We start from the raw sequence: 283,609 nt of genomic DNA on the forward strand, positions 1-283,609 counted from the left end.
GAAAGAAAAAACATTGTAACAGAAAAAATGTGCCTGGTGAACTCATCTTATGTTTATATGTATAAGTGCTTTATCTACTTATATGCCTGTGTACCACATGCATGCCCGGTGCCTGGGAAGCCAGAAGAGGACATCAGAGTCCATGGGACTGGAGTCACAGACAGTTGTGATCCACCACGTGAACTCTGGGAAGCAAACCAGCTAAGAAAATGAGACGCTGCAGAGGAAACGTCATCTGTGCGCTTCAAGACTGACCCACAGGCCAGGATAAAAGGAAGACACAAACAAGCAGGCAGACAGCTAAGGACGTCTCAAGAACTCTCACTCAAGGGAAATTGGGGGCCAGAAAAAGAAAAAGAAGGACAAGGAATATTCGAGGTCAAAAATGTCTAGCAGATACCAGACGACAGATGCAGGCATGGAGTGAGTGTACAATCTTGCGACTAACAGAGGATCTACAAAATCATAGCACATTCAAACGGCAGAAAACCTGGAACAAAGAGAACTCTTGAAGGAAACCAAGGTGGTGAGGGGAGGGCAGGGCGGGCTAGGGTTGGGGGCGGAAGTGTAGAGCAACTGGAAGAAGCCTACTTAGCATCTCCTTAGACTCCTGGAAAGCAGAGAGAGGGAGACACAGAGATCAAAGAGAGAGACACACTGCCTGGAAGCCTCTAGTCGGCAACTACCTTTTAAGGGTAGGAGAAGCTGTAACCCCAGGCAGGACCTTGGCTAGGGCGAGATGGCTCAGTGGGTAAAGGCACACACTGTTCAATCCCTGAGACCCACTTGTTCGAAGACTAGAACCGACTCCTGAGAAAGCTGCCCTCTGACCCTCATGTATGTACCATAGCACCCTGCCCACCAGTAATTAAATAAATGCCTAAAAAAAAAAAAACTTTTAATTTTTTAAAAAAGGTTCTTTAACTGATGGTGGGTCAGAAACCTCCGTATGACTGCCCCTGACTGAAACAATTTTATTTAGAAACATTAAAAATGCCTGACAGCAGGAGCAAGGAGTGGGCCGAGGGGCTGAGAGTGGGATTGTTGGCGGCTGACCCACGACCGCAGCTTCCACCCCGGCCCAGATCCAGGGCTCTGAGTTGACCTACCGGGACATCTCTCCATCTACGAACTGTTGGAGCTGTGAAAGGGCTGGTCCTGCAGGTCCAAAGCTGCGGGAGCCCGGTGTGGATCCGGTATTGGTAGTGTCACAGAGGCAGACCCTGAACCAGACCAATGACTCGTGGCAATGAACACTTGCAAGTTAAGCTGTTTGGGCAAACTTGTGCACTGTGTGACACGCGTGACACACTGCAGAGTCCACGGAAAGACTTCTTGTTCGTTTTCTTTGGAGGGGAGGTTAGCAGGGTGTAAGCAGATATGGAGGGCCGGGGAGACTTGTGAGATTGGATTGCATGGCCTGAATTCAGAATCGAGAAAAGGTTTTTTATTTTTTTATTTTTTTTTTTGGTTTTTTGGATTTGGTTTTTTTCGAGACAGGGTTTCTCTGTATAGCCCTGGCTGTCCTGGAACTCAATCTGTAGACCAGGCTGGCCTGGAACTCAGAAATCTGCCTGCCTCTGCCTCCCAGAGTGCTGGGATTACAGGTGTGCGCCACCACCGCCCGGCTGAGAAAAGGTTTTTTAAAATGTTAAGAATGTTTGTGTGAACCGGGCAGTGGTGGCACACACCTTTAGTCCCAGCACTTGGGAGGCAGAGGCAGGCAGATTTCTGAGTTCGAGGACAGCCTGGTCTAGGGAAACTCTGTCTCGAAAAAAACAACAACAACAAAAAAAAAAAAACCAAAACAATAAAAGGGTATAACATTTGAAATGTAAATAAAGAAAATATCTAATAAAAAAAAAAGAATGTTTGTGTGACAACCTTAGAGCACAGAAGAGGGAATCAAATCTACTGGAGTTGGAGCCACAGGAGTTCTGTGCCACCTAAGAATGAGCTCCAGCCCTCCCTCCTGCCCTCCCGCCCCTGCAGCAAGCACTCTTAACCACCAAGCCCTCTCCCCAGCCAACTTATTTGAGCAGGGGATTGGGTAGAGGTGAGGTCAAGGGCGCTGTCCCAGCGGAGCCCCATGGCTTTGAGGGCCTCGTGAGGTCATGAGGACTCAGGAGCTTTGTTGGCATCTCCAGGGGCCCAGTAGGCACTGCCAGCTTCCAGATCCAGAGCAGGAGGGCCAGCAAAACTGCACCCAGCACTTCTCCGGCTTGAGTTCTACAAAGCAGCCACTAACCACAGGCTGGGGAGAGCCTTCTCTGGAATGGGAGATTCCACCTGCTGCCTGACCTAGGGGGAGAAGACAGTGGTCCATTCACTGTTAATCCTCCCCAACCCCCACCCCATCCCCCGTCAGGCCTCCTCTGCCCCCTTTAAGCCTGGGCTGACAGGGGGGGGTTGTCAAGCAATGAGCTGGCACTGGGACTTGGGGGTGGGGGTGGGGGTGAGCTGGCAGTTACTTCACTAAGCCAGCCCTGTGGGATGTGGATCAAGGCAGGCAAGGAGCCAGACAGGAGCCCGAGGCTTCTTTATAAACACCGTGCATGTATGGAAAATTACCAAGAATAGAGGAAGGAACTCCCAATAACACGCTCCAGACTTTGCCAATGGCAATAGTCAACCACATTCCCTTCAGATGCCTGAGTTTAAAAAGATAAAATAAGATGAACAAACACCATGAGGATCCATGCGCCACACTGTGAAACGTGATGTGTTTTAGTATTTAAGACACCACGGAGGTGGAGAGACCACTCAGCAGTCAGGAGGACCTCTACTCGGCTCCTGGCATCTCACAACTGCCTATAACTCCGGTTCCTGGAGATCCGATACCTGATCTGACCTCCTTGGTCACCGGGTACACATATGGTACACAGACATACATGCAATCATATACTTAGAAGAATAAGTATGTAAAAAGAAGCTGCACGTTGTGGCACATGCCTTTAACTTCACCACTCAGAAGGCTGAGGCTGGTGAATTTCTGTGATTTCAAGGCCAGCCTGATCGGCACAGTAAGACTGTCAGAAAACAACAAGCCAGGCAGTGGTGGCGCACGCCTGTAATCCCAGCACTTGGGAGGCAGAGGCAGGTGGATTTCTGAGTTCAAGGCCAGCCTGGTCTACAGAGCAAGTTCCAGGACAGCCAGGGCTACACAGAGAAACCCTGTCTCGAAAAACAAAAAACAAACAAAAAAAGATTTCTAGAAGACAACCTGGCACAGAGAACATGCTCAAATAACAGAATCTGTCAACAGTTCGCTGGCAGTCCCACGCCCACCCATTAGGGTCATGTCCACGAGCTCTACTCCTGAGAGGATCCTCCAGGGTGCGGCCATGGGAACACAGACATCACCTGGCATCTTCTTACACTTCTCATGGTGTACCCCAGTGGGGGCCCCATTATGCAGCAGTGTTCGGATCCTCTGCACCCTTGAGGACAACACACTGGCTCTCCCTCTGTTGGGTTACAGGGTCAGTGCTGTAGGAAACCAGCCCCCATGCCCCACACCTGCCCCTCCTGCAGCCCTGCCTGCTGCCCTCTTGTCAAAGCATGACACTTTAAGCCGGGTAGTGGCAAAGAGCCTCTTCAACCCCAGCACTCGGGAGGCAGAGGCGGATGGATCTGAGTCTAAGGCCAGCCTGGTCTACATAGCTAGTTGTAGGACAGCCAGGGATATGCAGAGAAGCATCCTAGCACTCCCAGGTGGAGGCAGGAGGGTGAGGAACTTAATGTTATCCTCATTTGCACAGCAAGTTTGAGGCCAGCCCAGGCTGTATATGACCTTGTTTGTTTTGTTTCGAGCTGGATTTCTCTGGGTGGTCCTGGCTGAGTGTGGTCTCAGAGTCAAAAATCGGCCTGCCTCTGCCTCTGCCTCTGCCTCTGCCTCTGCCTCCCGAGTGCTGGGATTAAAGGAGCACACTGCCACTGAGCCAGGCTCCTGTGGGGTTTTTGTAGAAGAGAAAATTAATGAACTTGGGGGAGGTAGATTAGGGAAGACGGAGGAGGAGGGAGAGTCCCGCTCTTTTATTTTTTTCATGTATCTGTGTGTGCAATGCCCACTGAAGCCACAAGGAGGCATCAGATTCCCCGGGGGCTGGAGAACTCTCCTTTTTTTTTTTAAGGTAAGTGAAATTTCTTTTTTTTTTCTATATTTTCTTTGTTTATTTTTTTAAAGATTTACTTATTTTATTACATTTAAGTACATTGTAGCTATCTTTAGACAGTCAGAAGAGGGCATCAGATCTCATTACAGATGGTTGTGAGCCACCATGTAGTTGCTGGGATTTGAACTCAGGACCTTCGGAAGAGCAGTCAGTGCTCTTCTCTTCAGCTGAGTTGGACTCCTCCGCCAGTCACCACAAAGCCTATCAGATGCTCTCAGAGCCTAAGTCCATCCTTTGTGGCTTGGGTAGGGAAATTGAGGCCCAGAGGAAGAGATGCTCAACCGCCTGGGAACATAACAGCCCCACCGGCTCCTTTACCTTTGAGTTGCCCTGCTGGAGTCTGTGGGTTGCCTTCTCTTAGGTCCCTTCCTCTCCTGTCAGATCTCATTATGGGTGGTTGTGAGCCGGTGGTTGTGAGCCACCACCTGGGTGCTAGGATTTGAACTCAGGACCTTCGGAAGAGCAGTCAGTGCTCTTAACCGCTGAGCCATCCCTCCAGCCCAGCAGAGCAACTTTTAGTAAGGAAAATGTTTAATCGGGGCTGGGTTAGAGTTTCAGAAGTTTAGTCTATTATCATGCTTCCAGTGGGAAGCATGGTAGCATGCGGGCAGACTTGGTGCTGGAGAGGGAGCCTAGAGTTCTCCATCTGGATCCACAGGCCACAGGAAGAGAGAGACCCTGGGCCTGGCTTGAGCTTTGGAAACCCCAAAGCCCACCCCCAGTAACGCACTTCCTCCAGCAAGGGCCACACTTCCAATAATGCTACTTCCTATGAGTCTAAAGGGACCATTTTCATTCAAACCACCACCAGAAGGTGATGTCTTAGGGCTTCTGTTGTTGTGAAGAGACAATATGACCAAGGCAACTCTTATAAAGGACATTTAATTGGGGCTGACTTACAAGTTTAGAGGTTCAGTCCATTATCATCAAGGTGGAAAGCATGGCAGTGTCCAGACAGACACTGGAGAAGGAGCTGAGAGTTCTACATCTTGTTCTGAAGGCAAACAGAGGAAGACTGCTGTCTTCCAGGCAGCTAGGGTGAGGGTCTCAAAGCCCACCCCCACTATGACACACTTCCTCCAACAAGGCCACACCTCTTCATAGTGCCACACCCTGGGCCAAGAATATTCAAACCACCAGAGGTAGTATAGGAAACATCCCATACCAAGCCCTCCTAGGCATTTAAGACATGGCGTGGTCCGCTAAAGGCTCCGATGTCGCGTCCACCCTCGCCGGCAAGGAATGACGCAACACAGGAAGATCTTCTTTAAGCAGTTTACTCAGGACCCTTGTACTTCTTCTTCTCCCCTGTACTACTTCTTCTCCCTCCTGTACTTTCTTCTTCTCCCTCTTCTGACCCCGAGAGAATCAGCCCAGCCCTTAAATACTAATAGCCAGCCAATCAGGCTTAGCCATGTGGGCATTGCTGATAGGTTGTATCCACGTGGAAGGCGCAAAACTCAACAGGCTCCACCCAAATAAGGACTTGTTAACAGTTAACGACAGTTAATGACAGTTAATGGGCAAGCAGCTCCCTACACTCCGAGAAGTCTTGAAACCATTCCTTTATGTATTTGCTGAGGTGAGACTTGTTTTTCCTTGTGTAGGTAGTAACAGTCCTCTGGCTTCAGTCTAAATCAGAGCCTCTGCAAGGAGGGGCAGCAGCATCTCCCTGGGAGGAGTGGAGAGTACTTTCTGTTCCCTGCTGGCACCTCCATGCCCAGCTCTGCAGAGGCTTGTGCACACGGGTACTCACAAGAGCTCTGGCTGCTGACAAGTCCTGGAGGACTTACTCTGGCACCTCACACTGGCACACTCAGATCCCCCGGGGCCTCTGCCTGGAGCTTTGCCACGCATGCCTGTGGGGAAGGCCAGCCACACCTCCTCTGCTCACCCCACAGCCCTGGGAAGGGAGTGCCAGCTTCCCTTGCTTTCTGCCAGGCTCTCTGGCATCCCCCCTTCCTGAGGCCCTGCTTTGACCCCAAAGCCTGTGTTCCTGTCATATGCCAGGGCTGCCTAAGCCTGCTCTGAATGGTGAGTGGGCAGGAAATGCCAGCCAGGATATCAGAGTGCTAGATTCAAAACTCTGAGGAACTCACACACCTGGGAGTCAGAGCTGTACTCTGGCTACCATTCTGCTGATAAGAACACTGAGGTGGCTTTTCTGTTCCTCAGAGAAGGTGGCCTTGTATAGAGAAAAGGCTCACGGGAACAGCTCCCTTCCTGACCACCCAGGTGTGGTAAATGCCTCGTCTCAGCTGTCTGTAATACTTGGTATAACCTTTACAACACCCCAAATGCCACCTGTACCTTTTTGTGGGTTTGGGGGGGGGGAGCGACTGAGCTTAGCAGGTTCCGACTGCAAAGGCCCACACTCCCACTGGCTGTGGTCTGTGGCTCTGAGCTCCCCAGGGCAAGGTAAGCACCATTTCTCAGGTATCACAGATCCCCATGGTGTCCCCCACAGGATCCCCTCGGGGTCTTCCTACAACTGCCTTGTGTGGGCTGGTGCACCTGTCCCTGGCCTATGTTTAAGTCACAGAATGTCACAAGACTCCCCTGGAAGAGCCTAGTCTGGATGTAGCCATGTTCCAGCAGAGGTTTCTAGAGAAGTGATCTTTCCTCTGTAGTCCCTGGTCTGTGTGTCCCTGTCACTCTGGGAGGCAAGGAGTCGGTCCCTCATGTACATACAGCAGACATGCCTACCAACTGCTTGGCCAGACTTGCCCAGGCAGGTCCACATCCCAGTTCAGAGTGGAGCCGAGGTCCCTGGTGAGGGGTGAGGCTTCTCCCTGCCTCCTCCCCGGGCTCATACATAAAGGGAAAGGTATGTGTATGTGTATATGGTGTGTATGTATATGATGTGTATGATGTGTATGATGTATATGTATATGGTCACACTGTGGGTTTGGAATCCCCACATTAAGGCTGAAGAAATATGAATCAGAACACCAACTCAGGGTCTATCATGAAGGTTTGCGGTAGATTGTGGCAATGGACCAGAGCTCTACAATACCAGTGTGAAGAGAAATGTCCAAGTTCAGCGGGGTAGTGGTGGTGCACGCCTTTAATCTCAGCACTTAGGAGGCAAGGGCAGGTGGATTTCTTAGTTCGAGGCAGCCTTGTCGAAAGAAAGAAAGAAAGAAAGAAAGAAAGAAAGAAAGAAAGAAAGAAAGAAAGAAAGAAAGAAAGAAAGAAAGAAAGAAAGAAAGAAAGAAAGAAAAAGAAAGAAAGGCTCCTCCTCAAGTTCAAATCCTGGAGTAAGGCAGGTGTAGTGGTGGCACATGCCTTTAATCCCAGCACGTGGGAGGCAGGGCCAGGCAGATGTCTGTGAGATCTAGGCTAGCCTGGTCTACAGAGAGAGTTCCAGGACAGCCAGGGTTGTGTAGACTCTGTCTCAATGCCTCCCTTCAATCACACCTATGTGATTTATATGATTTATATGATTTACTGTGTTCTGGCGTCTGCTCATCACAGAATAAATGCTAAGTGGCCTGACAGTGTGGAATAGAAAGGTCCTCTGCAGTGGATGCCGGGAAGGGATGCCGGGAAGGGAACCAGCCTGGACAGCTCGCTGCAGCAGCTCCTCAGACCACGAGGGGGCTCCTTAGTGTCACCTGGGCTTTCTTGTAGCCAAACTACAGTCCAGAGGTGACTGGGACGAACAGAAAGGAGAAAGAGAATGCACCCCAACACACACACACACACACACACACACACACACACATGCACGCACGCACCACGCATGCACGGCTGCACTTAGAAGCACCTGTCTTCTCCCGCCACCCTCCACAGTAGTCGAGCTGGTATCTGAGCATGGCAGGGAGACTAAGGCTCAGAGGGGAGGGAGGTTAAAGGGGACCAACCCTGCAGCTTCAGAGATGGCAGTCAGGACGCAGAGGGGAGGCCAGAAATTTGGAGCCTAGAAGTCAGGGCCAGCTGCTCTCCCAGTCAGCTCTCCTGGAGAGAGAAACTGTTGCTCTTCATAGTTTTTGTGGTTGTTCTCATTTGATAGAGAAGGCTGTCCCCATACATATCCACAGACCACCTCCCTGTCACATCCCATCCCATGTCCTCAATACCTGGGGACTGTACAGCTTTGCCAGGAGACCTAGGCTCTGCCTGCCTAGCAACTCGGCCTGAGAGACTGCAGGCCTGGCATCTCCTAAACCTTGGTTCACCCACTTGTCATCCGGCCAATCACAGCTGCCCCTCTGTCAACCGGCCAATCACTGCTACCTCTTGTGTCATCCGACCTGCCCATCCATCTTCCTCTGGGACTTCTTCATCTCCAGAGCCTTTGGACTCTGCCTATAGAATTAGGGGCAGCAAGCCGGGCAGTGGTGGCGCAGCATGCCTGTAATCCCAGCACTCTGGGAGACAGAGGCAGGTGGATCTTTGAGTTTGAGGCCAGCCAGGGCTATACAGAGAAACCTCTCTGGAAAAAAACCAAAAAAAAAAAAAAAAAGGGCAGCCTGTGTCCCTGAGGGTCCCCATTTCCATTTCCTCCCCAAAGCCCAGCTTGACTCTGCCATGCCCATTTCCTGTCATCATGTGAGCCCTACCTGCACCTTGCACTTACCCAGCCGCTGCCTCTGCCCAGGTGCTCTTGGAGGACCCTGCTTGTCCTGTGGAGAAGGCTCTAGAAAACAGGCCTGAGTCAAGCATTGTACCTGTGACCAAAGGAGGGACCAAGGATAGGTATTTCTGAATGGGAAACTCAGGTGTTGGTCACCCAGGCATGGGGATCCTGCAGGGAAGGGTCAGGAAACAGACAGAGAATGTGTGGCCACTGATGAGTGACCAGGACCCAGAATTGTGACAGTAACAGGAAGATGACCTTGGCCCCCATCTGTCCCACAGTTTCACAGCTACCCCAGGCTCCTGTCCTGTTGGGAGCTCAAGTGACCAGCCCTTGGCTGTTGCACCACTACATTCCCTGATTTAGAGGTTGGGGCTTTGACTGTCCCCCCCCCTCCCCGCCCCAGGCCCAGAGAAAAGACAGGGGTCAGGATAGTGTCGGTCCCAGAAGCCTGGGGTGAGTCTTGGGAGGTCTCCATCTCTTTCCTGTTGTGGGAGCTGGGAGGAGAGACCGGAAGATGAAGTGTGAGAACTCCTGCAGGAAGAGAAGAGGGAGCTGCTTGGCAGGCTCTGCTGGGACCTGGGAACCCGGAAACCTGCACCCTCACAGCCTCGCTGACTTGATCAGCCCACAGCGAATGCATGTGGGGCCTCAGGGCTGTGTAGTGGAACAGCTACACATTTAACACCCTGAGGCCGGCCATCCCTATGGGCCATATAATCTGTTTTCCCTCCAGCATCAGGAAGGACAGACAGGATCCCTGATTGTGCTCACAGGAATAACAGACAGTACCAAGCCCAGACTTGGGTCAGGCAGGGGCACAACTTGTGAGTTTTATAGTATGAAGTGAAGTAACAGAAGTCACTGGCCCAGAGGCACAGGAAGAGTAAGCAGTAGGCTAGGCTTTGAGCACAATCTCTGTCTCTCTCTCTCTCTCTCTCTCTCTCTCTCTCTATATATATATATATATATATATATATATATATATATATACACATACATACATACATACATACATACATACATACACACACATAGATAATCACACCAACAGGAAACAAAGATAATGCCGCAGCCACCCATGAGCTACATACTTTAAGCCAGTGTCTTCACCTCGCTGTCCCTCAGTTTTCCCATCTACAAAGTGAATGGAGGTAGCAGGGAGACTGCAGGCCACGAGCCAGACAGCCTAGCCTTGATGGGCAGAGCCTAGAACAGTGTCCAGGAAGGGTCCCAGCTGTTGCCCAGGAAGGCGGCTTCACAGGATGGCATGTTTTTCCAGCGATCCTACCTGGCAGCCCCAGGGAACTTGCAATGACAGGTTCCTGAGACCACACACCTCGCTTGCTCATCCCAGGCCAACAAGTGTTGTGCATTCCCCTGACTTAGTGACGGCCAGTGGCTGACCCAGCCCCTCCTTCGGCACTCTGCCATTAGAGCAGGTCAGATGCTAATTACTTCCTAGAGACGTCTCCCCTTCAAGATGGAATCCAAGAGACACCCACTTCAGAGCTGGGTGACTGAACAGATATAAGCTTTAGGTTTTGTTTTTGTCTGTTTGCTCTTTTGAGACAGGGTTTCTCTGTGTCGCTCTGGCTATCCTGGGACTTGCTCTGTAGACCAGGCTGGCCTCAGACTCACAGAAACCCTCTTGCCTCTGCTTCCTGAGCGCTGGGATTAAAGGTGTGCGCCATCATGCCTGGCCCGGGTATAGGCTTTTGGCTGGAGAGAGGGGCACAGGTCGAAAGTTCGTGTAGAAAATGTGGATTTGGCCTCTGAGTGAGCGAGCTGAGGGCTGGGGTGGAGAAGGATGAGAAGGGCCCAGGCTTGCAACAGACACCTCCCAGTGCCTGACTTCTCCATTCAGATCTCAAGACTGGGGGCACTGGGAGACAGGGAGCTGGCTCTACTGCTGCTAACGGGCAGGGGCACAACTCAAGGGGGACAGAGGCTGTAAAGGCCTGGGCATGGTTAAGGAAAAGACACTATTCCTGAGTCGGGTTGGCCTAGGTACTGGCTCTCGGCTGTCACACATTTGTATCTTTCTCCATTCCAACCTAGGGATACCTGTCACTGGCTAGAGACCAGAAAGAAGCAGCTTGGAGCGGTCGCTCAAACAGCACAGGGATTGTCAAGCTGAGTCCCAGTGTCCCAAGGCCCTTGCATTCTGTCAGGTCGGATTCCAGGGAGACACAGCCATAGAGGAAAGGCTGGGTGCTGGGGCTAAGAGAGGGTCAAGAGGCAGCTTTGGTTCAAGGCTTGGCTCTGCCTGGCACTTGGCGACCTCTGCCCTTTGCACTCTTACCTGGAGGGCTGGGTGGCTCCCGCCCGCCCCAGCCAGGCTGTCTGGCAGACAGAAGCCTGGGAGAGGCTGGGCTCCGTTACACTCCCCTCAATGAGAAAGCAAAAGGCTTCTTTCCCCAGACAAAACATTTACATTTTAGTTTTTCAAAATATTTACAGCTTTGGACCAGGCATGGCGGTGACCACGTGCTTGTAGTCCTAGTGTCTGGGAAACGGAGGCCGGAGCAAGGCGATTAGAGGTATTATAGAGCTGGAGGCCAGCCCGGGCTACAGGAGACCCTGATGTTTTGATAGGGTTAGGGCTGTAGCTCAGTGGTAATACACACCGATGGGGCCCTAGGTTCAGGCTGCAGTACTTGTTATAAAATATATTTTTACATCTTACATAGAGACCTTTGGGTCTAGTAGGGCCACGGCTTTTAGAATTCTGGGGAGCAGACGGGTGTGGTGGCTTGCACCTTTAATCCCAGCACTCAGGAGGCAGAGACAGGAGGATGTCTTTGAGTCCTAGGCCAGCCTGGTCTACATAGTGAGGTCGCGACTTAAAGAATTCTGGGGAGCAGTTTAGGCCAAGCTGAGAAAAACCTCTGTAGGCGGGCCTTAGGGACCGAAGCCCAAGGGACGGGCATCCACCGTGGCCTGGTGGCCCGTGTCCCCATCCTTCCTCCCCATCCCGGTGCGGCTCAGCTTGGCTCATTTGTGTTCCCAAAACTCACCCAAATTCTCCTGGGCTGAGCTCACTGCAGAATCGCAAGTCGAAGAGCAATGCTTCCCTTGGCCTCGGCCCACGAGGACCGGCGGCTCTCTCTGAGCCTGCCTTAAAGGGTAATGGAAATCCAAAGCAGTGCAGAACGGGGAGGCCGCCCGTGGCGCCGGCTCACATGCCCATTAAATGACGCCATCATTAAAATGACAAAGGCCAGGCTGGCAAGGGATCTGTGCTTGGCTGCCTTGCCTCCCTGCCACCCCTAGCTGCCCCTTCAGGCAGGCGCTGCATCCCGCACCTCTCCGCGAAGTCCTCCTGGCTCCTCGATTTGAACCACGCCCCCTCCAATGCCCTGTTCCCGCAGCTGCAGCACGTGGCTGGCAATCATTTCAAGGCTTCTCCTTAGCTCCCGGCTAGATGGCGAACTTGAGGGCAACTTCATGGACAATCAAATTCTTTACTGGGATTTTTTTTTTTTTTTGCGGGGGTGGGGTGGGTGGGCTAAGTTCATTCGGGCACTGCTCGTGAAACCAAGTATTTAGCTAAGACTCTGTAGTCAGTTCAGTGGAGCACCCCTCCCCCCACCCCACTCCGACCTCTACTTCGAATCACCACCCAACTCCCAGCGGGGTGTCTTCGGCAACAACCCCCTTAAGTTGGTTTACCCAGAGTCTGTTTGGACCCCAGCAAGTCCTTCCTGGTGATTTCCCACCACTTCTACCTCCCTACAGTCTTATTGGCTGTCTCCCCGCCTTCCTGCATTGTCAGGTCCCATTGCAGTAGTCCCTGTGCCCCATTGTGATAGCCCTGAATTAAAATACTTCCTCCCAACACTCTAACGAGTGCCATTAAATCATTTTTCTCATTTGTTTTGTGAATTATTTTTAAATTATCTATTTATTTTATGTATATGAGTACACTGTGGGTCTCTTCAGACACACCAGAAGAGGGCATCAGTTCCCATTACAGATGGCTGTGAAGACACCATGTGGTTGCTGGGATTTGAACTCGGGACCTTCGGAAAAGCAGTCGGTGCTCTTAACCCAATGATTTTTTTTTTTCTAAATCATTGTTCGCTCATCGCGTGGAGCAACTCACAGGGCCAGCATGATCGGTGCCACCACCATGGCGGCCACAGTCTTCATTTTATAAAAAAGGAAACAGGTTTAGAGGTGGCGACTCTTGCTGGAGTCTGGCTGATCTGAACCTGGGGCTCTTTAAACAGTACAGTGATGTCCCCGACTGATGTAGAGGGATGACTGAGCTCTGGGGGCGGGGCCCGGGACTCTGGAATAGAAAGTCGACCCACCTGGCAGGTGGGCAAGCAAACAGAGCCAGTACAGTAGTACACTGCTGACCACAGTTCTTGAGCCTGACAAGTTAGGGCACCAGGAAGAACTTTGTGACCCAGGCGAGGCCGTAGGGCAGTGTGCGCACTGCAAGCGGGAGGAGAGAGGAAGGCAGCCTCCCTGAGGCAGGCTTTCCATGCTGCCCCTCAGGTGAGGTCGCGACCCCTGCACAGAGTGACCCAGAGGCCACATTTTGCAGGGCAACCTGGAACAGGAGGAGCTCCAAGGCTAGGCCTGGGATCTCTGCCTCCAGCCCCGCCCATTTCAGTCAGGCAGCCTGAGGCCGGTGGCAGAAGGCTCGCTTATAATATGGCTGTGCCTAGAGCTAGGCCCCGAGGCTGCATCCCATTTCTGTAGAATAGGAGGAAGACTTGGACCCCGATACCAAGGCTCTCCCGCCTTTCCAATTTATCTTTAAAAGGTGAATCTCTTGAGACCGCGGTTAGGCATGTGTTCTGGGCCACACACAGTCCCCCAGCAATGGGGCCAGGGAGATGGGTGAGTGAGTACAGGCAGTTGCTCCTAAGCCTGAGCATCTGAGCTCTACCTGCTCACTCACATGGTAGGAGAGATCCGATTCATTCGGCAAGTTGTTCTCTGATGAACATTGCCTCCCTCCGCACCGCATTTTAAAACCCTTAAAGAGATACTTCTCTGCGAATGCCTGGATGGGTGCCCCACTCCTGGAATTGTGGCTGAGACTCCAGCAGGTCTCCAGCGTCTCTGGACTGGGCTTGATGGCTGGCTGGCGTTGGCTGGGAGCTCACAACTGCAGGCATCGGCCCTGCCACACCCCCTCCCACCCACCCCAGAATGACTACTCCAGCTGTCCCCAGACCAAAGAGTCCGAGCTGTCCTCAATCCAGGTGAGGAGCAGCTTTGGTTGGATCCTAGACAGATCCCTTCTGTGAAAGAGAAGGGAGGACAGCTGTCTGGGCTGGGGGGAGGTGCAGAGGGGTCGGGAGGCGGCCATCTTCAGTTCTCTGAGCAAAATTCTGAAAGCCCGTGCCCCATTTTCCTTAACTATGAAAGGGCCACTAATCCACAGAGGGGAGACTGAGTGAGGCCGGGAGGTGGTGGCACACAGCTTTGGCTCCAGTTCTTGGGAGGCAGAGGCAGGAGGATCTCTGAGCTTGAGGCCAGCCTGGTCTCCAGAGTGAGTTCCAGGACAGCCAGGGCTACACAGAGAAACCCTGTCTTGAAAGGAAAAAAAAAACCAAAAAACAAAAAACAAAACAAAAAAGGAAAAATCCCAGACAGCGTGAACAGCCCCTCAGAGCCAGCCCTTCCGGCCTTGGCCCTTCATCTCCGGGAGCAGGAAACTCCCTATCTGGAAAGGCAGACAGACAATGGCTTCACCTTTAAGAGGATTCAAGTCTCACGTGGGGATCATGCTAGGCCTGGCTCAGTGGGACCTATTGAACCCCCAAACGCTAACCTTTCAGGGTTCACCTGTGCCTGCTTTCAGGGGACACATTCATGTCTGTAGATGGCCTTGGAGGGGTGACACACACACACACACACACACACACACACACACGTGCATACATGCACGTGCTCAGGCCCTGCCCTAGTCTCTTCGGTGGTTGAAGGGAGACAAGCAGGCTCACTCCAGGGACCAGGAATAATGAGCACCCCCTTTCTTTAGGGGAACTGGGGTCCAGAGCCTCCTCTGCCTTGACTTCCCTCAGAGTTCCCTTTGTGGAGAACCCTTCCCAAGTAGTGATCACCCAAAATTGGTTTCAGTGACTGAAAAGAAGAGCGCCTAGAGGAGAAGCTAGAGTACTCTACCCACCATGCTTCTCAGCCCTTGGATCCTGACTCGGGTGAGGAGTCGGGTGGGAAGGACTCCCAGTTCCAGGCCTGGCCCTTCCAAACCCTCTGCCTGCCATTCTGGTCCAGCCGGTCAGAGGGGTGGGGGTGGGGAGGCAGCAGCCCTTTGTTGTCTAAGAGGACAGAGGGATTAACTGCCTTCAGCCTCCTTGTGGCCCTCCCTGGAGCTGCTGACAGCCCTGCCTCCCTGGGGAGCTGCGGGGCAGCCTTCCTGCGTTCTGTGACCTCCACGGAGAGAAATTCATCACTGGATGGCTGAGCAATCCAGGCGGGCCCTGCAAAGATGACATTGAGTCACCTGGGCCCTCATCGCTCTGACAGCCCTGGAAGAATTGGGCAGCTAATTAGCTCTTACAGGAAAGGGCCAGATCTGTCATCCTCCTCCGGAAGTGCCAGGCGGGATTAGCCGCTTCTCCCGGAGGCTGGAGCCTCATCCTGGACGGGAGGGGAGGGGGGGAAGACGGACTGTGAGGGGTGTGGGCAACTGGCGAGAAGACAGCCGTCCTTCCAGTGGGGACTCTCACTTCTGGGAATTTGTCCCAGCGGAACAATCCAACAGGAAGAAAGGCTGCAGATGAGCCGGTCCCTTCAGGGGTTATTTATATAGCCCCGCCTTGGAATGCCCCTGCTGCCCCGCAGCCGGGGGAGAGGGAAGCAGTCAAGGCCTTGACTGGCTTACCCATCATGGAGTTTCGACCTGTGAGGAGGAATGGGGGACATGGCCACGGTGTGGGGGGAGTCACGGCTTTGTCACCCCAATATCCCAACTTGCACATCTCAGCCAAGCTGGCTTGACCCTAAATGTGCCCATTTCTGACCCAGTGACCCACATAAGAGACCTGCCTGGTCACTCAGCTCGGCGCTTAAACATCCCCCGCACCTGACAACTCTGTTTAAGTCACAACTTCTAGAATCCATTTAGCCCTTGAATCTTAGCGGCATTTGTCAAACGGAGCTAGCATCAAGAGTCTACTGCCTGGCAGGGAGAGGATCTATCACCACCAACAAAGTCCTTATCTCCTTCTTCCCCATCCCCAGGCTGATCGGGGAACATCCCGACCCCTGGGATCTGGCCAAGGTGTGGGCAATGCTTTAGTACCTAATACTGTCTTCTCTGCCAGAGTCAGGCGTTCCTGGGCCAGGGCTGGGTCTATGAGTTGTTTCCAAAGCTGGTCCAGGGGTTGGTAGGGCTCTGTGACCAGGGTCCACCTAAAAGCAACGGGTGGCCTAAGTCCCTGTCAGAGCCACAGGCTCTTGGTCGAGTGGCTGAGCGCAAGGGGGCACTGAGTGGGCGGCTGTAAGCAGCCAGGTGAAGGTTCAGTGTGTGTGTGTGTGTGTGTGTGTGTGTGTGTAGGGACCTCAGAGCCTCAGAGTTTGCACTTCTCTGCGCACCCTGGTAGAGTAAGAGGAAACACAGCCGCACCATCCCTCCTGTGATAGCTACTCAGTGCGGCTCAACATCCCTGTGCCCACGGCAGGGGCTGCTCCAGGGTGGTGCTTCCCAGATATGGCGGCCTTTCTCCCTGTCCACCACCTCTGCCAGTTCTTCCTCAGGCTCCTGGGATGGACTTGTGGGGTTTGCCAGCACACTGTGTCTTCTCAAGGCCCCAGCAGATGCCGGCCCTTCTTCTGGGCAGGAGAGGGAGCCTCCAGTTCTCAAGGTCCAGTTGTGGCTTGTTCTGAGTTGCATTCCGGCCCCCCCCACTCCCAGCCCCCACCCCCATGCCAGCTCTGACAAATGAGCAAAGCTGTGGTGGGAGAAACTGATCACACAGGTCCCCAGACACCCACCTGAGACCCACTTTCCGTTCTTCCGGCTGCTGGGCACGAGGAACATTTCCAAGGCCAGACTAAAACAATTCCCGTGGGGACAAGCTTGAGTTTAGTTTCCTTTACCTAGGTCTTTTGTTACAATGGTGGGAAGGCGTCATTAGACACAAACAGCTGTGCAGGTGGACACACCCTCCAGCAGGGTGGCTTGAGGGTCCTCCCTGAGCGTCAGACTCAGAGCCTACCCTTCAATAAAGTCCCTGGTTCTCATTTGATGCACATCTCAGCCCAGAGCACGACTTTGCTATGTTATGTTTTATAACACACAGGATTTATAATATATACATTATAAATCATGTACACATAAGGCTATAAAGGCACAGCTCAGCAGTAGCACTGCCCTGCCTTGCCCAAAGCCATAGGTTCAAGTCCCAGCGGCTCAAAAAGCAAACACCCAATCTGTTATTTAGCTGGGCATATTGGGGCAAGATCGTGACCTAATCTTCAGCAGGCAGAGGCAGGGGGATCACAAGTTCGAAATATGACTGGCCCACAGTGCAAGACTGTCTGAAGATAGCACTTTAAAAGATGGCAGTGGGTGCAGCCCAGGGGTTGACTACTTCCTTACGATTTTGTTTTGTTGTTTTTTCGAGACAGGGTTTCTCTGTATAGTTCTGGCTGTCCTGGAACTCACTCTGTAGCCCAGGCTGGCCTCAGACTCAGAAATTCGCCTGCCTCTGCCTCCCAAGTGATGGGATTAAAGGCGTGTGCCACCACTGCCGGGCTATGATTAATATTTTTATGTATGAGAACATTCTCTCTTCAGACATGCCAGAAGAGGAAGGCATCAGATCCCATTACAGATGGTTGTGAGCCACCATGTGGTTGCTGGGAATTGAACTCAGGACCTCTGGGAAAGCAGTCAGTGCTCTTAACCGCTGAGCCATCTCTACAGCTGGTAGACTACTTCCTAGCATGGGATCAAAGTCCTGGGATCACAAGTTCATGCGTGTAAAATGCAGGACTCTCTGTACACACCAGAGCCCGTCGAGTAACCATCCCATGAGGACAGCAGGAAATGCAGTTCATCACAACCGAGTAGCTGGTGTTGGCCCGAACTGCAAAGTCTTGAAACCGGGCAGATTATTTTCGGCATATTTCAGTACAGCGCAATTTGGGGGGAAAGTTGCCTGCTGTAACACAGTCCTGTGTGCCAGTGAGGCACGATCACACCAGAGCTCTTAAAGTACACTTCACTTCTTCCATAAAGGCCTTGGAGAGGAGCATCTATCTGGTGTGGTCGCACAGACAGTACAGAGGTCACCTAGACTATTAGACACGGCCGGCCTTGCTCATGGGAGCTTTGGGATGCTATGGCTAAAGAAGTGCTGTCTTATGCTAGCCAAGCGTCTCGGTGCCCACCAGCCATTTGTCTATGACTCCAGTCCCTGGAAGAAAAGTTCTCAGTAACCCGCAGTGACCCTCATTGACCCCCACCCAAAAATATATAGCCTTGAGTATCTACTTGTTATTACCACTGTATTTTGTTTTTGTTTTGTGCTTCTGTGTAACTTTAATTTTTTTCAAACCTTATTTTTTTTAATTAGCCAATCAGATTTATGTATCAATATCACAATTTACAAGATGTCGATACAATAGTTTTAGAGCCAACTGATGATAAAAGCTTTATCCCAGTATTTCTAATCTTGTGAAAACGTAGCTGCTTGTGGCTGGCATTTGCCACACGAGTTTGGGTCTACAGCTGTGATTCCTCTCTCTCTCTCCCTCTCTCTCCTCACCTTATTTTTAATGATCATTCTTAAATGCTTTAGCCTCCCTTGTAGCCCACCACCCACCAGAGGTAGTGGAAAAGAAAGGATACCGTAAAGTGGATCTGTTTAGAAAGGTTCTTTGGAGCAACTCCCATTTGTGTTATTTGGAAATCAGCAGTTCAGTCCACAGGTCAGCAGCTGTTGCAAGACATTTCCTATCCAATGACATTGAGGAAATGAGAGGCCTGTGATTGGAGAGGAAAGGGGAGGCAGAGCTAGAATTGGGAGGTGAGACACACAGACACAGACACACACAGACACACACAGACACACACAGACACACACTAGGTTACCTAAAGGTTAGAAATTGGGATAAGACTTTTATCATCGCAAATTGGCATCATGTAACTGTGAGTTTAATATACATAAATACAATTAGTTAACTAAGATTAAGAGTCATGCTTTACCGGGTAAAGGGTGGGAGCATGGGACACTGATGGAGATATGGTCAGGCCAGCAGGACTACTGTGGGAACTAGCTGGGAGAGATTAGCTTAGCAGCAGGAGCGAGAACCCTGCTAAGTAGGACCCTTCAGGGACTTGGTGCAGAGGCCTGGTGGGGCAGGAGAGTTGGTGGGGTGGGCCTTTTTTTAAAAAAAAAATGTATTATATGTAAGTATACTGTAGCTATCTTCAGACACTCCAGAAAAGGGCATCAGATCTCTTTACTGATGGTTGTGAGCCACCATGTGGTTGCTGGGATTTGAACTCAGGACCTTCGGAAGATCAGTCAGTGCTCTTAACCGCTGAGCCATCTCTCCAGACCCTGGGGCAGGCCTTTTTAAAATAATTCCTGGTACAAGCAGCGACAGCTCAGTTCACTCAAACACTTCACAGACACACCAGCAGTCCAGTTCAGCAGAGCTGGGATAGCACACACGAATCAGCAGCAGCAGCACTGGCCAGCAGAGACAGCCAGGCCTCAGCCTCAGCACGAGGGACCAGGAGGAACGCCAGGAGAGGTTCTCAGCTATGCCTCTTTCCGGGAAGCGAAGATCAGCAAAGAAAGACTCACAAGCCTTGCACAGCCAGCTCTCTACGCAAGCCTAGCTCAGCCTCCTCCATCACTGTCCACCGGGTCCTTTTTATACGTTCTCTAAACATCGAGCGTCTCCACAGGTCTGGCCTCAGCTGATATCACTCTTGCCAATCAGCCCTAGTTCAAGGAAGCGGCCAGAAACTGCAGCACACCACCAGAAGTTTTTTGGTGTGTTTCTCTCAATGGAGTCCTGACAAATGCAGCTCAACTACACAACTTAAGGAGGATGGAAACATGAGTGTCATTGGCAAAGAGTCCTTCATCACGTGGCCTTTCACGTGCTTGCTCTAGCAGAACATCCTTTCACCTGTTTCCACTTTAACAAAAAACGTTCCTTCATGTTTTTCTCCAGCAAAACACCATCCAACCGGGGCTGGAGAGATGGCTCAGTGGTTAAGAGCACTGACTGCTCTTCCAGAGGTCCTGAGTTCAAGTCCCAGCAACCACACGGTAGATTACAACCATCTGTAATGTGATCTGATGCCCTCTTCTGGTGTGTCTTAAGAGCACACAACAAGCCGGGCGGTGGTGGCGCACGCCTGTAATCCCAGCACTGTGGGAGGCAGAAGCAGGCGGATTTCTGAATTCAAGGCTAGCCTGGTCTATAGAGTGAGTTCGAGGACAGCTGGAGCTACACAGAGAAACCCAGTCTCGAAAAAAACCAAATCCAAAAAACAACAACAACAAAAAAATTTAACTGGGTGGTGGTGGTGGTGGTGGTGATGCACACCTTTAATCCCAGAATTTGGGAGGCAGAGGCAGGTGGATTTCTGAGTTCGAGGCCAGCCTGGCCTATAGTGTGAGTTCTAGGACAGCCAGGGCTACACAGAAAAACCCTGTCTCAAAAAAAAAAAAAAAAAAAAAAAAAAAGAACAAAAACCAAAACCCAAAAAAACCCACTATCCAACTGAACTTGCAAAGAACTCCTAAGTTCCCACTTTGCTTCTGTAACCTGCTTTTGTCCCTTGGCAGATCGATTTTCACTTAATTGCACAGATACTGAAGGCCTCTGTGTTCCTTTCCCTTTAAAAGTTTTTTCCCCACACCTCCCTTTCAGGGCAATCTCAAATTTGGCTCAGAAATTGTTGGGCCTGCTAGCAGCTAATCAATGCATATTTTTAATGTGAATGAGTCTCTGGCCTCTTCCCAGGGGTCACAACCTTCAGGAGCCAGTGTGTCCTGGCCCTACAGAGAGCTCAAGGGTCACCTGGGCTTTTAGCTTCCTCTACTCCCAGCCTTCTGGGCAGACGAGAAATTGTATGTCTTCCTTTGAAGAGGCAACCCAGCGTGTCTGTCAGTCCTGCTTTCCCTAGCGGTTACTCACAAGCGCACGGCCTTGGTATATATGTGGTATGATTTTTACCCCTGCCTTATATTTTGTGCATTCCCATGGTCTTCCCATCCTTGTCCCCTCTCACGTCTCCTCCCACCCCAGAAGGCTTTCTGTCTTCAGGTGTCAGTCAGCAGCTGGCCACAGGGGTTATGATTAGAACAAGTTATTTATGGCAGCCAAGCAATGGCTGGGGACAGTTTCTTACACAGTTCAGCTTGTTTTTGCTCTGAGGTTAATGAATTTGCCAACTCCTGAATGGTACTTAGGTTTTCCTTCCTCCTCTCCTCTTCCTCCTTCTCTCACCCCCCTCTTCTTCCTCCTCCCTCCCTCCCTCCCTCCCTCCCTCCCTCCCTCCCTCCCTCTCCTCAACTCTAAAGGCCAGGAAGGTACTGCCAAATGGCTCCTTGCACTCTAAGGGGTTCCTTTGCTGCCTGTGACATTGCACTCCAAATGCTTCCTGGAGAAGGGAGGTACTTTATACTTTTCGGGGACCTTACATCACTGGAAATGTTTATGTTCTGTCTTCTACTAGGGCTGGCTCTCTCCAATGAGCCAAATTCAGGCAGGAAATCTTTTTCTCCCATTTCAAGGAAACTGGCTGATCTGTGGTCACCTAGCTTCCAGTGTCCGTGAGACAGCCAACGTCAGCTTTATACATTTGATTTTAAATCATTTGCGCAGTGGTTTTTCCAAGACAGGGTTTCTCTGTGTAGCCCTGGCTGTCTGGGAATTTGCTCTGTAGACCAGGCTGGCTCAAACTCAGAGATCTGGTTACCTCTAGCTCCTAAGCATTGGGATTAAATGTGTGTGCCAGCACCACCCAGCTCAGTGTTTCAAGAATGTAATTACAGGCACAGGTGGGCATTGTGGTGGATGACTTTAGTCCCAGCACTTGGGAGGGAGAGGCAAGGGGACCTCTGAGTTTGAAGATAGCCTGGCCTACAGATCTGGTTCCTAACACAACCCTCTTCTCCCTTCAGCCTGGCGGCCTACTTATGGACCAGAGGTGCTTTTCTGATGCTTAGGTGTTCACCTCACGACTATTTGCAAATTAACAGTGCATTCTTGACCCTGCCCCTCCCCCACTCTACACTCAGCCCCTAGCCAGTTTGTTTTTTGTGTTTTTTTTTTTTTTCCTGTATAGCCCTGGCTATCCTGGAACTGCTCTGTAGACCAGGCTGGCCTTGAACTCAAGAGATCTGCCTGCCTCTGCTTTCCAGGTGATGGGATCAAAGGCGTGCGCCACTGTGCCTGGCCTGACTGGTCCTTTTCTGCCTCTCCAGCATCATCCATCTGCCGCCTTTCTCTTGTAGGGGTTTTGTAGGGGTGGGTTCTGTGCCCCCTCCCACTCCACGCTCGCTCTTCAGCTACTTCACAATCATTGGTGTGTGTGTATGTGTGTATGAGTGTGTGTGTGTGTATGCGTGTATATGTGTATGTGTATGTGTGTATATGCGTGTGTATGTGTATATGTGTGTATGTGTATGTATGTGTATGTGTGTATATGTATGTATGCGTGTGTATGTGTATATGTGTGTATGTATGCGTGTGTATGTGTATGTGTGTGTATGTGTATATGTGTGTATGTATGCGTGTGTATGTGTATGTATGTGTATGTGTATATGTGTGTGTGTATATGTGTGTATGTGTATATGCGTGTGTATGTATATGTGTGTATGTGTATGTGTGTGTGTATATGTGTGTGTATGTGTGTATATGTGTGTGTGTATGTATATGCGTGTGTGTGTGTGTGTGTGTGTGTGTGTGTGTCTGGCAGAACCATGAGCTGAGCTGCCCTTTGAGGGGGTCGTCATTCCTCCGCCACTGTCTGGGTTTAACCTGGGGGTTAATCAGTTGGTTTGTTTTCTTTGAAGTCATCTCTGCACTCATCTGTGTGTCCCTGCCCTGACACCTGACTGGAGGAGTCTCAGTCATCCAGTTCCTTCATCTGCCCTGGTTCCTTCTGGGTGTAGAACCCTCACCGTGGAAACCATCTCCTGAGTCACATCCTCCTGTTTCTGGGATTAATCCTCCCACACTCCTGTGCGCATTCCGGCTGATCCTGAAACCCAGGATCCCAGGGCCTTGTAAAGGCCAGGTAAGCGCTCGCTACTGAGTCACACTCCGGCCAAATGTCTTCCCCTGTGCCCTAGAACCTGCACTGGTGACCTCCTGAGGGTTGGGAACATACCAGTTTGAAACACAGCATCTGGCTCCAAATTCCTCCTGCTAAAGGAAGGGTGCCTGGGAGATGATGTCTCTTGTTCTGAGACGGCGGCATCTCAGGTACCCCAGGCTGGCCTCGCATTCCCGAGGAGAGCTGGATTATAAATGGGCTATCCCAGGACCCTTTTAGTGGTGCTGGGGACTGAGGTCAGGGGCCTTGTGTGTGCCAGGCAAGGGCTCCACTTTAACTGAGCCTCACCTCCAGCCTGACTTAGTTTTTGAGAGTGAAAAGGAGGCTTAGAGGGATGGCTCAGTGGGTGGAGTTACTGGTCACCCAGCCTAACCACCGAAATTTGAACCCCTGGACCCACCCCCGGGGGGAATGGGCTCCTGCAAGGACCTTTGACCTCCACGCAGGTGTGCTCACTCGAGATATAGGTAACTTTAAAGGCATTTAAATAAAGGCGTGAAAGTCTTACTCTCCCTTGTACCTTTGATCACATGAGTCCAAAAATAGGAAAATAGGCTCCTTCAGCCAAGGATCCTACAGCCTGGCGTCTTGTAGCTTGTGGGGCTGGCTGCAGGATCCTGTCATTCCTGTGAGGGTCAGGCCTCCTGACCCTGTGTTTCCCCCCAATTTCCCATCTCCTCCCTATTTCCAGGATCTTCTTGCCCCTGATACTCTGAAATTCTGCAACATGTACAAGAAGCTTACTCTTGTCTGTGCTGGCCTTTCCTGGCCTTTCCTATGTCCATGAGATCAGGTAATTTTTTTATCATCATCATCGATTACTTTCTTCCATGGCCTGGTGACACTGGCTATGGAGCAATAAACAAGGGAATCTGATGAAGACGGCAGAGCCAACACCGCCAACCCTAGGTCCTGCTGTCCCCTACATACTTGCATCCTAGGCAACACATTTGGGGGCCACTTGAGGGAGTCTGAGTATCTTTAGGGGGTTCTCAACCTTCCTAATGCTGGGATCCTTTAATATAGCCTATCATGCTGTAGGTACCCTCAACCATAAAATTATTTTTATCCCTACTTCACAACTCTAGTTTTGTTACTGCTATGAATCATAATATAAATGCCTATATTTTCTACACTTGATCTTAGCCGAAAGGCTGAGTAGCGATTATGCCTATATTTTCTGATGGCCTTAAGTGACTCCTGTGAAGAAGCCATTAGACACTCCACCCCCAAAAGTGGTTCAGGCCCACAGGTTGAGAACCAGCACCCTAAAGCCAAGCCTGTTTATCCCACATAAATGAGTGTGCCCCCTTCCAGCCTGGCTAGGGAACATGGCCATCTAGGGTATCCAGTCCTCTACACTGGGTCACTCCCAGATATTCAGGTGGCTTTGCTCTGGGGCATGGGTTGGGGACTGCATTTCATGAACTTTTTGGGGCTGAGATCTTTGGGGTTCATCTGTCACGTTGCTGCCTGGGGACCCTGGTTTGCCGATGCAGGTTCTGGGCACCTGAGATGCCAAGATGGATGATGCCTCCCGGGTGTTGGGGAGACCCTGCTTCTGAGTGAGGACCCAGCTCCCTGCGTAGGTTTTCAGGGTTTCATGGACGGGCCTCTGGGCCACTCACCAGCTCTCCTCCTTCCAACCCAACCCCTTCCCTAGGCAAGCAACACCCACCTGCATCGCTGAGGGGCCTAGGACTGGAGCCTGGTGTGCTGGAGACTCTCCCATCCCACAGGAGGACGAAATGACCCCACGTTTAGCTACAGATCTAGAAGATGAGGGGACAAGGTGTGTCTGTGACTGCCTAGGGACACTCTTTGGTGTGAGACCAGAGATAGAAAAGCCACTGTTCTTTCCTTTGGTATTTGTTCACCTGGTCCCCCGTTCCTAGGCTGAGTGGGAGCTGGGCAATGTGGAGAGCAAGCAAGTCACGGGCATTAGGGACTTCTCTGTGCGGCAGCCTCACACAGGGCAGCCCGGAAAGACCTGAGGGGCCGCTATGAACACAGTGCAGCATGTGTCCTTACTGCAAGCCGGGGAATCCTCTGGGTATATGCCCAGGAGTGTAAAATATCATCCTGAGTGAGGTAGCCCACTCACAAAAGAACACACATGGAATGCAGTCCCTGTACGTGGATATAAGCCCAGAAGCTCTGAATACCCAAGACACAATTCGCATATCAAATGACTCCTAAGAAGAAAGAAGAAGAGGCCCCTGGTCCTGGAAAGGCTTGATCCAGCATTGTAGGGGAGCACCAGGACAGAGAAATAGGAGGGGGTTGACTGGAGAATGGGCGGAGGGAAGGGGGCTAATGCGACTTTTGGGAAGGGGGGACGGGGAAAGGGAAAATCATTTGGAATGTAAACAAAGAATATAGAAAATAAAAAATTAAAAAACAGAACAAACAAACAAACAAACAAACAAAATGACCTGAGGGGCTTGAGGCATTCTCACGATCCATTGTCGTCATTTCAGTCAGGAGGGGCTGGGAGCGCTGGGCCCGGAGCCAGCAGAAGCCACAGTAACAATTAAGGTCTTTGCCACGTTCAATCCCCCCTCCCGCCCGCCCCCCACTGCATGAAATATTCAGACACCAGGGGAGCTGGAGCTGGGTCTCAGAGCGCTGCAGTGCCTCTCTCTGTGTGTGTGTGTGTGTGTGTGTGTGTGCATGTGTGTAAATCACGTGTGTGCTGGACTGCTACTTGTAGATTTGGGGCCTGAGGTAGCACCTGAGGCCTGGCATGCAGTGTGTCTGGAAGCTGCAGGCTGGGTGGCAGGAGCAGCTGTCACAGGGATACCCATAGCTAGACTCAAAGGCTGCATTGGGAGCTTGGAACTTAGCACCTGAGTAAACCCTGTGTTGTGGGACTGCCCTCTGAGCCCGACAGCCACTGCTACCTGCTTCGCAGCAGCTGTGACCCCCCAACACTGGTCCAGTTGATATTCCCTCACAGGAGGAGGGTTGGGGAGGACATTTAGGTTCCCCTCCCCCTGGCACTCCAGCCACTTCCTCCTACACCTCCTTCCCATTGGTAACTAGCCAACTTACTCCTGGTTAGCTAGACCAGCACTAAGGCCCTCCAGCAGAACCTAGACAGGGCAGGTTAACAGAAGGGGAGGGTACTCAATCGGTGTAGCTATTATTACTGCTGATGGTATTGTTGGCTCTCAGAGTTCCGGGAAAGGGTGGAAAGAGTCTCCCCCACTCCGCTCTACTCCACTGCCCGGGCCTCCTCCCACTCCTACACCTCCACTGAGCCCTCCCAAGAGGCTCCCCGGCCGGCCCATAGCGCGTAGGTGACTTGAACCACTGCTTGGATGGAGGCTTCATTTTTCTCCACTGAAGCTGTCGCCCTGGAGGACCCCACGACAGAGACTGCAGGCCACAGGAACATCACGAGGAGACGAGTGGCTGCCACAGAGCTCAGTACAAATTGAATTGTCTTAGCAATTTCCCCGGTGAGCAGAAGTGTTCCCTTGGTGTGTGCTTTGCTCAAGCCGGCCGCCCTGCCCCGCCCCTCTGCCCCGCCCCCGCCCCCTTCCGCAGTCTCAGCGTCTCAGTGGAGTAACTTCCTAACAGTCTTCGCTTTGCGAGGATCCTCCAGAGAGCTTGCTGCTGCGACTTGGGGGGGTGAAAACAGATCTGCAGCTTCCCCAGGCCGGGACTCCTTTTGAAAGTGGGCTGTGCTGGGCCCGCCTGCAGGAACACTAGGACCCCCCTCTGCTCAGCTGACTCCCTGGTGCTGAGTGCGAGCGGCTGCCTCAGCATCCCCGGGGCGCGTCTTCCAGCCCCTTTCTCCCACTCATCTACCAGCAGGGAGGGGAAGGACTGAATTAGCTCAACCTGTGTTGTGGCTCCCAGCCCTTGACCAACGTGAACCTAGACAGCCGAGACGAATCTCCAGCTTCGGGGCACACCTGGGCCTGCCTTTTAGCTGAGACCTCATATTTCATCCTTCTTTCCTTCCTTCCTTCCTTCCTTCCTTCCTTCCTTCCTTCCTTCCTTCCTTCCTTCCTTCCTTCCTTCCTTCCTTTGCTCTTTTCTTTCTTTTTCTTTCTCTCTCTCTCTTTCCTTCTTTCTTTCTTTCCTTTCTTCCTTTTTTTTTCTTTTTTTTCCTTTTTTTTTTTGCAATCTCTGTAACTCAGACTGACCTGGAATTCAGATATTACCCCTGCCTCTGTCTTCGAGTTCCACGATTAATGACCCGCACCCCACGACACCCTTTCTTTCTTTTCTTTTTAAATATTATTATATTTCTTTCTTTCTGTGTGAGGGTTTACGTATGCTACAGCCCACTATGGAGGTCAGAGGACAACATGCGGGAGCACGGTCTCTCCTTCCATCACTGCATCCTGGGAATTAATTTAGGTTGTCAGATTGGGCTCCGTGCTCCTTTATCTGCAGAGCCAGCTCGCCGGCCCCTCCTCCCCTTCGAGCCAGCCACTAACAGGCCAACCCTACGGCCATTCTCTGGTTTTTCCTTTCACCTGCTCTGCCTCCCCGCTTACCTTTGTCCTTGTCGCTCGGGCTTAGATCCTAGCTCCTAGGTCCTAGTCCCTCCCAGAACACAGATTTAAGGCAATTGAATTCCCCGCATAGCACTGCAGACAGCCTCACCGATTCTTCTCACGTTGTACTCTCTCCTTCCTCCCAAGAATGCCAAGTACCCTCAGAGGGCAGTGGCCTCTTGTCCGGATAGAATTCCCCCGGGCCGGGGAAGGTGTGAGAGGGCACACGCGGTGGTTCAGTAAACGGCTGAGTAACTGTAAAGGGGACGTCAGCTGCTGCGCGGGCACGCGCTCCGGGCCCTGGGTAGCTTACCCCGGTGTGTGCGCGCGCGGGGTGGGTTATCTCCTTGTAGGTCCTGGGGAAACGCATCTTTCCCTCGGACCTCTGGCTGCAGAAGCGCCGTTAAATGCGCTTTGGGGACCGGACTTATAGATGTAGGAAGATCCGTGTGCTCCGCAGCGATGCGGGGCGAGGGAAGGTGCGACCCCAGCTATGCGGCCAGGGTGGGAGACCTTCCCTCGCTTTTCTCAGGGGTTTCCACCTAGCGAACTGCATAAGTTCCTCCAATCCCAGGGATTTAGAGGGGTGGTGCGCGGAGAGGAAGGGCTCGGAGAACTGCTCTGGGAAATGGGCAGGTCCTCGGCCCCCACAACGTCAGGGGTGGAAGGGAGAGAGATCTGACCCCAAGATAAGGCTGGCAAGGCTTCACAGTCTTGGGCTAGGGATGGGAAGACAGCCCCGCTACAATATTAGGCAGGGACCCAGGTGGAGAGGGTCGGTGGCCCGGAAAGGGACAAAGAGCAGCCCTGCCCGACCCCCCACGTCAGGGTCCTATTGTTCCTCCTCTCTCGGACTGTACCGAACTCTGGTGCCCCCGGAAAGGAGGGAGGGAGGGAGGGAGCTGCGCCCGCCCGGTGAGCATTTGTTTATTAAGGGTGAGAACGGGAGAGTCAGGGACGCTGGCCGGATAAGGGACGCGCATTTTTTGCGCGTCTCCTTTAAGGGAGGCCCTGCCCTACCTTTCCCACCGGTCCCCGCCACCCCCCAGCCCTACCTGCATTTTAAAACCCCTTGTAGTCTTGGGATTGGCCCAGGCCGCGTCCTCCGGGCGAAGAAACTTGAACCGGGGATTGGGGGGGGAGGAGGGTGCACGGCCCCGCGGTTGGAAGATACCATCTTTGCAGCCTCCCCGCGCGCGCCCCGCCCCTCCCGCACACCCCCGAAGCTGCCCAATCAGACAGGTGGGAAGGCGGGACCGTGGCTCGAACGCGCCTCTGGCAGGGCGCCCGGCGGGCTGGCGCACGGCGTAGGGGGACCTCGGGGGCCTGCCGCGCCTCTGATCGCCTCCCTTTTGGAGGCGTGGCCCAACTGCGTCGCCCCGCCCCCTCTCCGCCCGAGGTGGGCGGGGCGGCTGGGGCTCCGGGAGCGGGGCCGGGGGCGGGCCTCCGCCTGCTGCGCCCGAGCCCGGAGAGCCCGGGCACCGCGGCCGCCGACGCAGCCACGGTCCCGGTTCCTTATCCCTGAGGCGCGCGCGGGGTCTCGGGTGACCCCAGAGGGGACCGCGGGAGGGAGCGCGAGGCGGCGCAGGGCGGGCCGCACGCGTCCCCGGCCGCCCCCCGCGCGCGCGTGGCCGGGCCCAGAGAAGCCCCGGCGCGGGGAGCGCCGGCCCGGCGCGGGCGAGGGCGATGCCGCGGTGACGGCCCCGCCATGGCGAAGCCCCCGGCGGTGGCGGCGGCGGCTGCAGCGGCGGCGTCGGAGGAGCTGAGCCAGGTGCCGGACGAGGAACTGCTGCGCTGGAGCAAGGAGGAGCTGGCGCGGCGGCTGCGGCGCGCGGAGGGCGAGAAGGTGGGCCTCATGCTGGAGCACGGCGGCCTGATGCGCGACGTGAACCGGCGGCTGCAGCAGCACCTGCTGGAGATCCGCGGCCTCAAGGACGTGAACCAGCGGCTGCAGGACGACAATCAGGAGCTGCGTGAGCTCTGCTGTTTCCTGGACGACGACCGGCAGAAAGGGCGCAAGCTGGCGCGCGAGTGGCAGCGCTTCGGACGCCACGCGGCCGGAGCCGTGTGGCACGAGGTGGCCCGCTCGCAGCAGAAGCTGCGGGAGCTCGAGGCGCGCCAGGAGGCCCTGCTGCGCGAGAACCTGGAGCTGAAAGAGCTGGTGCTGTTGCTGGACGAGGAGCGCGCGGCGCTGGCGGCGGCGGGGGGCGCTGGCGGCAGCGGCGGCGGCGCGGGCTCCCGCAGCTCCATCGACAGCCAGGCCAGTCTGAGCGGGCCCCTGGCGGGCAGCGCAGCGGGCTCCGGGGCCCGCGATGTTGGCGACGGCAGCAGCACGTCTAGTGCGGGCAGCGGCGGCAGCCCGGACCACCACCACCACGTCCCAGCGGCTCTGCTGCCCCCGGGGCCGCACAAGGGTTCCGACGGCAAGGCCGGAGCCACGCGCCGGTCCCTGGATGACCTGTCAGCGCCGCCGCACCACCGAAGCATCCCTAACGGCCTGCACGGTAAGCATCTCCCCCCGGATCCGAAGCCCAAGGGTGTCTGTCGTGAAGCGGTAGTTCCTGGAGACCTCACAGGTGCGGGGCAGGGTGGGGTGGGGCGTGGGGGTGGGGGTCGTACCTTCAGACCCTTCCGCAAGCTGGCATAGCAAATGGAGCATCCGGCGGCGTGGTGGTGTCTGCAGATGCCGCAGAAAAGTTTCTCCTCCGCAGTTTTTTGTGTTAGCAGCTGGCACTGAGGGGCTGTCGAGGGGTGTCTCTCATCCCACCCTGAAAACACTTGAGGGCAGAGGGGAGCGTTTCTTGGAAGACTATGAAAGGCCCCTGAGCTAAAGCAAGTGAATTTCCCCTTCTGGTGGAGCCTCAGATAGTCCTTCAAACTCACTCAGCACCCACGACTGCACTGTGCTTGCGCCTGGTTTCCTCCCCTGCTTCCTTCCCAGCCGTATCTCCTCCTGGGCTGGGCTGGCACGCAAGCACTCCATGCTGAGACCTTGACAAAGCTGAGCCAGAGCAGACTGGGCTAAGATAAGAGTCTTCCTGGCTTCCCATAAAAACCACAATCCTGGCTGGGAGACCTTTCTCAACTTGGTCTCTACAATTTTCCCCCCCGAGGATATATTTGGAATCAATTCCAACTTTCCCGTGTGCCTCAGTTTCCTTTCTTTCTTGCTTTTAAGTTGGAGAGGCTGATGCCCGCCTCACTGGGGTGTGAGGTGGAGATAAATGATGTCCCTGAAGAGATTTGTGAGCTTGATCGCCTTACAGGAAGTGCTGGGGTCATCTGCGGCTACAGTGTGGGTTGGAGGTCGGCTCTGGCTTCCTTAACCTGTTGCTGTTGACCCTTTGGGAGGGGTGTCCCCACCTAGGGTACTGTGGCTGTTCCTTCAGTGGCGATCTGGGCCCTGCAGCTTCCCTCCTGTCCTGACTGCAGATACTGCACTTCCCTGTTTGCCCACAGTTTTGGGGAGCCTGGTTCTCCGTGTTGATGGTCCCTGCCTCTGCCTGAGTTGTTTGCCTGGTAGTGAGGAATAACCCGCCCTTTCCGTTCTCCTTAAAGCCTTTCTCCGTCCATATACTATCAAGGCTTAGAAGAACTTCTCTTCCCCAAACTGACTGCTGGAGCTGAGGACCCCACTTTTTCTTGACTTTCCTGGCCAAGCCCCCTGCAGGCATTTTGGAGGCAGGAGCTATAGTCCCCATGCAGGTCAGATAGAGGTTTCCCCTTTATTTACTATCCAGAGCTTGTGAGTTCAGGGAAGGACTGGGGCTAGAGGGATATTTTGTTACTGATTAGCAATCTAACACAGCAACTCAGGTTTCTTTTTGTAACACTGCATCCCCAGGACCGCCCCCCCCCCCCCCCCAGCTAGTCACTCAAGCTCTAGATGCCAAGTTCCAGCTTAATTTGGGGACCCACACCCGTCTACAGAGCTGCCATGCATCTCTTTGGCTTCCCCTTCCCCGGGGAGACCGAGGGAGGGCCAGTGTTCTGGGTCTTGATTTCCCCAAGTGCATCATGAAGGAGGAGAATGTTTGCGCGCAGGGAAACACAGGGTTGCTGTTTTCAGCCATGTCATCCGTGAGAGTGACCAGGGTGAGTCTCCGCAGGACACTGCCAAGCTTGAGTGCCACCTCTTTGCAGACAGCCTTTTTTTTTTTTTTTTTTTTTGCTAGGAGGTGTGGGTCTGGCCCAGAGTTGCAGTTGCAGTAGTGAATAATGCAGTAGAGAAGGACCTGGCCAGACTGGAGGTTTTCCACCCCGCTGGGGGTGGGTAGGGGCAGAAGTGTCCTGTTTCCCACAGACCCCACCCCTTCCGAGTGTCCTTGCAACAAAACCGCGGCAGATTTTGTGGTAGCTAAGCTTTGCTTTGGACGGACTGAAAACTCAGCACTGTCACTACTACAAATGCCAGCTACAACACTGGATTGTTCTTTTTAGTTTTGTCTCATAAAGTCAGTGTGGGTGGCGGCAGGGTATCCTCTCTTGATGGTGCACAGAATTCCAGGAAACAAGGAAAACTGGGTTTCACTCTTCTGGGATCTAAAGCTTTCCTTGGCTTTGCCGAGCAGAGGGCTGCGCTGACAGAGAGAAACAGAGTCTCGGTGGTGGCAGAGTGGAGTCGGACACTGGGCTTGCGCCTCAGCACCTGGTCCTCGTGCGTGTATCGGCCCTGCTTTACCTACATGCAAGGGGAGGTGCAGAGAGGACCCCAGCTTTGTCACGTTGGGGGTCTCCGCCAGGGTCATAGGTGTTTGTGCCAAGAATGGCTTGATGTTGCCGCACAGGGGTGGTGCACGCCTTTAATCCCAGCACTTAGGAGGCAGAGGCAGGTGGGTTTCTGAGTTCAAGGCCAGCCTGGTCTACAAGAGTGAGTTCCAGGACAGCCAGGGCTACACAGAGAAACCCTGTCTGGAAAAACCAGGAAAAAAAGGAATGGCTTGAGGTCCTTGCAGTTGCCATTTTTTTTTCTTTCTGGTTCAGAAAGCATGGATTCCTCCCAGTTCTTGATTTCTCCCGCCTTGCCTTTTCCCCCCCGCCCATGCTGGAAGTGTTACTTCCTTATCAGTGAGCACTGAGTGGCTGGTTGAGTGGGGGTCTGGACATCTTGACTCCCTCATGTATCTCGGGCAACATGGTTGATTTAGCCTCCCCATCCTTCTTCTGGAAGGTCGAGGGGAGCCCACAGAGCCCTTTGCTCCAGGAAGGCCAGTGGGATTGGCACCTGCCCACAGTGGTCCCCGCATTTGTTGGAGGAGTCGCCGTGGGACGCTTGCCAGCACTTTCTGCCTTCTCTTCCCAACTCTCTGCTTGCCTTTGAAACTGCTTGCGGGTCTGAGCTCCCTCTGTGTGTCGTGTGTGTGTGTGTGTGTGTGTGTGTGTGTGTGTGTGTGTGTGTGTGGCTTGCACCTGCTGCTGAGCCAGGGAACCAAGGTCCCACAGTCCTCTCTGGGAGAGCCATGCTGCTGTGCCCACAGCCCTGTAAGGTGTCCTAGAAGGCCTCAAGTGGCGGTGTGGAGGTGTCCATCAAGCAGTCCTGGCCGAAGTGGTCTTTGCCGGCCTGGAAATGCATATACAAATAGGCGTTGGGCAGGCACTGGATGGGCACGGGGCCCTTTTGAGAGTCTGGGTTCTGGCTGACTGACGTCCTACCTAGGGTATCCTTGCAGTATCTCTAATCTAGCTTTGCAGGAGGAGCCGATTTAAAGTCAGAAATTCAGCCTCCTTTTCTTTCCACAAATGAGGTGATTTTTTTTTCAGACCAAAAAAAAAAAATTCCCCCCCCCCCCCCACCAGGCAGTGGTGGCACACACCTTTAGTCCAAGCACTTGGGAGGCAGAGGCAGGCGGATTTCTGAGTTGGAGGCCAGCCTGGTCTACAGAGTGAGTTCTAGGACAGCCAGAGCTACACAGAGAAACCCTGTCTCGAAAAAACCAAATCCAAAAAACAAAACAAAATCTCTCTGGGGGTGTAGCTTAGGGGTAGAACTTTTGTTCAGCACAGTATGGGACTCTCTTGAAAGTAACACACACACACACACACACACACACACACACACACACACACACACGACAGCCATATTCTTATAGCCCACCCCTCATCCCCTGTCCTTGGGTATGTGTCCTTCTCTCCCTAACCCCTACACCCTGTGACCCCTGTGGCTAACTGAAGTTCCAGCAAGCCTGTGAGTGAATGTCAGCTGTCTTTTCCACATTTGGGTTACAATTTCGAGCCACTCAATGCGAGCAGGGTTGGATCTTCCATCAGTGTTTTTGTTGATTTTGCAATGGTGAAGTAGAGGATGGTCTGAGCTTTTTGTGGAAAAAAAAAAAAAAAGGACGGAGCAAGCTGGCAGTGAAAAGATCTTTTCCAGGAGGCCTCGGGGTTCCACTAATGAGACCGCCTTTCCTCAGGCGGCCGGCCGGGGCGAAGGTCAGAGGAGATAATGGGCGGGTTACGCAAGCTTCCCCTTTCCTCCCAGCCTGACCTGGTGGAGGGGTTCTGTGGCGTTGTCCGTGGACTTGGGCGCGAGGTCCTCAGGGCCCTGGAGGTCCACAGGCAGGTGATCCACTCAGCATATCATCACATTTACCACAAAGAGCTTGCTAGCCGTCGAGGGCTGCCATGCTCTTCCCGGAGGCTTCTTGGGAACTGAGGCTGAATAGTGCCTTGACACCCACAGGGCCTGCTGGGGTCCGGAGTGAGTCCCAGGCCTGAGCTTCATGGGGAGGGGTGCTTGAGTAGAGGAGTCAGTTCTTCCCAGGGGCTTCAGCTCTCCTCTTTGGAGTGTGTGTGTGTGTATGTGTGTGTGTGTCCCTCCACTACCTTCCTTCCTCTCCTTCTCACTTTTGTACTGACTTCCTTCCCATCACAGTGGTCATCCCACTGTCCCATGCCAGCCAGACCTCTGAGCTCCTGGGACATGATCTTCGTGGCATATTAGTCCATGACCAGCATATTTCATGGGGAAACCCAGCTCCTCCTCACACCCGTTTTCTGGGTATACCCTGCCCGTGTGTCAGTCATTCACGACAGTTCCTTGAGAGTCTTAGGCAAGTCACTGAATCTGTAAAATGGGAAACATGACAGAACTCTGGGAGGAGGGAAGGTGTCTTTGAATGACAGCCTATGAACGCACGCACCTTCTCTGTTGATGGAGCACCCAGTGCTGAACCGGAAGGCAGAGGAGCCTGCTGCTGGCTCCAGCTCCGGCTCCGGTCCGGGGTCAAGAGAGCCTGAGTGAGCTCTGTCTTCCCTGACCTGATCTGTGACTTTGCTGACCCTCCAGGCCTGCTTCCTCATTTGTAATATCCTGCTTCTACAACTGGGTCTTTAAAGAAGGGGTCTGTGACTTCTCTTTTCATCCGGATACCGTTTTTTTCATGCTGGGAAGTGCCACTTGGGAAATGTCACCTTGGGATGTCACCTTGGGATGTCACCTTGGGATGTCACCTTGGGTCATGGGTAGGGAACCCCGTAGCCCATGCTTGTGAGTGGAGCTTTTGTGCCCGCCCTGTCGTCTTGTCCAGTTGAACGGAAGAAAAATGGCTTTGTAGTCAAGAGCGAGCAGCATGGCTAAGCTCTGGAGGCGGACGTGGAGCTCAGTGTAGAGAGGCCAGGGTTTGGTCAGTGCGCTCTGGACGCACATGGGACAGTAACCGCAGGGGGAGCTGCGGTTGGTGCCACGTGCAGGTGAAGCCCCAAAGTCCCAGTGGCTCAGAGTTCAGTGCCTGCAGAGGAAAATGGTCCAGATAAATTCTGTGGCCTCTGGAGCCAGGAGCCCTCCATGAGGGGAGGTATGAGATCCCCTGCCTGGACACTGGTGAAGGGCTTTGCTGGTGGGTAGGACTTAGATGTCCGAGTCTTGGGTTCTGCTAGGGAAGAGCTGTCAGGAGTGGGCGGGTGGCTGGGAGTCGGGGCTGACCTCATAGTTGTTTCTTAAAGCAGGAAAGGAAACATTAGCTCAGGTTTAATGAGCATCTATACTCGGAAGCTCCCTGTGCCCTGGCCGTGACTCATGCCATCTGGCCGGGGAGTGACAGTTAAGGAGCGTCTATCTGGTGAGTGTCCTGTAGGCTGGGCTGAGGTTAGGGACAAGAAGCTCGGGGCCTCCAGGGTGGCCTCGACTCCAGCACCAGCCATAGGAAAGAACCTTTGCTGTAGGCTCAGTCTTCTCCCAGCCCTGGCTGCCCCCTCGGACCTCTGATTTATATGTTAGGTGGGCCCAGGCTACAGGAGGATCAGGTCAGACACTTGTGGGAGATGTTTTGTCTAGACCCCAGCCTGGGCTCTTGCCCCCAGTACAGAGTAGTTAGGAAGTGGGATCGAGGTCTGCTGATCAACAAACATCTCCCACAAGTGTGGGATCCTCTGGAACTGAAGTTACCTGTGGTTCTGGGCCACCTCGCGGGTGCTGGGAACTGAACCAGAGTCTTCCTCAGGAGCAGCCAGTGTTCTTAACACAGAACCTCCAGCCACTGCCCTTGTGATCTTAAAGTCAGGGATAGCCCCCACCACTTCCTCCAAGCCCTCCTCCAACCTGGTCTGTCACATCCTTTCTTTCCCTGTAGGCATATGGTTCTGGGCAGACAGGGAACTGGGTCGCCTAAGGGTAGGTGCCTGCTCTGACTGAATCTTCCCTCATCTCCAGCTCTCTGTGGAACAGGTCAGGAAGACCTGAATTCCTGTCCATCCACCAGTAGATTTCCTAGAAGTGCTGTGTAGACTATTTCACTAAGGCACAGGCCCCGCCCTGGAGGCCTGCAACCCTACTTCCTGGTCTTAGTCCTGGGTCCCAGATGGCCGGTCATGCTGGCTTTACTGTCTTCTGGGCCCATTTGCTTCTCCCTTCTGGTGTGGGGGCGGGTCTGGGAGTCCCTCTGTACCTTGCAGGGTCCTCTCTCTCCCCTCGTCCCTCCCTCTGTCAATCAGAGCTGTCCTAGAGTAGATGGCACTCAGAGTGCTGGCCTCTTGGAGCAGAGGAAATGCCTGGCCAGGAAGAGCCGGAAACCCTGAGCAAGCCCTGTGGAATCCTCTGGCACTTAAGGGGGAAGCTGGGAGGGAAGGGGACCCACCCTTGGGTCTGTCACTCTTGTCTGTCCGTTTGGGACCTGGGATCTTGGTCCTCTTGATTCCTAGCCTTGGCACCGGGGTGGGGCTGGGGTGTGGGCTCCTAAAGGAGTGGTGCATAGTCCTCGCCCCTTATAACAGCTGGGCCCTAGGTCCTCAGTTTGAGACAGGAGTCAGGCTGCCTGTGACTGCACACACCGGCGCCTTGAGATCGTGATCTGACTAGTGCTGTGGTGGCCAGGCCTCCGTCTAGGCCACCACTCCTCCTGAGAGCCTGACGGAATTACTGGCCTCAGCTATCTGATGGTGCCCCAGTTTAGGGCAAGACTGAACTTCCATGATAGCGCACCCGTGTGTGCTGGGGCTGAAGATGTCAGCTCCTATTCTTGAGGCCCCTCCCCACAGCACACAGCTCCCAGTCACCGGACACAGCCTCGTCTTCTGGACTACACAGTAGATGGGCTCCCAGAGCCAGGGGAGAGGGGCTGGGTGGAAAGGTTGGGGAGCAGCCTCCCTCTCGTAGTTTAAACTGGATAGAGCCAGGCCCCTTTGGCCTCCTCCCTCTCTGTTCTTCATTTCCTATTCTAGGCAGCAAATGGTCTTTACCTACTTCCAAAATAATGAAACCTTCCATGGTGGTGTGTGTGTACAGTTTACCTTCTCCTAGGTCAGAGCTAGTGCTGTACTTTTCGTCTTTGTGGTTCCTCACCTGCCTGATTGATTGATTGGTTGGTTGGTTGAGACATGGTCTCATAGCTGGGTGGTGGTAGCACATGCCTGTAATCCCAGCACTTGGGAGGCAGAGGCAGGCGGATTTCTGAGTTCGAGGCCAGCCTGGTCTACAGAGTGAGTTCCAGGACAGCCAGGGCTACACAGAGAAACCCTATCTCGAAAAAACCAAAAACCAAAAAAAACCCCCCCAAAAAAAAGAGAGAGAAAGAGAGAGAGAGAGAGAGAGAGAGAGAGAGAGACAGACAGACAGACAGACAGACAGACAGACAGACATAGACATGGTCTCACAATGTAACTCTGGCTGGCCTGGAACTCACTATGTAGACCAGGTTACTTTGATACTTTGATACTCTGCGAGGATTAAAGGCGTTTGCCAGCACACCCGGATGAATACTAAGCAAGCAAGCAAGCAAACAAAACAAACACCTTTGTCTGGGTCCAGACTCAGCTTCTAGCAGTTGCTCCGGCCTTGGCGTCCCATGGGCAGTGAGAGAGTCAAGAGTCTTTATGGAGAAACCTGTGGGTCCCATAGGGGCCACTGAGCTGGGCTTTGTCCATTGGTCAGCCAGGGGTGGGGATGGCCGGTCCTCCTCGGTTGGGGCATGAGGTTGTTGTGGGCAGAGGAGGCAGAGGGCAGTTTAAGGTGGAGGCAAGTTGGTTTGTGTTGGCCTCCCGCTGACCTGTGCATTGTGGGTACTCAAGGGCACAGCTCTAGTTGCGGGCTTGCAAGCAGCTGCAGAAAGCGAGGCCCTTTTCTCACACCGTGCACAGGCCAGCTCGGCCGTCCCCCCTCCCCAGCATCTCTACGTCACAGCTGGGCACAGATGCGTCCATGCCCCGGATGCTCGGGACAAGCCTGCCCCGGAGGGAGTGGTAATGGCTGTGAGGCTGTATTCAAGGGGACAGATGCAGGCAGGGCCGGTGGCACTGCACGGGGAGAGCAGCTATTGAGTAGAGTCGACCCATTTCCAGAAATAGAACATCCACTGTCAGGGGATGCATCTCTTTGTCTCCCCAAATCTGTCTTCCCGTCAGCTTCCACGTTGTAAGGCAAGAAGGAGACTTGCTCTTGTGTAGGAATCAGAGGCTCCAGCGAGCACCCCGCTCCCTGGCCCGTCACAAGGGCTCGATTGTGTGCGGGGCCCTGAATGCACCCGCCTGTCACCATGTGCAGCACCGGCTGGCCTCCCTAATGAGCCCGCTCTGGGAGTGGCCCTTTGTGGCAGGTTCCGGCCACACTGCCCGGGCCAAGGCTCCATTTCCCAGCCTCTCCGTCGCTGCTGGGACAATGGGAAGTTCCCCTTGTGCCTTCCCTTTCTGTTGCCATATTTTCAGCAATGAGCACACCCCACCTTTCTGCACATTCCAAGATGAGGAGGGTCTTTTCGGCTCCTGTCCTAGCTGGCACTGGCAAGCCTCCCTTTCTCTGCCCTTAGGTCAGCTCCTCCTGTGGGGACACCCCCCTCCCCTCCCCCGCTTGTCTCCTTTCTTTTGTTCCTCTTGGGTCTCTCCCCAGATCCTTCCTTGCAAACAGGCTAGTGTTTCCTTGTCCGGAGCAATAAAACAAAACCAGCCCTTCTGCTATCCTGCCCTCCTCTATGGGGGGTGGAGCGGTGAGGGGGGGGGGAGCTCTCCTCGCTATGGACTGGAGCACAGACCCAGGGGAGCGTAGCCCCAGTTAGTAGTCTTCATGCAATTGCTATGCCCCCTGACAGTTGTCCTCTGGAACCCGGAGTGTTCCAGCACCCCTCCCCCACCTCCTGATAGTAATGCCAGTGTGCTCCCCCACGCCCCCTTTCCAGCCTGAATTTCTTCTGCTTTGCTTGTCCATCCTGGGATTTCTGGCCACCTGTATTCCTGTGGATTCAGACCCCTGCCTCTGACCTGTGTCCCCATGCCCTCTGTCTGAACCTTGGCCAGCTCCTCTTCAAGGTCTCTCTCTCTCTCTCTCTCTCTCTCTCTCTCTCAGTTGTGGCCCTGAGCTGTCCATTGCCCCAGCTGCTCCAGCCTAGTGTGATTGCACTGAGGGCGTGTGTGTGTGTGTGTGTGTGTGTGTGGGGGGTCTGCTGAGGCACTGGTGTTTGGAGCCTTGCTTACCTGGAGATAAGGGACAGTCTGTGGACAGCTCTGCAGGACGGTGTGGTGTGGGCAGTTCCTCCTGGGTCCTGCGACTCCAACTTGCTCACACAAGATGGGACATCTAAGCCTGGACCTGAGGACTTCATCTGTCCCCACTGAGCTCACTGACTTGTTACCTGGGTCCCGGAGTTTTGCCCTAGAGCCTACTCACTCTTCAGGTGCACCCCAGGCCCTTCCATCGGGCCCCTTCCCTGCGCCTGCACCCTTTTCCCAGAGGCAGACAGGCTCAGGATGTGTGACGCGTGGCCCTCATTTGTTCTGTGTCTGTGGGAGGCCTTTGCCTACTGAGCCAGGGTCATGGTGGGTCCCAGGCTTGCTCGTGCATGGACATGGCTGGGGGCCATGTGTCCTCAGGGAACTAAAGCACAGAGAGGGTCCCCTGGCTCCCAGGGTCCTATCCAGACCTCGGTTGCTTGGTTCTCAGCTGGCAGCTCTGATTTTTCAAAGGAGGCCAGAAAGGGCGAGGAATCAGAAAAGAAAGAAAACGGTTTGCAAACTGAAGGGGTAGCAGGGTAGGGACACGGGCCAGTGGCACGCTTCTTGCCCCATGTTCTCTCTTGGAGGAGAGGAGGAAGACCTGCCCTGGACACTGGAAGCCATTGTTTCCTGACTCTCACTGCTATTGATTACTTGTGGTGCCCAAGGCTGTGACTGGCAAGTGGGCATACCCTCTCTGGGGCCTGAGTTGCCAGGGTCCAGCTGTAGGCCATTTCGCTGGCTGTCTCTGGTGATAGAGTCCATTAGACACCACACCTGAGGCTCTTCCCAAACCCCTCCTCCCCCATGCACAGGATCACTGGAGCCGCATTGTGCTGAGCATGCCCTGTGTGTGTGTGTGTGTGTGTGTGTGTGTGTATTTCAGGGTGACATTGAACTGATCTCAGTGACGTAGCCTAGATAGAGACTGGACATAGCGTTCTACAGACTGTAGGGTTGACGGGGACCCTGGTGCTTCCCTGTCCTCATGGGAGGTCCCTGGGAGCCTCCATCTTACTTTGTGTCGACCAACAGCACGGTTGAAGTGTGTGTGTGTGTGTGTGATCTGCTGGGAACAGGGGCATGGATTGTTGGTGTCAGTGGCCCTGGAGGCCTCACTGTTGCCCCCTGGACTCTTTAGCTTCTTGGTTCTCCTTGTCTTCTCAAGGGCATGACCTGCTCAGATAGCCCTCTGCAGAGTTTCTTGAGAACGGCCAGCCCAGTCCTGCAGGCTCTGAAGTGTGGGGGATTTCTCCCAACACTGTCTTTGGGAGCCCCTCCAGGAGTGTGGTCACGAGTTCCCGATCCATTTACTGGTTCCCCTGCTGTGGGAGGTGGTCTCCAAAACTGGCACCTCTGTGATCTGCAGACCCCCGATCCCTTCTCATAAGATAGGAGCGTGTCCCATGGGTGCTAGCCTGGTGTGGGCCCTGTGGCCAGCTGCAGGGTGAGGGAAGCTACGTGTGGTCGGACTCTGTATGAAGTTCGTTCTCCCGAGGAAGAGGCCGGCGGGAGCACCGGAGGCCGGCGGGAGCACTGGGCAGCTGGTCTCCTGCTGCTGCCCACCAGGCTCCTTGAACTCAGGCATTCCTGGTAGTCAGGGATTCTGGAAGCATTCCTAACGTTTGGGGTTATCCCGGTTATCCTGCCACTGCTTGTCATCCTTGTCTGGATCTGCTGGGTAACCTCAGGGACGCTCTGTTGGGGAAATGACTTCGGGGACCCCCCTGCCCCCGTCTCCCCTGTACACCGCCTCCAGCTCCTGAAAAGTCCCTGACCTGTTCCTTGTCCCAGAGACACAACCACCAGCTCAGAACTGAGGGAGGACACCAGTTGTTGGGCTAGTGAGGCGCTTTAAAATGCAGAAATCAACAAAATCAGGAAGCCTTCCAGAAGGTAGGACGCAGAGGGGCGGAGGGGCGTGGTGAGTGAGGCATCCAGGTATCCTGAGCCAGCAGGACATCCTGGGTGTCCCAGCAGCCTGGTGTGGATGCCTGCTGGCTGGCAAGCTCTGTGTGCCCCTCACCACCTCTCCCTGGGGGACACGGTGTGCCTCTTGAGGGGTGGTGGCAGTGTATGTGTGTGTATGTGTGTGTGTAAGTATGTAAGTGTGTGCATGTATATGTTGTGTTCAAGTATGTGTGTGCATGTATATAAGTGTATGTGTGTATTTATGTGTATATTATGTGTGTGTGTTGTGTATGCATGTATGTATGTCTGTGTATGTGTGTGTGCATGTATGTGTGTGTGTGTAGGTGGCTGTTTTCATGTGCACCCCAGCTTTCCCCCAGACTTCTTTCTCCTGATGGGTAAATTGTCGCTTAGTCTTTCCCAGTTTCTCCAGCCTCAGTTACTTATCTGTGGGTTGGGATGGTCACATAGGTCTCTTGGCAGATCCAGAAGTCCAGACCTGACCTGGTTTTCAGCGTCGCGTAGGTGGCTGCCCCCGGATTAGCCATTTTCCCTGTCTAGACAAACCAGTAGTATCTTATTTTCCTTCATTCTTGCTTTGGGCCTTAAGGACTTACAGTAGCTGTGGCTGAGTCTCTGGTTCCCAGCTGTCACTTTCCAAGTGCTTAGCCAGTTGGGGGCCTGGTCTGACCCAGAAGCAGTAGTAGTAGTCGTCTCCCCCTCCCGCTCCCCCCCCCCTGGGGAATTGTTGTCGGTGACTAACCGCACCCACACCCCATGGAGGAGTTGATTTCCTCTGCCCTCCCCTCCCTACCGGCATCACCTGTCGACTCCCCATTGCTGCCCCAGTCAGCCATGAAAAGAAAAAGGAGACTTAGAGACAGGAGAGATTCACTCGCTTCTTTTAAAGAAAACTTTATTTTTGTGCACACCATTGTGCGTGCAGGGGTGGGGAGGCAGGGAAGAGTGTGTTTGTGTGTGTGTGTGTGTGTGTGTGTGCGTGCGCGTGCGCGCGCAAGGGGGAGCATGCCTGTGGATGGAAGGGAAGGGCAGCACAGGACACGACAGCCTGCCTCCTGCATGCGGGGACAACTTTGAGGAGTTCTTTTTCTCCTGCCACCGTGGGGTTTGAGGATTGAGCTCAGGTGGTCGGGTTCCAGGGCCAGCTCCTTTGCCTGCGGAGCCATTTCATTGGCCCTCCCTCGGAATGCAGACCTTGCTCTCTGACCCGGCCTCTGGTGGCTTTCTAAGGAGTTAACGGGCTCCTCCTCGTGTTGTTTGAAGCTGCCCGGCACTTGTTGGAAAGGACAAGCTGGAGTGGCAGGGCTAGCCTGAGGGGCAAAGAGAAAGTCAATCGAGTCCCATAGGCACCTTCACCTTTGACCCCAGGTGCTGGGAACTATTACCTCAGCTCCCTCAGGGGCATACAGGACCCTGAGCGATTGAGCAAGCGGGTGGTTGCCTACAGCTCCTACTGAACTGTGTTTTCCCCATGGTGTCCTCGGGCTCTGGCCAACTGTGGACGACCAAAATCAGGGAAAGTAAAGCCACAGATGAGTGAGGTGCCGATACCCAGGGCCACGTGCATTTTATGCAGGAGGCAGGCTGTCATGTCCTGTGCTGCCCCCCCCCCCCCCCCCCCGTGTTCATCACAGACACCCATTTGCCCTTCAGGGGCTGCAGATTGGCATCCAGCAGAGGTCTTGCTTTGGGGAGGTGGCGGGGTGTGTGGCCTTGCAGAGGCAGCTGCGAGGCTAGCAGGGACTGGGGTGGGCTCTCTCTCTCTCTCTCTCTCTCTCTCTCTCTCTCTCTCTCTCTCTCTCTCTCTCTCTCTCGACGCTATTCAAGCAGCCCTCTCTGATACTGCCGCACATGAGGGAGGGGCTGTAGGCTAGAGTGGTTGTCTGCCTGCCTGCCTGCCTGCTACACTGTCCTACTTTTGCGGGTTTGGGTGAGCCTGTGGGAGAGCTGGAAGCAGACCCTCTGACATTCTGGGGAAAATGGAACAGACTCTGTGGGCTTCTGTTTGCCTCTGACCTTGTTCTGAGTGGTGCGGCTGCCCGGAGGTGTCCATCCAGGCCTCCACTTGGAGCCTTTTCCTGGGGGACCTCAAAGGCAACAGGGGGTGTTGGGCGTGAGGTAGTGTGGCCCCGTTGAGTGGAGAGGGAGCTCTTCCTGTCCCTGACTCAGCTTTGTTGCCGCAGAGTGGACTCTTTTATATACATGTGTGTATTGGTGTGAATGAATACCAAGTGCGAGCGTGCGTGCAGGAGCCTGTGGCGGTCAGAAGAGGTGGTAGGATCCCTGGAAGCTGGATCCAGGGAGCTGTGAGCCTCCTGACAGCTCCACGTGGGTACTGGGAGCTTACTGCAGGTCTTTTGGGAAAGCCGGTCTTCATCTTAACTGCTGGGCAGGCAGTCTCTCTCTCTTCTCTGAAGTGGACTCTTGGTTTATTTCTTCCTTTTCCAGGCAGGGTCTCACTATGTAGTGTTGGCTGTCCTTGAACTTACTGTCTAGACCAGGCTGGCCTCAAACTCACAGAGATCCACTGCCGCCCCAGTGGTGGGATTAAAGGCGTGCACGGCCACTGCTGGCTGAAGTGGACTCTTGACTTAGGTGGGACCTGAGAATCTGGGCTGTGGAGTTCATGTATGCAGTTTCTTGATTTTCTTTTCTTTTCCTTTCTTTTCTTTTAAAAACTGATAAGGGAATTTACAAAAGCTTTGTCCTGTCAGCCAGTCAGCCTTGGGTGTGGAGCAGGCTCTGTGGGCTGTAGATGGTGTCTCCTGACTTGCACAGGATGAGGGGCTTGGGCTTTCAAGGAAGAGGCCAATGGGACCTGGGAAAGTAGGGTGTCACCCAGGGGGTCCCCCTTGGTACCCTGGGCTGTCCTGAGGCAGGGCTGTGGGAGGTGAACCATCCCAGCACCCACTGCTTCTCCCTGTCCGCGTTACCTGTTTAGAGAGCCTTGGGAGTTACACTGCCCGTAGCAGGTCTGGCGGAGGATTTGTGTGGGGTGGGCTTGTGGATGTCGGCCTTTGCCCCGCCCCATTCTCTCCAGTTGGCACTACCCCACCTTACCCTGTACATAGGAACAGGCGGCACTGCTGGTTTGACTTGGGGCCTTGTATAGGTACAGCTTCCCTTGGTCACAGGGTCTTGATGGCAGCAGCACAGGTGGCTGGAGGAGCAGCTAGTGGCCTTGCCAGCCCACCCTCCTCAGCTCTGGTGGCTGCTCTCAGGGTGGCCTCCCTGGCACAGGCTGCATGCGTGCGAGAGGGCCTTCCTTCCAAACCTGCGGCGCGCAGCTGTCAGCTAAGGGCTCTGGGAATGTTCGTGCGAGGGGCCTTGGGTTTCACCTCACACCCGCGCTCTTCCCGTATGCCGTGGTGAGTTCCCAGGTGTGGTTATTCATCACGAGTCCCCATACTCTGTGCCTCAGTGTCCCCACTGTGAGAGCGGACTTCAGTGGTTTAGTACCCTGACCTTCAAAATTCTGGGTCAAGTCAGGTGGCGGTGGCTCACACCTTTAATCCCAGCAGTTGGGAGGCAGAGGCAGGCGGATTTCTGAGTTTGAGGCCAGCCTGGTCTACAGAGTGAGTTCCAGGACAGCCAGGGCTACACAGAGAAACCCTGTCTCGGAAAAAAAGAAAAAAAAAAAAGAAAAAAAAAAAGAAATTCCCAGTCAAGCCTGCTCCAGTGGCCATGCCACCTGCTGTGGAGGCCATTGGTGGCAGATGGGACCCATGTGCCTCCGGCACTTGCTGTGTTCTGGTTCTCTGGTCCCCGAGCTGCATCCCACTTGGCTGTGCGCGGGAGACAGATGGAGGGCTGTCTCCAGTGTGGGACGAGCAGGGCACAGTTCTCTGTTGGAACCCTGGAGTAGTTAGGGACCCGGTCTATTCAAGTAGGCTGCACCTACTCACCACAAAGTGTCGCAAAGCACCCCCTTCTTGAGGATCATTTGTAAGGGGCTCCCTGAAGTTACCTGCTGACCGGTCTGTCACTCACCTGGGCCACATGGTGTGGGTATCACTCAAGGTAGGGGAGAGCGAGCTGGAGATAGTGTTCTGTCCAAATGTTGCTCCCTATCCCCAAACCCTGCATTCCGAGAGTCTCCTCAGGCAGTGGCCCCCGGAAGAAGTGGCCCAGGCCTGTGACTCAGCTGCCTTCCTGCTGTGCTTGGTAGAGTACTAGCTTGGTTTTGTCACACTGACTTGCTGGGCAGGTCCCAGGTGAGGGGTGACTCAGCTGACACTCTGTTTGTCACCTAAGTTTGGGAGGGAGGGTCCTTGCATCTGAGCTCTGGTCATGGGTTCAACCGTGTGGCCCAGGACAAGCCACACAGAGCCAAGTGCCTCAGTTTCCACCTCTGTACCTTGTTCTGTCATTGGGCTGATGAGGACTGTGAACAAGATATGGGCAGAGTGACATCAGCCCTTTCAAAGCTGAGAGACGTCGTGATTCCTCTTTACCCAAAGGGGACCACGAGACAAAGAGCAGCTATGTCGTCTGACAGCAGCAGTGCTGGGGTCTGACCTTGAGCATCTGGGTCTCCACTTAACCCCACCCACCCGGCTTCCATATACACCAGTAAGCACCCTTCCCACAGCCGACTCAGCTTCTTCCTAAACGGTAGCTCTCTGTGGCAGAATGCTAGAGCCATTTCTGTTTTCTGCACCAGCACCCAGATGTCCCCTGCCCCTGGGCTGTGGCTGTGTTGACCCTGTGATGCCCAGTTAGCCTGGATCTCCACTTACCCAGGAGGACCTGCTGTTGAGTTGGTTGCCTAAGGTGGTCATTGGTTTTGGGAGGGCGGACCTCATCTTCCTGGTGGGCAGTGGGCACTCGTGTGGACTTGGCAGGCCAGACACTAGGAGAAAACTCAGTTTCTTGACTCCAGAACCCATGTGGTCGATGCCTCCTAGTACGTCATCATTTTGTTTGCGCCCGTGCAGGGCAACCCCGCACCCTCCGCAAGGCAGAGCACGTGCCTTGCTTCTCCAGTACGTGCTACTGGGTTATGGGGACCGCCGCTGGCGTGCTAGGGACCACAGTCCGGATTGTGGAGGGGCACGTCCTGCCTCCACGTTTGTCTGGGCTCCGTATGAAGTGGTGCACTCGGGTTGGTGTGGTGTGATGGTCAGGTGCTCAGGCACTGTGCTGGACAAACCTCCCAGGTGGGGCGGATCTGCCCGCTGCCATCTCACTTGGTCCTGTCAGGCCTCAGGCCTGTCCCTCACACCTGTAATTTATCACCCTCGAGGTCACCCGCCACCTGCCCCTCCCTATCCTGTGGCTCAGGGTAGAAAACCCTGGAAGATGCGAAAATGTTCATAAAGGTAAGTTAGAAATTGTTGCTAAGGTGGTGGTGCATGCCTTTAATCACAGCACTCTGGGAGGCAGAGGCAGGCAGATTTCTGAGTTTGAGGCTAGCCTGGTCTACAGAGTGAGTTCCAGGACAGCGAGGGCTATATAGAAAAACCCGTCTCGAAAAAAACCAAAAAATCCAACCCCCCCCAAAAAAGAAATTGTTGCTAACCCTTCCCGTCCTTGGAGGTGCCTCCATGTGACCCCCCTCCCTGCGTCCCCCATCTAACCGACAGCAACATCTGGTGTAAGCGTTGGGTCTTACCAAGGCCAGCATTAGGGACCCTAGCACAGTGCAGAGAACCTGACCTCCACGTTGTATGAGATTTTTATCACACGTAATAGATTCATTATGCATATTTTATTTAAATTAATTTAAATTTTGGATATGTGTGCGCATGCTGTATATTTGTGGGTGTGTGAGAGAGAGAGAGAGAGAGAGAGAGAGAGTGAGCATGCTCAGAGGCAGGGGAGGACGCTGGGTGTCCTGATCTATCGTTTTTCCACCTTATTCCCTTGAAACAGGGTTTCCCAGAGCCTGGAGCAAGGCAGGAGGTCTGCAAGCCCCAGCCATCCTCCCACCCTCTCCTGGCGCTAGGGGTTACAGGTGGGCTCGTGCACGCCCAGGTTCTCATGCGACTAGGGGAGATTTGAACTCATGTCCTCAGGCATGTACTGCAAACACTCTTAGCCACTGAGCTGTCCCTCCAGCCCCCAGTATAGGTATGCCTTTAAAATGAGCTTTATCCCCCAACGGTGGCTTTCAGACCTGCAGATAAATGGCTAGGGCAGTGGGTGCCGCCCGGGTCCCAGCTGCTTTCCTCCCTGTCCACGCCATCAGCGTTCACAGAGGAGTAGTGGTTCGCTCTAGGGGACGAGCCAGCACCGACCAGCCAGCATCAGCTGGAGCCCCTGCTCTGGTCAGATGTCCTTAGCGTTCACTCCATGCCTGTTTTTTCTGTTGGAGCGCATCCAAGACACATATTTAAAGGTCCAGGTTTTGCCGCATGGGCTGGCAATGGTTTCCTACCCTCCGTTTCTTTTCACGGGAGCATATCAGGATGACTGTTTTTGTTTTTTGTTTGTTTTTGTTTTGTTTTGTTTTGTTTGTTTTTGGTCTCCTGAGTGCTGAGATTAAAGGTGTGCACCAGACTAGGATGATGGTTTTTGCACACCATCCTAAGTGACCATCTTCTTGTCCTATCACGTGGATGGGTCACATCCTGGGTGCCTCGGGGTGATCAGAAGGGGGGAGGCTCGGAGGCCTGCCGTCCCTACGATGCTACCCAACCTGACAATGCCAGGCCTGCTTTCACCCGTGGTCACAGCCTTGTGGCACGCCAGCCTCCCCAGGCTCTACCAGCCACTGGCTGTGCTTGCCCAAGCTGCCTGGACTGAACGTAGTGTCGTGTCTGAAGCAGCACGACCCAGGGGGCAGGCCATCTGTCTGTGTGCGTGCACCTGTGGCGGCCTTGTAATCTGGATCTAGCTCCACTCCACAACTTCTGAGAGCCTCAGTTCGCCTCTGGAGAAGTTGGGTGCCCTCGAGTGTCTTTGGGCTGTTGGGAGAAACTGGCAGGGTTTCCAGTGTAGCGGTCTGTGACCATTCATGAGCCTTCATTGATTGACCGTGTTGAAGAGGGCCAGGTGAGGACTGAACAAACTTTTGATGAATTTTTGGTGCCAGGGTGGGGACCTAGGGCCTGGTGCCTGCTGAGCAGGCCCTTTAAGCCTGGTCCACGCCCCAGCCTCCGAGCCTCCCCCCTCAACCAGCTCCATCATTCAGGTCAAGGACTGCTGCGTTTAAACATAGCTACTCCTAGCTTGGGCCATTTCCAGAGGGTCCTGGTTGCCACCCTCCACCGTGGCCTCCTCTTCGGGAAGGCCCAGAGCAGCAGGTCCGAGCCACAGGATGTTTCTCTGTGAGCCCATTGAGAAATCCCCCTGGAAATCCTCCTTTGGCCCTGGTGCATTGGGTGAGAGAATTGGAGACAATGGGGGACTTGGGAACAAAAGGCACCATTGTTGGGGCTGCCTGGGCTGGGGTCAGTGGGTGCCTAGCTTGGACGGTCAGACCCATGGCCAGGCCACGCATTCCATTTCTGCTTCCCGGGGCTTGGCCATGAGTGGCGTGGGGGAGGGGCAGAGGGAGCACCGTTGACCCAGATCTAAGGCTCCCCTCTGTCCCCCTGTGCTCCCCTCCCCCCAGGTCCCCCCTCAGGCAGAGGAGCTTCCATTCAGCATTTATATTCAGGATCTGCATCTGATGGCATCAGCGGCCTGGCCAGAGGTGGCGGGTGGCAGTGGTGCTCTGCCCTGGGCTGCGTGTTTTCTGGGCTCCCTGTCCCGCTTTCCCCCTTCGGCAGGTAAACCCCTGTCAGTCTGGTCCTCTGTGAACCTGAGGCGCCGGGTGTGGCTGCATTCCTCCTCCAGCGCTGACAGGGGGCTGCACTCTCGCACACCTGCCCTCCAGTGGGCCCCTGCTCTAGAAGCAGGTGCACTGTGCACCTGACGGTCTCAGCACTGCCTTCAGACTGGGAGCAAAGGCAGAGGCATCTTCTCTCTGCCTCTGATGCCTTTCCTAATCTTTCTTGCCTCCCTGACCCCAGGCTAGCTCAACTAAGTACTGGCTCCTTCTCCCTGCCTCAGCCGTCTTTCCTGTCTCTTCCAACTCGAGTTCCCTTCCCTCACTAAAGAGTCTCACCTTTTTCCCTTATTTTTTTCTCTTTTTCTTTTTTCTTTTTTTGAGTCAGGGTTTCTCTGTGTAGCTCTGACTATCTTGGAAGTGTATGTAGACCAGGCTGACTTTGAACTCCTATTCCTGCTCACCTCTGCCTCCTATATGCTGGAATTAAGGTCACACACCATCAGGCCTGGCTGAGATGTGTCTTCATAAGCCTCTGTCGTGAACTCCCAGGGTAGCAATGTAGCCCACAATTGGTCTGTCACCCCTGTCCTCAGGGGTGACCCCCGGAGTGGCTGGGGGTGCTGAATTCAAGATGACCTGCTCTCCTTGCTCCCCAGTCGGTGGGGCCAGGTTGGATGCTTCCTGTTCCAGGGCTGTGGCCACTCTGCTGACTGAGTTCCTGGAAGCTCGCTCTCTAGCAGGAATGTGAAACTGAGATTAAGAGACCAGTTCAAACCCTGCCTAAGTGACATGTGTGTTTGTGTGTGTGTGTGTGTGTGTGTGTGTTGGCATAGGGGCCCACAGCTAGGGTGAGTCCAAGGTTAGGGTCACTATATGTTCTTCCCCTCTGAACTTTCTTGTGTGGAGAGATGAGTCAGTCAGATGGACCATGGTGAGTCGGTGGTGGTAGTGTGCAGACCAGCTCAGGTCAGTAGCTTACCTGGCATCTGCAGTATCTCAGTTTCCTCCTTTGTGAGAGAACAAGCTATGAGGCAGGCAGGAACAGGTATTCGGGGCTTCTCTCTAGCCACTCTGGTCTCAGCTGTGGGAGCGAGTCTCCAGACTTGTTCTGACCCACAAAGACCCGCAAGCATGCTAGCCTGCTGGGCTACCCCGTGCCTGCCTGGAGCCCTATCTTCCCTTTCCACCCAGGGTTCCTTTCTTCCTGGATTACTGGCCCAGGTGGGCTGAGGCTGGGTCTGTGGAGGAAAGAGGTGTGGGATTGCCCTGGAACCTGGGTGGGTGCTCCAGGCTTAGGGATGAGCCTGGGCTCAGGACTCCCTTTGTCCTGTCCTCAGCCCAGTCTCTCCTAACTGTGGGGTCAGGATAGACACGCTGCCTCAGTAGGTCCTTTTAGCTAGGGACCTGGGGCTTCTCTTTGTTTCAACTGAGACAAAGACAGAAATGAAGCTATGGACCGCCAGGAGACTGTGGGGCTTGATTTTGGGAGATGTGGGACAGTAAAGAAGAGTCAAGGTTTTTTTTTGTGTTTTTGTGTGTGTGTGTGTGTGTGTGTGTGTGTGTGTGAAAGAAAGTAAGAGAGTGAGTGTGTATGCATGTGTGTGTGTGTGTATACACACCTGTGTGCACATATGTGCAGTTTTGACACCCACATAGCACAGCTGTGCTCATAAAGTCCTATTTTCTGTGTGTGTTAGAGTCTTGACAGCCACACAGTTTATACATCCACCCACCTTGATTACTGTGTGAGTGTGCACAGAAGTCTCCCGATCCACACATACCTGTGGCCCAGCCTGCCTCTGTTGCCCCGTGCGTGTATACGAAGTGTCTTCACACTTTTGCCTTAACCTACCCTGGTCATGATGCCAGGGTGTGCCCCATGACCGTGCGCATGTCTCCTGCAATGGCTGGAATTATTCCTCCCCATCACTTCTGTTTTCTGCTGTTGACCTTTTGATAAATAGTTGTGACTGCCGGGCCGCTGGCACGGCCGGGAGTTTAGCTCGTGTAATTGGGAGAGAAGACAACTATATTTCCTTCAAGATGGATGTTACCCGACACCCTCCCACCTCCTCCCAGCAACAGCCCCAGCTTCCCTAAGCGTGTCCTAGGGTGAATGAATGATTACTAATAGGCTAGGAGAGGTGTCTGGGCCCACAGGTTTGAGGCCCCAAGTGCTGCTGTGTGACTCCCCAAGTGAGCTCTCCCATCACCCCACAGTGTGGTGGAGGTGCTTTCCGGCTGTGTGCCCCAACCATGTATCCTGAAAGGGTCCGTGCTTAGAACCCACGGCCCTTCTCCATTACAAACGAAACTTACTGCAGATGAAGAAACTGAGGCACCCAGCTCTGAGAGAACAGCCCTACCTTAGCCCAGAGGTGCCTCCTGGAGGTGACAGTCCCCTTACACTCCCAAGTGTGCGTCCTGAGACCTCACTCCTTGGCTGAAGCTCTTCCCTTCCCTTGGTGCCCATCATGTAGAGTGGTAGAGTGACTGTCCCTTGGTGCCCACCATGTAGAGTGGTAGAGTGACTGTCCCTGGCTCATGCTGGTTTCACCACGTGGCTCTGCTTCCTGTGGAATCTGCCGAGCCAGCACGAGAGGACATGTAGGTGTATTTTGGGGATGTGCTGCTCAGTTTTACCCCCGAGTCTCAGTTTCTCCTCTGACCCTTTTTCAGAGCTGTGTGGCAGTAGGGGGCTGCAGGCCACGTCCCAGAGGTGGCCGTGGCTTGTTCCTTCTCTGTGTGTTTAATGAAAACCACCTGAGTGAGGAGAGAGGCAGAAAATCAAGACAAAGGGACAGCAGAGCCAGGCCTAGCTAAGCTCTGACCTTCCAGGCCTCTAGCCTGCCGCAGGGCCAGTCAGAAAGAGAGTAGGGGAGAAAATGTGTGTGTGTGTGTGTGTGTGTGTGTGTGTGTGTGTGAGAGAGAGAGAGAGAGAGAGAGAGAGAGAGAGAGAGAGACAGAGTGTGTGTATGTGTGTGTGTTTGTGTGTGTGTGTGTGTCAGAGAGACACAGAGAGAGAGTGTGTGTGTGTGTGTACCAGTTTCTGGGACACTGATGCTCACTGGTGTCTACTGTAAACTCTCAGATTCCTGGAGGGAGGCTGCTGGACCAGACAGGCAGGCATTGGGTGTGGCTTATAGGAAGTTCATGGATGACAGGTCAGTGTGTCATTGCTTATGTGGTTTTGGGACAGCTTGGTTCTGTATGTCACAGCAGGAAGCCTTGAGCTGGGTGGCCTGCTTGCTCAGTTGTGGGACTAAGGTCACTCTGTGGGGACGGAGGGAGATATGACATCAGTGTGGAGCACCCTAATGCAGTGAGGTCTAAGGCTGGTGCCGCTGGTTCTCCTCAGGGTCTTCCGTGACAGCTTAAGCTCTGGAAAGGAGAGGAGTCACACCTTCCTTCAGGCACCTGATTTGGCCTGTGAGGTGACTCAGAGTCCTGCTGTCTCCTCTGAAGTCTGCAGCAGTGAAAGATTCTACTTCTGAGGGCAGGCTGTCAGGGCCGCTTCCCTGGAAGGAGATGTACTCTCTCCTTATAGTGCTCCACAGACAAAGTACATTCTACCAAAGTCCAGCTTGGGGAACCTATGAGTTTATTGGACTTATTTATAGAGTGCTAATGAGGTATACACAGTGACCAGGCCAGCCAGAGTTACATGCTGAGACCCTTTCTTAAACAAACAAAAGGAAATAATTTTTTTTTTAACTAAAAAAAAAATCAGAGGTAGATGGCACGTGAGGCACGACACCTAAGGTTGACCTGTACACGCACACTTACATACACACACACACACACACACACACACAGTCCAAAGTGCCAATTTTAGAGGAAACGGTTCAGACATTTGCTGACAGAGTACTGCTCATCACCAAGCCAGCCACAGCCGCAGTGAGGCAGGCCCTCCTTCTCCACACCTGCCGCAGGGCCTTTGAATTCCTCCCTGTGCATGGCAGGCCTTTGTACCCTGGGCCCCACGGCTGACCTTGGGCCTTGAGGTCACACCACTCCAGGTTTCTCTGCCTTGCCCTAGTCCCTAGGCAGTCACTAGCTGTCACAGGCCAAGCAAGACAAACAGGAGCCTGTTGTAGAACGCTGTCCTGTCCTGAGCCTAGCAGACGCCATCTTCCTCTGATGAGAACCTTGCAAGAGACCCTCAAGATTGGGCTGATTGGTGGTTTATGTTCCCTCGTAGAAGGACGGAGCAAGCCACTTCCTCTTGTGCTCCCCAGCCACGTGTGTAGGACTCTGCCCTAACGACATGTGGCTGCATGGTCTCAGGAGGTGCTCGATGCATAGACTGTGGAAGAGTAACCGCAGGGGAGACTCCATCTATCTGTGCCACTATGGACAAGTCGTTGTTCAGGTCGGGAAGAGACTTCCCTGTGGTGCAGCCGCTTTGGGGTCACTTATGTGCACATGTGAGCGTGCATGCCCCTGGAGGCCAAAGGCCTCGGGTCTCCCTAAAGCTAGAGTTAGCAGGCAGTTGTTGACTGCCTAGTGTGGGTGCTGGGAATTGAACTCAGGTCCTCCGAAAGAGTGGTATGTTTCTTATCTCTCAGTGAGCTGTATCTCCAGCCTCCCACATTGGTTTCAGGGGAGAGTGCCTCTCTTAGGCCTGGAGCTTGCTGAGTTAAGTTAGGCTAGCTACCCAGTGTCGGGATTACCAGGGTGCTACCCGGCTAGCATTTTATGTGGGTCCCAGGGATCGAACTCAGGTCCTCAAGCTTGCAAGGCACACACTTTACTGGCTGAGCTATTTCACTGGCCACTGGTACTTTGCATACATTATTTTTTAGAGCCTTGGGCTTGGGGGTCTCCATGTCACCCTTGGAAGCATGTTACAGGAGGGAATAAGGCTCCTTAGACAGAGTCTGGGTTTTGGTGACACCTGAGCCCTGAATGTCACACAGAGGCTTCAGGGAGAGTTTGTGTTGTATGGTTTCTGGTGGCAGAGGGGCAGAGGTCCTGTGCTAGGAGTGCCGGTGACTCTTCAGGTCCCTGGCGGTCTCCACACGCCCCTGTAGCATCTCCGGGCTCTACTGCTGCTGCTAAGGGTAGCAGGTGGTCCCACCCTGTGGAAAGCTGAGGAACAGGCAGGATCCTAGAGTGGGACTGGTCAAGCTAGAGGGGCTGGAAAGGCTGCCTTCTGGCTGCAGCCCCTGCTCTCCAGGAAGTGTTTCCTTTCTGTAATGTCATCTGCGTAGTGACCTATGAGAGTCACCGCTTCTCAGGGTCCCGGTTTGTAAGAATGGTGATGGCCACGAGATGGCTTGTATTCTTCTGAACGCCTCTTTCCAGTCTTGTCCCTGGGACAAAGACCTCAGCTAATTTCTGCCCTAACCGCACTCGAAATACACTCAAACCGTGAGGAGGGAGCTGCGGGCCGCAGGTAGACCCAGGTCTGCCCAAAGGGATTGGCCATTTTGAGTCATGTTAACATGCCTGCCCCTCCCTGCTGATCTCATCCCCCTCCCCCTCCCCCTCCCCGCCTCCTCTTTCCCCTCATTTCCTGCATCCTTTAGGTCTTGGACTCTTCAGTCTCCCACTTCTCTTGGCTCTGGGCTATCCTGACTCATCCGTGCACGCTAGGTTCTCTGTGCTTCAGCCTGCCGTGGGGTGGCAGAGGGTGCGTACAGTGTGGGTGTCAGGGTCCTGGTCCAGGAAGGGAAGATTTGCCTGAGATCAAAGCGCATGGTGTTGGCACAGAGCCCAGGAAGAACTCCGCAGGACAGCTTTTGCTTCTCCTTTCAGTTTGCCCTGGGCTGGGACTTCCTAGCCCTTGACAAGGTTGGTGGCAGCTCAGTTTCGTGACTGCAGAGGCAAGGTGGCTGCAGCAGAAGCAGCACAGTACGCAGGCACCCAGGTCTTAGCATCTTCTCCATGCCAGGGCCTGCCAGCCCTGTCACTGAGGGTGTTTGCTTGGGGGTTCCATACTGGTCCCCAGCTGTCCTATGCCAGGATGGCATGGTGGAAAATTCTATGAAGGGGAGCTAGACCTGGTTCCCAGAACTGCCCCTTGTCTGAAGCTGGGCTCTTGCGCTTGGAGAGACCAAGGTCGTGGCGGGCATTCACATTTCCAGAAATCTAAGAGCTTGGCAGGGCCATCCTGTGGTGCAGCGGTTCTCACCTCATTTCAAAGGATCCCTGTAGAGGAAGGCTGTGCTCAGGGTTAGCTGCATTGCAGCGGGGCTGGCTGGAGACTCCATGGCGGCAGGAGATCAGTGGTGTGAGCGACGGTGTCTTTCTGGGTCCCTGATGCCTTCAGCTATGCTGGCTGCTTACCTGCCACTTCTGGTACTGGCACCAAGCTCTGTCCTAGGCCTTGACTTGACTTGTGGGGTCCCCCACAGCCATCAGGATGCCTCTGCTCTGCCATCACTGTCATCCCGTCTCATGTTCTGCAGAGGTGAGGCCGTAGGGTCAGGTGGCTCAGACACGGTCATCTTCAAATCAAAGAGAAGCAATTAGAACCTTACATCCAGGCCCTTCTTTGGGTATAGTGCTAAGTGTATTTGTTGAGTGCTTGTTGCATGCCCAGCTATGTCTTTAAGCTCTTGGGATGCTGTGAGCAGGACAGAGAGAGGCGTCCTTGGGAAGATTAGAGAGAAAAACCAACCAACCAACCAACCAACCACCAACCATCCAACCAACCAACCAACCAACGAACCACCAACCATCCAACCAACCAACCACCAACCATCAACCAACTAACCATCCAACCACCATCCAACCAAACAACCAACCAACCACCAACCACAACCAGCCACCCAACCACCAACCAACCAACCAACCAACCAACCATCAACCACAAACCAACTATCAACCAACCAAGTCAGGATAAGAATTCTGTATTCAGAAGAACCAAATCAGATGGCAGTAGGCGTGGTCTTGGAAGAGGAGCTAGGGGAACTGGGCTGAGAAGAAATGGAGCTGTCCTTGGAGCTTTTCCAGTGGGGTGTGGGAGGGTGGGGCTTTGCAGGAATGGGGTGCAGGCCCTCCTAGCCCATGGGGAAGAGTAGGTGACTTCTCCAGAACTGGCGGGGGTAGAACTTAGCCATCGTGTGTCCCGTGTTAGGCCCTCTGGTTCCACATGGAGGATGTGACTGGCTGTTGGCTTGCAGGCTGTGGAGGCGGGAGCCTTGTAGCGTGCGGGTGACTTACTGTGAAGAAGACAGAGAGAGTGAGGAGTCCTTGGAAGACGAAGGGTAGTCTGAGAGTGCAAAGGAGGTCACCGGGATGGGCAGGCATCACTTCCTGGCCCTAGGACTCACGTGGTCTTGGGGGCAACAGTTCACCAAATCGTATTTTCTACTTATTTGTCATTTGTGTGCATGTGCATGCTGGTGGACTTGCAGGAGCTGGTCCTCCCCTTCTACCTGGCAGGTCCCAGGAATTGAGCCCAGGTTGGCAGGGTTGGCAGCAGCTGTCTTTACCCACTGAACCAATCTGCCTACCCGCAACAGGTCATTTCTGAAGGAGCCTTGACTGTGCTCGGTATAGAGGAGCTCCTGAGAGGACCACAGCTTGGCCTGCCACAAACTTTGGGGCTGCCTCTGTTCCATGGGTGTGAGCCCTTGTGGGTCTGAGGGTATTGGGGCGACTGAGCCCTTCCTCTGACTTCCAGGGCTGTGCTGGAGTTAGGGTTAGGGTTAAAGGACCGGGCGGGGCACTGCCGCCTTGCTTGCTCTGGAGACTTTAAGCTACATTTTTTTTTTTTTTTTTTTTTTTTTTTTTTTTTTTGCTTGTAATATTCCCATCATCAGTCACTGGACCTAGTTAGCTTACACGTAATTCAGTTTCCTGTCCTGCTTTTTCTCCGAGGACTTACTGGCTTCATAAATCTTACAAGGAGTAGGAAGACCAGACCTGGAGGTGCCTTGAAGCTAACTGAACCCCCGTGGGCACAGGTGCTCTTCCTGCCAGTGGAGGCCCGGCACGTGCCCCTGCATGCTGGCGGCGGCTCAGTCTCCTGGCCCCAGCCCCCTACCAGGCCAGCGCTGTCTCTGCCTGACAGAGACTGCTTCTCAGAGTCTTTCCAGTGGAGCCCGTGGGACACCTCTGCGGCTTTGGCACTCGGCCATCCCAGCAGCTGGAGCTGGGTGATTCCTGCCTTTGTTGTGGCTGTCATGTGACTGCCCTTCTGGCGAACCTGGGCAAGGTAGCCCAGGAAGGGATCTCGCACGGTCAGGGCTTTCGTGGTTGCCAGCTTGTGGACTATGATGCTGACCTTTGGGCGGGTGAGAGGAAGCTTTCTAAAGGTCACTGATGGGCTCCTTTTGGCTTCGCTTTCCTTTTAGTCACTCCTGCTTCCTGCTTGGGTGGCTGGGTTGTCTACAGTGAGAAGCCTGGCAAGTGGGCCCGACCCGCACCATAGGGGAGAGGCGGGTCCCTGTACACAGTGGGCGGGGCCTAGCCCTGTACACAGTGGGCGGGGCCTAGGAAGGTCCCTGTACACAGTGGGTGGGGCCTAGGCAGGTCCCTGTACATTGTGGGTGGGGCCTAGGCAGCTCCATTTATGCAGTGGGTGGGGCCTAGGAAGGTCCCTGTATATAGTGGGTGGGGCCTGGCTTCCTGTTGGCCCCAGTTTGAGAAACATTTAGTGACAGGCCCCAGGAGAGGAAAGGCAGGTGACTTGTTCCCAGGAAAGACAGGCATCTTCACTGTCCTGTGGTCTGCCCGTCTGGGGCTCAGCTGCCCCTGTGTTTGCTGTAGCATATGCTAGAGCTTTCTGCCCTTTCCCCACAAATTCCAGGACCAAGTGTTCTGTTTTCACTAGTGACTGCAAAGTTTAACATCTGGCTGACCTTAGCAACTGGAGGACCCATACTCAAAGTCAACTGGGCCGTCTTAGTCATAGTCTTCATTTTCTCTGTCTGGCTTGGTGAAGTGCAGCCCTGGACACATGACTCTGACTTGGGTTCGGTTGGCTGTTACCTCCCCAGGAGGCCCCAGCAGGGAGCGCCTAGGCCTGACTGGTCTGCTGTGTACATACATGTGTGAGGGAGGCACCTGCCCCTCCTGTCTTCTAGAAGAGTTGACCAGGGTCTGTGTGACAGGGTCATCCACAGAGAGGGCCCCAGCCTGCAGGGTGCTAGAGTCCTTGCCACGGCCCGAGGCCAGCGAGGAGGGCATTGCTGTGGGGAGTCTTGGGCATGTTACTTGTGTTCTTAGCAGCACAGTGCAGAAATGCCACCAGCACTGTCCTTACGGCAGGAGGTTGTGGGCCAAGCTGACAGCTGCTTAGAACTGACTGAAGGCTGTATATCATGTGGACATACTGTCCCAAGGGAGTGCTTTGGTCACACAGGAAGGTCCTGTCACAAGTCCCAAATCAAAAATGCCCACTTTGGGGCTGTTGAGGTGGCATCTGTTGCCAGGCCAGGTGACCCAGGTTTGATCCTAGGACCTGCATGATGAGAAGAGAGAACAGGCTCCCACAGGCTGTCCTCTCACCCCTGTCGCATGTGCACTGTGACACATGTATATGCGTGTGCGTGTGTGTGTGTGTGTGTGTGTGTGTGTGTGTGCGCGCGCATGCCCACACACACACACGCCCACACACTCACACTCACATATGTACCCACGTGCACACACACTCAGACACGCACGCGCGCGCGCACACACACACTCACAAATACAAACACACACACAGACACACTCACACACACATGCACACTCATACACACACACACACACACACACGCACGCACGCACGCACGCACGCACGCACGCACGCACGCACGCACACGGCTCCCCCACCTGGAGCGCAGTTGGCCTGAGTGCAGGTGCTCTCTGTGAGGACTGCTAGAGGCAGCCATACTCGCCGAAGTCACCTGTATCACAATGCTGGACACTATCCATGTCACCGCCTGAGTGTAAACGGAAGTGAGACCGAGGACCAACACATGCCCCACCTGCTCACAGGCCTTCCCTCTCTGCTGTGGAGCGTCCCAGCCCTGCGGCTCAGGACAGTCAAATCACCGCCTCGTGTCCTTCTCGGGGCCGTCCTGGGTGTGCAGGGGTTGATTTTCACAGCTGTGGCTTTTGTCCCAGTGCCAGGGTCAGACTGTAATTGCTCAGACCCTCAGGCAGTGTGACCGGGCTGTCTTCATGGCGTTTGGGGACACAGGCCCAGATGTCCCGGGAACCATGTTTGAACTTTCTGGGCGCAGCTGAGCCAACACCTGCCGGCCTGCTCTGCAGGCTGACGTCAGGGTCTGCAGGGCTTACAGAGCAAAATTCCAGGGTGTGGTTCCGCGTTCCTGATCCCAGTTTTCACCTTCTTGTGGGTAGTGCCATCCCTAGAGATGACTTCAGGTTGGTGCCACCCAAGGATTGACAGCTTTGGATCTTTAGGAAGAAGACAGACTGACATGAACCCCGTGCTGGCATTGGGGTGCACATCTGGAGCTCCGGCTACCTGAAAGGGCAGAGGCTGGGCAGATATCCCCAACCCTGCCCAGCCCTAGGGACCTCTGTAGATTTTCTGGGAAAGAGAGGCCTTCCCCACCTGTAGGACCCAAGTTTCGTGGGAGGTGACCATGTAGATCCCATAGAGAGGGCTGTTAGGGTCCCTGCCCCCACTGTCTTGAGTTCTGCTGAGATCAGAGGGCTGGCTGGCAGCCTGACGGCAGTCACATTTTATCTGCCCTTTCCTCCCAGTCTGGGTCTGGCTTCCGGCCAAACCACTAATAATAACGCAACTGAGAGTAATCCTTACATTGTGGGATGTGTGGCCTGGTCTGCCCTCTCCTCTGCCCTGAGGAAGGCCCAGCATCAATGTTCCCAAGGGAGGCCACTCCCCGCCCCCACCTCCCGTGTCCTTTGCAGGATCCTCTGTAGACTCTGTAGACAACGTACAGCGGGCATTTATTTCCGGTCTTGCTTCTCAGGTCCTACCCAGGCTCCTCTGTCAGCCGGTTGAAAGGAGAGCTGACTTCTGAGAACTCCAGGGGCTCACAGAGGAGGGAGGACCCAGTAGAGGAGGTGGAAGGGGCTGGAAGGGACTTGGGCTCATCCCAGCTGAGGTGGCCTTTCAGGAACATGCCACACTTGGGGCCAGGGACCCTAATTGAAGCCACAGCCCAGCGAAGAAGCTGGAGACCCTTTCTGTGGTTTGCTGAGGACACGGGCTTTGCCTCCAAGAGTATAAGCCCTGCCTCCAGCGGAAGCAGTGAATTCCAGTTTCATGCAGAGTCCCAGGCTCAGGCTGTGACAGGAGGGGCTGAGGTTGGCTCAGCTGTCCAAGTGTGTGCTGGCACGGACCAGTGGTCCCTGTTCAGCAAAGGCCCAGGTGTTGGGGAGCACAGGGACCCCACTTACCCTGTCACCCACCTGAAGCACTCCCATCCTTCCTTCCGTTCTCCAGAACAGATGGGCACTCCTCTGCTCCTGTAGGTCCGTCTGTCTGTGACTGTCTCAGAAGTTTCACAGGCCTGTCGCCACAGACAAGCTGTGTTCCAGTGCGGAGCCGATGGGGTCGGGGTCGCCTGCTCGTTTTTGTAGATGGGGAAGCAGGACGTGCTGAACTGCAGGGAAACCAGCTTAGGGTCAGGACAAAAAGGTCCAAGGTGTGTGAGTGCCCTTCGTATCCTGGTCATGCCGGTGTTACGACAGGTGACCTTTGAGGCTGCAGATCCTGAAGGTCTGCAGTCCTTAGTATTGCTGATCGTCCTAGAACGGTCTCCAGCTCTCTGCTTCTGTTCCTTCATGCCTTGGAGTTACCTGGGCCCCTTTCCTTTTTGGTGGAGTCTGAGTTAAGGGACTAGGGTCTTGATATCCCTGAGGAAGGATACAGCGCCCCCACTCCCACTGAGTTAAGGGACACATTCCCCATCCCCCAGGGGGAGCAAGGCAGTGCCGGGCAGGGGCCTGTCCAGATGCCTGTCCAGATGCCCAGGTTTGCACAGATGCCTTTAAGAGGAGGAGGTAGCTAACAGGAGCTAAGCCTCAGGCCAGGCCCTGCGTCTGTGTGGCTCCTCCGCCTGTCTATAGTAGAGTTCCCAGAACCAGGTGGGCAGGAGGGACCTGTGAAAGGCAAACACCTGGACACTTGTCCCCTCTCCACGCCTTAGGAGAGCAAGAAGGCCTGTCTCCCAGCGGTGGGGGTGGGGAGGGGAGGCAGGAGACTGGTGAACCTTGGAGGAGCCTTGGATTAGGGAAAATGGCATGCTCCTGGAGGCCATTCTGTCCAGAGCCTTGGCTTCTCCATCTATAAAATGGGACTGTGATGGCACTCAGCCCTGGGGCCTGTGATGGTCACGCCAAGAGACCCGCCGCCCTTTGAAGTGGCTTTCCGGATGAGCGCTGGGCGAGCGCTAACCCCTTTAGCTCCTCTGTGACACCACCGTATCCAGCACGTGGGAGATTTGGGGCTGCATTTCAGCAGAGCACGGTACCTCTGGGTAGAGGCCCAAGCAGCTGGGCCTTTCGGGGCCTTGAGTGTGCGTGGGGGCCTTTCTGCCTGTTTGGGGGTCCCACCACCTCGTTGGCTCTTGCTTCCATTCTGTTCTTTTCTGTGGGGGTTGGCAGCCCAGGATAGACCCCTCTGGTGACAGAACTGCCAGGCAGAGGGTTATTTCGCAGCAGGGTAAGAGGCCTGGGGCCTGTCCCGTGGGCACATCCCAAGGAGCAGGGTGCCTGCTCGGGGACTCGATGCACTTGGAGTGTGTCACCAGCCCCATCTGCAGTCCTCCGTCTACTCCAGAACTCACATGTGTCCCGGGATGAGCACTCGGATGTGTAACTGTGGGAACGGTGCTGGGCATCTGCTACGGTGCCTGTTGCCCCCTCTTCCCGCTCTCAGTGGCGCATCTCTATGACCTGGATAGCCTTGTTCAGGGATGGACCCCGAGTCATGGTAAAGGAAAAGGTGCGCTGGGGGTTCATGGGATGCTAGTGTGCCCGGTGGACGCCACGGGGTGGAACCTGGGATAGCATAGGGATATGAGGTTCTGGGGACCCCCTGCCCTCCACCCAAGGACGAGGTTAGACCCCATTGTCACAGATGCCACAGCTTTACTTCCGACTGGCAAAATCGTCTGTGAACAGTGTGCTCAGTGGCCTGTGACTAACCCCCAGTGTGCAGCCAGTTGACTGCCTGATCTGAGGCCAGAGGCCACCCAGAGAGGGCCAGTCTCTCCAGCTCTGCTTCAAGGTGGCTGGCCGCTCCTGGCGGCAGCTGCCAAGGCACCGATTGCTCAGCGGCCTAGAAAATGCCGCAGGCAGGTGCCTGCCCCGCACTCGGCGGTCCGTTCTTTCCTGCCCCAAGTATCTCCCCCAGTCCTGTCCAGTGTGTGCCTCCGAAGTCGAAATCAATCTGCATTCTGTAAGGGAAATGTAATTTGGATGGTGTATTAGTCAGGGTTCTCTAGTGTTACAGAACGGATGGGTAGTCTCTATATAGTAAGGGAACTTGTTGATGACTTACAGTCTGTAGTCCAGCTCCCCAACAATGGTTGGTCAGCAGCAGCTGTGGATGGAAGTCCAAGGATCTAGCAGTTGCTCATCCCACAAGGCAAGCAGAGAAGAGAGTGAGTGAATCTTCCTTCTGACAATGTCCTTATGTAGGTCTCCAGCAGAAGATGTGGCCCAGATTAAAGGTGTGTGCCACCAGGCCTGGATCTGGGACTTGCTTTGTCCCAGATGACCTTGAACTCAGAGATCTCCCTGTCTTAATCTTTTGGGATTCATAGCCACTATGACTCAGGATCTCCATGCCGAGATGCAGGTCAGAAACTTGTATCTCTCAGCCTCTAGATTAAGATCACAGGTGAGCCTTCCAATTCTGAATTGTGGTTCATTCCAGATAGAGTCAAGTCGATAACCAGACATAGCTGCTACAAATGGGCACCGTGGGGGCCTTAATAGATGAACTTTGTCCCTAGGGCTCAGAGATGGGCCCTGGGACATTTGTTGTGCTTTAGCTGCCTCTCCCACCTGACCAGACCCTTTCTGCAGCCAAGACCCTGTGCTAAAGATGTGCACAGGCCACAGGGTCCTTGGGCACACATAGCCTTCCAGGTGACAGTTAAAGAGTTCTGGAGGAGAGGGAAGACTTGCTGTGCCATGCAGCTCTCGGGGCAACACTCAGGGCTGTGCAGAGGAGAGGTCTGCAGAAAAGTACAAGTGTGTGCCCAGGCGCTGTGTCAAGGCCTGGGCGAGGCGGCTCTAGGGAGAGCCCGTGGGTAGCCGGGTCCCGGCTCTTCTGTGACCTACTGGCTTTTTTTTTTTTTTTTTTGGCTTTCCAGCCTGTAGAAGGAGAGGGTGCAGCCTTGGGTGTTTCTCCAGAAAGAGAGGCAAATCAGGAGTCCCGAAGGTCTCATGTCTCTAACTTGTTCATATAAATCACAAAGTCTCCGACCGGGAGACAGGTACTGCCTTCCGTGGCTGATGGGAATAGTGCCTGCCGAGGGCATCTTGGTAATTCCTAGAACTGCACAGGCGTGGGTCCTTTAGTCCAGCGGGATCACTGCCTGGGACGTCATCTTACAAGCAGACCGGTAACCCTTCGGAATGGCGGTCCATGTGGGCCGCACATCCTGGGAAGCAGGGCTTGGAGGCAAACGTAAAGGCCACTGCCAGATGACCGGTGTCCACCCCGCATGGGCCTTGGCAGGATCAGCTCAGCCCACCTGCTTGGAGTGTGTGGTTTCAAAGCCCCCCCTGTCCACCGAGGGGCCTGCCGGGGTTGCTGGCACACAGAGATAAGCGCGGCCCCCGGGCGGGGGTGATTTATGTCTGCCGGCTGGTGAGTTCAGCCTTCTGCCAGCATTGTGGGAAGTGCGGTGCCTGGCGTCCTCCTACCCACTCTTCTCACCCTCCCTCTCTCTTCCTGGAGTCTCACAGACACACTGATGATGTCGCCGCCCTGCGGTTCCACCTGTTCCCCTTGGGGTCTGTACCTGTCCCCAGGTATTCGGTTTGGCCAACCATGCCAGAGGCCACAGGGCAGGCAGGGGTAGTGTGTGTGTGTGTGTGTGTGTGTGTGTGTGTGTGGCTTGGGCCAGTTCCCAGGCCTCCTGCCCACAGCCCCGCAGGGGCCCGACCGCATGAGCGATTGGCTTGCAGGGGCTGCCTGCCACGCTGCGCCATCTGGCGGGCCATTGTTGACCACACAAAGGATGGATCTCAGCAGGGCAGGGGGCAGGGGCCTAGGCCCTAGGAGTGGACAAAAGTGGTGTCCCAGGACACACACTCAGTGTGGAGCCCCCCAACCCCCATTTGTCCCTGCTGTAGTTGAGGCTTTACCTGTGTTCTGTTGCTGGTTGGGGAGCCAGTGCAGAGGTGAGGGGTGACTTGTCATCCCCAGAATCCCCACCTAGAATTCTTTAGACCTCTCGGTTCTGACCTGATTTATTACTCTGGTAAGATTCAAGGACAGTTTTATGTACTGGGTAATTAAGTGGCATTAGAGAAGGCTCGTGAGTAAGTGGCCGCTGTTTTAATAATTGAAATAAATGACCCCCTGACAGCTTCCCAGCTCCATACTGTTCCCCCTCAGTGTCAAGGCCCTGGCGAAGCAGTTGTTATACATACCTGTCTGTGCACACATGTGCATGTGCGTGAGGATGTGTACCTGTATGCACACGTGTGTGTACATGCATATGTGCAAGTGTGTGGAAGCATGCGTATTTGCACAGGGGCGTTTGTGGGAGCATGTTTTTGTACACTTGTGGGTATGAGTGTATATGTAGTAGATTGTACATTTGTGTGCACGTATGCATGTAAGGTGTGTGAGGGGGATTTCTTGCCTACAGTAGAGCGTTCTCCCGGGCAGAGGGGCCTGCCTTGCATAAACCTTCCTTCTGTTCCTGAGACCCAGCTGACTTCCAGGACACTTTTTAGGATGTTGTTCCTCCCTGGGACAGTCCTTACCCTGGTGGGATGCAGCTGTGCACGGTGCCTGGAGCTGGGGGGTATTGCAGTTTGAGGGGACGTTGCATTAGCTCGTGGATCATGCCTGGCCTTGCTTGCCGAGGGTTACGGTGTTGGGCTTGCGGCCCGGGCACTCCAACCATGCCCATGCCCATGCCATCAGCCAAGCACCTCCCCCATCCTGAGGCATCTCCTAATAAGCCTTCCTCCAGCCACGTCGGTCTGTGACTTGGAAGGGGGTGGCCAAGCAAGTGGCTGGGCTCAGTGTCTTGCCCAGTCTAGCACAGTAGGTCCTCAGAAGGTTTGTCACCCCATGCAGGGCCTTAGTGTCGCCTACTGGCTCCCCTCTCCTGGCTGCTGGAGCACCAAGACTCTCTGTCCTGGTGTCTGTGACTCTAAGGCCATAATGCCAAGCAAGGAGCCAGCTGCCACAGGACATGTGCGGGTCTCCGGGCTCTGTGATTTGAACTCCCTCTTTGCTGCCCCTGCCAGCCCTGCATGTCTGCATATTTTTAAGCTGCCTCACTGGAGTACTGCCAAAGTTATTTGGTTGCCAAGGTAACTTGCCCAAGCCTGCACCGGTCCAGCTCTTAGATCCAGACGTATTTAATTCTGCCCATTACTGCAGCGATGGCTGTGGAAAGGTTGCCCTTGGGCAGTCTCTTGTGCCCTGAATGACTTCAGGGCTTGGAGTTGGTCACAGGACAGGTCTGGGACACCGCCCCCATGTCAGTCCATGCACACCCCTCATCTGCAGAGCACTAGAACTCAGTTCTGCCCCTATGGGTGAGAGAGAAACACCCTCAAGGCCCAGGAGAGAGGAGGGCCCAAGGCTGACCAGCCAGGTGGACCTCCATCTGGCCCATCCTGTGGACTCCTATGAGCAGCCTGAGGTGCATGTGGCAGTGTGGTCTTGGCCTACATATTCCTGAAGATTCGGGCAGCTACCTAGCTCTGGGAGGGAGGCATGAGATCTGTCTTCCTCTCAGATCCTGGAGAAGGGGCTGGTTTGCCTGGGATGCTTTTTGTGTTTTGAGAAGGAGGCGGGGCTCAGGCTCATGGGAGAGAAGGACACAGATCGGGATGGAACCGAGATCCTCTGGAGCCTGTGGGTTCTTGAGGGGTGACTGGGGTGCCCACAGGGCTGTGGGGTGCGCTTTGGTGCCCTCTCTCCAGCCGCCTCTCCTGTGTGCGCTTCCTTGACTGCAGAGCTGAGTCACGCGCTGGCCAGCATCAGAGAGGAGCCTCGAGCGCTAAACCACTGCATGCAGTGCCCGCTGGCTCCTGCGCGGTGTGAGATAGCCGCGTCTCACGACGACGATCGAGAAAGACGTAATGGGGTCAGACTTCCTAGTCTTGGGGAGGGGCGTGAGTGAACCCCAGAGCCCCCACCCCCAGGCTAAGAAGGCAGGACCTGAGTCGGGCTTCTCTCGTGCACTCTTGATTAGGGTGGCCAGCTGAGCCCGTGGGCTTTTGGGGTCTGTGTCCTTGACTATAGCTTGGGAAGTTGAGAGTGTTTCTGAGGAGTTAGTCAGAAGTTGTCACGTGAGGAGCTGCTGCTGGTGTCCTGTGTCACTGTCCAACACCTTGGTTTCCAAAGGAGGGCAAGGGGATGCGCGGTGAAGGCAGATGGCGTGGGCCGAGTGCTCTGTGGCTACTGCAGACCGTCGGGCGGTGACAAAGTCCTGTCTGCTGCCCCAGCACCAAATTGTCGTGGGCCACCTACTCTTAATGACACGGGGCCAGTTTTGCAGGAAGGAGGGAGTGGGTGTGTCAGCTGGTCTCCCTGAAGCCTGTGGCCTGGAGATTGGGTCTACCCATCTAACTTGGGGTCTCTTTGCATCTGCCCCTCCCAAGGCTCTTCAGCCACAGGTATAAGAGGACCAAAGACGTGGGGTTTGCCACGTGGGAGTCACAGAGCTTCCTATCAATTGCCTGTCTCCAGCCCCTTGTATCAGGGGTCTCGATTGAGGTGGCCACTGTCATGGAGTAGAGCTCTCGGCCCCTCTGTGGCTTTGGGGGCCACTGAGAAGAGCAGTAGACGGAGACGTACCTTTGTAGAGGCTGCCCTTCCTCCAGGGTCACGGGCAGTGCTGTCCCAGAGTCTGGCCTGGGCTCCTGTTAAGGTTTGGTTCCAGTCTTGGCGTAGGAGGAAGTCCCCACAAGGAGCAGTGGGCAAGAAGAGAGGTGGTTATGCCTGCTGCAGGCTGCAGCATCACAGCAGGGCCGGCAGGCCAGGATTAACCTGGTCTAGTGTGGAAGGTCTGCCCCCAGCCTGTTGTGGGGCATTTCAGCCCGGTGCCAGCTATGTGATGAGCTGTCCTTGGCAGGTTCTGGGCTGTGTTATCTTGGCAGGACAGGCTCTGGCCAAGTTGAAGCGGGGGGGGGGGGGGGGGGGGGGCCGCGCTAGCGCTGGACATGTTCCCTCTCTCTGTAAGTGCTTTGACCTTCCTCCTGGGGAGCCATTGCCTGCTTAGTATAGCTGAGTACCCAGTGCATTGTAATAGGCAGTAGATGTGTCCCTGGAGGGAGCCTGGCTTCTCCCCTTGACCTGGGGTTTCCTGTGTCACTCAGGGAGGCCTGCCCCTTCTCTAGACTTAGGTTTCAATCCCAGGATCCTGTGGCCTGGTGTCCCCTCAGAGCTGCCATCCTGTGGCCTGGTGTCCCCTCAGAGCTGCCATCCTGTGGCCTTGGTGTCCCCTCAGAACTGTCATCCTCTGGTCTTGGTGTCCCCTCAGAGCTGCCATCCTGTGGCCTTGGTGTCCCCGCAGAGCTGCCCGAGGTTGTTGATATACCACATTGCCTGCTTGGTGGGGTTTTGTGATGGGCACCCTTCTCGGCTCGGCCCCTTGTCCTGGAGACCTTTCTTCAGTCATCTGAGGTGGCGTGTTGATCATCCTTCCTGCCCTGGGGTTCTGTTCTAGGTGATTTTGTCACCATTGTCCATCTGTCCATCTGTTCTGTTTTGGCTTTTGTTTGATGTGTCTCGGCCACCGGGCAAGAGGGCAGGCAGGCCTCAGTGTCCCCTTTGGTACCTGCTCTGGGCTGAGAAGCCTCAGGCGCACCTGAGCCCAGGCAGTGGCTGGCTGAGTGCGAGAAGCACACAGCCGTGCTCAGTGGTGGAGAGGTGCCAGGCAGAGAGGCGGTTTCTTAAGACTTTCAAAGTGGGTGGCAGGCTGTTCACGAGAGAAACTTGGGAAAAGTTAAAAAAAAAAAAAGTAAAATAAAAAGCGCAGCTCACACAGCCCAGGCTTGTTGGAGAGCGTCCCTCCGGATTAGCTTTTTTTTTTCCTTTTAGTGCCAGGGCATGTCGGCTGCTGGGGACGGGCGTGCGGTCAGCATGTGTGGTCAGCATGGACGCCTCCTAGCTCAGCTCCACCTGTCAGCTGAGCGCCAGAGGGCCATGGTGGAGAGCGGGGCGGGGTGGGGGGGAGTGCTGGTTTTATTCCTTCGGAGCAGAATCACCACCTCAGCCGCCGCCAGACACTCACACACTCTTTGATGTCCACGGAACGGGTGGCGGTGGTGGTGATTTTCTAATTACACGTTTGATAGCATTCTCTTAGGAGAAGGTGTTAGCAAGCCTGCCGCCTTCTCAGTGGCGGAGCGCCGGGCCAGGGACCGAGGACTTATTGTGGCCACTTATGTCTGACCTGATGCGGGAGGCGCATCATGGTGGCGGGATTGTGTGGTGGAGACTGCTCCCCTCGGGCACTGGGAAGCAGAGAAGGTCACAGGGACAGGACTCCGCTCCCAATGACACATTTCCAGTGATCTGCCTTCAACTAGACCCCCTCCCCCTTTCGAGAAGCTTCTACAACTTCTCTGTAATGTCAGCAAGTCTGCTAATGGGTTAATTGATTGATTATGACAGAACCTCATGATCCAGTCACCTTCTTAGTGACCGGAGCTTTCAGTGGGAAGCCAAGCCTTTGACACATGATCCTTACAGGGGATGACTTTATATCTACACTGTAAATGGAGTCCCTCCCTTCCTCCCTCCCTCCCTCCCTCCCTCCCTCCCTCCCTCCCTCCCTTCCTTCCTTCCTTCCTTCCTTCCTTCCTTCCTTCCTTCCTTCCTTCCTTCCCCTCCCTCCCTCCCCCTCCCTTCCTCCCTCCTCCCCCCCCTTCCTCCCTTCCCCCTCCCTCCCTCCCTCCCTCTTTCCTTCCTTCCCTCTTTCCTTCCTTCCTTCCTTCCTTCCTTCCTTCCTTCCTTCCTTCCTTCCTTCTCCACACTCTTATGGGGAATTTTATTTTCCTCATTTAGGTGGTAATTCCTGTCCCTCATTATCAATATCCTTGTCCCTTGGGTAGAGACAAATGACTGGCCATGTGCCTGGAAGGAGGGACTCGAGGCCTGGGTGTTGTTCCCATAGGCTGTTGTGGGGCCTGTGTTCTGGGGCACTGGCTCTTGTCCTGGCCACACCGTCCGGCCATTTGCCCCATGACCTCGGACAAGTTGGTGGCCACCTTTGGCAGGGGCCAGCTGCCAATCAGGCCCTTTGTTTTTGTGCCCCAGGCTTCGAGGGTCCTCTCTGAGGGACTTGTGCATCTGTCTTCCCTGCCGGGAGTAAGGTGGCTGTTACTTGTCTGTGGAGTGGTGACTCAGAGGGCGGGTCCCTGTACCTTGCCCCTCCCGCTGGGCTCTCCTGGAGGACCAAGGCCTATTTGTTCTCCTTAGTAACCAAATATTGACCTCACCCTGGCACTGGTTCTTGTCTAACCTTTGGGTCTGTTCTGGTTTATATCTCCCTTAAGGACACACAGCATTGTGGGCAGGTACTGTGGCATACTGCCAGGGTGAGCTGTGCCCACCTGTACCCACCCACGGATGGCCACCTGTGCTGGAGGGTTCTGGAAGCTGTCGGCTCCCTGCTGATGGAAGTCTGTTGTGGGGCCTGGAGAGTGGACCTGTCTAGAAGCACACAGTGAGGTGGCGGCAGGGCCAGGCCTTGATCACAGATGACGCCCCACCCCACCCTGCACAGGGATTCTAGAATGTTCTGTGACTGCAAGCATTCAGGCACCCCCTTATTGTGGGGCCTCAGGTGTACCCCTCATCTTGCTGGTAGCCTGAGGTGGAGGGTGTTTGACTCTAAGAAAGGCTGGGACCCTCTGAGACAAAAAACTTTGAGTCTGGGAACGGTGCTGGCCAGAGTAGCTGGTGTCTTCTCTTGATGGGAGTCTTCTGCAAGTAGCAGGGCACTCGTGGCTCCCACTCTGTTCCTGTGGAGACCCTACAGGGTGAGAGAAGCTTGCAGCACAGAAAAATGAGGGTGATTCTCTGCTTTCCTTGCCACAGATGCCAGGATTTGATGCTGGACTCAGCCTTAGAAGCCTGAGATGGAGGATGTTCGTTCCCTGGTCAGAAATAGTCCATGCTGGGCTAGGCCTGCATCAGCAGAAGAATCTCACCTTTGGGACAGGTGGGGGGTAATGGGAGGGCTCCCTAGAACCTGAGGCTGTGGCCCGAGCTGAGCAGCTAGCTCTGCAGGAACTGGTGCTGAGGTGAGCACAGGCCTCTCTGGAAATGGGAGGAGCCGGTTAAGAGGCAAGGGCAAGTGCTTTGGGGAGTCAAGGGTCAGGCATTGGAGAGTCAGCTGGGAAGCAGCAGCAGGTGATTCCAGGATACGCTTTCGTAACCTTCCTGCAGGAGTAGATGGTAGGGGAACCATCTGCCGCAGACCTGGTGCCTTCATGCCATGGTTCGGAGAGCGGAGACCCTGCCCTGCCCCTCTGGTCAGCTATAACAGTCCAGGGTGCCAAACCAGGAGTGGCCAGGACTGTGGTCCTGCTGCTCCACAAGCTTGGCCAGCCGCTAGAGGAGAATAGGCTGAGGTGCGTGCTCCAAGGAAGCCCTCCTAGGTGGACAGACCCCGACCTCTTACACGAAGACCTTGTCCTGTTTGCAGTGGCCCAGGCTGGCCTGCTCCTTCCTGCCCGTGTCTGTAGGACTGGCGTACAGCCTGGGGCAGCGGCGAAGGTCACCCTTCCAACATCCACACTTTAGTTACTCATGTCCTTTGTGGAGGCCCTGTCCCTGTGGAGGCTGTACTGAGGTCAGCGTCACATGGGGACTAAATGGCCAGTTTGGGATTCAAAGCCATAGCTTGTGCTGGTGGAGATTCGGAGGAGCTGGGAGAAGATTCTAACCTCCCTCCTCCCCCCCCCCCCCCCAGCAGAGCTCTAGTCCTCACATTCCAGAATCTGTCCACCACCCCCGCCCCCAGGGTCCCCATGTGGGGGGACCCCAGCTTCTTGCTTATAGATGGTGACCTGAAGGCTCAGGGGTATCATACCTGTGAGGTTTGATAAGCTTTTCTGTGACTAGAGAGTGCCAGATGCCATGCCGGAAGTGGAGGGCTTTCCAGGCGTGCCCGAAGCCAAAGGTGACCTTTGAGGTCCGGGAATTTGTAGCCCTCCTTCCTTGTTGTGGGGAGAACCTTGGGTCCAAAGGTTCCAACTATATTTCTGGGTGAAGGCCTCTGGCCAAAGGGTCATTGAGGGAGCTGGTTGGCAGTCCCCTGCGGCTCGGTGCCAGCACCCACAGTGGCGTCCACCCTTTCCCCAAAGGGCCTCACACAGGCCTTGCCCCATGTCTCAGGAGGTTGGGGAGCCTGGTGCAGGTCCCCACTGTGCTGAGAGGCACTGGAGAGATGACTCTGCCCCCTACACCCATAGGCACTTGGACTCACCTTTGACTGGCACGGTGCCACCTCCTGCCTTCCCTGCATCTGTAGCGCTGTCTAGTGGCCCCCAGAGAGAACTGGTGGAGGCAGATGTTCAGCTGAGCTCAGGTTAGCCCTGCATAAATCCTGCACGGGCTTCCCATGGCGGAGCATTGTGCTAGGGAATCCAGAGACCTCTGAGTCCCTACAGTATCTTTCAGGGTGGACATTTCTCCTCACTTGTGAGACCGGGGCTCTTGTGTGTGCGCGCAAGAGTAACGCGCAGCCTTGACTCTGGCTGTAGGTGTCACTTTCCCATGGCTACCTCCATTAACTACAGCTGCGGAGGCCCAAACAACCTCAAGTTCTTTGACTCTTGAGGTCAGAAATGCTGAAGAGGTCCGCAGGGATGATTTGAGGGAGATCTCTTCTCCCACCTCTCCTTGTTTCTAGAAGTTTCAGTTCTTCAGCTGGAGCATTGGTCCAGTTTTGGTCACCATCATTCATGCCAGAGTGTTAGCTCACCTCTCCATTTGGAGGGATCTCAGTTTGATCTCAGCTGGGGGCCCCTTTGCCAGGAGATGGGCAGGGGCATCCTCATACCCTCAGGACTAGATGAGGTGAGTCTCTTTGGGGATAATGCCCTTCTGCTGACTTCTGCTGTCACCCGGGCTGGCCTTACACAGAACAAGTTCCTCTGCTGTCGTTAGGGGGAACTGAGACACAAGGGTGCATGGAGGGTGGCGCCTTTCCTCTTCTTGGTGTGCATGTGTGTGTGCTGTGTGTATGTGCGGCTGGTGTATGTCCTTGCTGGTTTGGGTGTGCACACGTGTGTGCATGTCTCGTGATTGTGTTGTGTATATATGTGGCTGGCGTATGAGCTTGCTGGTCTGGGTGTGCACACACACGTGTGTGCATGCCTCGTGAATGTGTGCAGAGAGGTCAGAGGTCAGTGGCAAGCACCTTTGCTCTGTTCACTCTCCACAGTTAGCTTGTGAGTCTGGGTCTCTCTCTGAACTCGGGCCTTACGGATTCGGCTGATCTGGGCTGGCTGATCTGGGCTGGATTCGGCTGATCTGGGCTGGCCCAGGAGCCTTGAACTGGTCTCTGCTCTCCAGGGGCGTCTGCGCCCGTGCTGGGTGATGAGACGAGCACCACTGTGAAGGGCTGCTGTTTTCATGGCTTGTGGGGGTCTGAATTCGAGGGGGGTGGGGTGGGGGTGGGGCATGCTTGCTCAGCAGGCACTTTTACCAACGGAGCCTCCTCCCCAGTCCCGATACCACGCCTTCTGACGGGGCTCCTGTGCCCTGGCCTCTCTGCTCACTGGTCCCAGTATCTATCCGTGGTCCCAGTGGCTGGAGAACACCTCCCCAACGGTGAGCTTGGCCAGGACGGCTCTGCCAGGCTAGACTTGTCCCTAATCTTTCCCTCTACCCTGCTGTTGGTTAGACAGCGGCCTCCGTTTACAACCCCTGCCTCCCTCCTCCTTAGACAGATCCTCTCTGTCCTGTGTAATTAATTGCAGGGATGCTGTCTCCCGGGAGACAGAATCGCAGCCCTGTCATGCCCTCTGGATGGTCTGGGCCTTCTGCCCTCTTTTCTTGGATCGGGTAAAGGACTGGGGTAGGAGGGGGCTGGTCCAGGTTCCTACAGCAGGTGGGGCAGAGAGTGGCCGCTGTCAGGTGGCTTCCTGCCCACCAGAGTGATCTCCGCAGACAGACTTGCCTCCCCCCCCCCCCAGACTCCCTGAGGATCCGAGGTATCTTTGGGGGTCTTTGTTAGGGACTCAGCAGGACTTCCTGGAGGCAGGCTGGGGACGGGTCCTGGCAACGGGTTGCATGAGTATCAGGAGCTCCTTGTGTTGTGTTTTGGAGGCCTGTTGGATACCGAGACTTTTTTACCTTTAAAAAATTACCAGCAAATATACAAATAGTAAGCTTAGGGAACAAGAGGGCCATCAGTCCCATGTTCCCCCTTGTCCATTATGCTGACAGCAGCAAGGTGTGCTGGCCTCAGAACTTTCCTTCCTAAGAAGCAGGCTCCTCAGGCGGAGCGGGGTGGGGTGGGGGTGGGCCTGTGTGCCTTCTGTTTTCCCCCAAGAACCGCCGTCTGGCACTCTTCCTTCTTGTGGATGGTTTTCCGTTCTTCCTGTCTGGCAGCCTGTCTGTAAACAGTATGTGACTGTGCTTCACAGGGCTGCAAAGCCTTCCATAAACGGGGTCGCCAGGGTCCCCCAGGGACCTGCTCCCCAAGGTGTGTCCTTGTTGGCTGTGTTACTTGGATGTGTTTGCTTTTATCATCATTTGACCAGTCTTACGTCTGGCCTCCCCTGTGTGCTGGCAGATGTCCCCTACCTGTGTCTTTGTCCCCCTGTGTCGCAGTCTCTGGAAGGACTGAGCCTTTCAGCTGCAGAAAGCCAGCCAGGTACCCATGGGCAGCCAGTGGCCAACCTGCTGCCCCCTGTGGGTCACGGCTGGCATTGTCCTTTCCACGTGTCAGGGACTGATGGTCGCCTCCCTAGCACAGGCTGTCTCCTCTACATATGGATAGCTAGGGTCTTCTCGCCTTAGTGGCCTCTCAGTTTCCTGTGGTGACTGTCCTTTGCTTTGTCTTTGTGGGGTTGAGGGACTTGTGTGTACTGGCCACTCTGTAGCAGGCCTTAGTCACACCTACCCAGCCGGCCATGTGGCTACTTGGCTTCTGACGTTGGTGACATAGCTGTTTCTGATTTTCATGAAGTTCGTACCATCTGACTTTTTTGTTGTTGTTTCCTTAGTTAAGAAATGCTCTTCTCTGTGAAGATTAAGTGTAATAAAATGATATAAAGATGAAAAGCATTATCAGAACGGGATCCATATACTAAAAATATATGTGTGTGTCTATAGGTACCTATCTATACATTCACATGCACACACAGCACTTCTACATATAGAAAAACATGTAATTCAATGTGTTTTATTTATTATTTAAAACCTTACATTTATATACATACATGTATAGTGCATGAGCGTGTGCGTGTGTATGTGCGTGCATGCATGAGTGCACGTGCGTGCCATGTCACATGTATCTCGGCCAGAATAACTTGCAGGTGTTGGCTCTCTTCTGTCATATGGGTCCCCGGGGTAGCCCAGGTTGTCAGGCTTGGTGGCAAGCACCCTTACTGGTGGAGAGGTCGGCACCAGCCTTTGTCTATTATTTTTAAGATGGAGTCTTATATAGCTCGGGTCGGCACCAGCCTTTGTCTATTATTTTTAAGATGGAGTCTTATATAGCTCGGGTCGGCACCAGCCTTTGTCTATTATTTTTAAGATGGAGTCTTATATAGCTCGGGCGCCTCAGCTCCTGAATGCTGGGGTTTCAGGAGTGCAGCAGCACACCCGCCCAGCGGGTTTTAGTCTCAGCTCTGTACCCATCACGTATCAGCTGTACCGCAGAAAGAAACCTGCCCCACCGGGACCGCTCCCCACCCCTCTCTGCTGCAACCCTTTCACCTCTAAGGGTTGCCTCTCCTGGACAGTTCACACAAATGGTGTGACACAGGCTGGGTGTTGGCATATGCCTCTAGTCCCAGCACAGGAAGCTCAGGAGGGCAAGGCCAGCCTGGGCCACATGAGATCCCATCTTAAAAAAAAAAGATAACATCTTCCCTCCCCTGGCATAACTTGGCCCCGTCACACAGATGGCAGCGGCGTTAGAGTCGTTCTTTTCATGTAGTATAACTAAGTTACCTTTCTGGAACTGCTTTCTGTGTGTGGTGTGCAGTGGGCTGAGTAAGGCAGTCAGCAGAATCCTTTCCCCACTCCCGCCCCAAGCCCCAAGCCAAGCACCTTGTAACCCCGCCCTGGGGGTCTTCCTCCCTGGCTTCCTCTTCCTGCAGCGCTGGCCAGGAAGAGTTTTCCCCGCCCAACTGGGCGTGTTCGTGTTTGCTGCTTCAGTGAAGTCCTGTCCAGCAGGATCTGCCTGGAGCCTCTTCTTTATCTTGCCCCTCCCCCCCTCCCACACGCTGGTCACCCAGCTGCACTTGTCACCCCTGCGCATGGCTGGAATGTCCCTGGTGTGTCCTTGTCCTCCGTCCTTCCACCATTCCTGGCTCTGGAGACCCGAGTGCCATCCAGCAGTCGCTTTCTTGGTCTTCACTCCATGTCAGCCAAGGCTAGGTGGCTGCACCCCATCTCAGCACTGGCTGTTTCTGTGCTGGGCACTGGGTTGCAATTGACTTAGAGTTCAGTGAGACTGGTTATCTGTCTGTCAGTCAGGGCCAAGAGGCTGGGGAGGCGGAGCAGTCCACTGGTCCCAGCCCTTAGGGGTACATTAGCACCACCCGGAGAGTCTTTGAAAATGTACGTTGATGCCCAGTACCCCCTCCCCCACTCAGTTATCGCCAGAAAGAGATCAGATCCTAAAAGCTCCCCGAGGGTAGGCATCAAGGTGCACCACATAGCTGGGTGCTGAGAGCCACAGGCTCTGTCCTGACTGGCCAGCAGCTGCACACGGTCATTGTTATTGGTGACACTGGGGGCAGGCAGTGAGGAGGGTGCCGTGAGTGTGCAGCCGCCCTTTGCCCTCTCTGCCCCCCCACCCCCACCCCCCACCCCCAGCCGCCTTTCATATTCTAGTATTGCAGTGGAAGACACAAGAAAGGATACGCTTCTCCCCTCGTCCCCTGGTCTGAGACAGTGACACAGTCACAACTGTCTGTCTGTCTATCTATTCATGTATCTGTCTATGTATCTATGTATCTATCTATGTATCTTTTTTTTTTTTTTTTTGGATTTGGACTTTTTCGAGACAGGGTTTCTCTGTGTAGCCCTGGCTGTCCTGGAACTCACTCTGTAGACTAGGCTGGCCTCGAACTCAGAAATCCGCCTGCCTCTGCCTCCCAGAGTGCTGGGATTACAGGCGTGCGCCACCACTGCCCATAGTATCTATCTTTCTATGTATCTATGTATCTATGTCTATCATTCTGTCTGTCTATCTATCTATCTATCTATCTATCTATCTATCTATCTATCTATCTATCTATTAGAGAGAGTTAGAGAGAGATTGAGACCACCCAGGTATATCTATGAATGGGTACATGTGGAGCCCCAGGAGACTTGTGAGAATGAGGTCTCTCCTTTCACTATGTGGATTCCAGGGATTAGACTCAGGAAGCACCTTTACCCGTGAGCCATCCTGCTGACTTGTCTCTCTGCCTGCCTGCCTGCCTGCCTGCCTATGTATGTATGTATGTATGTATGTATGTATGTATGTATGTATGCATGCATGCATGCATTGCATCTATCTGTCTGCTGTCTGTCTATCATGAATCATGAATGTTGAAGAGGAACACATATGTAGAGGGTTGAATGACCCTTTCGCAGGGATTGCCTAAGACCATCAGAAAACACAGATATTAACATTATGATCCATAACAGTAGCAACATTAGTTGTGAAGTAGCAGCAAAATAATTTTGTGATGGGGAGGGATGATGCAGCTCCTCCACACCCCGAGGGAGTGTTACGGGAATGTGGAGGAAGTTGAGAACCTTCCTCACTCTGAGTCCAGCCAGCCCAGAGGTAATCGGGAAGTGGAGATCCTGGAGAGAAGAAGGGCTAGGGTTAATGTAACCCGGAATAGGGCACCTAGAGCCTGGCCTCACGGGAGAGCTGCGTCAACTTGGGCTGTCAAGAATAGCCTGCTGCGAGACAGGAGGAGAGGGAAGGAAGGAATGGCAGCTTCAGAAACCTCTCCTCACGCCCAGTTGATGGCCACAGCGGATATTCACGGAGACTCGTGGTTGTGACTGGGACACTAGAACTTTGCAGAAGTCACAGTCATCCTGTACACCCTGTGGTAGATAGACTGTGACTCTTGGGGAGAGTGCCTGGCTCTCCTGACCTGCCTTGCTGGTTTCCTGATACACCTCCCACTGTCTCCTTGCTTTATCTGAAAACAGTGCCCGAGCCTCTCAGGGCTGCAGGGGCAGCCGGAAAGCAATGGGAGCCCACACAGTTTCTGTGCCCAGGGTGCTGGTGCAGGTGCTCCTGTACCCGCCTGGAGCCACACACGCCTGCATTTGCTCTGTGTGGTGTCAGTACACACCAGTCTCCCGTACGCTCAGCCTTTTGTCCGCCTCCTCTCCTGAGGCTGTGCCTCTTCAGTAGACACAGTTGTCCTTGTCACCCTTCCATCAGGCCGGAGTCCCTCCCAGAAGGGGATGCCCTGCTCTCCTGGTCCCAGCGGTGTCTGGCTCTGCACTCTCCAGCACTCAGCCTGCTCTGAAATGCAGAATCTTGACCTACCTGGCAGGTCACTGAGGAACAGAGAGGCCAGAACCCATCTGGCATCAAAGAAGGGAGGAAGGGAGCCTTCCTATGCTAGGCAGTCTTTTTTTTTTAAAGATATGTATATGAGTACATTTATATTTATATTTATGTATGTATATTTATATTTATAAATCAATGTATATTTTTATTATTTTATTATTTAAATGCATATATTTAAATATTATATTTATAAATATATGTGTATTTATGTTATATGAATACACTGTAGGTGTACAGATGGTTGTGAGCCATCATGTGGTTGCTGGGAATTGAACTCAGGACCTGGCTCCGGCCCAATGATTTATTTACTACTTATTATATCTAAGTAGCAGAGGGCATTAGATCTCATTACTGATGGTCGTGAGCTACCATGTGGTCCCTGGGAATTGAACTCAGGACCTTCAGAAGAGCAGTCAGTGCTCTTACCTGCTAAGCCACCGCTCCAGCTCCAGCACGCCATGCAGTCTTGATGGCTGTACCCTCATCACAGACTCTCCCGTGTTCCAGAGACTTCCACCCAGCAGAGGCCAGTCAACACCTCCTTCTTCTCCCCTAGTAATGGGGAGCTCCTGCCCTCTCTGGTAGCGTGAGCTGGTGTGGAACTTGGTGTTTCTTCTCAGTAGACTTGTATGAACAGAGCACCCCGGGGCTTTCTAGGGAGCCGTGCAGGGGCTCCGGCCGAGGGGCAGGGTACTCGCGAGCACGTTGCTTCCCAGACCTTCCTGACTGGCACATGGGCAGCAGCTACCTGGAATCCCAGCCCCAGGCCATCTGCTCTTGAGCAGGAAGCACGGACAGGGTGGCCTTTGGTGCCATGTGGAGTCCAACCAAGGTGAGGAAGACTGCCTAGGGAGAGGAGGCCACAGCATCTGCGCCCCAGTGTCTGCAGTCAGACCTAGCTACCACCTGCTCCCAGGACCCATGGCCGCCTCCCTCCCTCCCTCCCTCCCTTCCTCCCTCCCTCCCTCCCTCTCCCTCTCCCTCTCCCTCCCTCCCAGCCCCACTTCCTTTCTCTGTAAGCTGAGGGTGTCCGAGAACAATGAGAAACAGGGCCTGGTGTCTGGGCACCCACAGCCGGCCCTCCATAAGTGAACGTGGTCATGTTGGTGCTTGCTTGAAAGGTCCTGTCTGAGCCTGGCGGTGGTGGCGCACGCCTGTAATCCCAGCACTCAGGAGGCAGAGGCAGGTGGATTTCTGAGTTCGAGGTCAGCCTGGTCAAAGAGTGAGTTCCAGGACAGCCAGGGCTACACAGAGAAACCCTGTCTCGAAAAAAACAAAAAAGAAAGAAAGAAAGAAAGAAAGAAAGAAAGAAAGAAAGAAAGAAAGAAAGAAAGAAAGAAAGAAAGAAAGAAAGAAAGAAAGACCCAGAAGGTCCTGTCTGACGGTGACCCTGGTGCTCGGACCCCTGTAGCTGGGTCCCAAGAACCCTGAGAGGAGAGTTCGGGGCTTGTTCTCATTGGCCCTGTCCTGCCTGCAGGACTCTGGGTGTCCCTGGGCTCTGGGGACGGACTCTGTGAAGGGATGGTGCCTCCCTATGCCGTGTCAGGTCTGACGGGATCTGTGGGAAGAGTGGACTTCCACGTGCCGCGCGCGGGCTGAGGGGAGGCTGGGAAGCATGGGCAGAGGTTGTGGTGGCTCTGTGCTAACAGAGAGGGGAGGTCCACCCTCAGACCTGCCCTCCTGACTTTCCATGGCCCACTCTTGGCTGTGTGCTGGAGTTTGTCCCAGAGCAAGACACGTCAGGCCGTTCTTCTGCGGGCTTCACCTGCCGAGTGTGTGTTGGGAACCGTGTCTTCCCCTGCGCAGCCATGTCCAGGGCCGGGAGGAAGAAGGCAGGCAAGGATGCGTGGACCTGCTTCACAGGAAAGATATGCCCTCCGACTGGTCGTGCCTGCCCGGCAGAGGGGCAAGGGCCTGTGAGTGGGGTAGGTCCTTTCTTAAAGTTACCCTTCTGACCTGTGCAGGCCCAGGCCGCCACCCACCCCTCCCAATGCGGAGGAAGGAGAAGACGGTTCCATCAACAGTATAACAGCACCGGCAGCCTGGTGGCCCCATGCGCAAACTCCTGCAATGCCCTGGAGCTTCTGGGCACAATCCCCAGGACAGGGGCCAGGGCAGAGGCACTCTGTGCCCAGGTCATCTGCTAATGATTTATGAAGAGGTCTGGTTGTCCCCAGACCTTGCAGACAGTGACAAAGTCAGGGAAGGGAGATGTCAGGATCTTGCTCAGAAGGAAGGGTTGCTACAGAGGCCGCACAGGAGGGGAACCCAGAGAGGAGACACCGCCTCCCACTTTCTCCTCAGTCTTAGCAAGCCTGGTTGGCACCCAGCCCATCTCCTCAGCTTCTGAGCTCTCTGCCCACTTCACCCGGCTGTCCTGAGGCTTTCTGTATGTGGTGTCACACACCCTCCCCGAGCCCCCCTCTAAGTGGGAAGTACTTGGTGCTCTCCCCACCCCCACCCCCACCCCCACCTCTAAGAGCCCATTGGGGCATGGGCTGGCTTCTTCTGCCTCTTGCTTCTCTCCTTCTGTCCCCATGCTTCCGGGAGGGGGTCACTACGTAAATGCGACCCCCACCCCCAGACTTCATTGTCTGAGAGCTCTCTGTAGCTGCTGCTGTTGTTGCTGCTGCTGCCGCCTGTGGGAATTCATGGCCTCGGCACCAGGGGCAGGAGGCTGGAGAAGAGGCTGAGGTGGTAACATCTTGCCAGGAAGGGAAACCAGACTGTATGGGCCACATGACCTAGATCCTCCGCACAGGCTTTGAGCAGCCTGTGGCCTGAAGGTCACTAGCAGGACAAGCTCAGGGCCCTTGAGACAGCGGGAGCGGTGTCCATCGGGGCAGTCTACCCGCAGGCTCCCTAGGAAGCAGAGGTTGCCCAAGGACGGAGAAGCGGGGCCTGGAGTCTGCTGCTGGGAAGCGAGCTGTTCAGAGACTGGACCACGACCCTCCCGGACGGCCCCTCCTGTGGGCACCGCCTTCATTTCTGCCTGCTAGCTCCTCAGCTGGGGAGTGGCGTTTCTCTCCCATGTGGCCCAGCCCTCGTTACTGTGTGGGGGCGGGGAGCCCCAGGATTAATTTAATTACCCACTCGGCTCCTGGAGCCCAGGAGGCACCCGATGAGCTAGCTCATGAGTGAGTTTTGGGCCAGTGAGGAGCGCGAGCCTCCTGGGGAGCTGGAGTCCTGCCTTGCAGCCGAGCCCGCAGCCTCTCTGCTCCTGACCCAAGGGGAGCCCAGAGGCCCAGCTGCCTGGCACTGAGAGGCACTGTTTCTGACTTGGAAACAGGGTGGGCACGGGTCACACGTGGAGAACTTAAAGCCGAATGGCTGGGGCGTGGTTGGGTGGGGTGAGGCTGAGAGGTGGGAAGGAACCTACTTCTAATTCAGAAGGGAAGATCGCTCCTTGATCTGGAATCATTTGAAAGTGGACTCTAAATGGCATAAGTAAAAACAAACAAACAAACAAACAAAAACGCCCACACGTTCTTGATGGCAGCCACACCACGGACTGAAAAGCCGGAGGCTTCGTGCCCACCCAGCGAGAAGTCCATGGAGAGAGACAGACAGGCAGCGCCCTTACTTAGAAACTGAATGTTTCTATGATTGTAAAGGGCTGCGACAGTGGGCCCGTTGACAACTTCACTCGGTGGTGTCGGCTGAGCCTCCCCCTGGCTTGGCGACTGCGCCTGGGGATCGAGCGCATGAGCGCATGCGTGGGTGGGTGGGTGCGTGCGTGCCTGGGTGGGTGCGTGCGTGTTTGCTGCCACGACAGGGAATTTTACTGTAGCGTGGGCTCCAGAAGAGAGGTGTGTAGGAATGCTCGCGCCTCTTTGAGCAAGCCAGCTCCACTCCAGAACTCTGTCCAGCGTGGTCCCAAAGGCTGGCCTGCAGGAGGTGAGGGGGCTAGCCTTTGAACTGAAGGGTTTAGCTTAGGCTAGCTTCAAGTTCTCTGCCTTTCCAAGGCTGCTGCCCTTGCTCTCCACCCCCTCCACTGTCGCCTTGAGTGTCAGGTTTTCAGGCAAGCGTGGACCACACACAGGACTGAACCCAGGATCTCCTCACGCACGGTGGACGGGCACCCCACCAACTGAACCTCATCCCCAGCCCTCATGGGGGCGGGCTTCCGGGATGTCCGGGACGCTCTGCTGCACAGCCTGCAGTGTCCCCGTGGCAGCGTGTAGGATCTGGAGCGTCCCATGTGTTCCATGTTTGCCTTTCCGCTCTCAGAGAGACGCGATATACCCCGAGTATGGGGCTTTTCCCAGCATGCCTGCGAGCAGAGCCATCCAAGCAGGAGTCGCTCTTGGGCATCGTCTGATCCGCGAGTAAACGGAGACATCTCCAGCCGCAGCCTCTGTGGATGGCCTTGTAGGCAGGGCCCGAGCGGAGAGACTCCCGTGCGTCCCTGGGGTCGTGAGGGACCGTCTCTGGAGTTGTTGGAAACTCAGTGTGGGGCTGTGCAGCGAGGCTGGGCTCCCAGGCAGCATTGCCCGTCGGAGCTACCCTGTGCCCGGTACAGTGTCATTCCTGAGGATGTGCTGGCCAGGCCTTACCAGGAGCTGCCCTCCTCTCCTCCCCTGTACAGTACAAGGCTCCACATTCCTGAGAGGTGACTATTGGGAGTGAGGAGGAGGGAGGTTCTAGGTTTTTTGTTGTTGTTGTTGTTCTCCAGCCTGTGGGTTGGGCCTTGCTCCCTGCTCCCCTGTTCCCACACCTTTTCCTGTTCTCTGCTGCACCAGATGCTCTGCCGGGCCCTGCGGATCTAGGCTGAATGGGTGGGGGCTCCTGAGGGTTCTTTACCCCCCACCCATCTTAACTGGGGGTGTGTCTGGCTGACTGAGGTGTCGCAGTCCATCAGCCTCACAGGTGCTAGGGACAGGCCCTGCCGCTCCCACTTTGGCATGCATCCTCCCGTCCTGACCTCTGGTCCTTGAGCCCTCCAAGTCAGGTGCCTTCTACTGCAGCCTGGCTGAGGATGGTCTGCCATGGTCTGCCCGCCCCTCTGCGCTGGGGAGGAAGACGGCTGTGGGATAGGCTGGCGGGGCGCCGGCGGCATGGGGCTGGTTGGTGTGTAGCGGGGCTTCCCCGCCTTTCTGATGGGATAAAGAAGCGGGGGCAGTGTGGTGAGGGTGGGTGGACCTTATTACCTGAGATGTGTTATAGATGGGGTTGTCTGGGCCTCATGATTGGTGATTAAGGAACACCCCACAAGTGTCCTCTTTGCGGGTAGAAAAGGAGGAGTGTGAGGGGGGGAGAGGGAGCACAGAGCACAGGCTGGTGGGCTTTTTTTTCTCTCCCATTTTTGCTCCTCTTAAAGCCCTGAGCCCTTAGTCTATCACATGGCCTTGTTCCCATTCAGGGAGGGTCTTTTCACTTCCGTTGCTGTCTGCATGTCACAAAGACACGCCCAGACGCGCTCTTTACCCATCCGCCGCTAGGCTCTCTCACTTCTTCCAAGATGACCGTTTCCCCACTACATGGTAGAGAGGGGGCTCCTGGGCGTTGGGCCCTGAGGAGGCTGTCTCTGGCTGTGGATATTTACGTCAACTCCTCCTGAACCTGAAACTTCATGGAGTCAGAAGGAATCATCCCCGGAACATGTAGGCCCCAGAACACACACACACACCACCACCACCACCACCACCACCACCACCACCACCACCACCATCTTCCTGGAAACCAGACTTCGGGGACCACACGGGGGGAGAGTTAGGCTAGAGTGGGTGTGTCCATGAGGTAAGTTTCTGGTGGCTAACGGACTGCCTTCTTCCCCTCTGTCCCTCAGATCCCTCATCCACCTACACCAGGCCACTGGAGAGCAAGGTGAAGCTGTTGGATGGTGACAAGCTCCCCCCACAGGTAGGTGACTCCCCGGGGCGTTGGCTATAGGGGTAATGGCCACTGCTTTAGAGGCCATCCCATGTCTAGTTTCTCTGGGGCTCCCATAGCTTCCTCCTTACCCCTGCTGCCTCTTAAGCCTGGCCACAGGCCTACTCCTCGCTCTAATCCAGCCTCCTGGGTGGCCAGGGCTTGCGAACCTCGCCGACTGCTGCTTGCCCAGTGTCTGCAAGCTCCGTATGGCTGGCACTGGGCTCGATGCCAGTGGCGGTGACAGGCCAATGGAGGCAGACCCGCATGGGACCCCTAGCCCCTGCTGGCCAGTTCCTCACTAGGTCTATCTCCCCGGCCTAACCCTGCTAACATGTACAGTTGGGGCTGTGGGCCCACACGGGTAGAGCAGCATTAGGATGTCAAGGGAGGGACTTGGTCATGGCTGCTGGCTGAGAGGAGGTGTCTACTGAGAGGGAGGGGAGCTTCAGTGGGCTGTGACTGGACATGGAGGAGAGACCAGCAGACACCTCAGCTGCTGGCAGGGATGGCAAAGGGCCTGGTGACGAGAGGCTGCGGTATGCGCTGATTAGACAAGTCCCCCGAGCCTCCAGCTCCTGGCCTCACCCCGCCTGCATCTGAGCCTCTCCCTCCTCTGTTATGCCTGCTGGTATAACCGAAGTGTTAGTGGCCATCCCTGGATGGGATAGCCTTAGACCTTGCACAGATGCCTGTTGCTATGTGACCGGCTGCGCTCAGTGCCCACTGCCCTGCACAGGAAGACCACAGTGACCTCCTCTGTGCACTGGTGGCTATCGGGAGGCTCACGTCCCAACAGTGGATTTAGTCCACTGTGTCACCTCCACAGGCCGCCCTGCTGGGCTAGCCTCACCTGGTAGGGGAAGGCGCTTCCTGGGAGCCTGACTGCCTGTGGTTGCTATGGGGTGGTGGAGACGGGGGTGGGGTGTGGGGGTGGGGTGGGGGGTGCAGCGGTGCCAGCAGCGGTGCCAGAAGCAATGCGGAGCACCTGCCCTGGAGAAGGTCCACGTCCACCTGGAGGGGAGGGAGATGTCCGTGTCAGCGCTGTCTCCTGCTTGACGGGCCACTGCTGAACAAAGGCTGGCATCACGTGCCAGGGCCCCAGCTCAGGCCCTGTGGCTTCCGGGCAGCGTCAGCCTCTGTCTGGCCTTTGTTCCTGTGGAGAGGCAGATGAGGAGTCCCCTCTCAAGTTCAGGATGCTGTTCCCACATCCTTCCCACAGAAGTGTGCTCCACCGTCTAACCAGAGGAGAGCCCGTGCCCCCCGTTTTCTCGGGGAGTGGGGGTTGTGCTCGAGATTTTGTTTCTGCTCTCGGGCCCACTTTGTCCCATTGGGAACCTGTACCCAGTTTCAAGTATTAGACCAGGGCATGAACTTGTACAACAGGTGGATGTGAAAGCTACGGTATAGCAGTCCCTCCCTCCCGTCCACCCTCCCTGGGCAGCCATAGTCCCACGAGGAAGCCCTCCCTTTCCATAGCTGTGTCCACTTGCCTTATGGGCCCTGTGCGGGGCGTGGGGGGTGGGGGGACAAGCCCTCAGGCCTGAGCAGTGGTCAGCTCTGTCCTGGCCCCTTGCACCCCTCAAGGGATTGGCACTACCCTCTGGGCCTCCTCCCTGCACACCCTTAGGTGTGTCTCCGCTTACTCTAAGCTGTCTTGGCCCTGGGCGGTCTCCCTGTGGATTCCCGGCCCTACCCCTGCCGGGCTACCAATTGCCTGAGGAAGGGCTTCAGAGCCCCGGAGCCCCAGAGGCCACAACCATGCCTCCATCGCCTGCCACACCCGAGCTGTGCAGGAGCCTGGGAAGCCCCCCAGCTGCTCCCCACCCAGTCTCCTCAGCCCAGAGGGAGGCTCGCCCAGGCTCAGGAAGACCTGAGCAAGAGCACCCTCCGTATAGGCCACCATGCCGTCCATGGCCGTGGAACATTGTTCACGCATCTTGAGGAAGGAGACAGTGATGACAGGACAGTCGCCACCCTCACTCCTCAGCCTCAGGGCTCTGGTGTGTGGAATTTCATGATTCTGTCATGAAATCATAATCCAACGGAAACCCCCAGCTCCTCGCAAAGCTGGGAAATTGCCCACTGGCGGAAAGCAGGTGTGAGGAATGTTAGCAATATTGTAAGGTGATGTGTCCTTGGGGTTTGAGTGGGAGGCCAAAGAGTCTCCCTGGATCGGACCCCCACTCCCACCCCATCCCTCCCCCCACAGCCTCTATTTAACTCCGAAACAGCTTTAATTAAAAATGTGCCAGGGTGCTCACAGGCTAAATTACGGCAGTGCGGTTCATATTTTCTTTCTCGTGCTGGCTTTAAAAATCTCATCAACACAGCTGCTTCCTCCAGGATGATTCATCCCAGGACTCCGTGCATATTATTTTTCCTTCAGATTCTCTGTACCCAGCCTGGACCCGGGTAGGGGCAGCCGTAATGTAATTGGCGCTGGGGCCTCCGGTTAGCCCCCTGCCGGGGCGATAAATGAGACCTCCAGAACCACGAGCCTCACAAAAGAGCAAGCAGCCCTGGTGTTCCCTCACCCAGGCCAGAGAGCCCATGGTAGCTGCAGCTGTGTCTGGGGCTCTGGCTCTGGAAGAGAGGCTTTGGTCCAGCCCTACGGCTGGGAGGCATCTGAGCCCTGCTCTGTCTGCCTGCACAGGGCCAGGTATCATGGGGTTGCTGAATGCAGCCCGAATGCAGCCTGTGATGACATCTGTACCAGACACAGGTAGAGAAAAGGCCTGGTGGGGCGAGCGCTTCCTGGCACGGATGCTGTTAACCCACTTGGGCTGCCGAGTTGTGCCAGCGTTGCGGGGAAGGCACAGACAACCAAACTTACTCTCTGCCCAGGAGGCTGGAAGCTGAATGGCAGGGTGTCAGCGGGGTTGGTTTATCCCGAGGCCTTGCTCCTGGCTTGTTGACAGCAACTGGTCCCTGTGTCCCTCACATTGTCCCGTCTTTGATCTAATTGGTCTCTTTAAGGAGGACACCAGGCACCCCGAGGACCTTACTTTAACTTGCTCGCTCAGGCAAGAGCCCCCACCTCCAAAGGGATCTCATCCTAAGGTCAGGACTGGTGGCTGGGGCCTTGGGACTTGACCACATGATGGGGACAGTATGGCACCAGCCTGGTGTGAACCATCCGAAAGTGAGTTTGGGCCCTGGATGGATCTGAGTCCAGGTCATTTCTGTCCCGTTGTTAGCCTATAAGTTCAGGCAGAACTCCTTGTCCCTTTGTGCCTTAGTTTCCTCCACATAAGTCAGGGACGATGGTGACACCCAGCACAGGTCCTGTGGGCAGTCCTTGTCTGTCTGCCGTTTCCTGATCCCAGGGGCCTCTGACTGTGCCGTCCTGGCTGACAACCTCTGCCTGTTCCTGCATGAAGCGCCCCGTGTTGTCCTGTGTCTGAATTTGGAACAAGTCTTTTAGGAACCAGCCACCACCATCCACAACCGTTGGATGCTCCCCCCCTCCCCCCCCAATTTTTGTTCCTCACATTCCTGGGCCTGAGGAAGGTAGGGCTGCCCATCCACATGTCCCTCTGAGGTCATCTGTCTCCCTGCCTCTTTACGGTGGCCCACGTCTATCACAGCCCAGGGTACTCCTGTTCTGCCCCCCGCCTGGGCACTACAGTGCCACGGCTCTGGAAGATTTGACATGCTATCTTAGCAAGGACCTGAGCCTGTCTGCTCCCTGCCGGGGACCCTGCTGTCCACCCTCCGCAGAAGGGCAGGGCAGCCAGGTGGCCGGATGAGGCTTTGCTCCAAGGCTCAGGGAGTGCCTACCAGGAGTCAGATGCTGAGCAGAACCTAGAGACGGCTCACTAGTGCCACCTATCTGCCGGGGTTGGAAACAAGGGCCGCTGTTGTAACCTCTCTGCGCCTCAGTTTCCTTATCCATAAAACAAGACCACTAATACACCTGCCATCTGTCACTCAGAGAGTTAAAGGGACGTTGTGGGTAACCACTGAGATGTGGGCCAGTTGGTAGGGAGGGCCATGTTGGGAGCAACTCTACAGCTCTGGTGAGCCCCTGCCTGGCCGCAAGGCTTTCATACTGCAGGTCTGCATCCCTCCGATGTCTTCCTGCCTGGCCCAGCTCTCTTTCATCTCAGTGAACCAAATGCGACCTGGAAGGGTGCGGCCATCCCTGTGGTAGTGGGGATCTGGCTGTCCTGTGAGTGAGCCACACTTCACCACAGGCCTCTCTGGTCTGGTGGTCCTTCCAGGAGGTTTGACGGGTGGGTGTACGAGATTGCCTGGGTGGTAGGGGAGGTGGTGCCAGCTGGGCCGGAAGTGACCTTCTTACCTCATCTGAATACTAATGAAAAGAAGTCTCAGGGCCCCCAGCCAAAGCGGCTACCCCTTTGTTCCTAATGGCCCACAAATGAGTTAAGATTAAAGAGAAAGAAAGCAGATCCAGTCGGCATCACTGGGTAGCCTCTCAGAGCTGCTTGGGGCCTTGGGGGTACCCAAGCCCTTCAGGAGGCTGCATTCCCTAGAATCTGGGCTTGTCTCAAAACACTGAATGGCTTTTTAGGGTCTTCTTTCCCAGCCCCGAGTGTGGTGAAGCTACCCCTGCCCACCTGAGACCCCTTGTCCAAGGAAAGGGGCCGGGCGGACGGGTAGGGTGATGCTATTTTCTCTCCTTTCAGCTGCCCCGCCCCTACGGCCACCAGAGAAGCCGGCTCCAGGTAGAGCTGCTGGGGAAGGGGGTTTTGCAGTGGCTCTGAGGGCAGGAGGGCTGCTAAGCGCTGTGTGGGGTGTCTGCTGTGTCTCTTCTTCATTTCCATTCCTTCCTGGAGCTGACCACTTCTAGAATGCACGCTAGTCCTGCCTGTGAATTCCTTTTGGGGCGTGTTCCTTCTGAGCTGGCACTAATTCCTGCTTTGCAGTGTAATAACAAGCCAGCCCTGCAGTGGTATTCCTTGGCCGGCCTTTCTCGCTGGCCTATCACAGAATGCCCTGAGGCGGGAATACCACATACCGATCCTTCTAACAACCACCCCGCCCTTCTTCTGATGCCACCCCGCTACCCCAGCTCTGCAGCGGGACCCTTGCAGTACAGGGCCGGGGGATGCTGCACCTCTGAGTGGCGGAGCAAAGGTCTGGCCCACACAGCTGTGGCTCCCTGGAGGGAAAGACCCAGGCCCGGCAGCCAAGTCTCAGTCCTCACTGTTGGGCGTGTGAAACTTCCTTGGCTGGTACTCCCCACACAGTAGTGATAACCAAAGATGCCTTAAGACATCTCCAGATGTCCCCAGGGGCAGAGTTATCCCAGCTGAGAACCACTGATCAATAGCAACAGGACTGTGTGCCAGGCCTCGGGGCCTGGGACTGCCTGCCCATGCCAGCAAGGCCTTTACAAAGGGCTCAGGTCCAGTGCTGACAGCTGCAGTGGAGCAACGTGTGTGTCCAGCCTCCAAATCCTCCTGCCCTGCTCCACGTGGTCTAAACAGAGCAGCCTGTGTAGTGCATGGCCGCACACGTCCACAGGCTGCGGCAGAGGCCACTCCTCTTTGGAGACTTCTGCTCCTTCCTCTACCCGTGAGCTCCACCTTGGGAGACCTGACACAAGCGACCACCTGGACTCGTGTGGGCTTTGCTCTGGATTAGACCTGCCGAGCCCAGGTCAGTCTGTGGTCCTGGCTTCTGGCAGAATAGCTTCCCAGAGGCCTGGTTTCTGCCTGCTCTGCAGTCCTCCCTCTGCTGTCTGCGGTCCTCCCTCTGCTTCCAGCCTGGCCAGTGAATTGTCGAGCTGAGCTGTCTGTTGCCAGATGGCGCAATGCCTTCAGGCTGCCGAGGCTCCAAGAGTATTATTCAGAGTGACCCAGGCTATTAATTACACTTGGGCAAGCAATCCCACCGCCCTTTGCTCCACACGGCCAGAGATGATGGAGGCAGGACATCTGGCCCGGGAGGCAGGCCCACGGGTAGAAACAGGAAAGGCAGAAAGTAGCACCTGAAGGCCCAGGGTGGCTCTTACCTCACGCCCCCTCACACATCTGCATATCCGTGTGTGTGGGGGGCAGTAGCAATGCCTGCATCAGTGGGGTTTCCCGACCCCCAAAATAGAAGCGGGCTACAGTCAAGTGAGCAGGCTTCACAGGAGCTCTGAGGACCGAGCCACCGTGGCTCCTGGCCATGTTTCACCGTGGGGTGTCACAGGGTTGCAAGTCTGTACTGTATGTGTTCGGTGTCCTGGACACTGCCAGGGAAGGAAGAGTTGGCAGGGGACCCTGTGCCCTGTGAATAGCCCACCTCCCCACACTAGTAGCACCAGCAGCCGGGGCAAGTCCAGCTCTGGGCCCTTGGTAGTCCTGTAGTTCTTTCCCCAGTCGGTCCTGAATCGGCACAGGGCTCCCGGCCTTCTGCTCCGAGGGGCCCCTCCAGGCAGGCTGCTCGCCCCCCACTACCCCCCAGGCCTGGCGGCATCCATGCTCATGGCCTGGTGTTAAGCCTGCCACTCAGTATGTTCTCTGTGAGTGCCTCGTGAACACACTACGGATGGCACGTTTTAGGGAATGAAGTTCTCCTGGAGCAGGAAGGAGAGAGGCACAGGAAGGGGTCCCTGGCACAGCCTCTGGCCACCCGGGCACTGAAGGATAGCCTCCTTCAGTGCCCGCCCTCGGACGCCCTGGCCTGGGTTTCTCTAGCCTGAGGCTCCTCCTCCCTGAAGGCTCCACAAGCAGAAATTCCTGGAGATAGGACGGCAGCGGAGTCTGGCAGTATTGGTGGGGTAGCCAAAGGTCACACACCAAATCTGGACTAGGCACTAAGGAGGGGTGGCATCAGGTGCTGGCCTTGGGTAGGAGCTTGAGCTGCCCTAGACACTGAGGTCGCAGGGCACGTGACCCCACAGCTTCCTGGGCCTCCTTAGTCCTAGTTCAGAATCCTCAGGCTGTCCCTCAGGAGTGGGCAGAAGCGGCGCGTCCTTGTACGCTCAGACAAGAGAGGAATGCGTGTGTGGTGGTTAGCTACCGCAGCTGCAGGGACTTGGAAGTCTTGTGCCAGCTCTGAGCAGGCTGAGGGGGACCCAACCTCCCCATAGGATGTCAGGGCGGGCCGGCTTCCCGTAAGGCCTTTTGCTCTACCCTGACAAATGCCCCACCCTTCAAGGGGTCTGCAGCTCCTGCCTCCCACTCCGAGATGAAGACAGGAATTGTGCTCTGCCCAGGCTCGGGCGGCAGCTCGCAGCCTTTTTAATTTGGCTTTAAGCGTGGCAGTGGTTACTCGTTTGATGCGCCATTAGTCACGTCGCCTCTTAATGAGAGATTACGTGCGTTTTCGCCTGCCTGCTTCTGTGGCTTGCTAATAAAGTCCTGTGCACGCGCAAATATTTATAGACGCTCACCCAAAGTGTAGGGGCGAAGAGTTGCATGCTGCTAATTGGAAACCCCCACCCCACCCAAGGAAATTACCCAGGACTCTGTGGAGGGGTGTGGGTGGGAGGGGAGGAGGGCCTTAGCACATACTGCAGTGTTTTCGATTCCAGGCCGCTCAGGAGCCTGTCTGATTGAGGGCCAGAGAATCTGTGGGAAGGGAGGCCCAGCCCAAACCTAATCCTGTGTGTGGGTGAGGACGGGACATGACAGGACAGGACAGGCCCTGTCTTCTTGATCGTGGGCTGGCGGGAAACAGATCAGGCTACAGTCTGTCACCATTCTTGGTTCTGTGGCCAAATGGGATGTCATTATGTATCCTCTGCTGGGCTGGGAACCCACCTCTGGTGTCTGTACTTTGTCCAGCAGTCACAGCAAGGTGGCACGGACGTCTCCACGTTCCCACAGAACAGCATTGGTAGGCACGGTCCCGTGGGAACTGATAGATGTGTTTATGTGTGGACATTAAGTGCTCATTAGAACTTAGAAAGTGCCCTCTGCTGAAAAGAGTTTCCTGGTGGCAGAGAGCCGGTGGTGATTTAGTTTAGGGTTTTGATTTAGTTTTAGCTTGGGTAACCCCCTCAGGGAAGCCTGGTAGCTGTGGGAAGGGTCACTCATGATGGAGTTAGGGAGTACTGGGGACAGTTGGGGACAGTCTCTATCCTTGAGACCTGGTCATAGGGCACTCCACTCGCTGGTCCTTGTGTCAGGGAGGACTGATTTTTCTGTGGCCCTTAATGCCTTGCAGTGGCCTGCACAAGTCCATGGCCAGGGTACCACAGTCCCGCTTGGTGGCTAAGGCCATTTATGAGGTCTCTCGGGCAATCTCTTTGCAGATGATGCTATCTGGGGCCACGCCTAGAGTCATGTGGAGTTACCTCAGGAGGCTTCTGGGTGCCCACATGAGTGTGGCTCATACCCAAGGCTGAGGGTGGAGACAACGCCAACCCCCACCAGACCCCTGTATTCCCCGCTGCCCCAGGGCAGTGGCTGGACTCTGTGGTCTGTCTCCACAGGTTGGGGGTGGTATAGTGCTGTGGAGTGACTATCCCACCTCTTTGGTGGTCGGGCACCTCTGTCTAATGTCTGAGTTTTCACTGTCTCCACCTGCAGGTGGCTAAGGCTCGCAGCCCTGGGAGTTGGGTGTTGTGAGGCCTGAGGTATGGGGGCTAGGCCCTGTGGCTGGCAGGAGGCCAGCAGTGGAATGTGGGGGTCCCTTCCAGGCTGGATGAGGGGGCTGCTGGGTGGGTGGGGAAGCCCTCTCTTGGGCTGCTACACACACAGCTGTCCCTTCCTGCCAGCCAGCCTGGCCTCTTCCCTTCCGGCTTTGTTTGGGGAACTCAGCAGCCTGCTGACTTACGGACATTCCCCTGCCGCTTTTATCTGCCTCGTGGGGTTCCTCCTTTCCTTTGAAGTCTCAGTGGCCTAGAAAGGAAGGCTGCCTTCTGCGGGGCTGGACCAGGAAGGTGGACAGTCTGGACCACACCTTGTCCACCACGCAGGTTCCCTGGCCCTCAGAGACTCTGGCTCCTGGTCGTGGGTCACTAGCCTGGCTTACAGGGATTTTTTGGTTTTTCTCCTAAGGGAGCTACCTCAGGGCAGCACGTCTGCCCATGTGTCCTCCTGATTCTGGTTTGCACTGGTTCTTGTGGTGGGCTGGGGAGCGGGCTTCTCTGTCTGATGGGAGAGCCTGGGAGGGTGTGCGGGGCAGACAAGCCGCCATGCAGAGGGTGACATGCTGACTGAGAGCAGCGCCCGCCCGGGCTAGGGCAGGGTCTGGCTTAGGGCCTGCGCCCTTCTCTCTCCCTGGCTCTGACTCTCTTCCTTTTCCCCCTAGCAGGCGGGCTCCGGAGAGTTCCGGACGCTTCGGAAAGGCTTCTCCCCATACCATTCGGAATCCCAGCTTGCAGCCCTGCCGCCCTCCTACCAGGAAGTCCTGCAGAACGTAAGTGTCCCCGCCGCCGCCGGAGGTCCCCACCACTCCTGGTCCAGAACCCTCAGAATCCTTGCTCTGAGCTCCAGAGGAGACAGACAGAGGCGAGAAACAGGCTGTTTACAGACCAGGGCTTGAGGGTGCGCTGTGGTTAAAAAAACAAAAAGACTTTGGGCTTTTGCCTGAAGCCCCAGTTGTGTCTGGGGCCGCCATGGGGGAAAGTCAAGCTTGGAGAGCCAGCCCTGAGTGTGTCCTTCCTTACTCTAGTCTCCTGGGGACCCAGTGAGGAAGTCAGAAGCGAAGCGTTGGGTAGGTGACATTGGTGACATTGCTCCACTTCCAGGGTGCACGGCAGCAGGTGCCAGGCCCAGCACCAGTTTCTAGCCTGCTTGTGATTCTGTAGCCGAGAGAGGAAGCCTGCTGGCCTGAGATTTAGCTTCGGAGCTGTAGCCTCGGGAGTTAACGGGCCGTGTCCCAGAGGCCCTCGGGGTCATCTGCTGCATGCTCCCCTGGGCTCTGAGCTGCCTTGGGTGGGAAGCAGGTAACGGTTGGAGTCCCAGGAAGTGACCGTGCGTTTGTGTTTGTCAGCTCAGTGGAGGGAGGATCATGGGATGCTGCCCTAATCTGCCCGTGGGACAGTGTGACAGTGAGTCCCCACCTGCTCAGGCCTCCAGGAGCACCCCATGAGAGTCCCTGTGGCTGCTCTCACACCTCACACCTGCGTGCTAGGCTCTTCTGGTCCAGGCCTTCCTGGGAAGTGTGCAGGTCCCTCTCCTGCTCTGCACCCCCTCCTCCCCCATGATGACCAGCAAGGCTGACCGTAGCTCTGTGGTCAGCCCTTGGTGGGCCACAGTGCCGGCACAAGATGGCTCATGCTACCACTGGCAGGCGTCCTGTGCTCTTTCTCTTCAGAAGCCTGGCGGCCTCCTCCACCTATTGACACTGCAGATAAACCAAATATTTACCAAGGAGCCCCGTGACCGAATGACGCCGCCGTAATCGGCGATGCCACCCAGGGGCTGCTTCCTCAGGCTATCCCTCTCTCGGCCCTCCCGCATTCTGCCTTCCTCTATTCTGGTGGTGGATCCCTGTCTGCCTGAAAACAGCCTGCTGGGGCGTAAATGGAAGGCTTTCAAATGTCAGCCTGCCAGGTACCAGGCCCCTTCCAAGAGCCCCTAGGGGACATGACCCCACCCCCCTTCAACAGTGCTGACAGAAGGCTAGCAGAATGTAGGAATGTTCTGGAAGGTTTCAAGGTAGAGGCCATGAGAGGGGTTCATGTATCTCACCCCATAAGAGAGGCTGCCACTCTGCTCTGGGGAGGAGGGAGTGAGCCTTACGGGGTGCAGCAGACTGCAGGCCCTAATGGGTGAGGGCGTGTGCTCATACTTAAATGGGCCTGGAGGTCGGGGGTCAGCGTGGGCTTGCAGAGCAGGGCATATCTCTGTTCCTTGAGGTCTGTGAGCTGAAGACCTTCAAGTCATCCGTTTATGGTAGTGAGGCAAAGGGCAGAAGGCAGTGCGAGCCCAGGGGAAGGACACCTTGGGCGGAGTGCCCCATGGATGCCAGCCATAGCCGTTACCAAGGCTACTGCATGCAGGGGATGAAGGCTCAAAGGTCAGGACTGTGGGCCTGGCTGGTCACCTTGACCCTCCGTGCTGTCACTGCCTGGCCACCGTCTCCTCCACACTGGGGCCAGTCTCCTTAAGGTGTGCAGGTCCAATAGGGCAGCAAAGTCAAACGTTACAAGTCCCCAGATGAAAGCGGGTGGGCATGTACACCCTCAGCCCTTCCTGCCACCAGCATCTGGAGGAGGTGGGTCCTGACAGGAGCATTAACGCATGGACAGGCAACTTGGGAAAAGCTGGGCTATACTCGAACTCTGGGTGTGGCAGAGACCCGAGTTGCAGGCCTAGAGTCATGCATACCAGCTGACTTGGACAAGCACACTGCCCTCATCTGCGGGATGGATTTGTTTGTTTAATCACTTGGGACTGACCTGCCCAGCGCGGGTGCCTTGGTGATTGGGAGGCCTCAGTGCCCGAGCGACGCTAACCCCAATACCTCAGGCGCTCTAACCAGTCATTAAGAGTTGAGCAACGACCGCTCCCTGCCCTCCCTGCTGCCTGCTGCCTGGGTGTGATCAGAGCCAGGAGGACTAGACTGCGAGCAATCCGTCTGCTTGCCTCCTGCCTTTCTTTTACTGCTGGAGGGGCCCCAGCAGCCCCTTAGAGACTGGTACAGACGAGGAAGCAGGCCGGGCGCATAGGGGCGAATTGGGGACAGGCTCTTTCCCAGGACAGGGCGGCAGTGCACATAGGGAGGGATGTGGGCACCGCAGGACGATGCCTTAGGACCAGACCCCTCTTTAGTTGTTTGGCTGGCACCCTCTGCTGGCCAGTGGGGGAAGTGTGGTCTCTGCTCAAGACTAGCCTAGCCTGGGCGGCAGCCACGAGTAAAAGACATCCTTACCCACCCACCCACTCCCTCTCCCCTTTAGTTTCCCTGTTTACTAACCAGGCAGCCTGAGCTAAGTTAGAGGCGTACTTGCTGGGCATTCTCCCACATTTTTGCCTGCTTCCTGTGACATGTGACACAGGAAGGGAGGACATTGAGGCTCTGAGCAGGCCAAGGCAAGAATCAAGTCCCAGTTAAAGGGACCATGCATGCCCAGCTCTGGCTTTCCTAGCGCCCAAGCCCTGCTGGGGCGGACCCCACCCCCACCCCCTCACTCCCCCCACCCCCCCACCCTGTGTCGGCACAGCGTCATCAGCCTGTGAGGCCCCAGTGCATCCTTGCCAGGTGGACTGAGAGAAACAGGCTTGGTGGACAGGCTGTGGGGGAAGGGCCTAAGGACAACTGTAAAATCCCAACTGCTTTGGCTGGACGGGACTCATCCTCTAGGGCCTGCCTCTTTGATTGCTGGGACTGGGAGCAGTCTTGGGGCCCAGGTCTTGCAGAGTTCTGTGTTCAGGCTGACTCCGGGCACCAGGTTACAGCCATTTAGTGCTCTGGTTTCTGAAGAACCCCCTCCTACTCGTCCCTGGGGCACTTCTTAGTGCTTTCTTAATTGCTCTGTGGTCCATATTGATAGCCCAGGACAGAAGCCTTTGCCTTGCTTACGGTCACCAGGAGGGCGGGAAGCTGGAGGGAGGCTGGGCCAAGTGCTCAGCTGCCGAAGGGCTGGGTCTGTCTTCAGCCCTTACCTTTGAACGCGCCACCCTGGTGGCCAGGTCTGGGCCAAGGGGCGGGAGCAAGGCTCAGGATAGGTTGGGTGCTTCCCCCTCCCCCCAGCCCCTATCTCATCCTGGCTGGGTGCTGGCTCCATGTAAGTCAAGCTGGTGTCTATCCAGTGACAGGCGTCTGGGACCCCCGCCGGGGCTCATCCGTGCTGTTCTTTCTACAGGGCCCGGCCTGCCCCGTACCTGAGCTGCCCTCACCCCCTTCCACAGTCTACAGCTCGGCTGGACAGAAGCCTGAGGCTGTCGTGCACGCCATGAAGGTAAAACGTGCCCTTCGCCCCCATGAGCACATGAGGGGACCATGGGCTCACGGCACCCCAGTCCCCACAGGTGCTGTCTTCAAGCTTGGGGCACTCGAGCTGGGAGTGGTGGGACTGCGCCCATGTTGGTGGCCGGGGACAGAGTTGCCTGGAGCACTGCGGGACTTGTGCTGGCTGTAGCCTTGAGCTCTGCAGTTGTCTGCCCAGCCTGTGGTGTTGCTGCTGGGGGAACTGACCAGGTATAGGAGGGCAAGTGTTCCCCTAAGGCCAAAGAGCGGCTCAGGCTGGGCATGAGGCTGGAATGGAAGGTCCAGGCCAGCCTCGTGCCTCTAGGTCCGAGCATGCAGGTTTCATGATCCTGATGCCTATACTTCGGCCCTGCCTGTGGCAGGGCTCTCCCGGTTTCCTTTGTATGCTACCCCACAGTCCTTACCCACTCTTGTGCACAGACTGTCACGTGGGAGCTGGCAGTGACTGCCGTGTCCAACGTGGATGGGTCCAGGCTGTCCGTCACACCCTCGTTAACTCCTGAAGCAAGCCCACCAGAAGCCCCTGCCCCACCTCCCTAGTTTCCATGGTAGCTCTTTGATGGCCTCCTCCTGACCCTTTTCTCTTCAGGTTCTGGAAGTACACGAGAACCTTGACCGGCAGCTTCAAGACAGCTGTGAGGAGGACCTGAGCGAGAAGGAGAAGGCCATCGTTCGAGAGATGTGCAACGTGAGACACTTCCCCAGGCCGGGGGGGGGGGGGGGGGATGGGCGGGGCGGGGCCGGGAGTGTGGCCCCTGCTTCTCACTCACTCAGCTATGGCTTGGGAGGATGGCTGGCTCTGGGAGTCCTGGCTCATTACCCCTCACCAGCTCTATCCCATCCCTTTGGGACGCTGGACAGAGCCTGAGCGCTGGTTTCTTTGCTCACTGGGGCCCCCTGGTGGCCTCTGGCCATGCAAGTGGCATGTTCTCTCCCACCTACCACTTGCCATCCCCACTGGACCCTCACCGAAGCCAGCAGGAGAGTGGTTTCACAGGGCCTGAGCCTGGTGCCTAGGCTGGCTGGGGTGCCCTGAGGTGCACCTCATGTCGTCTCCTGAGTCTACAGATCCCACTGGACATCTTTGGAGATGAGGCCACACCTAGGAGTAGCCTTCTTGGGGTCAAAGTGACTTTGGCAGTGGGCAGTTTGGCAGCAGTCTGAGCACCGCTCCTTTCCTCAGCTTTCTCTCCCAGCTCCATGGTTCTGAGGACATGGGGTTCTTCTGCAGGGTGGTAGGGCGGTACTATGGGTAGGTTTGGGGCGAGCCTTCCACTAACACTGTGCCTCCTCACAGGTGGTCTGGAGAAAACTGGGGGATGCTGCCAGCACCCAGCCCTCCATCCGGCAGCACCTGTCTGGTAATCAGTTCAAGGGGCCATTGTAGGGCCACTTCTCTGTGGACGTGGACTGGCCCTGCCTGGAGTCTGGGGCCTTGGACCTGGCAGAAACTCTGGCCTAGCCACCGTCTTTCTCCGTGGTGAATTGTACATAGGACACAGCCCACCCTGGCTGCCCTGGTGTGACACTGACAGCCAGGCCTCCACCTCCTGCCTCCCTCACCAGCAAACCTTGGGAAGACGAGAAGCCACTGCCTGCTCACTGCAGCATGGTGGCCAGGGCAGCCTGGCTCCCCGTCTGAGCCCCATCTTTCATTAGCAAGAAGCTTCTGAGACTCCAAGCCAAGGGACTGGGGAGATGGCCTGCTCTTGGTAGAAGTCCCTCAACGAGTATTCTAACTCACTGTCCCTTACACTGGACAGAAGCCGCCAGAGGCTGAATTGCGATGCAGGTGGCGCTTTTCTGCTACCCTGCCCGAGCCAGGACCCCAGGTCATGGAGCACTGGATCCCCTGTCACCTGGGGGTCGGTGGCGAGCCATGGCGAAACCAGCTGCTGCTCATTAGCGTCCAGTCCTTTAGTAACGTCTCCTTGCCTGAGTCAGGCTTGGTTACCTCTTAGGCCTCTCCTGCCAGGTTCCCTTTTCTGGTTTACAGCAACATAGGAAGGTTCTGGAGAACCCCAGACGGGCTGAGCTCAGCATTCTTAATGGGCAGGTAGAACTGGGCCACTGCCCTGGGTCACTGTCATTGTGACGAACGCCCCCCTCCCCCCCCCCCCCCCCCCGCCGCCCCCAATCCCCCGTGTGCTCTGGGTCACTACGATGGCGATACAGGAGCCGCCCCTGATGAGTTTTCCCTGGGAAGGAAGGGGCATGAGCTGGTTCTGGCTTTAGCCTGCTGCGTGGCCTTCAGCTAGCCGCTCAGCCGTTCTGGGCCCCTGCAGTTCCTTTTGGCTTTGTTCACTCTAGAGACCAGCCCAGTTGGGTGGGCCTCAGTCCTCACCACAGAGGAGCTCATGTGGTAACCTGCTGGGAGCATGCTAGGCCAGCCTGTTTGTCATGCTGTCTCCTCACAGGTCACATCTGAGCCTTAGCCCCTCCCTCCAAGGGACCTGGGGGTCAAATGCACGCTTCAGTGCACGTGTTCACGCCCCAGCCGGCGGGTGACACATGACCGACAGGGGTGATCTCTGATGTGGTGTGAAGAAGATGAAGATTCGGGTGCTCTTGTGAACCATGCAGACGCTATCTGCAGGAGAACCCTGGCCACACTGCCGGCGTCACCCGTACTGTACTGTGTATTTACACCCAACACCCTCACACTGTCCTCCCGCAATGGTACTTAGAGCCCCATGCAGCAAGCCCAAAGAACTCGTCCTTGCCTCAGGTCCCTCCCATATCCTGTGAGCAGAGGGGACAGGCCGAGAAGGTGGGTGGCATCTTTGCTTCCCAACCAGCCACGGCCCCGTAACCTTGGGCTGTTCCTAGCACCTTTGCTACCCACACCCTTGGGTCCCACACTCTCAGGGGAAAAAAAGGCCCATGGCCCTTGGTGTGCCCAGGGAGTTGTGCAGGGGCGGTAGGGGAGTGGCCTACTGCTCTGGCTGTTGTCGGCGGCACTGGGAAGCTTTCTAGAAGGAGCTGCTATGTGGTCAAGTGATAAAACTTGGAATTCCACCTGCTGAACCAACCTGGTCCTGGGTATTTCCAAGTGGGCTGCTGGGCAGGCAAGACCCTTCCTGGTTCTTCGAAGCCAAGCAACCCCAGAATAATGTTGAGGTATGTGGGCCCACACAAGGTGGGAGCCATGTCAGAGTCCCAGGCAAACCTGTATCAGGATAGTTTAGCCACCTCTGAAATAAGCAATAAGCAAGAGCTCCTGGGATCTGGAGACGGGCCTTTCCTAGGACGGCCTTTCCGTTTTGGAGAGGTGTGACCCTGTCCCGAATGCTGCAGAGGCGTCCTGTAGGCCCCTCTGCTCTCGTGCAGGGTGGAACAAGCTGTCCCAGCCCTCAGCAGTAGGCTGGTTTCTCTAGGACAGCCTGGCATGTCTCAAACCTAACAGGCCAGCAGCCGCCGTTGAGCCCTGGGCTAGGGAGGGCAGGTGGTGGTCCGCGACCCCTTCCTCTGGAGCCTTAGCCTTCGCAGTGCTGACTCTGCTGCACCCAGGCGCTCCATATGCTTGTGCTGGCTCCACCCCCACTGTGACAGGTCACCCGGCCCCATCTAGGTGGCCTGGCCTTCCTGGAGCCAGGATCTGCTGAGCACATCTTCATTCGCGTTCAACAGCCACTCGCCAGTGTTTCAAGACAAAGTGACCTTTCATTTTTCTTTCTTGAAACTTGAGAGGAAGTGAGATACATACTACTGATTTTTTTTTTTTTTTTAAAGAAACAAACTAAATGCATGGCTGCGGAGTGGCAGAGGTGTCTATTTTCATACTGTGGGGGAAAGTATGCTGCTTTTGGGAGGGGCTGGAACGCCTGCTTTCTGCCCTGGGCCAGTCTTCTATAGATAGGAGTTGGTAGTGAAACCTGCAGCTGCCCCTCCTGCCCTGGCCGTGCAGAGCTGGAGCCCGTGCACTTCAGCTGTTTCTACCTTCTATTGAACCACGTTGATTTGTGGAGAGAGAGAAAAAATAGAACTTTTGATAGTGTGGTAAAAGCATTGATTTGAACTATTTTAGTAAAAGGAGTAACATATAAGATTGTGACAGTGTCTACTTTGAACTAGATAATAAAGGCCTCTTTGTGAGCCTCGGAGCTGGGTGTGTAGTGCTTTCTGTTGTGAGCTGACGGCTGGTTGGGCGGGCTGCTGGCCCCATGCGGGATAGTGAAGACCACTCATGGTTCGTCTTGGGAGCAGAACAGGCGGGTTTCCGAGCCTGATCCTACAGAAGCTCACGTAGCCCAGAACAGCGGGTCCTCCAAAGGAGGGAGGCATGGGCCACGGACAGACGACTGAGGCAGAGTGGTGTTACTCAGGTCACACGCAAACGGAGTTTCAGAACTGGTTTTATTTGGGTAACTGACTGAAGATTCTCATTTGTAACCAAGATGGAATTCACAGTATGTTGTTACATTCACGCTTAAAAAATATCTATGTACAAGACTTTGCAAAGAGATGTAAACATACAATATTTTCCAAGTACACACCTCCTTTCTCCCTGGAGGGAAGGAGACAGCCACCCGGTAAGGTAGCCCCCCAGATGACAATAGAGGACAGAGTTACAAGCTAAGTGGGGGTCTCACCTCACCTACTAGGGGTCACAGAGAGAAGCCACAGAATGGAAGGACAACAGCTGGACTGCAGACAGGAGGACATGGATACCAAAAGTTAGTTCTCAGGAAAATTAGGCACTGATTTCTAGAGGGTTAGTCACTCCTTACTGAAGCTATTAACTGAGCCAATGTGGCTACTTAACATCTTCACTAGTATAAAGTAACCCAGTGCAGGACACGGACGGCAGCGGGGACTGGATGTGGTCGCACCTCAACGGGCACTGCCCAGGAGGGCACACAGCTCATGCCAGGGCCCAGCCCTCCCACACTGCAGCTGTCTAGCCTATACAAGGCGGCCTCGCCCCTCAGTCTACTCTTCAAGTTGGTTGGAAAACAATTCTTAAAAGAAAACAAAAGGGGGTATAGGAGGCATTGTGTTATCTCATCCAGGCTGCCCGCCCTAGCCCCCCAACAGGTGGCATGCCAGGTGGGGGGATGGGTGGGGGAACAGGGGGCTGTCCCCCAGGGGGGACAGCTGGAGGGGGATAGCTGGCTGGTGGCAAACCCAAGCCTGGAGGAGGGTGGGGAGGGACTGCATGAGTTGGGGGCAGGCGTGGGGGTGGGGGTGGGAAATTGGGGTTGTAGGTAGGGGGAGGAGGAGGGTAGCCTGGGGTAGGGGGAGGAATGGTGGGTGGGGGGAAGGAGGCTGGGGGTGGAGGGACAGGAGGTGGAGGTGGGTTGGGGGGGTAGACATGGGGGTGGTAGGTCAGGTGGGCAGGAGGGCCGTAGGCTGGGGGCAGGGCGCCGTAGGAGGGCCCCTCTGTCTTCATCATGGACTGCAGGCTCTGGTAGCCCTCTCCTGACATGTAGGAGCTGGTGGTAGACATCCCGGTCATGTAGCTGGAGGGTGGTGGGGGTGGAGGCCGATGCGGCAATGGTGGGGGCTGGTGCACAGGGGCCGGGTGGGCTGGAGGAGGAATCTGGACTTTGGGGAGGTCACTTGTTTCCACAGGACCAGTTGCTTCAGCCTCCCCTAAGGCAGGAGCAAGGGGAGGCTTCCGGTCTGTAGAAGAAAGATGACAGTGCTCAGCCGGATGGGATGGGTGGTACGCTGCTGGCCCAACTGTTGGGCAGAAGGAAGCCTGGTGCCAAGAGGACCAAGCGGCTTTTAGGTACTCCTGGCAGCCTAATTGATGGGCCACTGCCACCTCCCAGGGTCATGTTACAGGAGAGCAAGAAATGGCTACTCCTTCTGTGGCCCAGTGAGCCTAGAGGCCATTTGTCCCTGCTTGTGACCCTTCCGATAGGCCTTCTATTCTGTCCCGTGACGCTGGGTCCTCTCCCCAACTACTAGGTACACAAAGCAGAAACAGGCTCAGCCCAGTTCACCTCTCCTAGCGCAAACAGGTGGGGCTTTTGACCAGTCTCCACTCCCAAAGCTCGAGCCTGTCAAATGACAGAGATGACATCAAAGTCAAACAGAAACCAGCACTCCACAAAAGTGGCCTTTCGGTCTCTTTGACTAAAAGGAGAGAGATCCAGCCCACTGTCATTTCAGACGCAAGGAAAGAGCAGCACTCCTGACACCTATGCCCACAATAGACACACACCTGCCCATGGCTCCTAACTATAGGTTTGACTCCCCCAAACCTCACTGTAGGCTTTGGCTTGTGGTCCCCGGGTCATGAACCCCCCACGCCTAATCACTATCACGCATGCACTCAAAAACTGTCCTGGGCTGGAGAAATGGCGTAGGAGTTTGGAGCACTCGTCGCTCTTGCAGAGGCTCCAGTTCCCATCACCTACACAGGAGCTCACAACTGTTTACCTGCAGTTCCAGGGAACCCAATGGCCTCTTCCAACCTCTGTGGAACCAGGCATGTGTTGCACAGACACACAAGCAAGCAAAGCACCTTACACATGAAATAGTGTCCCTTCACAAGGCTGTTCTGAAGGAACACCAGTCACTGCCGCAAACCTGCCGGCTGCAGACGCCTCTCAAGGGGAAGTGAGGCAGTGAAGAGCACTGCTAGCCCCTCAGGGAGCCCTGTGAGAAAGGCTGGGTCCTAAGTGGGCAGGTGGGCATGGGATAGGGAAGGCACCTGCCCGAGCACTGGGGAGCAGCCACACCATTGCTTTTCACAGGGCCTAGAACTGGCGCCTGGGGAGCCTGTTCTCACTAAGTGGACGGCAGCAGCTGTGCCAGAGGGCCTCGACTGGGCTGGCTCATCTGCAGCCACGCTCCTCCCCCACAGATGGCCAGATGCACCTGCAAAGAATATGCTTCAAGTCTGGGGCAGACAAGTGCCCGCTGGTTCCAGAGCTGAGTGAGATGTGTCATCAAAGCAGAACCTTCGATTACTCCCGTGTCACCCCACGACCCCCTGGCTTGTGAATATGCTTATCCAGCTTTAAGAAAATGGCTCCTGGGTCAGATGCCAAGAATCTGAGAAACTGACAAAGGAGGATGACCGGAGACTAGCCTAGGCTACACAGAAAACCCTATTTCAAGAAAACAAAAACCCCAAACTGAAAAACAACCAACCAGCCAACCCGCCCCCCACCCCCGCCCCCGCCCCCCAGTACCATAGTCCTTAGCTCTGCCCATCCAGTCCCCAGAGTATTTGCCTTGTGCTGTGCTGGGGCAGGTGTCTCACCTCTGTGTGCTGCTGCCACATAAGGCCCCCAGTGTCCCCTGAGCCCAACTGTTGATTTTAGTGTTTCTTTCAGTCACAGCGCTCTGCTTCTGTCTACCACGGACGAATCCTCTAATCTTACAGACAGCTCCCACAGAATCCCAGGGACCCTGTCTGAGGGAGTACCCACAGCCCAGTTCACTCATCTCTTTGCTGCCACATCCCCTACAGAAGAACAAAGGTTGCCAGGCAACCCCTTCTCACCCCAGGCCTCCTGGAGCAGATCTGGCTCCCAGGTACTGCCTATGTCCTGGGCTGTTCTGCAGGAATTCTCCAACTGAGCAGGAAAACTTGTGTCTGCAGGGTAGGGACAAAACCTGAGGTACCTGTCTTGCCTTGAGCACAGGCAGGAACAACTTGCTGACTTCCTAGGGCTCACCGTGGCACAGCACCATGGACCACCCACTGAGATGCTGTGCCTTTTAAACTGCGGACTTGGGATTGTACTCCACGTAGAACACATGACCTCTATCCTCACAGAACTCAAGCTTCTGTGACTGTATGTGGACAGAGGAAGCTACTCAGCAGCTGTGTGCTACAGAAATGCACTACAGAAATGCACTCCAGAGCTGGGACTAACTAGTCATGCACACCAAGCACCTGTCTGTCAGAGGTGCAGGCCCCGAACACACCAGCTCTCTTGAGCCAGTGTCTGAGGAGGAAGACAGGAAAGAAAGCTGTCTGGGCTGTCTCCCAGTCTCAGTGTACTGCTGAGAACTCTGTGCACTTTAATTACTCTCCAGCAACTGAACAATTGCTCATTCGTCATAACACACCCAGGAAGACAGACACCCTGCCAACAGGAAGCAGGTGAGAGACTGCGGCCTAAGAGCAACCCTGTTCAGGGCTGGATAAGCATTTCTCTGAAGTTCATTTACCTCATGCAATTCAATATTTCTGGATGGAGCTGGTCAGGGTGTGCTGACTCAGCAAGTTTACCCCATTTATGCATACCTAGTTTGTGAAACTAGCAGTTTGAAAGGGTCCTTGCAGACAGCTACTCTAGAACCCCTGTCATCACCAGTAGACGGTCCCAAAGGCCGTGGGCAACAGTGTCAGCAGGCACATACCTGGAGGCGGGTGTGCTGGAGGCAATGGTGGGTGAGGAGCCTCAAGTTTGGGAATTTTAGGTGGTGGTGGTGGTTCTAAAAGGAAAGGGGATTACACAGTCACTTATACCTTCTCAAATAACTAAACCAGACAGCAAAGTTCTTTGGAGAAAAAGCAGACATGAGCAAGGCACTTCAGGAGCAACAGAGCCACCACAGGAACAGCAGAGCCACCACAGTCGCTCTAATCCTGGTAAGAGTTACAGCACAGCTCAGACACCTCAACACACAAGGTTAACACACGGCCACTCTGTCACAAGTCCTTCAACAATTTGGATGAGCAGTGGGGCTCAGAATGTAGACAAGGCCAGCACTGCAGTATCACGTCACCAGCCCCCTGGTGCTTACAAGACAATCCTTAAGTCTACTTTCTCACTCTCAAGTGTTGATTTCCAGCAGTGCATTAACTGTGACGGGGTGATCTGCATGCAGGGGAGCAGAGGGGAGCAGAGGTTGGGCAGCACCAGTCCAGGTGCAGGCAGCGGCCCAGCCTTAGGCAGATGCTGGGCTGGCCTCCATTCTCACAGGAAGTGCCAGGTCACCAGACCTTAAGCAAGCAGGAAGCTCATGGCTGATGGTGAGCTCCACCCCGTCTGTTTCCGTGGGGCATCTGTCCTGGAACTACTGAGCAGCTTGTCTCCGGCCCTTCTGCTTTCTTTCCCACACTGCTGACCGCTTTCACACGTCTCCAACACTGGCTGGATACAGGCCCAGAGAGCCCTTCACCCTGTCCTCCCCTTCCTCAGCCCAGGGACCCTCTGTGGTACAGGTGTACTCTTTCCTTGGCTTTAGACACACGGTATCACTATGCAGCTGCAGGATGGCCTTGAGCTCAGGGCCCTCCAGAGGGCTGGGATAACAGGCTCAGCTTGCACAAATAACTAAACTCCCGGGCCCCAGCTCTCCTCTAGAACCACAGCCCCAACTACACACTGCTCCTCCCCTGGACCCTCAAGTCAGTGTCTTTCTTGATCTCATCTTCTCAACTCTGTTAAGTAGCATCACTCCCACCTTCCTTTTCCCACAGCCAGGACAACTAAAGCTGTCTCCACAGTTGCCACACAGCTGTGTGAAAGCCACACATCTTTCTAGCTGCCAGGTGAAAATGTACGGGCTATACTATCTCATTTAACACCATATACCAACGCTATTTCAAAATGTACTTAAGATAAAATCCTATGCATAACTATGTTCTCTCTTACTGAACTTGGGTGGCAGAGGCAAGTGGACTTCTGTGAGATCTAGGCTAGCCTGGTCTACATAGTGAATTCCAGGCCAGGTAGGGCTACCTAGTGAGAACCTGTCTCAAAACAAAACAACAAAAAGCAAAAGCAGAAGTAACCAAGGAAGGCCTTGAGCATCTGGTGATTTTGGGATTGGACAGGCCCTAGGATGACAGCCCAAGGGCTGGCCTGGCCTCAGTGGCAGTTGTGACAAGCTGTATAGCATGGGGAGTCGACAGTGTATCCCAGATCTCCGTTGTCTGGCCTGATGGCGACTGCCAAGGTGTGTCCAGGACCTTTCCACCCTAACCATTCATCCCATTCCTTATTCTACTGTGGGGAACCTGACTGCAAATAAGCCAATCTTGCCATTCTCCTGCACGGAAGCCATCACCAGCTGCCAGCAATCATACACAGTCTGATTTCCCACGTGCCCTGGTCTCTGACCCACCCGAGGGCTGCAAACGCATACCTTGAACCCTCTGTGAGAGGGCATTCTTTGCGCACTGATGAGACACCACTGCCTGGCCCCCTCTCTCAGCTCTTTGCACCCCGTATCGTCCCACTCAGTGCTCTCTGGCTGCTCAGTGGCAGTCCTTCCATCAAGGTCACCGTGGGGCAGCTTCCGTATCACAGAACCACCTCTGCTCATCCTGACTACAAACCCCATGTGACAAGGATCGCAGCCCACACTGTTTCTTATCTACTCAATGCCTGTTACTGAAGCCAAAGTTCATTCATCCGTACTGAACTCATCATTCTCCCAGAGAGGCTAAGAAAAATATATCATTAACTGTTGAAGATCTCACAACAGTTTTATGAATAATTCAGCAGGACCATCAAATAAGCAACAGAAACAAGTGAAGATGCGCTGTGACTCTCCAGAGCTCAGGCGGCTGACTCATTTCCTGTTCTGGAGTCCTTCAAATTCCATTTCCTGCTTATTCCCAGTATTAGAGCATATTAAGTAACTTGTGAAAAAACAAAACCCACCAACATAAAAAAGTGCTTTGGCTTTCTTTTTTTTTTTTTGGTTTCAGACAGGGCTTCTCTGTGTAGCCCTGGCTGTCCTGGAACTCACTCTGTAGACCAGGTTGGCCTCCAACTCAATAATCCGCCTGCCTCTGCCTCTGCCTCCCAAGCGCTGGGATTACAGGCGTGCGCCATCACCGCCTGGGCGGCTTTGGCTTTCTTAAGTGTGAGGCAGCAAGCTATGACCTCTGGATGCCCCCAGGCGAGAGAGCGGGTCTCTGGCCCTTGACTGTCTTCTAGGATGGACTTCCTTCATCTCATGTTAAACAGCCTTGCAAGAGTCACTCCCTCATGACTATACGGGCACAGGTATTTCTAAGCACATCTTTTTACTGCCAGCAATGTCTCCACTTAGTGACACCTTTTGTCAAAATACAATCTAAAAATACACAGTCTGGTGAGGAACAGAGACAACAGCAGCCTTGCTGGCAGACAAAAGGTAGTGGTGGGTTCTAAAGTTAAGGCTCATCTGTGTCTGAAAGTTCGCAGAGACAGGTGAAATTGAAAACCGCTTACCTGGGGCTTTGTTCTCTTCCTTGGGAGAAACCACCTGTTACAAAAGAAAGCACAGCTGTGAGACAGTGACAGGGCAGAGCATGGCATCCGATAACAAGGCACACCACCGCTCCTCGGAGGTCACTTCTGCTCCCCGCCCCCCTCCCCCAGAGCCTTCAGGCCCTCGGTGCATGTGAAGCCTGGTAGCTTTAAGGTGGGAGCTCTGGAACAAATGGTTCCTCCCCTGCTCAAACCACTCCACCACCATCTTTACCAGTACTCCCGGGCCACACACAAGACCAGGTCCCAACAGGGTTCAGAGGCCACTGTGGTAAGAGAGGCGGAGAGGTGCAGCAGAAGGGTAGTGTCCTCCTAGCTAGTTTCCCGGCTCCTGGATGCACAGTCTGACTAAACTTGGGTGGGTTCACCTCTTACTGTGGGCGTCCATAGAATCCCTTAAACCTGGTGCTAGATTAGAGTACAACGCTGCCACCTGCCAGCCCACTCACCACGGCGCGCTTGGTCTGTCGGGGAGGACTGGGCTGAGGGGATGGTTTCTTGGGCTGTTGTGCTTGCTGCTGTTGCTGCTGGGCTGACTGCTGTGCATCCTTCTGCTGAGGCTGGGCTGCTTCAGAGCCTTGAGATGGTTGTGACTGCGGCCCCTGGGGCACTTGTGGTGTAGGCTGAAGAGATGGGGGCTGCTGCAGCTGATGAGGGGTGTGATGAGGCATCTGTTGTTTCCCTTGTGAGTAAAGGTCCAGGATTTGGTGGCAGATGTCTAAATGACAGCAACATTACATTTACCACAAATCACATTTTTAACCGAATTTTACCTAGTGAAGAAAATAACCACCTCTGATTCTTACAAGAACTAATAGGCAGCAATTGCATTTTGAACTTTTAACATTTTGAACATTCACTCCATTTTGCTGTGTATAAAACAGGGCTCTATTTTTAGTTTACCAAGTTCCATGTGCAAACAAAGGAAAATCATATTAGATAACATAAAGGTGCTACTGAAAATCAGGACAGCGACTGGTCTGGGAAGGTCTACTCTTAAGACTTTCCCAGGGAGAATCAACTAAATACCAACATTCCTAAAGGACGGTACCTTCCAGAACGTCAACAGGAACATCCTGAACAAACTGCTCCCACCATCTCCTGTACATAGGTTTGGAGGTCCACTCTTGTATTTCAAATTTGCACAAACGTCCCGCAAGATACATTACTGCAACAGCTATGATCTCTGGCTCCCACTGCAGTGACAGAGTGGTGCAGAGACTGGGAAAGAAAATGACAGTTTGCATTGTGATAGCTAACAACCATGACCAAAACAACACAGAAATTAGATGTCGTATTTAGCAACTAGTCAGTTCACTTAATTACTTAATTATCTACAGGAACCAAATGTATTCCATATTAATAAAGGAAGTTTTGAAGTGCCCGGGTGAGCTGCTGTGGGCCATGGTTCCTGCCATGGCTGCACATTTCAGAAGCTGCTGCCCAGTGTGACAGGCGGGAGCGGGCTGCATCCCCTTTCTAGCTGCTGAGACCCCAGGCAGCGCTGTCTGCAGGTGAACCCAACCCACACGGTTGCTCAAGCAGTCTACGTCAGACTGCAGAAGCTTCTCTGCAGCCCAAGTGCAGCTGTGAGCAGCTCCAGTCACTGCTCACTAAGGACATCATCACAACAAACAAAGGCCCTGAGCTGTCCAGCATCCACTCATTACAATCTTCATTTCCCCTCACACCACATGAAACAAGAGGTGAGAGAAACCCATGTGGGGAAGTCGATGACCTGGAGTCAGCTCTGGGCACATCAGTTTCTTCTACTTAGAGATGGCAGGTTTAGACTAAATGGTCAGTACACTCGAGCCATTTAAAACAGCAATTCAAGCATCACCTGACATACCTGTCATTTACAAATGTCCATGCCATTTGAACCAACTTCTGAATTTTGTTTTTATCTCCTAGAAATGGGGGGGTGGGGGAGAGGGCAAATTAATGGAAATAGTGGAAAAAATAGTTCCAAGAAGTGACAAATAGTTACCAAAAATCTATTGTGTGTCTGCACAGCCCAGAGTCAGCAAATGCCATGCAGGCGCTCACATCCTGCCTCCTGACGCTCTTCACGTGACCCACACTGAACCACCATTTATGGGACATGGTACCAAGGCTAATTTTATTAGTCTATTTAAAACCCTGACTCATTTCCCTGTCTCCTATCGCTTGGCAACAGGATGACAGAACCTGCTTCTGCATAAAGGAAAAGCATTAACAGCGCCAATGCTGCGCTGTTGGCGTGAGCCCGGGCCTGGAACACAATGATACACAGAATTCTGTTGTCCTCTTTTGAGACACATAATCCAAGCACTGCCACGTGAAGAGACTATGAAGAGTTTTTCTGGAACAACTGGGACGTGCTCCACAAAGAGGAAAGTCCTGGGTTCTTCCATCCCTAGCACTACAACCAACACCGTCACGCCCACCCTGCCCCTGCCCCGCCTTCTACCTTTGAGCTGCTTGGCGTATCTGAGTAGGAACTGGTAAGGATGCTCTACTTGTAAGTCAAACTTTATGGTCTGCAGTAAGATCCTCTCCAGAACCATGACTTCCTCCTGTGAACAGCAAGTGTTGGGAGAACTGGTCAGCCCACAGGTCTCTTTCGCTGCCTACCCTTAGTTCTACTTCAGCAGATGTCCTTCGCTCCCCCCACCTCCATTCAGTCTGTTAGTCTGCTACAGGAATCTAAAACACCCAGGGACACAAACTAGTCAGAGACAACCTTTAAAAAAAAAAAAAAGGCAAGCAGCAAACTCTTTTAGAGGCATTGTTATGGCAAATACACAGGTGCCCTTGATCCCAGACCTGTAGATTTACCGAGCATATGTATGCGCATACATGATGTGAGCATGTCTTCGAGTGATGTTTGGAGATCAGAGAACAAGTGTGAGGCTCTAGTTCTGTGTACCCATCTTTATAGGTTTTGGGGTCCCTAGACTTACACAATAAGCACCGTTATCCACTGAGCTTTCTCAGGGGTTCCACTTTTATTTGGAATTTTTGAGGCAGGGTCTCAGGTCTCACTCCAGCTCAGGCTGACCTGGAACTCACTTTGTAGCTAGGCTGGTCTCAACCGGTAACCTCTGTCAACCTCCCATTGTAGGTGTGATCCTCTGCCAGCTCCACCATAGAGCATTAAAAAATGCAACCCCCCAGGGCTTTCCACTGGCTGCCAACACAAGAGAGGAAACAGGTGGCCTCACAGCTCAGGAGATGCTCTGTGCACACAGGCTTTCCCCTGAAATGCCACCCTAACTCTTTCTCTGTTCCCCAAGCTCTCTCCTGCTGCATCACTGCCCGAGGGACAGGTCCTGGAGCCTCTCCTAACTTTACAGAATCTGCTGGGAACGAGCATTCTGCTGAGATGGTTTCAGCTTTGAACCGTTCTGGGTGCTGCTGTGCAATCTCCACTCCTCACGCTCTACGCAGTGTCCCTACACAGGCCCTTCCTGAAGTCGACCGTCAGACAGCCCATGACTCCTGGCACTTGCAGGTGCCGTGAGAGGAAGCCTGGCTGGCAAATGTAAGGGCTTTGAAAGGTCTGAAAACTTCCCATCACTAACTCCCACAAATACAGGGACTCTGGGAGAAGACAGGCATGTGCTTCTCACCTGGAGCATTCTGTCAGAATGAGAAGACTGTTTGCTTTGTAGCATTCTCTGTCACATGGCAAATCTGCCATCTTCTACCCAGTCTCTCAGGGTTTTCTCATGCAAGGTTCTTAATATTTTAGGAACTTATACACTGTAGTAAGACTGCCTTTTCTTGCTTATTAATATCATCAATGGCTATTACCAGTGGCATCAGCACTGCCTCTAAATGTAGAAATCATCTTTACCAAGTATGGCTTCCAGGCCGGGGTCCTTTAATCTAACAGAGCCCAGGTCCACTCTCCTGTGTGTTTCAGATACTCAGTCAATGAGGTAATTACAGGTCTCCCTGCAAACACCATTCTTTTGGGAAGCTTCCCTCAGCTTCTGTTTGTCTGTGCCTCTGGGTAGATTGTTCTCACAGCATCTTCAAAGGATCTTTTACAGCATGTGCCACAGCTCAGGATTAGGTAAATGATTTGGGGATTAAAATCTAGCCCGCCAGTCCACTGTAAAGTCTACTACAGCAAAGACAACACCCTGTTTTGCGAAGTGTTTTAAGTATAGTGCTTAAGCTAAAGGTTGAAACAAGCACCCTACTGAGTATAGAAAGTCAGTGCTGCTGGGAAAAGCAAACAGAGCTGGTGCAGAGTCTCCTGCTCACCCTGTCATTTTTCCTGAATACTGACACTGCCAAAACAATTGCTTCAGTTCCGCCCAGGGCAATGTCTTCCAGGACATCTTCTGATCCAGGGGTTTCCCTCTGCCTCTTAGCTCCCATGTCACTTCTGGAAGACTATGTGGCAGACACGGAGAGGCAGCACTGCTCACTCGGGCCTTTCCTATTTATGGTGCTGAGAGTAAAGGGGTGCTCCTCTCTACGACCCCAGGACAGCACACACTAGCTGCTGCTCATGAACTTTTCTCCTTACCCATCTTAGTTACAAGGATGGCCAAGGCTTGGCTGAAGCAGAGGACCAGCATGGCTGGTCAAATCAAGGACATAAAATCTCATTCCGTAGAAACCAGATATCCATGGGCACATTCTTTAAAAAGTAAAATTGCATTTCTGATTCTTATTAATCCAAGTTTCAATTAGGTTCAAATGTTTATAAACAAGGTAATATATATATATAATTAAATTCAAGGTCAGAATGACCCACAGTGACAACCCTTACAAGCATTAGTGTTAGTCATAACCACAATATGCAGATGAGTATTCTGGACCTTTATTCCTTTGGGAATAGAGAAGACACTTGTTATGAGATAGCCCAGTAGGTGAGGGTGCTTGCCATCAAGGCCAAGAAGCCTGACTATAACTGGCCTCCATATGCAGTGTGGCGCACGCCTGCCCCTCACCCTACCCAGAACATGAACGGTGTCAAGCATCAAGACGCCAACCTTGAACTAGGATTTTGAGTTTCTCCTATAATAATAATTTGCTCTTTATTCAACAAGTATCATGAATGTCTTTGATCAGACAGACATAGTCACTGCCTGGATACTCATACTAAAGCTTTGGAAGGGAAAAGGTTATCTGCATGATTATGTGGAAAAAAAATCTATGTCATGAACAAAAAAATTCAACTCAAAGTCCTAAGTGAAAGAAAACAATCTAAAATGGCACCTTATATGGCTCCTACTCTGTCATTATGGAAAATTGGAGCAACAGTAGAGTCAGTAGTTGTTGGCCATTACAAGGGACATCAGGCCAAACCAGCACAGCACAGAGGGTTTTCAGGACCAAGCTAGTATATAGTATCATATGATGATAATGGATATCTATCATGTTTGTATAGAACCAATGCTTGAGCCTTGAGTACTGGGTTGAGTAGTGAGGATGTGTCAACTCTACCAAAGCCCCACTCTGTCAATGCTGACAGTAGGAGAAGCTGTACACTGTGAGAAAAGCACACGATAACTCTTGGTACATTCTCTTGATTTGGCTGGAGGCTAAAATTGATAAAAAAAAAAAAAAAAAAAAAAAAACCAAACCAAACCAAAACAAAAAAACAGTAAAATCAGCCGGGCAGTGGTGGCGCACGCCTGTAATCCAAGCACTCTGGGAGGCAGAGGCAGGCGATCTCCGAGTTGGAGGCCAGCCTGGTCTACAGAATGAGTTCCAGGACAGCCAGGGCTATACAGAGCAACCCTGTCTCGGAAAAAAAAACAAATCCAAAAAAAAAAAAAAAAAAAAACCCTAATAAAACCTTTAGCTGGCCATTGTGGTCCATGCCTTTAATTCCAGCACCTAGCAGGCAGGCTGAAGCCGGAAGCTCAGAACTTAAGATCATGCACGGCTAGACCCTGGTTCTAATTAAAAAAACAAAAACAAAACACTTTGGGGAGAAAGTAATTCTAAGTAACGGCAATGCTGTGAAGGTGAGTAGCAAGTGCTGTGAGGGTTAGACAGGGCACGAAGTGGGGGTGGAGATAGAGGAAAACTGCCACTTTCCCGGAAGTGGCACTGTCACTCAATATGTATAGTTAAGCAACATCATTCGCTGACACTGGCAGGGCTAGGAGAGGACAAGACCAAGAGCTTGACTAATACCAGTCTGTAAAGAACTAAAACTGTCACAAACATGGTTCCTCCCAGATTCTTTGTTGTTTTTTTTTTTTATTTGGTTTTTTTTTCCGAGACAGGGTTTCTCTGTGTAGCCCTGGCTGTCCTGGAACTCACTCTGTAGACCAGGCTGGCCTCAAAATCCGCCTGCCTCTGCGTCCCAGAGTGCTGGGATTACAGACGTGTACCACCACCACCCGGGCCTTTCCAGATTCTTAAGAAGCAAAGACACAGGGTGGTCAGATGTCTTAGTAGGTTAAGGTTCCTGCTTCTAAGCTTGACTGCTTGGGTTTAAATCCCAGTATTCTAGTATGGATGGAAAGAACCAACTCTCTCAAGTTGTCTTCTGACCTCTACAGGCATTCACGTGAAACAAATACAAAATGAAAACAGAAGCAAACACAACAGTGCATGCTTCCTGAGCCAGAAACAAGCCAGCTAGAACTGGAGCCTGCTGAATTCACGACTGTGCTGCCATTCTGTCAGGTGCTGTCCAGCTCATCAGAAGTACGTGGGCAAGCCTAGGCCACAAGACCTCCCTTTACAAAGCCAGGGAGGCTTTTCCATAAGGCCTTTCTTAAGAACGCAAGAAAGTACTTAGGAAGAACAAGCAGGCACAGTAGCTAGAGCCCTTGCTAGCACTCTGAGTGGTAAGATCTGAAGGCAGGAAGTTAAAGTTCTTACCTTTGGGTCATCTCCAAACTGGCCAAACTGGACATCATTTAATAAACTACGAGCCGTTTTGATGATATCTTTACACTTTTTTGGTGTTTCCTCTACTTTCCCAGCCAGAAAGAGACAACAAGCTCCTGTCACCTAAAAGAATAAATGCTCTTTATTGGTTAGCAGAGATTGTCTGGGGACAACACAGAATGTTTTGACCTTTACAGTTAGCCAGGCCTCAGTCTCCTATCCTCACTATCCTATACTTGGAAATATCCTAAAAGCCTGAGGGACATGTTACATCCCTAAAAATGAGTGGCTCTGTAAAGCAGTTAACATCTGGTCTTCGGGCTGCAGGTAAAGAGCCAAAGGCATGAAGTCCTGGGATTAAGGTCCTCCTCCTGCTCCGCAAACAGCACGTTCAATCTCTCAGTCACACTTGCTGTCCTTCCTGTCATGATCTAATGTGTGGACCCCACTCTACTCCCCAATTTACATACTGAAACTAATCCCCAGAAGGGTAGGACTACTGTCCTAAAAGCGGCCTGCATGTCCCTACCTCTACCTAAGGACCCAGCTAGAAGGCACACTTCCTGCCCAGAGTACGCTCTTACCAGACACTCCATCCAGCAGTACCTGGAACTCCCAGCTTCCAGGACGGAGAGGAATTATGTTTCTGTTACACATTACCTAGTCTAAAGTTTTCTGTTATAGCAACAAAGGATCAAGCCAGAGTCCTTCTGGGTCCCTCTAAATCTCCACAGCATGCTTGTCATATAATCCCAATTGCACAGGATGTCAGACACTCTGCTACAGGTGACACTGACCGTCTCCTTTAAGAACCTCAGACGCCATCAAGGAACACAGGTATTAGAGGCTTACTCATGTATGAAGGTCTGACTCAGCTCGTTTGTCCGCCTAGGGTCCTTTTTAAAACAGTGACTTTTGTCTTACGTGTATCAGTATTTTGCCTGCACATCTGTACACACAATGCATGCATGCAGGTGTCCCTCAGGCCAGAAGAGGGAATCATATTTCCTGAAACTGCAATTCCAGGTGCGGGGAACTGAAGTAGGGGGTTCTCCCTAAGAACAGCATGTACTCCTAGCTAGCCGGGTGGAGCTCCTGACTGGCTGGTCATTATGCTGCATGCCTCCCTCCCCCTGCTTCTGCTTAGGCCATTGCATTTCATTTTTTTTAGACTGCTGTCCTAGCCCATCTCGGCCCCTGAGTACTGGAAACTTAGCTTTCTCCTGGCACTCTCTCCCTTGCAGGGCCTGCTTCCTAGATATAATTAATATTCCCCTTGGGTATCATAGCCCTGTCTGTACAATTCATATGGCCTTATTTAAACTTATTTAAAGTATTATGCTGGAAAAGAGAAGAAACTAGATGTAGATGGCTAGAAATTATGTTCTTAGCTAGTTCAGAAAAGCAATAGAAAAGACATCAACAAACCAGCCATCTAGTAACTGTTATATGAAGTACAATAAGACTGCTGTCCATATTGACCCACACAAAAAACAGATTTCAACAAGGCTAATTAGAAACAACACAATTTAAAATGGAATCTGCTTATGTATAGCATGTACAACATAAAAACAAGCATTTTCTGGAAAATAAGATGAAAATTATCTCCAGTGAGCAGAGAGAGCAGCATGTCGAAATTTACTTACGTATCTTGGGAATTGCTTGAAGGAATGGAACATATAAAATCGGTGAAAATAAATGATTCCAGTTGCCAGGGTGTCATAGTGTCTGTTGTTTTGGTTAAGGTTTTAGCTAGGAATGGCTACAAATATGTTCTTAGCTAATTCAGAAAAGCAATAAAAATAGACATCAACAATATCAGCCATCTAGTAAACAGAATCTTAGGGTATCTAAATTCTAGTGTCAGAGTGAGCACTGCCAAACTTGAGCTGTGGTTTTTGTTTTTGTTTTCCCCACTGACAAACGGTTTCTCTGTGTAGTCCTGGCTGTCCTGGAACCCGCTTTGTAGACCAGGCTGGCCTTAAACTCAGAGTACCACCTGCCTCTGTATCCTAAGAGCTGGGATTAAAGGTGTGGGGGCTGCCACTGCTGCTGCCACCACCGCCACCACCAGCCACCACCACCGCCGCCACAGTCCCTGCTGCTGCTGGTGCCACCACCCAGCTCGGCTTGAGACATGATCTCAGCAGGGCTGGTTTTCTCCCTAGGTGGCTATTTGCTCAATGACTGAACAAATACTTTTAAATGATAATAAATCAGAGACAGGTCAATCCCTGAATAGCCAACTAGACAGCTCCTATCTCAAAGGTTCTTAAGATCCATGCAAATGCTGATAAATGACTGCATGCTCATCTACAGTAGCTAATCTAATTCTTGGTGATGGAGAGTTTATTCACAACAAATTCCACAGAGACTCAGGATACAACCCCAAACGTGTGCCCACATCAAAGATGAAGCGAGCCCCCTCTCGGCGGTACCGAGCCTCGGTGGCTGGATCGAGTCCTTCAAGTTGTGAGGGTGTATGCGCCAGGTCCTTCTTATCCCAGTACCAACATGGTTTCGTGTGGTCCAGGTTTGCTGATGTGACTGAAGGGCTTGAATTTTCTTTGTTCTCCTTCATTTATTGAAGTAGCTTGTTCTTCCTCAAAGGATCTCTGGAATGTTGTAATTCTAAGAGAAAGAAAAGATGCAAAATTGTAAAGGATGACACATTAATAATTCTCATTATAAACCATCCACAATCACAGAACATGGCTGATGCAGGACCCCTAATCCCCCAGCATGCTACTGACTGCTACTTAGAGTTCAGAGAATCTGCTCCACAGCCCACTTGATACATACACACCCTAGTTGACTTCAGTACTGATAAACCTGAGCTAACGGAGGTTTAGGACAGCATTCCACATCCTGAAGTCTACAGGGTCAAAACTAAACACAAGTTTGGAGGAAGCTTAAGTATATGCTACTTCCTTTCTGCCTTTCCTCAGTGCCATGCAGTCTCTGCTGCTGCTTTAGATTCCATTCTGCAGGATGACCTGGACTGCCGGACGCGTTGTGTCACGCTCCCACATCACCCGTCTCTACCATTGGCACCTACTGGTCAGATTGCCCGGTTTTTACTTCACTTGTTTTAGCTTATGAATGTCACAGGATGGTTTGACTCACACCTATACCAATCTTTAGCCTGTGGGGAGTCAGGTGGACGTGGTCCACGAGGCAACATCCTTTAGATCTTGTTTGTTTCTCTCCCACTCAGCCCTGGACTGACAGGAAATGGAAGCCAGGTGCTTAGCCAGGGCCTTGTTAAGTTAATGCCTTATAAAGTGGCTTGGAAGCAACATTTCTACCCTGATGGTAGAAGAGTTCCGAACGAGGTGGTGGAATCAGGCAGTCAAGTGAGCAAAAACCCAGTTTCAGGCTCAGACCAGAGGTCCGTTGAGAGGCCTACCATCCTGTTGAGAGGCCTACCATCCTGTTGAGAGGCCTACCTTCTTCAGGGCTAGTCTCATTTCTTGCGGATAAGCTCAAATGATGGAGCAGAGCATTCTGCCCCTGGCACCTGACTGTTCTGAAGGGAATCTAATCCTTCCCCAGCAGGAAAAATTAAGCAGCTGCAGAATGCATCGGTTTGAGTTCATAATTTACATGTTAATGCGGGGCTGACTGCTGACTTAGCAACATAGCCAAGACAACTCCAGAAACCACTCTATAGAAATACCCTTCTCACCTCCTGACCTGGCAAATAGCCACATTTAACAATTTACTGCTGGCAAGGCTGGGAGAAGCTAGTGGTCTCCAAAGCCGTTTGTCTGAGTACAAATGGTACAACTATCACAGAGAGGAGGATCCATTATTCAACAAAAACACATGTATTTGCTTTTTGAAACCTAGCATCCCACTGCTAGGAATCTTTGAAGACACCATTCCAAACTTGCACACATAAGCACAGAATTATTCATGGTGGGGTCATTTACAAGGACAACTCACAAACATTAAAAAGAAAAACAGGGTCTGAGAGATGGCTCATTAGCTGCTCTTCCAGAAGACTGGGGTTCAAGTCCCAGCACTCATACGGTGGTTCCCAGGAGCCTAATTCCAGTTTCAGGCATCAAGAGCACTCTTTTGGCCTCTTTGGGCACAGCATGCATGTGCACAGACATATATGTAGGGAAACACTTATACACAAATACAATAAAAATAAAATTTCAAAACATGGATTGACTATAAAATAAAGTATAAACAACACATGAGCACCCTGTTATATCTATAAATAAAACAGATCCATATGCAGTGGTATGCACTGAATTTGCACTATTATTTTAAAAAAGGAACTGCTGGGCAGTGGTGGCACATGCCTTTAATCCCAGCACTTGGGAGGCAGAGGCAGGCAGATTTCTGAATTCAAGGCCAGCCTGGTCTACAAAGTGAGTTCCAGGACAGCCAGGGCTACACAGAGAAACCTTGTCTCCAAAAAACGAAACAAACAAACAAACAAAGAAAGAAAGAAAGAAAGAAAGAAAGAAAGAAAGAAAGAAAGAAAGAAAGAAAGAAAGAAAAAAAGAAGGAAGGAAAGAAAAAAAGAAAGAAAGAAAATAGGAACTATTTTAAAATGCTCAGATGTAGAGTTCCTAAGAGCTTGCAGATATACACTGTGTGATGGGTGCAGGACTGAGTCTACACAGCCGCATGCCTACACTGTGTGATGGGTGCAGGACTGAGTCTACACAGCTGCATACCTACACTGTATCCTTGCCCTCCACGGGCATCACCAGCCTTTAGACCCGATTTCTAGCTCACAGTAAGCAGTAGCAGTGGTGGCAGAGCAAATTAAATAGCACAAGGTGAAGTGCTTGACAAGACACAGGATTTGAAGGCCAGGCATGCTGGCTCACGCCTTTAGTGCCAGCACTCAGGAGGCAGGGGTGAAGAACTCTGTGAATTTGAGGCCATCCTGGGCTACACAGTGAGTTCTAGGACTACATAGAGAGATCTTGTCTCAACAAAAGAAAACTAAAACTAAAAAAGCAAAAATAAAAGACACATGACTTTGGCTCCTTAAAAATGTTAATATGGTGAGAAAACAAACGTCAGGAGAGCACACAGTGAACATAGTGGTGTGTGAACCTGGGGCAGGTGCTGCCGCCTGCATCAAGCTGCCAAGGAAAATCTCAACACATGGACTGCACACAGAATTACTATTTTTCTTAGAAACAAGGAATTTTTACTATATTATAATCACAGGGACACACATTTCAGAGGAATTGCCGTGCAACATACTTAAACTTTGGTTGAAATACAAACATGGCAAACAAGGCCATCAGCCGTGTGTTTAGTCCTGTCTGAGTGTAGTCATGGCGCTCTCTCTGACCAAACAGTAAGTTGGGAAGGGAATCAGGAACACTTAGGGGCCAGGAGTCCTTACCCTACACTGAATCCTTGCGTAGCCAGGAACACTTGAACGTATGTGTAGTGGTTTACAAATCAAAGCACTTCAATGGAATCATCACGCAGAGGGAAAAGAGCAGTCAGTACTGGAGACCATCAAGGAGTGAGACACCCAAGTGACGTCGCCACTGCCAGGCACCCGCTGCCCACCCCAGGCTTGCCACATCCTCTCCTAGTCATCATCCCCAAGACAGCCACAGGGCTGCCCTGATCCTTTAGTTTGCCTTGAGGAGTTCACAGACTGGCCAATGGAAGGGAGGGGAAGGAAAGTTGGGGAGGAGAGGGAGTAGAAAACAAGAAAGAGTGAGGGGGGAAAGATGGGAGGAGAGAGAGGGAGGAGGAGGGGAGACAGAAAGAGGAAGAAGGAAAGAAAGGAGAGAGGGAGGGAGAGGGACAGGGGGAGAGGGAAGAGGGAGGGAGAAAGAAATTGATCAACATGGAAAGGAAAAGCTCCTAAAAGAGGATCTTGGGGCAGCTCCACACCTGTAGCCCAGGCTGACCAGCACTCAAATCCTCCTGTTTCAGCCTTCAAGTGCTGGGATTACAAATGTCTACCACCATAGCTTGCATCATTTTTTCTTTCTTCTTTTTCTTCCTTCTAGGGTCTCTCTACACAATCCTGGTTGTCTTGGAACTCACTATGTAGAGCAGATCAGACTAGCTTCCAACTCAGAGATCTACCTGTCTCTGCCTCCCAAGTACCGGGACTAAAGGTGTACACCACCACATACCTGGCTTTTGTTTGTTTGTTTTTGGTTGTTTCGAGACAGGGTTTCTCTGTGTAGCCCTGGCTGTCCTGGAACTCACTTTGTAGACCTGGCTAGTCTTGAATTCAGAAATCTGCCTGCCTCTGCCTCCCAAGTGCTGGGATTAAAGGCATGCGCCATTACTGCCCGGCCTTTTGTTTCTTTTAAATCGCTTACATTACTTTTTTGTATATTTTTAATTTAATTTCCAAGTTTACTTATGTATGTGTGAGAGAGGGTGGTGTTTAAGTTAGAGTTGGTTGGCTACAAAGCTATGATCCAGTCACAGTTCAAAATTTTGTAGTAACTGTGTCATATGTTTTCTTAGTCTCAGAATTTTTCACAAAGAATTTCAAGTTAACGGAGCTGAAGAGACTGAGTGCTGACTCTGTCTAAATTACTCTGTTTCCTCAGTCTAGACTACTTTGTGTCTGCAAATGCAACAAGGCTTTGCAGAATACTTTTAACAAATCAGGTCCTCATCTTATAGCAGCTGAGTATGTAAACTTAACCATCTTTAGTAAGTTACACTTTGCCAGCATGGGTCTATTCTGCCTCTACAAACTGTGGAGCTAAAATGATGTAGCTTATTGGTCTAGTATGTCATGGACCTAGACTCAACTTTTAGCACTGCAAAGAAAAAGAAAATCTCAGTGTCACTTAGCATGCTACTTATTTTTACTACATGGTCTGTGTGCATTTATTAACTTGAGAAGCACAATTCTTTTAAAAAGATTTTAAACTATGTGTCAGTGTGTGGGCGTATGCAGGCACCAGTAGAGGCCAGAGGCTGGAGTTAACAGGTGGTTGTGAGCCACCTGAATTTGGGTGCTAGAAACCAAACTTGAATCCTCTTTAAGAGAAGTAAGCACTTTTTCTTCTTTTAATCACTACATTCCATAGAAAGGCTTTTTTGGGGGTGGGGCGGTATGGGTGTTTTGTTTGCATCTATGTCTGTGTATCATGTGCATGCATGCATGGTATCCTTGGAGGTCATAAGTGGGTGTCAGATCTGCTGGGATTAGAGTTACAGACACGTGTGAGCCACCACATGGGTGCTAAGACTTGAATCTGGGTCCTCTGAAGAGCATCCAGCCACCAAACCATCTCTCCAGCTCCCAGGACACAGTCTTAGTTTTTGAGGCATACTCTAGCAGAAAAAGCCATGGTTCTTAGATACTTTTTTCCTGATTCAAATATCAATCAGAATGAGGACAAGACCAAAACCCCTTAGCTTACCTCTGAAGATCTTTCTTCAGGCCAACATCAACCTGCCAATCAACAAGTCTGGGTTAATATAATGAACACAAATCAATTCAACTGCATCCTATTTAAGATACAAAACACCCTGAAATCTAAATGTACTTATATTCAGCATCCCTCTATTTATAGTGGAATAAACTCTGGTGTTTGTACATATGAGGGTGTAGTTTCCTGCGTGGGCATATATAGAGGCCAGAGATGAGAGATGCATATCTTGCTCAATCTTACTTTTTGAGACAGGGTTCCTCACGGAACCTGGAGAACAGTGTCAGATAGGTGGGCTGGCTGGCCAGTGATGCAACAGGATCCACTTGTCTTCCAGCACTGCAGTTAGAGGTGCACCATGAGGCCCAGCTTTCTATATGGGTGCTAGGGTTCTGAACTCTGGTCTTTGTCCTTGTATAGAAAGTGCTTTATCCTCAGAGCCTCTCCAGTGCTGTCTTTTTAAAAAGATTTTTTTCACTTATGTGTATATCACATGCGGATAGGTGCCAGTAGTGGGAACTAGATTCCCTGTGCCTGGGATTATAGGTTTTCAGGAAATGCCTGTCACAGGTGTTCAGAAATAAAACTTATGTGCTCTGAAAGAACAGAAAGTACTCTTAGCTGCCAAGCCATCTCTCTGGCCCTGGTTCTACCCTTTAACAAAAGAAGTGCAATCTGTATCACTTTGCTTTTTTCTTTCTCAAGTCTGATCATTATCAGTTCTTACACCAAAGAGAGAGCTGATCTGTACTTTAAACAGATGCTAGACATGCTAGACGTGGATCAGTCTCTATCCCAGTCCTTCATCATTAACTGTATTTATAGTACTTCTCAAAAGCTCTGAACAATTATGCTACATTGAAATTACTCTGCAACATAAATGCTATATAATTTATCTGCTTTTTTTTTTTTTTTTTTTTGGAGACAGGGTTTCTCTATGTAGTCCTGGCTTTCCTGGAACTCACTCTCTAGACCAGGCTGTCCTAGAACTCAGAAATCCACCTGCCTCTGCCTCACAAGTGATGGGATTAAAGGCATGCACCACCACTGCCCCACAATTTATCTGCTCTTAAGACTATGAATTAGATTTAAACTAACTAGCTATTGCTTAAAAAGTTCCTACAAAAAAAGGAAACACCTAAAACCAATTTTATTTATTATGGGCAATTACTGACTTGCCATTGATTATTTAGCAAATAAGGATTTTGGCAACACTAACAGCTTCTCTCTCTCTCACTTTAGGTTTTTGGGACACTGTTTCTCCATGTAGCCTTGGCTGTCCTGAACCTAATCTGTATACCAGGCCGGCCTTGAATTCAGACAGATCTGCCTCCCCCCCACCCCCAAGCGTTGTAATTAAAGATGTGAGCCACCATTACCACCCAGCTGACAGTAACAATTTTAATCAAAATGTTTATCAACATAACTAAGGCTACTATCCAACTATTATGATTCATTCAGCAATATAGTTTACAAAGTGAATATTATGTTCTAGGTTGGGGCTTGAAATCACTACACTTTAATGGACCCACTCATAAAAAAACGTAATGCACTCACAATTGCAAGATGCTGCCCAATTATTCTTTAAACAACATATATCAAGATACTACTAGTTTAAGTTTGTCTTTAGAACCTAAAAAGCCATTTTTACCTAAGATTCATGGCACATGCCTTTTTAATTTTAAGCCCAGCATTCTGGAGGCAGAGGCAAGAGGGTATCTTTGAGCTGGAGGGCGGCCTAGTTTATAAAGAGAGCTACACACCAGCCAGGGTTATGTAGGAAGACCTTGTCTTTAAAAAAGAAAAAAAAAAGCCAGTCTGTAGTAAGTGATTTTTAAACACTGAATGGAAAAATTTAAACACTTATGGAAAGCTGCGTTTTACTGGTAGTCCAAAGCTAAGAACACCACCAAGTATATATACATTATGCAGGTTAAACTGTTTAAAAGTTTTCAGATTAACATATAGGTGTATTTCTCAACTTACTAAAGATTAGTTCCCCTAACACCGAGTCAAACCAATCGCCCAGGAGAGGATGACGTCTGGGTAAGAATGAGTCTTACTGAGGAAGTCCCTTTTCATTCCTGGTCCTACCTGTGTTTCATCGTCCAGAGTCATGGAACACTCTCCAAAGTCTCAATCCTAATTAACAGAGCGATCCACAAGCCGTGGATGACCGGGTCAGACTGAGACAGGGGATGTGCGTGTAAGCCTCCTACCCTTTTCATCACCTGCTAAGAACTCCCCAAATCGCAACCACTTTCCCCTTGGAGGTCGGCTTCCAGTTCTAGGCATTAGTGGCGCACCCCAGAGTAGCGGACCCTCTCCTGAAGCTTCCTCGCCTCCAACACTGCGTCGCCTGCTAATTTCAACGTGCATCAGGGATTAGAAGAGGGCGGTGGAATCCGGGAAGCCGGACTCTCCTTCAGAACCCAGGCAGCAGGAATATACCCTGCTCGGACCACCAGCTGCGCAGAAGGTGGGCGGCGCTGCCCGGGGCCAGCTAGATACTCACCCCTCGCCTCAGGCAAAACCCTTAGCGACGTCTCTCCTTCCTGACGGCAGCCATCTTGGACGTGGAATGTCGGGGAACTACGTCATTACCCTGCGTCTCCAGACGTTAATAAGCGACTGGAGGGGCGGCGAAAGTCAGGTGCCTGTCAACCAATTAGAAGAGAGTAAAGCTAAAAAAAAAAAAAAGTCAACATTCACCTCTTCGCCAACCCTGCGGCCCTGTGGACTGCCGCCTATAGGGGGAGGGGAAAGACTCGCATACACACTCCTATCCGCCCCGCCCCCTTGGCAAAGGGGAGTTCAGGAGCAACCGAACCTGTTAACGGAACTTCGGCCCGGAGGCGGAGCCAGAGCACCCGTCGTTCAATCACAACTCCATTGTGGTCGATATCTAACCAATCGAGTCTTCGGATTAGACTCCGCCCCTGTTGCTGATGTCCAATGGCTGGGCAGTATCCTGACTGGAGGGCGGGTGGGCGGCGGGGCGTAGCGGCACCAAGGCGTGTTAGGTGCGGACCAATGAACGGCGGCGGCGGCGCTCCGTGGGCGGGGCCCAGGGGCGGGCGGAGCCGGGTTGGGCCTGGGCGGCGGGGCTGTCTCTGGCTGCCGTCCCGCCCCTCCCGTCCGGCCGCCGCCGCCGCCACCGCCGCCGCCGCCTGGGGGTTGGTTGAGGCGGACGGTGGGGTCCCGGCCGGAGTGTGGCGCCGCCGCTGCGCGTAGGCGAAGCGGGCAGGTGAGTGCGGACGGCAAGCTCCCGCGTGCGGCCCGCGGGCTGAGGGGACGGGGTTCCACCGTTCCATAACGATGTGAGGCCGGGCGTGAGGGCTCCGAGGTCCGGTGGTCGGCCGCGGCCGAGCTCTCAGGGCCTGGGCGGCTGCGGGCTCCGAGGCCCGGCAGGCCTGTGCCCTGAGGGGACTCGTGAGCTTCTGCAGCCTCCCTCGGCTACTGGGACCAGGGCCGGTGGCAGGTGCAGGGTGCGGCCTGGGCGCGGCCTGGGCGCCGCCCTCGGGTGCGGCCGGGGCCCGGAGCGCGCGCGGGGCGCTGGGACTGCGAGCAGCGGGCTGCAGCCTTGGTTTCCTTCCTCCTGCGGCGGGCGCACGCGGCTTGGGGCCGAGGCGCCTCTGCAGCTCTCTGTTGCCCACCGGGAGCCCGGCCCCCGCGCCTCGTCCTCCACTGCCCGCTCGCAAAGGCCGGCGTAGAAAATAGGTCATGTTTCTTCCCACGCGCTCCTGGCCGAAGGCCACACGCGAGGAGCGCGCTGCGAGAGAGAAGCAGTCAGTGCTCTTGGAGTTTGCCATAACGATTTTCAACTCTTCCTTCTCGCGGCTGCAGCCAGGGCATGCGACTCTGCGTCTTCTCCCTAGTCGCCACTCTTGGAGAAGGAGCGGATTAGTGACGTGCGCCACTGGCTGCCAGGGGCCTCACCCCCTCCGCGTCGTGTCAGGAGAGGACGTTGGTGCGTTTAAGAAGTGTGCAAGCGTTGGGGATGACTCGGGACATGTTGTAATCCATTTCTAAACGAACACGGTGTTGCTACCGAAGTAACCACACTTGAGCAGGATGTTGGCCGTCATTTTACCTTACAGATTCTCAGAAGATTTGAGGTTTTAGTGATGGATGGAACAGAACTGCATCCAGGAAGGCTGAGGCAGGAGATCATGAGTTTCAGGCCTGCCAGAGCTACATAGGGACCCCCTTTCGAAAACCCACAAAACTAAAACCAGAATTGGACACTGAAAGAGTGGCTTTTTTGTATGTAAGTGATACTGGCCCCATTTTCCCTTTCAAAAGCGATGCTGAGGGTATATTTTAAATGAGATTTAAACAGTGATAGTCTTGGGGAGTTTTAAGTGAATGCACCCTTAAAATGCAGCAGTATAAAAGGACATTTCCTCTCTAGGTTAAAAAGTTTGTCTAGACTCACTGAAACCGTTATATTACCTACAGTGTAGTGTGTATGTGGGCTCCTACCTGTTGAGGCTTGCTTTGATTGATATTTTGGTGGAATTCCAGCCATTGGGAATGATTTTTTCTAGGGCTTAAGAAAATAGTTTGCAAAGCCAAGTTCTGAAAAGCTACAGAAAAAAATCCTACTGGGACTCGAAACAACCTTTATTTCCCCAACCCTTCTTTTCACTGTGCAGTCCTTTCTCTTGCTTGAGATCTTACTAATATCTGGATATGCAACTCTAAGTTCCCTTGGAGGGAAGTGATTGCTGCTTCTCTCTCCTCTTTCACTGTGCAAACATCTCAGTGGAGCTATGCTGGAGTTGAAGATCCAAACATTGTGCTGATGTGGGCTCTAGCAATGAGAGTTTCTGTTCCTTTTCTGTTTATAAATGTCCAGTATAATTCCTCACTGAAATGCTGTTAGCTGGGCCTTGTGGCATAGCTAACAGCAGCCCCAGCTACTCAGGGACCTGAGGTAGGAGGATCTTAAGTTCAAAGCTATCCTAGACTGTGTGAGAGACCCTGTCTGGCTAGGGATCTAGCTCAGTGTTAGAGTTTTGCTTATTGTGTGAGAAGGCTTGAGTTCAGTACTATACATTCACATGTCATTGTCATTGGCTATCTTTTTTATGTGGTACATAAAAAAGGCCAAATTTAAAGATGATTAAGCCATTTCTTTAGAAGCCACGTGATAATAAGACAGTGAGGTTATATTCAGTTTGTTATTGTTCTGTAGGTCAACCACTAGAAAACTGTTTGTATGTTCAGCACTGTGGTGAAGTCAGTAACCTAAATTTTGATCACACTGAAAAGAGAATGTTAAAGCTGACAGTGCTCAACAAAGTACCACCAGGAGCTCAAAGAGTAGGTTTGCTTGTAGTAGTCTCCCCAGTCCACAGAGGATGTTCCCATCCTGCCCTGAACTGCTTCAGACCTTATATGCAGTGGGGAAGTGTTTGCATCTAACTTATACACTACCTCTCTCAAGGTTTAAGTTGTCTGTATTTTACTTCCAATACTTATTACAATGTCTCTGCCATGCAGATAGTTGTCACACTGTGTCCTTCAGGGTGTAGTCACTACCAGAGCTTTGTATGTGTTCAGTAACTGAGCTTCCATCAGTCCCTTTACCTATTTCCCCTGCTGGTGACTGAATCTGCAATGGAATATTGGACTAACTGATGCTGTGTGGATGGACTATGGGTAAACTGTGAGTGAGATATACTGCGGCTTCTGCAAGCAGGGTGAGGCTTTCCAAGTTTCTCAACTGTTTGAGTTACAAAGTCTGTCTCAGTTTGACTCAGAAGTAGCTGCTAGAAATGTAACTGTGTTGTGTGTAGTTTGCTGTAAGGTTCCAGGTCTTCAGAAAGTGGTGGCCTGCTCTTGGCTACAGAGCAAGGTGATTTTCCTGGAGCAGTCAAATTTCAGTGTTTCTTCCTCTTAGCCCAAAGTCCTGGGAGTGTAGGCTAGCTGTGTTGCTCTGAAGAAGCAGAGGGACCGTTTGTTACAATTAGATTATTTTAACAGAACAGTGAATGTATGTTCTGCTGCTCTTAGGGAATTGCTGTGACCAGGTACTTGCTTTTTCACTTGGCTCATGATCTTCACTATTATGTTTGGACTCACTTTCTGTTAGAGAAGGATATTTGGAATTGTGTGTCCTTTTATTTAAGTTATTGTGAAACCAATTCATTCTGATTTGGATTCAGCCACTTGAGATTATTAATTATAGTAAAGGTCTCTTATTTTTCAGGTTTTCTAGTCTGCACTTTTGCTGCTTTATTTCACAAAATTGATATCTTCCATTGGTTTTTCATTTTATTTCTTCCTTATCTTGTCCTTAAAATTGGAGTTATTAATCATTTAGAGATGAAAATATTAATTCTACAGTAATTTCTCTTGGTTAAACATTATAACAACCTTTTGATTCTTTAAATTAATTTTTTAAATTAAAGAGTGTGTGTGTGAGTGTGTGTGTGTGTGTGTGTATGCGTATGCATGAACACATGCCTAAGTATGTATTCCTGGTCTGATGAAGGTTTAAAAAAAAAAGAAAGGGTTACCTAGAACTGGATTTAACATGGTTGTGAGCTGCCAGATGTGGATGTCAGAAACCAAGTGCAGGTTCCCTGAAAGAACATGAGATGCTGGTATCTAAGGAACCATCTCATTAGCCACTTAGTGATATATTTTCTTTTACAAAGAAGTTGAGACAAAACGTAAGTATATTAATAGTTTTATGAAAAAATCTGTAATTAAAAGAATATGCAATAATAACTGTTTTGTAGTAAGTTTGTCTGGTAACTTAAGACAGAAATAAACTTCATAGACCTCATTTCCACTTGGGAAACTCCTCTAGGTTTTGGAAATAAACAAATCATTAGACTAGGGGCACAAAACAGGTATCAATAAATTTCAAGTGAAAAAAAAAGAAAAGAATTATGCATAAAATTCAATACAAAAGACTTAGAATTTTTTAATGTTCTTATTTAAAATAGTGTCCCTGTTAGTAGAGACAAGGATTTTGCTGAAGTTAGGCCTTGAAAGGAAACTGAGTGATTTCTGATTACCAGCCCAAAGTGAATATTTAACCTTTGGCAAGCCTCACCTCAGTAATGGGCTTGGGCGGGAGGGAGAGCAGATGAACAGAGTTAGAAGAAATGTTCTAACAGTCCAAGGAAGTAGAGTGGGATAGAGAGCACAGCTGATTGGATGTCTACAGTCATGCTTTTTACGTTTTTCTTTTTTATTGACACATAAAAATTGCACATACCCAGAACTCAGTAATACTTGGTGTTTTAGAGTTAACACTGTCTGTGACTCTGAGTTTCAGTTTCTTTTTGAAGTAATGGGTTGAGCCCAGGGCCTCTCAGGCAAGTGGTATAAATCTCTAGGCCTTTAAAAATCTCTTATTCTGAGGTAAGGTCTCAGTAGTCTGTGTTGTGTTGTCCTTGAACTTTTTGTTTGCTTGTTTGTTTTTCCAGACAGGGTTTCTCTGTGTAGCCCTGGCTGTCCTGGAACTCTAGCCACATGCCTTTGCCTCCTAGCACTGGGTTCAAAGGCATCTGCCACCATTGCCTGGCTGTTCTTGAACTTGATTCTTTTGCTTCAAGTTCCCAAGTAGCTGGATTACAGCCTTTCACTAAATTCTCTTCCCCACCCCTCTGTTCTTTCTCAGGCTGGCCCTCTTCTTGTCTCAGTCTCCCAATTCACTTTCCTTTTTTTTTTTCTCTCTCTCTCTTTTTTTCTTTGAGACAGGTTTCTCTGTGTAGCCCTGGCTGTCCTGGAACTCACTCTGTAGACCAGGCTGGCCTCGAACTCAGAAATCTGCCTGCCTCTGCCTCCCAGGTGCTGGGATTAAAGGCATACGACACCACTGCCTGGCTCACTTCCTATTTTAAAGATTACAGTTCATTAGGGCATGGTATGGTCTTAAAGGCATTTACAATTAAGAGGTTTTAAAAATTTCAGTTTTAGAAAATAGGCCTGACTTTAATGTCAACAGTTTTCTAAGTACAGCTAAGAAAAAGTAAGAATTGTATGAATGAAAGTACTATTAAAGTTGCTTTTATTCTGAAGTATTTATTAGTGACTAATGAAGTTTTGGTTTGTTAATTACTGTTGTCGTGGTCATCGTGGATTCTGCAAGTTGTTGATCTTTAACAAGGATGTGAATTACAGAGATGAAGGAAGATTTGTCTGACTGGGGAAGTGCCTTTATAAGTTTTGTTTATGCCCATATTTAACTGAGGTCATTCCAGCATACTTGGAAAAAGCAAGCAAAATAGACTTATCCTTGGAAAAACCAAAGAGAAAAACCTTATGCCCATATATTTTGTTACTGCAAGAATATGTTGCCCTTTTGAACATCAGGGATAGCAGTGATCATGACTGAACATACAATTGTATGTTCTATCCTCAACATGCAATTGGTTATCGACAAAAGCCATGTTTGAGAAGTACTTATGAAGCTCTGGTACTGGCTGAACTTATCATCTTATATACATTAATTTTTCTAAGCAGCAGCTTTCTTATCTGTAAAGGGGTTGTAATGATACTTGTCTCATCTGTTATGTATGATGCTCATTTGAGTCCATGGTAGGCAGTGTGTGCCTAGACCATGCACTTAGGATGAGAGCAGTCATTTTGGAAACTGTCACAGTACATGGCAGGAATGATATGGTTTCAGGAGTCTGGAATGTCACCCAGAAATAACCTAACATCAGAATTACTGCACTCACTTGAATATTCAGGTTTAGTGTAGTGCATGTGTCTTACTGTATATAAGTTTATGTGATGAATAGCTTTATTTGATCTACTCTCATCTTAAAGGCTGTAATAGGGTTGTGTGTCTTATGAGACACTCAAGAATGGATACAGGACAAGAGAATGGATTTTCTTGGTTTCTAAACCACCTGGAACAACCTTACAGAAATTAATAAGATTTTGATTTGAGTTCCAGTGGGGCAGGAGTCCCACTGAAGTGTGACTCCCTCAGATTGTTTCAGAAGGACTTTTGCTGTCCTGCTGTCTGGAGGGCAGTGTACAGAGTTTGTTCACTTTTGAGAAGCTGGGGAGGGTGGCATGCTATAAACCTGGAAAAGGAGAACATGGAAGCCATCTTCATAGAATTTGGAGAGGTCACAGAGGAGTAGCTCACAAGTAAGAGACTGCTTCAGAAGAGAGCAGGCAGGATTGATGGCCGTCAGTAGCCTGCCTCCGATCAGAGGACTCCAGGACTGAGTGGAATGCTTCAGGTTGTGAGTTTGCTAGCCAGCCACGTGTTTTCAGATTAGAGTCAGATGGTGGATTGATGCATTGGGAGTTGATGTTGACATAATGTGCCTAAGGGTTTACATAATCATCTCAAAGGTGTCTTCTAGTCCTGATGCTCTATAATTTTAGAATCTAGAGTCTCCTGTTTAGAGTGTAAGTGGCTTCAAGGTGACATAACAGGTTTCAGCTGTCCTGTCACCATTTAACACTGTTGTCTTTGTTTTAGAGAGAGCAGTAATAGAAGTGATTCCTGACACCTTAGTTTATTATTATTTTTAGATGATTGTTTTAAATAGGAGCCTCATGGGGACTGACTAGATTCTTTTCTTTGAAGGATGGTGTAGATAACAGAACTTCATTTTTGATGTAGCATTTAGAAAAGGTAAAGCTAATCTCAACGTGCAGGTATTGTCCTGGTGGCAGGGAGCAAGGTAGAAGACAGCCCAAGCTTTAGCTCAGGTCACTGCTTCTGAGGACATGCATGGCTGTCAAAGAGATATCCTAGCAGGCTGGATTCAGGGGCTTACACTTTGCTCAAGTTAGTCACATGGTCACTAGTTTTTTCATAGATGTCACCTGCTCGTTCAGATAATAGCTTTTTACCAGAGAGGGTTATTATTTTGTCAATGACCAGTTTATATAATTCAGAGACAGATTTAGGCTTTCCCGCAAGTGTAACAGACACTATTGTGTTCAGCCTGCTTGCCCAGTTGTCATGGTCTGACTTGTCACTTGCAGGAAGAGATGGACACCTTTCTGTTTCTACAGCATGCTGTTCCTCACTGAAGTTAAATTAGACGTGGGCAGGCAGTTACTATAGCTGTAGAGCTGCAGGCCAGTGTGGTTTGTTCCCTCACTGATGGCATTCAGACACATCTGATGCCTGCTTTAGGGATGCAGTAGTCACTGATGGTGGTCCATGATGCTGCTTCTGCTGACTGCCATGGGGTGGCTGGAGTGTGATGAACTTCAGGGTTCATCCATTCCCTATCAAGAAGCCAGGAGTTAATCTCAGTGTGCTTATAATTTAACATCAGCTCAAAACCATTTATACTGAAAAACAACCAGATGGTTTGAAATTTAGAATTATTGTTTAAATTTCTGGAAAAATTGTCAGTATTTTTGTGGAAAGGAACTTTTTTGAATTCTCAAATTACTCTGCATATATATGACAGTCCAAATTATTCTATAAAGAGAATAAAACTTAGATCTATGTTTGTATTGGCACTTAAGTAGCTGCTGAGTCAAAATCTGTTCTTTGGACTGCTCGCTTGCCTTGGCGCCTTGATTCCTTTGAGTCCATGGCATATAGCACCTCCACTGATTCCAGAGTGTTGTGCCAGTTGGTCGGTACCAGCCATGCTGGTGTAAGTTATTATGGTGTGGCATGCTGGGCCAAGCCTGAGTGTGCTTCTGGTAACTGTTAGTTCCAGTTCACCTGGTACCACGTGAAGCCAAGGCACCAGCATGACGCACCTTGTCAGTGCTGTGTTTGGGACAGAAAATGTTGCCCTGTGTCTTTCTGTTTCCCAGCTCGTTCTGCATATACTTTCATTGTGATGTTTGATTCTCATGGTCTACAGAGTAGTTAGTGAAACGGGACCAGAGTGCTTCCTGTTCTTTATATACATTGGCTGGCTTCACCCCCCCCCCCCACCAGGTGCATTTTACAGCTGGAAACTTGGAACAGGAGGAAGCACATGGACAGAACGTCCTTCAGAAGACCCAGCTGCGAGGTGGGTCAGTGCAAACTGCATTGAAGAGCAGATGCTGCCTGTCTGAGCTAGGTTTCCTGGGCATACTGCCAAATAAGTACTATCAAAAATGTTTGTTCTAGTTGTACTTAGTTCAAAGCAGCATTTTCAGGAAAAACTTAATTGAAGTACAAATTGGTATTCTTTCCATTTTAATTATTAAATGCAAGTCATTTTTTTGCAACTGAATGTTATCCATTAGTATATATGAGTTACACCATGTAATAATGAGTTAAGTATTTAGTCTCTATCCTGTCACATCCTCCTCTAGCCATGGTCTCACATCCTCCTCTAGCCATGGTCTCCAAAGTATGGTCTGTTTAGTTCCCTGTATAGATTAGAATGGGAAATAATTCAATGGTGAAAGTTGTCAGTAGTCACAGTTGTCCCTTCTTGCCAGTCAGCCTGCAATTTAACGGTTATGGTGTTTGTTTCCCTGTCTGTCACGTAGGGAGATGGCTGTTGGGCTTGCTGAGTAGTCTGTACTGACTTAAAAAGGGCCAGGCTTGAGGATCCTGTACTATTCACAAACTTCGGGTTGGTGAGTGGAGACAGGTGGGTGGACTTACAGCAAGGCCTGCTTCTCAGGTGCCTCCTGAGAGTGAGACTCTGCTGGTTTCCCCAGCAGCCTGTCTGCCTGCCTCCTTCCTTCCTTCCTTCCTTCCTTCCTTCCTTCCTTCCTTCCTTCCTTCCTTCCTTCCTTTGTCTAAAGTAATACTTTTTGTTGCAGTTGCTGTTTAGGCTTCACTTCTGCTTCTCCCATGATAGTTCATACGCTATTTCAGTCTAAAATTCAAGGGAGAATATCTTTCACTTAGCCATGTGCTGTACAGCTAACATTTCTAATGAGAGCAAGGGGGAAAGGGACAGAGAAAGAGTAAGAGCATAGGTGCTTAATTTGGCATATATTTACATGAATATGTAGAACAAATATTAGTAATAAATATTTGGTCTTTGTAGGAAACTGGTGAATGAGTAGCGCCCCCCCCTCCCAACACACATACACTTAGTGTTCAAGATGAGCTTGGTACCTCTTTGACAGCTTTGTTTAAAAGTTGGAAACAGACATCCAAGTTAGCTGAATCACAAAACCAACCATTATGTGTAGCAAAGTTTTGAATCATAAGTGTGAAGTCTGGGTAATCATTTCAAATCCACAAGACTAGGGAAATCACTCAGCATAGATAAATTTTGTGATGAAACCTGTCAAAGAAGAATTGGATTTAGGAAATGACTTTACTCCCTGATTTTCTCAGTCCTCCTTCTTAAACTGTACTTCCCTCCTTGCCCTCTGTAGTTTACTTGGGCGTTTGGAGAATTACCTCTGCTGCTTTGCTTTGGGTGTGACTTAGTTTCTCAGCTCTGAGACCTACAGGCCTGGCTTTCCTTGGCTTTGTTGTCCTTCACATTGGTCACTATCGCCCACCCAGGAGATAGGGAAGAGCTTGTTTACTCAAGTGCCTTTACATTTAGAGTCCGCCTGGATGGGCAACTGACCCATGGCTTTAAGCCAGGCTCTGCTTCTTGGTGGTTCTGGTCTCTTGGCCAAGTCACAGTGTTCTCTCAGTTTGCTAACAGCTGGAGTATCAATATCAATCTTACTGGGCTGTGGTGGCCACATGGGCAAATGCTTGTGGCCCTTGTAGCAAGTATCCCTTTTCTCCTGAGCTTCCAGCTGTGCTTGGTCATAGCTCTTCCTTTGATACCAGAAACAAATAATATCCTGCTTTGCTGCCTTCAAAGAGACAAAAACACAAAAAAATATGAATGTATTTCCAGAGGTTCTGTTATTTAATATACTAAAGTCTTTCTGTATATGCACAGTGGTCCAGTTGTTTCTCACCCATCCTATATAAATGTATATTTTTTACTTTAAAAATTGTCCTCGTTCTTCAATAGAACTCATTAAAAATGAAGTCATTGTTTCATTCTGACTGTATGGTTTGGATATGAAGTGCCCTTACAAATGCTCAAGTTTTGTCAAAAAGTGATGGATTCTGAGGGCTTTGGCCTCAGTAGTGGATTCACTGTGCAGAGGCTGAGAACCCTGGAAACTTATCTTTTGGGTGGAACAGATTAAGAGATGGCCCAACTTAGAATCCTGTTCTTCAGGAAGATGTGTTCTGTTGGGAACCAGACTTTACTCTCCTTCCCTTCTGTAAGTGGAGAGTCTGTGTGGACCAGGTCTGGTTATTTTCTGTCTCTTAGAGGCTGCAGGACTGTGGGAGGGAAGCAGTCCACAGAAACAAGAGGCCAAATCCTAATACGCACCAAACCTTCATCATCTGCTAATGGCCTTGCCTTGGAACTTCCTCCTGACTTCCATAGGAGTGATGGCTGCAAGAAAGAGCTTAGAGCTCCCGACAGCCACTGCAGGGCCTCAAAGTACGTGGGAAACTACACCAGAAGCCTAGATGACACATGGCTGTGCTCCAGAACACAGACCAACCATGGAGCTGAGAAGTATAAAGGACAGATAGAATAAAGCCAGACAGGTAGAGTAGGGTGAGAGTAGGGCTCATCCTTCTAAGGGTGAACTTACGGGAGGGCAGGTGGTAACTGTGAGCTGTGGATAGATGTTAAGTTGAGCAAAAGAAACTTGCACGGTAAATAAGATTGTGTAAAGTTCAAGAAGAGGAAACTCATCAAGGGGAATGGAAAGAAGGTGAGCTACTTGTTGCCTCTGGAGATGCCTGTGGACTGGAAAGTGCCTGGTAGGTGGTTAGGGTGCACCGGATGGTCTCCTTACTTTACTGGAGGTGGAAACTGTGTGGCATATGGATAAGCCAATGAAGCTGTGTATTGTCCAACTGTGGACAATGGTGGAAGAAACTGGAGTCAGGGAGAGAAGGGCCGAACGTGGACTTTTGGGAGAGAGAGGGAGCACATGCGCCCACATACACTTCCAAAGGTTAAATTACTGATGGGGTTTCCAGGTTTTATCTTTAATACATTTGTATCTATCAGTGGTTCTAGAAACTGGCCATTTTTGAACTAAATAGTTATATTTATTTGTATAGTTGTACTTAGCTGTATGACAATTACTGCTCAAGTGCTTTCACATCACTCTGACATAGTTAATGGTCTCTCACACAGAATAGGCATTTGATATTTTTCGTATATCTCCAGGGACTAGTCATGTGGGCAGCAACTGTAGGATCACAGGTTTAACCCCATTAGAACTGTGAGTATGCTTTAACTTGACAGTTTAGTGTAGTATCCATTGTGGAACAACTGCTCTTTCTGAGGTCCGAGCTGAGGGGTTAGACTTAGGAAGATAAATAAGATAGAGCTCCCTCAAGGAGCCTGGCATCCAGGGCAAGATGGAGAGGAGTGGGCTTTGCATTAGTCTTGTATCACAGTAATTGAAGAACATTCAAGGAATTGCAGGGGTGTAAAGGACAGAGAACTGTAACTGGGAACACTGGGAAAGCGTTCAGGAGATACCTGGATAGGAGTTTGAGAAGAAGCAGTGATGAACAAGTGTCTGGGGTATTGTGTGAGGACTGGCAGGGAGAGGGTGTGTGTTCAAAGGCACAGGTAATGTGTACTAGGACTGGGAGCCTTTAGGATAGCTGGCCCATAAGGTGCTGTGGAATCAGGTAGTAGGAAGGGTTGGTTTAGTAGCAGAGGGCTTTGGTCAGGAAGAGAGACAGACTGTTGTCAGAGCCTAAGCAGGAGGTATGTAGAATGAGGCTGCTGGAGATACTCCAGTGTAAGCCACATGATGACTGTCAGGGGCTTTTTCGTGATATATTTAACCAGTATTTAACCCTGTTGGTCTGGAAGAACTATTAAGCTCTTTTGATTCTGAAATACCATGTGCTTCCTGGTATATAAATGGAGGCACCCTGGGAGTGGTGGTGCTCAGTTTCGGTTGTAGCTTAAATTTCTTACCTGTTAGGTGACCTTGGACAGAGAAAAGATGTGATCTTAACTCAGTGATGCCTGATAGAGAACAGACCCTGAATACAGGGAGGTTGCTGTGGCTGCTTGAATGAATCCTTGGAGGTAGGCCAACACCAGTCAGCTGGGGAGTGGAGGGACAGAGGATCTAGCAAGTAAAGCCTGTTTACAGTCCCGTCATCACCAAACCACTTGGGGAGGAGCAACATGCTTTTGTTGGCCATTTCTGTTATGAGCAGAAGGATCTAAGAGCTCTTCCTCACAGTGCTGATCTTGAGTCATTTAGAGACTCACAGGATAGCAGGTCTTGACAACAGGACTGGAGCCAGAGGCCAGTTGCATGTCACCAATAGTGTGCTCCTGCAGGTCTTGCAGGCCAGCAGGTCTGCTATATTTGGAGGTATGATTAAAAAGTTAGTACTTCTAGGAACCTTGGCGGCTCTTTGTAGACGTACCATGCCTCCATGGACTTGGGTGGGCTTGATTCCCAGAGAAAGGCTTGGTGCTCTGTCTAGCCTGTGTCCTTGTTCTTGGTTGAGTGTCAGTGATGATGGAGAGGGGGCACCTGCCTCCCTTCTGGGACTCATAGGAAGCAGTGCTTCAAAGCACTACTCAAAGCAGCTACTTCCTTTTAGTTTCCTAACTGTTTTGCATGTTGTACTGGTGCCCTTGTATCCAGGGTGACCGACACCCAGTGTTTCACACCCTTTTACTAGATTTAAGGTAGGTCACATGTGATTTGATATATTAGATGTGAGAGAGAAGATGAATCTCTTTGTAAAGAATGCTTTTTTCCTATTTTAGCACCTGCCTTATTTGTGTGGCTTTAGTGACAATGACATTAGTAGGTGAGTCACATTCTAAACTTTGTCCTATCACAGTTCTTCATAGCAGACAGTCATTTCTTTCCTTTTTGATGCTGCACATTAAACCCAGGTTGTGTCCTCCACCATTAAACTCCATGCCCATTATTACACCAACCCATCCATTTCTTTATTGTAATAAGTGACCAAAGTAAGCATTGTGTCTTCCCTGAGAATGGTCTAAGTCATCATCCAAGGCTCCATGAATGGAGTAATCATTGGAGTAGCCTGTGCTACCACAATGAACTTCTTTCCAAGAAATTGGATCCACAAGTCCCAGCACTTAGCAAGGAGCTTACCCCCTCATTGGGCCTCCCTTTATTTGCTGACTTGCTTCACCAGGTTCCACTTGTGAATGGCCTGAGCCTTGCTTCCTGCAGACATGTATGTCAGCTCCTTAAGGTCTTTACTCAGAGTGCCGTTGTTATGCCTTTTGTCTCCCCACCTCATTTGTCTGAGAGTATCCTAGTTATTTCTCATGTGTCTGCTGGACAAGGTTCACATGGCTAAAAGTGCAAGACTGACCAGAGATGAGGAACCCTGTACAAGGCCAGGGTCTGCATGGCCTGTGAAGCTTGTCTTCAGTGCTTACACTTGCTTTTTAAAGCATTTTGGATTTTCTATAGAACAGAATATAGGCATTAGACTAGCTATCCAAAATGTGTATCTTCAGTGTTTATCTGGGAGGACTAAATTATCACTATGGGAAATGGTTGTTTTAAGGAGCAGTGACTGAGGGTCACTGACCCTACCCTACTGTGTGTATGTCTGGTATATACATCAGCATTGTACAGTTGTCCTGCAGTAATGCATCAGTATGCACCAAGAAACCCTGTATAGCTACAGTGTATAGAGTAGGATCTGCCTCTGCCCTGGTTTCATGGGAGAAGGAGTGCGCTTTGTTTCTGAGACTACTCTGCATCCTTCTCTTTCCTGTTTGGAGACTTCGGGTTATTTATACATTTTTCACCCTTAAGAAAATTCCAGATATGAATTGAGGTAAGATCTTAGCATTGGAAGATGAAGATGCTCCTATGCCACATCTTATTTCTTGATTTTATTCTTTGATGATATAACTTGCATTTCTTTGTCTTTTCTCTCTTTGTAGTCAGAAATGGGTAAGAAGAGTCGAGTGAAAACTCAGAAATCAGGTACTGGGGCCACAGCCACCGTGTCACCAAAGGAAATCTTGAACCTGACAAGTGAGCTGTTGCAGAGTAAGTGTCTAGTTCTCCACCCCGCCCCCACCCCACCAGCTGTCCTTGCCACATGTGGCAATGCCTTTCACTCCTCTGCAGGGTTATGGGGTCCTGGGGCAGGACCTTCTGTATAGCAGCTGTGCTCTGACGCTCTTAGAAGCCATGGGCCTGGGCATTGCAGAGTTTCCCTCACCTCAGTCCCCTGTGCAAAGTGTGGGTGCCTGTTTGGGCATAACTGTTAGCCATTGGGCGTGATCCTTTCCAGACCCATGGGCAAGAACAGGTTCCACTGCTCTTTAGCAGTGTGGCCTTGTACAGACTGCTGAGGCTCAGTGTCCATTAGCAAACAGACCACTGTCTCCAGCCCTTGACAAGTGCCATATGAGATGTTATAGGAGAAGATGTACCATGGCTGGTAGCCCTAGGCGAGCCCATCATACCTCCCAGGGAGCCATCCTTCTAGAACAGAATAGCTCACCTTTATTCTCAGTGATTACATAAATGTGTTTCTGGTTTTCACATGAAGCCTGAGAGTTCCTAGTTTAAAATGAAGTGTTGTTGCCCACACTTTTTTAAGCTAAAATACTTTGATAATTTTGAGTTATGGGTTCAAATTGGTGCTGCTGATAACTTGGGCAGAGCCATGATTTTTTTGCCCTTATATTTAGGTTAACCTTTCCCCCTTATATTTAGGTTATATGACAGCTAAAACTCAAGTAAAGATAGAGCTTTTCTTCAAAAATAAAAAGTGGCCAGTAGTCAGGCCACTGTGAGGTCCCTCCCTGGGTGCTTTGAGTTCTGCTTGACCTGCATCCTGTCACTGTGTCCCCTCCCTCCTGTTGGAGCACAGCTGGCTTTCACCCCCACTTCTGCTTTGTTGTTATCCTTCAGGGCCTCCGTCAGCACTTAGTGGGGGAGGAATGAAGTCAGACTGGTTAACCAGATCATGTTAATTATTTGCCACATGCTCTTCTCTTTATTGAGATGAGTGGGGGGGAGTGGGTTTGGCAGGAGTATGGGAGGGAGACTTGTCTTTAAGCTATTTTAATACTTAATAAAGCTGTGCTCCCAGGATGCTGGCTGCCAGTGTGTTCCAGGATGACCAGCCCTGGCCCCTAGTAGGTGCTGGTTCTGCAGTTCAGCTTCTTCGAAAGTCTCTTAGCTTCTTTTCCAGCATGACTGCGTCCTGTCTTTTGTAGAATAAACACATGGATATGAAATGTTTGTCAACTAATTGATCCTATGTTCAGTTTAGCAGGTTTCCTTAGAGAGTCATCGTTCTGGGACTCAGCTAGAAAGGCACCTTCTCCATCTAGAAGAGGTCGTGGAAAATATTTTTCAGTCTAGCTTTGCTTTCAGATTTTAGCTGTTTGCAGATGTATTCTGAGGAGAGTTACTAGAAGAGGTGGGAGCCACTAGGGAAGTTAGGGGAGGGGCATACTTGGATATCAGGTCATTTGCATGCTTTGAGAAGTGTAGAGTCTGTCATTTGCTTTCTAGGTCATGAACATATACTTACATGGCTAGAGTAGCTCTGTCCTTGAGCATGTCAGGAACGAGATGGAAACCTTCCTTCTTTTGCAGACTAGTGGGTTAAAGTGGAGGAGGAGTTCTTATGCAGTGGCTTTCACGTTACAGAATGCAGCAGTCCTACACCCGGCCCAGGGAAAGAATGGGAAGAGTACACGCAGATCCGGGCTCTGGTTGAGAAAATACGAAAGAAACAAAAAGGTAAAATTGTTGGCATGACGCTGCTGAGGGTTCTGAATAGTAAAGCCTCAGGTGATAGTACCTGTCTGTAGAAAGACGAGGCAGTCACCCAGGGTCCCACAGGGATGGACTGTTGTCCACTTGAGTGAAAGGACTAAGAAGTGCTGAGCTCCAGGGGGAAACATCTGTGTCCAGGGGACAAAGTGACATGACTTTATTTATTATATTGTACGGCATATGTATGGGCCTTGTTAACTCTTGCTTCTTTGACATGTCAAGTGGTGTTGGTTAGTGTCTTACCAGGTATTTAGAATTAACTCATTTTTCTTCCTGACAGCCTTGCTATGTAGCCATTAGCCTTTTCTATGAGCCTTTCTAGTTTTGGGATTATAGCACCACCATATCCAACCCAGCCCATCTTGGTTAAGAGATAATTACATTTCTTTTTTTTTTTTTTTAAGACTTATTTATTTTATGTATATGAGTACACCATGGCTCTCTTCAGACACACTAGAAGAGGGCATAGGATCCCATTACAGATGATTGTGAGCTACCATATGTGGTTGCTGGGAATTGAACTCAGGACCTCTGGAAGAACAGTCAGTGCTCTTAACCACTGAGCCATCTCTCCAGCTCTGGTAGTTACATTTCTTAAGCTGTGTGGGTTTGTGAGGGATTTTTGGTGGTGATGGGGAGTATGCTGCTGAGGACTGTACCAGGGTGTATTCTAGGCAAGCCCTCTGCCACTGAACTATTGATGTATTTATTTAATGTATGAGTGCTTTATCTGCATGTACACCTGCAGGCCAGAAGAGGGCATCAGATCCCATTATAGATGCTTGTGAGCCACCATGTGGGTGATAGGAACTGAACTCAGGACCTCTGGAAGAGGAGTCAGTACTATTAACTCCTGAGCCATCTCTTCAGCCCCTATGCCCCTACTTCTTTTTTAGAGAGAGGGGTTGTGGAGGGAGAGACAGAGACAAGAGATTTGCTTTTATTTCATGCTTATGAGCATTTTGCCTACATGTATGTGCATCAATGCAGTGCCTGTGGAAACCAGGAGAGGGAGTAAGATCTCCAGGAACTGTTAGAGACTGTTGAAGCTCCACCGCATGGATGCCAGAAATGAATTGAACCTGAGTTCTCCAGAAGAACAGCCAATGCTCTTAACTGCTGAGTCATGTTTCTAGGCCCTGCACTGTACTTCTTAAGCTGTGTTTTTACAAGGCATATTTACTAGCCATCTTAATTGTTCTTAGCCAAGTTGGCAAAGAGACTGTCAGTTTGAAAAAGCTTTCTCAGTATAGTTGTTGTTTTTGTCTTGTAGAGCACAAAAAGAATATTGATATGCACAGCCACATGGAAGATAGCAGAGAAAACAATAAGGAGTACACACTGCAAAAAAATGAACTTTTATACTCTTAAAAAAAAACATGGTTGTTTTCCACTTGCTGCCTATTAAATAAATAGAACCATCTTGTTCTATTTGGACACCTGTAACGGTGTACTCGATAGCTTGGATGGCCTTGGACTCCAAGTCCAGGAGAGCAGGTGCCTTTCCAGTTGGTTCATGTGGACTTGATGGTGTTAATTTTCTCCCATCAAGTTGCCCAAAAATGTCTCTGCTTATCCAAGGCTGTCTTCTTAGTAGATAGTGTTACTAGGCTGCACAGTTATAGAATGAGAACACAGTTCCATTTTAAACTTTATCATTTGTCTTCCTTAGTTTCTGTTAATGCCTGGCATGGCAAAGAGGCGTGTCAGGAAACTTTACAGGGTGGTGAAATGGGCTAGGCTCTGGGCCTGTCTCCTCATGTTAGCGGCATGCCGCTTGCTCCCCACGTCATCATAATGGGACAGTTACCCCAGTGCATGACTTCATCATTTTTAATATTTTAAACCTGATGGGAAGTCTAGAAAAGAGAGTGGATAAGAGCCTCCTGCCCAGATTGCACACTTGCTGTTCACACTGGCCTAGGCCTCTCTCCTTCCTTTCTGCTGCTCATCCCCACCCTCCACCTTTCTTTTGATTTTTGTATTTGGTTTAAGAAATAAAATATTCCAGATAGAACTGTAGCTCTACACTGTTCTTTCAAAGGTGTTGTCTTTACTATGAACACTTCAACTACTAAACATCATATAACTATAAATAGAAATATAATCATGTAAATTTAGATAATTACTGTCATGCTTGAGTTTAAATTTTTTTCTATAGTTATACTTTCTTATTTTGTGTGTTTGAGTGTTTTGCTTACATGCATGTGCATGTCTGGTGCCTGTGGAGGCCACAAGAGGGTGTCAGGTCCTCTGGAACTAGAGCTATGGCCCACTGTGCAGGTGCTGAGAATCAAACCTCAGTCCTTTTTGAGAGCAGCCAATGCTCTTAGTTGCTGAGCCATCTTTGCAGCCACATGCCTGAGTTTTAAGCACATGCTATCACTTGTGTTGTTTTGTGTGTGGACACCCTCAGATCACACTTACAGACTCCCAGTTACCTGTGTTAGCCCTGCATCTTTGTGTTGTTAGTGTCAGGCCTGAAGACCATTTTCCTCTCTTCCAACCATCAGTCCACAGAGACAAGCTGCTGATGTTACCTGATAGGGATTCCTGATAGGACACTGAGGAGAGAGATGGTAACTAAGTCTTCTTTCCCTTTGCCATTGACCCTGTGTAGCAGAGGCACTTCATGTTCAGTGTTCTTGTCAGTGGTGTCAGAACAGACTAGTGCTCTGGCTGGCAGAGTTTGGGTTTTAATTCCCTTTCCTGGAGCTTGCTCAGGTATGTACTGTGACCACCCGATAGTTCCTTTTGATTCTTCAGGGTAGGGGTGTTAAGATAAGAGCTAGTAAGAGCTGTCCTCTGCCTTTATGCTCTAGAGCCATGTGATGATATGTGTCCTAAAGTAGCTCTTGTTTCCAACATGGATGATATAGGTCTGTCTGTTACTTTTGATGGGAAAAGAGAAGATTACTTCCCTGATCTAATGAAATGGGCCTCTGAAAACGGGGCTTCTGTCGAGGGTTTTGAAATGGTTAACTTCAAAGAAGAGGGCTTTGGTTTGAGAGCAACAAGAGACATCAAGGTGAGTTTATTATCTGTTGGTCTAAGGGGGTTTAAGTGTGGTTAAACCATTGTGTGGTTTTGAGATTGAGCTCAAGGTATGGGACAGAGACCCTTGAGGCCTGTGTAAAGCTTTGTGGGTATGTAGGCAGTATTCTCCATCCTTGTGGGCTGCAGTGCCTTTATCTGACCACATGGGCCTCAGCCCGACAGCATTCTAGGGAGCCCTGCTAGTCCATCCTCTTGGAGAGCTGTCATTAACCTTGCTCTAGAGCAAGGCCTTTACCAGCCTCTGAGGAGACTGTGGAATGTCCCTGATAGGATTTTGAGACTTACTAAGGGAGAAGAACTGGACTTAATGGTGGAAGAGAGAACACATCAAACCCTGTGCTAGATGGGGATGTTGGGGGGCCGGCTGGAAGGTTGGCCCGTGTTCTGGATAACTGAGTGGCTGAAAACACTACTCACAGAAAAGCTGCAGTAGGAGAGGAGAGGAGAGGAGAGCTGGGCATCTGGAGAGAAACACTCTTCAGGCAGCCTCTCTGCTCCTTCGTCCCTGCTATCCTAGAGAGGAGGGGTCACTTAGTCACTTAGCTTGTATGCCAGTGGGGAGCAAGAACTGAGCTTAGCCTGTGGGTGCTGGCTGCCCCAGGATGTTCATTCTGCTTTGTACTTTCCACCCCATGCCTTATAGGGCAAGCCCACATAAGAGCTTGGAGAGAGTCAGTGTGCCTGAGAGCAGGTGGGAGCATCTGCCTGCTTCAGGAACTCAGCAGGTTATATTTTGAGTGACCCTTTACTATAGTCTCATATCTCTCAGTTGCTGAAGAGCTTGAGTAGAAGAAATGAATATTAGTTCGGTCTCCTCAGACTACCAATAACTTTTGACCAAGCTCTTTTTAAGAATTTATGTATTTATTTAATTTATTTATTATATATAAATACACTGTAGATGCCTTCATACACCCCACAAGAGGGCATCAGATCTCTTTATGGATGGTTGTGAGCCACCATGTGGTTGCTGGGAATTGAACTCAGGACCTTTCAAAGAGCAGTTAGTACTCTTAACTGCTGAACCATCTCTCCAGCCCAATATTTTGGACCAAGCTCTTATTAACCTGTTGTCCTCACAACTCTGGCATATTAGGTATCTGTTGAGTACCTACTGTGTGAGGGAGATTCATTTATATTATTATGCCAGATTGATAGAAAAATCTAGGACTTCTTCATGTGTGATACTTATAATCTATTATAGGGGACAAAGCAGAAAGGCATTCAAATAGTGACACTGATAGAGGCAGAATGTCACAGGCTTTTCTCTTGTGCCTGATGAGAAGCCTCATTCATGCCAGTACTGCCCAGTATCTTAGCTGTAGTCTAACTGGTGCTTTTCTTGGGAACACTGTCTCCACAGTCTGGAGGCTGGAAGGTGCAAGGTTAAGGTGCCGTGCACTGGGTTCTGCTGAAGGCCTTCTTCCTACTTTGCACCTGGCATGGTCCTACATGACAGAGCTCTAGGCATGGGTTAAACAGTAGAGGTAGACACAGGCATACCCAAAAGAGTTGTCACACATGTAGAGATGCACTGGTCAGTCTGCCAGGAGGAGATGAGTGAGGCTAAGGGTGTTTGTGGGCTGCTGCTTTAGCTGCTGCTCGGACTGAATCCTGTGCAGCAGCAGCTCTGCTCGGGCTCATTGTCTCCGTGAAGAAGCAGTTCACTTGTAACATGTGAGGCCCTGGGTTAGAGGTAGGGATTATCTCATTTTTAGAACTTGAAAGTCTAAGTGTAGCACACAGTAAAACATACTTTTGTGTTCTATTCCAGATGTTGTACTTACTTCAGAGTAAAGCTGAAAGTCTTGTTCTGTGATATAAGCGTAAAGACTGTGTAGTGCTAGCTTTTCTCTGATAGAGAGTTTTAGATTGTGCTTCTACACTCTTAACGATAGTCTACATGTGGATATTTAAGACATACCCGATGTTTACAAGTGCTGACATGAAGCTCTAGTGTAGAGCCTTGTGGTTGGCTTTCTGATAGATACAGCTGAAATGATAGCATGTTGTGAGATTCTACAGTTTTCTTATTTTTTTCTCTAGGCAGAAGAATTATTTTTATGGGTTCCACGAAAGTTACTAATGACTGTTGAATCTGCTAAGAATTCAGTATTGGGTAAGAATAATTTATTTAAGGCAATGTACAAGTTATACAAATTTCATTTCTTGACAACAAAAGATCATGCTTGGTTGTTTTTTCAGCCGATGACATAGTCCCTCAAATCCATATTAAAGTTTTCCATTTTATGTCCAAAGAAGGATGCATGCGACATGAAGTATTATATGATCTTGGAATTTTTTGCTGTGATTTTAGCATGTTTTGAGTGGTGGTTTTTTAAAGGAGTCCATGGCACTTACCCTGCTAACTTCTGGGTTGATTTAGGGCCCCTGTATTCCCAAGACCGAATTCTCCAAGCTATGGGAAACATTGCACTGGCCTTTCATCTGCTGTGTGAGCGAGCTAGCCCCAACTCTTTCTGGCTGCCATACATTCAGACTCTCCCCAGTGAGTATGACACTCCTCTCTACTTCGAAGAAGAGGAAGTGCGATGTCTTCAGTCGACACAAGCCATCCACGATGTCTTCAGCCAGTATAAGAACACAGCACGCCAGTACGCCTATTTCTATAAAGTCATTCAGGTGAGGAGGGTGGGGAGGAGTAGCATGTGTCATACAGGTCCCAAGCACTTGGCTTTTAAGCTAGAGGGTATTCAAGTACTTTCCATCATTTCCACTTTTGTAGAACTGCTCCTGCATAGTTTTAAATGCATCTGGCTTCACCAGCGTCCAGGATCAGTACAAGCAGAAGTCCAGGTGATCTGGTGTCCTTTTCTGGCTTCCTAGGGTACAAGGCATGCATACAATGCACAGATATACATGCAGACAAAACACTCATGGATACATTGAATAAATTTAATAAAAATTAAAAACTTAAAAACATTAGGAAACAGAAATTGGTAAAAGTTAAAATTAATTTCTACTATATTCATTAGTTAAAAAAATTGACAGTTATGTCAACTGCAAGGTGATTTGCTTATGTTTTTCAAAGTGTACTTTGAAACTTAGGTAGTTGTAAGTGAAAGTATCATACACAAATCTCTAGAGGGTTGATTTTGACTTTGTGTGTTTTGGGGTTTCATCTTCCCTTTTCAGGAAGGGGCAGAGCCAGTGCTGCAGCTCCCCACTGAGCTGAGCAGGCGGTGTCTTCTCCAGACGCCCCTTTGCAGTACTTGGGTCTGCCTCTGCTGCTGCACTTGACCGTGGAGAACAGGAATGGTAACTGCTTGTTCCCTTTCCTTTTCTTGGGCAGTTTGACAACCTGATTTGGGTTGATGTGGTTATTTTGTAAATTATCTGTCCTACAGTGTTTTGTTTCATTTTCGAAATGTAGTAATCTCAGTTTATTGCTTAATGGAATAGTTTTATTACCTTATTTATTTATTTATTGTAAAGATGACTTTATTTGTATGTGTGTGCATAGATCCTAGGGCCTTCTGCTTGCTGGGCAAGCACTCTCCACCGCTGTGTAGTTACTGTTTTAGTTTTACCTCATGCCTGTTGTATAGGAGGATCCCTCGCAAAGATACTTCTCCCCTTCTGCCAGATGTTCCAACTATTTCAAAAGTCATAGGATTCTTGCCTCAAATAGAAATTGTTTTGCCTTTCTAACCTCAAGGTTTAGGACATTATGAAGAATGGTAATACATAGGTTTTCTTTCAGGTTTACCTAATTTAAAAAATTGTTGATGGAGCTAGATTAAAACTTTTCCTCTTTATTTATAATGTCCCGAAGTCCTACATCTGACATCTGGCGTGACTTTTTGCCATCTGAAAGTATTATTCTTTTATTTTTGTTTCATTTTAATGAGTGCCTTGGCATTGTGAGTGTCTCTGACTCTCTGCCTGCCTGGCCTGGCCCCGCTCCCGAACCCCCTGTGTGTGTGTGTGTGTGTGTGTGTGTGTGTGTGTGTGTGTGTGTGTGTGTGTGTGTGTGTGAAATGCAGGTTATGGGGTGTGGTCACTTATATCGGTTAGCTGGGAGGCCTTGTTAGGAAGGGCATTTAAGTGATGGTCCCTAAGATGGATGTTTCTGAGGCAGAATGAAGCAGTAGGGGATAATCTGTCCAGTAAAAGCCCAGTGGCCATGTGGGAAGAGCACAGGCTTTGCAGTAAGACAGACCTCTGGAAAACCTGATTCCATCACACTTGCTGTTCAAATGGAATTTGGAAGCGGTTGCTTTGTAGAAACTGGGGGTGGCTCTGAAGCCACCTTGGCACAGCTTACCTCCCTCTCTCCCCATTGATCAGCACTGTGCTGTGCCGCAGTGGGCACTCTCTGAATGTGGGAAGATGCTGCTCCAACTTGCAGGGGACAGTGGACAGAAGGAGGTGACCTGTGTGAATGAAGCCCTGGGCTGTGGAGACCCCACTTGTGTAATTGTCACTGTCAGGACCTTCAGCTTCAGCTAGCCTTGCTTTGTTGTTACAGGTTCTTACAGGTTCACTTGCTTCTCCCTGTGTTGGGATACTTTACATCCGTCTTTTCAGCATTTTCTCTTACAGATTTCTAGGTGGGCGAGGATAATCAAAAGCCCCGGCAAGCCACGGGGTGGGCAGGTGCAGGCTGGGGACTGTCCAGAGCTCACAGGTCTGGACTGGCTTGGGAGCTTTTACATTGTGAACGTTCAAGCAGGTTTCAATGTGTTTCTATAGTTTAAAATAGTGCTAAATGGCTTACTGCAACGTCAGGTTGGCACTGTGGAAAAAACTCCCTGTAAGTGCTCAGAGTGTCCGCTGTTTGTGAGAAGCACTCACCTGCTAGTGCAGCCTGTCACCACTGTTCTTTTCCTCCTCGTCCTCCTCCTCCTCAGTCTCTGTTTTTTGTTTTCTTTCTTTCTTTCTTTCTTTCTTTTTCTTTTTCTTTTTTTTCTTTTTCTTTTTCATTTTTTTCTTTTTTCTTTTTTTTTTTTTTGAGACAGGATTTTGTTATTTACTCCTGATGGCCTGGAATTTGTTCTGTAGACTAGGATGGCCTTGGATGTTGCTGCCTTAGCTCTGGGATAAGAAGCATTCTGCTCTCAAACCTAACTAAGTGCTGGGGTGCTTTTTCTGAGGAAAGCGTGACTGTCACTAACAGCAATGAAAGTGAGGAGCAGAAGGAACTATTCAAGTTGAAAACACATATGAGCTTTTGTAGAAAGTCTTGTCTTTTGTGTTCTCTCTCTCTCTCTCTCTCTCTCTCTCTCTCTCCCTCCCTCCCTCCCTCCCTCCCTCCCTCCCTCCCCTCCCTCTCTCATCTCTGTCTGTCTCTCGTCTCTGTCTGTCTCTGTCTCTCTGAAACAGGGTCTCACTGTGTAGTTCTGACTGACCTGGAAGTTGCTATGTAGACCAGGTTGGTCTCAAACTCACAGAGATTTGCTTGCCCTCACCTCCGGAGTGCTAGGGTTAAAGGCATGCTGTGCCATGCCTGGCCTGTTAGAAAAGAACTCTAGGCAGCTTAGAACTGGAGACATAATCTGAGAGCCAACCCAGCCGCTCAAGTGTATATGAGGAGATGTGGTATATGAGGAGATGTAGTGCCCGGTTTAAGGAGCAGCTGTTCTGCATTAGCCTGAGGCACATACACACACTGACAGGCTTTATTAGAGTGCCTCACAGGCTGTGGTCCAAGGAGTTCAACATCTGTCATACTATAGAAAAGAAAAGGCAGGAGTCTTGTAGTTGCTCAGTCCACAAGGCTGGGCATCTCTGAGGGTTCCTGGAGGCTGCTGGTCTTCCGTCTGTTAGAATCCTGCAGAAGTTGGATTTAATACTGACTGCCGCTGCAGCAGGGTAAATTTGCTGGTAAGAGTGAAGACAAGCAAGAAGAAAGCAGCTTCCTTCTTCCATGGCTTTCTATGTGAGCCACCACAGAAAGTGCCATCAGGCTGGAGTGGGTCTTTCTTCAAATGATCTGATTGAGAAAATTCTCTCACAGGAGTAACCAACAACTTGGGTCCCTGTCAATTCCAGATGTAGTCAAGTTGACAGCCAAAATTAGCCATTACACTTGTTAAACCATCTTTTGAGTCCAGCTGTTTTTCTTGTTTTAGGTTATTCTCATCACTTCTGAAAGTGTTGAATAGTAAGTAGGTAAAGCAGAGTAAATACAGATGCTTTTGTTGTCTGTTGTTATTCTGTTTGTGCGGTAGCTTCCCTCTTGAGGAGCAGTGACAGTCTCTTCCTCTTGCCTCATGCCTTTCTCAGGTTGAGTGTTAGGCCATGAAGCTGCTCACTGCAGCCTCACTGTCTCAGCACTCAGCAAGAGCGAGGAGACCTGGGGAACGGGTCATCACATGAGCTGTCCTTGGTATTTTGTTTTTTCATTGAAGATCTTCGTCTTCTCCAGGGACATAAACCTTTCCCAGAGACACCCTTCCCCAGACACATACACACATAAGCTCTGCCACAGACCTTTGCTGGGCACAGGGAAGGGGTGTCCATGTTCCATTTCTAGTTATTATTTGCACTTAGAGTCGTCTTCCTGATTGCTGGCTGGAGGGCTCCTGTGTCAAGGCTCAGAGTCGGTGTGTTTGTGGTGAGTGCTTGGCAGATCTGTAGAGAGAGTCACACTGTTCTTCAGTGTTACATTCTAAATGCATTATGACTAACTTCTACTAATCATAAATTTCTTTGCGGTTTACATTTCCCTGTACTGTAGCATTTCTGTTTGAATGCTATGTTGGTCTTTTGTCTTTTGATTGTCTTAAAACTGAGGCAGTCTTTTCAATGTTCTCTCCTCCCAGCATATTTCTTTGGTCAAGGGCTTCCTGGTGTGGGCACTTTGTTAGTTCAAGGGAACTGACTTTAGCTTGCTTTATAGAGTTTGTTTTAAGGTGGAATCCTGGCAGGCCTCTGCTCCCCCTCCCTTGTTTACTGGAGGCTTGGGTGTCTGGTCGTCCAGGCGTCCTTCCAGATCCTGCACTGTAGTCTTTTCTTCTTTTTTTTTTCAATGTAGGGCAGGCAAGCAAGGATTCATTGAGAAGCAGAGTGACAGCTTCTACAGCAGGGAGGTCCTGAAAATGGGTTGTCTGAGAAAGGATTCTGAGATTATCTACCTAAGATATTGGGAAGATAGAGCAATAGAGTATCCTTTAGGTCATGAGCATGAGACCTCAGCGCCTCAGGCAAGCACCGAGAGCCTGCCTGGCATAGGTGCATCCCCTGCTGGTGGAGCATTATACTGCAGTTTGATTTTAACACTCCCAAGTCCAGGAGCTAAGTCTAGAAACTGACTAAGCCACATGCTAGAAAAGGCTTCTATGGGTTGAAAGCCCTCAGTAGGGTAAACTTTCCCTCAGTCTGTGAACGGGAGTCAGAGAAGAAAGGACTGGTGGTGGAAGACAGACCTGGCTTTTATAACTTGTTGTTTTCTGGCTATGAAAATGTTCCTGTCAGAACATACCATAGGTCAGCTCCATGTGAGACTTCCTCAGAGGAGCATGCAACCAGTTTTGTGCTAGAAATCTTGGAAAAGTAGGATTTGGCTTCAACTCAGATGTGAAACCAGGTACTTGTGAAAGTGAATCAGATGTAGTTAGGTTTTACTCTAACTCAGGTGAATGATCGAGTAGAAGAGAAACAGATCTGACTATAAGTTCTCTTCTAACTGATAGTCGTTACTTTGTGACAAGTCAGGTGCTGTGATGTGGGGCATCAGCTTGTGTTGAGACTAAGAATTTTCATAGACACACATTTTCCTGTGTTCAGACTTTAAAATCTGATTGACATTTAATAGGACTTAAAGTCCATTCATTTCCAGTTTAGGTGAAGTGTTTCATGTTGTCTAGATTTACTCAGTGGAGAAAATGATTTGTGTATTAATTACTTATCTTGTTTCAGAGTGAGAGAACTCACTCATAGAGAATTCACATTTTGTTTCTGCCTCTTGCTTCAGAGTGGAGTATGGCAGTCTTGAATTGCATAGCTAGCCAGGACTATGGTGGCGGAAGAGGTGAGCAGCTGTAGTCACAGTTTCTTCAACACCTGCCTGACAGGAGGCAGAAAGAGCCTACACCCTTGGTTCTTGGTGTGCCATGGCAGCTGTGGCTGATCCCAGGCAGCTGTTTGTCTCATTTGCTGCCGTTTTACTTGGATCTGTGACATAGCAGCACAGATGTCACTTGTTGTCACATGTGGAGATCGCATAACACACAGCCTTCCAGGAACATGTACTAAATTAGATGAAAGACCCTGATACCAGCTTGTAGTGTCCTGGGTTAGAGGTCAGAAACTGCAGGTGGTATCCAACTCTGTGTGTGTGTGTGTGTGTGTGTGTGTGTGTGTGTGTGTGTGTGTTTGTGCGCACACGCATTGCTAGGGATTGATTCCAGCCCCATTGAATCCACACCCCTAACTTCACAAACATTTTCTATAACCCTGGCACCCTGTCAGAGGGTATTTGGTACAAATCACTCATTTGTACTTATCTGATATTTTCTTAAATTTGGTTGAGATTGTGCATTTTTTGGCAACAATGTATAGAGCTCAACTTGTACACTGCTCAGTTGTTTACTTTTAGTTTGAAATGATTCTAGTTATAGACAAGTTACAAAGTGAGGCGTAGAGCTCACATCCCCTCTGCTTCTAATGCTTCTGCAGCTGCAGGAGTCTGGGAGCCAGGTTAGTGCTGGCCCAGAGCTCTCCTCGCTGCACCTTCCCTCTCCGCTTAGTTGTCTAACTTATCAGTAGACAACTCTCATTTAATATTTAATATTTATCTAAAGTTTTTCACTTTAGACTGAGATTATATTTTTTAGCAAGAGTCCCATACAAGTCAAGTTGTGTCCTCCTCAAGGAACACACTAATTAATGTACTTTATTAATGACTTTTTGCAATAAATTTGGATGCTTTGATACTAAGCAGATCCCCTATTCTCATTGACTAGTTTTCGTGCTCATCACTGCCCTCTGCAGGAAGTATGTATGGCTGTGGAGTGTGCCAGCTGCAAGTTTTCTGCTGTTTTTTCTTCTGTAGGTATTGAAATTTTACTTTGAAAATAGCTGCCCATACTTCCTCATTTATTGATTTATTCAGTGGTTCATATCAACAAGGATTCCTGGATGCTTATTTAATTTGATGGGTTATATGATTCATTGCTCTCACTATTGATTTGATGCACTGTTTTAAATGACTCTGCATATGACAATTGATTTGTCCTTCAGTTTTAACTATTTGGAGAAAATCTTATGCAGCATTTTCCATAACCTAAATATAAGGAAGTATGTTAAAAAAGAATTTGTTGAAATAACACATTCTTGCATTACACATTACTTACATAGTTTCTTTAGTATCAGAGTACAAAGTAGCTGTGAGTAATGCTTTCTAGTGCTGAACTTAAACATTTTGCTTTGTTCTTAGCTGACTTTATAGTAATGCTACAGCTAGTAAGTGAGGGCTGTGAGCAGCAGAAGTGAGGCTGCAGGAACAAAGTCAAAGGTAATGGTGAAGTGATAGAAGCCAGTTTAGTGGGCTGCAGGTGTGAGATGAGTGTGCACTGGGTTCTTACAGTCGGCTATGGGAGCCACAAGCTGAAGTCATGAGGCAGAGAAGAGCAATATCAATTTCTGCTTTCATGGTGTTCTCGTGACTTGGCTGGGAGCGTTTTCTGTTCAGGTAAAAAACATCCATTTGCAGAGTACTTGTAGGGCTGTCCTGAAGAAGCACAGAGTGAGGGTGGGTAGAAAGAGCTCAGGAGCATGCCTTTGTGAGTGCTGAGAAAGGGAGAAGCTCCGTAAAAGGACTCCCTGGCTGTCTTACTTGTTTATAGAAATGCACTGGGAATGGAGTGCTTGTGAGGTAAGCACTCTCCACCAGCTACAGCCTCGCATCTCTGCTCTCTTCTGAGTGCTTTGATCTTTCCAGTGATCCAGGAGGGAGGATTCGTCTCCATTGTGCGCATGAGGAGTGGGCGATGTGGGAGCTGCTTCCAGGTGTGGCAATGTCTTCAGTCTTTGAATTGGGTTTAGGGCAGTTCAGTAGGACCCAGGCCTTGAGCTTCTAACCATAGAGTGAGTCTTTGTTTTTTAAGGTTGTTTGTAGTTTTAATTTTGGGACCAAGAAGTTGTAGTTTAAGGGGAGAGTAGTCTGGTATAAAATTTCTTCAGGATATTACATGCACAGAAAGGTGGATGTACCCTATTGACTAGAAGGGTGTTATGCTTACAGGGCCATTCTGTGAGCTTAGTGGGCATTTTGTTAGCATACTAGTGAAATGTCCAACCCTGTAGACCACCTTCTGCCAGAGTTGGAACTTACGTATCCTTGGAGGGTGTAAGTTCTTTGCATTATCCCTGTGTCCTGCAGAGGCTGGCAGTGCACCATCCCTTTATTGTTATCTTTACCTGGCCAACTTTTCATGGTACAAAAACGTGCAAATAAACCAGAAGTCAAGAAGGAGCTGACTGGTACATCTTCTGTAGAGCTGTCAATGCCATTGCTGACTTGATCAGAGCTATCTTGAAATGTCTTGAACTATGTGTCCTTGCTTGTTCCTGATAGCCATTCTCATCCTTTTTAGTGTGAGTTCAGGGTATGAGAGTGCCTTTGTTCTTTGTGAGGTTCCCACATTTGCGTATTACTTATTTAAGTGTGTATCTGACGCTCATCTTCATAAAGGCTGTGGTTCTGCCATTTTAAAATTTAATCTGAGTTTCTCACGTCATCCACTTGTTTGTATATTGCCATACCAATTCAAATAAAGTCTTTATCTTCTGGGAATTTAGTGCCCTTTTTTTCCCTCTATTTTTCTTTGCCTTTAGTTTCAGTGGCCTATGGAAAACTTTTTTTCTCAGTGTCCATGGTTCTGTCTGGGGGAAAGCTATACCTTGTATAGTATTGGTGCTGAGAGTGGGCAAAGGGTAATACTTTCTGGTGTGTCCATGTGAGCCTGGGACATTGTAGCCTGTTGTCATGTCCTTCTATGGAAGCTCTTCAGAGTTAGACTCTAGCATTTGCAAGCTGCCCTGTTATCTGTAGCATTCCTGCTCGTGGGTCCTCATGCTGAACCCTGGGCTTCCTCCCCTTCCTAAGCCTCTTCCTGCCTGACCTGTTAGAATTTATCTCTCAGCTTAGGAGGAGACATCCAACAAAGTGATATATGTATATGTGATATATATATATATTCCCCCTCCCCTAATACCAGATGTTCACCTGTTAGCACGTGCAATACATACACAAATCCTTGGTAATAGGACTCAGGTCTGATACCTCTGGAGAAAGGGAGGGAAAGGGTGTGATGTTTATTGGCATTTTGGTTTTAGCTGCTTTTTCAGTGTCCTAGAGGTCTGTCTCAGAGTTCCATGACCTCTGACCTTAGTTTCTGTCCTAAAGTAAATTAGTGTCCAATAGGATTTCATGTTTCCTTACTTTCTGTCTCCTCAACTAGAGGGCTACCTACTGAGGGCAGGGACTTTGTTTCATTCTAAGTTAGAAAGATAACTAGAGGGCTGGAGAGATGGCTCAGCGGTTAAGAGCGCCAACTGTTCTTACGACGGCCCTGAGTTCAAGTCCCAGCAACCACATGGTGGCTCACAACCATTTGCAATGAGATCTGACGCCCTCTTCTGGCGCATCTGAGGACAGCTACAGTGTACTTAAATATAATAATTAATAAATCTTTAAAGCAAGCAAACAAAAAAAAGAAAGATAACTAGAGATGACACCAAGATAGTGCTTGGAAGTTAACATCATAGCTGAAATAGTAAACAACTGCTATTCAAAGTAAAATAAAACTGGTGGATTCTGCAGCCCATTGAGACTGTGATTGCATCACCATCATTAGGCACCAGATAGAGTCTAGGAAAGCAGGACAAGTCAACTGAGATGCAGCCCTGCTGCTCTGACTGCAGGTTCAATTTGGAGGGCTCCAGGGCCTTCACCAAAGCCACTGCTCGCATTATCTGTGTGATGGGCTTTTCACAGACTGTGTTGTCAGTCAAATGTTCTTTTGCTGAACTACACCTCCAGCTCCTTCCCCTCTTTTCTGAGACAGGGTCTTGTTATACTAGCTCAAGCTGGCCCAGACTTTTGATACTAGCTCCATGTATGTTACCTTCCTGCCTCGACTGTTCAACTGCTGGCATTATAAGCATGTTGCCAACATGCCTTGTTAATTCTGGTTTTGTTTGTGGTTTTTAAAATGGGGATGTTTGCCTGCATCTTGTGTTCAGGTTTTGGAATATCCAGGATTTGTAGACGATCCCCAGCAGTGATTCTGTGGTGATGTGGATGAGCTCTCTTAAGATTCAAGGTCAGGCTTTTGATGTAGATTGTGAAGGGTTGTCCTTTCTTTACATTCTTCTTTCTGTCGTTGGGCATGCATGGTTCTTGGCCCTTCCAGCTTAGATATGTCTACCCAGCTAACAATCTTTTTGGAATATAAATGATATCCTTTCATTCCCCTAACTCTTCTTATATTTGGGGTAAACTGGAAAGCAAGGCTTCTCAGTCGTGCTTGTTGGTCCTCCCTTCTTACCGCCCACTTCCTCTGACCTTCCCTCAGAGCTTCTAGGACTTGATGAGCCTTTGCTGCCTGTCAGAGCCTTCCCCAAATTTCCAAAGCAACTGCTTTACCTTCTGCTTTCAGCTTAGAGTCTTTCTGAGTGTGCATTTTCCTGACAGGATTCCCTACCACCTCTGCTATTGTCCCGACCCACAGGACAGTCAACAGGGTTCCTGGAGCTACCTAGGAAAAGGGTCAGGGGGGGTGGGGGTGGGCAAGAAACACAAAGAGGCGGACAGCAAGTCAGTATTCCGATCAAGCTGTCAAACTTTAATTTTCACACAAGGCGTTATAAGGGCAAGCAAGCAGGTGTGGGGAGGGGTGAAGGGGGAAAGCCATTGTATTCGGGGAACAATCTCAGGGGCTAGCATCATATCTCAGGAACAGTTTCTCAGAATTGTCTCTCAGGATCTCAGCGAAGATTTGGCAGGTGCAGTAGGAACTTGGCATCATATTTTGATCATGAGGAGGTGAAGTGGAAAGGAGTTGCTATGGTAACAACCACAGGTGAGCTTCGTTTGTTCGAGTCCACTTGGGTGAGCTCTGTATGTACTGACGATCTAGCTTATTTGGCTAATCTTAAAACTAATACATTTTCTTCTAAAGGCAGCCTAGAGAAAGCAAGCTGGAAATGGCTGAGAGGAGGGAGTTTTTGAGATCTCTGTGAGAATGGCTCCTGGCATGCTACATGATGCTTCTTTATAGCCCCACCACTACCCTGATTTGCTACTGTCTTTGTTCCTGTGTCTTCTGCATGTGAGAATCATGAGCAGAAGGGCCTGCCTTTCTTGGTCACTAGTGTGCAACTGAATGAGAGAAGCCATTACCCTCTTGTTCTCTTGGTCACATATGGCCAGGTTGTGCTGGGTAATGACCCTCTACATAGAGAGGGCTTAGTGTGTGTGGCACACAGTCCAGCCACACGACCAACTTTCCTGGGAAGTCTTAGAGATCTTTACAGTTAGAATGTACAGTTCCTTGTAACAAACTGACTATGATGAGTTTGGGAGGACCAAGAAGGATTTAAATATGTCTGTGATGTACTGCTTCAAGTTTATCTTCTTGTTCTTTCTAGGCCTGAAACAGGAATTATTGGTACTAAATTCCCAACATATTCTATTCTGGCAAAGCCTAAGATGTAGCATGAGTAGCCAGCCCATGGGGCTTTGCCTGTGGATTTCATGTGGATTTAGGATGCATTGTGTCCAGCAGATGCCCTTTGTATGCAAAAGTCAGATCTAGAGCAAATTTTCATTCTTAAATTGTAAGCTTGTGAACATGAGGGTTTAATGAAAGTGCTCACCCAGCCATTATCATGGTGACATACACAAATCTGTCTGAAGGAAAAGCTGTCAGCATGGGGAGACTTAACCTTCTGTATGCCAGTGACTTGAGAACAATTCTAATGAGTTCTAAAATGTTTGTGTCAGTCTTGGTTTTTTTTCTCTTAAATACTGTGATGGCATTTAAAATTAGTACACCATTTGTTTATTTGTTAGTATTTACATCAGAAATGCTGTTGTGAGCCTTGAAATTGTTGCTCTTACTGTCTTTTTGTAAGTTTCAAGTGAGTCAGAGGCGCTGGCCCCTGAACCAGCAGACACTGGCTTTGTATTAATGGCCATGTCCTCTGTGAGGCACCTGAGGTGGACTCTTTGATCAGTTACTGTGGATTCATTCTGCAGTGGCAGAGTGTTGCTTGCAGTATTGGAATCTTAGGAGTGAGGCTACAAAACAGAACAGGATCTATAAAGAAGAGGGTAGTCAGTGTCTGTCAGTCACTTAGCTAATTACATAAAAGTCCTTGTGTTTAGTGACTCTGACCCGTCTTCCTTTGTATGAAAGGAAAGCATGCAAAGTTTTATTCAGAGAGAGGGACCTCTAGAATGGGCTGCCCTCTAATGGCCTTCTGATTTCGTCCCTCCTACCCAACACCCCTGGTGTCACTCATCTGTGAGTAGATTTGCCAGGTGTTGGCTCTGCAGAGAGACCTATGCTTCTGTCCAAAAGGAGCTGTTTATTAAATCCATTCCAGCTACAGTCGGGGAGAGGAACAGCAGCAGTAGAGAATAGACACAGAAGTAGGCCTGCTCACTGACCGTAGGCCAGCCTCGCGTGTCATGTGATGGCAAGTGAGCCGAGGAGTTGAAGGAGGGACGCAGAAGAGAGGGGACAGCATTAACAAGGTCACACTTTCCTAGGTGTCAGGCTCTGCTTTGTTTATAACTGCGAGAGCTCATCAGACTCCTCCTCTTGGCAAGTGAGGAGCAATCAGTGAAAGTGTCCTCTGTTTGAGGACTTGGTTCCTAATTAGTGGTGTGGTGTGTTGTGCTTACCAGCATTTCTGACTTCCTTCTCTGTTCAAGCAGCTAAACTCACTTTGTCTTAAACCTTGGGGTATTGGTTCATCATTTTGTTATATCCTGTTGTGTCCCATTACTGCTTTCTGTTTGCACATGGGTATGAGCTATCCCTGCAGCACGGGCAACCTACCAGTTGCCACAGCCTACAACCCCAGAGAAAAATGACTGCTTCTCTAGCTGTCATCAGTTGCCAATAGCTTTTCGTCTAGAGGTTGGGCCTAAGCTGTGTCTTGTCCTGCCCTGCTTTTCGCAGCACACCTCCCCACCTCCCCACCCCCCTGCTCATCCATTCTTCCTGCCCCTCTACCTGTCCCAGGTAGAGCTGAGCACTCAACAGTCTAAAGTCGAAACTTTTTGCAAGGATTTGCTTATAGTGGATTCAGGCTGTGTAGATGGAAAATAACAGAAAAAGAGAAAGTCATGACCATTGATAAATGACTATCAATAATGAACAGACTCCATTGACTCTCAGAATAGCTACTATTAATGTAATATATAACTTAAAAAGAGGTAGGGGATAGTTAATAACCCCTTGTAGCAAAAGTGAACCACTTGGGGAAATTTCCTGTTGGCTTTTAGCTTTAAAAAAAAATGAATTTAAACTGCATCATATAAAGTTAACATACATTGCACACAGAACCCACAGCCAAGGTTATGATGTGGCAGCTCTCCAGTGTCCTTTCCTCACTAGCCACCCACCCTTTCCCAGGAGTGGCCATGTCTTAACTGTCCTCAGAGCTTGCTTACAAGCCCCCTGTATAGGGGTGAGCTCATGGACTGCTTTGCATCTCTGTCCCCTGTAATGTTTGTGAGATTTGGCCGTGTTGCTGGGTATGACAACAGGTTAGCGCCTTTTCATGGTTCTGTAAGCTTTTTTGTATAAATTTGTCCCCCATCCCTGTTTTTGAGATAGGGTCTTACCTTGTACTCCAAGCTAGCCTAGAGCTCTCAGTGCAGCCCTTTTATAAATAGCCTTATATTTGTTTTTTGTTTTGTGTGTGTGTGTGTGTGTGTGTGTGTGTGTGGACATTACTTGAATACAGTGTCAGTTGTCTTGCCTCAGCCTCCCAAGTGCTGGCATTACAAGTGATGCCAGGCTTGAAGAGACCGTGCTTTCTCTTCCATTCTTCTGTTCATGGAGACTTTGGTTATCTGCTGGACTTGGGCTATATACTACTTTCTTTTCTCATTGCTGTGACAAATAATTTAAGTGAAAAAGCTCCTTAGAGACTGTACATACCTGAGGCTGGTCACATAGCATCCACAGTCAAGACACAGGGGAGTCTTGATGTTTAGCTCTCTCTCCTCTTTTGATTCAGTCCATGGCTCTAGCCCACATTCTGGGGGCAGGTCTTCCCTTAGTGAAACTTCTGGAAACACCCTCAAGGGCACTTCCTGAGGTATGTCTCCTAAGTGATTCTACATCCAGTCAAGTGGACAATAAAATTAACCAGCATGGGCGGGCGTGGGGGGTGAGAGACAGACAGACAGAGACAGAGAAGAGGAGGGAGAGGGAGAGAGACAGCAAGCTTGTGTGTGAGAGAAAGGGGGGGGAGAGTGTCAGTGATCATGAGTACATATACATGTGTACTCACACACGAACACGTGTGTCACATGGGCATGTGGAAGTTAGTGGACAGCGTGGTGGAGTCGGTTCTATCCTCCTCTCTGTTCCTGGGATTGAACTCAGACCATCAGACTTACATAGCAAAGAATTGGGCCGTCTTACTGGCACAGTCATAATTAGTCTTATATCTGTCTTCCTGCGGACATATACCTTCCTTTCTCATGGGTATTTGCTTGGGAGAAGGATTGCCGGACTGTTGAGGGGCTGCCTGTTTAGTCCCAGTTGACATTGCTAAACAGTTACTCCCAAGCACCCAAACCAATTTGTAATCTGACCAGCAATTTGTTCTACTTCTTCACCAATACCTCGTCCTCTGGGACATAGGGGTAAGTGTGCACTTTCAGCCTCTTATGGTTCCAATTACACTGATGACTGAAAGTGGTAAGCATGCCTCTGTTTGCTTCCCAGCTCCATGGATATCCTCTGTCACAGAGCTGTTCAGTCTTCTGCTCGTTTAAAAATATGTTTTATTCAATCCCGTAGATCTGAAATTCATCCTATAAACACAGTATATATCTGAAATACATTCTGTAAATCAGTATGAAATTGCTAAGTATTTTGTATAATTTTAAAATAATTTTGAGATCCTGTATTTTGGAGAGTTATGTGATATTATTAATTGTTATGATTATGGTAAAATACATGTAACCAATAAATAATTACTTTCATAGTGTTCTATAACCTTCATTATTAAGTATTTCTCAAGCTTTTCTACCACTCAGAACAGAAGGTCTCATATGAAGTAGTAACTGCCTACTTGCCGTAGGCTGATTTTCATTTGGCACTCTTTTCTGGATATGTGGCCATAAGATGTGGGTTTGTGACTTTTAGTTTGTAGCTTGTGAACACTTTCCAAATACAATTTTTCAATGAATAGACATTCTTAATTTTAAGGATGTCTCATTTTAAAGATAGTGCTTTTTGTGTTCATCCTAAGGGTTTTTTTTTGTTTGTTTGTTTTTATTTTTTTGTTTTTGTTTTCTTTGGGGGGGGGTCCAGGCCAGAAATTCTCAACTGTGAGGGTTTGTCTTTTGGGTGGTGGAGACATTTTTGGCTGTCACAGCTGGATCATGAATGCTGTAAACATCTGACAGTGCAACCAAAGCTGATCTGGGCCTGATACCAACAGACTGAAGCTGGGGCTCAGGCCTAGGATCAGATGTGATGATGTGTTTATTAATGTATTTGCTTTTGGAAGTATTACAGTCTCTGGAGAGAACTCTTGGTCTTTCCAACATGTATGCCCCTAATCTTTTGTTTAAAACAAAACTTAATTTTATTTATGATGGAGAGCCTTATATGGTTATATTGACAGCTGGGACTAAGGTGGAGGAGGTGGTGTTTGGTTGTTTAAAGGCAGTATATGAACATGACCTGGCTTCTACAGAAGGGAGATACTTTATCCTTTCCAGTCTGACCACTAGCAGATTTCGTGCAAGAAAATCTTTGAGAATTGCTTTAAGGTTGCAGCTGTAATGAAAACTGAAATCCTGACGGCTTTCCTGAACAAAGGAGTAAATTCAGGAAACAACTCGACTGTGAACTGTGCTTTTATCAGAACTGCCATCTGGTTCTTGGCACACAGTGAGGTGAGGGACTGGATGCTTGCCGGATGGGGAGGAATTTGTCCTTCCATTTTTATCATTGTAGTTCAGTTTGTTTCCACCTGTCAGGTATGTCATAAGATTGCCCGCTTAGGCATACAGGTTGTGGTAACTTACCCATGCAAATCTTAGGAGAGGTGTGGGGAGAAGTACACTGAACCTCGTGGCAGCTGCTGCTCAGCAGGCCGTGGTGAGGAGACACTCGCCCTGGGTTCACAGCCCGAGTAGATTCAGAGAGGTCTTAATGCTAAAATGTGTTAATTATAAAATCAGAATCAATAGTTGCAGGGTGGTGAGACAAGGAGACTCATGTCTAGGGTGTATTATAGGATGATAACTGTGCTACTGTTGGTGACCCCTGGAAGAGTGACCTGATAATTAATAAATCAATTGACACAGGTTTATTAGACTCCAGGTTTTGTTTTAAAACTCAAAAATACAAGCTGTTGTGTAGGGGATTGCCACAGTCTTTGGCATTCTTTTGAACATGTGTGAATGCTGTGGGTGGAAGGAGTGTGAGTTTGGAATTAGAATGCATGTTGGGGGTTGCCAGGTACCTCAGCCTGTTTCCTTACCCAGGACTGAGGCTGCTGCTAACTGACTAATGTTGGGAAGATTGCCTGAGAAGTTTGAGACTTCATGTGGTATAAACCACCAAATGGCAGGGTCTGGCTTTGTGGACTTTGTCTAATGGTTTGTAACCACGTGTTTTCTGTGTTACGTTCATGTGGATGAAGCACCATGGCAGGTGGATGGAACCTGGGGGCTCTCCCACCGACTAGGTGTGTGGCCTGGAGTTTTTCCCAAGCCTTAGTGTATATGGAATGGATTTAATGATAGTACTAGTCACACGGGTGTACTTAAACCCTTAAGCACCTATAAAATCTTCAGCATAATTATGAGCCTGACACCTCTGGTCACTTGATAAATATTGGTTGTGTCCTTACAGTTTCTGTCAGAGCTGATTTGGATGATAGTGAAACTCAGGACCGCTCAAGCTTCTTCTGCCCTGTACTGTCGCCAGATGGTGTTAGTTCTTAAAGCCATGCACCGGGCAACATAGTAAACAGTATGGGTTCTGGAGGAAGTGTGGTGGTGAGTCAGGTGTCTACCCTAATGTAATTGTATGCTGAGTGCATGTGCATCATCTGTAGGGCATATTAGATACTCTAGAGAAAACCAGCACAACTTTTGGTATAAGAGACTGTTTTCAACTTTTTCCTTGTAAGAGATGTTTAAATTTATCTTGTGCATGTGTGCATAGCCTGACACAGATGCAGAGATTATAGGACAACTTGTGGGAGATGGGTTTCTTCTCCACCATGTGGATTCTTAGGGGTTGAATTCAGGTTGTCAGGCTTGGCAGCAAGCATTTTGACCCAGCATCCCACCCCTTTTTAAATGAAACATTTTTGTGGTGAGGGGCTGCTGAGAAGCAAACCCAGAGTCCTGCCTCAGGCATTGTAGGCAAGCACTCTGCTACCAGACTACAGGTCCATCTCTAAATGGGACTTTAAACAACCACTAAGTTGTAAGGATTGTGTGTGTGTATGTGTGTGTCCAGTAAGAAACAATAAGGATTGTGTGTATATCCAGCAAGAATAAATAAAAAAAATGGAGTCGGATCTTTTCTATTTGACAGAGTTTTGGTGAGCCAGAACCTCAAGAGCACAGACCCCTAGCATGGGGTTCATTCCTCTAGCCTTGGTCTAGAATGTGCCCGTGGGCTGTAATGGCAGGGGTTAGCTAGACAGCCATGCTCTTAACATTCTCTGTGGTGCAGCTAGCACAGGATCCAGCCCCCAGACTGGAAGCAAGCAAGTGTAAGTGGCCTGGGTATCACAGAAGGCTCACTCAAAGGCCAGTGTCCTGGGCCGCAGTCCAGGGAGCCGCTCTAGGGCATCTTGCTGTTCCGTCCACTCCACAGCTGTCATCTGTTTCAAGGAGCGACAGCAGGTGTGTGGTGTCAAAGACCAAGATAAACCCTTAGTGCACATGTCTGGAGATGGGTGCGGTTCAGATTAGTTCCTATATTGGGTTTGGTTCTGGTTATGATCCAGCAGACACATGAGTGTGATACATAGAGTAACTGGCCAGAGCACATAACGTGTGTTTGAAAAGACCTGCATGTGGCCAAGAGCCACACATTTGGAACTAAAATAGAAAACTTGTTGTGAGTCAAAGTAGAGCGTAATGGAAAGAGCAGGAGGGCAGGAACCCTTCACTCTACCAACAGCACTTCCACAGACAGATGCCTCCTCCAGCTCCAGCCGAAGAGAAGCCGGGTGCTCTCACCAGTCTTGGCTTCTCCATTTACTTTGCTCCTTGTAGCAGAACATGACCTTGTAAAGACATCTTCCTTTTTTTTTTCTTTCTTCCTGTGAGCATGTGCAGTCCTCGTTCTTAAGGCAGAAAGAGAGTAGAAATACCAAGTGTCTTGTTGGAATGAGGGAGCAGCCTGCAGCAGACATACAAGGAGTGAGAAAACTCATGCAGCTGCTGGGCAGCCCTGAGATCGCACTTCACTATGGCAGACCCTAGACCATCTTTACTGACAAAGTGTGCTGTGCTTGTGTGAATCTTAGAATCTTAAGATGTGTGCACTTGGAAGTTAACAATTTTAAAAAATTTGTTTTCTAAAGGCTTAAAACAACACATTATCTCATGTTATCTAGAGGCTTAAGTCAACATTATCTTATATTCTTTTTAGGCCAGGAGTACATGTCTGGCCTGACTGGGTGCCTGCTTCCATGGCGCCTACAGGGGCATAGACGGGTTCTGTGTGTAGGTCAGCTCTTGAGCGTGTGTCTCTGTGGCTGGCTGTAAGATGTACCCCCTTAGGCTGTTCCTTGTTGTTGGCTGGAGGCTACTCTCTATTCGTTGCCAAGTTAGGCCCTTATTTTGTGGTGTTCCTGTGGCTGTACTGGGTTGAGCCAGAGGCCTTGCACTCTGTCTGACCTATGTCCACACCTTATTTCTTTGAGCTGGAGTCTCAGAGTTGTCTAGTCTGCCTTTGGCTTCACTATATAGCTGAAGAAAATCTTGAACTTGTGACTCTCGTGGGTCAGCCCCATTATAAACTGGGCAGTGGTGGCACAAGCCTTTAATCCCAGTACTTGAGAGGCAGAGGCAGGAGGATTTCTGAGTTCCAGACCAGCTTAGTCTACAGAGTGAGTTCCAGGTCAGCCAGGGCTACACAGAGAAACCCTGTCTCAAAAACAAAACAAAACAAACCTGGGACTGTAGTCCTTAGCTACTAAGCCTGGCTAGAGCCTTAGGTTTTTAACATTCTCAGTCCTTGTTGCCCTTGATGGGGGCTGGAATGAGATATCCCCCATACTCGGAAGCAGTTGAATACTTGCTCTCCAAGTTCAAAGCTTCACACGGTTTCCAGTTCACTCTTTACTTACTGGTTGTCATGTAAGATGAACGCTCTCAGTTTGCTGCTTCAGCTACCATCTCTGCCGCTCCTGTGAAAACCTTTCCCTTCTGGAACTGTAAGCCAAGGAACCCCTTCCTTCTATAAGTCGCCATAGTCTTGGTGTTTTTGTCACAGCAATAGAAAAGTAGCCTTTCTCCTCTCATTCTGTTAGATTCATCCTTTAGTAGGTTGCCTTCCTCAAAGGAGAACCTCTTCATTTCTACTTTATTTACCAGTGTTTCCTAAGTCCTATTTTCCCGGAAAGGTGAAACTCACTGGTGTCTCTCAGGTACCATAAAAAGTAGGAGGTGGGGAAACTAAGGTCAGACAGGTGAGCTGCTCAGGGCCCACGCCTAGAATTCCCTGTCCTGGTGCCTCTCCCCTGGGCTGCATTCCTGCTGCAGGGCCTGGGTGTTTGGATGGTGCTGGCTTGCCCTCTTTATCCTCCGTTCTGCACACAGTCCTGGAGCAAGCACTTCCTACTCTTGCTGCACCTTATGCTCTCTGCCCCAGATGTCAGAGCTTGGCCGTGTGGAGCCGGGCCCCCTGCCACCTGCTCCATGTGTCACTACAAGATCAGCTTTTGCTGATAGTGTCTGCAGCCTCTGCTCTGTAATTCCAGCATGTGCTCAGTATCTTAGTGTATGATATTGTCGACGTTTGGACGCCAGCCTTGGTGGTACTTACTTGGTGAGGGCAGAGGCCCTCCTGCTGTTCCATAGCCCCCCCCCCAGCCCCCATCCCCAGAAGACTGGCTCCCGACAGACAGCACCACTTTGGTGAGTTGGTGGAATGAGCTCTGCTCCTTTTAAGTGTGTCTGCTTAGATGAAAGGGTATCCTGGGACTCAGAAGCCCAGGGACCACATAGCTCTGAGGGGACAGTGTCCCAAGGGAAGGACATCCTGAGACAGACATGGGAACCTAGGAAGCACATGGCTCTTCCTCTCAGAGCTGAGAGGAAGCCTCCCCCCAGCAGAGGCGGTTCAGCTCCCAGGGGAAGGTCTCCCCAGCTGAGCTGAGGAGCAGAGGAGGCTCCGCCCTGCTCTACTTCTTTGTTTCTTCCCTTCTTCTCTTTATTGCTTCTCAGCTCATGCCAGTGAGAGTCACACCAAGCAGTAAGTCTTATAAAGGATTTATTGCAGGGTCCACTGCGTGGAGAGAAGAATCCAGGGATGGCTGCCCTCCGTCCCAGGAGTGGACAGCAGGGAACTGAACCAAGGACAGGACTTAGATAGGAATTCTTAGGGGGCAAAGATCTCCAGAGTGAGGATTGTTGGGATTTCCCATTCAGGGATTGGAGGTTTGTAAGAAGCTCAGGGATTGATGGATTTTTTTTCCTGCTCAGGGATTGGTGGCTCTTTTTCACGCCACCCCCCCCCCCCCCTTTCCCTGCATCAGGTCCACAGATTAGGATGGTAAGTTCTTCCTATGCTGCATGCAGCTTTGGCTGAGGTGCTGTCTTTGTGGAGTTGCTCGAGGAGGCTAGAAAGGAGGTGTTGTCACCATGGAAGCTCCTGTGGTATTTCACAAAGACCGTAGGCTGAGGCAGGAAAGAAGGTGCACCACTCTGCACAGTTCTTGTAACAGCTGCAGACTGAGGAAGTGTGGTGCTGCCATTTTGACAGGAACAATCATTTTGACAGCTCCTGTGGGGACATCTTATGCTGGCCATAGGCTGGGGCAGGAACCCGGGCCAGCAGCCTCTTTGATAGCTTTTGCAGCATGCTGCTTAGGGACTGCACTCCAGAGTGTTTTGGTGAAGTAGAGAGAACACACACCATCCAGGGGAAAGTCATGCCACTCTTACGACCTGACTGTAGCCTTTATTATTTTCTATGCAGTAATATTTAGTTACTTTAACTTGATTGTTTTTCTAGGGTTAGTAAAAGCTGTTCTTACAGATTTTACACCTGTCCCTTTTCCTTTTTCTTTTTCTTTTTTTCTTTCTTTTTCTTTTTCTTTTTTTTTTTTTCTTTTTGATTGGTTGTTGTTGTACATCCTACCGTCCTCACACCTATCTGCTCAGGAGATTTTCATAGAAAAGTAGCATGTTGTTTCATTAGTGTTTGCTTTAAAAAAAAAAAAAAAGAAGAAAAAAGAAAGAAAAGAAAAGGACAATAACTCATGTAGCCCAGGCTAGCTTCAAATTTGATATATAGTCAGGAATGACTCTGAATTCTTGACCTCCCTTCCTCATTTCTCCTGTGCTATTTGGTTATACACCACACCTGGGCAGGTGGTGGCACAGGGTCTGGCCTGTTGTTGTTGTTCATTTTTAATGGGCATATACTTTAGACAGATAGCAGATTGAAAGATAATGGTTCTTCTCCTGATGAGTAAATGCCTTTCACCAAAAGTTTCATTGAAACAAATGGAGAAGCTGTCTGTTCTGTTATCTAGAGATATATATGTTGATGCAGATTGTAATAGGAGCCTGACTAGAAATGCTCCAGGCATTCCCTTCCACCCACCAGGTTTCCTCAGACCACTTGGGCTTAGTTCAGCTGACAGCGTTGTCATACTTCCGTCTACTGTTCCCATGGAGTTCATCATTGGAGGCAGAAGACATTCTGTGTTGGGGAGAGGAGGCCGAGTACAGGAACAAAGATTCCCCCATCTTGATGAGTGGGGATCTGTCTGAGCAGGCACAGGAGGCCAAGGTGTTCCTGAACTCTCATGCTCCAGGGCTTTTCTTGTTCTGCCACTAGCCCCTGGGTGGTCATTGAAATCGCCCCAAACCTTTGCATGCGTTCTTGCTCTCTCTCTCTCTCTCTGCGTGTGTGTGTGTGTGTGTGTGTTTTCTAGAGATGATGACTTTCAAGGGTTGAAAAGGAATGCCCATGACAAGATGAGTGAACATTTGCTTTCCATTCAAACTGTGTAAGGATTCTGGGGAAGCCAGACAGTGGCAGCTGTGACCAAGGGGTCCATCTGTAGCATCAGCACCTGAGTTATTTAAGTCTAGCAGGAGATCTCAGGCCATTCTCTTACCCCTCCATGGCCTTTAGGTTTCAGCCTTCCCTGCTAGTCCACCCTTCCCCGCCTTGCTCCCCTTCGAAGCTCTTATTTGTGACTTGGTCAGTGTCAGCCTTCTACAGACAGGGAATGTGAGGGTAGGAGACCAGATCTATCTGTGCCCTTATTTTCTCTTGTATTCTGGATAGACTCCATGAATATTTCCCAGATGAAGGAATAATTGAATGGGTGTTGCACAGCAACTGAGTAGCAGTTCACTGCAGTGTGAAGTCAGTGGCTAGAGCTGTTTTGCAGACTGCATGTGCTAAGAATTCAGAGGTCATGAGAGGTCACATGAAAGTTTAAAGAAAGATTAATCTTAAACTTTGTTGAAGGACTTGGCTAAATGAATCAGTGGGAGGGGAAAATGATTCCAATCTGGAAAGTGTGAAAATGGGCAGGAAGGCTGTTTCCCACATCAGCTTTTCTGAGGGATAAATGATAAATGGCTTAAGATGACTTCCAGATTCTACAGCTTGTTCAGGGGCTAAGAGGTGAATAGAAAGAAGAATGGTCATTCTGCTGAGCAGAGGTTAATTGACAGAGCCAATGATCTAAAATCCTATGTTGGAAAATGTCACTTCATTATATGTGTCTGGAAGTGCAGATGGGGAAACAGATTTTTTTCTTTTTGCAGTAGATTCATTAAGTGTTTAGGAAGATTATCTTTTGCACCATCTCCAACAGGATAGTTTGAAGCTGAGACTAAACTCAGTTATGTGGGATTGCTATGTGCCATTGTGAGACTGAGTTCCATCAGCAGGTAGGTGCAGGATGTAGCACCTGCCCCACAGCCTGTTTTGGGTTGGATGATGGTGTGCTGACAGGCACAGAGCACTTGTGGCAGAAAGTGAAGAGTGGGAGTTGTTCACACTTACTGAGTTCTCGCTCTTAGCTGCGAATCTTCCTCCAAGTGCAGCCGTCCTAGCCACTTTGTCCAGGTCACCTCTTGTGGAGCTGGTGCCCTCTTGCCCTGAGGATGACTGGAGTGTGCAGGAAGGAGGTGGTCAGTCCCCCAGCTCAGCTGGGTGGGACTGGAGCTCTTTGCTTGCTCTGTATAAATTCTTTTTTATCCTTGATTGCACCAGTCAGTCCCCATGGCTCCTGCCCCGGCAGAGCTGAAAGCCACAAGGTGTTGATACCAGCTGCTGCTGGTTACCCTGGACAGGCAGTCTCCTGACCTCTCACTCTGTAGCAGATTTGTTAGCTCCACAAACCTGGTGTGGTATTATTGCATGTGGTATTACAGAAATCATTTGCATGGAAATTGTTTCCAGCCTTGCTTCTCTTTGTTTGGAGCCATCTAATTGAAAAGAAATAGGGAGTTTTAAAAGTAAGGCCATGTTTACTGTGATGGGGTCCCTGGGTTGGTGTGGCCCCTTCTATGTTTCTGGGAATACCACAGGCAGTCCCAAGAACCTCACATTTGACTTTGGTGCATATATAACCATTGGCAGACCCTTCCCTTCCCCTTTTCCCATCCTTGGTCCCTGAGTTGTGGGAGTCTACTGCTACCTTAAATTGGCTTAGCCATCTTCCCCCATCTTTGGCTTCCTTCATTCTTTTTCTATGGAGAAAACTAAGGCCATGTGACAAGAAGTCTTGTCTTCCTCTCAAGTGTCTTTTTATTCCTGTCCCTTAATTTACAGATTGTCCTGGTGCTTTTGAAATAATGATCTGGTGATTTTTTTTTTTTTTTTTTTTTTGTAACATCTATTCTTCGGCTCCTGCACCCTGGGTTGTCCCTAGTCAGAGCCAGGGAAATCCCCCAGGAGGTCTCTAAGAAGCACGTGTTCACTGTCTAGTATCTTTATTCTGTCAGGCATGTTGCTTTCCTTGTATTCTTTTTCTTCCCAAGGTGTCTCTGGTGCTATCATTGCTGGATTGCAGTGCAGAGTGTTTCCAGAGTTCCTGGATTCTGTGTCAGGAGCCAGCTGGCCTGTTTTTCAAAACCCAGTTCTAAAATCTTTTCTTATCTGTGACTATGGTCAAATATCATGTTTGTTTGAAAGATGGCTCAAATCAATATATTGACTTCCCAGCATTCTGTTCCAAGTGAACAATTAACAATTATCCATTTTCTACATCACACTTAAAAGATAGGCATGGATTAAACTATTCTTTCATGGAAATATTGTTTCTAGAAATTGGCTTTTTTAACACAATGGGATTACTCTTAGAATGTGAGATAGTATTTCCTCCGGGGTGGGAAACCCAAGAGTAAAGCCCATTTCAGAGCTGTTGACCGATGAAGCATTTAATTAAGAAAATATAAGGTAACGTGCACTTGTAGAGAAGATAATAGTCAGCCTTGCATATCCATACCACTGTGTGGCGTGCCCTCTACAGTTTGGCCCTCTGCTCCTTTTTGTTTTTTGTTTTTAACTCTTGTGTCCTGTTCAGTTAAAGGGTGGAGTTTTGTATTTCAGAAGAATGTTCCCCCGCACCCCCACGAAATTTGAATGCTGAGAGGGCAATAGCAGTGACATCCTGATCCTGGTGCCTTGTCTCTTCCCTTCTTAGAGCAGTGTTTCAAACAGGTTGTTCTCTATTTTGTATTCATACTGAATTGAGGGATTGTTTTTTCTGCCAGTCCTAGCATTCGAACCTAGGACATTGTATAACATCAGAGGCTATAGCCCTAGTCCAGTGTGTCTCAAGGCAGCTTTCTTCTTTAAATGTGTATATGTGTTGGGTGTAGTGGCAGACAACCTCAGATGCTGTTCCTCAGAAGCTGCTCACCTTCTTTTTTGAGATAGGTATTTTCACAGACCTTGCTATCAGCAGGGATTTCCACCAGCTGGTGATAATGTACATGATGTATGAATGTACACAGAGGATGTCGGATGTCTTGAAGACCTCGATGTGGCAGTCTCATGTTTTAAACATGTCTCATGTATCCCAGATTGGCCTTGAACTCCTGATCCTCTTACCACCACCTCCCAAGTCCTCTTACCACCACCTCCCAAGTTTACAAGCTTGAGCTGTCATGCCCAGCTTCTTAACTCCCTTTAGGCTTAAAGGCTATGTCTTAGTTACTTTTCTATAGCTGCAAAGACACAGTGATCAAGGCAGCATATAGAAGAAAGTTTATTTGGAGCTTACAGTTTCAGAGGTTAGAATCCATTACCATCATGGCAGGAAGCATGGTGTCAGGCAGGCAGACATGGTACAGGAATTGTAGCTGAGAGTTTATATCTTTATCTGCAAGTAGGAAGCAGAAAAAGCTAATTGGGAATGGCTTGTGCTTTTTGAAACTTCAAAGTCTGCCCCAGTGACATATCTCCTCCTAATCCTTCCCAAACAGTTCTACCAGCTGGGAATCAAGCATTCAAATCCATGAGTCTATGAGGGCAATAGAAATTCAAACCACTAGAGGCTGAATGTGTACTTAAGGATTCAACATTATTTTTGTATTCATGGGACAACTAGGAGAATTGGAAGTGGCCAAAAGATGTCTGTGGGGCTGTTGAAATTATCATGAAATGATAGGAATTTCAGATAATGGAATATTAGGATGCCAGTATGGCATAATTCTGTAAGGAAAGTACCAGAAAATAAATTGCGTATGTGGCCTCTAAGTTTTAAAGTATAAAAAAGGAGTTGTGTGTGTGTCCACAAAGAATCAAAGTCAGGGCCTCGCTTGTGCTTCTGAGCTATTTCTAGAACCATTGTTTTGTTTGTTTGTTTGTTTGTGTTTGTTTTTGTTTTGTTTTTTCTTGTGCACTGTGAGGAGAACTATACCTCATGATAGCTATGGACCATCCAGATTTGAGATCATTACTGAAGATTACAACTCCATGTGTGCCTTTCCTGCCAGTTTGGTATTCACACTGTTAGTCTTGTCATTACTGCTGGACATTTAACCATGTAAGTCATTTTATAGCTTGCTCTGGTGAAGGAAGCATACACTTACCATGTCAGAATTCCAGCACTTCACTCAACAGGGGCCAGTTTAGCTTTTCCTTAAACTCCTGAATACTGACATCTAGGTTGCTCTTCCAGCTTCATTGGTTATTAACTGCTTAGCCTGCCCATTCTATTAACATCCCTGTTCCTTGATTTCCTCCACAGCAGAACAAGCCTGATGACAATTGTCTTAGTTAGGGCTTTACTACTGTGAAAAGAGACACCATGACCAAGGCAACTCTCATAAAGGCACATTTAATTGGGGCTGGCTTACAGGTTTAGAGGTTCAGTCCATTATCAAGGTGGGAACATGGCAGCATCCAGGTGTAGGAGAAACTGAGAATTCTACACCTTCATCTGAAGGCTGCTAGTGGAAGTGGAAGACTGCCTTCCAGGCTGCTTTGATGAGGATATTAAAGCCCATACCCACAGTGACACACCTACTCCAACTGGGCCACAACTTCTAATAGTACCACTCCCTGGGCCAAGCATATGCAAATCACAACATTCCACTCCCTGGCTCCCATAGGCTTGTTCAAACATGAATATATGGGGGCCACACCTAAACATAGCATAATGCAAAATACATTTAGTCTAACTTCAGAAATCCCTGTAGTCTATAGCAGTCTCAGTAGTGTTAAAAGTCCAAAGTTTGGGCTGGAGAGATGGCTCAGCGGTTAAGAGCACTGACTGTTCTTCCAGAAGTCCTGAGTTCAATTCACAGCAACTACATGGTGGCTCACAACCATCCGTAATGAGATCTGATGCCCTCTTCTGGGGTGTCTGAAGACATCAGTGTACCCACATACATGAAATAAATAAATCTTAAAAAAAAGGAAGAAGAGGAGGAGGGAGAGAAGAAGAGGGGGCTGGTTCTCTTAAAAAAAAAAAAAGGGTCAAGGTCTCTTCTAAAATTCATCTATCACTTAAAAGCAAGACAGGAAACCAGCTGGGCAAACTCCAAACTCTGCATCTCCATTCTGATGTGTCAAAGCGGTCTTCAGATCCCCAACTCTTCTTTCATCTTTGCTGACTGCAACAGACTTCTTTCTCCTGGGCTGTTTCCACTCCCTGTTAGCAGCTTTCCTCAGCAGATCACCCATGGCTCTGGAGATATCTTGGGGTCTCCAAGGCAACTTCAATGTTAAAGCTTCTTGTTCCACGGTTTGGAATCCACACATGAGCCTCTGGGCTCCTCCAAGGGGCTGGTGTCACATCTCCAGCTCTGCCCTCTGTAGCACTCTAGGCTCAGGTTGATCCACTTCAGTGCTGCTACTGTTCTTGGTGAGCATCCCATGGTACCTGCATCTCCAATACACTGGGGACTTCCACTGTAACCAGGCTTCACCAATAGCTGCTCATAGGATTTCTTCATGGTGCCAAGCCTCAACTCCTTTGCATGACCCCTTCAGTGCTGGGCCATCAACTGCAACTAGGGCTGCACCTTCACCAATGGCCTTCCCTGGCCTCTCACAGTGCCGAGCCTCAGCTGCTCTTCATGACCCCTTCATGCCTTCAAAACCAGTACCACCTGGGTGACTCTTACACATTACCAAGTCTAGCTGCAGCATGAACTGCAACCTTGGCTATCTCTGGAACACAGCTTCTTTGTGCCCTCAGAAAACACGAGAAGATTCCACCACAGTGATGCTCTTCTTAATCACTGCTGATTTCTTAGCTGCAGCTAACTAGCATCAATTGTCCCAGTAGTTTCTTCTGTTGACTCTAAAGCCAGAGACATATGGCCGAAGCTGCTAAGTTCTGCTGCTTGCAGGAGCTGCAACATGGCCAGCCCCCATGTTCTATTACATTATCACCAGCTTTCTGTTTTCCAGCTCCTTCACCTTTAATACTCAAACCATATATTTTATATTTTTCCTTTCTAAGCTTGCTACACTTATTCAAAATGGTCTTCATGAAACTTAATCGGAGAACAAAGTCTCTGTTGGGCTTTTTTGAGATTCCTTTGTCAATGCAATTAATCTGAGTCTCTTCACTTTAGCCTCAAGCAGATTCTTTTTTTTTTTTTTACGATTTATTTATTATATGTAAGTACACTGTAGTTGTCTTCAAACACTCCAGAAGAGGGTGCCAAATCTTGTCAAGGATGGTTGTGAGCCACCATGTGGTTGCTGGGATTTGAACTCAGGACCTTTAGAAGAGCAGTTGGTGCTCTTAACCTCTGAGCCATCTCTCCAGGCCCAAGCAGATTCTTCAGACAAGGTCAAAAAGTAGCCACAGTCTTCATCAAAATACCACAAAACCATCTTTAGGCCACATAGTGCAATTCTTCTCATTTGGTCCTGGTATGCACAGTTCAAGTCACTCACAGCAGCACAGTCTTCCACATTCCTACTATGATGGCTCATCAAGCCCCACCTAAAACATTCCACTGCTTTCCAAATCCAAAGTCTCTAAATCCACCTTCTTTCAAGCAAAAACATGGTCAGGCCTATCTCAACAATACCCCGGTCCCATACCAACTTCTGACTTAGGGTTTTACTGCTGTGAATAGACACTATGACCAAGGCAACTCTTATAAGGACAACATTTAATTGGGGCTGGCTTACAGGTTCAGAGGTTCAGTCCATTATCATCAAGGTGGGAACATAACAGCTTCCAGGCAGACATGGTGTAGGAGGAGCTGAGAGTTCTGCATCTTCATCTGAAGACCATTAGCAGAAAACTGGTTTCAAGGAAGCTAGGATGAGGGTCTTAACCCCCACCACCACCACCTATGCCAGCAAAGCCATACCTACTCCAACAGAGCCACACCTTCTAATAGTGCCACTCCCTGGGCCGAGCACGTACAGACCATGACAAAATGACACCTATTTTGGAAGAATTTTGGTAATTAAATATACAGGATAAGGTTCTTACAATAACCTCCACTAAATACAGAGCTGGCGGCCATTGCTTGTGCCCCTGCTGTTCTGGAGACAGCACTTCTTGTGTCTACTTAGGCCATTCTTTTCCTAGGGCAGGACTTACAGGTGCAGTCTAGATGTCAGCACTCTGTAAAGGAAGTGCATACTCCTGATCCTGGTCAGACCAGCTTAGACAGTGAGAAAGAAAACAGTGTGTTGTGATGCTGAAATAATTGCTTTTGTTTGGTGGTATTGTTTGAGGCAGGGTCTTACCTAGTAGGCCTGGCTGGTTTGGAACTCACTGTGTAAACCAGGTTGGCTTTGAACTTGCATAGATCTGCCTGCCTCTACCACCTGAATGCTGGGATTAAAGATGTGTGCCACCACATGCTGCTAGCTTGCTTTTTGGTGAAAATAAGTTCCTATAAAACAACTGCCTTGCTATTGTGTTGATTTCTCGCTTTGTGGTGTTTGTTTTTTAATTTTGAGAGGAGTGAGGATTTGGAATTTTACTTCTGAAGAAACGTTGACCACTTAATGGAGACCAGGGAATGTGGCTTTATTATGGTTGAATACTCTTGTCAAGCAGCAGAGATGTCTGAGGCTAGGGAGTGTAGAAGTAAGCTTTAAAAAAAAAATATTTTAAATGGTTGACCTGAGGCACTGAGATGGCCCAGCAGTTTCCTTAGCTAACTTTCCTAGGGTGAACACTATATTCTTGGAGTAAGCAGTTGTATGTATGCAGGGTGGTGTGAGAGCTTGTCTTGCCCCTTGCTGGATTCTTAAGATAGATCTTCAGAGACAGTAGAAAAAGTTTGACATGGTTCTTTGCCACCTAAATGGCAGAGAAACAATTCTTTGTCTCTCTCTCTCTCTCTCTCTCTCTCTCTCTCTCTCTCTCTCTCTCTCTCTCTCTCTCTCTCTCTCTTTCTCTCTCTCTCTCTCTCTCTCTCTCTGTGTGTGTGTGTGTGTGTGTGTGTGTGTGTGTGTGTGTGTGTGTGTGCTGTGCAGGACTGTCCACATAAGGTGTTTCTCAGGTGCCCTCGTCAGAGCTGTCCTCACTTGGGACGAGGGAAAGATGTTTTTGAGGCTCTGAAGAACTCATGACTGGGAACTCATTGCTGGTGGCTAAAACCGTATATCTGCCTCACTAACTTACTAGCAGGGAAAGGAAGTGCCTTAGACTGGCAGCTCCAGGACCTTGGGAGGTTGTGGGGACAACCCTAGGGGGACTGGAACTGAGGCCTAATGCGGTCCACCTTTGTTTCTTGTTCATCTTTCCTCTGGCTTTGCTGGATGTTAATTTTGTATTTTCCATCACAGGCACTCAAAAATTTGTTGGTGTATCAGTTTCTTTTCTAAAATTTTCACCCTGATGTGTAATTTATAATTGTCTACTGTTAACTTATTTTTATTTTTTTCCTTCTAAACCAGTAATTATTTGAGTAAATAAGTGATTGACAGCCCATATGTGGTTGGCTTAGGCCCAGTTTGGTGTATGGTTGATTTTCCTTCAGTGTATATACATGGTAACTAATAAGTACACTGCAGAGATGGCTTTTTTGGTAATATTTTAGCAAATTGCAATTAAATTAAATTTAAATTGCAGGTAGACTATAGATTCAGTCATCTAAAAAGTATTTTTAAATGTAATGAACAATAGTGTTATTCTAATTTCATATTTTATTTTAAAGTGATATGTATTTGCTAGGAAAAAACCTTCTCTTCCTCTTCTATATGCACAACACGTGTGTGTGTGTGTGTGTGTGTGTGTGTGTGTGTGTGTGTCTGTCTGTGTGTCTGTGTGTGTGTGTGTGTGAAAAGCAGAAGCTCTTGATTAGATGTGTATTGATGTAGTTAAATTTTTATTTGATCATATTGAGTTTGAAGAATTTTATGATGAAAAAATTCCCCAAAGAATTGAATGTAATCTGTGTTTAAAAATAAAAGTCTTAAAAATTGATTTTTCCTTCAAGAGCTGAATATATGAACCATGCTTTGATTCTGATTTATGGACATCAAAACTAAGTTGTAGATTCAATAGATATTTTATGATTTGTCCTTCTGTTAAACTGTTCTGTATACACTTAGAAAATAAAATACAAGAAGAGGGTTCATTGACTCATAGAGTCGTGCTGTGACATGTCCTGTTTCCAGCTTGCCTTGGTCACAGAGCGTCACAGTCCAGTGTCTGGCTTCCTTTTTGTTCCCATCTTGCATCTCTCCTTCATTCTGCCTCCTTCCAGGGAAATCTCCTTTCCTTCTCTGGTATTGTCTTAAAGAGAAAAGGGCTCCATTCAGGCCTGGAGGACCAGTTGATGGAGCTGTCTGCTGTGTCTCTTTTCTCTTGTCTGCTTTGCTGAACTTCTTATCAATGTTACATCAGATGATGTTCTACGAGAAGCCCTGCAGAGCATCCCAGTTATGAAACATATGTGTCTGTCCAAGGTCAGATATGAAGGTCTGTGTCTGGTTTCATCCTGGTAGCAGTAAGAGAAATGGGGTCATCTTTGGACTTAGGTGTGTCTACCTTTGCAGAGGAACCTATGTTTAAGTTTAAATCATGTAAAATAGATGTATTTTAATCATCAGTTTAATAACACAGTGTTAATGGCTTTTCATCAGAACAAACTTAGGAAATGCATTCCTGTAGGTATTGAAAAGAGTAGTTGCTGGACTGATATTTGTATTTTGAGAATTAACTGATTATGGATTACAACAGTTGTAAATTCTCTAACATACGGTATTTAGGAGTCATTTTTATGGACCGATCAACTCCCCTTTTAGCATGGCTCTGTGAAGTAGTGACTGATGTATTCTGGTTGGCCTCCTGAAGCAAAGCAGTCCCGGTGTAGGAGATTCCAGCAAAAAGGGATGATGGGTTTTGGGAAGACTTGTGCTCTGGGATCTTATTATTATGTGTTGGGATCTTTCCTTTTTCCTCAGTGTTCTTCAGCCTTTATTTAGGTTAAATTTGCTTCATTTGAGAATTGTTTTAGGAAGTGCCTAACCATATTCATGCAAGTGGCATTTTAAAATGTTTACAACTGCTTATTTCCCAGTGCTAAACACAAAAACACCCTTGATTCAAATGCATTTTGTTCCTGTGCACAACTATTAACGTTTTGAAGCTGCTTTGCACACTAAATGTTTCTGTGTTGGGGATCCACATAATAATGGAGTGTGCTTGTTTGGTTCTTCACAGAGGTTTGTTGTAAGAGCTTAAAATAAAACTGCTGCTGACTTGTGTGATGCACAGGAACTGTTTATTTAATGTAAGTGCACCCTGAATCGCTCCTCTCTCAGCCTGAGGAATTTGCATGCTGCATAGCAGCCATCTTCTTTTATACTTTATTAAATATCTGTCAATTATAAATATCAAGGTTTTACATTAATGTCAAGATAGTACATCAAAAATTCATGGAATATGTGACTTTTTCCAAGGGTATTTAATACTTAATGCATTTGTGTCATTTTTCTTCTCAGAGATATTGACAGCTTTTATTAAGTGTTTGTTAGGGAGATTTCATTTTTATCAAGGGACTATAAAGAGAAGCTGCATGCTAAATCAATTTTAAAAGCCAGAATATCATTCATTTTTCCATCTTCAAACACTTATAATCCATAGATTTTATTTAAATTTCTTCTTGGTTTATTTTTGTTTTATGTGAGTGGTAGTTCGTGACAGCACTTTAATAAGGATCAACTATCCTGACTGTAGTGGTTTTTAATTTCCTTAAGCATCACTACTAGACCCATGCAATATGGTAAATTTTTCAAAATGTCATACTTACATATTTAGCAATATTGCTTCTTTTTATTGAAGCCAAACAAACAATTTTAGATATTAATCTTTCCCAAACATAGTGATTATTTTGTACTAGGCACAGTATTGCTGTTTCTTAAGAAGGGTGCCTCCTTTGGATGGAAAAAGGGGTACTTTGAGAGGGCTTCCCAGCTCTACATAGAGATTCTAGAATTATTTTACTTCTCACTTATTTTTAAGGTAGAGTTTTCTATAGCCCTGGTTGGCACTTACCCCTAAGTAACTGAGGTTACAGGTACACATCGTAGCCTTGGCTTTAGGAGCGGCCTTGCATGCGCCCCATCTGATAAAACCTGTGCCGGTGTTTACTTCCCTATCAGCTATTCACTGTGCTCAAGAAGTCATCATTTGTTGCTTATGATTCGTAAGGAGACCTGTGTCTAGTTTCAGAAGCTGTTTATTAGGATTTTGGGTAGCGCAGCTACTGAACAAGGGCTCCTGCTGGCTCCTGTTGGGCCCTTGCCTCAGAGGCCTGGTTCTTGGGTCTATTTGAGGATGCTCTGCACTGGTCCCACATAGACCTTTGTCTGGGAAACCATGACACTAAAATCAGTTGGCCACCAAGAACGAGGCTCCTGTTTCAACTGCAGAAATCTTTGAAGTGCTGGGAAAGTCGTCAGGAAGGTCAGACTCATGGCAGTTACCCCAGAAGGGAGCAGAGTATCCTGCCACGTACTGGGAGTGAAATATTTTCATATGAGGAGATTTTTAGAAGCTTGCAGTTCATTTCAAATTATTTTTTGGCAACAATGAAAGGGATAGTTTTTTTTTTAAATTTCTCTTCAGGTATTAAAGGAAAATTGTTTGCAATCAACATTTGTCTTAGCTTTGTTCTTTTTTTTTTTTTTAAATAAGGGAGTCCATTTATTTCCAATATTAAGTTTTAAACATTACATAAAAATTATAGGTGAATTATTTTTGATATTCAAATACTTCTAAATCCTTGAAGAATAGTATATTCAGGTGAAGGGTACTGGCTTTGGTTTTTGTTTTGTTTTGTTTTAGAAACCTGATTTTATTCAAATGAGTGTTGCTGGTAGGGATGCATGCATTCTTTCATACTGCCAGTAGATGGAGCTGGCGTCACAGCAGAGCAAGCCCTGCTGAGGAGGAGGCCACTGGCTGCCTCAGTGCCACATTTTGCACTGTTAAGTTCTTGTGTCAGTGCAGACTGCCTTTTATACCAGAATCATGTGTACTAGGTACACCCTGTTTTTTGAGAACAGCTATTTCTAATGGTTTCTGAAAATGTTATATAACCACACAGAAAATGTACTTACACATCTTTTTTTACTGAGGCTTTTATTTTTAATGATTTTGTCAGGACCATTAGGTCATGCAGGGTGTATGCAAACTGTTAGAAGATGCACGTTGGTTTAGCCCTCCATCTTCTTGGTCCTGGAATGGCCATACATGTTCTTGAGGAATCCACGGCTATCTAAAGATACTCAACTGTTGGAAGAATCTTGAAGTCCTTTTCAAAACTGAAAACTGTCCATTTTTTCCCCTATTATCAGCCTTTTGAGGGGAGGGTGTTCAAATTTTATTATTTCTGAGGTTTCACATAGGAATTTACCAACTTTCAGAAGGCTGTAGTAAATTCCGTAGTTTAAGTGAATTAAAACATTTTTTAAAAATAACATTTTTGCATCTTTTAGACTTTGGAAAGAGACATTTGGGTGTGCAAAGTTCTCAATAATAAGATAAAATGAGATTTCACTTTATTACAATCAAAGGAAAATTGATCAATAGAATTCGTTCTCTTTACTATTTTGAAGTTTGTCTCTTCTTCCCAGGTTAGTTTTGAGAGAAGGAAAGGGCCTTATGGTGATCTGTATGCTTAAAGAAAACTCTGAGTCTGTCTTGGCTAACTGTAGTTAGTAAGAGGAAGATGTGCCTTGAGCCCCCAGAGCAGTCTCCAGAGCCAAGGGCCGCACTGACCTTCCCTGGTATACTATCTCCTGGACCAGGCTGGAGATGCCCTGCGATGTACTAGTCTGTATGTTCCCTTAAAGTCTCTTATTTAATTGCACATTGCTAGCACGGTATTCATTTTATCTCATTCTGTTTTGTTTATGTTGAGACAGGTTCTAGCTATGTAGCACAAGCAAGTCTTAAAGTTTCAATCCTCCCATTTTAGCCTCTCAAGTGCTGGTGTTTACAGGTATATACAGGTACACCTGGCCCAACATGCATCTTAAAGATTATGTAAATACAGTTTTACATTTTGACTTTTCTTCCAAAGGCTTAAAATGAGGCTAAAAAGAGGGAAGGGGCAGGCACTAGGAGCTACCATCAGTTAGCCCTTTGTAGTATATGATTTGTCTGAGACTGCGCACCAAGGACAGGCTTTTGTTTCCTAATTGATTATGGTTTGAGCCACTTGTACCTCATTCCCTACTGCCCCGCACACAGTGCATCAAGCACAGTACAGGGAGCAGTGATAGATTACAGTTCACTTGTGGTGCCGTACCTGGGGTTAAAACTGCTGCATGGAGCCACACTTGCAGGCACAAGATGAGCTTCGGCAGATCTGGTCTCCAGCTCAGAAGCAACCGTTTGTTCATCTGATCACTTACTGCAATCTGCCTATCAGACTGTAATTGAAACTTAAAATGAAAATCACACGTTACAGCTTCAGTTTCTTAATTGAGGTAAAGTTTTAAGTGCTTAAAGGGCTAAGGGGTAGGGGATTATAAAAAGGGAATGTGAAGCTATAAAATTTTCTTCAATGTGTGAAGTTTTGGACATTTTTTCAGGTGTTCTTTTGTCTAGAGAAAAAATAATTTAAAATAATGCTGGTCTGTTTTATCTTTATCTTACTTCAAAATTTACTTCATTCTCTCAAAAGACTTTACTTTGCTTGATTTCCTGTGTTTGATCCACATTTACTATGTAAATAATTCATTTGCACATAAGTCGATTGTCATCAAGTGTTATTAGAGAATGTGAGAATATTTCTAGCATACTAGAGGGGTTGTAAGTGTTGCTTCTTGTGACATACAAAGAGAATAAAATCTAGTCAGAGAGCACGAGATCCCAAGATAGGCAGGCCCTCCCTGTTGGCCTTGCAGGCTCCGCATTCCCTTCAGAGCTCGTGGTTGTAGCAGAGGGTGTGCCTGCCTTTGTGAAAGCAGTCCACCTTACACTGTTTTGTGTGGTGCTTGTGGGTTCCGGATGGAAGTAGGAAGGAGCAGATTTATGGCGGCCGCTGGGCACAACAAATTAAGTTGACAGTGATGTATGAAGGCACAATAGCACGCTGATCCCTCGGTTGCGCGGCTGGACGCCTCCTGCTTCATTTGGCTCTTGTTAGGATCTGTTAGCAGCTAAATAATGAAATTCTGTTGACTGATTTCTGTTTTTTCCCCTTTTTTCCCACCTCTGCTTTCTAAAACCATTCATTCCCAGACCCATCCTCATGCCAACAAACTGCCCTTGAAGGATTCTTTCACTTACGAGGACTACAGGTTTGTGTGAGGGGCGGCGCTGTGTTGAGGGTGGTTTCTGAGGATCTGGAAGTGAGGGAGCTCGGCAGCTGTGACCTGCAGCGACCACTTACAGTGTTGAAATGGGGCGGTCTCAAAAGCCACGGTGAGCAGCTTTGATAAGCACTGGCGTTTTGACAGCTGCCAAGAAACCGCTGTGAACCTGTAATGTTAGTGACTTGCCTGAGGTAGCCAAGGGGTGTTTGGGCTTAACATTAGTGTTAAGTATTGCTAAAGGATTTTTTACTCTTTTAAGTAGATTAATATTAGTGTGAAGCAGGGATTCTTTTTGAACATAAAGTTACTACACTACACTATGTAATAAAAGTGCCATGTTCCACATCTCATCCCAACTTGGAGGGTGTCTGATTAGGGAAGAGGAGCAGCACCCACCAGTCAGGGCGGCTAGAAGCTGGGTAAAGTGAGCATTCAGCTGAGAGGGAGAGCTGGCTTTGGAGACAGCAGTTTCCTCACCATGCAGGTTGAGACCCTGCTTCTCTCGGGTTCTTTGCACACTCAGCCGGCGGCCATGCACAGGCCACCCCCATTTCCTGCCATTCTGCCCCCTCCTCCTCTCAATCCTGGATTTAGTTCTAAATGGTACAGAAAAGCCTGAAAACTGGGAGCCACCCAAAACCTCAGTTTCCTGATTGAGTGCGTTCTTGTGGGGGTGGCTTTAGACAAATTTACTCTTAATTTGTTTATTTTCTTTTTGTAACAGGTGGGCTGTCTCGTCAGTTATGACACGGCAAAACCAAATTCCTACAGAGGATGGTTCCCGAGTGACCTTGGCTCTGATTCCTTTATGGGACATGTGCAATCATACCAATGGCCTGGTAAAGATCTCTTCCTGGGGTTGAGGCTGGGGGCTGCTGGGCTTCTGGGTAGACATTCTCCTTGGCTTCCTGTTTCCTCTGCCAACTCTCACAGGACAGGTGGAAGCAAACCTTGCTGCTGGTCTGCCTGCCTCTGGTAGAAGCTGGGCGTATCTTCCTACTGAAAGCTACATTTGTATGGTCTGAATCACAGCGCCGACCGGCTCCCACATTCCTTGTCTGTCTGACTGAACCACAGGCTGAAAGAACCACTGGCTTTCTTATTCTCTTACGAGTAGGAATTTATTGAAGAAAACCTTTCATCTCTGACTTTCTCTCTGTGGCTCTTTCTGTTCTCTGCTGATTCCCTTTTCGCCCCTTGCCCTGCTCTGTCCCTTACCCTCTGTGATTTACCTGCTTGGCTCTGGAGCCTTTGTGTGGGGAGCTTTGTGTGCTAGGCTCTGGGCACAAGTGCAGGCAAGGCTGCCTGGCAGCTGGATGAGTGAAGACAGGAAGCGTCTTCCTGTGGCTGATTTGGTAAGGGAAAAGGGCTAGTCCTGTACCTCCACATTCTTGGGTTCCAGATGACATGAGACTGAAGCTGTTTCTGTGATGAGGACTTCGTGGTCCTCACAGGTAGGGAGGTGACAAACCCAGCTCATTCTGAAGTTCTTAGCACGGCTGGCCTGCAGGGTGAGTTGGGTTTGATTCCTGTTCTGCCGTGCCAGCTTGCTTTGATATTATTAGCAATATTATAAATAGATTAAAGAAATGCTGAAAATGATTATCCCACATGTATACGGAGGCCTGAGCACATGCGCTGTTTACCAGACACTCGAGGCAAACTGTCCTCCTGCTGATTCTGGTAGTCTCTCAGTCTTAACAGTATTTGAACTGTAGCAAGGGAGAATGACACTTTTATAATTACATTTTGTCTTAATTTAGATATGCTTAATTTAATTAGCGGGACTAAGAAATAGTAGCATGTTTTACATTTTCGTTAATGAATATAATTTTTATATTCTTTGTTCTTTTTTTCTCCTTTAGAGATATTTTTTAAACTGGTAATCTTGAAATTTAAAGTTTCAAGTAGCTTTAAATACCTGACCCTTGCATTTTCTTTTCTCTCTATATGAACTAGATCACTATTTTCCAAAGTGAATTGATCATTAAAAATTATTTTCACTTCCAATATTAAATAATCAAAAAGAATTAAGCAATACAGAAGTCTCTAGTAAAATAGGTCACTCTTTTCCCCTGCAGTCCCAGTGTCCTCTGGTTTACTAGCTGCAGGGAAGGCTGCTGCAGCTGAGGGTGCTGTCCCACTGTCTTCTGTCTTTTGACTATTTGTGGCACTTTCACATGCATATTCGTAGGCGTTCTGAGTTTGGGCATTGGTGTTACTTACCTGCCAGTATGGTAAAGCTGCACTTTTGAGTTTATCTCAAATTAAGAATAACAGACAGCTCTTGGCATATCATTTTCTTTAATGTAATTTGTGTGTCCTGTGACCTATCAGGGTTCTCTGCTAACCTTAGGACGGTTGTTCAAGAAGCCTTGTCCCACATACCTAACTGGATACCTTTGTTGATTTGTTTCTGTGGCTGTGAGGTTTTGTGGGATTGAGTGTGGGAGCATTTAAGGAATGCAGTTTCAAACTGTAGAGCTGTGTATCATACTCAAGACCAGTTAGCCTCTTTAACATGAGGTACTTGAACTCAGGTCAGGTCAGGCTGTTCAAGCAAAGGCTTTTATTCTGTGTGTCCATGTGGACTCTCCTTGTACCATTAGATTCTCACAGGGGAACTCAGGAGAAAGGCATGACCCGCTAGTGCTCTGCTAGTGCTGTCTGCTTTCAACAGTGGTCCGCACCCTAGGGACACTCTGTGGTGGCAGCAAGGCAAAGAAGTGCTGCCTAGGATTCTGGTGAATGGGAGTGAAGAAGTCCTTTGCCACTTGGAGAAGCAGGTTTTAAGAGGTTCTAAGGCCCAATTGCAAGCTATAGGAAATATGTCTCTGTGTGTGTACTCTTGCACGTGTACATATCTACAGGTTTGTGTAGGTGTGTGTGTGTTAGTTAGTTAGTTAGTTAGTTAGTTAGTTAGTGTGTGGATGGAGGCCATAAGTCAAGGCTGCATGGCTTTCTCTAGTGTTCTCCACCTCATATTTTGTTGTTTTGGTTTGGTTTTTGATTTTTGAGACAGGGTTTTTCTCTATAGCTCTGACTGTCCTGAACCTTAATCTCTATACCAGGCTGGCCTTGAAATCAAAGATCTACCTGCTTCTGCCCCCTAAAGGTGTGTGCCACCACCTGCCCAGCTCTACCTCATATTTTGAGACAAAAGTCTGGCACACAAATCCTGGAGCTTGCTGCTTTCACTAGGTGGTCTAGGAGGCTTCCCTGACATTGGCCTTCTGTGAGGATGTTAAAGATGTACACCACTGCGCTTGGGTTCTTTGTTTATTTAATTTAACGTAAATGCTAGAGATCCAACTAATTCTTATGCCTGCACAGCAAGCATTTTACCACTGCACCATCTCCCTCATTTTGCAAAGGTGAATCTTTAATCTTGCTAGATCGGTCCAAAATTAGCAGAATTTGTCTTGTCAGTTTACCTGAGAAGGTTTCTGCTAAGGTGTTTATAGACCATTGTATATGCTGTGATGAGAATAACCCTTGTGACTATTAGTCAGTGTGGTAGGAAGCTTGCAAGGCCCTTCTGCTTAGCTGTTGAAAAGTCCCAAGATATTTGGATTCTAAGCTCACATCAAAACCCCAGTTTTCACATGTACAGGTCTCACCTACTCTGACTTGTACGGTCCCCAGTACCGGCATAGCCCACCTCAGTGGTTTGTACTTGCTGCTGCTCCCCCACCCCCTCCCCCACCCCTGCTCAGAACACTTGTTCCTCAGATGCTGCTGACATCTGAAACCCCAAAAGAAGGCTGGTTTCTGAGTCTCAAAGCAGAATAGGAGTTAAAGATAGCTCCTTGTGGGAGGGAACAGGACTGTGGCCTACACTGCAGAGAGCACCGGGCTCTGAGGCCTCCTGGGAACTCGGCACTGTCCAGAGTCCCTGTGTGATCAGCACAGCACAGTGATCAGTGTAAGGAAGTGTACTGCAGCCAGCACCATGCAGGAGGGTGGAAGATCACATGTTGATAAAGCCAGGGCAAGAACTAGTCATGACGGGAAACTGTGTAAAAAGATTCAAAAGGTATTTAAGAACATGTGTATTGCATGCAGAGACCATGCCAAGACAGGTGTGCCATGGATTTGGGTCAGGATAGGGGCCTTTCTGTACTGTCTGTACCATATGGGCTTAGAAACTCTTAGTAAAAAGAAAGGGACTAATAACTGTTTACTGTGCCTCTGCTTACCTGAAAGTTTTAAGTGACTAATTACAGAGTAAAATGTGTCTGTGACTTAGAAGTGGCTCTTGTCTTCTTGATTCTTCACAGTAGAAAAACCCATTTTTTATGTATTTCTGGTGAAAGAGCCCAGGACCTTGTGCACATTAAACCAGTGCTCTCTCACTGAACTAAATCCTTCCCCACACACTTTGTCCCTGGACGAAAGTTAGATAAAAATAACATTTGTTGGTAAATACAGAAACCTCAAAGGCCCCCATTACTAGTGAACAGGCATGGTGGCCAGTACGGATATGTGCCTTTTGTCATCTATGGAGACCTTACTCTGGCCTCAAAGGCAGTAATTTTCTAATAGTGGGTTTGGTGGAGACCCAGAAGTGATGCACATTGTCTTTTCCCAAGAGAGATTTACTTACTTCAGACTTGCAGTTTCCTGTACAATCTTTGGTGTGCATGGAAATGACTGACATCCTTACCAGCTCTTTGCTCGGATGTTGAAAGCCTTTGCTGCCCTGCGAGCACCTCTGGTCACCTTTGCTCATGGACGCCTGTCTCTTCATCCTGTCTTTCTCTCCTGCCTAGATCACAACTGGCTATAACCTGGAAGATGACCGCTGTGAGTGCGTGGCTCTGCAGGACTTTCAGGCTGGAGATCAGGTGGGCTTCAGCCTTCTAGCCAAGAGCCAACCCCTGGGCCCTGAGCGAGGCTGTTGTCCTTAGGAGGCGAGGCACTGGGCAGAGGGAGGGGCTGGGACACTGACCAGATCTTGGTCAGAAAGATGCTTTGAATTGTACTTTGCATCCTCAAAGAAAATAATGGAACTGTTTGCACAACTGAACTACTATATGTGATACTGTTTGCCAAAATAGATTTTGTCATATAATACTGAAACAAATGTTTTGTTTCATAAGCTGCATTCTTTATAAAGAGGTGTTATTTAAAAGAGGTGCGGCTTAGGTAGCTGAAACCTAAGGGAATTAGAACAATCATTCCTGTTCTCTTAGACTTTCACTGTGATACGTATATTTTTTATCTAATAATTTGAGTAGAGGCACAGTTAAGTTTCCCAGCCAATTTGAAATGCATATCTATAAATCTCTGTATTTATTAGTTTTACAACCCAGCATATAATAAAAAACTTATAGAGACAGACACTGCCTTCCACTTGGTCTGCTCTCGAGAAACATTCACAGCCTGTTAGTTTGAAAGTGCACAGGCTGTGGAAGTGGGCTTCTGACAGGAGTTAATTTAAAGACCTGTCTAGAGTATTCCTGTTTTAGAAGGAAAAGAAGACGTGGTACATTCTGAAGTACAGTTTAAGAGAGGGCTGTCTATCTGGAGGGGCTTAGCAGTCCTGGGTCAGTATCTCCCTGGGCCCTTCTCCCCCTGCCTGGTAGTTGTAGACAGGTGTGTTTGCTTCACTCTCCTGTGCTGAGTTTGGGAACTTAGGAGGAGTGCACACATATGCGTCAGGTTTTACCAGTGGATGTGTGGTTACTTGAGCAGTCTGTCTACTATTGTAAAGTAGTGCTAATGTCTGAGAACTAAGCCTTTGCCCTGCACTGTTCTAAGAACACACACTGAGTTTGTTTTATGGCCTTCTGTTTTCTTCTTTACTGCATCTTAGATTTACATTTTTTATGGCACTCGGTCAAATGCAGAGTTTGTGACCCACAGTGGGTTTTTCTTCGACAACAATCCACACGACAGAGTGAAGATCAAGCTTGGTGTGAGTAAGAGCGACAGGCTCTACGCCATGAAGGCCGAAGTCCTGGCGCGGGCTGGCATCCCAACGTATGTACAAGATGACACGGCTTGGTGCTTCCCTTTGCTGCATGTAGTATTCCATTACATAGTGTTTAATTGCTGTGTTAATAAAACTCCTCCACAGTACTGTGTCTTAATCCTGTTATCCCTGTTAAACAGCAGATTCAGACCTTGGCGATGGGTGGTGATTGCCCAGTGCTTCCAGATAGATATAAGTGTGCTGCTGGCACTGCTCATGGCTAGTTCCAGGGCTTCTGGCCTGCAGTCCTTGTTAAGTTAAATAAGTGCTATGGTGTCTTTCACCGTGAAAAGGCTAATGACATGGGTCAGTTTGTTTTGTTTAATTCTTTGCCACCATTAGTTTCTGTAATGAAGTCATGACCTCAGTGATTCCATGAATTTCTGGTTAGTTTCTTTAAATTTTCTTGCATTTGAGGTGTGAAGTGGTAAAGAAGATGAGAATTATGATTTATTAGTTCTCCAGGGACTAGAGGAACCATTCTTAATGAAAATGGATTATCTGAACTTTTTTTTATTGAACTTGTCAATATTTGATTAATGATAAAGTGTGAACTCAACATGAGTTATTGTTAATGCTTCTTAAGGACTGTGGGTGTGTTTAATTCTCTCACTGTGAGCACGTGACCCCAGAGCAAGGTCGTTAGGCAGCAGGCATTCTGCAAGGGTGGCCAGTGCCTGGCAGGGCCCTACCCACCAGCGTCCAGCTTTCCAAGGTGCATGCCTACCATTTAGTGAGGCTCAGCTCTGCTCCCTGAGGACCACTGCTGGTGTGTGGGCCTGGCATCTTCCTCTGCATTCAGAACTGTGGGTCTGATCTCAGATTCTGTTGTTTTCAGATCCAGTGTTTTTGCATTACATTTTACTGAGCCACCCATCTCTGCCCAACTTCTTGCTTTTCTCCGAGTATTCTGCATGACTGAAGGTAAAATTAATTTCAGATGAAAAAGTATTTTTTCTTCTTAAATTGTGAAAATGTAAAGCATGGGGGGGTGATTCAAATTAAAGATAAAATTCTTAAGATGGTAGAGGGAAGACGGCAATTTTAGAGAAAGAACTAATCTGTTGTCCACTGGGATTAAAGAGTCTAGACACCCTGGGAGGGTAAGTAAGACTGCAGACAGCACCTGTATAGACACAATGTTCCTGGCCACAACTCTGTATTCCAGACCCAGGAGGGATTAAATCCTGTACTGAGCTTAGAACAAGTCCTCTGAACTGGCTGTGCTGAGCGACCTGGGAGGCCCTGATTTTGTTCCCCGCCCTAGACTGCGCTCCCAGCCCAGCCGTTGGGCTGGAGCTTTCATTTGTAATGGGGCCTGTTGTTTTGTTACCTTTAGTCTGGTGCAGAATAGCTGGGCTAGAGAATAAGTGAATGATTTACTGAACAGATAAATGGTTTTCTAGAACAAAACTGCCTGAGCATTAGGGAAAGTGTAGCTTGCTAAAGCCATCCATTGCAGCCACTGAGGCTGTCCCTGTGTCTTCCCCATCGCTTGTGGGAGGGATTAACAGGGAGTTGAATGTACAAGAACTTAGTCCTAGAATGGAGGGAGGCAGTATAGACACTATTGGGAACTAGAGTGAGACAGGGTAGCTGTCCCTGAAGAGCAAGCCCCTTCCAGAGATTCACTGCCTTTCACACAGCAGCTTTTCTGTGCACAAGCTAGGGTGATCTGAGGTATTTTATTCTATATTTAGTGATGGAGGAATCAAGCAAGAAAGGGGGCGGGGGAGAGGCCTGCTGCTGATGGCAGTCCCAGTGTTCAACATGGTGCTTCCTGTATTTTTTTTTTTTTATCTCTTCTGCCTTGTAAGGTGTTTCCTGTCACACTGATATAGAGATTCCAGTTCACAGAGTATGAGAGGTTAGGAAAGGGCCACTCAGCTAGTAATGTGACGACCTTGGCTCAGAACCAGCTGCATTACTTCTATGTCCCAGACATCCATCTCCATGGTACTGCTGGTGTTCAGGTAATAGACTTCAGGGAGCAGTTCTTGCTGAAGACAGTGTATTTGCATGTGCTGAAGGAAGAGAGAAAGGTAGAGTAGTATGAGATATTCTCTACAGAGGGAGAAGCTCACAGGATGGTGAGTGTCCTCACTCAGTATGACAGACTCAGGCTAGCTTGGGACAGGGAACCTCAGGGAAAGAATGACCAGAACACAAGAGGTTTGCTGTCTAGGCTCAGGCCAGTGGCTGCTCTGTATGGCTGTCTGCAGCCATGTGAGCTGTGAGCTGTGTCCAGCTTCTGTGCACGCCTGCTGGAGAGCATGGCCCTGCCTCTGCCCTGAGCCGAGAGCTGGGCTGCCAAGAGGAGTCACAGCAGTGACTCAGCACTGGAGAGGTCTGGAAAGAGATTCCTATTTCTGAAGAAGCTTTTTTTTTTTTTTTTTTAGATCTTTATCTCTAAAAAAGGTTATAAACTAAAGGGTAACGTATCTAAAACCCTGAAATTTACCTTGGACCTAGATAGTTGATTTTTTTAAACATCAGATAACATGAAGTTTTTAAAAATCATCTTATGTTTATTGTCCTTTAGTTTCTTTTCAGTCATCAGAAGTTTGTCATGTTGACACAATTGATGTAGTCTTTGAATTACTCCAACTAATACTAATACAAGTTAGGTTGGCTGGCGTACAGCTCCTCGGTTTGGATTGTGAGTAGAGATGGCTGTAAGGCATCTAGTGGGGAAAGAGCCGCTGTCTCAGTGACATAAGCAGCATGGTGTGCATGCTGAGCTGACTGCTCAGGCCATTGCTGAGCATTCCTTCTAACACACATGCTTGTCTGTGGTTTAGATTTCTGAGAAGGGGCGCACTGAGAGAGAGATGCTGAGAGAGACTCACTTTTCCTTGAGTCAGGTTTCTGTAGTTCATGTAATTATTCCTCCATCTTTGGCTTGATGGGGTATGTAGTTACCAATCAGAGGATCCCAGGATGATAGTGACTCTCCTAATCTCTTTAAGACATTTCTTTTTATCTTATTTATGTATGTGCATGTGTGTGCAGTGACTTCTGGAGTTACAGATGGTTGTGAGCTGCTGTGTGGGTGCTGGGAATTGAAGCTGGGACCTCTGGACCGGTACCCAGTACTCTTAACCCTGTCTCGAGCCTCCCAGTGTCCCTCTCTGAGACAGTGCTGAACCAACACTGCCTCTGAGGGCCGCCTCGCTTGACCTCCGGGCCTGGAGCTCAGCTCTCTGCCTCTGCTCGGAGACGCAGGACTATGGAGATGCAGAGGATGGCTTGTCACGGCAAGAGCCATGCTGTCCTCCTGACTGGCTGCTGTGTGTGTCTCTTGTAGAGGAGCTGAAAGAGCATTTGCTAGGGGACAGCGCCATTGACAGGATCTTCACTCTGGGGAACTCGGAGTTCCCTGTCAGCTGGGGCAACGAGGTCAGACTGTGGACGTTTCTGGAAGACAGAGCCTCGCTTCTTTTAAAGACATACAAAACTACAATCGAGGTAATTAGATGAATGAGGACCATGCTTTGTCATGTTTCTAGTCCTCAATTCATTCTGATTCTTAGCAAAATGTATGTTTGATGTTCCTTATTTGATATCAATGTATTTCAGTTTATCATGCTTATACTAATAGCATTTGATAAATTTTACAAAGTTAGTACTTTTGAAAAATATCTTTAATTCATGATACCACAAACATAAATTTGCATTTTGCTATCCCCCCAATCTCAGTCAGTCTCTTTCTCTCTCTGTCTCTGTCTCTGTCTCTCTCTCTCTTTCTGTCTGTCTCTCTCTCTCTCTCTTACACACACACACACACACACACACACACACACACACACACACTCTGTCTCTCACACACACTGTCTCTCCCCACAACCCCCTTTGCACCAGCATGTAGTACATTAGAAGGTTAAACACAGAGGCTTGCCTGTGCAGCCAAGCCCCCGATCTGTTTTCAAGACAGATTGTCATAAACTCACCCAGGCCTCAAACTCATAACCATCCTGACTCAGTCCCGACTAGCTGGGATTGTGGCTGCTCACCAGGCCTGGCTGGAAGACTTGTTTCTCTCTTCGTAGTTCACAGCCTTCATTCTGGGCACACATGGGGGCTCCAGTCACGGTGATTAAAGGGAGTAAAGCCATCCATTCTGCGTTGGCTCCGTTTACCTGGCCTTACCTTTGTTTTAATAGTCCTGACTTCCTATAACAAGAGCCCCAAGTCAGACTGCAGTCTGAGGGGAGCCTTGCGCCATGGGTGGGTGCTGTGAGGCTTTGGTTTACAAGCTGTTGGCCAGCGCCTCGCCCTCCTGGCTGACCGCTGCTCCCACAGCTTTGCTGAGAGTTCATGTCATTAATTTGCTGTCTCATCCCCCTCCACCCACCCACCCCCCCCCCCCCAGGAAGATAAGATCGTCTTGAAAAGTCCTGACCTCTCTGTTCGGGCCACAATGGCCATCAAATTGCGCTTGGGTGAGAAGGAGATTTTGGAAAAAGCAGTGAAGAGTGCAGCCATGAACCGGGAGTACTACCGCAAACACATGGAGGAGAGGGCACCCCTGCCCAGATACGAGGAGAGTGACCTGGGGCTATTGGAGGGCGGGGTGGGGGACTCAAGGCTCCCTCTGGTCCTGAGAAAGCTGGAGGAGGAGGCAGGTGTGCAGGAGTCTCTGAGCCTCACAGAGCCTGTCAGCAAAGTCAAGGCTGCTGAAAATGGGCTCGTCAATGGGGAAAACTCCATCCCTAATGGGACCAGGTCTGAAAATGAAAGTTTAAGCCCGGAAGAAAGTGAAACCGTGACTGGAGACACTGAAGAGTCTTCAGGCTGCATGGGCGAGGTGAAGGAGAGACTCTGAGATGCTCGTGGGATCCAGTCGAGCAGAAGTTGCGGACAGCCCGCCACATCACCATGTTCCTGGTTAACATTTTTCTTTTCGCAGAGAGGAAAATATGTTTTTGCTGCTTTATATAAAAGTGATTTTTAAGTTATTTTAAAGATCCAGCTTCCCTATTTGATTAAGATTGCCATCTTGCTCCTGGGCAGAACGAAATAGTGAACGGCAGCAGAGCAGAGGAGGCGCCCTTGGAAGGCTGTGGACCGCTGTGGGCACTGCTGCTCCTCCTTGCTCAGCTGTGCTCTGTAGGCCTGCTGTCCCCACTCCAGAGGGAATGCCGCCCCTGCCTCCTGCTGAGGAGCGGAGGCTGGACTTGGGGTGTTGAGTGGATGGAGGAGGTGAGGGACAGTGGGAGGAGAGCTGGGTGAGGCCATTCAAATAGAGTCTGGGCAGAGTCTGCTTTTTCTTAAAAAGAGTATCCCCAGTACCAAAAGAAAAGGTGAGGTGGCAGACTGATTCCTAAAGGCTTAAAATGTTGATGATGATCCTAATTATATAAACACACACATATATCTAGTGATTTCTAAGGATTTGTTTACTTTTTGTGTTCTGTTTTGCTGTATTAAAAACTTGTCCTTTTCCTTAAATCAAAGTAGGACTCACGTCCGCCTCGGTTTTCACGCTGGCTTTGTTTCAGAGAGGTGCACTGACTCCTATGGTGGCAGTGGAGCCACAGACACCGCAGCGTGGCTTGCACACGGTGTCAGGATGAGGGACTCCCTGGCTTTCTGGTTCACAACAAGCTAGAGATTTTCAAAGCTGCCCTTTTGAGAAAAACCCCTTATTAAAAGCGAAAACATGATTTGTGTTTTTGTTTGTTCCTTTTCTTTGGGAGGTGCGCAGGCCCTTTGAATGGAGCTTTTATCACACCATCTCACATGCTCCCTGACCCCTTGGGAATGCTGCCATGTTCCTGCTGTGCCTGTCACACACACACAGGTGTGGTGGGTGCATGCCTGAGTGCCCAGAGCCTACAGAGGTGCTGCCTCCTCCTTACCGCCAGCAGGGCTCCAGTGGGATCTGAGGTCACAAGATGCAAGGAGGAGGGCCGGCTTTCATGGCATGTGGGGTTTGGGGTAATGTCCCTCTGGAGGGGTGGATAAGATCTGTCAGCCTCCAAAAAGCCCCTAGTTTTCAGTCTACTAATTTCTTAATGGTTTACCTTGATCATACACACATATCATCACTGGCATCCAGACTGTAAATGATTTCCCTAGTTTGATAAGGACTGTGGAGACGGAGCTGTGTAGCAGCTGCTCCTGCTCAGAGAAGGCAAGGCCCTGCAGATGATCTGCTTGGCTCTGCTCTGGGCTCAGAGGGGCAGCACACTGGGCAGGACCTTGTGTGCCACAGATGGACAGGCTCTCCTGTTGCACTGGACGCTAGTGTAGGCTTGTGTGAGGCCAAGTCTCTTGTCAGCCTTATACCAGGATGCTACCTGGTATGTGGAGCTTGCATACTGATCTCTGTTTATGCTCAGTTAATGCTGTGGAAATAGTAAGTTTCACATTAATCTGCCTGTAGATAGTTTTTCACTGGACTAAAATCGTGCCTTGTGCATACACCTATGTATTCCCAAGGTCATCATGCATAGGACAGTTATAAACTGTTTTCTGGGGAAGTCTGAGTTAGATAGTGATGCTTGAGCCAAGATTCCAGCTCCAGCCTCCAAGGACACCTTTGACAGACACACCCATTTCTGGGGCCCCAGAGTCTTGCCCATCGGTTACTTCTCCATCACAAAGTCTGTGAGTCATCGGGCCACAGATGACTGTAAGTGTGCTGTCAGGGCAGAGCATCGACTGAGTAGTGCTGCTATCCAGAGCTGTTGGCTTCCCTACAGGGACCCTTAAGGAGAGGAGCTACAGCTAGTCTCCCACCCATTCACAGGCAGACTGCTACTCACACGGGACCCCAGGAGCCACGGTGTCCTTGTTCTGAAGTGGAAGTGACTCATTGAGTGGTGATGAAGAACCCTATTGCTGTAGCCGTGACAATGAGTCTTCCTCTCTCATGCATCACACTGAGTTCTTCGTCCTCCCTAGAACCCTGGGACAGGAGACTGCCGAGGCCAGTCTCGGAAGTGCCACCTGTAAACAGGAGATTCACTGGCCTAAAAAATAACCAGTTTTCTCTAGAAACTGGCAATTGATTGTTTTTCTCAAATAGTTTCTAAATTGGACCCACTAAGGTGTGCTTAATTGTTTGAAGAGAGCAGTGTGTTCATATCTCCACATTACATATAGTACTGTTGAATAGTCACTTAAAATGAGAAACTTGGGGTGGAGATGTAGCTTCTTCATAGGTAATTTGCCTAATGTGCACAAAACCCAGGCTCCAATCCTTTGTGCTGCATGAGCACGATGGTGACCGAAGGTGTGGAGACAGGGAGAGCCCTGGGCTGCATAAGACTGTCTCTAATGACAGACACCAAGGGGGCTGGAGAGATGGCTGGGTGGGTATAGTGTTTGCTGTATACGCACTCGAGCCCGAGTTTGGGTCCCCAGCCCCCTCTGTGAAAAGGTGGGGGTAGATGGGGGATCTCGAGATCTGCTTAAGATCTTTCCCAGAGCGACTGCTCCTCTGATGGCCCTGTCATGATGGCCTTGTATTAGCATTCCTCCTACCCTTGAAACCCCTCCACCTTCCACTCATGCCAAGTCTTTCCCAGGGTGCTGCTGAATAAACTTAGTACAGTGTCAGTGACTGGTTGGACTCAGACCTTTACAAGGTGTCTGCATTTGAGTCTGGAAGCAGGAACAGAGCCTAGTCAGGCAGTCATAAGTAAAGTGCTGACTGCTGCCTTCACCATGCCTGTGACCCAGAGCAAGTGTCTTGATGCCCAGGGAGGGATTTATATCCATTCCCTCTCTTTCTCCCCCCTTTTTTTTTTCAAAAAAAAAAAAAAAGCTTTTGTTATGATAGCCCAGGCCTGAAACTCCTGATCCTCCTGCCTCAGCCTCCTGATTGCTAAGGCTACAGTCATGCACCTACTCCTTGGTAAGAGGTTTGGATTTTTAGATGACAGAATGAAGTGGACATAGATGGTTATTGGGAGGGTGGCACGGGTATCGTGGGATCCCGTGGCCAGCACCCGGGCTTCTGAAGAATGGTGGCATACCCTGGGATAGGCAGGGCTTCTGGTGGGTAGAGAATTCCCATCAGATTCCAACCCATGGCCGTGGCTCGGGAGGCTGCCGTCATATCACCCGTGAACATCGAAAACATTATTTTATACATATTAATGTCACTGTGAACTCAACTTTCACAGCTTACAGATAGCTCAAAATAAGCCCCAAATGTCGGTGGAAATGACAACTGACTCAAGTCTCAGCAAGAGATGGCAGTTAGAGCCGCATGCACCTCAGTTGGACAGTTCTGGAAATAATAACCACAGCTGGCACTAGAGCATCCTGTCAAGCGAGTCCTAAAAGGCAAATGACGGAAACTTCCTGTTATTCCTGAAAAAATATGAAGTTTGTTCCATTCTGGTCACTGGTATTTATTGTTAATCCAGTGATTTGAGTGCTAACACCAGAAAGACTGACCGCTGGGTACAGACAGCCAGGGATCCAGTCCTAACACACCAAGCATGTTCCCTTCAACCCAGCTCAGGGCTCTCCACCCATGCTCAAACGCAGCCTACATAGGCACACTTCAGGCAATTCAGGAAATGGGAAGTGCTGTGTGAGTGGCTGAGCCTGCAGTCTTGACTTCCTTCCTGGTTTCTGTGATCAGTTTTGTTTATTGCCCAAGCTGCCCGTGTCAACTCATGTCTCTTGGTGACCACTTCCCAGTCTAGAAATACAGTTGAAAAAAAGAGTATACCTAACCCACAACAAACATAAAAAAGCAACTCCCACATGCCTTCAGTGGCTCTGCAGGCTGTCTTGGAAGAAGCCAGGGGTTTCTGCAGCAATTAAATGGTCTGATTGGGTTCAGGGGGAGTTTTATAATTGCTCACAGGTAGCAATTTATTAGGATGGCGGTTGCTCATGGCATGTGTCAAAAAGGTCAAAGTTTATACTTCCTTGGACATTAACCTAATCTTTGAAACTCTAAAAGTTACACTTTTTGGTCATTAATTTTTTTTTTACAAGCAGAGATTTTGACAATTAACCCAGTTAATAAAGGTCAAATTTCAATTTTTTCCAATTTCTGGAGCATTTAACTTCTTCCCTTTTGAAAGTGGGAAGATAGCAGATGATAAATAGTTATTAAGTGAGTAAGGATGTAGTCTGCTGTCAGGGTGATGATTATGAAGCAGCAGGCCCTGGAAGAGCAGAGTCGCTGTGCATCTGATGGGAGGGAAAGTAGATTACAAGCCTGGGAAATAGAAAAATTAAGCCCTAGCAATGTGTGCTGTGGATAGGATAGTGCGTGCGCTCTGATTACCTCATCCCCGGTTCTAGCCACTCAGCTATGCAGCCTCCAGCCTCCAGCTAGCGAAGCTGCACATTTTTAAAAAGAAGTCATTTCTGCAAGGGAGCAAGGGAGTACAAGTTGGGTTAAGAATCAAAATGTCACCACCACGCTGCAGCCCTCATACAGGGCCACATGAGCCACCAACAGTGTAGCCAAGTGGTGTGCGAGCTTTCCCCAGGGAGGTGAGTAAATATCTATCCACTCCACTGTGGGCACCAACCACAGACCAAATAAACTGTCCAATTCAGGTCGAACCAGGTCTTTAACCAATGAGTTTACTTGGAATTACAGGTAGCTTATGGTTAACTCCATCACTGTCCAAGCAACCATTAACAGTCTGTATATTCTTAGGGATGGGTGTGGACTTGTGAGCCCCACCCCCAGCAACCATTAATTGCTGACAAATTCGGAGGAGGGGTGGGACTTTGGAGCCTCTCCAGGCCATGGCAGGAAGCCCAGTCTCGTACAGGTCCCCTTTGGGTAATCGCAGCGTGTCATGCCTGGAGGACAGGGGTCCGCAACACCAAATCACAGTGACCAGAGGCTAAGGGAAAAGTCTGAACGGTAGGAACCTCACGGTTCTGGCTGTCTGTCTTGCCATATACCAACGTGAACACACCATACTGGACCTCGGAAGGAATGAGGAAAGACTTGTGGCTTGGGAAATGGGCATACGCAGAGCCCTCTCAGACCACTGAGCGGTATCAACCTTCCCGATCCTGTCCTCCTTCGTGTTGAACCATTGTCTCTGATGGTGTTTCCCTTGCACAGTTTGTGCCCCCTCGTGGCAGTGCTGACTGAGGGAAGAGGACAGCTGCAATCTGACCCTGTGAGAACCCAGGAGAAGCCCTGCCACCTACCTCCAGAGACCAGGCACCTTCCTTACCACCTGAAATCCCAAGGAGAGGGCTTTTGGCTCACACTGGGAGATCTGAAGCCGTAGCTGCTGCCGCGTTGGAAGATGATGATCTCTCTAAGCCTGTGCTGGGTAGACAGAAGAAAGCCAGGTCTGTGCCTCAACAGTTGTTCCCTCAGTATCAACGACACACCAGGAGCCCACACGCGTGCCCGCTGGCCCTCTGTGTCTTCCCACCAGCGTCTCTTGGTCTCTGCCTGCAGTGGTACCTCACCGCACACATCTCTTTTTGCAGTTGGCATCCTAAGCCTGCCTCTCTCCTAGGGTGGGGCTAGCCCAACCCAGTCCCCACTATTCTGTCCACACAATAAATGACCAGAAAACGCTACGCAAGACACCCAGCTCCTCTAACTCAGCCAAGAGAGCTTGAGTGTACTGAATTTTAAAAAGTAGCCATTAAACACACACAATTTGGGGAATTGTCAAAACGATGACTTTGACCAATAATGCTTAACTTCTGACAATTTTGCCGACTTCTGCCTGCGATTGAGCAGGGATGCCCTGGTGGATGGAGACATAGGACTATATACTTTTATGAAGTATCAATTACGGAGCTGGGAAGATGGCTTAGTGGATAAAGTGCTTGCTGTGCAAGCATGAGGACCTGAGTTTGATCATCGGAAGCCATGTTTAAAAGCATGAAGCTGTCAAGTTGGCTTAGTAGGCCAAGCCTAACAATCTGAGGTCAGACACCTGTAGTTATCCCCTGACTTCATGTGTGTGCCTGGTGGAAAATCTAGGCATGGTAGAGTCTGCTTGCTGTGAGGAGCTAGAGACAGGTGGAGCCTGGGGCTCACTGGCTAGCAGCCTAGCCTAGTTGGTGAACTCCAGACCACTGAGAGACCCTGTCTTAAAATAAGAGATGGACATACATTTGTCCACATTCCTATACCTGCATGTGTATGAATGTATACCTGTACACTCAAATACACTGGACATAGACACGAAATGAAGGGAGGACAAATTATCAAAGACGGGAAGTCAGGTGACTGGCATGATTCACTCTTCAGAAGTCCTGTTAGAAAGTCCTCACGGACCTGTGCCATGTGCTGCGGAAGCCACCTGCGCAGGAGCTTAGGAGAGTGAGAGGGGCGTGCCTGGCATCTGCTGGGCCCGAAATAGCCCCCACAGGCTGCAAACCAGAGTTACATCGGAGCACACCTGATGCTCGGAATCCACCTCAAGGCGATGGCAAAACAAAGTTGTCTTGCACGAAACTGTTGGAAAGGTGATTTTAACCTTGTGTTTCTCTTCACCACCGGCCCAGGATCTGACCCACAGTCCGCAGGCTTGCCTCCCCGCTTCCTCCTAGTGCCTGCCTCCTTCCCCTGCCCTCAGCTCCCTCCACTCCCAGCTGCCCTTCTTTTCCCATCTCTGGCAGTGCCGGGATCACCAGCCCAAGCCTCAGCTCCCTTTTCCTCAACAGATGCGTCTTCCATGTTACTGTACCTCAGTTTGTCCTGTACCCACGTGAAACCAAGCTCCTCACAGTTGAGACAATCAGGACTGGTCTGGGCACTCAGGGAGGGAGGACCAGAGCCAGAAGCAGGGGAGTGGGCCCCTCTGAATTGTTTTCCAAGCAGGCTGGGTGACCCTCAGATGCTTTGGAGTTAGATGCTATGAGGATGGAACTCAGGTGATCAGCCAGTCCAGCACCTCTCCCTGCTGAGGCATCTGGACAGTCTGTGCATCTGTGATAGGTGATACACACTGAGGTGAGTCCCCACACCTCTGTCTCACCTGTGCTTCCTGACTGTGCAGGGTCAGTGACACCTCCAGCACTGGGTGCCCTACATCCTCCGGCGAAGGTGCTCTGAGTGGGAGGCTGCGAGACACAGGTCACGGTGATGCTGTCAGCTGGCCATCTCTGCATGCCTGACTGTGAAAGGTGCTAGGGCAAGCTGCGGGCTGGTTGGAAGGACTCTGGTGCCAAGATGAAGGTATTCATAATGGCCACAGTAGGACACTCAAGCAAGCAGATATAGTTTGACTTATGGTGTCCGGGAGAAAATAAATCCAGGTCTACATCAAGACAAGTCAAAGATTTATTAGTTTGATAAAAGAGGAAGAGAGAGAGAGATGCTTGTCTCTTGCAGTAGTTTCTAATTGTTATGTCCAAGGGGGAAGAAAAAAGCAAGAAAGCCACTGGGGAAATACCACAGTGACAATTGCTGCCGTCAAGATCCACTAAAGGGGCATCAGTGCTTGTGGGCAAATGTCTAAAGGAACAGGATTCGCAAGGTCTCAGGCACACCCCTCCAAAAAAAAAATTACAAACGAGAGACAGCTACTTCACTGTGGAGAAGCCAGGCAGACACCAAGCAACCAGGGCCAGTGTATGCAGTGACTAGTGATTGACACCCTTAATCTGACATGAGATGTCAAAGACACGGAGGTGTCTCTGGGGATTCTGGCCAAAGATGGCCAACCTTGGCTCAGTCCTGAGGAAGATGCATCAGACCAGCCTAAAAGGGAAGACGTTGGATGTAATGACTGTTGAATGTCAGCTAGGAGGGGGACAGTCAAAGCCAGATATCCTGGAGGAGATTTTGAATAGGGAAAAGCACTAACAGACAACTTGGTGATATCTGAACAGGAATGGGCTCTGTGGCTCAGTGGGCAGACCTACCTCCTGCCACCCGTGCGTGCTGATAGCCTGGGGACCAGGAGGGGTTAATCTGAGAGGAGCCGAGTCTGGAACCAGACACCGTCGTGTTTCTGTGGCTCGGTAAAGGTTGTTCAGAATCAACACCCTACAACGCCTTGCATCCTGGCCAGGCCAGCCTGGAGTTGAATTCTCGCCCTGACGTTTTTTGTGTTTTGTTTTGTTTTGTTTTCTCCTGTCACTTGCTGGATAAGGCAGGGCTAATGTCAGAGCTGGGGGCACAGCCCGAGGCCACAGGGCTGCATGCTGCGGCATACCGGGAGCTGCCAGGCAGCGTGGGGAGTTTTACAATTTCCTTTTGAAAAGTGCAGGGAGAACTGCAGGCCAATCTGCAGCAGCACAGACGGGTTCAAGCCTTGCTTTTGATTGCAGATAAAATACTGAGAGACTGGTAGATCACACAGGACAAAAAGGACGTGTGGGGGCTTCTGAGGCAAGAGGCAGAACTCAGCCAATAGCAACACAGGCTGCTGCTCCCTCTTCAGCAAGGAGACTTCTGAGCTGGGCTGAACGCAGCTCTGTTGGCTCGCCCACTGCTGGCCACTGTTGACCATCCGGCCCACTGACCCAGCATGCTTTGCTTGTCCTGCTGTCCCACACGCCTCGGCGTGCTGCCACCCACCCAGGGAACCTCTCCTCTACCATACTGTCTCCACACCGTGGGCTTGAGCCCTTCCCCTCAGGAGCCTGCTATGTTTCCGCTCTAACCCTGAGTTGACAGAGATCTCTGTCTGATGCTGCTCTTGGCGGTGGGCAGAGACAGGAGGAAGAGATAGATGGTGACTTGGCTTTCCCAGGGCTGTCCTGTGTGACACATGTCACGTGTAGCACATGTCACGTGTAGCACATGCCTCTTTCTTCTGAGGCGCCATTAGGGCTCTGGTTCATAAGCGAACTGAGATTCAGGAAGGTGAGTATGTGAGTGTGCGAGTGTGGCGTGTGTGGGACCCGTGTGTAAAAATACATGAGAAGATGGCTGTGGGCTTGTGTGTGCAGGCATGTTTACGAAAGCAAGTGACACAGAACACTTGTGTGTTAAGGTATAATGGGACCTTCAAGGTGTCTCTCAAGGTGACACTGGGAGGGGCTGTGATCTTCCATTGCCAGAGCAGGGATACGCTGTGGCCAGACAAAGCCCACAGCCACGGAACCCACCTCCCTTGCCCTGGGCGGCTTGGTCTTCACCCACGCACCTACTTGGATGGTTCTGACGGATGTTCGTTCCTCCAATCTAAAGTGGGAAACGGCATCTTTCAGAAAGTACAAACCTCTCCGGGGTGTGGCCTCATGGCGCTTCCTTGCTTTCTCTTCCCTGGTGGCCTTAAATGGTTTTGTTCCTGTTTGCTTTCTTGTCAAAAGTGCCTCAAGGGCACGTGCACTTACGTCTCTGCCCAGGAAGACCTGGGGACACAGTGCATATTCCGCAAACCCCGGACACGGTGCCACGGTCCCACGCAGCAGCTCACAAGCCAGCGTTTCTTGTTTCTCCATCTTTACTTCAGGCCCTTCAAGGACAGCACTACGCCCTCATGGAAGGGGGGGCAAGGCGGTTCACAGACACCATCCGGGTTCCTTCTTCCATGCGTGCAGCCTTGGTTATGTGCAAAGATCAAACGTGCCCGTCGAAGATGTCGATAGCTCCTAGGAAAAGCCAGGGGCGTGGACCCCAAGAGCACTGGGCCGCCTCTGCCTTGAGTAAATGAGGCACGGCAGGAGCTTTGCTTGCTCACTCCCCAGGTCGCGGGTGTGCTGTAAACGGGCCCAGCCTATGTGGCCCCAATCCTCTCTGACCCTCACCAGCCAGGAGACCCCTACACTTGGGCTCACTTCTAAAACAACCCCTTCAAATGTTCACTCAGCGTGGTGGTTTGAATGAAAATGGCCTTCAGTGGCTCATAGGGAGTGGCACTGTTAGAAGGTGTGGCCTTGTTGGAGTGGGTGTGGCCTTGTTGGGGAGGTGTGGCCTTGTTGGAGTGGGTGTGGCTCTGTTAGAGTGGGTGTGGCCTTGTTGGAGTGGGTGTGGCTTTGTTGGAGTGGGTGTGGCCTTGTTGGAGTAGATGTGGCCTTGTTGAGGAGGTGTGGCCTTGTTGGGGAGGTGTGGCCTTGTTGGAGTGGGTGTGGCTCTGTTGGAGTGGGTGTGGCCTTGTTGGAGTGGGTGTGGCTTTGTTGGAATGGGTGTGGCCTTGTTGGAGTAGATGTGGCCTTTTTGGGGGGAAGTGTGTCACTGAATGCTCAAGCCAGGTCTAGTCTCTTTTCCTGCTGCCTGCTGAGACCTGGAACTCTCAGCTCCTTTTCCAGCGCCATGTCTGCCTGCTTGCCACCATACTTGCCGCCATGATGACAATGGACGAACGCTCTGAACTGTACGCCAGCCCGAGGTAAATGCCTTCCTTTCTGACAGTAGCCATGGTTATAGAAACCCTAACTAAGACACAGCATCTGGTTGTTAGAACATCCCCTTCCCTTCACTCCTGTGTGACCTTCCTTTTCTGCTGGCTGCTTATCCTACAAAAGGGAGGGTGGCCCTGAAAAAGCTCCCTCCCAGGTCTGAAGGGATGCTCGGTCTGTGCCCACACAGCCCAGGATCAGAGAAGGTGCCTCAGACGCGGCAGGAGGGATGAGCCGGCTTAGCCAGGACGGCATGAGCCCCCTGGGGCGCTAGCCACCTTCACAGACATCCCAGCTCTTCGCCAGCCTCCGCCGGGCAGGGGTGTGGCTCTGCCCTCAGAGGGGTGAGGAAGCCTCACTGCGGGGCTGAGCCGAATGGCTCAAGCAGGCTCTTGGGGTGGAATGGGACATGCGTTCCGTTACAGTAAAGCTGTCCTCCAGGAGCCGAGTAAACAAAAGTCAGGTTACCAGGACGACGAATGGGGTTCTGGGTCAGGGCTGGGGGTAGCGTGAATGGGGGGGTTGTGAGAGTTGAACCTGGGACAGTCAGTCATCTATGGTGGGACTGGAGATCCAGAGCACAGGTGTGGGAGCAGCAGAGCTGAGGGCGGACCTGGTCACCATCCTCCACGTGGTTTTGCAGTGTGGTAGGGGTAGCACGGGCCAGGTGGCACCAGCTGAGTCCTGATATAAGATGGCCTTTTCTCCTTTCCTCCCAGCTTCCTTCTGTTTTTCTTTTCTTCCTTCCTTGCTCGCTTTTCCTCTCCCTTTCCCCCTTTGAACATAGTCTTATTTTGTAGTACAAGCTGGCCTTGAACTCATGGCCATCCTCCTGCCTCAGCTTCCAACTGCAAGAGTTACAAGGTTGGTCCACCAAGCCTGGCTTAACCTCATTTCTTGAGGGGCCAGGAGAGTGGGACTCAGTAGTCATTGCACTGGCTGTGGGTACAGAGCTTGGGAGCTCACTGGCTCCGTGGCTAGGGACGCTCTGAGCTCCCTGAACGTTGCATTGCTGTCTCTCTTCCAGGGTCCTCGCAGTAGCGGCGACTTGAAGTAAGGGGCGATGAAGTCCAGAGCTTGCTCAGTATCTTTTGACAGAGGCAAAATTGGTCCATTCCTCGACCCATCCCAAGACTGACACTGCTGAGGTCGGAGGCTGGACCCTACAGCACAGGAGGTATCTCGGGGTCACACTTGCAGAAGTTGATGGAGATTATCGGAGGTGCTGGGGAATCTGCTTGTCATTCAGGACTGAGTGGGAGGAGCCACCGGAGGGGGCGTGGCTTGCAGGGGTCGGGAGACTGAGCAGGGGTTGTGGCAACCATACCCCAGAGAGTGCTGCCGGATTGCCCTGGTAGAGCCTCTGAGGAGGAAGGAGACCTAGCTAACAAGCTGAACTCATCAGTATGAGTGAGGAGAAATGGGGGCGCTGCCTGCTAAGTCGGGACCACATAGGGACGGTCTGCAGATGAGGGGGTACCAGGATGCACTGTGGCCAGGAACTGGCAGTGGCAGTAAACGGTCTTGAACTCGGGGTAATCCTTCTGCCTCAGCCTTCAAGTGATGAGGGAAAATAAGGTTAGTTGCTTGGGGTTTGGATCATGAAGGGTCTGTGTGCCCGGGCTCTCAGATGGGAGGGGGCAGTGAGGACCGGTGAACTGGAAGGGGGTCTGACAGAGGCAAGAACTCCAGATCCAGGCTTCACGCGGGGCTGTGGAGGCTGGACGAGATGACCAGAGAGAGGCTGGGTCACCAGAGGGGCCAGAGATGGAGCAAGATGCAGGGAGGGAAGAGCCACCTGCTGGCTGGCGGATGGCTCGTTTTAAGTGAGGCTTCAGGGAACAGAACTCTTATGTTCGAAGCTGCTTTCGAAGGGGCTCTTGTCACCACCGAGGGTGTCACTGTAGGCTTGCTGGGAGACCCCAAGAGATGAAGTCCTCACCTTTCCTGAGAGGCGGAAAGCTGTGAGCAGAGCTGGCAAGTCCCATCGCGCAGAAACACTCTGATTTCTGGTAATGACCAGGCAGAGCTTCAGAGCGGAGTCTGCCGAAAGGTCATTTATCCAAGAGAAGAAAATTACTCCTTTTCCTGGGGTTTGTCATCTTTTGCTTTAATTAATATCAAGCGTGTACACTTCTGGCAGTGGCTTCATGTGCTTCTAGTGGACTTCCTGTGACATTTTTAGTTTAAAAAAAGGTGAATTCCTGCAGACTACCATGAGTCTCTGAGTACCCATCACCCTTCTTCAATGCTCAGGAGACTGCGGTGGGCAAACACTGGGCAGGTTCAGAGCAGATTCAGGACAGGCTTGGGTGGAGACTTCCATGACTTGTGTACTGCCTTGCTCATTCATTCATTCATTCATTCACCCATTCATTCATTCATTCATTCATTCACCTATCTCCTGGGAAAGTGACACAGAAGACAGAGACCACCTGCTACATTTGTTTCCTTATTCTTGTGACCTCACAGAAGCAACCTAAACAAAGATTCATTTTGGCTCCTGGTGTTAGAGGGTACACCCTGCCCACTTGGGCAGACCATCATGGTGGCAGGAACATCGTGGAAGAGGCTTTTCTTTATTTCTTGATATACAGGAAATAGAGAGAGGGAGACGGGAAGGGGCCAGGCATGGGAGACCTGTAGACTTCCCCCAAAGGGATCCATCCATGACTTCCGTGCAGATTTAGCTCCTAAAAATCCTAGCACCTCCCCTAAGTAGCACCCCAGGGGCCAGCGAGAAGGCTCAGCAGGTCAAGACGACTGCCACAAACATTGGTGACCTGAGTTCAGTCCCCAGAGCTGACACAAAGGTGGAAGGAGAGAACCAGGTTCACCAAGTTGTCCTCTGCCCTCCACAGATGCACTCTAATAAAGAAACCGACAAGCATTAGCATCTGTGGCTGGGGGGGGCCACATAATTATCTGATTCATAATTATCTGATAAGAGTGTGAGGGTCCCTGGATCCTGCGAGCTTTATCCAGAAAATGGGGTGAGATGAAGCTTCTTTCACAAGGCAGTTCTCCGAGTTACAAGAGATTGCTTTGTGATGTAGTTAACAGAGAGTAGAAATGGGAGCGGTCATGGGTGGAGTGGACCGGACTGCCACCCGTGTGCCTGGAGTGCTGCTAAAGCTCTCTCAAGTCCAGTGTTGTGGCTTGGGGGGGGTCTTCAAACCCAGCAAATCTCTGCAGCTTCATTTCCTGTCACCCCTACCTCTCTCTTGGATCCCTGAGGCACGTGTGCCATTTTATGTCTGCCATACTTGAGGGCTCTGGGAAGCAGGAGGCAGGGAGATGCTGGGTATGACCCAGGTGTGACCCCTCAGGTGTGACTCCATAGGTGTGATCACCCTCAGGTGTGACTCCACAGGTGTGACCTCTCAGGTGTGACTCTGCTGTCTATGCTCCCACAGACCATGGAGTCTACTTTAATTCTTCTCAGGTGGACGCTGGTGTCAGATTTTGACCAGTCACAGAGCAGACAGTTGCTGGAGGAGTTAAGGGATGTGTGCACTCTCAGGACCAAGGCGTCCTACTGGTCGCTCAGCTCTGCTATGCTCAATCTCCCCTTGTAAGGACTGTCTACGGCATGATGGCACTAGGCCAGCACTTCACTGATGTGAATAAACCCACCACGGTGGAGGGGAGAACCCGTTTTCCCTGTATGCTTTCCAAAACTTGATGTTGGCACATTTAAATCTTTTGCCAATCTGATGGAAAGAAATGTCAAATTAATTTGCATTTCTTTTCTTTTCTACTAATAAATTGAGTAGTTTTTAGTATGTGAGTTAACCCTTCAGGGTTCCCATTAGATCCTTTTCTTCTTGTTAAGAAGTTATAAACTGTGACTGCTAAGTCTCTCTTTGTCATGTATGCTGTCTGGGTGTTTATCATGTCGTAGATGTCTATTACACCTACAGGTGTAAACGTACGTGTGTGTGTGTGTGTTGTCATTTTTTTCTGTATCTTTCACTGATTTCTCTTTTAACCTTTTTCAAATTTTTTTTCATTTATTTAGACAAGTTTACACTATGTAGCCCAGGGTAGCTTCGAACTCATGACCCTTTTGGCTACCTTAACTTAGCCTTCTAAATGCTGGGGTGACAGATAGATGTATGCCAACACATCTGGTGCTATACAGACTTTTTCTTCTGGAGCTAAATTTATGAGAAGGAGGAGGAGGAGAATAGCACATAGCTTAATTGCCCGATAAACCCATGCTAAAGTCTTTATGGTCATGGACATATTTGTCTAATCTGTCTTCTATTCCTTCAGTTAAAAAAAAACCTTCTTTAATTTTTGTTAATGGTGTGGAAGGGGGATTTTTATGTTATTGTTTTCCAGGTAATAAACTTTCCAGTCCTTATTGAATAGCCCCCCTTTCTCTCCTCCCTGCTTGGAAACGCCATCTCTATTCACATACAAGATTCTAGTGTATACACGTGTCTTTTTAAAAATCATCTGTTTTTGTCCTGAGATATATTTATCTATTCGTGTGCTAATATCACATTATAGTTATTAAAATGGTTTTATAATATGCTTTGACATCTTGTCGGGCAAATTCTCCCTCTTTGGTTTTTCCCTTTTCCAAGCTGTCTTGGCCGGGCTTGGAAGTTTGCTCTTCCTTCTGGTATTACAAGAAGCTTGTCAAATCCTGTTAAATCGCCTTTGGGTTTCGTTTGGGCCCGTGTGGAATTGATAGCCTTACTGGGGGTTAGAATGTTAACCTTAGCACGGTGACATGGCCCAGGAAGTGTTTTGCTGACTCACTAGCTGGCTCTCTGATGAAGGTAGAATCCATGCCTTCTTCTTGGAGACACTGCCTTGGATGCTGGCACCAACTGATTTGTTCCTCCTCCTCCTCTCCTCCTCCTCCTCTTCACACAATTCTCATCAGCATTGGGCAAAATGGTGTCTCATGGTGGGGATAAGAAATCGCTCATGGGGATCTCACAGAAAACAAAGCTAGGAAGTGCCTTTTGCTCCTCAGGCCTGGCACTGAAGGCTTTGTGACAGCAGGTTATTGAAACTGGGGGGTGAGGGGTGTGGAAGTGATGGAGGAAGAGGAGGAGGAGGAAGATGGCAGATTACACGTCGACACTCGTAACTGAGCACTCTCCTCCCAGCTCAGCCTCTGACGATACCGCCAGGCAGTTCCTTCAGTTTACAGATTTGGGGACTTGGGCTCAACCAGCTCACGTGGGGTCCCAGCCAGCAAGCTGTGGAGTTAGGGCTGGGACCTAGATTTCCCTGAGTCCCACTCTGCCTTTTCCTGTCCACTGCAGGAGAGTCCAGTATCACAGAGGTTTTGTGTGTGTGTGTGTGTGTGTGTGTGTGTGTGTGTGTACCGTCTGTCTCAGTTTGCTTTCTGTTTCCATGACAAACACTCTGAGCAAAAGCCACTTTGGGGAGGAGAGAATTTGCTTTAGCTTACACACCCCGGTCATACCCCATCACCGAGGGAAATCAGAGCAGGAATTCAAGGCAGGAACCTGGAGGCAGGAGCTGAAGCAGAGGCCATGGAGGGATGCTGCTTACTGGCTTGCTCCTCGGGGATCGCTCAGCCTGCTTTGTTATATAACCCAGGACCATGTGTCCACGGGTGACACTGACATCAGTCATTTAATCAAGGAAATGCTTTGCAGACTTACCTACACATCAAGCCGATGGAGGCCTTTTCTCAACTGAGATTTCCTCTCCCCATCCGGCCCTACCTGTCTGTCAAGTGGATGAAAACTAACAAGTGCCCCATCTCTCTATCCTGCTGGACCAGTGTGTCCAAGGTGAGACGGAGTACCATTCCTACCACCTGCCATCTTCCTGCCTCAGCTGGAATGGACTCTGCCCCTCTCTTTCAAAGCAGGCAAAGCCAGAGAATGGGCCACCCTTTCTCTGCAATTCTTCTGCAGCCTCGGTTGGTTTGGATGAATGGGAAACCTGCATTATTCAAGCCCATGGAATATTCAGGCTGCTGGGCAGAGGAAACAGGCCTGTCAGCACTGGTGAGCTGTTCCCTCCCAAAACAGCCCCATGGGCTGGGGAAGCTGCAGGCTCAGAAAGGCAGTCTGTGCCTCGGGCTGGGACAGATGTGGCATCCTGTCCTGACCCAGGAGGGGGCTCTACTGTCTCCATCCCCTGATGGATGTCTTCATTTAGGGAATGCATTATTGAGCACAAGGCCTCTTTCCAGCCAGACTCTTGGACAAAATAGCCCAGCTGTGTCCCCACTGGTAAGGGACCCAAGTGCCTGGGAATCGACTTTGAACACACTGGGCCTGTAAAAGTTTTTTGAAGCCATGGACAGCTCCTGTAGGGAACTTGATTCTAGGAGGAAAATCTGGGGTTTAGGACACCCCGAACTTAGCACTATTGTTACCCAGGTTGGCTGCAAACAGTTCAGACCCCTCAGGTTGATAGCCCTGTCCCTCAGTGGTTGTGAATGTCACCTGTTTCCCTGCAAGATGTCCAATACTAGATTCCACAATTCCAGAAATAGGGGACAGGTTGACCTTGATTCTTTACCCTCCCGATCCCTAGGGAATGGCTCTCAGGGGCCAGAGACACAGTCTAGAATTCCAGGATCGTCAGCACTCCCAAGCTGGCAAGAGATATAACTTATACAGAAATCACTCTGCCCCTTCTGGGACATAGTCTGTGATGGTTCATTTTCATTGGCAGCTTCATCAGATTTGGAGTCACCATGGAAACACACCTCTGGGTGCATCTCCGAGGACCAGAGAGGTCTAACTGAGGAGGGGAGATTGATTGATCTTGGATATCCGGAACCACCCCATCAGTTGGATTCACAGGAAATGAACGGGAAAGCAGAGAAAGTGAGGGGAGCACCAATGTTCATCCCCCTCTGCTTCCTGGCCACCGTTGTGCTGCCACCAGACGCTACCCATTCTACCACGAGGCCGTCTTCACCAGGGAGGACGGTGTCCCCTCAGACCTGCAGCCTAAGCAAGTCCTCCCCTCTTTAAGTTGCCCTTTGCCAGGCATATTGTCGCAGTGATGGGAAGTGTCACGGATGCAGACACCACGTGGAGAAACATGGTTAATGGCCTAGCGGGAAGAGTGGAGCAGGGAGGGGCCTTGCTTTGTCCTCAAAGGTCCAGATGAAAAAGAAATGGCGGGAGGGTCTCTGAACCACGTGACCAGCTGGGGTGCTCTGCTATCAGGGCCCATCACTGCTCCCTACCGCTGTGACCTGGTTAGAGGGTGCAGGTGGCCTGTCCCCTCCTGTGGCATTATCTGCTGCCCCTGGATCTCAGGAGAGCACCTGAGCCGCTGCCCACTGTTCTCAGCTGTCTACCGGGATCTCGGTGGTTTGGGTCACGGCAGCTGTGGATTGAGTTTAAGTCTGCCTGGACAGTGTGACTTCCCTGTGGTTCTCCTTCCTCTTCAGTGAGGGGAAACTGAGGCCAAGGTACCCCTCTTAGTCTGAGCCAAGGTTTTCACATGCCAGACCCACCCATTTGAATTTAGAGCTGGGCAGTCCTTGGCTGGAGGCCATCCTGTGCCCTACAAGACACTCAGAAGCATGTCTGGTGTCTCTTCAAGGACTCTGCATCTTGCTATATGCCCCCTGGTGAGAGGGGACAAATGTTTCCTCCATCTGTGAGCTACTAGTGTGGAATGAGTTCCCGTGTCTTGTATTGGTTTCTGAGATGGAGTTGCGGTAGCTAGGAGTCTGGTCTCTTTTCTTCGTCACTGGTTAGGATCCCTAAAATAACAAGTGCACTTTCCTCTTCCAGTAAGTGGGGATCACAGTTGGAGGTAATGAGGTGATCCTGGGGCTGTTCCAGAGACCTCTCCTCAGCCGGGCTAGTGACTCAGCTCTTAGAACCAACACTACTAATAAAATCAGTTTATCTCTGTCGCCTTGTCACCTGAAATAAATGCAGTCCACAGCAACACGAGCTGCTGACCTCTCCCCCAGCTCTCGGGTGCTCCACTTCCGGAAGAACAGAGCTATATCTCTGGGCGGGCCACCCCGGGCATTTTCACATCATCTCATCCACATCTAGCAGCCGGTGGGTGCCCAGCTGCACGGATCCGGACCTCCATAAATGATGCATCGGCCTTCCCTCCTACATGGAAGCGCTGGAGAAGTTACAACGCCATTATCTGACACTGCACGAAAGCCCAGCTGTTTCTTCTGCTCTGGCCTCTCCTGGGACAGGCAGGAAGGGACAGGCTTAGCCATGGGAGGACGGCGAAACATTCCACTTCTCTGGTCCACAATACACAGTGCTTGTCACTCTCTGGCACAGAGGAGTCATCTGCCCACAGCAGGTATGGCTGTGGGGCCTGAATAGCTGGTCCAGCATTTGACAGCCGGAGAACAACCGGGCCTGGCGGTGGGGCAGGTGTGAGAAGGGCTGTCCCTTGCCATACGCTGCGGATGTGGGGGTGGGTGTTGTGGTTCCCTCCTAGCGTCCCTTCATTCCACTCTCCTCCCCTCCACTGGTGTCTCTAAGTCCCATGCACGTGTTGGCTGGCTATCCATTCCCGATTGGCCGGAACTGGCTGGAACCGAGTCCCTAAGCACGTGTGTTAGGTGACCTCAGCAGGGCCAAAGTCGGTCTTCTCAGCCACTTTTTGCCCCACCTTCTGGAGGAAAGGGGAAGCAGTTCATCCAATGTCAAGGCTAAAGTCAGCTGTGGTGCAACAATGGGACCAAGTTCTCCTGAACCAGCACTCTGCCCGTGGAGTCTCAGAGCAGGGTGGACCTCTGCCTTGGACAGTGCCACGTTTTTCTCCCTAGCCAGGTCTTCCACACTTACCAGCGAACCCCCGTGGGCAGGGCCAAGCTGGTGGTGGAGTCAAAGACTGGTCGATGTCAATTCTGTTGAATAGTGTTTCTTTCAGAACATAACTATGTAACCAACCAGAGTTCCTTGGTGCTGATAGCCAGTGTCCAGGGATCACTGGCTAATCATTCAGCTTCCCCCTCCTGTCCCCTCCTGATAGTGTGTGGACTCAACTCCCCAATATGCCAGCAACTTGTGGTACCTGCCCAGTCTCCCGGGGCTGAACGTCCAGCCTATGCGGAGACTCCCAATGTGAGAACTGAGGAGGTCCCTGGACCACAGTGACAGTTGGGCGCCTGGAGATGACTACGAGCTACTGGGACAGAAAGCTGTGTGTAAACTTTCTGCAATGTCACTCCTATGTGACTTCCACACCTCCGGAGACAAACTGCTGAAGTCATGGATTGCACGCCCCAAAGACAACATCAACATTAATAAGTTTAAATGAGTCAGGGGCTTCTCCGTCGGGGGTGGGGGAGGGGATTTGTCTGCTGGTCTCTAGAGCCATCCAGCCACAGGCCTGGATCGCCAGCCGAGGACTGGAGGCCAGACTCACACCTCTTTCTTGCCGCGGGAGCTGGCTCCCTCTAGTGTGGGGTGAGATTCGAAGCCTGGTTCTTTTTCTTAATCCTGGTTTCCCTGGTTGGTTGTCATCAGAGTGCTGGATGCCTGTTTACTGAGGAGATGTTGGGGCTCGAGATGGTTGAGCTGAGGAGCCTCAGTCAAGAACCGTCTGGGTCAAGACTCAAGCCCGTGGCTGGAGCTCACTTCTATAATGGACGAGAGTCTGTTTATAGAAATGGACTGAAGTGTGCAAAGCCCTCGGTGGGGATCTTCCTCTTTATAAAGTGGGGAAACGGAGGCCTAATAACGGTCGTCCAGAGCGTCCACCTGACTTCTTGTCCCAGCTCCTGGCTGCGTGCTCACCTGCCCTCTCAGTCTGAGTGTTGAAGGCTATCGCTGGGATACACTCGCTCCCTCCTGTGCGGAAACTCTTGGCGAAGCAGACTTACCTCTCCAGTCTAGCACCGGCTCCTCAGCTCAGTCTCCAGGTTGCTCTTGTGTCCTCTCTGCCCTTCGTCTTCCTTTCTCAAATGCAAGGCCCGCTGCAGATGAGGCTTTATGTTTATCCATGGGGCTCGGCCTTAAGGGTTGTTGGCTGCACCTTGACGGAATTACAGATCAGACATGAAGATGTCTTCAATTGTTGGGGTAATCGATCTAGGCTGAATGAAAACATGGGTGAGCCCGTAGACGAGTCGGAGACTGTCTTCCGGTCTGTGAGGAGAGTGTGGGTGATCACTGCTGTCTTCCTGTTTGGGAAGTGCAGTCTTGAGGCCTGGCACACATCTCCCAGCTTCCCTTGGAACTCTGGCTGTCCCTGAGGAAAGCACGGCTAAGCAACTTCTTTGTTTAGTGAAGGGTTGAGTGTCCCTTCTCAGTGAGAGCTTTAACAGGCGGCAAGAGATTTAGTGTCGCGGTCCCTTTGATGACCACTGTGGAGGCCATGAATCAACATGTACTCTATGGCTACTTGTGTGATGCAGGGATCTCTAGAAGATCAGAACAGTGTGTGTGTGTGTGTGTGTGTGTGTGTGTGTGTGTGAGAAAGAGAGAGAGAGAGTTCACATGTGTTTATATTGTGTGCATATGTGTATGAGAGTGCACTGTTGTGTGCGTGTGTGTGTGAGAGCGCACATGTGTCTATGTGTGTTTACTCTATGGCTACTTGTGTGATGCAGGGTTCTCCAGAAGAGTGGAATAAACAGTGTGTGTGTGTGTGAGTGCACATGTGTGTGTTTACATATGTTGTGTGCATGTGTGTGTGAGAGTGCACGTGTGTCTGTGTACTCTATGACTACTTGTATGATGCAGGGATCTCTAGAAGATCAGAACAGTGTGTGTGTGTATGTGTGTGTGTGTGAGAGAGAGATATCACATGTGTGTGTTTATATATATTGTGTGCATATGTGTATGAGAGTGCACTGTGTGTGCATGTGTGTATATATGTATGAGTGCACATATATGTGTTTACATATGTTGTGTGCATGTGTGTGTGTGAGAGTGCACGTGTGTCTGTGTACTCTATGACTACTTGTGTGATGCAGGGATCTCTAGAAGATCAGAACAGTGTGTGTGTGTGTGTGTGTGTGTGTGTGTGTGTGTGTGAGAGAGAGAGAGAGAGAGAGAGAGAGAGCTCATTCACATGTGTGTGTTTATATATATTGTGTGCATATGTGTATAAGAGCGCACTGTGTGTGTGCATGTGTGTGTATGTGTATGAGTGCACATATATGTGTTTACATATGTTGTGTGCATGTGTGTGTGAGAGCGCACGTGTGTCTATGTGTGTGTACTCTATGGCTACTTGTGTGAAGCAGGGTTCTCCAGAAGAGCAGAACAAACAATGTGTGTGTATGTGTGTGTGTGTATGAGTGTGTACCTGTGGGTGTGCATGTCTGTGTGTTGGCTTGTACTGTAGGCTGGGTAAGTCAACAGTACCATATGCACATCGGAGGAGCAGTGAAAAGGTGTCTGCTCAGCCCAGGAAGCCGCAGTCCTAATGTGACACAATGATATGGAAGCCCCTTGGAGAGTAACTAGCGTTGAGATGCGTCCTGCAGAACAGCCCAAGAGGCTGAAGCCTCACAACAGGAAAGTGAATGAGGCAGCAACCAGAGAGACTTGCTCAAAAGAAAAAAAGTGGTGGCGGGGGTGGGGGTGGGGGTGGGGCATGGGAGGCAGGTATATACATGACCCCACATCAGGGGTCCACTGTCAATCCTCTCCGGACATGCCCCGACAAGTCTCAACAGTGTCTTAGTCCAGTCAAATTGTCAACCTATGCCCTCCATCACACCGTCCCAGGCCCTGGAAGACAGGGATGAGTTGCACTGCTCTCCACAGGCAGAGAGTGGGTAAGAAGCTCTCTGAGGGTCACTGTGACATCCGGGCGTCAGGGAGCAGGAGGAGTCCCCACTCCTCCAGTTACTGGAGACTTCTCTCTGCAGACACCAGAGATACCTTCTCGGGACAATGGAGACCTTTTTCTCGAGCCCTTTCCCAGTTGGCTCTGCCACAGGGAAGCGGAAAAAGCCAGACATGAAGTCATCACTTGTTTGCGGCGAGAAAGCAAGAAAGAAAGCCACAGCAGTGTTGTGTTTGCCCTATTAAGGATCATTTTCTCATTACAATTTCCCCTCCTAATTGCTAATTTTTCCAGCTTCTCCCAAAGCCATTCTACTTCCGCTTCATGCCCCTTCCCCCACAAGGGCTGGTGCTTCGAGAAACTGCCACAGATGGGCCACAGAGAAACACACATGCTTGTTTTTAATTTACTTGGAACCCTCTTTTTTGCTTGGTGCTACTGGGACGGGCAGCTGCCAGGCTCTTCTGGCCACGTGGCTGGGGTCTCAGCCCTGAAGACCGGCCCCGTAGAGAGGGAGGCTCTGTTCCAGTCCAAGCCCCTGCCTCGTTTCCGAGGGACTGACTTCTGAGGCTTAGGGGCACGTGTTGACCCACAGACACAGTCCTTGACTGTGCACTCTGAGCCTTGCCTGGGGCTGATCTACAGTTCCAGCCAGGCCTCTGCTGCCCCCGTTCAGAGAGGGAAACTCAGAGAGCTAAAGGCATGTGGACTAAGCCTGTTCCCATAGGTACAGCAGAGCCACACAGTCACGGAGTCTGTGTGTCTGTTCGTGCGTTGCTGTGTCTGGTCCAAAGGCTCCTTCTGCCTAGACTAATGTGGAGTCCGTCAGAGGTGACGGACGCCCGTCTGGGCCTCTGCCCTGGTTTCTTTGTGTGTGTGTGTGTGCGTGTGTGTGCTGCAGTGACAGGGCTGCACTCGCTCGCACGGGTGGAGGGCAGAGGTGAACTCAGCTCCCTCTGTTAGAAGCGGTTCGCAACCTTCCTAATGCTGCGGCCCTTTAATCAGTTCCTCGTGCTGCGGTGGTCCCCCCAACCATAGAATTAGTTCCATTGTTTCTGCTACTGTTATGAACTGTAATGTAAATGTCTGATAGGTGATCCCCGTGAAAGGGTTATTCAAACCCCAGAGGGGTCACAACTCACTGGTTGAGAACTGCCACTCTACCTTGTTGTGTGTGCGCGCGCGCTCGCGCGCATCCCACAGTGGTCAGAGCCCAGAGCCAATTTTTGGGAGCTGGCTCTCTCCTACCATGTGGGACCAGGGATGGAATTCCGGTTGTCAGGTTTGATGGCGTGTGTCTCTACCCACTGAGCCATCTTGCCAGCTCTCTATTCATGAGATGTCCTGGCTGTCCTGGAACTCACTCTGTAGACCAGACTGGCCTCGAACTCCCAGGTGCTAGGATTAAAGGCGTGTGCCACCACTGCCCGGCTCCACTTTGTTTCCTGCGAGGTTTCTCACTGAATTTGAAGCTCAGGGATTCATCTAGAACAATGGGCCAGAAATGCCCAGAGATCTTCCTGTCTCTGTCTTTCCAGTGCTGGCGTTACAGGTGTTCTTGCCACGGTACCCAGCTCTTTCATGTAGGTGTTGGGGCTTGAACTCAGGTCTGTGGATATACAGGGCAAACGCTTTCCAGGTCTCCTCTGAGAAGGTCTGTAGCAGATGTATTTCTCCTATCGTTTGAGCTTCCTAAAATCCAACTGCTGTTTAGACCCTGTTGTGATGCTGAAGTACCTTTATTATTTGTTTGTTTGTTTGTTTGTTTTTGTTATTTTTTTTTGAGACAGGGTTTCTCTGTGTAGCCCTGGATAGTTTTGGGTGCCTAAGGGAAGGGGGAAGCCTGAACTCCTCTTCTCTAGGCCAAGTTTGGCTGACAGTGGACTTTCTCTGGCTGCTGGACCTAGGCCTGTGTTTCAGTGAGTCAGTTCCACTCTGGTCACCAGCCACAGACCCTCCCTCCCCGGATGCTCACATAGCACTGCTGGCCTTGTGTCCTCTGTGGCAAGTTCACTTTTAGGGCTCCTCCTCCCCCTGGGACTCGGCAGTCCGGATTTACCTATTTGCCCACGCTGACCGTTGCTGTGAGGGTTGATTCTCTTGGAGAAGCAAGGTGAGGTGGGAAGGTATATGTGGCACACAGCTTGATGTGGCTGATGACATGCATACCAGCAGCAGCCAGCAGGGAGGCAGGGGCCACTCAGTGAGCTCACTTTACTATATATGTGGTTGGAGGGTCTAGAACTCTCTATGTAGACCAGGCTGGCCTCAAACTCATAAAGAGATGTGTTCCACCACACCCTGTGGGGTTTTCTTATGTGGTTCATGAGCCCAGGCCATCAAACAATGACTCCTGCCCTGAGGTGCGCCTCCCCCACCTCAGGTAACCCTATCTAGAAAGTTCCTCACAGATCTTCTAGTTGATTCTAGAGCCTGTCAGGCTGACAGCAGTAGCCATGAGTATTCACCCTCCTGTCGCCTACACAGGGAGGAGGGCCAGACCCAGCTCTGCCCCCTCAGGATAGGGAGTTCTGATTCTCTCACAGGAGAGGGTGGACTCTCACTTCCACACACATAGTGGGTGTAGCAGACTTGCAGCGAGGCTCAGCTGCTTCTGAAGTAAACTGGAAAGCCATGGCTCTTGTCCATGTAATTTGTTTTATGGATGTTGCCTTAGATTGAATGCCTATGTTCCCCAGACATTGACTTCTCTTCTCAGGTGAGTGTGTGTGTGTGTGTGTGTATGGAATGTGTATATATGTGATGTGTATGCATGTGTATATGTGCATACATGTGTGTGTCTCTGTGTGCATGTGGTATGTGTGTATATATGGAATATGTATAGTATGTGTGTATGTGCCATATGTATATATGTATAATGTACATGCATGTGTGTACATGTGTGTGATATGTGTGCGTGCATACATGTGTGTGTCTCTGTGTATATGTGATATGTGTGTGCATATATACATGTATGTGTCTCTGGGTATATGTGATATGTATGTGATGTGTGTGCATGCATACAAGTCTGTATGTGGTATATGTGTGGTATGTGTGGTATGTATGTATGTGCTGTATGTATATATGTATAATGTGCATGCATGTGTGTGTGTGTTTGGCACCTTTTTTTTCTTTTTTTTTTGGTTTGTTTTGGCTAGAACTCACTCTGTAGACCAGGCTGGCCTCGAACTCAGAAATCTGCCTGCCTCTGCCTCCCAAGTGCTGGGATTAAAGGCATTCACCACCACTGCCCGGCTTACATGTGTGTGTGTGTGTGTGTGTGTGTGTGTGTGCATACATACATGTGTGTGTCTCTGTGTATGTGGTATGTGTGTGTCTCTGTGTATGTGGTATGTGTGTATGTATGTGTGGTGTGTGTATGTGTGTGATGTGCATGCATGTGTGTGTCTCTTTGTGTGTGTGTGTATGTGGTGTGTGTAGGTGTGTGCTTTTGGTAGATGGCCCATCCTGAGAGCAGAGCCCTAATTTGTGGATTAACACTTTTGTGGAATCTCCATCCAACTTTCTTTCTTTCTTTTTCTTAATATTAAATTCACTTATTGATGCTATTTTTCTTATAGTATTTAAAAAAGTAAGACATTAAATCAAAGAAATTTTAGAAAGATATAATTATAGACTGTGTCTCAGTAAAGGCAGATTTATACATACAGAGGTGGAGACGGCTGGAGGGTTCCAGGATGGATCACAGAATGAAGACAGAGCCTGTCCTCACTGGGCTCTGATGTTATCAGCCGGGAGGGAGGTCAGTGCCCGGTGGTGGCAGGCCACCCAGTCTGAGCATACAAAGTCACCGTGAGGCTCAGTGACGGCAGGGCCTTGGTCCCAGTTCAAAAGAGTGTTCCACTCCCATCTCGGGGTCTCAGGAAGGTCGTTTAAGAAAATCCTCTTCCCTCTCAACCTCGGTACACTCTGTGAGCGATCCTGTCCTCCTCGGGGCTGTGCTGAGCCTATCTTGATGAGAAAGGGTGTGAGAAGACGCTCCTGAGAGATCCTCGAGCTCCCATCTGGCTAGCAGGCATCCACGGGTCGGCTGAACTCAGCATCCACTCCTCTTTCCGTCTCAAGTGTCACATTTTCTCTTCTGTGCTCCCCTCCCCCATCTTCATTTCTCGGATGCCTTTGGCTCATGGCATAGCTTCCTGTCTGTCTGGTCTCCCGGCCACTTCCCATGACTCTTCTCCAAAAGCCAGAATGTCCCTGCTGTAAGCTACACAGGACCTCAGCTCCCTGGGATAGCGGGACTGATGCTGGGCAGGAGGAGGTCTAAGAGCTCATCCTTAGGAATGATTTTAAGGCTGGACATGCCGTGTGGGTTGATCAGGAGCGTACACCAGTACCACAAGAGGAAGACCAAGTGTGAGCGTCTGGCCACCCCGCTTGCAGCTGAGCCTTTAGTCCTTGTGTGACCCTTGGGCTTCCGCAGTCTAACTTGCTGCCTCTAAGGCCTTTCCCCTTGCTGTCCCCACCCCCGTGATCATTTTCTTCACCTCTCTCCTCCATCCAACCTCTGCCCACTCCATACATCCCCGGACACCCTGTCTTCCCTGTCTCAGCTCCTGTCACCTGTCTCAAGCAATGTAGGGTGTGTGTCATCCTCTGATCTCAGGGTGCTGATGTGTGTGCAGTGACAATGTTGTCTGCATGGTCAGCAGTGGCAGGGGTCAGCACTGAGAGGGGCTTCTGTGGATAAAAGGGAGGAACACAGCCTGGGTGCACAGCTGGACTGTGGAAATACCGAGAGCGCCTTGGGGCGTTCCTCCTACCCTTGCCTGTGCTTCTTCCTTGACTGGCAACATTGTTTCTTTACGAACCACTCCATTTTCTTCTGGAGGTAAACACAGCATGTGCAGCTCCTGAGGGGGTTGGGGAAGGGGCGCAGGCAATAGATATTCCCGGTGACTCAATCACCAGAGGCCAGAGGCAGCGTGTCCCAGAACAGGTGGCTCCAGGCCTGACTACAGAAAGAACTGTCTAGGTACAGAGGATGAGTCTGGGCTTGTTACAGGATGGTGGAGAAAGGCCACGTCTCACTTCCTCTATTTACAATGCTGTACTGGGTTCCTGTCCAGGGATGCTGAATGTGGGAGGGAGGCTCAGAGAGGCAGCGGGGACAGTGAGTGGATTTCAAGGACTGGTTTCAGGGAGTGGGTTCTGACAGTCTTCTGGACAATAGGTAAGTAGCAGAGTTGTCTTGCCATGCACCCCGTGGTGACACATCTGCATGCAAAGATGCAGTTACCCAGGTACCGACAACCAGCTAGGAGCTGTGGAGCGCTGGGAGCCGGGCGTGACTCTCCATCCCTCACCCTGAGGAGACATTGTTCTTAGCTCCGTTCCTATGCAGACCAGTAAAACGAAGCACAGAGAAGTTAGGCTTCTTCCCCAAGTTCACGTGGGTGGCCCACTCCAGATCACACCAGGCCTCCGTGGCCTCTGGGCCCTAACCCTGAAGACAGCACAGCGGCCTTTCAGAACTCAGAACGGCAAGGAGGCGGCTGTGTGAAGTGTGAAGGAGGGCTGAGCCTCTCCTACATGTTTCTAGTGCCCTGGAGTTTTCTCTGCCTCCGTATGTTAAAAAGAAAGAAAACAATGTAACGACAACAACACAGAGAAACTTAGATCATTTTGGAAAAAAAATACAAAAAAAAAGTCAGACTTATGTGAAATTTAATTTAATTTATTTTTATACCAGCAGCTGTCAGTTCAAAGACAACAACAAAGTAACCATCTGCGCTTAATTTCATCAATCCACTGTCGATGGTCACGTGAGCAGGGCTTTTGGACTGAGGCAGAGCGCGTGGCCGTGTCTCAGCCCACCTCCCCACCCCCCAGGTCCTCTGTCCAGGCGGGAAGGAGAACTGGTGGGCAGATTTAGGGGTGGAGAGACTTGGTGCCGGGGAGGAAAAGCAGGTGGTTGTTCAGGCAGCAACCCCCCATCTCTTTCTTAGTTTGGTCTCTCTGTGCCATTGTGGGTGAACACCTGAGCCCCGTGGAACAGGTGGGGTGACTGAGTCTCAAGGTTCCTTCAGCTAAGCAGATAGAATCAGACCCTGGTTTGTTCAATTCCTAAACAGGCATTCTATGGACACACTGTGTGTGCACCCTTCAGAGTGCCCCCCCCCCCCCCCGAGCTTGAAGCTATGATCAAAAAAATAAATAAATAAATAAAAAATGAAAAAGAGGAAGAAAAGACAAAGTCCGTGGGGTCAGAGGGTTCGGGTGTCCTGGGAGCCTGTAAGGGTGAAGGGAGACCCAGCTGAGGTTTGTGGTGGCGCAGAGCTGCAATCTCAGCCCTGGGGAGGGAGGCTTCAACAGGACCGTAGGGCGTTCAAATCTATCTCTGTCTACACAGTGAACTTAGGATCAGCCTGCAGGAGAGCCTGTCTCAAACTCAGCAAAGCAACCACAGAGATACAGAGAGAGAGAGAGAGAGAGAGAGAGAGAGAGACTGAAGAAGAGGAGGAGGAGGGTGAGGAGGAGGAGGGTGAGGAGGAGGGGAGAGAGAGAGACTGAAGAAGAAGAGGAGGAGGAGGGTGAGGAGGAGGGTGAGGAGGAGGAGGAGAAGGAGAGAGAGAGAGAGAGAGAGAGAGAGAGAGAGAGAACTGGCTTAAGAATGAGTGCGGCCTTCTAGCAACAGGGTGAACACCCATTCTCTAACTAAGCTCCACACAGGTTACTGCTGACCCCCAGGCAGGCAGGGATGCCCTTCGCCGCTGAAGGCTAGCACTTTTGGGACTTCCTTTCCAAATCCATCTCTGTGGTAGATAGTTCTTGCACCTGGTGGCTGCTGCCCTCCTTTCTAACATAGATGCCTAGACCTAAGATTGCCTGGACACAGAGGGAGCTGGACCACAATGAACCACATCCCTCTTAAACAATACCCAGTCTTCCCAGAGGTATGGAACTCTGTCCGACCTGGGAAACCCTGTCCCAAAGGAAAGACCTCGCCTTCAGGGCTAACCTCAGAACACTGGAAACTAGCCGTGTCTCACGGCGCACTAAGACATGGACTCTCAAAGGCACACACGGGGTCAGCTGTGGGGCTGGCCTGGAGCGAAGGCCTTAAAGCACCTTCCGCCCCTTCCCAAGGGGCGGCCTCTGACTCTGCCTGCCCTGCCCACCACAGCAGCCTACCCTCTCTGAAGCGCACTATGTCTCTGAAGTTCTCTGAGGGGTTGTTGCTTTAGATTCAGGGGACAGACACTCGGGTTGAGAGGACCCAGTTCCACAGCAGTGCTGGGGAGGGTGGGACTTGGGCAGAGTCTTCCTCACCTTTCGTAAAAGGCAACTCTCAGCCCCTAGGAGCCTCTGGAGGGCCGCCCGGCAAATCCTGGCTCTGTCTCCTGTGGAGCGATGAGAAGCAGGAGCCAGCGAGTCAGAACTACAGATCAAGAGAGTTACATTTTTCGATTTGCCATATTAAAGAGAAGGGGGGGGCGATGCTTGCCAATCGGCTTGTCATGTTCTCATTAAATAACAGATGGCGGCTGAGTCACTCTCCGCCAGCCGGGACGCTGCTGCTGGTCTGTTGGCTCCCGTGCTGGGGCCCAGCCACTCAGGACGTGGGGGCCTGTGGGGGAGCAGAGGAGGAGGAGGAGGAGGAGGAGGAGGAGGAGGAAGCCTCACTCCTCCCCCTACCCCCAGCCTCCTCTTCCTCTCCCCAACATGCCAGCTCTGAAATCCCAAATAACCTACCTACTCTTTTTCATTGCTTCCTTAACAAATGGTCCCCAAGAGTCCCCAAGAGCCCTGGACTGGGGGGACAACCCTTACACCTCAAAGGCCAGGCCCAATCAGGGAGATTGAAACAGGCAAGAAGACAGTCCAGGAGGTCATGAGGTTCAAGGCCTCAGGTGAACAGGACGAGGGTCAATGCAGACCCGGGGCTAGGGCTTTGTCCCTCTAGGGACGCCGGAGAGAAGCCACCCTGGAAGATGGCTGTGTGGATTACTGTGCGATTCCTTTCTTTCTCTCTCTTCCTTCTTCACACTCTGCTTCCAATAACCCTTCCCACACGCCCCTCAGCGTACACCCATAGGTGGGCTGCGACCCTCCTTCCAGGAGCTGAGGTCCAGCAGTGGTGACTTTGTGGTCAGTAGGTGACTGGTCTGTTGTCTCTATATTGCTACTTTCGAATCTCAGGATGTAGCCTTGGTGCTGTGGTTGTGTCCTATGGACTCTGCACATTACATTCTGTCCTCGTGAAGCTTGTGGCTGGCGGATGCTCGCCCTAAGGTGCTGTCTGTGCCCGTGTGTCCCCTGGGCATGAGTTTGGTGAGGGCGTAGCCATTATATAATGGGCTGATGACTTCAAATGAAGTCCCCCTCCTCTCTCTGTGTGTGTATGTGTGTGTATATGTGTGTGTTGAGTATGCACACATTCACACATATAGATAACACAAACATAGTTGTGTGCATGTCTAGAGGACAGAAGACAGCTTTGGATATTGTTCTTTGTTTTGTTTTGTTGTTGTTGTTGTCTGTTTGTTTTTCAAGATAAGGTTTCTCTGTGTTACCTCGGCTGTCCTGGAACTTGCTCTGTAGCTAGTCTTGAACTCATAGACATTCACCTGCCTCAGATTAAAAGTGTGCACCACCACCGCCTGACTGTGGATATTATTCTTTAGAAACACCGTCACCCTCTGTGAAACAGGGTCTCTCACAGGCTTTGATGATCAATATTTAGACTGGTTGACCTGTGAGGTTCAGGAATCCTCCTGTCTCAGCTTCTCCGAGACTGAGATTACAAGTATGTGTCACAACTATGGGCATTTTCTTTTTCTTTTTTCTTTTGTCTTTTTTCTTTTTCTTTTTCTGTTTTTGTTTTTGTTTTTTTGAGACAGGGTTTCTCTGTGTAGCTCCGGCTGTCCTGGAACTCACTCTGTAGACTAGGCTGGCCTCGAACTAAGAAATCTGCCTGCCTCTGCCTCCCAAGTGCTGGGATTAAAGGCGTGCGCCACCACTGCCCGACTGACTGTGGGCATTTTCATGTGGGTTTTCTGCATCACGATGGGGTCCTTGTGTTTACAAGGGGAGTGTTTTGTGTGTTGGGATATCTCCTCAGACTGAATGAGGTCTTTTTTTCTTTTCTTTCTTTCTCTCTCTCTCTCTCTCTTTTTTTTTTTTTTTTTTTTTTTTTTTGGAGACAGGGTTTCTCTGTGTAGCCCTGGCTGTCCTGGAACTCACTCTATAGACCAGGCTGGCCTCGAACTCAGAAATCCTCCCGTCTTAGCCTCCCAAGTGCTGGGATTAAAGGTGTGCACCACCATTGCCTGGCTAATGATGTCCTTTTTAAGGAGTAATAAGGCCCATCTAAATTCTCAGCCCGCACTCTCCTGACTCCCTTCAGGTATGTCCCAGACTCGTTTTCGACTTATGCCTGAAAGCTGAGGAGAAGTCTCATCTCTTCAGGACTCAGGCTCTGGAGTTCTGAGACACAAAAGCTCCAGCCCTGGCCTCTGTCTGGTGGCAATGAAATACTGCACCATGATTCTGTCAGTCAGGCGGCCCCCTTACCAACTGTGACATGGATTCCAGGGTCAGTCCTGACTAAGCGAACCAATGTGATTCTAACCTATCAGAAGTCTGTGCTCTATGGAAGTAATAAAGCTCATGGTTGATTTTAATGCTCAACTTTACACAGTCCGGAATCACTGGGGAAGGGAGCGTCGTATGGACTGCTGGATCAGGTTGGCCTGGGGGCTGTCTTATTTACATTCACTGATGTCTAAAATTGGGCAGTGCCATTCATTCGTTCCCTTGGTTTGGTCCCGGATTCTATAAAAATGGAGGAGGTGAGCCAGGGACCAGCATGCATCATTCCTCTCTCTGCTCTCGACTGTGGCGCTGTGTGACCGCTGCCTCACGCTCCTGCCTTGACTTCCCTGCTAAGGTGGGTGATGCCCGGAAGTGTGAGCTGAAGTACGCCCTTCCCCCACCACGAGCTGCTTTTTGTCAGGGTGTTTTTATCCCAGCAGTAGAACTGAGATAAGCTCAGTAAGCTGAGACAGAAACCATGGCTTTTATATATCTGTCTGTCTATCCATCTATCTATCTGCCTGTCTGTCTGTCTGTCCGTCTATCCATCCATCTGTCCATCTGTCCACCCGTCCGTCTATCTATCTATCTCTATCTATCTATCTATCTATCTATCTATCTATCTATCTAGAATTTAGAAATTATTCACTGGGTCTGGAGAGATGGTTCAGCTATTAAGAGTGTGCACTGTTCTTACGAAAAGCTCTGTTTCATGCCCGGCACCCACAATAGGATCCTCACAATTGCCTGTAACTCCAGCTCCAGGTGATCGGGCAGTGTGTGCTAGCCTTCAAGGGAACTGCACTCATGTGCATAAGCACACACATCCGTGTGTGTGTGTGTGTGTGTGTGTGTGTGTGTGTGTGTGTGTGTGTGTATGTGTGTGTGTGTGCACAAGCACACAGACACATACATACATACATGCATACACATTTAAAAATAAAAAAAATTCTTAATTAAAAATGTATCATAGTTGTCGTACGTGTGTAGGATGTGAGGGCCAGACATGTGCCCCAGTATGTGTGCGGTGTCAGAAGACAGCTTTATGGAGTCGGGTTTCTCCGTCCACCTTTGTATAGGTCCTGGGGATTGAATTTATGTCCTTGGGCTTGTGTAGCAAACATCTTTACTTGCTGAACCAATTCACTGGCCAGGCAGCACGGCCTTTGAAATATCAGCTCTTCAGTCCCCCAGGCTGGGTTCTCCTGTACACGGCATGGGGGTCTGGTCTACCTCTCACCTCTTCCCGGCCTCTTTTCCTGAGCTCAGGAGAGTGAGTCCACAAGAAGGCCTGTAGACCTGACCAGAGGGCCCAGGTCATAAGTGTCCAGAGAGGGAATGGGGCGTGTCTGGGCCACCAGCCTCCCTCCCGAGGATGGATGCAGGGGCCTGGGGTTGCAGCTGTTCCTGCTCTTTCATGGCGATGCTCTGTTCCTGCCCTCCAAGGATGCATGGTGGGCTGCGTCTGGCACTGCCTGTCCTCAACTGGAAATGGGCAGTAGAATCAAGCCCTCCGGCCCCAGAGTTCCTGTCTGACCTGAAACTCCAGGCTGTCGGCCCTGACCTTTTCCACTCCTCTTGTCTGCAGGGTGAATTATGAAATTCTTTGCATTTTTGTGTGTGTGCAGAACATCTGGTCTGGTTGATCTAAACCTCTGATGAATGGGCGCCCAGGTCTCTTCCTGTCTACGCTCCCTGGCCTGTATTTCCCACCTGTTTGAAATTAATATTCCTGGGTATAAATTGTGATGTATCCTGTGGCTGTGCCATGACCTGGCTTTCCTCCAGACAGCTTCACTGTGCAAGCAGGCCAGCGGACAGGGTGGACGGGAGTCCTGATGGCTCTGGATGCCGACTGGCTCCTGGGATCTCAGCTGACCACCCTCTGGTATCCCAGCATCCTCCTGCCACCCTGTTTCCTAGACACCCTGAACTTACTGCATCAGGAAAGCCCCCCCCCCCCCATTCTTATGCCTGCTCCTCTGGGCTTTCTGAGATGGTCTCCAATCTCCACCAAATTCAGTACAAAGCTTGTGCATCTCTAACACACACACACACATACACACACACACACACACCCTAAACTGCCTGGATTTACCCCCTGGAGTGATTCAGAATCTTCCCTCTTGTGTTACCCCACCCCCCACTCCTGTTTGCCAAGCTGTTGAAAGGACTCTTTGATTCCCTTGTCTCTAAACGCCTCTCTCAGCCGTGCTGCAGATGGCCGTCAGAGTCGTCTTCCTGAGGCACAAATCTAATAAGGCCTCACTCTGGCTGCCCTTTGTCCTGGGGACGGAACCTTTGCTTACAGAGCCCTTCCAGCCCTGGGCAGCCCTCTATCCTGTCTGCTTCCTGCTTGGCTCCATACCATAGGAACCCCTCTCCTATTCTGCTTTGGAATGCCTTACTTGCCCTCTTGGGTCCCAGAAACTTCAGGGACCCCTCCCAGACAGAAGCATTTCTTTCCTCATCAATGTCTGGGTAGAGTAGTTCTCCCATTACAGGTTATTTCAGATCCCCAATGACTACCCAAAAACATATGACTGGATATGGAAGAGATGCACATGGAATGAAAGAGACAAGCAACACATGCTTCGCATGTTCTAAGTATGATCTCTGGTCTCCATATGTGTATACTTATATGTACACACAATATACCACGGAACTCTGGAATGGACCTGTTTCAGCCTACTGGGACACAAAGGATTCCTGGTTTCAGTATGTCCACGCTGTGTAAACTACCCACTCAAAAGTATCACTGTTGGATGACACAGGATGGCCTGGAGCAGGTGGTCTTACTCTGATGTATTTTTGGGCTGTCCGTTGTAGTCTGTGCTTGTTGGTAAGGCCTCTGTCATTCATGCCAACTCAACTCATCACGCAGGCCATCACCCAGGACCATCACATGTCACAGCATGAGTGAAAGCACACTTAGCTACCTGGAGAGTGATACATAGATACACACACACACACACACACACACACAAATATCCACACATACGTATATACATACACACAGACACACATACAGACACACACATATATGTACATAGGCACACACAATACACAGAGACACATATAATACACAGAGACACACACATACACACACATACACACTGACACCCACACAGATACGCACACACTGACAGACATATACACACACACACATACACACACACACACACATATGCACACACACACATGGGCACACACTTTTACACACAGACACATAGACATACAAAGACACACACATACACATATACATACACAGAGACACATAAACACGCATACACATAGATACACACACACACAGTGTCTATTGGGATTTCTTCATCTAACTGAACAGATTCCATTTTGATTATAGCAACAGCTGGTGTTGCCCTAAACCAAGGGTCAGTAAACCACACCCAGCCCACGCCTGCCTTTACAGATCAAGTTTTACTGGAACGAACACATGTCTCTGCACCCTCATGTTGTCCATGGCTGCTGTCATACTGAAGCGGCAGAGCCGAGGACCTGTGACAGAGACTTGCGACCCACAAAGCTGGAGCTATTGACTTGATAGGAAATGCTTATCAGAGGAAGCTTTGAACGAGACACAGCTTCCCGTAGTAGCTCTGGTCGGGGCTCTGTTCCTATGAACCAGTGAACTTTTTCTGCTTCTTGGTACCAGTGTCTCTCTTATTTGCATAAAACCCCTGTTCAAAAGAGAATGATTTCCAGACACTCTGCAGACTGTTGTGTTGCCTGGTGATTGGTTGCTGGATAACACAGGTGTCTCGGTAAGCAGCCATTGCCAGCTTGATTAGATTAGAAGCACCTTGATAGAGCTTGATGAGACACACCTTCGGGTGTGTCTTTGAGGGCGTTTGGTTTGGTGAAAGAATTAACTGAGTGAAGAAGACAGGCCCTGAATGTGACTGGCACTGTCCCCTGGGCTGGGGTGACTGCACTGAACAAAAAAGGGAAAGAAGAGATTGGCTGGGTGCCAGCATCTGTCCCCCACCCCCATCCTGCTGAGGCTTGAGTGGCAGCTTCACGCTCTCCCAGCTACAGAGCCACCTGGGTCCCACAGAGCATCCCATGGGTGATGACACCATGGTGGACCCCACTGAAAGCCACATGACCATACCAAATGTCCCAATACCCTAAACAGTTCCCAGGGTGTTCTACAGAGTCTTGTCCCCTCTTGTACCTCAGGGGACGGTGCTCAGGGTGAAGTTGAATACACCTGGTAAATGGGGTGGGGGGATGGGCAAAAATGGACAGATGGCTTCAGACGACGTGTCTTTCCATCCACCTAAAGGCTTCACGGTTCAGGCAAGCTGTATAAACAAAGGCACTAAAGGCAAGGTGAGCCCGGACAGACAGACACCTGCTGAGAGACAGTTCTTCACCAGACTCAGTCAGATCAAACACACAGGGGACAGCTAACCCTCAAGTATTTACTTTTACTCCAGATGTCACAAAGCTGCGATCTCTTCCTCCCCCCAACCCCCAGCACTACAGTGGAGTTAGGGGGGAAATGTTACAGACTCCCCGTGCCCAGAGCAGGTTCTGCAACCAGGGTACTCAGGAATGCAGAGCCCCGCCTACCATCCTCTTCATGACTTTAAAGCCTGGGTGACACGGCTCACAGAGATGATGCCAATGTCTGAGCTGGAAGACGCGTCCTTCAGAAGGGAATCTTTCCCTTGGTAGGGTGAGGAACTGAGGGTCCCTAAGTCACGCACTCTTCCCTTCCTAAAGCTTCTGGTCAGGAGCAAAGAGCTTGAGGTGTGGACTTTATCCAGGGATTGCATCTCAGTCGGCGGGTCTCAGTCATGCTCCCTGAGGCTGGAGGTCTGTGTGGCAGCCGTTCTAGAAGGTTGGTCCTACAGCCAGATCACAAGGGCATCTGTTCAGATTTTCCTTTTTAAAACTGTTTTTTAATTATTTTAAATTATGGATATGCATGTATTGGTGTATGTGAGTGCATGCCTGAAAAGGGCAGGGGCACTGGATCCCCCTGAAGCCGGAGTTACAGATGGTTGTGAGCCACATGATTTGCATGCTGGGAATCAAAATCAGATCCTCTGGAAGAGCAGTATATGCTTTTAACCACTGAGCCATCTCTCCAGCTATAGATTTTTTTTCCTTTTTTGGAACAGAGTGGCTGAATCAGAGAGTGTCCCTAGAAACACAGGGGTGCCAGTCGAGATGGTTCTTCTTCCTCATGTCCCCCATCAGAAGCCCCTGGAAACATCTCTTACCAGCTGAATTTATATGGGACTATCACATGTTTCCTTTGTAACCAATGAAGAACATGCATGAATGTCCCATGACACTTCCCGGAATTCCCCTATAAAAAGCAGGAACATCTTCTTTTAAGCCTTTCCCTCCCCTGCCCCTTGGAGTGTGAATGTAATGGTTGGAGCAGTAGCAGAGTCTTAAAGGTGCCTTTCCTTAGTCATGGTGACTCAGTAAGGTAGAGAGAGCCCAGGTTCCTGATGGCCCCAAGCCCTTCCTATTGAAGCCCCGTATTTAATACATCCCTACCAATGTCATGTGCTAGAGTAAAACATTTCTTTCACATTTGAGATGTTAACACATCTCAAATTCAGTCATGGGTGGCTGTACTCTATCCTAACTCATGAAACATGCAAGCTGATTGGCTAAAGAGTTTAAAAAACATTGTTCTGCAATAGTGCATGCACACGTCTCTCTCTCTCTCTCTCTCTCTCTCTCTCTCTCTCTCTCTCTCACACACACACACACACACACACACACACACACACACACTCTCATGCCTGCCCCAGGGAGCACATGGAAGTCAGAGGTCAACAACTTGTGGGAGCTTTTTGTTTTGTTTTGTTTTGTTTCTTCTGTTGTGTAGATTCTGGGGATTGGACTCCGGTCATAAGGCTTGACAGCGAGCTGCCTATACCCACCGACCCAGGCGACAGAGTTTATTGCTAGAGAAGAAGGGCCGTGACGGCCTCATGGGTCCCTCCCCAGCGGCAGCTGCAGAACCTGCCTTCTCTGCGGCACATGCAGATCCCTGCGTGGCTCCAATCTGCCAATCCATCTGCTTTTCAGAGGAGAGAGGAGTGGTTTGCACAGCCATGACAGAGACTCAAAGCTGGATTGAAGGGGCTTTCCCAGAGCAACGGGCATGGGGTCACTGAGAGGACACCAAGAGGACACCCACAGGCACCCGTGCATGGTACTCAGGAGAGACTGTCTGGTAGCACAGCGTGAGGCTCTGACAGGGCACGGCTTGCCCAGGGAGCTGACACTGAAGGTCTGCCCAGCTCCACTCTGTGTCTGTTAGTGGAGGAAGAACCAGCTAGAGCCACATAGCCGAGATTCTCCGTATCCCAAAGTATCCAAGGTCACCATGCGCCCCTCTCTATAAAGCACACTCTTGTTGTGGGCAGATTCTCATGCTGAGGTGAAATCTGGAAACTGTATTAGCCATGGGGGAAACACTTGTTTAAAAAGCCCTCCCTGAGAGCAGAGATGGAAAGAAATGGCAGATGAATATGGAGTTAGGAGAAGACAACACAGGAAGCAGAGACTGGCCTCAAGTTCTCTTGAGGTGTGTATGCGCCTGATAGAAATATGTCCTGGGGCCTGGAGAGACGACTCAGTGGTTGATAACTCTTGCTGCTCTCTTAAGAGACCCAAGTTAGATCCCCAACACCCACATCGGTCAGCTTATAACCACCTGTAACTCCTGCTCCAGGGGTATGACGCCCTCTTCTGGCCTCTGTGAGCACTGCACTCACATGCCCATACCCACACTCAGGCACTCAGAGACATGCATAATTAAAAAATAAATGGGTTTAAAGAAATCATATTGGGCAAGTTCAAATGACAAAAAACAAAACAAAACGTTTTTTTAATGTAGATTTCAACCCAAGGCAGAAAAGAGTAATATAATGGTATGCTTTACAAATTCAATTTTTCTAAGGCAAAAAATTATTAGACATATTTGGTGTGACAGGAATCCGTGGTGAGTTTGCTGCACTGAGTGAAAGGAGGTGCATAAAGCAGCACTCCTTATCTTTAAGCATCAATAATGCTGACAAGGAGCACGGGTCTCAAAAACCCTGCTGAATCACACACGCTCACAGAATCATGTTTCATTATTGAACCACAAGTTACTAAATTACAAAACTCCCCTTACTAACTGTTGGGACACGGGACAGTGTAACTTTAATTTTTTTTCAAACCTTATTTTTAAGGATGGTTCTTAACTAATTTAACCTCCCTTATAGCCCACCACCCACCAGAAGTAGTGGAAAAGGATATGGGGGAGCAGGGGGAAGTGGGCCTGTTTAGAAAGGTTCATTGGAACAACTCCCATCTGTGTTTATCTGGCAATCAGCAGTTCAGTTCACAGGTTAGCAGGCAGCGGCAGCTCAGTCAAGTTGCAAACACTTCACAGATACACCGGCAGTCCAGTTCAATAGAGTCAGGTTAGCAACAGCAGTGGCGTGATCTAGCAGAGCCAGCCAGGCCTCAGCCTTGGCTTGAGTCAGCAGGAGGGACCAGCAGGAACACCAGGAGAAGTTCTGCTGTGCCTCTCTCAAGAGAGCGAAGATCAGCAAAGATGTGAGACCCACAAGCTCTGCCCAGCTGGCTATACCAGCAGGCCAAGCTCGGTCTCCATCACTCTGTGGAGTCCTATTTATACCCCCCACACATCGCGTGTCCTCCACGTGCTGTGCCTCAGCATGGGTCTTGCTTGTGCATCCAATCAGCCCGAGTCTGTGGTAGCGGCAAGAAACTGCAGCACGTTTCACTCAATGGAGTCCCGACAAATGCAGCTCAGCTATGTAATGTAAGGCAGACGGATACATGTGTGTCGTTAGCAAAGAATCCCTCATCACATGTCCTTTCCCGTGCTTGCTTTAGCAGAACATCCTCTCCTGTGTCTGCTTCAGCGAAACAGTCCTTTGCGAGTCTGCCTCAGCCTTTCACACCCGTGTCCACTTTAACGAAACGTCCCTTCACCTGTTTGCCCTAGCAAAACACCATCCAAGTGACTTTCCAAAGAACCCTTAAGTTTCTACTTCAGGACAAAATTTGTAAAGTAAAATAAAAACACTAAGTATTGTAAGAAGAAAGCGATTCTGCAGAGCAGTCATAGTATTACACATTTGGTCAGGAAAGAACACTAATACATGTGTTATTTAAGGGTTTGGCTCAGGAATTTAGAAGAGGAGGAGAAAATGCCCTAATAAACTGATAGAGCCATCTAACTGGACGTGATGGATGACAGCTGATTTGATTCAAACACTAAAGAAGCATCAATAACCTGAATCCAGTTAACTGATTATTTGCTTTTATTTTCCTGAGACTGGGTATCATATACCGTGTGGTGGCTTTGAACTCCCAACCCTGTCGTCTCCACCTCCCGAGTATTAGGGAGGTGCCTCCACTGCCAGGTCTGGCTTGTGACTCCAGTTAACTAGGTAAATAATCAATCTACATATATCAATCGTGCTGTAAAAGGGATGCGATTGCCAAGAGCTTGTTTGTGAAATTGTGCCATTATTCTGAAAACCAAATGAGAGGGGACAGTTATGCCAAGCTCAGAGACTACCTAAAGTCATGATTTCTGTTTTTGTTTTGTTTTGTTTATGGGTTTTAAGACTGATCTCACTGTGCTGCCCTGGCTGCCCTTGAGCTTGGTGTGTATGTGGGTATCTCTCTGTGTACCTGCCTGCTGTGTGTATGTGTGTGTGGTGTGTGTGGTGTGTGTGTGGTATGTGTGTGGTGTGAGTATGAATGTCTCTCTGTGTGCCTGCCTGCTGTGTGTATGTGTGTGTGTGGTATGTGTGCAGTGTGAGTGTGTGTGAGTGTCTCTCTGCTGTATGTGTATCTCTCTGTGTGTGTGTGTGTGGTATGTGTGTGGTGTAAGTGTGTGTGTGTGTCTCTCCGTGTGTCTGCCTGCTGTATTTGTGTGGTATGTATGTGTTTGTGTATGTGTGTGTGTGGTATGTGTGTGTATATGGATGAGACAAAGAGACACAGACAGAGAGACAGACAGAGACTGAGACAGAGTGCAGATCCCTGGAGCTCTCTGGTCAGTCAGTTGCACACCCTCACACATGTACACACATGTCAGACACACAGATCCATCCACCAATGCAGTGCGTGAAGTGTCCTGTGCCCTGGGTTGCTTCCTTCCCCATGTGTGGAATTCTAGGTCCTGTCCTCAGGACCACAGGTAAACAATAGGTTGTCCCCCTCCTCCGCTCTGTCCTGTCTTCTCCTCCGCTGCCTCTTTCCTGCTAATATTTAGATATCGTAAGGATTTCACTGTCCTTGGTCCCCAGGGCAGCCATCCCGAGGCTCCTCCATCTTTCTCCCGCCTTTACAGCTGCATTTGAGCTTTCCCCTTCTTCAGGCTCCGCATGCTGACCTGCTTCTTACCTAGCTCACTTGTCACTCCTGAGGCGCAACCCACACTAAGCGAGGTCTCCTTCCCCGGGGATCAAAGATCTGTCCTGTGAGCTTGCAGAGCACGGGCAAGTGTGAGGGTTCTGGGCAGCCTGACCTTTGCCAACCCAGATGTTTCCGACCACAGACTCTGTGAAGCAGGCCTGTGTGCTTTCCTGCCTGGGTCCTCAGTCAGGGAGCCTGCTACCTCCTGCCTCAGCTACCTTACTTGGTGGGTAGCCTGCCCCTGCTGGTGACTAGGTTTTCCCTCTCTCTCTGTCTGGTTTTAAGGACAACATAAATCCCTCCTGCCCTGGTGACATTTTTCTTTCCTACCACACATGGGTCCTTTACAAAGCGCAGAGCCTTGAGACCCACTCATAACCACCTCACCTTACGGGGGCCCAAGATGGTAGCTCAGAGGTTTTCAGCGTCAGACATGCATCTGACAGAGATGGAAACAGTAGAGGTGAGACCAGAGCATGGCTCTTCTAGAGCTGGGTCATGCCACTCCCGATCCCATAGCTCCGGTGGGGTCGTCTCCTGTGGGGTCGCCTCCTGTGGGGTCGCCTCCTGCAGGTCTGCAGTAGTTCCTCCCGCACTGGGGTAGGAGGCGTCTGCCAGCAGGTGCTTTCCTTAGATCGGAGGCTCTAAAAGTCTCCGTGTTTTCCATCTTCCTGCAACTCTCTTGCTTCCCACTCTGGCGCGTTTCCAGCTTTGTATTTGGGGGTCCTGCCAAGAACCTTTCAAATGTTCCCCAAGAAAAGGCCAGACCTGCTCAGTGGGCTCCGCGGCTGGCCAGATCCCACCCTTTAACACGCTGCGTAGAAATAAAACACGGAGGTGACAAGCAGCTTGGAGAAGTTGAAATGTCAGCGCAACACCCTGAGTCTCCTGCGAGCATGGAGCTCGCAGCTGGTAAAGGTTGCCCAGAAAGCAAACTGTGAGATAGGAGCGAGGGAGGTTCCTCGTCTGGGTGCGCTGAGCCAGGGGACGCAGTAGAATGCGTTTCCGTGCCAGGAGCCCACCTGACTCAAGCCTGCACCGAGTGCCAGGAGACTCGTTCTGCTTCTCCCCAGAGTTCCAGCCTGGCCAAGTCACCGTGAAGTCCCAGAAACTCTTCCCTTACCTCAGAGGGACCTTCCTGGTAGCCTCCTGCTTGTCTTCTGCCTGACTGTGGCAGAATCCTGTTGCTTCTGACTACCAGCTCTTTGAGTGTGAAGATGGCCTGCCTTGTCTCTCTACCCAGGGCCTTGCTGGGGGCTGGCACGGGGGTGGCTCCTTCACTACTTGTTCTGTGTGCAAATACCACTTCCAGGAGTCCTGCGTTCTGACTGAGGCCATGCCTGTGTGCCCTTCCCTACGGCCTCCTGGAAACCATCTTTGTCTAGGCACAACATGGGTGGGTGCCAGGGCCCAGTCAAAGCCCCCGTGCTCCCTAGGGTGTTGTGGAAGCCACCCCATCTCCTCTTGGATATGATTTTCTGAGTTTTCAGCCTTGGCATGAAGGCTCCTAGACCACCCAGCCTCAGCTTTTAAGAGCTTCCTACTGGGGCTTTGCCAGCCTTGCATAAAGCCACACCCATGAGCATATACATGTTCACTGTGTGCTTGTGTGCACACTTGTGCATGCGTGAGCATGCATACCTGTATGTTATTTAGGTATGCGGACGTTTGCATCAAGGGTTGTCCTGGCGGGCAGGAGAAGGCTTTGCCACCCTGGCACCTACTTGTTCTGTCTAGTACATTTGAGGCACGAAGGCTGTGCCTGTCAACTGAAGAGGTAACCTCACTGTTGGGAATGGAGCACTGTGTGACAATGAGGCAGCCTACTGGCATGGAAGGACACACACCCTCCATGTTCATTTTCTTGCTGACTGAAAAGTCTGTGGGCTATTCAGGTCAGATGAGAGATATGTGCATCTGCTCTTCTCCACCCTCCAACTGTGAAGGCAGGGACTTAAGACATTCTTCAAGGACCATGCTGGTCTTGTGATGGGCTATTCACAGGTTGCTCTCCTGAATACAGCACCACTTTAGGAGGAACTTTCCTTGGAGTTCCATGCCCCTTTGAACTTCCCTTCCCATGAAGAGGTAGAGAAATGAATGCCCAGTGCCAGAGAGTGGCATGTTTAGAGTCTGATGGGGAATACAGTTTAACCTCAGATGTGTCCATCCACAAGGAGCAGGTGTGGGCAGGCAAGCACCTGGTAAGCTGAGCCAGGAGACAGAGGGCCTGTGGTAGGAGACAGGGTTTCCTCTCAGGCAGTGTGAGCTGTGGGTGGGTTTTGATCTAGAAGGTAAGACAGTGAGAGAGGCTCCTCAGGGCTAGAGGAAAGTCTTCCCAGCCTGTCCGCTTCTCCATTACCTCTTGTGGAAGGTGCCAACAGCTCCATTCTTCAGAAGAGGAAACTGAGGTGCAGAGAAAGGTGGGATTTTGCATAAATTTGCATAGATTTTCATAAATTAGCATTCGTTGTAATATTATATTGATGAGAGACTGAGCTGGGGCCTGAAGACTGGGGCCTTTGCCGTTCAGGAGTGCAAGTTCTGGATCCTGGGCTCAGGTCTCATGCCACGCCAGCCAGCTTTCTGGCCCCAGTGTGTCTCTGCATATCAGGGTAGGGGTAAGTTTGTACGTCCCAATGACGTTCAATGAATGTCCAGGAAGGCCTGCTGCTCTCATGCGTATTTGACACCAGAGCCCTCTTTCCCCTGGGCAAGTTGCTGGTGCCCTTTACTGTGAGCATGTTCCTTACCCCAAATCACATGCAGTCACTAAGATGGCCGCGCCACCGTGCTGCAGGCCAGGCAGTGTGGACAGTAGACATTGTCACAGTTCTGGGCTCCGGAATCCCCAAGGGAGCTGAGAGTCAGGCTGGTTCCTTCTGAGTCTCTCAGGGAGGACCTGCTTGAGCCTGTGCCTGGTGCTGGGCTTCTGTCTGTCCGTCTTCCTCACTCAGAGCTTGGCTTGCAGGGGCCTCAGTCCATCCCTACTTCCGTCTTTACGTGGCACGCTCCCAGCAGGCTGCTTGTGTCTAGATGGTCCCCTTTGGAAGGACACTGTCATGTTGGAGGAGGCCCACCCTAAGGAAACCTGATGACTTCATCTTGGCTTGTTTACCTTCGAGAATCCTAGCCTGGCTTCCTCTCTGCCTGTGAGCACCCAGAGGATGGTGTTGGGGGGGGGGTGACACAGCAAGGCTAGGGTTTCTGGGAGACAGGGGAGAGTAAAGGGGACATGGGTGCATGCATGATTGTGTCTATCCAGTTTTGTGCCCTCATGGCGCTGGCCCGCCCACAATAGCTATCCAGAGCCTCTTTACTGCCTGAGTGAGTGCATGCAGACCAGCAAGTACTGCAGAGCTCTGCTCAAGAAATGAAGCCACTTTAAAGAGACAGGAAGGAATTTCCCTCCCACCTCCAGAGGCTCCATCTTTTAAAGGTTGAAAGATCAAGTTTCTGGAATCCACCTCCTCTGTCTTCTTGGACTAGCCCTTGATCAGCCTGGAGAGCGAGGAGATACTGGCAACTTGTTGCGGCTTGTCAGAAGGCTTAACCGGGCGGCCTGGAGTCCAGACACCGCCCGGGCCAGCTCTGTGTGTGCTCAGCCTCTGTGTAGAATCAGCCCTTCATCCCTCTGTTCTTGTCTCAACAACAGAAGGGCGGTTCTTTTGAAATTGGTGTCTGGTTTCCTGGAGTCACTCGGCGGGCAGCTACAGGTGTTGTCATCACTGCCCTGGACAGGTAGAGTTCCGATGTGATCCAGAGCCAGACAGATGTGGCTTTTGGGGATACAGACATGCAGATGTGCCCACTTTGCACGGCCACCCCTTGCACTTTGTTGCAAGTAGCATGTTGGGCACTTTCCAAGATGTGTGTGTGTGTGTGTGTGTGTGTGTGTGGTAATCCCGTAACCAGCCCACAGAGTTCTCCAGCTGATTCCACAATTCAAGCATGGCTCTGTCTCTGACAAGTAATTTTTTCCCATGATGAGCCTCAGTTTCCCTGTATGTGAACATGGACAAAGATATCAGGCTTAGATGTTCTATCACAGTGATTCCCGGTTCGAAGTTTAGAGCTTGGTTTAACTTAACTGCTGTTGGGGAGTGTCTGAAGAATGTAAACTCTGTTTGTATGGAAAATTAGTCACTTCAGCAGCAAGATGACATTGAACCTCATAGTAGTTGCAAAGAATTGAACACACACACGTTTGCTGTGGTCTGGCAAAGGTCTGTTTTGTACAGCCCAGGCAATCAGACAGTTGCTTGTCTCCACCTTGGATTCATCTCCTTGATTGTTGAAGGACTATCTGATCACCACTAAATCAGCATCCTTGGACACCAGAGTCTGTGGGTACTTCCTGTGGGGGAATGCTGTCCTCAGCTTCCTCCGTAGGAAACCTTGACTGCTGCTGAACAAAACAACAAAAGTGTCTTCTGGGGTTCACTGGATTCTAGCTGAGCCTCTCCTGCTCACTACTGTATCAGCCAGACTGTCTGATGAGTTCTGGGAGGAGACTGAACTTTATATTGACAGGCAGGACCCTGGCCATTGTGGAAAGAAGCCTGAAGGTGAAGTGGGTGTTTGTGTCTCTCAGTAACCTTCTGCAGGTGCACAATAGCTCAGCATTCCCCGCTTTGTCCAGGACGCTTGTCTCTCACAGCTACTTGGGTCACAGGTTAGGCTGGGGTAGCTTCTGAGAGCTTAGGGGCTTACGAGTTTCCCAGCCAGAATTGTATTTCCTTCTGGGTGCTTATGCAATTGGCTTATCTTCTGAAGGTTCATGTGCTCCTGGCTTACAATATCTTGCTTTGGGAGCTACATGGAAACACAGAGGAGAAAGGCAGAGCAGGCCAGACTTGTCGGGGAAACGTGCCACAAGCATCAGGCTAAGATATGGCTGGATGAGGCTCAGTTAACACGGCCTGGAATAGCAGGAAGAACAGCAGAGGGACTGGGTCCAGGAGAGGATGGAGAAATGAAGCTTTGAGGAGGTTCTGATGGGAAGACCCCTGAGCCTGGCACGCACAGCAGAACACATGCAAGGGATTTGTGCAGAGAGGAAGCGCGTCAGGAAACCAGAGCCTATTCCTAGTCTCTTCTTAAGCTTCCAGATCTGGAGGAATCCAGGATTGGAAGAAAAAGGGGCGGCAAGAGGATGAGAGGAAGCCACCGGTGGGGAGAGTTAAACACACGCACGCATGCACGCATGCACCGATTACAGAGGGCTTTGGAGCAGGCGTGGAATTGAGATTAAATTGGATGTTTGGATGCAGATGTGTGTGATGTCGGTATCCTCAATACACCCAGAACACCAAGATCCTCATGCAGGCTGGAGCAATGCTTCAGAGAACAAAGGTCCTCAGGCCAAGGGCAGTGGTCTGCTCAGATGCTGTCCCAGGGTGGTCAGGTATCTCTGGGTAAGGCTAATATTTAGATGAATAGACTAAGAACAGGCAGTCTGTTCCACACCCTGTGGGTGGGGTCTCTCCTCCAATCCTCCAAGGGCCTGAATCGATGAGAAAGACTCCAGACAGAGTTAGGGGTGCTTGCCTCATGACCTTTGAGCTGCATTTTGCCTTCCCTTAGCTCTGGAACTACCTGGAAGCCCAGACTGCTTGCAGATCTCTCTGCCTAGGGTCTTGGGAATGGCCCAGCTCTTTTTGCTGTGAGCACCACTGGCTCATAGTTCTGGTTTCCCCTGGAGCACTGACTGCCACTGCGGCTGTAGGGACAGAGATGAGGCTCCCATGACTCATGCCTCCAGCAGCCATAAGCCGGTGTCTGTGGCTGGAACCCAAGTGTGGTCTGGGCCGTGGAGGGTCTGGAAGGCCCAAGTCAGGTCTTTCTCAGGAGCTGCTCACTGGTCTGTACAGGTGCTGAGTGGCCCTTGGAGCTGGGGCTAGAAGGAAGCAGGTAAGCTTTCTGAAGGGAGGGTAATTCTATGTTTTGGGGCTGGAGAGATGGCTGAGAGGTTAAGAGAAACTGTTCCTCTTGTAGAGGTCTGGAGAGAGGGTAGGGGATTGGTTCCTAGAACTCAATATGACAACGCACAACCACCCAGGATCCAATGCCTTCTCTGGCCTCCATCGGCACCGTGTGCACAAGGTGTATGTATATACACACAGGCAAACGTGCACGGAAGACAAAACTAAATAAATCTCTCAAAAAAGAGAAAGAAAGAAAGAAAGAAAGAAAGAAAGAAAGAAAGAAAGAAAGAACACTCTTTGCTCCTTCTCAAGTGGCACCAACGCTATTTTTAATTGTTTATTGGTTTACTATTTTTTACGCACATTGCCATTTTTGCCTGCATGAAGATCTGTGTGATGGTGTCAGAACGTCTAGAGCTAGAGTTACAGGCTGTGGTGAGCTGCCATGTGGGTGCTGGGAATTGAACCCCAATCCTCTGAACCCAGACATCTCTCCAGCCTCTAAAATGCCATTTTTTTAAAATGCAAAAGATGTACCTGTTGTGGGTTCGTCTGGTACTGCCTGTATTCTGATGCTAAATCCTGGTTCCTCAGGAGGAGTTTGCCTCCCTCTAACCCCAGTATATCCTCACATACTCCAGTGAGGCCATGTGAACCTTCTCCCCCCCCCCCCCCAGTTTAACTGCTCAATAAAAGGCTAGAGCCAGGTGGGGGGTGGGGTGGGGGGTGGCACATGCCTTTAATCCTAGCACTTGGGAGGCAGAGGCAGGCGAATTTCTGAGTTCGAGGCCAGCCTGGTCTACAGAGTGAGTTCCAGGACAGCCAGGGCTACACAGAGAAACCCTGTCTTGAAAAAACTAAACAAACAAAAAGGCTAGAGCCTGTGATTGGGCAGTGGAGGGAGAAAGGTGGGGCTGGAGGTTTGAGAAAGGGGGTTTCAGGTAAGAGAGAAGAGGAAGAGTGAGGGGGAAGGAAGCCTCCATGGAACAGAACCATGTGTTGTCAGGAGAAACAGTACGCAAGGAGGGGCATTACAGCACGGGAATGAGTCAGCGTAGCCCTGGATCTGCTCAGTCCGGGCATGTGGCTTTTAAATGAAATATCTGGATCGCGCATCTTTTATACTGGCTTTTTGGGATTGAAATTCTAACTACACACGCCATTGGTAAGACCCCTGTGAACACGCTCCTTCTATGACATCTTGTTTTGTTCTTGAGTTCTCACAGATTATCTTTACACACAGGACTCCTCTCTTACCCACAGGGGACGTAGAGCCTGCAGGAGGATGCTTGTCAAAGAATTCCTCCAAGGCCTAGAACCAGTGACAGTACCAGGCCTTATGAAGACCCTGTTCTTCTTCCCTGCTTATAAATCAGGCACAGCAAGAGACAAGCAGTAGCTAGTAAGATAGGACAGTTATAATAATGTGATATAATAAAACCGACTTGAAACTTTTGAGTTATTTTTGGAATTTTCCAATTAGTATTTTCAGACCAGAGTTGACCTTTTTATTAGTTCCTTTCTCGTGGATGTGACAAAGCATCTGCATGTTCAGGTCGGTTCCAGAGATGTTGTGGTCCTGTGGCAGGGCAGAGCATCACAGAGGTGGGCTCGCTTAGAGGAACAGCTTCTTCACCTCACAATGGCCAGGAAGCAGAGAGACAGGAAGAGGCAGGGCCAATGACATGCCACTCAATGACATTCCTTCAGCTGTATCCTACCTTCTAACATTTCCACCATCTATCAAAAGAGCCTTACCAGCCAGAGACCAAGCCTTCCAAAAGCGCCCACGGGGTCATTTCATATCCCACCCATGATGCCTTGGGTGTCTGCAAGTGTGACAGGAACCTCGGTAAAGAGGGGTGTGCATAATGTAATTTAATACAGTAACCCTTTGAAGATCTACCAGACACCAGATTGAAGATGGTGGTGCCTTCCTTCTATGGCATCTGCTCTTCCTTACCTAGGTGTCCCCACTCCTAAATCTTACATGCGAATAAAAAGGAAATGATTAAATCCCACCTTAAGCATTAGGAATGCTATGTTGTTTGTTTAGTTTTTCGTTTCATGAATGTCTCATCACTTTCCCGGGAACCAGTGGATCAACCTTGCCTGGTTTGCTGCAGAGGGAAGTACAGAGACCAGGACAGAGAGAGACCAGGGCAGACAGAGGCCAGGACAGACAGAGGCCAGCACAGACAGACAGAGGCCAGGGCAGACAGAGACCAGGACAGACAGAGGCCAGGGCAGACAGAGACCAGGACAGACAGAGGCCAGCACAGACAGACAGAGGCCAGGGCAGACAGAGACCAGGACAGACAAAGGCCAGGACAGATAGACAGAGGCCAGGGCAGACAGAGGGCAGGACAGACAGAGGCCAGCACAGACAGCGGTCAGGGCAGACAGAGGCCAGGACAGACAGAGGCCAGGGCAGACAGAGACCAGGACAGACAGAGGCCAGGACAGACAGAGGCCAGCACAGACAGAGGTCAGGGCAGACAGAGGCCAGGACAGACAGAGGCCAGTACAGACAGAGACCAGGGCAGACAGAGGCCAGGACAGACAGAGGCCAGTACAGACAGAGACCAGGGCAGACAGAGGCCAGGACAGACAGAGGCCAGCACAGACAGACAGAGGCCAGGGCAGACAGAGACCAGGACAGACAGAGGCCAGGACAGATAGACAGAGGCCAGGGCAGACAGAGGGCAGGACAGACAGAGGCCAGCACAGACAGAGGTCAGGGCAGACAGAGGCCAGGACAGACAGAGGCCAGTACAGACAGAGGCCAGGGCAGACAGAGGCCAGGACAGACAGAGGCCAGCACAGACAGAGGTCAGGGCAGACAGAGGCCAGGACAGACAGAGGCCAGTACAGACAGAGACCAGGGCAGACAGAGGCCAGGACAGACAGAGGCCAGCACAGACAGACAGAGGCCAGGGCAGACAGAGACCAGGACAGACAGAGGCCAGGACAGATAGACAGAGGCCAGGGCAGACAGAGGGCAGGACAGACAGAGGCCAGCACAGACAGAGGTCAGGGCAGACAGAGGCCAGTACAGACAGAGGCCAGTACAGACAGAGGCCAGGGCAGACAGAGGCCAGGACAGACAGAGGCCAGGACAGACAGACAGAGGCCAGGGCAGACAGAGGCCAGCACAGACAGAGGCCAGGGCAGACAGACAGAGGCCAGGGCAGACAGAGGCCAGAACAGACAGAGACCAGGAAAGGGACCAGGACAGACAGATAGAGGCCAGAACAGACAGATAAGAGGTCAGAACAGACATACAGAGGCCAGAGTGGACAGACAAAGACCAGGACAGACATAGGCCAGGACAGACAGACAGAGACCAGGACACACAGACTGAGGCCAGGACAGACAGAGGCCAGGACAGACAGAGGCCAGGACAGACAGATAGAGGCCAGGGCAGACAGACAGAGGTCAGAACAGACAGAGAGAGGCCAGGGTGGACAAAGACCAGGACAGACATAGGTCAGGACAGACAGACAGAGACCAGGACAGAGATCAAGACAGATAGAGGTCATGACAGACAGAGTCCAGAACAGACAGATAAAGGCTAGGGCAGACAGACAGAGAGGCCAGGACAGAAGGAAACACCAGAGTGTGGCTGGTTAAGAATGAAGCTGTGGGGTACTGAGGGAATCACTCCATATTTACATGCGTGTCTGTGTGCACAGATATGTGTGCGCACAAGTGTGTATGCATGTGTGCGCGTGTGTGTAGGCCATGCCGTACCCTATAAACTTAGACAAAAGTATTACTTGTCAGTTTAAACTAACCTTTCTTTATACAAGGTCTCACCCAGTAGCAGGCCTGGAGCTTGTTGTATACTTCAGGTCGGTCTCAAACTCCTGACATTCCCCCACCCTGCCTCAGTCTCCTGAGCCACCGGTGGTGCCTGGCTAGAAGTGATACATTTATCAATACTTGTTGATCAGTCGAATGTCCTTCCTCTACAAGACTACACTGAAGAATAGGGCACAGTGGAAGGTGGCAGACAGGAGAAAGAAGCTAGAGGGGTCTCAATGGAGTTAAGAACAAATTACACAATTGCTTTCATTTTTTTTCCCAGTAAGGGAAAAAGAAATCTCTTTCCCAATCCAGAAGGTGAAGGACCTCCACCACATTTATAATTTCGGCTTAGGGAAGTGTGAGAGCTGTAGCCACTGCCAGGACAGAGGTCCCTGAGGGTTTCCTAGCAGCTGCTCCTCCCTGGCCCTGGCCATCCTACCTTCCACCGCCACTGGAGCCTGGGCTGCGCATGCCATTGGACCCCAGGCTGGCTGCAGTCCTCTGCACCCCAATATTTAGGGAAGGCTTGCTGGGTCCTGCTGTGACTACCTCACTGAAGTGTTAGGGGACCTACTGTCTATCTCAGCCTCACCTCTCAGCCCTGCAGCCCCTGTGCTCAGTCCCCTGTTTGACTCGTAAGGATCAGGAGGCATCTGTTCTTCAGACAAATACAGCCGGAGACCCCAAGCCCTTAGCTTCTGGGTAGACATAGCAACAGTTGCTAACCTACTTTTTGTGTTAAGCATTCTATGCACATTGCTTTCTCTAGTCTATGATTGTAGCTTCACTGGTAGAGCACTTTCTAGCATGCATAGAGTACTGGGTTCAAACCCCAGCACTGCATCACACTGCCTCACACTGGCACATACCTGTAGTCCCAGAACTTGTGATCCCACGAGGCTCAGAAAATCAATAGAGTCAACTACCTAGCCAGTTCAAGGCCAGCCTGAACTGCACAGGTTCATGCCTCAAAAACAAAAACAAACTGATCAAACTGATTGATGAGTGGGTAAAGGTGTTATCAAACTTGATGACCTGAGTTTAATCCTTGGACCAGCATGGCGAAAGGAGAGAATTGATTTCTTGGGGGGGGGGGGGGAGAATAAGCAAAGAAATAAGAATCTGTACTATTGTCCCTATAGATGCTGGGGTATTAGGTCCAGGGCTTAAATCACGTGTCGCAGACAATACGAGGGGAAATTAGACTCAAATTAAGGTCTGGCCAAGTCTATGTTCTTAATCATGAGCCGTGAAAATCTGTCACTTTGGAGAAAGGGTTAAATGTATCAGAGGTGGCCAATATACAGCCCGCCTATATAGCCACTCCACTGGGGTGATGGCAATGGGCGCATGGCTTCTGCATTAATGCAAATCTTGCTGGGTGGGGGATCCCAACACAGTCTGCCAACGAGGGCACTGAATCTCAGCTCCATGCCCTCCCATGGTCCAGGAAGGCTGGAGGCTAGCCTTGGCTTGCATGACCTCACAGTTGACTTGTCAGCTTGGGTGGAAGGAACGCGTCCAGGTGGGCACAAGCCCCGGGTATGCTGCTGGGTCTGGACCAGAGTGAGGCAGTGGGGTCCAGTACTGACCGTGGGTACCAGAGTGAGGACCAGAGTGAGGTCCACACGTGTGGGGTCCAGTTCTGATTGGAATACAAGAGTCTTAGCAGGTGGAAGTTTGGAAGGCTGTGGATACCGCAAGAGTCACAGGAGAGTCAGGAGGCCAGGGTCAAGGTAGGGACAGGAAGTAGGGGACCCCAGCCAGATGAAGCTGGGACAGCTATGCCCGTTGGTGAGCCAGCTCACAGGGCAAGGACTGGGCGGCAGGTTCCTCACAGGCCTGCTTTCAAATGTCCCTCCCCCCGCCCCCCACAGGGGACTGGAGTCAGGAAAAAGTGTGCCTGGGATGGAAGAACTGTGTGAAGAGGAGACTGTCCCTTCATGGGAGTCCCCAGGCAGTCTCCTCTCCCCCCAGTCAGGATGCAAACTCCTCAAGCAAGAAAATGCTCCCCGGAACCTTGGAAGGAACAGAGAAACACGGAGTCTTGGGGTTGCTGCCAAACCCCAAATTTGCTCCTTAGGCAAAGGCTGGGGAGAAGGAGAGCGGTTAACATATGGGAAAGTCAGCATCCGTCTCCCGTTGCTGGGAGACGAGGCTCTTGTTGCGGAAGCTTGGGGGCACCTCGCCCTTCCTGCCTCCCTCCCCTCACATCCATACCTGCTCAGTCTCTAGGATCGGCTCTGGGAAGGCTCCGATGGTGAGCAGCAGGTGCGTACCAGCCCCTGCCTTCAGGGAGGTATGGGATGGAAGATCGGATGGTGCGTGGCTAGACAGGGCATGGGCAGTCAGGAATGATCAAGGAGGGCTCCTGGGAGGTGGTGGCGGGTGCAGTCAGCCAGAATTTCGTTGGATCAGTGGGTTGACAGAGATGAACGTCCACTCTCATGTGCTTCTGAGATGTGTACACACCAGGGCTTAGAGCTCAGGAGTGCAAAGTGTGTTCAGTTCAGCTTCCTCAGGGTCGCTGTCAGGTGAGAAGCCATCCAGGCCTGTGACACATAAAGATGCTTTGATTCCAGAAGGGGCCTCCTTGGTCACCGAGGCAGGTTGGCCAACGGGGAGATAGATGTTGGGGCAAAGTGTGGGGCAAAGTGAGCCTCACTCTGGGGAGGACGCCCTGGGGCTGAGGAGGAAAAGCTTCAAAGGAAGACAACGACCTCTGTGGCCGGGGTCTGGGCTAGAGAGAGTCAGAAACTCATGCTCCAGATAGTCCCCACAACAGCACTACCGACCACCTTCCCCAGCCTCTCAGCATGATTGGGAGGGGTGTGAGAACATGCGCACAGCGACGCGTGCGTGCATGTCTGTGCTGCTGGTCCGTAAATAATACAGCCTATCTTCCTTCCTTTCTTTCTTCCTTTCTTTCTTTCTTTCTTTCTTTCTTTCTTTCTTTCTTTCTTTCTTTCTTTCTTTCTTTCTTCCTTCCTTCCTTCCTTCCTTCCTTTCCTTTCTTTCTTTCTTTCTTTCTTTCTTTCTTTCTTTCTTTCTTTCTTTCTTTCTTTCTTTCTTTCTTTCTTTCTTTCTTTCTTTCTTTCTTTCCTTTCTTTCTTTCTTTCTTTCTTTCTTTCTTTCTTTCTTTCTTATTTTTATTTATTTATTTATTGGATTGGATATTTTCTTTGTTTACATTTCAAATGTTTTCCCCTTTCCAGGTCACCCCTTCAGGAACCCCCTATCCCATCCCCTCTCCCCCTGCCTCCTTGAAGGTGCTCCCCCACCTACCCACTCCTGTCCTCCTGTCCTGACATTCCCCTACACTGAGGGCATCGAACACCCTCAGGGCCAAGGGCCTCTCCTCCCACTGATGTCCAACAAGGCCATCCTCTGCCACATATGTGGCCAGCGCCATGGTCCCTCCATGTGTACTCTTTGGTTGGTGGTCTAGTCCCCATGAGCTCTGAGGGGTCTGGCCTGTTGACACTGTTGCTCCCTCCATGGGGCTGCAATCCCCTCAGCTCCTTCAGTCCCTTCTCCAACTCCTCCATCGAGGACCCTGCGCTCAGTCCAGTGGTTGGCTTCGAGCATCCTCCTCTGTATTTGTCAGGCTCTGGCAGAGCCTCTCAGGAGACAGCCATATCAGGCTTCCAGCAGCAAGCACTTCCCGGCATCCACCATAACGTCTGGGTTTGGTAGAATACAGCCTATTCAAGGTTGGTACTCAAACCTTGGCATCTAGTCAGCAGGCCTGTGACCGTGACTCGGTGGTGGGCTTGGGGTGTGGCAACCCACCAAACATCTATATGCGTGCAAGATTGGCAGACAGACACCAAAGCCACCGAAGCCACGATGGCTGGGCAGGTCAGGTGTCTTCGACCTGCTAATGACAGGCTCACCAGCTTTTTCCTCTGACCAGGCTTGCCTCGGGCGGCACACAAAATCCTCCCGCCTCTGTCTCCCAAAAGCTGGGATTAAAGGCGTGTGCCACTCTACCCAGCTTGACTCTTTTCTTTAGAAGAGGAGACCGAGGCAGGCCAGCACAACCCCCTGAACAAGTCGCCTGGCATCTGGCAGGAAAGAGCTCTAGGGAGCCCAAGGACCCTCACAGAGGGCTGGCTAGGGGCTCACATCCCTGCACTTTGGCCAGGAATAAGGGCGTGGCCTCTGGGTGAACCCTGGCATGGTAGAATGCACGGCAGAGTCACCAGGAAGTCCCTGGAAGGAAGGAATCACCTGTCAGTCATCTGGCTTCAGGGGCCAAGGCTGTCCTCCTCTGGACACTGCCATGACAGGTCAGGGTTTGCAGGACTTGGGCCAGAGCAGGTCCGGAAGCAGGGGCCACGTAGGTGGGAGGAGGTGAGAACTCAGCTCAGGGGTGTTTTCTCACTTCTTCAAGCCTGTCCCCCTGGCTATAGCCTGTGTGGTCAGCTACCTGGTCTGACCTCTCTGCAGCCTCTATTCCTGGGGGGGGAGGGGAGGGGTGCTTTGCTGTGTGGTCCCAGTGCAGGCCACACTGCAGCTGTCCTGGGGTCTCACTCTGAACTTTCTTGTGTCTTTTGAAAGCCACCTGGACCCTTGAGGCAATCCATTGTTGTCTCAGTCCATTGCGTTCAGCTGATCAGGTGAGCCCACCTAAGTGCATTTTCGGGGCCTCCGTGCCCACCCCAGTCTTCTTGTGCCAACCCACCAGTTCTCTGCTCGATGGCTCCGTGCCAGGGATCACCAGCCGCAGTTAGGTCACCAAAGCCGGGGACCAGGGTTTATAAGCTTAAGTGGCGCCCCCTTGTGGCAAGAGCTCACTTGTAATTGATGGACTGCTCCACCCACACAGGGTTGAAGGAAGTTTCATGAACTTTACAATGGAGGGGAACATCTTTATGCCGATTTCAGACTTCAGGTATTCACCTCGGCCTCACTTCCGCTGTGATGTGGTGCCACAACAAACCCTCCAACGGGCTCTCCACAGAATGAGACTTACTAGCGTGCTGCTTCGACCTTTTGTTAAAAAATAAAACCACAGCCCCCCCCCCATTATAAAACCAGACTCAAAAGACTTTATTACCAAAGAAACGTTTTTCAGGAGTCCCTCTTAATCTAAACTTGGCCCGTGGAGCCTGAGGGGACTCGGGCCACAGCTTGTGAGTGAGACACATAGCCAGACACACAGGGGTTCTCTGTACAGCCCTTGCTGCCCTGAAACTCTCTTTGTAGACTAGGCTGACTCCAGGCTCAGAGACTGTCTCTCCATCTCAAGTGCTGGGCTGAAGGGTGTATGTACACCACCACATTCAGCTCCCAACACAAAAATGTAAGGACGCGTTCTGTTCCGAATACTGGTTCTCTCTGTCCTCAGTCCGGAGATTTTTAGGAGAATCCCAGGATTCCGAGAAATGTAGAGTTAATACTGCGGGAGGTGAGTTCAAGGTGAGGGTGAGACCAGACGCTGCCCTTGAGGTGCACAGTAAATGTTTAAAGGGGGGTTGAGGCTGTTGAATAGAGTTGCCCGTACCCCATCTTTAGACTTCCAAGGTCTAGCACCCTGTTTGCTTTGCCTTAATGGCTCTGCAATTTTGCTGTTCTGGTTGTCCTGGTAATAACTGTAGCTCTCTAGGGTCTGCATATTAATTAGAACAGGACAATGGATGCAAATGTGTCTCTAAAGAGGGCACAGAAGGAGGCGCTGGGGGGTCACCGTGGTATTTCTAGTTCCTCTTCTCTCCATTTTTCAAACCTTGCTCTAGACACTTGCACCTGGGCCTTCTGGCCTGTGCTAGGTTTGCTGACCCTTAGAGTCTGGGCTGGGCTCAAACCCAAATGACGTCGTCTCTACCTCCACAGGTCACTAGGTTTCAGTTTCATCACAGACTCCATGTGCCTCTGAGCGGCAGGCACCCTCCAGAGTTCTCATGGTGACGGATGTGACTACAGGAGCCAGTCCTGGAGGGCTCCCAGGCAGCTGCGTCAGGTAGAGACATAGCAAGAGTGCTCAGGTCCCAGACCCTTGCACTATGTCTCCTTTGCCACCCTCACTTTCCTGCCTCTCTCTGGAGAGACCCTACAATCTGAAAACCCACAGAGAAGTCTTGCCAGAGAGGACAGCTAAGTTTTGGCCCTGTGAGCTGTCCTGGGACAGGCTGAAGGGAGGATGCACCTCTTCCTGCAGACCCATTCATGGGCCCTGTTGTTGCTGGCGGAGAGGGTGGGGCTGGGGTGATGGGGTCTCAGCCTTTCTACTTCACAGAGGAAGCTCTAGCAGTCAGGGCTACCCAATGACCACAGAGCATAGCAACTTAACTTTAAAAACACACTGATTTAAATAAAAAGATACATAGTAATTTCACTATCTCACCTCTTTTTCTTAAGTTTTTTTTTTAATTGTGTATCTGTGTCCCTGTCTGTGTGTGTGTGCAGGTAAGTGTAGGTGTGTCCAGAGCCCAGAGGGCAGTTATGAGCCCTCTAATATGGGTCCTGGGAACTCAGGGCTTCTGACGACGTAGTACAAGCTCTTAACTGGAAAGCCTCTTTCCAGGCCGGCAGGGTGGCATTTCAAAGAAGCACACACCACACAAAGATCAGATAACGGTCACCGGGGCGTCCATCACCCCCACTACGTATGGTTTCTGTGTTTTGGAGGTATGTTTAAAAATCCCCATAGCTGCTAGTTAGAAATAAACAACCCATTGTCAGTCACAGTTGCCCTTCTGTGCCACAGATGTGAAGGAGTCTTGCCCTTTCTAACCACCTTCTCCCTTCTCTCTCCCTCCTCCCTGCTCCTCCCCGCCTCTGGTAATCACCGTTTCATTCCCTGCATCCTCTGTGGGGTCAGTTTTCCCTTCCACTTATAGCTGAGAGCAAGTGGTGTCTGCATTTTTCCGTCCGGCTCATTTCTCTTTCAGGTCTATCCCACATAGCCTCGAGGTGGGCCTTCCACTCTCTTTTTTATGGCTGAATAATATTTCATCACATTTTTTTTCCCTGCGTGCATCTGTCAATGGATGCCCAGGTCGATTCTCTACTGGAGACACTGAGTGGTGCTGCACTATTTGGATGCAGATGTTCCCCCCTTCCCTGCCCTGATTTCATTTCCTTTGGATGCATCCCCAGGGGTAGGTAGATGGATGGCTGGGTCATATGGCCACTGGTTCCGGTTTGTGGGTTTTTTTTTTTTTTTTTTTTTTTTTTTGGTTTTTGTTTTCTGTTTGGTTTTTGAGGACCTGTTACACTATTTTCCATAATGGCTATGCTAATAATTTATTTCCACCAACAGTATGTGGGCATTCTCTCTCTCTCTCTCCCCCCTTCTTACTGAGGCGTGAGTGGGATTAAAAGAGCCACCAGGGACGCTGCTGAAGTTAGGGGGCCACAGATACCAAGTGGCAGGAGCTGTGAGCCCTCCCTCAATGGAGGGGTGTGAGGTGGGGTCAAGGAAGAAGTGTCCTGGTTGCAGCTGTTGTCCTAGGAGGGCATGACTATCACTTGAGGAGAGGGCAGGAAAGCTCTTCCCCACTTCCCATCGGCAGGGACCTGCCAGTGGCTCAGAGGGAAGGCTGAGCCGCTAAACCGATACAGCCCTGACTGCGTCCAGGATTCCCGAGCCACACGGTCGAGGCAGAGTAGACGATGAGGCAGAAGAAGCCACAGAAGCTGCTCCAAGTTGCTCTGGCCCAGGTTGCTGTTTCTAGGGTGTCAAGAGAGGCACAGGGGGAATGACTCAGCATGAGGATCTTCAGAACCCATTAAAAGTCTGGTGTAGTGCTGTGCGTTTGTAATCCCAACCCTGGGACGGCAGAGACAGGTCCTGGGACACGGAGGGAGAAGTTGCTGGCCAGCCAACCTAGCCTAATCAAAAACCAAGGTGGGGGGTGACTGAGGAGGAAACTGGATACAGACCCCTTGCCTGCATAGTCATGTTCCCATGTAACACCACCCCCACAACATGTAAGCACACGTGAAACACATGCATACAAAAGAGAGGCCTCTCTTTGTGTCTGTGACATTCCCATATATCGGAGAGGAGGCTCATGGTGGCTTGGGTATTGAAGGTGCATTCTTGTGGCGCCCTGACATGGGAAACACCTGACAAGCCTGTCGCTAGGATTGCTACAAATCACTAGCCATCTTTCCCTGCCCCGTGCCTTGGGCTGGTTTGGATAATGCCAAGGTCACATAGATGCCCAGAGCCTAGAACAGCCATGATTAACCCTTTACATCAAAACTAAGACAGAGTGATCTTCCTGGAACCTCGTCTGTGTGGGAGTGAGGGGTGGGTCCTCTTGGCACTTGATCCGGGCAGCTGATTGCAAACAGGGTCCTGCCACCAAACAGCTGCAGGCCCTGTCGCCTCCTAACCCGTGAGCAGAGGCCAGGACAGTTGGCAGGAAAGCTGGGCTCACTGCCTCTCTGATCCGGGAGTCCCATTGCCCCATGGCTCAGTTCCATTGTGTGACCTGTGCAGCTGTCTCTCTGGAGGCCGCCGGTGGGCTCTGGGTGATCATTTACAGATCGGGAGGGGGAGATAAGGGCCGTGTGGCTGACTGTTTGCATGTCCCTTGGGCTCATAAAGCGATGGCACCGCATGAGCGCATTCCCTGCTGGCCCCCCTTTCCTGACCTCTTTTATTGTCCAGTCTTATCTTTCCCTCCCCAGGCCTCACCCTGCACAGATCCTGGGACCATAACCCTCTTCAACTGCTGCTGGGTTCTTGGTGACCTTCTGCCCGAGGTGTGGAAGGAGACCTTATCAGCAGGGGTGGGAAGGCTTGGCAGGCCCAGCCCTGGGGTGGTCAGAGAGGGGACCTTGTGTAAGCAAAGCCACGACAGGAGAAAGACCAGCACTGTGCGACAGGGTGTCTAAGGACTCGTATTCTAGGCTAAAAATGTCCCTGTCAGCCTGTGGTGTGCCTCCTGCTCCTTGGGGAGAGGGATGGGGTCAGATTAGCTCTTCTTGTACACGGTGGCCACTCTTGTTAGTCACTGAGAGCGGAATGTGACCTCTGAGTGACTAGGGACCCTGAGAGACTCTCCGGTTTCTGTCTTTGTGTCTTAAACTGGATTCATATTCTGGCGCTGTGTTCAATCCTTCCCAGGATGGGAAGGGACCAGTCACTGTAGGCTGGAGGGCTGCCTAGGGATGTTTGCTTTGAAAGCACGAGTACTTGAATCCAGATCCCCGTGGGGGAGGCAGCATGCACCTAAAATCTCCGAGCTGGGAAGGTGGAGGCAGGGGGATCTCAGGTTCAATAGACGGACAGCCACTGTAGCTGAATCTATGACCTCCAGGTTCAGTGAGAGATCCTCTCTCTCTCTCTCTCTCTCTCTCTCTCTCTCTCTCTCTCTCTATGTGTGTGTGTGTGTGTGTCTGTGTCTCTCTGTGTCTCTGTGTCTCATATATATACATGTATATATATACACATACACACATATGTATATATACACATACATGTGTGTGTGTGTGTATGTGTGTGTGTGTGTATGATGGAAACGATGTGGTGATGGCTCATAGCTTTAATCCCAGCACTTGGTGGCAGAAGCAGGTGGATCTCTGTGAGTTTGAGGCCAGCCTGCTGGTCTACAGATGAATTCTAGCATGCCAAGGCTACATACATAGAGAGATCTTGTCTCAAACAACTAACCCCCATGCCCACCCCCAAAGATGTAGAACGATTGAGGATTGAAAAAGTAGATAACACTGACGTCTTGCCCTCCACCTCACCCCAGGGATGGATGACAATCTCCCTCAGTTTCAGAGCAAGGAAATCATAGGACACAATCGCATACCTACCAAGTACGAGGTTTGAGCCACAATCCCTAACCACACAGCCATGTGGCCAGCCTTTTGTACTTCCATTCATAATGGAGGGGATAGCGGACAATCTGGGTCTCGAGACACTTGGCTGCAGAACCCGGTATCACTGTAGGGCAGATCCATCTTTCTGTGTCTCAGTTTCCTGTTTGCAAAATGGGGCTTGTGAAGTTTCCTACCCAGGTACTAGAGACCTGAAGCAAGGGATGTTCTTGCTAGGAACAAATGCTCCCTGAGTGGCGTGGCTAGCAGGTGATGCTGAGAAGTCACTGGTAAGTCCATTGTCCAGGTGAGGAAATTGAGGGCACAGGTGGGCTGGGCCAGCTTAGCCCAAGGCATATCTGATACCTCATGCATCCTTTCCTCTCCTTAATGGGCTATGCCTACAGTGGGTCCAGCCTCCACTCCAGAACTGGATGCGGCCAGTGTAGCCTTAGCTCCCCCTTCCTGAACTTGCAGCATAAAGCTCGCATCCATTACCCAGGTGTCCTGCATCTCACTACTCCGTGGAGTAGAGACAGTGGGTCTTGAGTTCTTCCTCCATGTGTTCAGACCCCCTTTGTGGACTTTGGGGTACCAATAGGGCTTGGGAAAGATGGGGTACCTACCGGTTCCTCCAGTCTTGAGTCACTCTCCTGTGGGCCCAACCCATGTTTGTTTAGTCTTTCTGGGTTTCAGCCCTTTGGCCAGTGGAGGTTAAAGATTATTGAAGCAGCTGAGAATAAAGTGCCCGGCTTGCTGGCCTTTGCCCCTCCATTAGCAGCAGCAGGATGGCCTTCTCCACAACGGCCAGAGAGGGGAAAGTGCCAGGGCGTGGGCGGGTGCGCCTTGGGCATTAATATTGAGGGACAGTCGCTTTGGCTTGGCAGCTGGGCCAAGTTTCTCTTTTATCTGTAGCTGGGCCACAATGTGTCATTGTTCTTCGTCTCAAAGGCCACCGTGCAGTCGCAGAGTGGACCTGCTGTGGACTCCGCCTGCTAAAGTAAACACGCACTCGGGGTGGCTGCGGGCCAGGGGGACTAGAAGGTTTCCTTCTCCTGGAAGAGTCGCTCTCCTTCCTCGTGGTGGGCTGGGAACTGGGGGCCCCATGGTCTCACCAGTCCCCTGTGTGGACCGCGGCTCCTCAACCAAGCAGGTGGCTCGCAGACAACCGGGGCCCCCAGCGCAGTGTCAAAGGCTTTGTGCCCCTGGACCTGGGGGGGGGGCAGCTGGGGCCTCACCTGGGGCAGCTGGGAGGCCCTCTTCTCAGAGTATTGCTTTCTCGGGGCCTTGGAAACAAAGCTCGGGGATTGAAAGAAAGCTAATGATGCTGAAATATAGTTATCAACGTATTTCAAAGCAAATGTGAGGCAGCCCAGGGGGGTCTTTATGGACGCAATAAACAATCTGGCCACAGATCTGTTGACAGGTACGGCCTCCAGGGCTGAGCAGTGGAAACTGTCTTATAAGGGTTCTGCCACGGACACAGGAATCACTGCTTTTCTGAAGGACTCTTGTGCAGCATGCCAATGCTTATTTATTTATTTATTGGAAACAACTATTGATGTGCGAGAGAAGTCACAAAGAAACACTACTTCTCCTTCAGCTTTTCCCATAGCTGAAATGATTGTCATTTCAGCTATGACACATGGCCACATCCCTTGCTTCTGTCCTCACACACCTGCATACAGGGTTTCACAACTCCCAGTTTACAAACAGGAAACTAGGACACACACACAAAAAATGGACCTGCTTAATTTTTTTTTTCTGCTCAGGATCCTTTTCACACAGAACAGAAAAAAATTGACATTTATTTATTTATTTATTTATTTATTTATTTATTTATTTATTTGGGTGGGGGTACAAATGTCACGGTGCATATGTGGCGGTCAGAGGACAATTTTCAGGTGTCACTTCTCTTCTCCCATCATGTGGGCTCCTGGGGATTGAACTCAGGTCATCAGGTTTGGTGGCAAGCACCTTTACCCCCGAGCCATCTCACTGGCCCTCACCCAAGAATTTTTTTATATGTGATTCCCCATGTATAGGTGTTTGAAATAGATACATCAGTCAAACATTTATCAATAATAACCCACAAAGATATTTAATTTAAAGCAGCTGTATAGTACACATATCTTATCATTTATTAAACATTAAAGCAAATTTACATATTAAGTAGATGGGTGTGTCTGCTTGTGTTTCCGTGGACACTTAAATCTTAAATGAATATTTGACGTTTTTTAAGATGCAGAAAATCTCCAGAATTTTCAGAGTTTGATTGATATTTTGAAATCATAATTGCTAATGTTGAGAACGCTGCTTCAAATGAATACAAGGCGTTTGTGTTGGTTTAAGTGAGAAATGTTCTCTATAGGCCCAGCACGTGGTACTGTTTTTTTGGAGGAAGTGCATTCCTGGGGACGGGCTCTGAGAGTAAAAACCTTGTCTATTTCCTGTTTGCTCTCTGCCCCTATTCTTGCCCCATGCCTGCTGTTTGCTGCTACAGTTCCCTTTCATAACGGATTCTTATTTTCCTAGAACTAGAAGCCCAAATAAATGGTCTCATATAAACTGCCTTGGTCATGGTGTTTGTTACAGCAGCAGAGAAGTAACTAATACAGTACTCATCAAGAAAAGTATGTTTGCGATCATTGTAGAAGTTGTTGTACATTCTATTCTAATCCTAAACCAAAGTTCATTTAAGGATATATTTCAAGATGAAACTCCAGTCAGCAACCCAAATAGTAATTTTTAAAACCAAACATTATAATATAGTCTAATCCAAAAATGTAACAATTTGATACCTACATGCTGCGGACCTATGCGTGGAAAGATGACACGAGAGAATTATTAGAAGTCTTTGTTTACTATAATTAGCTATTATGTTATGTGCTGAAAGCCCTATAAGCATCAAAAATGCTGTAATTCATCAAATATAATTGGGCGGCAGCTGTGGGTTGATGGTAGAATGCTTGCTTAGAATTCACAAGGTTGGGGCTGGAGAGATGGCTCAGCGGTTAAGAGCACCACTGCTCTTCCTGAGGTCCCGAGTTCAAATCCTAGCAACCACATGGTGGCTCACAACCATCTGTAACAAGATCTGATGCCCTCTCTGATGCCCTCTTCTGGTGTGTCTGAAGACAGACAGCTACAGTGTAATTTACATAAAGAAATAAATACATCTTAAAAAAAAAAAAAGAATTCACAAGGTCCTAGGTTCAAGTCCCGGTATTGCAAGAAAAGCAAAAGACTTGCAGTAGTCTTTGATCTAAGGTGCTCCAGCCAGGTTAGTTGTTGGTTAGCGTTGTGTGGTGTGACATTGCATGCCATGTTACATGAATATGTTGTGTGTTCAGAACAAAGTATCATTAATGTTACACCAGCAATCATGGCCAGACCTTAGGCATCTATTCTGAAATTAGTTTTCATTTGTTGGCACTTAGAAACCTTTTACTGTTGCCAGTTTTGTATGTGTGTGTGTGTGTGTGTGTGTGTGTGTGTGTGAGAGAGAGAGAGAGAGAGAGAGAGAGAGAGAGAGAGAGAGACCTCCTTATACCCACTGGGGTGGTTTGAATAAGAATGGCCCCCATAGGATTGTATATTTGAATAATCATTTGAATGCTTATTCAATAGGGAGTGGCACTATTTAAAATGATTAGGAGGTGTGGCTTGTTGGAGGAAGTGTGACATTGGGGCTGGGCTTGGAGGGTTCAGAAGCCTAACCCAGTCCCAGGGGGGCTCTCCCCCTCCCCTCCCCTTCCCTCCTCCCCCTTTTCCCCTCCCCTCCCCCTCCCATCTCCCTCTCCCTCTCCTCCCTCTCTCCCCTTCCCTCCCCTCTCCTCCCCCTCCCCTTCCTGCTCCCTCTCTGTCCCTTTCCCATCCTTCCTCCTCCCCTCCCTCCCCCTCCCCTCCTCTCCCTCCCCCTTCCCTCCTCTCCCTCTTCCCTCTTCCTCTCCCCTCCCCCTCCCCCTCTCCCTGTTGCCTGCAGATCCGGATGTAGAACTCTGAGCTACTCCTCCAGCACCATGTCTGCCTGCCTGCTCCCACCAACAATGGACTGAACCCTCTGAACTGTAAATCACTGTCCTGGCTGATAATTTGTGTCAATCAGGGTCATCGGAGAGGAAGGAGCCTCAGTTGAGGAAATGCCTCCATGTGACCCAGCTGTAAGGCATTTTCTCAATTAGTGATCCTGGGGTTGGGGGAGGGCCCAGCCCATTGCTGGGGGGGGGTGGGGATTGGGGTCTCTAAGACAGCAGCAGCAGCAGGCTGAGCAAGCCACGAGGAGCAAGCCCGTAAGCAGCGCCCCTCCACAGCCTCCACATCAGCTCCTGCCTCCAGGATCCTGCCCTGTTGGAATTCCTGTCCTGTCTTTCATTGGTGAACAGCAGTGTGGAAGTATATGCCAAATAAACCCTCTTCTTTTCTCTCCAACTTGCTTTTTTGGACACGGTGTTTCATTGGAGCAACGAAAACCCCTAACTAAGACAGACACCGCCAATTAATTAATTTTTTTTTTAACTAAGAGTTGCTGTGTTCATAGTGCCTCTTCACAGCAATAGAACAGACTCAGACAACCATTCTCAGTAATGTGACCTCAGACGGGGTCACGGCCTACAGTTGACGCGACGGACTAGATAGACACAGGGGATTTCCTGCTTCTTGCATATGCTCCCTTTTTGCATGTCTTGGTGGAGAATCCTGTATCAGCGTGGCACACATTCAGATTCTCAGACGGCTCGAGTTACCCAAATATGGTTGTCTCCCTCTGTTCCAAGAGGGTCTCCCTCTGCCTCAGGTCTCCCTCCGCCTCCGCATCCCTTTGATCTGTTCTACTTCCTGCACTAAATTAATATGTCCTACCCCAGGCTGTCGTCGTTGTTGTCGTCGCCGCCTCAGCCACCGCCGCCGCCACCGCCGCCGCCATGGACTCACAATAAAAGGGCTGCTTGCCCCTCCTCTCTCTCTTGCCTTCTTTTTTTTGGTTTTTTTGAGACAGGGTTTCTCTGTGTAGCCCTGGCTGTCCTGGAACTCACTCTATAGACCAGGCTGGCCTCGAACTCGGAAATCCTCCTCCCTCTGCCTCCCAAGTGCTGGGATTACAGGCACGTGCCACCACCGCCAGGCTTCTCTCTTGCCTTCTTGCTCTGGCTCTGTCCTCTCACCCTCTCTCCCCATTCCCTTCCCCCTCTCTCTCCACATGCTCATGGCTGGCCTCTCCTTCTCTTCTCTCTCTGCCTTTCTCTGTCTCTACTACTCTCTCAACTCCCCTCCCTGCACCCTGAATAAACTATTCTATACTGCCGTGTGGCTGGTCCCTCAGGTGGAAGGGATGCCATCCATCCATCCATCCACCCACCCACCCACCCATCCATCCACCCTTCCATCCATCCATCCATCCAGCCAGCCAGCCAGCCACCCATCCATCCACCCACCCACTCTTCATCCTTTACCTATCCCTAATCCATCTACCCGTCCCTTTATCCCTTCATCATCTACTCATTCAACAATCCATCCATCAACCCATCCCTGTATCTACCCATGCACCATCATCTGCTACCCACTCACCCATTCATTTATCCATCTATTTATCCATCCCTCCACCCACCCACCCATCTCACCCACCCATTCATCCTTCCATCCACCCACCCATCCATTTATTCATCCATTCATCCATCCATTCATGCATCCATTCATCCATTCACCCATCCATTTGTCCGTCCATCCATTCATCCATCCACCCATCCGTCCGTCCATCTGTCCATCCATCCATCTGTCCATTCATCCATTCATCTACCCACCCATCTGTCCAACTGTCCATCTGTCTGTCTGTCCGTCCGTCCATCCAGTGTTTTCCAAGTTGCCTGCAGTGTGTGCTAGGAAGTGAACATACATTGATGGGGATAGTCAGCCTAGTCTCTGCCCCTGGTTTCCAGGTTGTGTCACCAACTCCTAAAGAGAATGCAGAACACCTCAGCCAGGCCTCCACCTGCCTGCCCACCACCTTTCCTTTCGGGCTCACCCATTGCCCTGCCATGGCCACCCAGAGTCCCCAGACTCACTTGATCTCTGACCCTGTGCTTGTGTTTTGCTGCCCCTTCTGCTTGCAATACCCTTCCCACCTCAGTCTCCCACCAGCCCAGCTGGATTTACTGTCAAGGCCAGGCTCATGGCTACCTCTGTCTGGAACCTCTGCTCTTGTTTGCTAGGATAGAGTCATGTCTGGGAAACTGAAGCCACTAAGGGCTTCCGAGGACTGGAGGGCGGCTGCCTTCCTTTGAGCCTGGACTGAGGACTTTTTGGCCTTGTCCCTGAAGATTCTATTTCTCATGAGAGAAACACTGTGTCACAGCTTGTTTGGAATTCCGTTCACTCCTTTCCCCTCCCCAGTTATCCTCGGAGGGAGTTTGCTAGAAGTTCATTTCTGCCTTTCACTCCTGGCAACGTTGTGAGGCAAGCACACAAGCAATGGAGACAGGAAAACGTTTCAGGCTAGAACTGAGCACCCTCTCTGTCCAGGAAGTGAGACCTCTTTCTGGCTGACCATGGGGTGGAGAGGGAAGAAGGGGACACCTCGTGGGACCTGCCCAACATGGCATTTCGGAGTGGGGCAGGGGTCACGAAGCATGTAAGGGTGAGGCAGAGGCCATATCCCTTCTCCTGGGCCCGCAAGGAACCCCAACTGTGCTGACACCTGGTGCAGATTGGAAGGCAAAGGGAAGCCCCTTAGAGAAACAGCAGCTGAGGAATCCCAATGAATATATTTCAAGCAGGTGGAAAATGACCCCAGATGCAAGGTCTGAGGTTTGCAAAGAGCATTCAGTGTGTGGGTCAAAGTTGTTCGGTGGCGGACACGGTGGCTTGCAGGATGGCTCCGTAGAGACACATGATGATATCAGCAAAATTAGGTTTGCTCACAAGACCCCTGGTTATCAGCTGAGGGGTGTCTCAGGTACGTGGGGTGAGGGTGGAGTTTGCAGATCTATGGCAAGTTGAGTTATTTAACGCGTATTAAACACCAAGGGGGAGGGACAAACTCTCAGGATTTTGCATCTCAATGATAAGTTCAATTTATCAGATCAATTCTGCAGGTAGAGGGACAAACACTAAGGAAGGTGGGTGTGGATGCCTATTCTAGCTGCACTCGGAACACCGGCTGCATACTAGACACTGAGCTGTGGAACCGGAGAGGTGGTTTATTAGGGCTCACGGTTCAAGGGTACCGCCCATCAGGGGGAGGAGTCATGGCAAAAGGAGCAGGAAGGAACGGTCCTATTGCATCTGGCCTGCTGCTTGTCTGCACGAGCACAGTCCAGGATCGCGGCTAGCACGGGCTGCCCGCCTGCACTGGGCGGGTCTGTCCACCTCAACAAACACACCTAAGATCCTCACCTAGGCAAGGCGAGACTCATGGCTTCCGAGTGGTTCTAGAGTCAGTCAACCTGAAGGTTAACATTAGCGATCCCACCGGACACATTCGACACCCAGGGCAGATCGGCTTTGACACTTTGTCAAAGTTATTTTAGTAACTTTAGTAAAGTTATTTTCTGTAACTTTCCTGCAACAGTCAATATTAATCACTGTTTTCTTCATGATTCGGTTCAAAAAATTAAATGCAAGAGGAGAATCATCTCAGTTCAATGAAGTTATTTTCTGTGACAATCACACATCGGTCAATATTAGTTATCATTTTCTTAATTATTTGCTTCAAAAATAAATGCAAAGAGAAAATTAATTCCAAATGTATTTACATTCAGCAGCATGTTTCATGAACTAAAAATTATACTTTTCAAACAGATACACTATGTAAACCTCTCAAGGTTTTAATTGTGAACAGTTTCTAACTGTTCTGAACTTATCTTCTAAATTAGACTGCATACAGTGGTCGCAAACTTTTTGCCTGGAACATTCATCTAAGAAACAACATTTGTCAAAGAATAGGTAATAAAAAATGGTGGCACTGGTCAGATTATAATTTTTTTTCCTGAGACAGAGTTTCTCTGTGTAGCCCTGGCTATCCTGGAACTTACTCTGTAGACCAGGCTGGCCTCAAACTCAGAAATCTGCCTACCTCTGCCTCCCAAGTGTGCCACTACTGCCTGGCTCTAGATTATAAAATATTAATCGTAGAAGATACAGTTACATATAATGCTAGCAAAATCTGTCTTTTTAGAAAATTAACTTCGTTATTTAAAAAAAAATTATAATTAACCAGACCCAAAATAAAGTAGTCCCAACGTCTATACAACTCAATGAAATAATGCTGTGGGTTTTTTTTTTTTCTTTTCTGTCTTTTCTTTTTTTCCAACACCTAGTATTTTATTCAGATAGCAGTCCCATTACACATGGTCCAAGAACATTCAAATAAGAACTCAAATCGGAAGTTAAAGACTGGTCTTCAAACATCATAGCCAACAATGCCGCGTTTGCCTATGACCTCTCCAATATAAAACCACATCCACACCTCAGTGGTCACCAAACCATTCAGCACAGCTTCCTTAACTGTAGGGTGTTTGAAGTTACCAGTTTTAGCACTTCGAATTATTTTTTTCATAATCTGAAGAGATGTAGGGATTTCACCAGGGGTTGGGGGAACCAGCTCAACCTTGGCTTAGTGCCAAAATGTGGCCAATAGAGGCTTCCAGGAAGTCACAGCAGCAGTCCCCTGACGGTGCCTTCTTCACGAAGTTATGGAGGACCTTGGCCATGGTCTAAGGTGGAAGGTATTTTTTGTTTGTTTGTTTTGTTTCTTGGATTTTTTTTCCCCCGAGACAAGGTTTCTCTGTGTAGCCCTGGCTGTCCTGGAACTCACTCTGTAGACCAGGCTGGCCTTGAACTCAGAAATCCGCCTGCCTCTGCCTCCCAAAGTGCTGGGATTACAGGCGTGCGCCACCACCGCCCAGTGATTTTTTTTTTCTTAGAGAAGGGTGTGTCACTGGTATATGGCAACTGATTCACAAACTTTTAATTGGTCTTAACTGCCCCGAATACGCTGTTGACAAGTACTCAGGAACACCCGCCTCTTATAAGCCTTCCTCGATATAGTGTGACCTATCACTGGATTAGAAACTTCTGTTGGAAATCGCCACCCTGGTTGGAACTCCTACTTTAAAAAATATTGTATTTAATCACTGACAATTTTATACACATAAGTAATGTGTCTTGATCATATCCATCCTAATCTTCCCCTTCTACTCATCTAGACACCCGCAACATGTCCCCTTCTCCAGATTCCCTTCCCACCCCTCACTCCGTTCAGTCAGGGCTGCCGAGTGCAGATTGCCTTGATCTTACGAGGTTCCCGCGGCTGCTGTGAGTCCACGAGGCCAACAGCCATGTCCTGTCCAGAAGAAAGCTTTTCCCAGCATCCCCAATCTCCCGGCTCTTACATTCTTTCTGTCCCCTCTTCCTTGGTGCTCCCTGAGCCTTGGGCAGGGTTGGGATGAGGGTTTGATCCATGGTGCTCCCTGAGCCTCAGGCAGGGTTGGGATGGGGGTTTGATCCATGGTGCTCCCTGAGCCTCAGGCAGGGTTGGGATGGGGGTTTGATCCATGGTGCTCCCTGAGCCTCAGGCAGGGTTGGGGTGGGGGTTTGATCCATGGTGCTCCCTGAGCCTCAGGCAGGGTTGGTGTCTTAGTCAGGGTTTTACTGCTGTGAACAGATACCATGACCAAGGCAAGTCTTATAAAGGACAACATTTAATTGGGGCTGGCTTACAGGTTCAGAGGTTCAGTCTATTATCATCAAGGCAGGAGCATGGCAGCATCCAGGCAGGCATGGTATAGGAGGAGTTGAGAGTTCTACATCATCATCTGAAGGCTGCTAGTGGGATTCCAGGCTAGGGAATTAAACCCATGACCATAGTGACACAACTACTCCAACAAGGCCACACCACCTAATAGTGCCACTTCCTGGCCCAAGCATGTACAAACCATCACATTCCACTCCCTGGCTCCCATAGGTTTGTTAAAAAAAACATGAGTCTACGGGGGCCATACCTAAACATTTCAAGATACATTTTAGTCCAACTTCCAAAGTCCCCCACAGTCTATAGCAGTCTCCAAATATTTAAAAGTACAAAATTCAAAGTCTCTTCTGAGATTCATCCAATCACTTAAATGCAAATCCCAAGGCAAGACAGGAAACCAGCTGGGCAAACTCCAGACTCCGCATCTCCATGGCTGATGTCAAAGAAGCCTTCAGATCTCCACTCCCTTTTCATCTTTGTTGACTGCAACAGACTTCTTTCTCCTGGGTGGGTTCCTCTCCCTGTTAGCAGCTTCCCTCAGCAGATCGCCCATGGCTCTGGCATCTCGAATACCTAGGGGTCTCCAAGGCAACTTCAATGTTACAGCTTCTGGTTTCAATGTCTGGGATCCACATATGATCCTCTGGCTCCTCCAAAGGGCTGGCGTCACTTCTCCAGCTCTGCCCTCTGTAGCACTCTAGGCTCAGGTTGATCCACTCCACTGCTGCTACTGTTCTTGGCGGTCATCCCATGGTACCTGCATCTCCAATACACTGGTATCCTCCACTGCAACCAGGCTTCACCAATAGCCTCTCATAGGCTCTCTTCATGGTGCCAAGCCTCAACTCGTTTGCATGACCCTTTCAGTCCTGGGCCATCAACTGCAACTAAGGCTGCACCTTCACCAATGGCCTTCCCTGGCCTCTCACAGTGCCCAGCCTCACTGCTCTTCATGACCCCTTCATGCCTTCAAAACCAGTACCACCTGGGTGACTCTTACACATTACCAAGTCCAACTGCAGCATGAGCTACAACCTTGGCTATCTCTGGAACACAGCTTCTTTGTGCTCTCAGAAAACACCAGAAGATTTCACCTCAGTGATGCTGGTCTCTTCTTAATCACCACTAATTTCTTAGCTGCAGCTAACCAGCATTAATTGTCCCAGAAGTCCCTTACATTTTTCACTCTAAAACCAGAGCCGCAGGGCTGAAGCTGCTGAGTTCTGCAGGAGCTGGAACATTGGGCCCCCCTCTTCTATTTCATTATCACCAGATTTCTGTTTTCCAACTCTTTCACTACCTAAGCTTGGTTGTCCTGGGTCTTGTTCTGTAGATTGACCTTGAACTCAGAGATCTGCATGGCTGTCTCCTGTAATGCTAGGATTAAAGGTGTGTACCCCATGCCTGGATTTAAGCTTTTCTTCACCTAGAACTTGCTCTGTCCCAGGTTGGGATTGAACTCAGAGATCTGCTTGGCTTTATCTGCTGGGATTAAAGGTGTGTACCTCCACGCCTGGATCTAAATTTAGCTGGGTAGGATCTTGCCTTAAAGTCCTACTCCCTTAATCTGATATCTCCTATAACACAGGATTCAGATCCAATTCACTTCCTGGTGCCCTCTTAACACTCAAACCATTTATCTTAGATTTTTCCTTTCTAAGCTTGCTGTGCTTGTTTAAAATGTTCTTCATGAGACTTAACCAGAGAACAAAGTCTATGATGGGTGTTTCTGAGACTTCCTTCGTCAGTGCAATTAATCTGAGTTTCTTCACCTTAACCTCAGGCAGAATCTTCAGACAAGGGCAAAAGGTAGCTACATTTTTCACTAAAATATCACAGAAATAGTCTTTATGCCTCATACAGAAATTCTTTCTGCTCTGAAACCTCTTGGGCCAGGTCCATACAATTCAAATCACTTTCAGTAGCAAAGTCTTCCATAGTCCTACTAGGATGGCCCATTAAGTACCATTTAAAGCATTCCACTGCTTTCCAAATCCAAAGTTTCAAAATCCACATTCTTAAAAAAAACAAAAACAAAAACAACAACAACAACAAAAAAAAACCAAAAACCAAAACCAAAAACAAAAACCATGGTCAGGCCTATTATAGCAATACCCTAGGCCCTGGTACCACCTTCTGTATTAGTTAGGGTTTAACTGCTGTGAACAGTCACCTCAACTAAGGCAAGTCTTATAAAGAACAACTTTTAACTGGGGCTGGCTACAGGTTCAGAGGTTCAGTCTGTTATCATCAAGGTGGGAGCATGGCATCCAGGCAGGCATGGTGCAGGAGGAGCTGAGGGTTCTACATCTTCATCTGAAGGCTTCCAGCAGAATACTGGCTTCCAGACAGCTAGGACTAGGGTATTAAACACACGCCAACAGTATCACAACCACTCCAACAAGGCCACACTACCTAATAGAGCCATTCCCTGGCATATGCAAACCATCACAGTTGAGATGGGGGTTTGATCCATGGCGTTCCCTGAGCCTCAGGGTTTGATCCAGATGTTCCATTTATGGCTAAGCCTCCAACACTGGCTTACTCTCAACTCTTGGACCAGTTATGAGTCTCTGCTTGAACTGCAGCCTCATCTCTGTAAAAGAAGCATCTCTGCCAAGACCACACCTAGTTTTGATGTTAAATTTGTTACATCTTGGTGCTTCCTTCCAAGCTATTAACCTAATATCCATTTCTATCTACCCATCAGTTAAAATATATTATCTGTTAAATTATAATAAATACATCTTAACTCTCTCTCTCTCTCTCTCTCTCTCTCTCTCTCTCTTTCTGTGTGTGTGTGTGTGTGTGTGTGTGTGTGTGTGTGAACTTTTAAAATGCCTTAATACATTTTCAAATGAGTGTGTGTGTGGAGATTTAGAGCAATGGTACAGTCACGGGCTTAGAAAGCTGAACCAGGATGCGAGCCATCACACTGGGACAGCCTGGACTGCTTAGGTGGGGGCAAGGGAAAGAGACAGTTCCATCAGCGATGCCAGCCTATCGGTGATTATTTTACTCTGATACTCAAATTGTCTCCAGTTTGGTCAATAGAAGCCTCTGTGGTCTGCTTCTTGTTCATTGACATGTCTTCTTCTTCTTCTTCTTCTTCTTCTTCTTCTTCTTCTTCTTCTTCTTCTTCTTCTTCTTCTTCTTCTTTCTTCTTCTTCTTTCTTCTTCTTCTTCTTCTTCTTCTTCTTCTTCTTCTTCTTCTTCTTCTTCTTCTTCTTCTTCTTCTTCTTCTTCTTCTTCTTCTTCTTTCTTCTTCTTCTTCTTCTTCTTCTTCTTCTTCTTCTTCTTCTTCTTCTTCTTCTTCTTCTTCTTCTTCTTCTTCTTCTTCTTCTTCTTCTTCTTCTTCTTCTTCTTCTTCTTCTTCTTCTTCTTCTTCTTCTTCTTCTTTCTTCTTCTTCTTTCTTCTTCTTCTTCTTCTGTCTTCTTCTTCTTCTTCTTCTTCTTCTTCTTCTTCTTCTTCTTCTTCTTCTTCTTCTTCTTTCTTCTTCTTTCTTCTTCTTCTTCTCCTCCTCCTCCTCCTCCTCCTCTTCTTCCTCTTCCTCTCTTCCTCTTCCTTTTTTCCTCTTTCTCTTTGTCTTCTTTTCCTCCTCCCCTCCTCCTTCCCCTCCTCCTCCTAGCATTTGTTTACTTTTAGCCTCTACAGAATTTTCTAGGCTCATCTGCACTTTCCTCATCCCGGCCCTGGATTAGTTATCAGTTCCTTGGTATTTATAACCGGGATCTTGCTTATGCATGTGCCCATTGCTGCTAGGCTCAGGAGCCAGTCATGTAGAGATATAAGCAAAAGCTCTGATACCTACCTGTGTATCTATCCGTTCATCTGTCACCTATCGACTAGCTACCTGTCACCTGTCTGTTCATCTTCTGTCTGTCTATCTATCTATCTATCTATCTATCTATCTATCTATTATCTATCTATCAATCATGTGGTAGTTTATCTAGATATTTTACTAGTTATCTATCAATCACCGATCATTTATCTGTTTGTCATCTATTTTTCTAGCTAATCTATCTGCCATCTATTTGCCATCTGTCTGTCTATCTATCTAATGACATTTTCTGGTGTCTCACTACTTTTCCCTCCCCTCCATCCCTCCCTCCCTCTCTCCCTCCTGCTGTGTTGAAATATGTGACATCACGCTGACATTTCTAATTCCCAGAAACACCCTGTGATATCCCTCTCTCTTTCTTCCCTTTCCGCATTTGCAGCTTCCTTCTCGACAGCGACAGCACCGGCTTCCGTTCTCACAGCACGTTTGTGTGTTTGATCTTAAGATGTACAGAGTAGTTTCAGAATTGCTAATCTATTTTTCTGCAAAAAAAGGGGGGGAGCTACTTAGCTAGAATTTAGTGTGTGTCTAGAGCTTCTGCCCTATTTTCTGAGGACATGTAGCTCAAGCGTTGGGCTCATATGTTACCGGGTTTCCCCTTGGGTGGGCTCTGGCATTTGTCTGAATTTAGCTTTGTGCTGAAGACTACTTTAGGTGCCCCCTGCTTGTCCATTTCCTCTTCTTTTCCAGGCATGCCGAATGGGAACTCGGTCAAGATCACACGAAGTACAATGAGAAGTGTTAATTGCACAGCCCTGCTGCCCTCGCAGCCTCCCATGAAGCCCAAGGGATGATGCTGCACTCTTCAAACTCCCGTGCCCAAGCCCAAGGCTCTTTACCTCAGATGGTGACTGTACTTGGAGACACAGCTTGTGTGTCTCTGCGTGGGTGCACATGCATGTGCAGGTCAGAGAGTCACCCATGCTACTGTCCCCAGATTCTGTCCATCTCATTGATTATTTATTTACTTTTGAGGTAGGATTTCTCAGTGGCCTGGAGATCAGTAATTTTAGGTAGGGTGGCTGGCCAGTGAGGCCCAGGCCTTTACCTGTCTCCACCTCTCCAGTGCTGAGATTGTAGACACACATCAGCACACTCGGCTGTCTTACATAAAGTCACATGAGTGAGCCGTCATCTCAATGGTGGGTATCTGGATAAATAAGACAGATGTATCTATACATCTATCTATCTGTCATCTATCAACTGTCTACCTATCTGTCACCTGCCTGTGCATCTTCTATCTGCCTATTATAACAGACAGTGCCATCTAAGCTGAAGGACAAGGCCTCAGAGAAACCAGCTCTGCTGACACCTTGACCTTGCACTAAAACTGTAAGAAAGAACCACCTGTTGAGGCCACTTCATCTGTGATTCCTTTTAATGTCAGAGGGAATGGAGTAACAAGAAACCAACTCACCAGTTCCCACTGTACTTTCTTGCTTCTCTTGGTTCAAATAAGCAGATGTAAGTGGTGAGTGTGTGTGTTTGTGTGTGTGTGTTTGTGTGTGTGTGTGTGTGTTCATTTATGCGTGGGTCACAGTGTACTGTGGTAGAGAACACCCTCAGATGTCAGTTCTTGCCTTCTGTGTGTGTATGCACATGCGTGCATGTGTGGGTCACAGTGCACTGTAGCATGGAAAACTGTTAGATGTCAGTACTTGCCTTCCATCTTGTTTGAGGCTGGATGTCTTTGATGATTGCTGCCACTGTGCTGCGTACAGGAGATTGCTGGACCACAAACTCCCAGCGATTCTCCCATCCCCATTCCCCCATCTCCGCTTAGCCACACTGTTACAGATGCACACTACCCAGCCAGCTGTGTGCTATCCTGACCAGCTTACCAGGCTCAGGGATTCACCATACTTAGCTTGCATAGTCCACGGCTCGCCCAATGAGGCATCTCTCTAGGGTGTGTTTTTTCATTATTTTTCTTACACTTTTCACTCAGCCCTATATTCCAGAAGCTTTCCCCAGAAGAACATGCTGAAGGACCAGTTAGCATTAGTAGGAGCAAACCCCACTGACTCACGACTACCACCACAGGATTTGATCTTCTAATCCTCTGTTTAGGAGTCCCTCATCTAGGTACATGAGGGTTAAAGCGCCTTCATTTTCCTTTCTGGTAAGGCCCTCTGATTAGGTTTTGATCATAGTTAACCTCTCACAAAATAAGCTCAGTCGTGTTTCCTCTTTTTCTGTTTTCTAGAAACGTGTGTAAAATTTGTGCTTCCTCTTTAAGTATTTAAAGAAAATCACAGGTTGAGCATTTGGGAGCAACTTTGTTTGGGTGGGGTCAGGCAGAAAAAGAGAGTGAAAGATATACGCTATTAATTGAATCTTTAACAGTCACAACTGTAGTTCATTTTCTGTTTCATCTTGTGTCAGTTCTGATAAATGACGCTTCAAGGAATTTTTACCTTTCATCAAAAATGTTGGAATTTCTGGGACAAAGGATATCAGGGGCAGGATATAGTAGGTGCAAAGGCCCTGGGGTTCATACACACTGATGGAGGAACCTGCAGACTGTGATGGGGTCAGAGCTCCTGCATAGATTACTGTTTGGGCTTTGCCTAGTACTTGGAGTGATACAGTTGCCATTAGAACAGGGTCATGATCTGCATCACATCTCAAACATTAACTCCTTCTTGAGAATCGATGCAGGGACAGAAAGAGAAAGACTAGGTAGGAAGCCTCTTGGTCTGGGAAGGTGGTAATAATTGGTCATGCTGAAGAAGGGCTGTAAAGGCACAGTGGTGGGTAAGATGCGGTGATGAGTTAGATGCGGCGATAGGTTAGATGCCGTCTGAGGGGCCAGAGAAGGATGAATCTTCAGGTTCGGTGTGAACAATGACGACCAAAGTAGGGAATATCTTGTGGCATGTGGCGGGGGAGCAGATCCGGGGACCTGTCCTAGTGTGCTTTCTGTTGCTATGACACCACATCAAAAGTAACTGTGGAGCAAGGAGTTAATTTCACTTGCATGTCCTGATCATCGTTCATCACAAAGAGAAGTCAAGGCAAGAGCTCAAGCAGAGACTAAAGCTGGCACCATGGAGGGGTGCTGCTTACCCGCTTGCTCTCACCGCTTGCTCTGTCTGCTTCTTATACCACTGAGGACCACCGGCCTAAGGGTGGTATTATCCTCAGTGGCTTGGGCCATCCCACCTCATTAAAAAATAATGCCCCTGCAGACTTACCTACAAGACAATTGTATGGAAGCAATCCCTTAACTGAGAGCCCCTCCTCCCAGACAGGTCTGTGTTTGTGTGACATTGTCAAAAACCAACCAGCACAAGAGTGTTTAGAACTCGGCCTCCAGCTCAGAGTGAGGAGCAGCAGGAACTTAATCAGATAGTGGGATTTGTGGAGGCTTGGCTGGGGGTGGGGCATTAGACAAGGTTCTAATATTCTAGTCACCGGCTCTTCATAGCCCGTAGCCTGTCTGGTCATTTGTTCCTGGCCACTGAGCCTCCAAGGTGGGCCCATGTCCTTGGTTTTCTTTCCCATCTTCCCTTCATTTCTCAACAGTTGGTCACCTCTCTCCATTGGTGGCACCCCAGTCCTGCCCCACCTCTTCCTATGGCTCTTTGCAGTATCCTTGTCAAGTCTGCCCCTGGCAACCTTTACTCCCCCACCCATGACTGATGGGACTCTTGGGTTCCCCCAGAGATAGTTCCTGCCTTCCAGTTGGGGCCTCAATACCTTGGAGTGTTTTTTTAATTTTCTCTGATGCTTAACATCAAGGAGAAACAGTATGCACAAGAACACGGTAAAGTAGGCCAGACAAGTCCTTATGATGTCCTGTGTCACATAGCAGGCCCTAGTCCATATTGAGGTCCTACTATGCATCAGCGAAACTTCAGATCCACTGCCCTCTGGATACCTACTATGCTCATGAGCAAGTCCTTGGATTCTTTGAGAGTTCTGTGGCCTTCCAGCAGGAAGATTCCTAGTCTGGTGTGAGTTTGACCCCTAGGCCTTGAGTACAAACCCAAGGCCATGATAATGGTGGATAAGGGCAGAGAATTTGGAAGTTGTTGTGGCGTATTGTGACTCTTTCCCTCTATATATTGGAACCCCTATATTATGATCTTTGGAGGGGGTGACTTGGTCATGGAAATTGTGAAGACTGATACGTTGTCTTGTTAGGGTTTCTACTGCTGTGAAGAGACACCATGATCAAGACAACTCTTATAAAGGACAAACAATGTTTAACTGGGGTTGGCTTATATGTTCTGAGGTTCAGTCCATTATCATCATGGTGGGAAGCATGGCAGTGTCCAGGCAGGGATGGCACTGGAAATGTTGAGAATTCTACATCTTGTTCTGAAGGCCAACAAGAGAAGACTAGCTTCTAGGTAGGTAGGAGGAGGGTCTCAAAGCCCAACCTCAAAGTGACACACTTTCTCCAACAAGGCCACACCTACTCCAACAAGGCCATACCTCCTAAGAGTGCCACTTTCCTAGGCCAAACACATTCAAACTCTGACACACGTCAACCTGACAGAATCTAGAATCACCTAGGAGACAAGCCTAGTGCATGCCTAGAAGGGATCACCTAGATTAGTCTCTGGGCATCTCTGTGAGGAATTATTTAGATTGTGTTCTTTGAGGAGTAGGCAGCACCACACCCTGGGCTAAGACCCTGGACTGAATAAAATGAACTGAACATGAACATCCGTCTCTCTCAGCTTTCTGACACCGGACATGCGTGATAAGTCACAGTCAAGCTGCCCTGTCCTCTCCACCGTGACGGACTGCACTCTTACACTGTGAGCCCAAAGAAACCCTCCCTGGACTTTGCCAAGTATTTCATCACACCGATGGGCAGAGAATTTACTGCCATCCCGCATTTCCATCCCCGAGGACTCCTCAGGAAGACAGCCGGCAAACCAGACAGTGGGTGCCACTAGTCCCTGGACCTGCTGGAGACTCCATCGTGGTGTTCCTTGGCTCCAAACTGTGAGGAATAAGAGGCTCCCCTTCCCCTCTTTAATGACTGAAGATTCTCCACTAGCCTCTGCCCATTTCATTGCCCAGTGTCGTCCTGGGTGGCCCAACACCCATTTCCAAGCCTTCCTCAGGTTGCCTAGAAACCGAGTCCTATTCTTCCCCACACATGGTTCTCTTTGATGCTTGACAGCCTAAGACAGAGTTAGAAAAAGTTAGGGTGGGGTAGTGGGTCGAGACACTGACACTGGCCTGGAAATGAGGGCCTGAGGCCTGTCTCCAGGTCCACACATTGTTCTGGCAAAAAAAATCATTTCTGTCACCCATGGCCTCTAACTCCCTCTTGAAGTAGGTGGACTGAGTTATCTCCTGGCTCTTACCCAGCTTAGAATTTCTGCTCCAAATCCGCCCATCAAACACTACTTTGACGTTATTGAAGGGAAACTTGGACGCCATTACATCACCTCCCACCTGACTGATGTGCCTAACGGACAAGTTTCAGGATTAGAGGCTCCCATGCCCCCTGTCTGTGAGTCACGTTTCATAGGGAGCTAACAGGTCACCCTTCAGTCTCTCAGGTGTGCTTGTTCCTGATGGCAGATGGCACCAGAAGGGAAGCAGCTTCTAGACCAAGACACCTGTGCATCCAGGAAGGCCTCATCCTTCTCCTGCGGGCTGGGGCCAGCTCAGTGAGTGTGTGGTAAAGAAACCAGTCACAGTCAGTAAACAGCAGAGGGTAGGAAGAGAAAGCTCAACAGCCCAGAAAGCAAAGCCTAAACCCAGTGATGAAGTTTGGCCCTTCTCTCTTTCCTTTACCTGTGACCTTGTCCTTGTCCTCAACTGACTCCTGGAGGCTCCTTTAAGTTTTAAGTTCACTGTGAATAGCTCAACACATTCCTAGGGCAAAACCTAGGCACAGCTCTCTGATACAAACCTGCCTGCATACATTTCCCAGTTCCCTTTGCAGATACATTGGGTCATGTGACTGGCTCTGGCCAGTAGGCTGTGAACATAAGAGCTAGGCACCACTTCTGGGCTTAAGAGCTCCTGTCACTTTTCTGAGTCTTTCCTGTGTGTGATAGTCCTGGAGATCATCAGATGTGGCTAGCTGAGCACGAGGGCTGCAGAAAGCTCAAGGTGTGAGCGAAGATCATAATTTTCCCAGCATGAACCTTTTGGATACAGGGGCTGATTGTTTTAGCAGCACAGGTTGGCTCATGCTGACCAACCAAGGTAGGCAGAGTAAAGACTGCCTCTGCTGGCTGCACTCCCTTGGCAAGCTGGACCATCTTGGTCCCTGCGCTGCACTAACAGTGTTGGGTGTTGGGGAAGCAGATGTGTCCCCAGTACCAGTGTATTGTGGGGAGCAGTCTCTGCCCTGCACTCTACTTCTTGTGAGGATCACAGCTTGACCCCTAAGGTAGATCAGCCTGCAGTGTTTGGTCAAAGTTGCATCGGGTGGTGGCCCAGTGTGAACCCAGCATGTCTCAAAAGTGTGACTTCTCCATCTGCTTGCTAAGGAGGCAGAGCCAGCCAGCAGTGGCTCCTGCCTGGGTAAGCACCAGAGTGAGGCTGTCCCAGGGCAGTGGAAAGACAAAAGGTCCTTCTCCTGCAGGAGCCAGGCTGGAGGACCATGTGCAGAAATGCTAAACTGAAACACTTCTCTGTCAAAGTAGGTCATGTTTTAACCAAAGCCAGTGTGTGGGACTCCGGGGTGCTGTGAAGAAACACTTCCAGCCCTGGAGACTTTACAGTGTCTATACTGAAGGTTCTTGTTTTGTTTGTTGGTTGATTTTGTTGTTTTTCGAGACAAGGTCTCTCCGTGTAGCCCTGGCTGTCCTGGAACTCACTCTGTAGACCAGGCTGGCCTTGAACTCAGAAATCCACCTGCCTCTGCCTCCCAAGTGCTGGGATTGAAGGTGTGCACCACCACCGCCTGGCTTATACTGAAGGTTCTTAACCTGTGGATTGCAACCCTTTGGGGGCCTAAATGACCCTTTCACAGGGATCATATACCAGATATGATATGATATGTTTTATTTATATATATATATGTATGTGTGTGTGTGTGTGTGTGTGTTAAATTTTTAAATTACTGTTCATAACCATAACAGTTATGAAGTAACGGTTATGAAATAACAATGAAAATAATTTTATGGTTGGGGGTCACCACAACATGAGAAACTGTACTGACTGGTCGTAGCCAGCATCAGGAAGGTTGAGAACCACTGGGTGCTATGTGATGAAAATGAAACCTGACCACACACAGCAGGCTGCCGTCTCAGGGGCTGCAGAGGTTCAGAGCTGACTGTATCTCACTTCAGAGGATCGCCTTCAGGTTGAAGCTGGTTATGTGGTCACAGGGAAGGTGTGATTTGAGGGCCACCGTGAATATCCTTCAGCCTCCAATATTTCCTGTACTGAACTGTTATTTAAACCAAATCCTGTGGCAGTAACTGGAGCCTGAGCTAGGCCATGTGAGGAAGAGCAGGGCTGTTGTGGGGTTCCGGATGGGACGTCAGGATAAGCCTGCATGGCTTGGCTCAGGGTGTCCTCAGGCATCTGGTGGTTCTCGCCCATGTTCTCTTTAGTTGCACCACCCGGGGGGAAAACTGCTTTCCAAGACCTCTGGTCTCAGGCTGGGCTCCTGTACCTCGGGATTCCCGAGAACTGCATAGGGTGGTGAGGGGGTAGGTGTCAAATGCCCTTGAAGGTGTTTCAGACAGGATTAACAAATGGAGGCTGGGGCCCTGATGGAATAGGAGAGGAGGAAGAGGAGGAAGAGGAGGAAGAGGAGCCTCTCTCCCTCCTTCCCTCCCTCTGTCCTTCCTTCTTTCCTTCCATCTGTCCTTCCTTCCTTTCTTCCTCCCTTCCTCTCTGTCCTTTTTATTCTCCCTCCCTCCCTCCTTCTCTCCCTCCCCTCGATCCCTCCCCCTTCCCTCCCCCTTCCCCTCCCTCCCCCTTCCCTTCCCTTCCCCTTCCTTCCCCCTTCCCTCCCCTCCCTCCCTCCCCCTTCCCTCCCTCCCTCTCCCCCCCCCTCCCTCCCTTCTCTTTCCCTCCCTCCCCCTTCCCTCCCTCTCCCCCTCCCTCCTTCTCTCCCTCCCTCCCCCTCCCTCCCTCCCCCTTCCATCCCCTCCCCCTTCCCCCCTTCCCTCCCTCCCTCTCCCCCTTCCCTCCCTCCCTCTCCCCCTCCCTCCCTCCCTCTCCCCTCCCTCCCTCTCCCCTCCCTCCCTCCCCCTTTCCTCCCTCCCTCCCTTCCCCCTCCTTTCCCTCCCTCCCTCCTCTCTCCCCTCCCTCCCTCTCTCCCTCCCTCCCTCCCTCCCTCCCTCCCTCCCTCCGGGTCATGATAAGATAGAGAACACAGCATAGTTCCTGTCTCCATGGAGTTCTGGGTCCGGCAGACATGTCGGTGAACAGGACACATGGGTCTCAGAGGTGACAAATTTAGATCTAGAACTCCTGGATGGACTTTGGGTAAAAATGGGACAGAGAAAAATGTCCGATGTCCTGCCTGCTCCTGTGCCATTTGTGTATTCAGCCCCTGGTCTGAGGGCTGCTTGGCTCTCGGTGGCCAGGGGAGGTGGGGATGAGTAAGGGCGTGGGGAGCTCTAGGTGCTCCGAAGAGGGTGAGGGTTTGTTTGCTCCACGGTTTTGTGGGAGTTGAGGACACGGAGGCCTCTGGAGAAGGCTCAGAACTTGTGCCAAGCTTCCAGGAGGCCCTCTGAGGAGGAGCAGGAGCCGTCCTGTAGCCTTCCCCATTCCAGAAGGCTCTGTAGCGAATGCATAATTAGGCCCTCTGTAATTACCAGTTTGAATCTGCTAGGACACTCAGGCTCCCACCCCCTAATTTACCTTATAAATTTATTCTGCTAAAAAAGTTGAAAATGTCAGTCTTCTGCGAGCACTGCATAAATGAATTATCTCCCCGGATGACAGAAGGTGGGAAGGAGGAGGAGGCTCGGGAGGACATTCCTCATTCCTCACTTCCAGCTCGGCCCAGCGAGAGCCCAGCCAGGCTGCTTTTTCTGTGCAGGAAGAGGGCAAGGCCGCTGGGCTCTGTCACTGTTCCCAGGAGGGCACTCAAGCCAGCCTGCCTGGACCCTCCGAGGACAACTTAGGGGGCATTTCCTACTAGGTATTAGTAATTGTCTGTCAGTCTCATGGTGAAGTCTCTGTGGGAGTCTTTCCTCTGGACATCCTTGAACTTTAGCCTGGTCTATGACCCTGCGCAGATGAGCCATGGTGGCTTTTACATGCACCCTTCAACATTTGTACCGGTTCTTCCTTATGTGACATTAAAAAGTATTGAATGATCACAAACGGGTTAGTGCCTTGAAAAGGGCCAGGTGGATACTTGTCGGTTGCCTTCTTTGTATGAGCTGCAGTGTTGCACCTCCCCGGAGGACATGGCGCCATCCTGGAAATCCTCACTGGTCCTTGACCTTTGACCCCCCCCATCCTCCAGAGTTGTGAGGATTATATTTTCAGTCTGTATAAATCGCCAGCTCCAGGTATTTGCTGTAGCGACACAGACAGACGGGGACATGTGGTTTTATCAATAGTAACTGATTATCCACAGACTCTGGGGGGAAATGTCTCCTTTTGAGTGAAAATGTTGAGGTGTGTACGTTGGGTTGAACAGAATGTAAATTTCTGTAAAAATTCAACATTGGATATTGACCTCTGTGGTCTCGCCTGTGGTTTATTAAATGCTTACACTGTGTGTGGTCTATGCTGGGGACTTTCTGCCCAGTTATCTGAGGGACTCCTGACCAAGGCTGGCCTGACACAGGAGGATCTTGAATGCTTAGGAGGCTGGCATTGCAATGCCCCTAGGCCTCGCAGCTTCTGGCAGATCCAAACCCACCGCTGTGAGGATGTAGGCACCATGTTGGTACCTACATCTTTTTGTTGTTGTTGTTGTTTGTTTGTTTGTTTTTTGAGACAGGGTTTCTCTGTCTAGCCCTGGCCGTCCTGGAACTCACTGTGTAGTCCAGAGCTGGCCTTGAACTCAGAAATCTGCCTGCCTCTGCTGGGATTTAAGGCGTGTGCCACCACTGCCCGGCTTGGTACCTACATCTTACAACACTGAGGGAAGGCCAAACTCAGGCTAAGAGACAAAAGGGCTTGCCATGCTTTCAAACTCCATTCCTATGTCAGGAGATTGCCTGACTGGCATTTCATCAGCAGAACCTTCTGCTGGGCCCCAGGTACTCTGAGTCCATAGCCTCAGTTCCCTTCTGTCTGAGAGGAAGCCTCAGGCCTTCTTCGCTCCTAGCCACTTCCTCCCTCCTGTTTGTTTTCCTGGCCAAGGCCATGACTTTACTACCCTATGCCCTGTCATTCTGTTCTGTTAGCCAGGTGTCCTTGCTCAGTTTGGAGCTGGTTGACCTTTAAACTCTTGTTCCATTTCTCTCAGTTGTGCCCTGGATTCACCACTGACTTTTGGGTACCTTTATAATAGTCCCGGGTTTAGGACATCTCTGATACCTGTTTATTGCTTGGAAGATGGTTACAATGGGGCCTGGGGAGAGGACAAGGTCTTGCTTATATGGCCACAGGCCTGGGGGATTTGGGGTTCTGTCTCTGGGAGCCTGACTGTGTAATGGGGGTGGTCTCTTCCTGGAATGAGCTCATATATACCCCTGACAAACATTTTTAGACAGTGTTCCCGTGACCCAGCAGGCCTTGAGAAGACTGGAGTGGAGGAACACAGGGCGCACGTGCATTTCTGGGGTTGGGGTTGGGGCTAGAGTGCCCCCAGTCTAGATAACTGCTCTTGCCTTTCATTGGATGTCGAGGGAGTGAGGTATGGAGTATAGGTGTGTTTGCACTAGAACCTGGGCACCAGCTAATAAGTAGAATTACCTCTCGATCACAGTGCGCTGCTGGTCAAGCTGTGTCCAAGGAGGAGCCATGGGGTCTCTACCATGCAGCTCCTGAGCCTCAGAGGCCACAACTGTCAGCTCACAAGTGTGCTGAGGCCTGGTGACAAAGAGGACCCTGAATCAGAGACAACCTTCCACTCACATTCCTCAGCAGGTGGCCACCTTCTCCTAGCCCCCGCCTGCCCATCCACATCCTGGGAGTGTGCCTGGAAGGCTTACAGGCTAAGAAACCCCAGGCAGTGGGAGCCCTCGGAGCCTCGGGGCTGCTGGTAGGAGGAGAGTCAGAGCTATAGGTCTGGCCATCCCTTCTGAAGTCCAGCTTTAGACTCAGTTTCCATTTTTCATTTAGTCAAAGCCCTTGATGGCACCGTGGTGGTGGCGGAGGCTAATTGCACGGAGCCTGGAGCTAATGCAGGTGCTGTAATTCCTGCCACCTTCTAACAGCTCTGTAGGAGCTTCTGATGAATAGCACGAGGTGTTCAGAGGCTGCGTGCATCAGTCGCATGTGTCACTGGCAGAGGTCTGGCAGGGCACCAGAGCGGTGGGGGAACACAGCGCCACCCTGCCAAGTCTTTAATTAAAGGAGGAAATATGTCAGAACCTACTCGGCCACTGTCCAACCTGACAGGCCCTTCCTAGTGTCACTGCTGTCAGAGGCTTGATGGCGTGCTGGAGAGGCGGCTCGGTGCTTCCGGTTATTCGCTTCTGTTGAAGAGGACTCAGATTCAGTTCCCAGCACCCAAATGGTGGCTCACCATCATCCGTAACTCCAGTCCCAGGGGATCTGATGTTCCTTTCTGACCTTTGCAGGCTCCAGTCACATACATGGTACACATACATGCATGCATACATACATACATGCAGGCAAAACACCCATCTGCAAAAAATAATAATCAAACAGATATATGTAATTTTAAAGATAAGGGTTTGGAGGGGGTCAGCCACCACGCCTCTGAGCCTGCTCCTTGAGGGGAAGAGAGACTGATGATCTGAACATGTCCGGGAGGAAAAGGGGCCTCCCTGGAGAGGTCTTCCGGTCATGGAGGGGTCTCCCATAGCCCCCCCTGAGGGAGTGTGGGGTCTTCCCTCTGCATCTCTTGCTTGGGAACAGTAACCTTCAGAGAGCAGGAGGGGTCTGGGATTGAGACGACTCAATAAAGTCACAATAAAACATCCAGAGCCTTCTATTCTCCCTCACTTCTTTAACTCAATTTATTTTTCATTTTGTGGACAGAGATTTAGTCCGGGTATTAGTTTATGATTTTTTACTGAAGGAATTACTCAACACACACACATATAAAAAGGAAATATTATTTTTATCATTTATTTTGTGCCATGTATACCATAGGAGGAGCAAACAGTGAAATCACTTCAGTACTGCTGTTTTTCATTACAAAGTTATTACATATAGAAATTACTCCAAATTATCTGAAATGAATGGAAATTATGAGGTTTAAATTCCCCAGGTTACTGCAGGCACAGCTCTGGAAATTTATTTTGTCATCTTGCTGAACATAATTGCTACAACAAAATTTCTTCCATTTTACAACTGCGGTATAACTTATTTATACCGCTGTAGCAGTAATTTTACATCAATAAGTTGCATGGGAAGGAATACACAGGTGGTAATTGAAAACAATAATTTGTGCTGAGGTCCAGGTGGGATGGTTGGCTCAGGAAAAAAAAAAAAAAAAGGCTCCAGTGACTGTCGGCAACGGCTTCAGTCACCATGGCCTCGCCTCATCTCCTTAGTCAACGTGGGTGAGACATCCAAATGCCTTCCACCAATGTTCTCTGGGGCTGGGGTGGTGAGTCACACTGTCCTCTTAGCACCGTGGCTGGCGCTCTCCATTCTGAAAACGAGGAGTGGGACGGGGGCGTCACGGAGCCCCGAGGGGCCCGTCCCACGCTGCCTCTCTGCCAGCTCCTGTCTTCTTCCTCTGGTTTCCAACTCGCCTCTGGGTTGGGTGCACTTAGGTACTGGGAGCTAATTAAGGTGTGTGATAGATTTCAATTGGAGTGTGAGTTCTTGCCAGAAACATTGACAATTCGATCCCCCGAGCACGGCGCACAGTGTTAAATCCACTAATGCTTTATACATTACTGTCTTCCTTCCCAGCCGGAATGTGTGGTCTGGGTACAATACCGAACCGGTCCCCAAACAGGCTCCCCAGTCTTCTGTTCTCTAATTGTTCCTGTTAAGCACATAGAAATAATGGAGCTGCAGATGCCTGTGCCGAATCCCAGAAGCTGACAGAACTACCATCTACATCTGCGGGTCCGAATGCAGATTTTAACAATTGGCCATAAATCTGCCCCGTTTAGACTCCAGATCGTCAGGGTGAGCTGGACACAGGCCGGAAGTGGGCATCTCTGCTCCTGTTGGCGCACCCTGTCACACTCGTGGGAGGAATCCAGCACACGGCAGGGGTGGGGGGGGGGCGCTTGGCTTTGTTGTAAGTTCAGATGGGGAATATTATCATCACATCTATATTTTAGAAGCCATTGTTGTTTCAAAGATCCCGAAGGCTTAAGATCACAGGGAAATCATTTTTTTTTAAAAGACGCAGATTAAACTAATATCAGAATGTACAGGGCTCTGTATGTACTACTTCTCCCCTGGGGGAGATTCATCGTCTTTTGTTGTGGTAAATTGTCTGCCTTGAAAATGGTACCCAAAGTGCATCTTCAAGCCAACGTAAATTTTTTTTTTATTTTATATTACATTTTACTTTCTTATTTTTTGAGATACGGAGTCTCGTGCCACCCAGGCTGACCTTGAAGGGTCCTTTATGCCCCTGAGGGTGTGACCTGATATCGCTGCCTCTCCTTCCCAACCATGCGTGTTTGAATATGAAACAACCGAAAACTTCTACACACTGTGGAGATGCTGCCTCCCACCCTCAGCAACCAGCCTGGTTTGCAAGTGGGCTTATAGTCCCAACCCTCCCCTCTTAAATAGGAGGGAGGCCACCGCCCATATTCTCCAGGATGCAAGCTAACTTTGTTGAATTCACTCGAAAGCAGGCGTGTGGCTGTTTGTAAAGGGACGGAAGAACAGATGAGCTTTTTGCTTTTCCAGCTCTGGAAGGCACAACTGAAGAAGCAAGGTGTTGGCTGGCTTTCCTTTTCTTTCTTGTTTTTTTTTTTTTTTTTTTTATGAGCGCCCCCTCCTACTGTTCTCATTAGCTGTGCCTTGCCTTTTGCCTTTTGGGGGGGATGCTAGCCTGACTGACTCATGCTCCTTTCTTCCCAAGGCCTCCTTCCCCCTCACTTCCCTTGTAGTACATCATAGCACAGAAAGGAATTTTCGCAGCCTGGGCCTTGCGGGTGGGGGCAGCTCTCGATTGAATCAAACTTGTCTACAACTCTAGCTTAACATTTCCTGAAACTTCCTCCTTCTTATACCGCTTAAGGATACAAACTAATTAATCCTCACAGCCTCATCAAACCCTCGTTGGGAAGGTGAGCCTCACAATTGCTGCCATCCCCAGCCCTCCCCATCTCCTGTCACCAGGCACCAGGCACCTCCTTGTCGCCCTGGTTCTCAGCCACAGCCCTGACAGCCAGAGCTGGAACTGAAAATTCCTTTCTTGGATCCTGGTGCTTTCCGGTCTTCAGTCTTCGGAGCACACCCTGGTCTCTGCTCTCAACAGGGCGGGGGGCTCGATCACCAGACCACTGAACTCAGGCCGCAGTGTGGGTGCCATGTGCCAGCGTGTCTGAAGTAGAAGTGTCACCACCTTTGGACCATTTAGAAATGGCCCCCTCTGCATTTTTAAGTCACACCAGACATGCTGAGACCAGAACAGCAGCAGGGAGATCCTGCCCATGACACTGGCTTGTGGAGTTAGGTCCTTCCTACTCTGACCCCTGTCTGTGAAAGGTCAGAGTTCAAGCTTGGTGAGAATCTCTCCCAGCCAGTGATGGCTTCCCTACCCAATTTGAATTGATGACTCAACTAAAGAATTAAAATTAGCAAGGCAAGAAAATTCCAAACGCAGTGAGAAAGCTGTAGAAATAGTTCCAGATCCCCCTAGTACCGAGCCATTCAGTATCGCTTCTGATGACGGGGACAGAGTTAGGAGAGTTCGGCGTGGGTGTGTGTCCTTTTTCGAATATATAGGGAGATGGGTGCATTTTGTTTTTGTTTTTTAATATTTTAAAAAGGGTAAACAAAGCACGAATCAGGATCACCGAAACTAGTTTAAGTCTTTTAGGCTGCAGACTTGAAGAAAGCAGGCAGGGTTATCTCTGTCCCACTCACCCACCCCCAAACCTATTTCACCCCACTTCAAGTAGTTAAATGATTGTTAAAAATCCACTATGGTATGATGCCTAAGCCTTTCTTTTGGGGGTGGTGGTGGCACACGCCTTTACTCCCAGCACTTGGGAGGCAGAGGCAGGTGGATTTCTGAGTTCGAGGCCAGCCTGGTCTAGACAGTGAGTTCCAGGACAGCCAGGGCTACACAGAGAAACCCTGTCTTGGAAAACCCAACCCCCCCCCCCAAAAAAAAACCAAAAAAAAAAAAAAACCCCAAAACCCCAAAGCCCAAAGCCTGGATCTTAAAGTCAAAAAGAACAGACTGAAGAAATGTGAGAGGCAAGCTTTGGGGTTCTACTTAGCCTGTAGATGCTAAGGCCTAGACCCTTCATTATCTAGCAAAGCCTTCCCTTTAACCAGGAAGTATATGTGAGTCTAGTCCGTGTTCAGGGACACTTACTAGGCCTCTCCTGACTACTAAGGAGTCTGGATTTGATCTCTGGAGGTTTTAACCTGAGGAGAAGAGATGCTTGAGCCAATAGAGGTCTTTGCAGAGAAGCCTGAGGCCCGGGGTCTCTGGGTCTCTACACACAGGTGGGGGGGGGGGGAGAACTGAGCCCACAGACCACACACACATCTTGAATATGATAATTAATTTGAAAGGATTTTGAATCACGAAAGCCATCACGACCATTTTGGGCACCTTCTTACTGTGTATAGGACTTGCTTGGGGTTTCTGTTCTCAAAAAGAATGCGTGGATGCTCCAATCAGAGCGTTCGCTGAATTTTCCGAGTCTTCACAGTCAATAAGGTTTGGGGCCTGGAAGAA

The 283,609-nt window shown here is 50.2% G+C and overlaps 3 protein-coding genes and 1 pseudogene across 10 annotated transcripts; 2 read left to right on the forward strand and 2 right to left on the reverse strand.

The window, feature by feature from the left end:
- The first annotated feature begins 29,026 nt into the window (after positions 1-29,026).
- Positions 29,027-100,440, forward strand: Ccdc85c (coiled-coil domain containing 85C). 4 transcript variants are annotated; one of them, XM_052185102.1, is made up of 7 exons: positions 29,027-30,077; positions 83,789-83,862; positions 88,524-88,562; positions 93,088-93,195; positions 96,590-96,685; positions 97,304-97,402; positions 98,012-100,440. In XM_052185102.1, the coding sequence occupies exons 1-7, from the start codon at positions 29,282-29,284 to the stop codon at positions 98,099-98,101; spliced, it is 1,302 nt and encodes a 433-aa protein (XP_052041062.1). In that variant the 5' UTR covers positions 29,027-29,281; the 3' UTR covers positions 98,102-100,440. The 4 variants fall into 4 exon arrangements, with proteins under 4 accessions (XP_052041062.1, XP_052041063.1, XP_052041066.1 ...); XM_052185103.1 differs by having other exon boundaries at positions 93,091-93,195; XM_052185106.1 differs by lacking the exon at positions 88,524-88,562 and having other exon boundaries at positions 93,091-93,195.
- A 613-nt stretch (positions 100,441-101,053) lies between these two features.
- Positions 101,054-125,036, reverse strand: Ccnk (cyclin K). Of its 2 annotated transcripts, XM_052185108.1 has the most exons (13): positions 124,974-125,036; positions 124,659-124,800; positions 122,135-122,166; positions 117,128-117,374; positions 116,390-116,471; positions 114,735-114,866; positions 110,344-110,449; positions 109,744-109,801; positions 108,943-109,112; positions 108,341-108,609; positions 107,853-107,886; positions 105,043-105,117; positions 101,054-102,339 (listed from the first exon to the last, which is right to left on the reverse strand). In XM_052185108.1, exons 4-13 carry the CDS (start codon positions 117,322-117,324, stop codon positions 101,714-101,716), a joined length of 1,749 nt encoding a protein of 582 aa, XP_052041068.1. In that variant the 5' UTR covers positions 117,325-117,374; positions 122,135-122,166; positions 124,659-124,800; positions 124,974-125,036; the 3' UTR covers positions 101,054-101,713. The 2 variants fall into 2 exon arrangements, with proteins under 2 accessions (XP_052041068.1, XP_052041067.1); XM_052185107.1 differs by lacking the exon at positions 124,974-125,036 and having other exon boundaries at positions 124,659-124,911.
- Positions 125,037-125,228: 192 nt separating this feature from the next.
- On the forward strand, positions 125,229-194,235 carry Setd3 (SET domain containing 3, actin histidine methyltransferase). Of its 4 annotated transcripts, none has more exons than XM_052185109.1 (13): positions 125,229-125,390; positions 139,015-139,123; positions 140,744-140,836; positions 143,752-143,900; positions 145,976-146,048; positions 146,316-146,572; positions 182,519-182,577; positions 183,317-183,431; positions 187,365-187,439; positions 188,411-188,577; positions 189,408-189,493; positions 191,877-192,037; positions 192,942-194,235. In XM_052185109.1, the coding sequence occupies exons 2-13, from the start codon at positions 139,021-139,023 to the stop codon at positions 193,392-193,394; spliced, it is 1,791 nt and encodes a 596-aa protein (XP_052041069.1). In that variant the 5' UTR covers positions 125,229-125,390; positions 139,015-139,020; the 3' UTR covers positions 193,395-194,235. The 4 variants fall into 4 exon arrangements, with proteins under 4 accessions (XP_052041069.1, XP_052041070.1, XP_052041071.1 ...); XM_052185110.1 differs by lacking the exon at positions 125,229-125,390 and adding an exon at positions 137,870-137,891; XM_052185111.1 differs by lacking the exon at positions 125,229-125,390 and having other exon boundaries at positions 139,041-139,123; positions 140,690-140,836.
- Positions 194,236-262,434: 68,199 nt separating this feature from the next.
- LOC127687843 (ATP synthase subunit g, mitochondrial-like) lies at positions 262,435-262,796 on the reverse strand (annotated as a pseudogene).
- Between the last annotated feature and the right edge of the window lie 20,813 nt (positions 262,797-283,609).

This window comes from Apodemus sylvaticus, chromosome 6 (genome assembly GCF_947179515.1).
Source record: "Apodemus sylvaticus chromosome 6, mApoSyl1.1, whole genome shotgun sequence".
NCBI classification, from domain to species: Eukaryota; Metazoa; Chordata; class Mammalia; order Rodentia; family Muridae; genus Apodemus; species Apodemus sylvaticus.

Bases quoted from the DNA above. Each gene is read 5' to 3' on its own strand.
- Ccdc85c (XM_052185102.1), top strand. From the start codon at position 29,282: ATGGCGAAGCCCCCGGCGGTGGCGGCGGCGGCTGCAGCGGCGGCGTCG. The intron at 88,563-93,087 runs GTAGAGCTGCTG...TTTTCCCCCTAG, and splicing joins ACCAGAGAAGCCGGCTCCAG to CAGGCGGGCTCCGGAGAGTT. The intron at 96,686-97,303 runs GTAAAACGTGCC...TTTTCTCTTCAG, and splicing joins CTGTCGTGCACGCCATGAAG to GTTCTGGAAGTACACGAGAA.
- Setd3 (XM_052185109.1), top strand. From the start codon at position 139,021: ATGGGTAAGAAGAGTCGAGTGAAAACTCAGAAATCAGGTACTGGGGCC. The intron at 182,578-183,316 runs GTTTGTGTGAGG...TTTTTGTAACAG, and splicing joins TTCACTTACGAGGACTACAG to GTGGGCTGTCTCGTCAGTTA. The intron at 187,440-188,410 runs GTGGGCTTCAGC...ACTGCATCTTAG, and splicing joins ACTTTCAGGCTGGAGATCAG to ATTTACATTTTTTATGGCAC.
- Ccnk (XM_052185108.1), bottom strand. From the start codon at position 117,324: ATGAAGGAGAACAAAGAAAATTCAAGCCCTTCAGTCACATCAGCAAAC. The intron at 109,802-110,343 runs GTAGAAGGCGGG...CCCCATTTCTAG, and splicing joins ATACGCCAAGCAGCTCAAAG to GAGATAAAAACAAAATTCAG. The intron at 109,113-109,743 runs GTATGTCAGGTG...TTTCTTTCCCAG, and splicing joins TGGACATTTGTAAATGACAG to TCTCTGCACCACTCTGTCAC.